This window comes from Oryctolagus cuniculus, chromosome 11 (genome assembly GCF_051225735.1).
Source record: "Oryctolagus cuniculus isolate XC-2025 breed Fujian yellow rabbit chromosome 11, ASM5122573v1, whole genome shotgun sequence".
Taxonomy (NCBI): Eukaryota; Metazoa; Chordata; class Mammalia; order Lagomorpha; family Leporidae; genus Oryctolagus; species Oryctolagus cuniculus.
The window spans coordinates 108,344,572-108,632,929 of record NC_142877.1 but is presented as its reverse complement, the minus strand read 5'-3'; the positions used below and the strand labels follow the sequence as shown (position 1 = coordinate 108,632,929).

The 288,358-nt window shown below is 46.7% G+C and overlaps 5 long non-coding RNA genes across 12 annotated transcripts; 3 read left to right on the top strand and 2 right to left on the bottom strand.

The window, feature by feature from the left end:
* Positions 1-34,996: 34,996 nt before the first annotated feature.
* On the top strand, positions 34,997-37,477 carry LOC138844424 (uncharacterized). The gene is made up of 3 exons (XR_011380253.2): positions 34,997-35,196; positions 36,167-36,247; positions 37,343-37,477. It is a non-coding gene; the product is annotated as an uncharacterized LOC138844424 (long non-coding RNA).
* Positions 37,478-60,202: 22,725 nt separating this feature from the next.
* LOC103348409 (uncharacterized) lies at positions 60,203-77,089 on the top strand. Its single transcript, XR_016217013.1, has 4 exons — positions 60,203-60,333; positions 64,722-64,796; positions 71,327-71,551; positions 76,953-77,089. It is a non-coding gene; the product is annotated as an uncharacterized LOC103348409 (long non-coding RNA).
* LOC127491089 (uncharacterized) lies at positions 71,208-216,582 on the bottom strand. 2 transcript variants are annotated; one of them, XR_016217011.1, is made up of 7 exons: positions 216,443-216,582; positions 174,276-174,368; positions 170,889-170,999; positions 157,812-157,951; positions 157,436-157,537; positions 127,586-127,709; positions 71,208-71,548 (listed from the first exon to the last, which is right to left on the bottom strand). It is a non-coding gene; the product is annotated as an uncharacterized LOC127491089 (long non-coding RNA). The 2 variants fall into 2 exon arrangements; XR_016217012.1 differs by lacking the exon at positions 127,586-127,709.
* LOC103348410 (uncharacterized) lies at positions 169,810-185,911 on the top strand. 7 transcript variants are annotated; one of them, XR_016217008.1, is made up of 7 exons: positions 169,810-170,100; positions 170,480-170,638; positions 170,744-170,823; positions 170,932-171,857; positions 173,157-173,425; positions 183,674-183,847; positions 185,667-185,911. It is a non-coding gene; the product is annotated as an uncharacterized LOC103348410 (long non-coding RNA). The 7 variants fall into 7 exon arrangements; XR_011380251.2 differs by lacking the exons at positions 170,744-170,823; positions 183,674-183,847; positions 185,667-185,911 and adding an exon at positions 176,706-177,339 and having other exon boundaries at positions 169,864-170,100; positions 170,480-170,573; positions 170,932-171,985; XR_016217010.1 differs by lacking the exons at positions 170,744-170,823; positions 170,932-171,857 and having other exon boundaries at positions 169,955-170,100.
* A 32,200-nt stretch (positions 216,583-248,782) lies between the features above and the next one.
* On the bottom strand, positions 248,783-249,794 carry LOC149123609 (uncharacterized). Its single transcript, XR_016217006.1, has 2 exons — positions 249,718-249,794; positions 248,783-249,051 (listed from the first exon to the last, which is right to left on the bottom strand). It is a non-coding gene; the product is annotated as an uncharacterized LOC149123609 (long non-coding RNA).
* Positions 249,795-288,358: the final 38,564 nt, after the last annotated feature.

Genomic DNA, 288,358 nt, shown 5'->3' with positions numbered 1-288,358 from the left:
TCGTACACAAGAAATCCAGTGTCTTCATTTCTTAACATTCTCATCTTTATATTTGGGATAAAAAGCCCCACCTCATGGAGAGTATTGAGGACCTGAGATGGTGCGGGCAAACCTTTGTGGATACATGGGCACACTGGAAGCTATCTAACAGTTTCTCTTATGGTTATCGGTATCATTGTTGACACTTCTGGTGCCTCCTGTCCATTCTCCTGAGCCCTAGATATCTTCTCCACAGTGCCACCAGAATGGCCTTCCTTAAAAGTCAAATACAAACACCTTTTCTGCCTGTTTACTCTCCATTTCCTAAAGGGTGTGATCCTGTTAACTTTGAATTGTATTTAATATACATAAGTTAACCAGTGAAGCCAGCTTGGGGGTTCACCTTCTTCATGGCCTAGCACACATCTCCTCACCCCCATTAGCACAGGACATTCGACTCTCCTTTGCACCCACTAAGGCCTGCCACTCCTTTGTGTCCTCTTCCACTCTCTTTGCTCCCTTCACCTGCTAAATTCTTAGTCATCCCTCAAGTCTCAGAACAACCAGGGCCCTTCAACACTCAAAGTCGCCTTCAGCTCCTGCCAGGCACAGTCATCTTCTGTACCTTCTATAGTCCATATATATTTTTTAAGATTTTACTTATTTATTTGAGAGGTAGAGTTACAGAGAGGGGAGAGACTGAGAGAAAAGTCATCCATCCGCTGGTTCACTCCCCAGATGGCCCCAATGGCTGAAGCTGAGCTGATCCAAAGCCAGGAGCCAGGAGCTACTTACTTCCAGGTCTCCCACACGGGTGCAGGGTGCCTCTCTTTTGTTACTTTCCCAGGCCACAGCAGAGAGCTGTATCAGAAGTGGAGCAGCCAGGACTAAACGCATGCCCATAAGGGATGCCGGCCCTGCAGGTGGAGGCTTAGCCCACTATGCCACAGTGCCTGCCCCTATAGCCATTAGTGATCAGCTTTTCTCCCCTCCCGGGAGGTTGGGGGTGGGGCTGAAACTCCCAACGGTGTAATCATGCCTTGGTCCTCCCTGTAACCAGCCCCATCCAGAAACTACCCAGGAGTTCCCACCTACCAGACACTCATCACTCTGGGGGTTCCAAGGGTTTTAGGAGTTGTGTGTCAGAACCTGGGGGAGAAGATACGTTCAACCAAAACCCTTGAGACCCAGGGTTCTCTGAAACAGAAGGGTTTCTTGAGCCATTACAGAGGCTCCCTGGGACAAGTTCTGCAGCTACCAGCAGCAAGGCTGGGAGCAGTTAGAAGAGTGTGTGCTGGACCCAAGAGCCAAGAGCATGTTATAACAAAATCGGGGGAAGAAAAGTGTAGATTGTTTACATTACATTTATATGGGCTATAAATAAGAGGGGTAGGCCAACTTGAAGTGGGGAAAGCTTGAGGATAGGGGAGCAGTCCATAAGGAGGCTGCACTGGTTGAGGTTCAAGTCTGCAAAGTACATGCATAAGCAAGATGTGTTGTCTGGTGCTTGGCCACCTGGGGCTCTGAGTCAGGGTTTAACATACATTCAGGAATGTGGGGCGGGCTTTTGCTGATTTCAGCCCTCAGCTGTTAACTGATTAACTTCCCTCTAGTTCTCTCTCCATCCTCAGGCCCTTGTAATTAAATTCAGAACCTCTCAGAATTTTGCTTTGGTCAGATCTAGTGCACATTTCACACTATCACACTCTTTTTGCTTATAGGAGTGCATTATGAGAGTTTGCCCTCTCACTTTCCAAGCATGAAATTACCTTATAATGTTGAATCTGCTTGTCCAAGCTACACATGTCATCCTGGAGCCACAGTCTTTTCCTTTTTACTGCTATGCTTTTATTTAAATTGTCACTTAAAAAAAAGTAGGTCAAATAAATACCCACAATTGAAAAAATGAAATGGCATTACAGTTCTCTTAATTAATCAAAGCAAACTCCTTCCTTGCTCTTTCCTGTCTAAACTTCACTAAGATTCTGTTAAAATGTGTTTCATCAATGACCGTGGGGCTGAAGCCTTGATGCAGGAATCCAGTTATCCCACATAGGTAACAGGGATCCACTTGCATGAGCTGTCACCACCACCCCTCAGACGCCACATCGGCAGGGATCTCGAATCAGGAGTGGGAACTGGGAATTGAACTCCAGCACTCAGACACAGAACACGGGCATCCTAACTGGCATCTTGACCGCTAGACCAAATGCCGACCCTGCATGTGAACTTCCCTGGACAATTCTGGTAAAGTTAGCCCTGGAGAATTACAGTGATTGGTGTCCTTTTACTGCACAGTGGTGCCAAGTGCCACACAATAAAAGCCCCTCTTAATCATGAAGGCCATCAGTGGGTGCATCCATAGTGGCCAATTCCACTGTGCAGTGTTTATGGCAAACAATTCACAACAGCTTTGTTTTTTAACTACAAATCACAGCCATTAGTCAAGGATAGGTTCTGGTTATTTTAAACAGCTATTGGAATTTCCAAACAAGTAAACCTTCAGTGAAAATAGCACATTCAGAGGTAAGCAGTTGGCCTAGCAAGGAAGAGGCTGGGTGTGTCCCATATTGGGGTAGCCTGGTTAGCTCCTGGCTCTGGTATAATGCAGACCTTTGAAAGGAGCCGTGCTGGCTCAAGCCTTTGGGTTCCTGTCTCTCATGTGGGAGACCTGGGATGGGGTTCTCGGCTCCTGGTTTCACCCTAATCCAATTCTGGTTATTGAAGGCATTTGAGGGAGTGAACTGGGGGACGGGAGCTCCCTCTAACTCTGTCTTAGCTGTCTTCTTTTTCTGTTTGCCTCTCAAATATAAACAGATAAATAAAAGTTCACATTCAGATCCAAGAAGCAAGTTTCTTGGTAGCGTAGCTTACTGTCCTCAGTGGTGAGAACTTTATCGTTCTGGTAAAATTACAAGGAGTAAAATGATACAAAAGGAAGTCGGAGGAAACTGAACAAGTTCCACTTTCAGGCCCTTGCTGAGTCAGCACAGTGGTGACTTGACACGTGATGATGATGAGGTTTGGGCCATAAACTAAAAAACAATAGCATTTCTAACCAGTCTGATGAGTCACTGGATGTCACGATGTGGTGTTGTTAAGATTTGTAAACGACGGGGGAATTAAAACATTTTCTGCTACCAAAAAAAAAAAAAAATTGCTTGCTTGCAACAAGAAAGAAAAATTTGTCTATGATTCACTCCCTTCTTGCTTTATTTTTAGAAACACAGAGTCTGTCTCGTAGGAAGTGCATTGGCATATGTAGTGATGGTGGCTCCTTTGCGGTTTGCTCCATGAAAGATTTAACTTCTCTTGTGGAAAATATTCTGCCATTATCACAATACACTCCTTTTTGTCCCCAGAAAAGTGTTGTTGCTAAAAACTCTGGGAGATGATGAATCCAGTTGATGGCACAAAAATCGTTAAAAAAAGAAATTTATTTTAGAAAAATTTTAGAATTTATAAATTAAGAATTTTTTTTTTTAAATTGGTGGCTTAGCAATGGGAGAGTTCTCAGCAGGTATCTGAGCTAGCTGGAAGCCGAACTATAGGAGTATGTTCAAGGAAAGAGTTGGCCACATATGGTAAGACCTGTGGAGGTGAATCATGGCTATGGAAGTGAATCCATGTGGGCCACAGGAACAAGTCTCTGCAAAGCCTTAGGAAGAATGATTTGATTTCAAGTGACAAGATTCTTAGAGAAAACCATGCTGCAAAAGGAACTCCCAAGGCTGTTCCTCTGCTGCTTGGGCCTGAGAGAGAGACAGGGTGGATACCGGTGTGCGTCGATCTTACTATAGGCCATGAATATCAGAAGAACCAGACCGAAGGGTAGTTTCCCCTTTTTTCAACACGTATGATGGAGTGAGGGACCCAGCTCAGTCTGGAACCTCGCCTTTGAGGGCTGATGTGGAATTTGGAGGGTGCAGTCAGATTGTACACTCAGGATGAAGTGCCTGATCCAAGTTCTTCATCCAAGTTCTGGGCTCTGGGAAGACGACTCTCCTGGCTTGCCATAGGGCAACAAGGACTCTTTGCTGCAGTTTTCAGCTCTCTACACGTGTCATCAAGCACTTCCTTGTCACTTAACAAAGCACCAGAAGCAATGTCAGAAACTGTGTCTCTTCAGGGATGGGCATTGGCTTAGCAGTGACGACATCTGTGTCCCACGTTGGGGTATGTGAACTCCATCCCTGGCTCTGACTCCTTACTCTGGTGTCCTGCTGGAGACCCTGGGAAGCAGCAGTGATGGCTCCGGGAACTGGGTCCCTGTCACCCGCAGGAGTCCTGGCTCAGAGCCCTGGCCCCTCCCTGAGGCTGTTGGGAGCACTGGAGGAATGAATCAGTGCCTAGGATCTCTTTGTCTGCCTGCTATTTCTTTTTCTCAGCTGCTCAAATAAAAACTCATCTCACTTCAGTTGGAAATAAAATCTCTGTGCGCTTATCTCCAGTGTGATCAAGAATTTTTAAGCTGCAAAAAAGCACAGAGCTCACATTAAAGTTATTTTTTTTTTCAAAAATAGCATTTTTACTGCACACACAGGCATATATGAAATCAAGAAATCAACATGTGCCTACAATTATTTTGAGCCAGCTAGGCCTATCATAAACCTCATTATGTTAATAAGAAAACCTTTTTTCAAAGACTTGGACAGATTGCTTCTGGCTGTTTTATTCACATTGCTTTGGTTTCTGATTTCAGAAGCTCTCTGTGATGAAGTTAATACATTTTCATGTTGTAAATAGCATTAATTAGCATAGTTTGTAATCTTGTCTTATATTAAATATATGAAGTGTACCTTTAGGAAAATTCAATTTCATTTTGTCTTAAGGTTAATTAGCAGAAATATTCTTTTCTCTTGTTTTAAAAATGTGTAGAGAGGAAAGAAGGATTGATTTCAAGAAATGTAGGGGAAGTGTAATTGCTTATTTTTTTTTTTCAACTAAGTTTGGCTAATAGAGCATTTTTTTTCACTTGAAATCAGGAAAAAAAAAAACCTACTCCTTTGCATGCTATTTACCACCTACCATTAGCATCTTGGGTGGTAGAAATTTGCTGTAAGACTTTAAGTAAGACTTGACTAAATTGAAAACAAATTAAATAGAAAAATTTCAAAAGGGGAGGCATGGAACAAAATGTCTTCTCCCTACATTCATCCCTATTATCTCCCCGCATTAGAGCTGATAGTCTTTAAATTTTTAAAAATTCACTCAATTTTTACATTATTATCATTTTAACAATCACCTTACTAATCTAGAGGTGTTTTAAAGACCATGGGAGGATGTGCACAGGTTGGGCAGATACCATGCATTTGCCATAAGGGACTTGAGCAGCTGCAGAGTGTCCTACCCACAGGGGGTCCTGGAACCCAGCCCCTTGGATACCTGAGGCCAGCCGTGGGTGGGTGTCCGGCCAGCTCTGTGACCAGCCTAGGCGCCTGTCCCGCCTCCTGCCTGTCTCTGCTCTACTTCCTGAGACTCTGCGGCGGCCGGTCATGAACTAGCTTGCCTCTCATGGACTGGCGCCTCTGCCATCGCGTGACCTGTCGTTATTCCATGGGGTCGGGCAGTCCCAGCGGCAGAGACTCACTGAATGAGTCCCAAGGGTTCAGTTGCTTCCCGCTTTGAGCCAGAGCTGGTCTTCAGCTGCCTCCTCTAACACCCCTCCCTTTCTTCCCACTGGGACTTTATCTCTCCCAGCTTCCTGGGTCCATGCCAGTCCGGGTCTCCCACCCCGCTGCCCAGCCAATGGCGCATTATTTATTTCTGGGGTTGCTTATCTTGTTTGAGGACCATCCGGGTCTCCTGTACCTCGTAGTCCTTATTTGCCGCGTGTCCTATGACCAGCTGACCAGCCCTTGGGGGAGCTGTATAAATAAAAAGTGACTCAGGACGTCACTTGGGAGGGAAGATGGGCGTGAGTGCTGCGAGCCCAGGTGGTGCAGCCTGCTAATCAGGACAGCTTCCTCTCGTGGTGGTGGTGATAGGGGATCTGGTATTTGCCAGCCCCTTTATAAGATGATTTATTTATGTTTCCCTTACCTCTGGGTAGTAGGTGTTCTGTGTTGGGCAGATGACGTAATGGCAGCTCAGAAGTGTCAGCTGGCTTGTGACCCGTCACGGTTGGCAGAGGCAAAGCCAGGAGGAAAGTCCGCCTGATGCCCACATCCATGTTTTTCTGGACTGCCTTCTGCCTACATTTAGCCCTATTCCCAGAGCTTGCAAGCTAGAGGAAGGACACGTTTTTGCCCACCTGTCCATTGTGTTTCTCTTTAGGGTTTCTGAACAATTGTTCTCACTTGTCGTTGGGATTTGTTTCCAGTGTGCTCATCTTTTATAGATGCAGCACGCTGGCTCACACTGGCTCACGGTCAGATGGGCTGTGGTTCTGCTCATCTCTTTCCAGCTCTCCCCTGCGACTCCAGAGAGCCAGAGCCGCTGGTGTTTGTACCGTGCAGGGACCTAATTAGTCTCTGTAATCAGTTGGTACACCGAGTGCCTTCTTTTTTCTGCTGGAGGCTTTCACATGTGCCTGTGGCACGGTTCCCTGTGACGTCTGGTGGTGCTGTCCAACCAGGTGCATTCCGGCTCAGATTCCGCTCCAGTTCCCATGCCCAGATCATGGGGAGGGAACTTGGGTTCTGGCTGGGATGTGTTTCTTGTAGGAGTCCAGGCACCGTGTTTGTTACCTTCTGGGGCATGTGGCTCCAGAGCGTTTGTCTCAAACAGTGCATCACATTGCAAAGGGGAAACGTTAACTGGGTAGAATTCGCGAACAACATTGTACTCGCTGTTTTGTGGACATCCTGCCGTTCAATCCTTCCAGCCTTCCAGGAGAGGGGTCGTGTCAAAGTCCAGTATTGAGTCTTCAGTGAGTGACATTGGAAGTAGAGTATGTTCCAGGGCTGTTAGATTGTCAAATGCTGTGGGGACAGGGGCAGATAAGAAAAAAATAAAGTCTGTGCTTATGGAACACGGGGTTTGAGGATATCACAAACATAAAGGCAAAAAATTGGGTGTCATGAAGCTAACAATGTGACCCGTGTTTTCCTCTGCAACTACTGTGTCTGCAACTGCTCACTCTCCTAATCTTATCACCAGCATTGCAAGAAACTATTCCCTGGAGCCTCCCTAGGAGGTCTGCAGTAACACAGTCCCATCTTGCCATAAGGTAGATTAAGGGAGTTAAGCAACTTGTATGAGTTCCCATTACTAGAGTTGTTTTGAAGATTAAAAAAGAAATTAAGTGTAAGTATTGCAAAAGCATAGCCTAGTGCTTATGAGCAGGGTTCAAGTTTGAGCTGTGCCATCGGCTAGCTGCTTTATGTGGAAGCAGCCGCTTAACTCTGGTTGTGTTCGCTTTCTCCTTCTGTAAGGTGGGGCTAACAGTACCACTATTGTTCCCATGTAAGAGGGGAGGAGAATGAAACAGAGATGTTAAAGTTAGGGCTCCCCAATCCAATCACTCACAGAGTAATGCTTTTGCTGTCTTTTGGTACCACAATTTTCAGAAATTGGTTTATTTTCCAGGCCACCTGGACCCCCTTGAAATAGTGTTAAGCAGAGTAAAATGCCAGAGGAGCCCTTGGAAGATGCCACTGGGCCCCGCCTATTTAATGTCTGGCTCTGGATATACTCGCAGAGCGTGCTCCGGGGCGGAACACCGGATTTGGGAATGTTGCATTCAAGAGGGCTGTGCCTGAATATAGGCCCTGGTCTGGAAACGTGAATTGGTAAATGGATGGTCAAAGACAAACAAACAAACGGACCTGGGGCAGGGAAGACCTCTGGGCCTGGCTACAGGTGTGCTTGTGTGTGTGCTTGATTGGAGTGGGGCCGTTCGTTTCTGGAAGGAGATTCTCTTTGGGATGAAAGGGACCTCTTTCTGCAAGAGAAGAAAGAAAGGACTGGCTCTATGCAAACGCATCGAGATGCACCACACCCCCACTAAAGTGTCTGTTTTGCGTAACTGGTATTCGAGGGAGACGTTGCCAGGACTAGCTGTTCTCTTAGGACATCTTGGGACAGTGAGGCTGGTGTTTCTGCTGGGACAGGTACATGCACACGTGTGCACACACACACACATACATAAACATGTGCATGCATGCACTTTGGCTGCACTGGGGCTCCCTGGCTGCCATCCTGTTCCCTGCCTTTGCTCCATGGGCAGCTGCTAACCCCCACTAACGTCTCCCTGCAGATGCTGGCAGCCTCACCTGCCAGTCCTCACCTTGGGGCAGATTGCTCCAGAACAGCTTCTCCCCACCCCCACCCCCAACCGCCGCCACCCTAATAGGACACAGCATGTTTTTCCTTCCACCTCAGACATGTGTCTTCTTGTCCGGCCTCCTGTTTTTCTCCTGTACAGACTGGGAGAGGAGGATCCGTGGAAAACCCCTGGGCTTGCTTTTGCGAGGCATCTCATGGTTTGCATTGCAGTCCCCGCACCTACCCCAGCCTCTGCACCACAGCGGCTCACTCAGGTGGACATGCAGAAGCCCACTGTATACGTCTCTCTTAACTGGTCATCAAGCATGGTTCCGTCTTCCTCCTGCGGATCCCTCCAAACCATCCTCTTCCTCTCACTTCCATCAGCATCCCCCTGCCCGGATGGCCACAGTGCTTTACCCGGGTTCCTTCAGTGCAACTCCTAAACCTCCCTGCTTGTGGCCCTGCCTTCCCGCTTACCCACAGTGAGTTTTCCAAAGTCCAGGTCTCATCTCGTGTTTCAAGGCTTCATATGCTCTCCTGGTATCTCCGAGACTGAGCACAGGATCTACCACCTGGTGACGGCCCGCCAGAAATTTCTGGAATTAACTAGGGTTGAATTTTTATTTTAAACTGATAGAATTTCCATTCTGAGAACTCCTAAAAGACAATTTTGTCCTTCAACTCTTACCCTCTTCTAGTTCTATTACCCGTGAATGGCAGGGTTCTTGTCTTCGTGCAAGAAAGAATTCGGGCGTGAGACAGAGTAGTGGGAAAGTAAAATAGCAAAGTATATTAGGGAAGGGACATCCGTAAGAATGGATGGGCACCTCTCCAGACAGAACCTGAGAGACTGGGGGTTGGGGGAAGGAGCGAGGTTACATGATTGAGTAGAGAGATTACACCTGACCAGGCCAGGCGGGCGGCTCAGCAGAGAGACAGAGAGCTGAGTGCACAGTCTGATTGAGGCCAGGGGGTTTTTAAGGAGATGGGTCTCTGTCTTCACACATCTCCTCCTGAAACAAAGGACTTTATGGATGTAGATATTAAGAAGCTCCTATCTGAGTTTTCCCCTGAAGGTATCAGACAGGAGGGAGCCTAGCTGGCGCTGTCCTGAGTTTAGAGGAAAGGTGAGCAAGACCCCCTGGAGAATTAGGATCCTGAGAAGGGTATTTGAAATGCAGATACTGGGCTGCATCTGGGAGATTGTGGAAGATTTGTCAGGCAGAAGGGGCGGGGACCCCCGCCTGGCAGGTTATCAGGTAGGAGGGGGCAGGGCAGGATGCAAACACTGGGCTGCCCCTGAAACATTATTGGGATGACTTTGAGGTGCAGATGCATATGCTGGACATAGACGTCTTCTCTTTAGGCCTTTATGCCACACACACATAGCTCATATTTGACTTCCTACCCAACAGTTCCACTTGATCCTCACCTACAGTCCTCTATTTCATTTTGGAAGACATTTCTCTCTCTCTCTCTCTTTCTCTCATATTTCAGTGGCTTTGGAGGTCTTCTTATAATCCGCCAATAAATGGAATATTGGAACTGGAAGGGAGCTTTAAAACTGTGCTTTTAGCCTCAGTGGACTCTATACTGGGTCTGAGTTCCTGATAATTTGGCTGAAGGGCACCTATTTAAAAGGTACAAACGACTACCCCAGCTTTACCATGTGAGCCAAATCTCAACAAAGAGCATAGTTTTCCACCCACGGGTGAGCATTCACAAAGCACCTTATTTGTTTCTAGAACACATATTTTGGTTTGCATTTCTTGAGATGGACTCCTCACAAAGCATCTTGGTGCTCATCCAGGATGAGACTTAACAGATGGGGTAGGCAGGCACAGAGAAAAGAGCTGAGAGTCCCTTCGTCACAAAGACAGTGGATGACAGAACCAGGATTAGGTTAGACATGCACACAGCCCCGTAGCTACCCTCATGGAAGATATCCTTACTATCCTAAGATAATGAGCTATCATAGACAACATCAGTGAACTAGCAAAGCAGGTAGCGATTTCACTCTAGAATTTTCCCATTTTCCTATAAGAGAGCATCACTTGTTTCAGTCCCTAAAGTTAACAATGTAAGAGCCAAGGAAAACGGAGCACTGGCACGGATGGTACACTGTTCTAGGCACCTTATATACATTATCTCAAGTACTACTGCCACAATTTTTATAGCGAAGGGCGCTAACGACCCAGACTTTGTCATTAAAGGTCTAACTTTTACATTGAGTTTGAACCCAGGTCTTGTTGACTCATAAGTAGTGGGTTCTTTTTCCTTAATCAATGCCCCTCCCCCGAATAAATGCCATGCGGACCACTAAAGCTACAAGAAAAATAAAATACAGGGATTTTAGATCAGTAAAGACAATGCTTGAATCTCCACACACAAACTTACTCACTTTTCCATCAAACCACTTCATCAGCAGTGTTCTTGATTGGTGAGGATACAGAGAATTTATTCATTTTCCTATTTGATGTGAACACCCTAAGGCTTCAGGGGAGGAAGTCAGCCCAGGAAGCCATGGCCACAAGCTGATTCTCTCAAAAGAAGGAAGCGTAGGTGGAAGCAGTAACAGCATGCAGTGGGGTGGGGGTGTCTCATTTTCATTGCCTTTATAGACCCCCGGTCAGAAACTTGGATTCATCTCAACTGTTGGTTCATAGCAGACTGTCTGCACTGGTCCCTGCCACGCCGGTCGTGCCTGCATCGAGTCATTCACTTATCCACGTTCTTCATTCTCATGCTCTCTGCCCATCAAAAACCATGGGGCTTATTGTGCATTTTTTATTCGTGTGTATTATTACATAATGTTTATTTTCTTTGTCTACACGTACATTTGCGTTTTTCTTTGAAATATTGCGTTATTTTAGAAGAACTGTAGATTACATAATTCAAAAATGCCTTTAGATGGACAGGAAAACTACAAAGATAGTATCAACCATTCTCAGAGACGCTACACTATTCCTTAATTTCCTGTTTTTAACCTTTTACAGTATCATGGTACATCTGACAAAATCCATGGTTCATTATTGATACATTGCTGTTAACTAAGTCCTGTACTGAACTAGATTTCCCAATTTTTCACCTAATATCCATATTCTGTTGCAGGATCCCATCTAGGGTTCTATATTGCATTGTCATGTTCTCTTAGGTACCAGTTGACTATGATAAGTTTTTCAGATTTCCCTTGCTTGCTTTGACCTTGAAAGTTTTGAGATATTTTGTAGAATGTACCTCAACTATGATTTATCTGCCATTTTTCTCATGACTACATTAAAGCAATGTGTTTAGGGAAGCTAAATGCCATTCCCATCACATCATATCCAGGCTGCCTGCTATCAACATGACTTAGCACGATGGCATTCATCTGCATCACCTGCCTGAGACAGTGCTTGTCACTCTCCACCCACCCGGTCCCCACTTCCATCCTGCATTCTTAGGAAGGAAGTTACTGACCACAGATTCCACACAGGGAAGAGAGAGGTGTATTTTACTTCTTCCTTTTTCTTCTTCTTATTATCAAAGATATATTTATTTGAGAAGAAGGGCACCAGAGAGGGACACATGCGTGCGCGCACACACACACACACACACACACACACAGATATCCTCCATCTGCTGGTTTCCTTTTTTTATTTTTTTAAATTTATTTATTTGTTTGAAAGGCAGAGTTACAGAGAGGCAGAGGGAGGGAGGAGGGAGGGAAGAAGAGGGAGAGGGAGGAGGGTCTTCCACCTGCTGGTTCACTCCCCAGATGGTTGCAATAGCTGGAGCTTTGCTGATTCGAAGATAGGAGCTTCTTCCAGGTCTTCCACATGATTCAGGGGCCTAGGGACTTGGGCCATCTTATACTGATTTCCCAGGGCATAGCAGAGAGCTGGATTGGAAGTGGAACAGCTGGGACTCAAACCAGTGCCCATATGGAATGCTGACACTGCAGGTGGCGGCTTTATCCACTAAGCCACAGTGCTGGCCCTTGGTTTACTCTTCAAATGACCACAATAACCAGGTCTGGGTCAGGCCAGAGCCAGGAACTCCATTCAGGCCTTCTACATGGGTGGCAGGTCCTAAGTACTAGAGCTATATTCTGCTGCTGCCACAGGCATATGAGCAGGAAGCTGGATCAGGAGTGGAGCGGCTGGGACTCAACTTGGCACTCTGATGTGGAATGCTGGTATGTTCACCTGCTGTGCCACAACTCAGGCCCCAGAGTTGTTTTTCCTGAGAGCAGAGTATCTATGTAAATCATCTCAGATTCTTCTGCGTGGAAGATCTCGTCATTTAGGTATTCAATAGTTTATAGACTCATAGATACTTGTTTCTGAACCATTTCAATCGGCTCCTGTCCTGACAAACCCTTGTCATTGTGGCTTTTGTTCTGAGCACTTCTCTACTTTCTGGCATTACAAGACCCCACAGGCTCATCCCATGTATTTCATGCTCCAGTCCTACAAGGGCTTTTTCTCCAAGGATTCCTGGTTTTTGTTCTTGGAGAATTACATTAGAAATCAAGACCTGGGCACAAGATGTGCTAATTGCCATATTGGCATTGTTTCTATGCCACCTCAGATGACAGAGCCAGGGAAAATAGGTGCATGTACTCACCTCTGTGTGTGTGTGTGCATTTATATTTATATAGCATAAATTTATATTAATATTAAATATTAGATATATCCAGTCATATTTATTTATGTGGCATCTGTGTTTTTTGAAGTTAAACCTGAGTTACTATTGATGTTTCTAATTCATTACCACATGGATCGTTCTAGCCTCTTTCCCTTACTTATCTCCTACTCCACTAGTGATAAACCTGGTTCTTACCACCTGCTCTCCATTTGCTTGGAGATAAATGCTAGGAATATGTATAGGAGCTTCCAAATTGTTAACCCATTTCTCCTTGGAAAACTACTTGATTAACCAGAGTACCATGCTCATGGATAGCTCCTTTTGCCTGTAGGCTTTAGATTCCACTCATTTCCACAGTTACCTTGGTCAGAGCTTATTTCTCCATTCCCCTTCTATAAGTTGCTCCATACCTTTATGACACATTTAGATTACTTTTTAAAAAAAGATTTTTTTTTCATGTGTTTGAGGTAGCGTTGCTGTGGATTCGTTCTGAGAGGAGAGGCGCATTGAGGGCAAGAGGTGCGGAGTCACGACACAGACACCAGCAGTTGGCTGAAAGTGGGCTAGAGACAAGCAGCTCATAGACTCATTTATTTGAATTTGTGCAGCAGCTTATATAGCCAAGGAAGCCAATCTGGTCAAGGGGTGGTTTATGCCATAACTAATCACTGCCTGTTGCCAGGCAGGCTCCTTTGCCAGGTGAGTTCTGAAGACATTTCCTGAGTAACTGATGCTCACTCACCAGCGCCATCTTGGCATGGCCTTCTCATTCCACCACAAGGTAGAATTGCAGACAGAAGAAGAGACAGAGAGGTCTTCAATTCACAGGTTCACTTCCCAAATGGCTGTCATGGCCAGGACTGAGCCAGGCTGAAGCCAGGAGCCAGAAGCTTCTTCCAGGACTCTCATGTGGGTGCAGGAGCCCAAAGACTTGGGCCATCTCCTATTGCTTTCCCAGGCCACAGCAGAGAGCTGGATCAGAAGTGGAGCAGCCTGGACACAAACCAGTACCCATATGGGATGCCGGCACTGCAAGCAGAGGTTTAGCCCATGACACCACAGCACTGGTCCCCACATTTAGATTCTTCTCACACATTTTGCATTCCATTCCAGTCTCCTAAATTATTAAAAAAAAAAAAAAAAAACCTCGCATGCATTAAGGTTTATCCTTTGTACCATAAAATTCTATGGATTTTGAGAAATGCATACTGCCATGTTTCTACAATTAAAATCCTACTGGGGAGCAACATTGTGGCATAGCAGGTACAGCTACCACCTGCAGTGCTGGCATCCCGTATGGACACTGGTTCAAGTCCTGGCTGCTCCACTTCTGATCCAGCTCTCTGCTATGGCCTGGGAAAGCAGTAGTAGATGGCCCAAGTCCTTGGGCTCCTGCACCTGCATGAGAGATGTGGAAGAAGCTCTTAGCTCCTGGCTTCAGATCGGTACAGCTCCAGCCATTGTGGCCATCTGGAGTGTGAACCAGCAGATAGAAGACCTACCTACACCTCCCTCCCTCCCTCCCTCTCTCTCTGCCTCTCTATAACTCTGCCTTTCAAATAAATAAATCTTTTTAAAAAATCCTATTGTGCTCCACTTAAACGCTTCTCTGTCCCTGAACCATTGTGAAACACCTGCTTACTGACTCCATAGTTTTGCCTTTTTAGTATGTAGTCATTTCAGATTGGCTCTGTTCATTAACAATATGCCTCTCAGATTCACACATCTCTCCATGTGACTGGATAGTTCATTCATTTTTGTTGCCCAAAAATATTCCAATGTATGAATGTACCACAATTTGTTCATTTACCTATTTTTTAAATGTTTATTTATCTGAGAAGCAGAGTTATAGACAGAGGGAGAGAGAGAGAGGTCTTCCATCCAGTGGTTCATTCCCCAAGTGGCCAAAATGGCTGGAGCTGGGCCAGTTGGAAGCCAGGCTCTTCCTCTGGGTCTCCCACATGGGTGCAGGGGCTGAAGCATTTGGGCCATGAGAATACCCTGCTTTCCCAGGGTATTGTCAGAGAGCTGGATCAGAAGTGGAGCTGCTTGGACTCAAACCAGCACCCATATGGGATGCCGGTGCCACAGGTGGAGGCTTAACCTACTATGCCACAGCACAGGCCCCTCATTCATCTATTGATGGACAGCTTAGCTGCTTCCAGGTTTTGGTGATTATGATAAAAGCCCTATAAATATTCACATGCAGGTCTTTTTGTGGACCTCTGATTTCAAATATGTTGGGTGTGAAATTGCTGGATCATACAGTAAAACTGTGTTTACCTTTGTACGGTCTCTTCAATAAGTAGTGCTAGCCAATTTGAAAATCCACATGCAGAAGAATGAAATTGGACTGTTATCCCACGTGCAAAAATCAACTCAAAAATGGATGCAGAACTCAAATGGTAAATCTGAAACTGTAACTACTGCAAGAAAACATGAGAAAATCTTCACATTGGTCTCAGCAAAGATACATTTTTTTAAGCTATGATCCCCAGAACACAGGCAAAAAAAAATGAGAGCCCATCAAAATGCTTCTGTAGAGCACAGGAAAAACCAATAGGGAGAAGGGACAACACACTAAATGAGAGAAAATATTTTTGAACTACACTTATAAGGAGTTAATCTATAACAAATATATAATAAATCAATCAAAAATCATCAAGAAACAAACTTGCGAAACTGGCAAGGATCTGAGAAAAACAATTCTCAAAAGAGCACACAATCGGCCAATCATATCACAGTTTATAGGGAAATGTAAATTAAAGCCATAATGAGATATCACCTCATACCTGTGTAGGTGGTTATTAAAAAAAGACATGGATCACACATATTGGTGAAGATGTAGAAGGAAAGGAATCTTTCTAAACGGTTGGTGGGAATGTAACAGTATAGCTACTAAGGAAATAATATGGATGTTTCTTGAAAAATTTTAAAAAATAGGGGCCGGTGCCGTGGCTCACTTGGTTAATCCTCCGCCTGTGGCTCCAGCATCCCATATGGGTGCCAGGTTCTAGTCCCGGTTGCCCCTCTTCCAGTCCAGCTCTCTGCTGTGGCCCCGGGAGGGCAGTGGAGAATAGTCCAGGTGCTTGGGCCCTGCACCTGTGTGGGAGACCAGGAGGAAGTGCCTGGCTCCTGGCTTCAGATTGGCACAGTGCCAGCCGTGGCAGCCATTTGGGGAGTGAACCAACGGAAGGAAGACCTTTCTTTCTCTCTCTCTCTCTCTCTCTCTCTCTCTCTCTCTCTCGGTCTGTAACTCTACCTGTCAAATAAATAAAAAAAAATTAAAAATAGATTTACCATATAATCTATCAATCCCACTTCTGGGTATACATATGAATAGAAAACTAAATAAGTATGTTGGAGACCTGCACCCCAGTACTCATTTCAACATTATTTACAACTAAGATATTGTGTCAACCTGTATGTCCATCTACAGAATGCTTGGATGAAGAAGAAGTGGTATGTGTTCTCTATACAACAGGATTCAGTCTTTAAAAAGATGGAAAGCATGGTGTTTCCAACAACGTGGATGAACCTAGAGAATATTATGCCAAGAGGAATAAAAAAAGGCACAAATATTGCACACAATCATTCATATGTGGACTCAACAATTGAAATCATATAAGTAGAAAGTAGAGTGGTGATTACTAGGAGCTGGACAGGTGGAGGAAGATTGAGGATATGTTGGTCAGAGGACACAGCATGTCAGTTAGGAAAATGTTGACGAGGTCCAAGTACAACATGGTGACTGTAGTTACTAACAATGTATCATGTGCTTGAAAATTGCTTGGAGTACTTTTTAATGTCCTCAGTACAAAAACCATAAGTATGTGAGATAATGGACATGTTAATCAGTTTGATTGAGTCATTCCTCAATGTATTCAGACACCAAATATTACCCTATACATCATAAATATGAGGATACTTCAAAAAATTGTTGGAAAGATTGAATGAGAAGATTTTTGTCACTCACCAACAGTGAATGATAGACCTGTTGTACATGCTCAGTACTGCTGGCTTGATTTTTGGCAGTACGCCATCCTGAGGGATGTGTAGTTGCATCTCACTGTTTTTGTACATGTGTTTTTTTGTAGGTTTTTATTTCTCTAGAAGATGTTGTGTTACACGTATCTCTTGTTCCTTGGACTCTGTTTTAGGATAAAACAACCGTATTGTGGTGCATTCGCTGAAGCCATTGCTTCTTTTGCCTGCATAATATCCCAAAACTTCAGGGTAGAGGTGGGAGATTACAGCCCCTTTACCCTCAGTATCAAGTTATGGGAAAAAAGTCCTTGTGGTCTAAGCAAAATTAAGGCAGTTTTTATGCAAATATGGCTTCAGGGTAAGTTCAAAACTTCTAAACAGGTGATGAAGTAGGTGTTACACCTGGGTGTGTGTGTGTGTGGGCGAATGTCTTGATCATATTTGAGATAAATTTGTCTTATTTGCTGCCACTCCCTGCTCCCATGACATGGGCTAATCAACTATGTAATTTAAAAATGTGTTGAGGGCTGGCTCAGTAGGCTAATCCTCCGCCTGCGGCGCCAGCACACCGGGTTCTAGTCCCGGTTGGGGCACCAGATTCTGTCCTGGTTGCCCCTCTTCCAGTCCAGCTCTCTGCTGTGGCCAGGGAGTGCAGTGGAGGATGGCCCAAGTGCTTGGGCCCTGCACCCCATGGGAGACCAGGAGAAGCACCTGGCTCCTGCCTTTGGATCAGCGTGGTGCACCAGCCACAGCGCGGTGGCCATTGGAGGGTGAACCAATGGCAAAAGGAAGACCTTTCTCTCTGTCTCTCTCTCACTGTCCACTCTGCCTATCAAAAAATAAATAAATTAAAAATTAAAAAATTAAAAAAAAATGTTGAGATGACCCTGGATTCAGTGTCAGGGGCCACTACTAATGGAAGTTGATGTGACAAAAGAGACTTATCTTTGAATTAGAGGAAGATCTTTCAGCTCCGAACACTCTGAATTCTCTGGGTAGCCCAACCTGGCTAAAAAGCTGAGTTCTAGTAGCATGTGGTGGTGGACAGATAAGAAAAATTGGGAGGGAAGCACAATTATGTATTGTACAACTGCCTTTTATAGGATGTGTCTGTGTTAAACATGGAGTCAGGTGCCCTCTGTACATTCTCACAGGATAGATACAAAGTCTTACAACATCCATTCTTATTCTCACTTTTCAGATTTCACCATGGAGGTGAAATCATGCTTACAAGAAGACTTAGCAGGAAATGGCATCCTGAGGTTGGAACTCAGGTCCTTCTGACTCCAAAATTCATAAACTATTTTCACTACAGCACGGATTCACTCCCTAGTGTTGTTAATAATAGCTGAGGGGTTTATATTGCAGGCATCTTATCTTGTTGCTAGGTTTTGAACAGGAAATGCCAGGAAAGGGATAAAGGAGAGAGTTAAATGACCAGTGTGTTGGGTTGGGGGGTGGGGGGCTAATTTAGAGTCCCCAACAATAGCCCGAGTATGAGATGTGTTTGGATAACAGTGAGACTGGACAGGAAGCAACTAGCACTGCCAAGCGTGAGCCAGGGTGTTGCGGGAGCCAGGTTTGGAAGCACAGTGAAGGGGATGTCTTCAAGGGAACAGAGCAGAGACTGTTTTTGAAGATGTGTACAACACAAGCCTGGGGCAAAAAAGCAAACGCTATTGAAAAATGAATGTCTTTCTTTTAGCGCTAATGCTAATGTTGGATTTATTCCCTTTACGATTTGTCTACTGCTTCCAGGAACATTACCTACCATGGCAGTTGGAGCCTTTCTGTCGATGCAGTGGTGGAGCCACGGAGGGAGGTGGGCGGGAGCGACAAAGCTTACTGTGTGTTATGGAATCGTATCATGCCCAGCGTCGAGCCACCGACGCGCATAACTCTGACAATAATGTAATGTACTCACAGCGTTTATTTATTGCTCTTTATCTCCTGGAATGCTAAACAAATCATAGGGACTTATTTGCAGTGTCGAATGTAACTTAAAAGAAGTTTTTTACCTTGTGGTCTTGGCCTGGGATGTTTAAATTGGACCAGTTTCTATATTGACTTTCCTCTCTTCTCTATACATTGTTCCATTAATTTCCCCAAAGTCATTTTTCTTGATGTCCTGCCTTTGTAAGCGCTGCTGAGGTGGGGGGAGGGCGAAGGAGTTGCTGACATTCCAAATGCTGACTGCCCCTGAACTGTTTGCGTTTGCGGTTTGGCCAGTCCATTAGCAAACTTGTTCTTTCATGACTAGATCAATCTTTTCCTCATTTCTTCCCCTAAGATGTAAAGCATCAGAATCATATCCTGGGGTTCTGGGTATGTTCAAAGATTATATAAAGTTGTACCAAGGAGCCACTCACACTTTCCAATTTTTTTTTTTTATTTGACAGGTAGAGTTATAGACAGAGAGAGAGACAGAGAGAAAGGTCTTCCTTCTGTTGGTTCACCCCCTAAATGGTCGCTATGGCCAGTGCTGCACTGATCTGGAGCCGGGAGCTTCTTCCTGGTCTCCCATGTGGGTGCAGGGGCCCAAGGACTTGGGCCATCCTCCACTGCCCTCCCAGGCCACAGCAGAGAGCTGGATTGGAAGAGGAGCAACTGGGACTATAACCTGGCACCCATATGGGGTGCCAGGGCCACAGGCAGAGGATTAAGCAAGTAAGCCTCAGGGGTTCTTTAACATAAACAGATTTCCCCAGTCAACAAGGTTTGGGACAACTGCCTTAGAGAGTTCACAACATACCTGATTCTCCTATAATATTTCAGAAACTTCAAGGTAGCAAAATCAGTTTCAACTTACTTGACCATGTGTGTTAGTTAGCTTTTTGCTATGGTAATAAATAATCCCCTCAAATCTCCGTAGTTTAGAACAATGAATACGTATTTGTTCCCATTCATAGATCTGTGTGTCAGCTGTGGACTGGAAGCTGCTCTGCTTTGCTTGGGAGGACTTGGAATGCTCCAGAGGTCTTGTCTTCCTCTGTCCCGGCAGAGAGAAAAGCCCCTATCTGGCATATGCTGTGGTCATGGCACATGCTGGGAACATTTAAGTCCTCTACTCAGATGTGACAAATGACACATCTCATATCCATCGGTCAAAACATGTCACCTGACCACATGCAAATGAGTGCGGTCAGGGTAAATAGTCCCAAGTCACGCATGGCCAAATCGCATGCATTGGGTAAGAAGACACGATATTCTCAGTGGAAGGAACACGTGAATGCAGTTGGGAACAGGACACAGCCTCCCACTCCACGCAACTCTCTTCTCCCTGGTTGTCTTAGGTTCGGTTTCCTAGAAGCAGAGACTGAGTCAGGGATTCCTGAGCAGTTAATTTACCAAACAATAGCTTTTTTTTTTTTTTTTTTTTTTTTTTTGACAGGCAGAGTGGACAGAGAGACAGAGAGAAAGATCTTCCTTTCATTGGTTCACCCTCCAAATGGCCCCTATGGCTGGTGCGCTGCGCCGATCTGAAGCCAGGAGCCAAGTGCTTCCTCCTGGTCTCCCATGCGGGTGCAGGGCCCAAGCACTTGGGCCATCCTCCATGCACTCCCGGGCCACAGTAGAGAGCTGGCCTGGAAGAGGAGCAGCTGGGACAGAATCCGCCGCCCTGACCGGGACTAGAACCCGGGGTGCTGGCAGGTGGAGGATTAGCCTAGTGAGCCATGGCGCCGCCCCCCCCCCCCTTTTTTTTAAGATTTGTTCACTTATTTGAAAGGCAGAGATACAGAGAGGCAGAGAGAGGGGGTGGGTGGGGAGAGGTCTTCTATCTGCTGGTTCACTCTCCAGATGGTTGCAATGGCTGGAGCTGAGCCAATCCAAAGCCAGAAGCCAGGAGTTTTTTCTGGGTGCAGGGGCCCAAGGACTTGGGCCATCCTCTACTGCTTTCTCAGGCTATAGCAGAGAGCTAAATCGAAAGTGGAGCAGCCACTTTCCCATGGTGCCCACATGGGATGCCAGCACTGCAGATGGTAGCTGTATCCTCTATTCCATGTGACAAAACGCAAAAGCAAAAGTGTGGTTTTTCCTGAACTCCAGTCTCAACCTGACTCTGGGAAGGAGGATTGTGAATGACATGACGTTGTCCTTCTCTTGGACAGGGGCTTTGGGCTTTTGCATGACCATGTCATCCTTTGGCCCCAGGCCACCTCCCAGTGGGTAGATGGTGAAGTGGCTTCCTCCCTGTGAGAGTGATTGTCAAGAGGAGGGCACAACTGAGTTCCTAGCACCTGACAGTACAGCTTGCGGATAGGTGGTGGTGTATACGCTAAGGAGAATCCAGGCAGGGTGCCCATGGTATAGCGCCTAACCCGTCCCTTACACTTTTCAGCTCCATCTACTTTGCATATTAGATTTATTCTTTATTCTAATTACAGAATTCTAATTATAGAATATTCTATATTCTAATTATATTCATCTTAGATTTATTCTATATTCTAATTCATATTAGATTTATCCGAGCACAGTTTCTTGAATATTCTGTTTGGCCACAATTTTGGCAACAGTCAGAAGAGGAGTGACCGGAGATAGGAGCATAACTCATACCCACGAACTTCCTCTTCCACCACCCCACGTAAATCATTCTCCCCGTTAATGGCTGCTGGGCTGCTTCAGATGGATTGCTTCTTGTCATGACCAAGATGCTTATCTCTGAGGAGGCAGAGGGGAATGGTTTACTTTACTCTCTGCAGTTAAACATGAACCTGAGAGCACCAAAGGACTCCCCCAGTGGGTCAACTGAACACACATTTTCCTTCCCACTTCTCCTGCGGATTGGCAACCCCAACTCCCTGTTATCAGAATCACTTTCTCCTGCGGGTATAGCGATTTCCCTCTAGGCCTGCTTGTCTGCTAACAGGACTATCCTGAAGTTAGCAGGCAGTAGCTGCAGACTGGAATTGAATGGAACTTCCACCGTGTCCCCTGGGGGAACCAGAACCTCTAGGTCCCTAAACCTTAAAGAAGCAGGGACAGGAAGCACATGTTCCCAGGCTGCTTACTGGGAGTGATAACAGATGGGGCCACTCTTCCTTCCACTTCCTGTTTCTGGGCTCATGGATTTAACTCTGCAGGACACAGCCCTGTATAGAGGTTGTTGGTCTAGCTGCCTACCACCTGAAGCCTCCTAGGTCACTTGGCATCCATAGCCTTTTTGCAAGACCAGGAATCACAGGGAACTGGGCCCCAGTACCTAAAAGATCCATGTGAGCTAAATTTTTGTTCACTTGAGAAGATACAAAAAATACAAAGACACAAGGCCTCTAGCCTCAGGGCAGTGGTGGACTTGAGGACCCTCTCTTCGACTGTTCCAGTTTAGAGGAATGTGTAGAGTTCCCGATTCCTGCACCATAGAGGTGGTCTTCCAGAGAGGCCGAAGAGGCTCTTGTAATTCCATGTGTTAGAGACTTCCTCTTCCCAGTTTTCCTCCTGCACCATTTGAGCCTGTTGATCGCACAATTTGAAAGACTGCGCTCTGCCTAGAGTGTGGATCGTATATGTCAGTCCCTGGGAAAACTCGGTCTCTTCCTTGGGAGCTTCCTGTTGCACCAGCCAAATCCACACTCTGTCCCATGTGTGCAGTCGGAGGTAACCCCTGGGTACCACATCTCCTCCTGGTTTGACCATTGCTGCCACTGCTTCCCTCTGATCCCCATCCTGTTGCCATGCTGGAAGGGTGGGATACAGCGTCTCAGCGGTCTCGCCGAGGGAAATCCCTGAGAGAAAGAAAAACCAACTGGTTATGTCAGGGTCGAGGACCCTGCTCTCAGAAGTCATCAGTGTTGCGTCTGGACAGTTGGGAGTCAGCTACCCCTACTGTGGGCAAGGTGGTAATTGTCTCGACTTCCATATGCCAAGGGCATGTGAGAAGTTTAAGAAAATTGTCCTGGATGGGGAAAGAGTCGAGAATGCTAGATGGCATCCAGACAAGAAGATTCTAGTGTCATTTTGGCAACTTGTGGTTGTGGCTGATTGGATAAGCCCAATTATACCATGCAACGCTGCATTGTGAGCTGATTGTCTTAGGCTACAGCATTCCCTTTGGGACAGCACACCATTCTGTCCTCCCTCACCAACTCCCTGAGAGAGCCAAGGCAGTGTGTTTTCCCTGGGCTTTTGTCCAGTGGTGGTCCTTCGTGATCACGGGTCTCCCTTTCTGCGGAAGTTGCATCTTGACAGTTCGGCTTTGAGTGATCCCATCATCTGTGTATTTAAGGTGGAGCCACATTGCATGCACCTGTGCCCTTTTCAGAGGCCTCCAGGTCTGCCTGAATGTCCACTTCTCAAGATCGCTGGTTCAGGAATATGTTATTACATGGGAGCCCAACAAACAGGGATTGTGCGCCGTGCTCGATTGTGCTCTCCTGTCTCTCCATTTCTAACCCGCACAGCCAGCTCACTCACATCACGAGGGAGTCATCTACACCCATTTGCATTCCTTTCACCCCTATAGTTTCATGTCCAGTTCCTGTGACGCAGGCCAATATCACTATCCCAGGCCATGTACTGGGAACTATTGTACTTCCTGCTTCAACAAAACACTATGGTTCTATCCAGCCACAACCTGCTCTCTGTACCAATTTCTGCAAAGGTTCTCTACCACTAGCCTAAGTCTAGGAAGACAGGACACTCACATGGGTCAGACAGGGCAGATTTATTCCTCATAAACAGGCATTAAGGAGAAACAGAAGCCTTCGATCTATGATGAGCTGATACCCTAAGACTCAGGAAAGCTGCCCAGAGTAGGTAGAGCCTTATCACCTTGGATTGCTGAGCACAAGTGTTACAGAATGGAACATTCTATGAGGAGTGAGGATGCATCTTGGGTTAATTCAGAGAAATCCTCCTGATCTCAGGGCATTGCATTCTTGGTCTACTCTATAGTTATCCTGAGAACTATAAGCAGGAGAGGCAGGCGATGGATGACCAAGGCCATCTGGTGACCTGCCCTCCTCCATTCTATCACTGGCAACTTGCACATTTAGCATGGCTGGTAGTTGGATCAACCTTTGTGAGATTTATTCCTGCTTTTCAGCCCCTGCACAGCCTTCATATCTGACACCTAGGCTACTCTTAGCACGAGTCTAGTATGTAATTTCCGGAGCGGCTGTGGTCAGAGGCTGCTGACACCCATCAGCTGAGTCATCCTGTCCACTTGCCTCTTGCAGGGTGGAAACTCCCTGCTACATGTTTTGACACCAAGATCCTCACCCATTGCATCCACTTCTGTGGGTACACACAAATTCACTCTCTGCAGACTTCTTTATCCTCAAACTTACCATTTTCCTTTTTCCAGATCCCTGACCAGTGAGCTAAGACATCTGCTCTTTCCAGCAGGTCTGTGTATATGCTAATCTTGGGTCCTTTTTTCTACACACCAGAGGACTGACGAAAATGAATGAATGCTCATCTATCATTGCCTTTCAGTGTCTTCCCTGAATGGGGCTGTGGTGCAGGCGCAGTAGTTTGTTATGGTACTACATACTGAGCTGGTTGATCTGTAAACATAGGGTTTTCCTCCTCTTACGTTAAATAGTCATAAAGAACTACCATGAAGCCGTGAGTGAGAACTGAAGGGGAAGCACCAGAGAAACGATGGCGAGACCAATTGCTTGTGCAGTTAGTTGACTTCTGTTGTTTGAGCTTACTTTGGTCCAGGAGTAAAGGTATCGTCTGCATCTTAATGATGGAGAGCTTTTGGGCCCACGTGATCTTATGATGTGGTGAATTTGACAACTGCCTGCTCATGACAAGTAATTTTGACCAGCTGGTCTCTTGGTGTTCAAGGCTCAGAGGCTCAGTCTGTACCATGACCCAGCATTGTACATAGCTCTTTGCTGCAGATGGCCTGGCTGTGTGCCAGAACACCATGTGTGCTGTAACCTTTCTGTTGCCCTTGCTGGGGCCTCTGGAGGGCCTCTTTAGCTACCAAGATACCTTTACCATCAGGGGACTTGGTGATCAAACGACCCAAGCATCAAGCTTGCCAATACTGAAGGCGGAACCTGCTGCAGAGGCCATTTGTATAGCACATCACCCAGTAAACAGGCCAGGGAAATAGTTACACAAATTGGGTGCTTTCAGATTCAAAGAAGGCACCCAAGTGTGGCCTTGTCCCTTAGTGGGAGATGGCACAGGTGCAGTAAGTGAACTTTTACTTTGGGAGGGTGTCACATTCTGTCCTAGTGTCCCAGGGCCCTAAGACTTCCCTAACATTGGTAAGGTTTCGGTCATGTTCCCCATTCTCGGGACTGTGGTATCTTACCAAAGCACAGACCACACTTGCTGCTGCTTGTCTATCATATTCAACTACCAGGATATTATCTATGCATTGAGCTAACATCTTCTGCAGAAGGTGGCTCCTAGTGGATTGTGTCAGAGTTCAGGAGATTAAGGATCCCTGGTGGAAGCTCAAGGAAGTACACTATTGCCTGTTCCAGGAAAAGCACTTCTTCTGAACCTCTGTCTTGCTGGATATTGAAAAGAATGCAACTCAATCATCATAAATATGCTGTAATCTGTATTTATTTGGCCTAGAAAAGGTAACAAATCTGGCAGAACAGCCATATATGGAATTATTACTGTGCTACATTGCTGGTGGTCTAGTGTTAAACATCATAGTCTGTGAGTCTGTGAGCCAGACTGGTGAATTAAATAAAGCTAGGTCATTGCCCTTAGTATACAATAACAACTTTTGATGACTTTTGTTGAGCAGGAGCTTGGGATAATTCAGGGGTTTCTGTTTTTCTCTTATCTGTATCTATGGGTCCCTCAGCCATAAATTCAACCAATCGTAGATCAACAATGCTTTAAAAAAGTATATTGAACATGTACAGACTTTTTTTCTTGTCTTTATTCCCTACCTGATACAGTATAAGAACTATTTGCATAGCATTTACATTGTGTCAAGCATTGTAAGGCATCTAAAGGTGGGTTAAATTATATGGCAGGATGTGTACAGGTTCTGTGCAAGTACAACATCACTTTGTGTAGGGGGTTTTGAGACCCTGCAGATTTTATATTCCTGGGGGTGCTGGAACTAATCTCCAATAGGGATGAGTACACTATAAAGGGCAAGACAGACAAATGAGGGTGTGCATTACCTGCCAAGTTCACCATTTATGAGTATATGTTTGGGAATTGGTAAATGACAGACAGGGAGTATGATGTTCATGGATCTAGTGGATCCACAGTGAGATGGATGACTTGGGTTCCATTGGGCTAGGATTCTATGGGCTAGGATTCCATTGACTGATTAATTTCAAGCTTTATTTGACAGCAGAGTTAGAGGGAGAGTAACACAGAGATGGAGAGAGAGAGAGAAAGAAAGAGAAAGAAGGAGAGAGAGAGGTCTTTCATCTGCTGATTCACTCCCCAAATGGCCGCAACGGCCAGGGCTGGGTCAGGCTGAAGCCAGGACCCAGGAGCTTCTTCTAGATCTTCTACATGGGTGGCAGGGGCCCAAGCACTTGGGCCATCTTTTGCTGCTTTTCCAGGCACATTAACAGGGAGCTGGATTGAAGTGAAATAGCCTAGACTCAAACCAGCGTCCATAGAGAATGCTGGCATTGCAGACAGCAGCTTAACTCGCTACACCACAATGCTGGCCCCAAGGATTCCATTTATTACCTGGCCTCCACAAACCTTAATTCTAACCATTCTAACATGATGACCCTTTGGTCCCCAGGTACCAGGAACAACTCAGACCCTGTAATCAAGAGCTTTTGAAAGATCTTTCTCTTTCTCTGTCCTACATTTACCTGTGTAGGTGGCAATGGGTCCTTTTGTGGGAAGCCCTGGAGGGAATAACTATTGTAGACAAGTGCTCTGATGCAGATCTGTTCTTCTGGGGAGCCAGTCTTTCTCTCAATTGATAGATTCTCAGTCTGAGAACTTGCTCAAGTCTCGAAACTGGGCAAGGGTTTTTAGCTTTTCATTGTGGTTGCAGCCCTCAGCCTTCTGATAACGTAATTTTCATTTTAAAAAAATCATGTATTACACAGTCTCTTGTTGGGTGTCTCTACCTTGCCCTTGGAAACACTTAGTTCTATCAGCTATCTCTGTCTGTCCTGGAGGGCCAGGCCTCCTTGGCGCTGGTTCCAATCTTGCCAATCAGTTCTGTAGTTAACGCTTGCATGGTTTCTGAAGTTCAATGCTGCTCCTGACTGCTGCCATCCTCTCGCTGCTAGGCGACGTCCACCATCAGCCCAGTCTAAGGACAGCCATTCTCAAACCTTGGAACAATGCTGGTGTTTTCCTTCCCGGCACGTTCCTAACCATCTTGATAAACAGAATGTCTTCTGGGCCATCGTGAGGAACATGGACAGCTGGTAAAGTTTCTGATCTTATTCAGTAGGCCCATCCTAAAATGCTACTTTTCTCAGATTTTTTTAATCCCTTCTTGTATATCTGCCCCCATAGTTCTGATATCTACTGCATTTACTGCATTTACTGTTGACAGTTGCTCTTTCTAGGCCTCCGAGATCCATCCTGGCAGTTTATTAGATCAGCTCCCAATTCAGTTATTTTAACAACAATCATCATGTTTCAATGATTAGTAGGGACCTGTGTTATAGACACATGCTCTCATTTAGCCTCCTGTTTTATTCTCCTTTTTTTTTTTTTTTTTTTTTTTTACAGAGTGGACAGTGAGAGAGAGACAGAGTGAAAGGTCTTCCTTTTGCCGTTGGTTCACCCTCCAATGGCCGCCATGGCCAGTGCGCTGCAGCCGGCGCACCGCGCTGATCCGATGGCAGGAGCCAGGTACTTATCCTGGTCTCCCATGGGGTGCAGGGCCCAAGCACCTGGGCCATCCTCCACTGCACTCCCTGGCCACAGCAGAGAGCTGGCCTGGAAGAGGGGCAACCGGGACAGAATCCGGCGCCCCGACCAGGACTAGAACCCGGTGTGCCGGCGCCGCAAGGCGGAGGATGAGCCTAGTGAGCCGCGGCGCCGGCTCTCCATGGTTCTTTATGACCCACCTCTGACATCTCTCCCAGCTGTTGCTGGTGCATTCGTCCAGGCATATTCGGTCGGTGTGGAGCCGCTCATCTTCCTCAGTCAGTCAGCTGGGATTTGATGCTGATAATGGACCTGGTGGTCAGGAGGGAGCAGAGTCGGGTCCTGGGACAGGCCAGCCAGGTCCCACGAAGCACCTGTCTCACTTGAGGCTCCTGCAACATTCAGGTAACGTTGGTGGCACAGGAAGCTTGATCTTTTAAAAAAATTATTTATTTGAAAGGAGAGAGAGCGAGCACTCTCTTCTGCTGGTTCACTGTAATAGCTGAGGTTGGGTCAGGCCAAAGCCAAAAGCCCAGACAGAAGCTGTATCTCCCAGGTGGGTGACAAGGACCTGAGTACTTTGGTCATCACTACCCGCTCCCAGAGTGCACAAGAGCGGGAATCTGGAATTGGAAGCAGAGCTGGGACTTGAACCCAGGACTCTGGTGTGAAATGTGGGCATCCCAAGTGACATCTTTACCACTGCACCAAGCGTGCACCCCTTGGAAGTTCTAACAAGGGGGAATGACTCAAGGAAAATTGGTGGTTCAACGTTCTCAAGTACACCTCCCTAAATATCAATCCCAACCCTCAGAGTCTCCCTTCTTCCCAGCCGGGGCCTACTGCTAACTTTAGAAGATTTTCTAAGGCCTAGAATCCAACCTTCTCAGAAGTTCTATTATGAATTGTAATTATGATTGAGTTGAAGTTTGGTTCAATTGGCCATCTGGTTACAGGAGAAAGGGGTCTCTTCCAAAGAGATTTTCTGTAAAGAAGTCCATTGAACGTCACACTTTGCTTTACATTGATGAGCAATCAACCTGACGCTACCATTTTCTTTTTTATCAATGTGTTAATCACAAAGCTATCCAACCTAACTATCTTCATAATTGCTTTTCCCCTTGTAGCCTTCAAATGGCAAAGAAATTACACAAACCTACATTTCTCCTAATACCTGTAATCTTTCCAAGTTCAGGAACATTGTGCACCTGCTGCGTCTATCATGCCAAGGACTGTCTCTCTCCACTGACCAGAAAGGTATGGGTGCTCATTGCCAGCTAAAATGAGGTTGGTGATCCAACTCCAGAATCCCATCCTTAAAGGTAGCTTCCTTGGATCACTGTTGGTAATATCTGCTTTACGCTTGGCTTGTTAGAAGCAGAATGCAAGATGGGACTCCTTTTGCAAGTGAGGTATCAAGGGAGTTTGGTGAGAAGCCCTGTAAGGAAATGAGAGACAGAGCTTGGTGAAGCTGTGGGTTCAGCTGAAGCCCAGTCTCAACTGAGCACCACAGAGGCTGTGCAGCGCATTACAGAGTTGCTTCATTCAGAAGAGAGTGGAGTGAGTTTTATATCAGTATCTGATAGTTATTGCTTCCAAAGGACCCTTTGGAAAGGGAGCCAAGAACCTCTTGGAAATCTTCAGCGAGTTACCTCCCAGTGCCTAAGGACAATCACTTTTTTTTTTTTTGTAAAGGTCATGGCTGTGAGTGATTGATTAGTAGCCAACAGTCAGAGCAGCTGGGTGGGGGGTGGATGCAGCAGTGCAGGAAGGGAGATCTGGCAGCGTATACACCATAGCAATGACCTTTATGGGTGTCATATGGAGCTGGGGTTCCGGAAACATCCTCAGATGCCTGCTGCTATGATTTGAATGTGTCCCCCAAAAGCTTATGTGTCAGAGCCTTAATGCCTAAATTCATGTAAATGGTATTTTTAGGTGGGGCCCCTGGAAGGCAGTTAGGACTAAATGAGGTCATGTGGGAGGGATCTCATGGTTCATGGCCTTGGTGGCTTTGTAAGAAGAGGGAGAGTGACCTGAGCTAGCACGCTTTCTCTGTGTTGCCATATGATGCCTGCACCATGTTATGGTACAGCAAGTCCCTACCAAGTGCCAGGCAGTTACTAGCACCATGCTCTGGAGCTTGCCAGCCTTCAGAACTATAAGAAATACATTTCTTCAGAAATGACCCAATCTCAGGCATTATGGTATAGCAATAGAAAGTGACTAAGACACGTGCCCTCTGTCAGGCACTGCAGTGGATATGGACACATAAGAAGTTCATTGTAACTCAGTGAGCTCCACCCAACCTTTATTCATTGTGGCCTACAAGGTGGCAGGTGCTGTGCTAGGGACAGGGTGGCCAGCCACCTTGGTTTGCCCAGGGATGAGGGGTTTCCCCCAGATGCAGACCTCTCAGTTTTAAACTGGGGTTATCTTGGACAAACAAGGATGAGTTAGTCACTCTAGCAAGTAGGCAACATCAAGGGAAATAACAGCATTGTCTGCTTCAAGAACCACAAAATTTGGGGCCAGCACCGTGGCTCACTTGGCTAATCCTCCACCTGCGGCACCGGCATCCTATATGGGCACCAGATTTCAGTCCCGGTTGCTCCTCTTCCAGTCCAGCTCTCTGCTATGGCCCGGGAGTGCAGTGGGGGATGGCCCAAGTGCTTGGGCCCTGCACCCACATGGGAGACCAGGAGGAAGTACCTGGCTCCTGGCTTCAGATTGGTGCAGCACACCAGCCATAACGGCCATTTGGGGGGTGAACCAACAGAAGGAAGACCTTTCTCTCTGTCTGTCTCTCAGGTCTATAACTCTACCTGTCAAAAAAAAAAAAAAAATACAAAATCTGTTAAGTTCAACAAATGAAATTCCAGGGATTCCTAGAAGAGATGTTTCTAACTTTCTGTCGGGGAAGGCGGCAGGTCTCCCTGGAGGAGGAGAGACTGCGGACACGCGGTTCTCCAAAAGCAGCAGGCTGCAGCTTTTCCGCGGAAGCAGGGAACTCGATCTGTGTGCCCCCCAGATGTCTCATCTTCCTGCTGCGCCGCAGCCCTGTCTCCCCCGCAGCAAATCAGAATCTATCGCAAAAGAAAAGCAGACCGTGGAAGTGCTTGCATTTTACAAAGTTTGCTCCTTGATTGTCTTCCAGATGGGAGAGGCTATTCTACGTCCCAGCAGGTCTACAGAAGATGGCGTCCACGTTGCTTTCTTCATGTCTTAAAAAGTAATGAGTACCTACTATTGAGCAAGAGCACCTGTGGCCTATTACCATAAGTAGAAATGCAAGTACTCCTGCCTACCACGTATTGGCACTGGAGTTGCCAAGGAAAACAGCAGTCAAGCACTGGCTGGCATGCACTTTGCTCGTGCAGAGAACAGACAGTGCCCAGGGTGAGCTCCTCCCAGCAGCTGATGCAGGATAATTGGCCTGCAGGCCTCCCTGGGCCGTCCCTGCAGGAACAGCTAGAGCATGGATTGACCAGGTGGCATGTGACCCCCACACTTAAGCAGAACAAAGGGGTCCACGTGGAGTCTGAAGCAGGGAAGGGTATTCCCACACCTGGAGAGGAGTCCAGCACAGACTGTGAGGGCTCTGTCTCTTGGTAGAGAAGTGTTCTAGGCACAGCCTGTTCTTGTATGGCTCAGTGAGCGTCAAGAAATTGCCAAGGCCAAGATTGCTCGTCCCAATATCTACTAAGTGCCGATCGTAGGCTATCTACCAGGAACACAGCAGTGAACACGGTAGACAAGTATCTTCTTGCAATCTCTGTTCTAGCTACAATTGTGTGTGTGTGTGTGTGTGTGTGTGTGTGTGTATATATACCTATGGCACATGGTGATAAAGTACAGTGGCAAAAAGAGAGGGAAAAAGCAGGCTGAGGAATTAATCCAGGTGAGATGACGGTGGTGTGAACAGGACAGGTAGAGGATGTGGTGAGGTGTATTCGGATGCTAGATGTACTTTGAAAGTGAAGCCAATAGGATTAACTGATGAGCTGAATGAGATATGACAGAGAGGACCAAGGGTTATGGCAGAAGTTCAGCTAATAGGTAGGCAAGTGCAGAAGCCGAGTAGGCGATTGGATATGCGAATCTGGAGTTCAGGAGAGCTCTGAAGGATTGTAGTTTGGGGATTGCTCAGTTTCTAAATGATGTGGAGAGGGATAGCGCTGGGAGAGACCGCTAAGGGGAGGTGTCCATGGAGAAGAGAAGAGGTACAGTGTCTGAGTCCTGAGCATGCCAACATTTGGAGGAACCGGGACTGAAGAAGAATCCGTTCCAGAGACTGAGAAGTAGCAACCCATGAAATAAAAGCAGAACGAGGTGTATGTGTTGTTCTGGAAGCCAGGCGAAGACACTGTGTCAAGGACGTGATCTCACCTCCGCTGTGGTGTAGCTGCTACAGCGGCCCCTCGTGATGCCGGCATCCCATATGGGCTCCGGTTCATGTCCCTGCCGCTCCATTTCCAATCCAACTCCCTGCTAATGGCCTGGAGAAAGCAGCAGAAGCTGTTTCAAGTGTTTGGGCCCCTGCCCTCCACGTGGAAGATCCGGATGAAGCTCCTGGCTCCTGGCTTCAGCCTGACCAGGCTCTGGCTGTTGTGCCATCAGGGGACTGAATCAGCAGATGGAAGATCTCTCTGTTTCTCCCTCTCTTTGAAACTCTGACTTTCAAGTAAATACATAAATCTTAAAAAAAAAAAAAAAAAAGAATGATGTCATGATCTGTTGCAAGTCAAGTAGGATGAAGACAGGATTAACTGCTGGGTTAAGCAATATGGAGGTGATTGATAACTTGAGCTAATCCAAGTTTTGACCACTAAAATGGAAACTTATTTCAGATCATTGTATCCTCTGGGATATCTCCCAACTTTCCTCTGGAAACTGACCTGAAGCTTCCAAAAGAGTGACAGTGTTTAGTTTTTTAATTCCCAGCCAGACTGTGGTAACCTCAAGGGTCAGGGCCTTATCCGAATCGTCTCAGTATCTGTGGTCTCGCGAATATATAGCAACGTTTGATAGGTAGCAAAAGCGTGGAAAATATTTGCTATGTAAATGAAGTGGATGTGAGGCTTGGTGAGTAAGGGGCCTCTTCCTTCTCCTCCTCCTCCCTCAGAATACTCTTATCTGCCTTTTCAGTTCCTTCCTTGGGAGGTGAAAGATTGGCTCTTTCAGTGGATATCCAGCTTTGATAACAAACTGATAAAGTATAGGAAAAACATAACAACAAAAATAATCACGGCAAATATTGCCTTAGAGTTTGCTGTGTGTCTGACATTAGATCGAGCATTTTACAAAGGCGTCTTCATCCTCATATGCTGTGACGGTGGCAGTGTTTCAATTTTACCACTGTACAGGTTAGAAAGCCGAGACCCAGGAGGTACAGCAATAGCGCAGTGTCCTTAGCACGGCCACTGCTGTGTTTACCAAAGCCCATTTCCTTTTCCTTCTGGGAGCAGCCTGACGCATTTCCCTAGCTCCTTCGCGGTTGGGGATCTCCACGTGACAGTTCTGACTAACCCACAATAAAACGAGGGCACCATGATATGTGCTGCTCTCTGGCTGGGTCCACCTGCAAGCTCTCTCTTTCTGCATGGAGGAGGTCCGTGGAGGAACCCCTGGGTCCTGGGAGCCACAGGACGGCAGGACACCAGGTCCCTCAGTGACCACGTGTGACGTGGGCTACTGCAGAGCCAACACCTACTTCAGACTTTGCAGGAGCAAGCAGTAAACTTGCTTGGTGAAACCACCGAGATTTCGGGATTTGTTTTACTGCAGCTAGTGTTACGTGCCTTCAATGGTTGTAGAGTTTATAAGTCTGAAGCCTTAACCTGATACAGGGGCAAAGTTATGGGTCACTCGCATAAAGGGTAGTCTCCCTACCAAAAACTAAGGATGTACAAGGCAATGTGCGCAATGCATGCTGTAAGCCAAGATCTGCAGTCTCTTCTCCCATTTTTACCACAAAATTCTGTCAAGGCCTTCAGCTTCCAGCCAGAGATGGGAAGCATCTTCTCTGGGGAATTTAACTTTTGGCCAAGAAGATGAAAGGATGCTGACACTGGGGTTTCCTAACACAGGGTCTGCTGAAGTCAGCGCCAACGGGCTCCATCGCTTGGCTAAGAGCTTCCCATGGGCGTTTGGGTTCCTCAATTCTTTTCCTAACCAGACATCGGGAGACATTCTTACATGAAATACAGAGACCACAACAAACGAAGAGAAGGAATGCAACTGAGGGAAACCCGAGTATAAAGGAGAAGAATTGTTACAGCATTGTTCGCTATTGTTCTTAAAAGAGATAAGATGGTACAGGAATGACATGGGGAAAGGATGCTCCAAATCAGAGAAGAAAAGTACTTAGTAATTAAAGACACAGGGGCAGAAACTGAAACCTTAGCAGAGGATTGGATGATAAATTCGAAGAGCTATCACCAAACATTAAGCCACAGAGACAGAAATGAAAGAGGAAAGATGTTATAACAATTTTAGAGGACTGGTTCAAAAAGAATTCCAGAAAAAAAGATCAGAGAAAGCCACGGGAGAGAAATGGAAAACAATCTATGAAATCACTTAAGAAAGTTTCCCAGAACTGCCGGACAAGGATTGATCAGGGCTTGTCTCCTTGTGCACAGTGGGTGGGTAAAGTTAGACCCGCACCGGGCACGATATGAATTTCCTGAATGTTAGAGACCAGAAAATACTCCATGAATTTCTGGAGGGAAAACATGAGGGATTTTCAAAAGTTCATAGAACAAGTGTGTTATGAAAAATCTATATGGATTTCAGGAATGTTTTGCACCAAAATAAATTTATCATCTAATTCCATTTTCCATGAGCTTTCTGAGATACCCCTGTATGATGGTTCAGCTACAATTCTGATTTTTCCACCCCAAATTATGTAGGTCAATAAAATCCCACTAAGTTACATAACTAACCAAATTATTATTCATAATTGAAGTATAGTAGCATTTTTCAGGCATTTAAAGTCTCAAAATCGTCTCCAAAATCTGCCAGAGGATGTGTTTCAACAGATGAAAAAAAAGCAAGCAAGGAGGAGGAAGACACAGGATGCCAACATAGCAGAACTCAGCAAGGGGGGTGGTGGTTCCAGAATGGCGGAGAGATGTCCCGGGGCGGCGGCTCTGTCTGCCCTCCGGATCCGAGCAGAGATGGGCTCACCGAGGGCTGTCAACACCAGCTCCCTAGCTCACCCAGGGCGGGAAGTCCAAGAGAGGAGGTCTGGACTTCAGGCCACACTGGGGGCCCTGTGCAGAGGCTGAGGAAGGTCCCGCTCCCTCTTTCAGCTCTGCAGCCTGCACAGCAGAGGACCCGCCCTCCGCCCACTGACGCACCCTGCTGTGACGTCATCTTGAGAGCGAGATGAAGGTCACGTGACTTCAGAGCGGCCTCTGTCCCTGTCTCTATTCCTTCTAGGGTTCTTGGCCGCCGTCACAGCCCTGCTGAAGTGCGCCCTTGTGTTTGTGAGGACTCCCTGTGACACTGGCCAGTGACTTTGCAGAAGAAAAGCCAGACCATGACTGGGACTCGGCTCAGCCTGCCTTCCCCGCGGGCCCCTATCTAGGAACCGTCCACGTGAGTCGGTGTTGTTGCCCCGTTGTTCAAGCAAAATGCTATTTAGATCTTCGTTCAGGGACGGAGGCTCAAAGAATGCTGGGGAAATGATTACCCCTGAAGGCAGGCTGGGAGTCACTTCCGGTGGGGGCGAAGGGCCGGCAGGAGGGCTACGGGTCTGGGAAGGGACATATGTGGCATCCAAGGGACCTTAATGTTCTCAGTGTTAACCTGGATGGTTGCCAGCTGGCTGTCCAGGTTCCCTCCAGCAAAGGTGAGCCCTCCTTTTGTGAGGCTGTGAGTGGAATTAGATGCACAGTGGGAATGCAATGGGAGTTCCCTGCTCTCTCCGAGGTGAGCCTCGTGGGGACAGCGCCAATTTGGTCTGAGCGTTAACAGGTCCCGGGGACAAGGAGTAGTGAAGTGCTGATGGAGACGAAGGATTAAGAAAAACCCATGAGGTTGGACGACCCTGGGCTGCTTTCCCCCATGCATTGCTTTCCTCTTACCTGGTCTACTCTCAACAGAGTGTCTAGAAGGATTCTTTAAGAAAGGAAGTGAGGTTGTTACTCCTCTGCCCCTAGCCCTCCAAAGAGTCCCTGTGTGTTACAGTGTGGAAGTCCTGTGGCAGCGCCACAACATGTGGTCCCATCGCACCTCTGTGACTTTATCTTGTACTCTTCATATTCACTGTGCTGCAGCTGCTCTAACCTGCTGCTCTTCCTCGCAGGCCAGGCACCCTTCTGCCTCAGGGCCTTTGCACTTTCATCCTCAGGGCTTGTGTCCTCTTTTCTTTCATGTTCTTACATCAATGACTCCTGGCAAGGTCTTTCCCAACAGTTCCTCCTCACCAGCTTCCATCTCCAGCCCTCCTTTCCCATTTCCTGTGTTGTATTTGTTCCTTGCTAATGCCTGGCTCCTTCTCCCACCTCCCCTCCCCACTAGAATATAGGATCTGAGAGTGTAGGGTTTGTGTCTGCTTCGTTCACAGTCACAGCGCTGCAGTGGAGACAGAGTGACGAGACAGTACCTCAGCTTTCCTCTTGGCCAGCCCCAAGGACTCCAGCTTCTGGTAAGGAGTCATTCGTCTGTGGCTCCACAGTGCGTGCTGATAAAGCCCTTCACCTTGCAGAGTGTGAAGAACATCAGGCGAATGCCAAGGCTTGTGAGCCCCATTAGACAAACACAAGGGCCTCCAAGAGGCCTGGAGTGGCTCAATCTTCCAGGCTCCAGTGGTATCTCTGGATAGCCTGAGCTGCCCAGTTGGCGTGCACTGAGCTCTCTCAGACATAACTCAGCCAATTTCTTGACATGCATACTCTTATTGCCTTCTAATGCTTTCATCGGGTTACGACTTACAACAGATCAGGACAAGCCTAAGTAAAAACAGAGGTTTTTCTCCTTCGGTGCAGTTGTCCAAGCTCACAGCAGAGCAAACACCAAAGACTCGTTGGGGCTTAACAGGAACCATTCCTTGTGTTGGATTTGGAAGACTTTGTCAACCCCAAATGAGAAAAATTCAGAGACGCCCTCAAGTTTGAGTTTATTCAAATGCCCCATTAGAGATAGAAGAATTGATTTTTTGGAAGGAAAACATGCAGAATAATAGCGAGTACTTTGTAAGTAGGCCAAGGGAAAATCTGTGGCCTGTAAAAGTCCTTCAACGGACTCAGGGATTTACGATGTACACAGCATAAACTTGCGCTGTGAAGGGGGCGAGGGTCCCCGGAAAACATCCTCACCTTAAACTTACTCATCCAGAGCGATCATCTATCAGCCCAGGGGGCGCAGATCCAGACAGAAGCGCTCCCTGTGTTTCTTGGCAAAAAGCAGTGTTGATCATCTTTGGTAAAGGAGATGATCTGGACTCTTCCCACAACCTTTTGCACAACATTTGCATACTGAAGGGTAGTCTAGGGAGGACTCCTTTGCTGCGTCTTCCCTGTAGTTCTGGGAAAGAGACAAATCGAGAAATAGACCCCCGTTTAACACGAAGGAAACTGAAATTCAGCAGCTCTGCCCAGTAGGATTTTCTCCAACAGTGGATCATTCTGTAGTCCTATTTACTTCATCCAACAGAATAGCCCAAGCCCCATAGAACCATTGAGCATTTAAGATATGACTAGTGTGATTAACTGAAGTTTTAATTTGTAAACATCTTCTTCAGCTTAGATACTGACGGCTGGTGGCTACCCTACTGGATAGCGCAAGAGTGAGTGGCCGAGCTGAGGCTCTCGTTATGAGTGGCTGATGCCACACTCCTGCTGTCCGGGTCTGGCAGCTTCTAATGAATTACGCAACCGTAAGTGGAGCTTGCTAAGGATGCAGTGGCATCAGGAACGCGGAAAGTGGGCCTGGGTCTCGAGAGCCTTCGGTGCAGCCCACCTGGCTGATCCTTTTCATGCAGCGGCGGATGCCTGCGGCTGGGTTTCCACGGGCAGGCGCAGGGTGAAATCTGGTTGCCATTACACCGGCTACATGATCTTTTTGTGGCTTCCATCTTCTTAAAACAGAAACAAAAAAAGGAGGACTCTGCCTCCCAACATGTGCTCAGATGATGAGCACCTATTTAATCTCTGTCATAGCAAAGACACAGAGTATTTCTTTGAAGTGAAAAAAAAATCTGCTTCGTGGCTGCAGGCAGCTCCTCTGGGAGGGTGGAGGAGTTAGACTGGGCTTCGCGGTTCCCAGCATGGTCCCAGCTCTGAGCCTGTGCTGGGAGAGGAAGGGAAGGGGGCCCAGGCTCCGTGGGAGTGAGCTGTTTTAAGGGTCTCATTATTGCTAGATCAGTTTGTGGGCTTAGAATTATTATTGCAGGGCAGAGTTTCACAGCACCATCAGTCTTTTGGACCAAATAGTTGTTGGTTATTGGAGGACAACTGATGCAATGTAGGATGCTTAGCAGTGTTTCCGGTCTCTGGCCCCTAGAACAGGATCCCATCTCCCAGTTGTGAAAACAAAACAAAATAAAAAAAGTCTTGACCTTGTCAGATATCTGCTACAAGTGCCCTTGTTGAGAACCATGTGGTGGAGTTGCCTTCCTAACCTATACAATGCACACAGTAATATTTTGCTTGGATAATTTTTAAGCTCAGGGTCTCTCCTCACCCTTCAAAATCTTTTGGTGTTGCTTTATACTGTTTTTAAGTTTTGGTGGAGCTTAGAAAAAGACATTAGCAAATTAAAATGGGGGGTGGACACTGTGGTGTGTTAAGCCGCCTCTGAATGCCTGCACCCCACACTGGAGTGCCCAGTTTAGATCCTGACTACTTTGCTTCCAGGCAGTTTCCTGCTAATGCGCCTGGGAAGGGAGCAGATGATGGCATGAATACCTGAGTCCTGGCCACCCACATGGGAGACCTGGATGGCATTCCTGGCTTCTGGCTTCAGCCTGACCCAGCCCTGCCGCTGTAGCATTTGGGGAAGGAACCAGTGGATGGAAGATTTCTCCCTCTCCCTCTCTTTTAAATAAATAAAAAAGCAAGTCCTTTTAGAAATTTAAACCTGAAGGCTGTAAGAGCTCTTAATGTTCTCCCCTAATCCAATAATCCTAGGTCCCGAAGTATTTCAATAGCGCCTGTTCAATGAATAGTTTCCAGACTATGTGCATGAATGAATGAAGTTCAAGGATATCACATTTTCCACCTGTGGCATTTAATGGGAACGATAGGGCCAAATATTAGGGTCCAAAACGTCATAAAACAGAATCAAAAGACTTAAAGAGAGCTTGAACAGGGAAGTTCCATAGGGCTCATCCAAATTAATCTTTGAGAGATAGTCTAAAATCAAGACTCCAGAAGACAGCCACAAAGTTAGGGTGGGGGTGGTTGAGAGGGTCAAATTTTTTTTTAAAGATTTATTTATTGGGACCAGCACTGTGGTGCAGTGGGTTAACGCCCTAGCCTGAAGCACTGGCATCCCATATGGGCGACGTTTCGAGACCTGGCTGCTCCACTTCCCGTCCAGCTCTCTTCTATGGCCTGGGAAAGCAGCAGAAGGTGGCCTAAGTCCTTGGGCCCCTGCACCCACGTGGGAGACCTGGAGGAAGCTCCTGGTTCCTGGCTTCGGATTGGCGCAGCTCTGGCCGTTGCGGCCATCTGGGGGAGTGAATCATCGAATGGAAGACCTCTCTCTCTCTCTCTCTCTCTCTGCCTCTTCTCTCTCTGTGTAACTCTGACTTTCAAATAAATAAATAAATCTGATAATAAATAAATAAATAAATAAATTTGAAAGGGAGAGTTACACAGAGAAGGAGACGCAGAGAGTGAGAGAGAGAGGTCTTCTATCCGCTGGTTCACTCCCCAATTGGCCACAACAGCTGGAGGGATGCTGATAGGAAGCCAGGAGCTTCTTCCAGGTCTCTCATGCGGGTGCAGGGGCTCAAGGACTTGGGCCATCTTCTACTGCTTTCCCAGGCCATAGCAGAGAGCTGGATCGGAAGTGGAGCAGCCGGGACTCAAACTGGAGCCCATATGAGATGCTGGCACTGCACTCAATGGCTTTACCGATTGTGACATAGCACTGGCCCTTCAACTTAGAGTCAGACAGACCGGGTTTGGATTCGACCCTGTTTGGTTTTCTGGTTGGTCGATACGAGACTATCACTGTTTGTCCAATCCTGTTGTCTAATCCTGAAGAAGAGATAGACGTGAAGGTAGAGGAGGATAAGGGAGCAGAACAGAGTTGGGGCAAGCCAGGACCAGGAGAGGACACTGAGCATCCCGGCCTTTCTGAGATGACCCGGGGCGGGAGAGGGGAGGGTACTGAGCTGCCGTGAGACGAGAATCACAGGGAGGAGTCTCTGGGCTGGTATCGGCTCAGGAAGGGCTCTCCAGGAGCAGCACCCTAGGTGACTGCTATGGTTTAGATAGGGGTTGTCTCCCAAAGGTTCCTGTGCTGGAAACTTGGTCCCCAAGGTAATAGTCTTGAAAGCTGAAGGCATCCTGAAGAGACAGGACCCTAGTGGGAGGTGATGACTACCCCAGGAAGGGATTGATGCTGGTCTCAGGGAATTGCTTGTGTCTTGCAGGCTTGGATAGGTTCCCAGGGAGTGGCTATTACGGAAGAACTAGCCTGGTTCGCCCACATTCTCTTGCTTCCCGTCTTGCTGTGGGACCTCTCCCTCTGCATGAGCCTCCTTCCCCTTCTCCTTCTCCGCCATGTTGCTCTGCAGCCCAGGGCCCCTTGCCAGATGCCTGCACATGCTGTTTGGACTTAGCCACCAGAACCAAGAGCCACACAAACCTCTTTTCTGGAAAATGTATCCAGTTTTACGTCTTTTGTTGTAACAACACACAACTGATCAAGACGTGAGTGTTCCCGCCCCATAGCAGCTTTGGGCCCTCAGACTGGGGCACTCCTAGCTCTTTGGATGCATTCAGGATAAATGCCATTCTGGGCCCCAGGCATGGGCACCCCGGGCTGGCTGAAGAGCCCAGGACCCACAGAGTTAGATAATTAATTTTATATTAGGAAGCCAAATTAATTTTCCTGCTGAGAATGATGGGGAGAATAAGAACACAACTAACATTTCCTGGAGCACTTCTGCCATGCCAGGTGGTGTGCCAAGGACTAGCTTTGCATCAGTTCCCTTCTCTAGCACCTGTCTACAGACACCAACTGTTACCATCCCCGTTTTGTACATTGGGGATGAAGGCTAGGAGAGGTTGCTTACCTCTCCCCAGGATATACAGCTATGGGGAAGGGGGACACACTCAAACTCAGCTCCAAGTCCAAAGTGCCTTGTCTTTACCCCCAACAGCCAAACACTTCCCAGTTGGCTCTGAGCATTTATGGTGTCTGTTTTCCTATTCTTGTGTCTCGTGCTGGGGGCAGGGGAACAAATGCACTCCAGGGCTGGCCTGGAAGTGACTGAGGGGAAGAGCACTGGGTTTAGCATCTTGTGGCTTGGAGTGACGTGCTGGCTTGTCACTTGCCAGCTGAGTGACCTTGGGCCACCCACTTAACCTTCTGATCTTCAGCTCTGTCATCCTCAGAACTGACAGAGTAGCTGACACGGATGCAGTACTTGCTGAATCCCAAGCATTGCCACTAGAGTTTTCCATGCGGCATTTGACCCACTCCTCACAACCACCCTGGAAGCTCGGTACTGAGATCATCATCCTTCATAGATGAGAGATTGGAGGTCTAAAGTGGTCACATAGAGGGGGCCGCGTGTCCTAGATGGCCTGAGACTGCCCCACTTACATCTGCTTTCCCAGACTCCCATCTGGCTTTGCGTTTTCCCTGTCACTTTTCATGCTATAAAATGTGCCCCAGTTTGGATAGTACACAATGTAGTCACAGAAGTTACATAACCCAGCAAGTAGTGACATCAATATTTAAATCTGGGAAGTCAGATTCCAGGGGCCATGCCCACAATAGCTGGAAGGGCTGAAGCCAGGAGCAAGGCGCTCATTCCAGGTCAGAAGCTGTGTGGCAGGAAGCAGTTGCTTGAGCTATCACCGCTGCCTCTCAGGGTCTGCATTAGCAGGAAGCTGGAGCCAGGGGCTGGAGCCAGGGGCTGGAGTCGGGAATTGGATCCAGGGACTCTGCTAGGGAGTCTCAACTGCCAGGCCAAATTCTTGCTCCAAGGGCACATACTCTTAGTCACCAAACTAGTAACTGGCCATGCCTGTTTCAAAAGTTTGTGTCTCCCTTCCACCCTCCCTCTTTCTATCCCTTTCTCCCTTCACCTCTCCCTTTTTTTCCTCTCTCCCTGTCTTCCTGATCTTCTTTCATGTATGCCTACTCCATTGTCAGGCATTGGAGATACAGCCTGGTGGGAAGACAGACATGCAAACCAGTGCTTTAATACAATCAAGAGGTGCAGCCAACAGGCAAATACCAGAGGCTACAGGAGCACAAGACAGGGGACTCTGTGGCTGAAGAGACTTCAAGGGAAGTTGACGGTGGAATGACTTTCCAGCTGTGTCTTAAGGCTGTGTGTTCTAGGAGTTTCCTAAGGATGGCGTGAGGTGTAGGGACAAGCGGAGGGTGTGCTGTCCGCTCCTGACAGAGCTAATGTGTCAACCGCGCATGTCATCAGCAATAAGCACCAGAACTCTCAGCTAAAACTGGTTGCAAAATTAGGCGTTGCTTTTTGTATAAGCCTAGAAGTGGGCAGGTGGTTGTCCTGTTTGATTTCCCATCAAGGATTCAGAGTGCCTTTCTACTCTGTCATCCATAAGCAGGTTGATTCTTTGTCCTTATGTTTGTCATCTAACGACTCCAACGTGGCTCACAGAAGTCCCACAGGCCTGCACTCGGTCTTGCTCAGCCAATTATCTCTGGAATCTGAGAAGTCACCTCACTCCTCAGTGTCCTCCTTGGTAAAATAAATGAGGAAGAACATCACAGGGTTGTTGGCAGACAACTGAGCGCAGTACAAACTAGGCAACCCCCAAAAAAGCAAAAGCAGATTTACTTTCCTCTTTCATCAAATATCTATATTTTGTTCTGCATGCATGCATTTCTTTAGAGCAGGGCAGGGCCCATGGTCAGAAAGAGAAGACTCCAAATTTTGGATCCCTTATAGGAATTAAATTTGTAGTCACAGAAGCCAGATTCATAAGAAACCACCCATACTTTCTAGGTAAGTATAGCTTATATAATTAGTAGCACGATAGGCCAATGCTGGCCACAATTGCTGACCCATTGCAAAGGCTGCCATGTGGTCAAAACTCAGAAACTAGGGCAGGGAGAAGGCACTGTGAAGGGCGAGAGGGGTTGGGTCTGTCCTGGGTAGCTGGCGAAGGCAACTTGGCATTCTGGAGAGACACATCCAAGTTCACTGGGTTTTATGCACAGCCAGAATTGGAGATAAACCTCAGTTAATATTTGGGAGATTAACTGTTCCATCAGGGAAAGGTGGCCACTAGTGGCGCCCTCAGAGGCTGTCAGACTAAGTGCCCTGCAAGCAGAGGTGATGGGGCCTGCCCTGGAAGGGGCTGGAGAGAGATGGGAATCAGATTCCAATGAACTCTTTGCAGCTTTATTGGATATGCACCATATGCCTTGACTTAGAAGAAATTTATTTTTTCTTACAAAGTTTTTATTTTCAAAGTCTATAAAAGCAAGAAGATTTATGACTCACTCAGCTATGTTGGCAATCCCTAAACCAATGGACAAAGTGCTGGATTTTTGAAAATTCAAATACAGAAGAACAATTATTTTGCTAAATAACTCCTCTCCAAGTGGGTGATATAAATGGACTGTCTTATTTTTAATGGGAACACAGAAACAGTTTATTTAAAACAAAGAGAAACTGAGGCTATAGTGCAGTACTATAGCCAGACCAGCTGGGAAAACTGACCATCCTGAGGGTATTGACTGAATTGAAAATATGCCTGGGCCGGCGCTGTGGCGCACTGGGTTGATCCTCAGCCTGCGACACCGGCATCCCATATGGGCGCCAGTTCTAGTCCCGGTTGCTCCTCTTCCAGTCCAGCTCTCTGCTGTGGCCTGGGAAGGCAGTGGAAGATGGCCCAAGTGCTTGGGCCCCTGCACCCACATGGAAGACCAGGGGGAAGCACCTGGCTCCTGGCTTGAGATCGGCGTAGCTCCAGCTGTTGCAGCCATTTGGGGGGTGAATCAATGGAAGGAAGACCTTTCTCTCTGTCTCTATCTCCCTCATTGTCTAATTCTGTCAAATATATAAAAAAAGAAAAGAAAAGAAAATATGCCAATGAGTCCTCAAGACCCTCAGTGAGGGGTCTGGGAGTCTGCAGAATGATCTGGCTTCTCCTACAGACTTTTCTCTAATGGGCCAGAGGGTGAATATTTTAGCTATGCAGGTCACATGACCTCTGTAGCAACTATTAAGCTCTGCTGTAGTAGCACAAAAGAGCCAGAGACAATAGCAAGTAAATGTGTGTCTGTGTGCCAATAAAACTTTATCAACATTAGGTGGTGGACTGATTTGACCTTGGGCCACAGTTTGCCAACCCCATCACAGAGGATATAATGGAAGGGAGATGGTAAACTGCTGACATTTACTTAAACCCCAACATTTTTATTGAGCAAGATGGAATGTCTTCAATAGCAACCAAGCTATGACAACACGAAATTTCCAAAAATCACTTTTTTTTTTGAAAATAAAAGAATCTTTTATTATTGACAAATAGGAGAACATAAAAATTGAAATACAAAAATATGTAAAACCTTTTGTAGTAGATAAACTGGATTGGATAATCTCACATTCATTAACTCCCTTCTTTATTGTCCTCCAATATAGCACTTGAAAAGCTATTGCATTCACTTTCCCAGTTTGCCTGCTGCCAGCCATGGGATAACCACAGGATAACCATGTGAGGCATAGTAGGTATCAATGGAAGGAAAAGGAAGGTTTGCAGGGGGTGTTGAGAGGCCTTCATGATGGTTTCTCCTGATAAATGGAGAAGGCCACTTTAGGAATTTCTCCTTAGCCCCTCTCCTTTCCGGCTCGGACTATGAATACGGGGCCTGGAACAACATCAGAAACTGCCATTTGAGGTGGGAAGCCAGCAGGCGAAGTCCACTGAGAGGAAAGAAGGATAATCCTGGAACTGTGGTGACGCCACTAAGCTGAGCTGCATTGTCCTGAATTGTCATTTTCTAATTCCTAAGAAATAAAAAATAAATCCTGTTAGCTTAAGCTACTGATAGTTGGCTATTTATGAAATGCAGCCCAAAATACCCCTAAACAGTGCTCCATGGAATTATGTAAATCTTGAAAAGTAGTTCAAGGTGGGAAACCATGGTTTAAAGTCTTTTTCATGAGTGATGGTCAGATCTAAACTTGAAAATCAGAGCGAGGGTTTGTCCTAGCAGCTAGGATGCCCCTTGGTATACCTGCGGCACTTATCAGAGTGGGTTTAAGTTCCATCTCTGTTCCCAATTCGGGTGTTTGGTGGGGAGGGCAGCAGGTGCTGGCTCAAATATTTGGTTTCCTGCCACCCAAGTGGGAGACCCAGTTTGAGTTTCCAGCTCTTGACTTCAGCATGGCCCATCCCCAGATGTTGGGGGCACTTGGGAAGCAGACCATAGACACGAATTCTCTCTTTCTGTCTCTGCCTCTCAAGTAAGCAGGAACATAGTTTTAAAAATGAACTTAATATTCAGTGTGAGGGTCAGAGTTGTTTGCTTTTGATTGCTTAATGTTGTATGTTAGCCCAGCATGAAGCTTTCTTTGCACTTGGGAAAATTCGAGTTGTGTTTCTGCAAATGGGATGGAGCCACAACACTTAGAACACAGCTTGGGAACAGATAGTCGTGAAAATCGTATTACTTCCTATTGTTCAGATCACTAAAGAGAACATGAATTCCTACTCCTACTAAATGAATAGCATCTCACGTTGAGGAACCATTTACTTGGAACACTCGGACCTAAAACACAGTCTAGATGTGGATGCTCTGCATGAGAGACCACAAAGTGTTCAAACTAAGTGGCAAAGCATGTTTGCCTTCAATTGCAATTAGCGTGATCAAAGGAGAAGGTCATGGCCTCAGACTTGGAGATTTTTGCTCTATTTTAATCCGCAGGATCAGTCTTGCAGGTTAGCAGCTATTCTACCCAGATGACTAAACTCGAGCAAACATCGCGAAGGACATGGGAGGAGCCAAGGGTCAGGACACACTTTAGGACATCAGATGCCTTTGAAAAAGAGGACGCTGGGCTGGGGAGCTTCCACCTTGAGCATCACAACTTGAACAGCAGCAGAATGGCCTTCGCTCCCTGAAGTTTGCACATTTTGGACTTTGTGCAAGGTAGCTCAGGCTGAGCTCTGTCACCGAGGCAGGCTTCAGGAATCGCTCGGCTTCCCCAGCAGAGGCCACTGAAGACTCCAGATGGCTAAGTCTCGCCTTCTCCGCTCATACCCAGCGCCTCCCACATTCCCTAAAACAACCCCTTTCCAAAGCAGTGATGATAAAGCGCGCTTGGAATCTGTAATTGTGGCTTCCCTGACCGGCCTTTGAAGCACAGTATCTGAGAACTGAGATCAGTCACTTGGATGCCGAATTGCCATCCAGAAAAGAGTCCAGGGGCAGGGAGGCCTCGTGAGGCTAACTGCTGGCTGTGCGCATGCTTTTTGCTTGGTGGTTTGAGTCATCTTCAATTTTGTTGTGTCAAAAGCAACTTCTAAAGACAAATGGGCCTCTGAAAATGTGCAATTTGGAAGCATACGTCCATGACAAAGCTTGACCTGCTTTGAGGACTAAATTATTTTGGAGAAGTTCATCTTGGAGTTCTCATTACCTTCTCCCTATTAGACGAGGAGAGACAGCCATGTGTTTCCTGATTGTTGAAGCTGGAGGTTGGCAAACGACAACTGCTTTGGTGCTACAGTAGCATGGTTGAGAAGCGAAGCAAAGACTCCCTGGCCGACAGAGCCTAAAGTATTTACTCTCTGGCCCTTTGCAGAGTGAGTCTGCCAACTCTTGGTTTAGAAGAACTACAATGAAAATGTCTTGTGGAGTCATATGAGGATGGCCAAGTGGAGTATGGTTGTCGGTATACTCTCAATAAACACTATCTGAACAGAGGAATGAAGGGACATAATGCAAAACGCTTGGGTTCTTAGCTCTCAATGCACTCTTAGTTTTAGTCCAGGGCCACTTGCCATTAAGGAGGATGACCTACAGTGACTGAGACCTTATCTTATGCAACCTTAGGCATGTCACTCTCATAATCTTGTTGAGGTTTTCCCAACAACTCAGCATGTACTTATTACCACTGCATAGGCTTGGCAGTGGCTAATTTTCTTGTATTCGGAGGCTTTTCAATTTCATCTTAGGACTCCAGCTCTGCCCCAGGTGGCGGAGGTACTGACCATCTATGTGACTGCTTGATAAATAACAGTTTTTAAAAACTTTCTGGAGAAATTAGCTTTGGTTTGCACAAAAGTTGCTGAAATAGTAGAGTGCTTTTGTAGTCTTCATCCCATTGTGCTCTCTCTCTCTCTTTTTTTAAACATTTATTGAATTTACTTGAAAGTCAGAGTTACAGAGAGAGAGGAGAGGCAGAGAGAGAGAGGTCTTCCATCCGCTGGTTCACTCCCCAATTGTCTGCAATGGCTGGAGCTGCGCCGATCCAAAGCCAGAAGCTTCGTGGTGCAGGTCCAGGTCTCCCACACAGGTGCAGGGCCCAAGGACCTGGGCCATCTTCTACTGCTTTCCCAGGCCATAGCAGAGAGCTGGATCGGAAGTGGAGCAGCCCAGACTAGAACTGGTGCCCATATGGGATGCCGGCGCCACAGGCAGCAGCTTTACCCACTACACCACAGCACCGGCCCCCCAGTTGCTTTTAATATTAACATCTCAAATCCACAGGACAGTGATCAAAACCGAGAAATTGACATTGAAACACAACTATCAACTGGAGTACAGATCTGATTTACATCTGATCAGTTCTTCTAGAATGAGCTTTTGTTTTGCATAAAATCCAGAATCCAATATTTCCTTTAGTTTTCATAATTCCTTGGTCTCCTCTAATCTATGACAGAGCTTCAGTCTGTCTTTGTCCTTCAGGAGTTTGGCACTTTGAAATGCTGCAGGCCAGTTATTTTTCAGACTGTCTCTCAATTTGGGTTTGTCATGAGCAGACTGAAGTTACTCATTTTGGTGGGCGTATTGCAGAAGTAGTATGTGTTTTTCTCCCTGTGTTACACAGGATAGTATGTGATGCTGATCTGTCTTATTACTGGTAATGCTAAGCCTGATCACTTATGCCTACCTGCTTGTTCACATATCAAGCAACCCTTAAAGATACACCCATATTTCAGTAGAATTAGATGCTTCAGCTACTGCAACTGCATAACTGCTCTAAATAAGCCCTTACATAAAATCTAATTTCATCTGCAGTGTTGGGTAGGACACTTTTTTTTTTTTTTTTTTTTTTTTTTTGCTTATGCCTAACTTTAAGCCTCTAGGTTAGGTTTACCCACAAAAATTCCTTATAAGTGGTTGCTGTTTTTACTTTGAACTTGAATCTAGATAGGAAGATTGGCCTACGTTCTGCTTTTGCCATTATTCCTTTCTTCTTACCTTATGATCCAAGAAAACGAAGAAAAATAGTTTCATTGCAATCTACCGGTTCTCTACACATACTCTTTCCTCCTGTTCAGGGGAGGAAGTGTGTGACTGCCTCGTAGATCGGCCCTCACCTGTGTGTTAGATCCCAGCCTCGCCCACCTCAGCAAGTTTAAGGGATGATGGTGGAACCTTAAGGTGGAGAACTCTGCAACTGGTAGGTGCACACTCGTAGAAGACTACTGACATGGAAAAGTGTTCCTAACATATTCTCATGTAGCTACCATTTCCAGGGCGTTTCATTCCTGTGTGTGCATATATATATTCTGTCTGGTATCATTTTCCTTCTGTCTGCAAAGGGCTTCCTTTAACATTTCTTGTAGGATCTGTGATGAATTCTTTCATCTTCTGTATATTTTCCAAAGTTTATTTTTGCCGTTTTTTAAAAATGAACTTTTTGAGATATTATTCATATACCATACACTTTTCTCATTTAGAGTATACAATTCAATGTTTCAATTTGGGAATATTTTTAACTTTTATTTAATGAATATAAATTTCCAAAGTACAGCTTATGGATTACAATGGCTCCCCCCCCTCCCACCTGCAACCCTCCCCTTTCCCGCTCCCTCTCCCCTTCCATTCACATCAAGATTCATTTTCAATTCTCTTTATATACAGAAGATCAGTTTAGCATATATTAAGTAAAGGTTTCAACAGTTTGCACCCACACAGAAACACAGAGTGAAAAATACTGTTTGAGTACTAGTTATAGCATTAAATTACAATGAACAGCACGTTAAGGACAGAGATCCTACATGAGGAGTAAGTGCACAGTGACTCCTGTTGTTGACTTAACAAATTGACACTCTTGTTTATGGCCTCAGTAATCACCCTAGGCTCTTGTCATTAGTTTCCAAGGCTATGGAAGCCTTTTGAGTTCACCGACTCTGATCATTTTTAGACAAGGTCATAGTCAAAGTGGAAGTTCTCTCCTCCCTTCAGAGAAAGGTACCTCCTTCTTTGATGACCTGTTCTTTCCACTGGGATCTCACTCGTGGAGATCTTTCATTTAGTTTTTTTTTTTTTTTTTTTTTTTTTTTTTGCTACATTGTCTTGGCTTTCCATGTCTGAAATACTCTCATGGGCTTTTCAGCTGGATCCGCATGCCTTAAGGGCTGATTCTGAGGCCAGAGTGCTGTTTAGGACATCTGCCATTCTATAGGTCTGCTGTGTATCTCACTTCCCATGTTGGATCATTCTCTCCCTTTTTTATTCTATCAGTTAGTATTAGCAGACACTAGTCTTGTTTATGTGATCCCTTTGACTCTTAGTCCTATCATTATGATCAATTGTGAACAGATATTGATCACTTGGACTAGTGAGATGGCATTGGTACATGCCACCGTGATGGGATTCAATTGGAATCCCCTGGTATGTTTCTAACTCTACCGTTTGGGGCAAGTCAGCTTGAGAATGTCCCGAATTGCACATCTCTTCCCTCTCTTATTCCCACTCTTATATTTAACAGCGATCACTTTTCAGTTAAGTTTCAGCACTTAAGAATAACTGTGTATTGATTACATAATTCAACCAAAAGTATTAAGTAGAACAAACAAAAAAAATACTAAGAGGGATAACGTATTAAGTTGTTCATCAACAGTCAGGGCAAGGGCTGATCAAGTCACTGTTTCTCATAGTGTTCATTTCACTTTAACAGGTTTCCTTTTTGGTGCTCGGTTAGTTGTCACCGATCAGGGAGAACATATTTTTATCACTTCAGAAAGCACATACACATCAGGACTCTGAGTTCCTACCTCTTTCCCGACCCTTCCTGTCCACTTTTTGTTTTGGTAAATTTGCCTATTCTGCATGTTGTATATAACTAGAATCATACACTACGTGGTCTTTTGTAGCTTTTATCACTAGTATGTTTTCAATTTCACCTGTGTTGTGGTAGGTACTAGTATTTATTACTTTTTGTTGGCTAATAATACCCATTGTATTTATCTTTGTTTTAGAACATTTTTGGCTATTACTTCTTCAAACATTATTTGTGGCTACCACCTGCCTCCTCACTTAGGGACTTAGGATATATATATATATCCTATGAATATTATGGCACTAAGAGTTATCCCACATATTACTGATGCTCTTTAATTTTTTTTCCCTCTATGTGTTTTCTTTTGAGTGGTTTTCATTCCTATATCTTCACATTCACTATTAGTTCCTTTAGATTGAGCTGAGCTATTGTTAATCCTAATCAGTGTATTCTTCAACTCAGGCATTGCAGTTTTCATACCTAGGGGTTTGACTTGGATCTTTCAGATATGTTCTATGCCTCTGGTTAGCCAAGGAGTGCAGTTATAATACATGATGCAGAATAGAATGCAATTATAATCACATTTTATAACTTTTAATGTACTTATCTGCTAATCCTAATGCCATTATCAATTGATTTATTCTTTTCCTGACTGTTCATCAAATTTTCCTGTTTCTTTGCATGCTTGCTAAAAATCTTTGATTGGATGCTAGACATTGTGCATTGTACTTTGTTAGTTTCTAGGTATATTCCTATACATGTTCTTGAACTTTGTTCAGAGACGCAGTTAAGTTACTTGGTAATACTCTGTTCCTTCAGACCTTATTTTCAAGACCTATTACATGAGGCCAGAGCAACATTTAATATAAGGCAATCTATTCTCTTAAGTCACGACCCTTCCAAAACCTCTACTTACTGCCCTATGATTTGTGAAATTTTCTGGCTTGAGTCTCAGAAATAGACATTTTCCTTGCCCTGTGTCAGTGCATGGTGCTTTTCCCTCTCATCATTTTGAGTGATTCTTTTCATGACCTCAGTTTGCTCACATGCTGTGCTGGAAGGAGAGCTTTCTGCAGATTTCTGGTTTTTTCTTCTTTGTGTCTCTCTCTTCCCCCATATTCTGTCCTATAAGCTCTAGTTCTCTTGATATTCCGATTCTCAGCTCTCTCTGTTTTAGAACATTTTCTGGACACTGAGTAGGTTCCCCCTCCCTGTACCATGTCTGGACATGTAAGCTAGGAAAATCGCTGGGTCACCTTCTTTTCATCTATCCTGTCATTGCTTCATGCCCATTGTCTTGAAAAGCAGTGTATCATGTATTTTGTCTGATTAGTTCCTATTACTTATTTCATCTTGGCTAGAAGCTAAAGTCCTTCGCTACAGACTTTTAAAGTCAGAAAGCAGCTCAAGGGTGGGTAGTCATTGCAGTGGGTAAGCTGCCTCCTGGAATGCCTTCATCTTGAGTCAACACACCTGGGGTTGAGTTCCAGTTCTGCTCCTGATTCCAGCTTCCTGATAACAGGCACATTGGGAAGCAGCTGATCATGGCTCAACTTATTGGGACCCTGCAACCCACGTGGGAAACCTGGCCTCTGGCTTTAACCTTGGATAGTGTAGGCATTTGGAGAGATGAACCCGCAGATGGAAGATTTTTCTCCATCTCTCTGCATTTCAAATAAAAATTAGAAAATAAGGAACCTCAGATTATTTAGGGAAATTCTTTTTACAAATGACAGCTCTGAAGCTGAACAGATTCCTGTGGTCTATATTAGAGCCCTAAATTTGGTTGCAATGTTGTATGATAGATTGGGTTTGTGATTAATTAGTTGGGTATCCTTAATTAATTTGCTCAAGCAATGAAAAGTTAACTATTAGTATTTCTCCTTCTCAGCTTCCTTCCCATTTGCAGGAGTAATTGAGAAGTGTTCGACCGAAGACTTTAATATCTAAATGATTAGTTCTTTGTAGATCATAGCTCTGAATGTGTTAGGAATGTGAAGGGGGCTCTCCCAAGGCTATTTCAAAAGAAAGTAACCGAGTCATCATCTGTGACCATGCAGCATGGAGCTGATAGCCCGCTCTACATCACTGAGTGCTTCATAAGGCAGGAAAGCTTATAGTAATCATAAATGCTGGCGAATAGCACACTGCTATGTATACAGCTGTAATACTCAATAGCAAGTCTTCAAATGTCCCCTTCACCACCACCACCCCAAAGCCCTACACTCCTTTGTCTAGTTACACAATGATACATCACACTGTTCCTTCTTCAGGGCATTTAACAAAACCTGAACTTACCGTGTATCTTTCTTTTCTTTCTTGTTGTCTATGCCCCACCCTTACCCCTGAAAAGGTGTGTGAGCTGTGTGAGGGTCTGGACCTTCCTCAGGGCTGTGTCTAGTACTCCACACGGGGCCTGGCATGTAGTGGGGCCTCATCAAGGAGTCACAGAATTGATGAATAAAAGAATAAAGCTCCTATAGGGACTCAGCCCAGCTAGGATGAAGGAGGACAGTCAGAACTGACCTTGAATTCAGAAACTTGAAACTCAAGATCAGTGTTGACATGAGCTGTGCTCACTCAGTTGACAAGTATCAACGAAGGGCTGGTTCTCTTAGAGGCTCGATGCCTCTTGAACAAGTCATTTAAACTGCTTAGGACTTACTTTCTTTGCATGTCAAATGGAGACAGTGATCTCTTCCAATAATGCATGTAAAACCACTCTTGAAGCTGCAGCATTTTACTTAAAATTTAAGATATTGTTGACTATGTTTATATTAACACTATTATAAATTCCCAATCCTTCTGGAAGGATCTTCATGGCCTTGGTCTGGGAAGACTTAAGCAGCTTCCTGTATTTATTATGTAAATATCTCAGCTGATATCAGTGACTAGTGAGTTTTCCTTGTGTGTTTTCCTTTTCTTTGGTGGGATCACTGCAATCCTTTCGGATTTTCTCAGGGAATGATAAGATGTCTTCATCCTCTCTTGACACCTCTCCCAGAGATATACGAGTGTAGGAGGGTTGCTTGGAAGTAAGCCACTGGGGAGGAGAAGGGGAGGAAGGCAAAGTTAGTGTTTGCACGTTGCCTTGGTTACAGGCATCACCTCCCTTCTGATCAGGGCCTGCCCTCCCAGAAAGCCTGGTTTCAATTTCCCCTTTGCAATGGGGACTGGGCCTTATTGCCAATTTAGATTTCACCGGTCAGCTGTTTGGCAGATTCTGGGCCCCTGAGGCCTTTTTTTTTTTTTTTTTTTTTTTTTTTTTGCTCAAGCTACTCACTGACCTTTTGTGCAGCCACGTCCCCTTGGTCTGATGGTTATGATCTGAGGTAGAATGAATGGCCTTATTACAGCTGCTCTCCTGATTGCACTAAAGAGGATCACGCTGCCCATAATTACAGGGTGGGGTGGGGTGTCGTCCCAGGAGAAAAGAATGTGATGAAACCTTATTCTACTGAATGAAATGCCTCGCATTTTGATAAATGCATTACATGGCTCGGAATGTCCCTAATATACTTGTACTCAACAATGGAGAAGTGGTATGAGGGAAAGAGCGAAGATAGCAGTGCAGGAAGCTTCCAAGAATTGAGATGAACCCTGAGACCATACAGTTTGCTTGACCCCATGATCTTTCAAGTTTATTCTCTAGCAAATTGAGTTCACTGTCCAGGAAGGTGTGGGAGACTGCTCAGGAGACAGTGGACATGTGGGAAAGCTTTGAGAGCCAGTGAGGGATGGCAGGGGGCCCCTACAGCAATGTGGATACACATGGCCATCAGGTTAAAGAGGAGAGATGAATGTAGATACCAAGAAGTAGACCTGGGCATTGGAAACTAGGAGCAAACTGAACCATTAATAGAACTGAGGGGACTCACAGCATTGCAACTGTAGGATGAGAACGAGTGGTTGGGGATGAAAAGGCATGGAGGAAAGGAATTTAAGGGCAAGATGTGCGGGTGGGGAAGCTGGTGTTCTGGCATCTGGAGCCATGGATGCTGGCTTCCTCTGGGGAGGTTCTTGGATGGGATCCCAGGGGAACTTTCCTAGGTGTGGAGGGGGTAGGGCAGGAGTTTTTCAGGCTGAGGAATCAGGTCAAACCATGGGACTGTGGAGATGATGCTAGTATTTCTGACAGTGCTTTGTAAGCTGGAAAAGGATTTAAATGTAGGTAATTATTGCTGTTTACTCTGTGATAATGAACCAGTGCAGCATTTTCCCTTTGCGCCAGCTGACCTCATTCAAGTCCACCTTCATCCATCTGAGGGGTTCTAGTGGCGTGGCGCCCACGGTGGGGAAGGGTCTCTGGCCCTGTAGTCTTCTCCCAGCAGTCTCCTTGGCCCTAATGCAGAATCGAAGAGGCTGTACCAAATGGTCTTTTCTAAGCCAAGAAGCTGTCCTGCTGAGCCTTTGCTACAACGACATAACCAAAAGGGATCTTCGAAAACTTCTTCCAAGAACAAAATGTTTTCCTGCAAAATGCTTTGCTATCTTCCCCATTAGAGATAGAGGTGTTGGCAATCAGAGAGCAGCCTACCTTGCTAAAATGAACGCTGTGAAGTCTTGTACTCTGATATGCATGCAATGTGCCAGGCATTATTATTTGTGACAATAAGGTGAAGACATTCATGGCCAGGGCAGCTAAGTAAGCTGTCCAAGTTCACACACCCGGTACAAGGCCCAGCCAGGTTTAGAAATCAGGCTCTGGACTTCAGATTCCATGCAATTTCTTTGACTCTTCAAGGTCATACTACCTTTAGGATGTTATCTCAATAACCCCCCTCCCCCATTCCCGCCCCATCCTTACTTTGTTTCTGGAAGGAAGACTACACCGTTTGTGAACCATGCTATTCATTATTACAGAAAGCATTTCAAGTCTGGGGCAGATTGTGAATAGTGTTTAACATTCCTGAACTGGAGATCTGGCCATCCTGGCCTGCTCGCTTTGATGGTAAGTTAAACATCAAGGCTGTAATAATAGACTCTGCATGTCTTAATAGAGAATAAAATCTGGGCATGCTGCACGTGCACAGGAAATTCCTTTAAAATAACCAAATATTAGGAGTTTATTTTTCATTCTTAAAATAAGAAATTGATTTATCTTCAAAAGTTACTTTTCAGGGTCGTCTTAAGCAGAGTGTTTTGCAGATGACAGTAATGTCAGTGTCTTCAGTCAGTGTGTGTGGGACAGAGAAACCGACCCCTACCCAGGCGACACCCGCGCAGGCTGGCATCTTCCTTCCACAGGGTCATTGTGGGCAGGCTTTGTCCGACTGTGTCCCAGCTTCTGCCCTCGCCCCCTCTTCTCCTCCACCCAACCACTTACTGGACGTCACTTAGTGCCCAGAAGGAGGCCTTTAAAATACATGTCAAAACGGTTCACTCCTTCCCAGCTTTGTTTTTCTTTCTACAATTTTCTTTATTCAGCAACCGTTAGCTGCACCCTTGCTGTGTGCCAGGTGCTGTTCTAGGGCCGGGAACATATCAGTGAATCAACCCAGGAATCCAGCCCTTCTGGAGCTGGTGGGGCCCAGCAAAGATAAACAAGGGGGAGATGCAAGCAGCAGGGTTGGGGGTAGCACTAGGGGAGAGTCATTGCGATTTTATGATGGTGTGATCAAGGACAGCCCATCGAGGACATCATGGCAGCTCGCAATCCTTCAGATGGCTTTTCCATCTCACTTAGAGGAAAAATCAAAGGCCATACAGCTACCCATAAAACCCCACAGGCCCCAGACCCCCCATAACTGCCCTGATATCATCTCCTGTTACCGCCCCTTTGGGTCAGTGGTCATGGAATTTCAGTAGGGGTCAAGTGGCCTGGAGGGCCTGGTAAAGGCCAAATTGCTAACACTGCCGAAATCCAAATGAGGTTTGCAGTTTAGAGAGTAGACTTACGTCTGTGTGAATCCCTGAGTTCTGTAACATCAGAGAACACTGGGTATCAGAGACATCTCTGCGCGACTTTTCTGTTAATCTGAAATTATCACCAAGGAAACACACACACACACACACACACACACACACACACAATGCTGGGCTTCCTCCGCTGTCTTCCCCCTCCCCCTTCAAGCGTCCCTTGTCTGCAGGGGTGGAAGGGGCCTGAGAACGTGCACTTCTGGCGGCTGCTGATGGCAGTGCTGTTGGCCCAAGAACCCTCGTTGGAGAACACAGCCCCGTAGCAATCAGCTCCGGTCACTGTGACCTGGCCCTCCTGGGACAGGCCTACAGGCTCCCACCCCAGGGCCCCTGAGGTTGCAGGGTTCCTTCCCTCACCCCATCCCTTCCCCCCTTGGTTTCTGCTCCACAGGAGGCCATTCACCTGTTTGGAATGGGCAGCCCAGCGCCCAGGCACCAGTCTCCCCAGCCTAACCTCCCTGCTTTCACGGTTTGCTCTATAGCTCTCAGGAGGGCCACTTCTATCCACTACTCTACAGCGTTCTGTCTCCTATAAATGCTTGCCCCAGGAATATAAACCCCAGGAGGGCAGATTCCTGGTCTCATTCTCTGCCGCGGTCCCTGGCACTCAGCTTGGTGCCACATCACAGCATGTGCACAAAGGCTAGGGGGTCACTGTAACAAAGAGGGGGCCGAGACTGGCCAGGAGGAGCGGTGCAGAGCGTGGTTAGGCGCTCAGGGTCAGGGTGGGCGTTTGGCCTTGCCTAAGACACCGGTTAGGACGCTCACTAGTTAGTCTCATCTCGGCATCTCTAGGTTCAATTCCCAGCTCCGACTCCTGGTTCCAGCTCATTTCCTGCTAGTGCAGACCTGGCAGTCTGTGGGGGTGACTCAAGTGACTGGGGCTCTGCTCTCCACGTGGACTGAGTTTCCAGCTCCGGTGGCCGATGTGTGTATCTGTGCAGTCCACCAGCACATGGAAACTTTCAAGACAGAGAAAGCTAGCTAGCTCAAATCCAAGAGTCAAAATGATCTGGCCCGAGATACATATTCCTTGTTTGATCTTGGACAAATTACTTTCCTTAACTAGAACTGGGGGCTCCAGAGCAACCCCCCCCCACACACACAGGGAAATGTGAGAAATCAATGCAATTGCACAACTGATCTACTTAGCCAAGTGTTGGCCACAGGGTCATCACTCTGTCAGTGTCAGCTAATGTTATTTTGCTCTACAAAGTTTGCGCGTGTGCTAACTCAGGCAGAGCCCTGGCTATCGTTCAGCTTCTGCAGTCTGACTGCTCCTACCTGAAATGCTTGGATCCCAAAGCGTTGCAGATTTTGGAGTCTGTATAAGCAGGTCACCAGTCAAGCCTCCCTAATACAAAACCTGAAGTCCACAACGTTCTGAAAACTGGGACTTTGTGAGAGCCGAGTTCCAGATTTTGAATCGGTTCTGATTTTGAATTTTTGGATCAGGGATGATTGGCTTGTATTGGAAGCAATTCCTTTGAGATTTATGAAAAGTAAATAATGACATGGAGACTGTTTAAGCCACTAAGCAAAAGAATACCTATGCACATGTTTATAGTAAATATCAGTTACAAATATTTATATTTAATTTCATTAATAATTACATTAATTATGTTAGCATAAGATCTGTTACCATTATATTATGCAGGCTGAATAACCCTTACCAATATGCCTGGGATCAGAATATTTGCATAAACATATTGAGATGTTTCAGTGAGATCTACATGTAAACATTAAATTCACTCATGTTTCTTATACCTTTGTACATGTAACCTGAAAGATTTTTTCTTTTTTTTTGACAGGCAGAGTGGATAGTGAGAGAGAGACAGAGAGAAAGGTCTTCCTTCACCGTTGGTTCACCCCCCAATGGCCACTAGGGCTGGCACGCTGTGCTAATCCGAAGGCAGGAGCCAGGTGCTTCTCCTGGTCTCACATGCGGGTGCAGGGCCCGAGGACCTGAGCCATCCTCCACTGCACTCCTGGGACACAGCAGAGAGCTGGACTGGAAGAGGAACAACCGGGACAGAATCTGGGACTAGAACCCGGTGTGCCGGTGCCGCAGGCAGAGGGTAAGCCTATTGAGCTGTGGTGCCGGCCTGAAAGATAATTTTATACCATATATATATATGTGTATATATATATATATATATATATATATATATATATTTGACAGGCAGAGTGGACAGAGAGAGAGAGACAGAGAGAAAGGTCTTCCTTTGCTGTTGGTTCACCCTCCAATGGCCGCCGCAGCCGGCGCACTGCGCTGATCCGATGGCAGGAGCCAGGAGCCAGGTGCTTTTCCTGGTCTCCCATGGGGTGCAGGGTCCAAGCACTTGGGCCATCCTCCACTGCACTCCCGGGCCACAGCAGAGAGCTGGCCTGGAAATGGGGCAACCAGGACAGAATCCGGCACCCTGACCGGGATTAGAACCCAGTGTGCCAACGCCGCACCCGGCGGAGGATTAGCCTAGTGAGCCGCGGCACCGGCCACCATATATATTTTTAAACTTTGATTTATTTATTTGAGAAATAGAGAAAAGAGAGCTCTCATCTACTGGTTCATTCTCCAGTGATCTTCAACTATGAAGCTGGGAGCTGGAAACTCCATCCAGGTCTCCCACGTGGGTGGCAGGGACCCCACCACTTGAGCCATCACCTGCTGCCTTCCAGGGTGCACACCATCAGCAAGCTGCAATCAAGAGAAGAAGCCAGGTATTAAACCCAGACTCACTGATGCGAGTTGCAGATGTCCTCCTGATGGCTTCACTGCGAGGCCAAATGCACACCCCTATAATAATCTTAATAATTTTGTGCGTGAAAGTTTCATGGTGCAGAAATTTCCACTCATGGTATCATGTCAGTGCTCAAAAATTTCAGATTTGGAATATGGATTAGGGATGCTGAACCTGCATATTAGTAACCAACATAAAGATTAATTAATACACTGATGTATTTATGTTTAATCGTTAATAGATATTTGCATGCTTCTTTCCTATATTTCTTTAAAATCGAGCAAATCACATTCCACATTTGAGCTGTTCAGCTGAAACTCATTAACATGGCCCTAGTTAACACTCTCTTGGGCAGCTCTGTGCTCACGTGACTGTAGCTCTTTGCTCAACAACGAACCGCACTCCACATCATTCACTTGGTGTGGATGACCCAGGTCTGTCTTGGGGCAGATGTACTGAGCTGGAACCTTCTTTCTTTTTTTTAAAGATTTATTTATTTTACTTGAAAGTCAGAGTTACACAGAGAGTGGAGAGGCAGAGAGAGAGAGAGAAAGGTCTTCCATCTGCTGGTTCACTCCCCAATTGGCTGCAACGGCTGGAGCTGTGCCGATCCGAAGCCAGGAGCCAGGAGCTTCTTCCGGGTCTCCCACGTGGGTGCAGGGGCCCCAGGGACTTGGGCCATCTTCTGCTTTCCCATGCCATAGCAGAGAGCTAGATGGAAAGTGGAGCAGCCAGGTCTTGAACTGGTGCCCGTATGGGATGCTGGCACTTCAGGCCAGGGCGTTAACCTACTGCGCCATAGTGCCAGCCCCATGGAACCTTCTTTCTATCCCCATTATGATCCTCCTAACACTCCCATCCTGGCCTAAAAAGTCCATCCACGCACAGCATCTTGGTCGGCATCCTCAGGACTGGAGAGGTTGAATATGAAACTGGATGTCATGGGCCTTGTAACTTTCAAGGGACGACTCAGAGACGGAAGGATTTAGAAGAGAGGTTGACTCATAATAAGCTCTAGGAAGGCAGACTTCAAAAAGACCGGCTGGTCAAATAAAAAGCACGAAGGGCATTAAAAGAACAGAACCTCAAGATCGCCAGCATTGCCAAGGGCACGTCAGTCTGTTTCTGGTGGAAAAGCAGTGTTCTTGCAAGATCGTCACGTGCAGGAAGGTTGAGATGCATCTACAGCAGTGAGCGTGGCAAACATCAAGAACACATCCACTTTTGCCAAGGCTCCGTGCTTCAGGGAAATAAATATCCCAGTTATTTTGAGGGCACACCCAGATGTGTACCATTATTTTTTTTTACTCATTCCAGGGTACAAAATTTGTGTGTGTATCCCCCTGACAGTGGAAGGGCCATGTGTGTTTATTACAAATGGTGATACAGTAAAATGTCAGCCGTGTTCCACACAACTTCCCAGGCCACAAAGTTCAGCTCTTGCACGGCCCTTGGTGCTGCTGCTGTTAATGGGAGTTTTGTTCCCTTCATCTGACCAAACGTTTAGCTAACAGTAGCTGCCATTCATTCAGCGCCCATGAAATGCCAGGGCTGGAGCGAGGCCCATTACAGAATTAATAGCCTAATATTTACCGAGTTTTTTTCCATTCCAGATTCTGCTGTTTGAAAAATGGTGGATCATTTGCTCTTAGAACAACTCTTTAAAAGGTAGGTACTATTCTCATTTCCATTTTACAGATGGGCAAACCAAGGCCCTAGAAGGTAAGTAACTGGCCTTAACATCACACCGTGGGTGAGCTGAGGAGCTGGCATGGGAACCTGATTACACTATGCCGCTCTTACCATATCTGCAAACCTTCATTAAATCCTCGCAATCCGGGAAGCAGACTTTGTAGCCCGCATGTTATAAATGAGGTGGAGAGTTTAATTCACTCGGTAAGGTCACACAGAAAATGTCAGAGGTTTAAATCTGAGCGTTTTTGCCTCCCTGATTTCCTAGTGCACTCCCGTAAGGCCGGTAGACGTCCTAGCTCCTGTTGCCACCACCTGGCTCCTGGAGAGGCGCACCCGCGGATGTGGGACTCACCTGGGCCATCACTCTCAGCTTCTGAGATCCTTGAGAGGCAGGGATGCCTTGATGGTGTTGGGAGTAAGGATGAAGGCGTTCTCTTCCGGTCAAAGAAATCACTATTTTCCAGCTGTCAGCTGTCTAGTGTGTTTCCATTCAGTCTTTGCTAAGGAGCTTCAGTGCACACAGCCCTGTGTGGTGGGGGTGTTTGGGGCCAGAGAGAGAGAGAACAGTGTGGCAGGCATGCACAAAACAGTAGAAGAGGGGACCAATGGGAGATGGGCTTGAGAAGGAAGGAGGGAGAGAGGAATTGGCATTTGCTGAGAGATTTTCTACACGCCAGGAGCTAAGCAAGGCATTCAGTGTCTACTATTCCAGTGACTCCTCAGATGAGCCCATCTACATCGCAGAATTACCCTTTCTTCATGGAGCTTAAGTCATTGAGCACACAGCACTTAAGGGATAGAGTGGAGCTCAGACTTGGTCTTGAGTAGTGACAAAGTGGTCATTCCACACTGTTGAGGCTTTACAGGAGTTCCAATCTCCTTGGGGGAAAAAGCCCACACAGGCAACTTGATCCCTTTCTGACCTCATGGCTAAAGATAACTTCCTCTGGTTTTAACGAGGCTCAAATCCTAGCCCTGGTTCCTTGGAGGTTGTTAAGGGGACAGCTACTGTGCCACGACCTCCAGCATGGCAGGTCACAAGTCTGGACCCTGAGGGCTAAACATGGTGGATGCACAGGGCGCTGCCATCGGCAGGCCAGTTGGGCCTGGAAATGGAGGCCAGAGCCCAAGGATCTAAGGGAGGCTGTGACAAGCTGGTGTGCAGATGGCCCCTCTAGAGCCCCCTGAGGGCCGATCGGTTGGGTTCCACCCAGCATGTGGCAGCCAGGCCCTGTGCTGGGGATAGAGACACCAAAACAAAACACCAGGCTCATGATGTAGGATGCACAGATGGGCAAAGAAACACAGCTCCGTAAGGGCCAGGGTTCCTTCATTCAGCTACCTGGGCAGCCTCGGCAGGGCCGGACGACCCAGCACCTGCTTCAGCCTGAGCTCTGCTTCCTGGATGGTCTGAGTGACGGCTGGGTCTGTGAGCCTGCGGGTTACAGTGTGTCTAGCTCGTGTGCATGAGGCATGCCGCTTGGATTTGATGTTCATTTCAGAAGATGCGCTTTCAAGTAGAGGAGAGCGAATGAGAGAGCATAGGGAACGAAGATTCTTCCGTGTGCCCGGTCTGGTATTGAGATTCTATCAGTCCACTGGAGCAAAACCTAACATTGCTATTGCAAAATGCTATAAAACCTAACACTGCTAATGCAGAATGCTATAAAAACTATTGACAGCAATATGATGATGAATTTTGAATATAAGAGATTCATGGAAATTTCAGATGAAAAAATAGCGTGCGATTCTACTATAAACATTTTTAAAGGGTTGGGGTTGGCTAGATAATTTTTTAAAGGATTTATTTAATTTGGGATTTATTGAATTTTTTCTTTATTTGAAAGAGTTACAGAGAGAAGGAGAGACAGAGAGACATCTTCCATCTGCTGGTTCACTCCCCAAATGGCGATAAGCCAGGGCTGGGCCAGGCCGAAGCCAGGAGTCTGGAGCTTCCTTTGGGTCTCCCAGATGAGTACAGGAGCCCAAGGACTTGGTGCAGTAGCAGGGAGCTAGATGGGAAGTGTAGCAGCTGGGACTCAAACCAGCACCCATATGGGATGCCTATGTTGCAGAGGGAGGCTTAACCTGCTATGCCACAGCTCTGGAATCCTCTATATAGATTTTTTAAAAGATTTATTTATGGACGGCGCCGTGGCTCACTAGGGTAATTCTTTGCCTGCAGCGCCAGCACTCCGAGTTCTAGTCCCGGTTGGGGCGCCAGATTCTGTCCCGGTTGCTCCTCTTCCAGTCCAGCTCTCTGCTGTAGCCCAGGAAGGTAGTGGAGGATGGCCCAAGTGCTTGGGCCCTGCACCTGCATGGGAGACCAGGAGGAAGCGCCTGACTCCTGGCTTTGGATTGGCACAGCGCCGGCCATAGCAGGCATTTGAGGGGTGAACCAACAGAAGGAAGACCTTTCTCTCTGTCTCTCTCTCTCACTGTCTAACTCTACCTGTCAAAAAAAAGAGATTTATTTATTTATTTGAAAGTCAGAGTCACACAGAGAGAGAAGGAGAGGCAGAGGGGGGGGGGGAGGGAGGTCTTCCATCCACTGGGTCACTCCCCAATTGGCCGCAATGGTCAGAGCTGTGCCGATCTGGAGCCAGGAGCTTCTTCCAGGTCTCCCACACAGGTGCAGGGCCCAAGGACTTGGGCCATCTTCTATTGCTTTCCCAGGCCATGGCAGAGAGCTGGATTGGAAGTGGAGCAGCCGGGAGTCCAAGCAGCGCCCATATGGGATGCCGGCACTGCAGGCAGCAGCTTCACCCGCTACGCCACAGTGCCGGCCCCAGCAAGATAATTTTAAAAGCAAATAATAGCCTCTTTGAGCCAAGCGATTTTAAAGTATGAACACTAAAACATGATAATATACTAGAGATTCATTAGATCAGAATGCTAATGCTTGTAGAATTATTTGATATGTAAGTATTAGTAATTCTACTTAAATGATTTTAAGTAACTTTTCAATTTTTAGATACGTGTTTCTCATTTAGGTCATATTTTGAGAAAAAGTTTATTTGGAATATTTCACCTTTTTGCTTAAGATTTATTTTTATTTAGTAGAGAGAGAGAGAGAGAGAGAGAGAGAGAGAGATCTTCCATCTGCTGGTTCATTCCTCAAATAGCCAGAGCAGCAGAGGCCGGGTCAGGCTTAGGCCAGGAGCCTGGAACTCCATATGGGTCTCCGTATGGGTGGCAGGAGCCCACACACTTGATATATCCTCTGATGCTATCCTAGATGCATTAGCAAGGAGCTATATTGGAACTTGAGCATCTGAGATTGGAATCAATGCTCCGATATGGGATGTCGGTGCCTCAGGTGGCCCTTAACCCACTGCATCACAAGGCTGGCCCCTGCTTTACCTCTTGTGAGGGGATTTTTTTTTAAAAATTAAAATGCAGGGCTGGGCATTGTGGTGCAGCTCATTAAACTGTTGCTTGGATGCCCCCATCCCATATCTGAGTGTTGGTTCAAATCCTGGCTTGCACTTTCTATCCGGTTTCCTGATAATGCACCTGTGAAGGTAGCCAATCAGGGTTCCTGCCACCCATGTGCGATACCTGGATAGAGCTCCTGGCTTCAGCCTAGCCCTGGCTATTGTAGGTAACTGGGAGTAAAAGGCAGATGAAGATTTCTCCCTCTCTCTGCCATTCTGCCTTTCAAATGAATAAATCTTAAAAATCTAAAATGTCATCTTTGCCTCCTCAAAGGAGAAGAAAAAACTCCAAAATGATGTTGAACAATGGCTATGATAAACTCTCTTTAATCTAGACAAAATAACATACCTGGTGAGGTCGGCGCTGTGGCGTAGCAGGTAAAGCCACCAACTGCAGTGCCAGCATCCCATATGGGTACTGGTTCAAGTCCTGGCTTTCCACTTCTGATCCAGCTCCCTGCTACTGCACCTGGGAAAGCCATGGTAGATGGCCCAAGGGTTTGGGCCCTTGCACCCATGTGGGAGACATGGATGCACCTCCAGGCTCCTGGTTTGGCCTGGCCCTGCCCTGGCAGCTGCAGCCAGTTGGGGAGTGAACCAATGGATGGAAGATCTCTCTCTGCTTCTGCCTTTCCAATAAATAAAGAATTTTTTTTTTTTTTTGAAGAATGTCCCTGGGTACTTCAAAAGTTCAAGGACAATGGAATTAAAAGTTTATTTTGTGCAAAAATATCACACTCCATGCACATGAGGGATCTTCAAGAATTTTAAAAAATGTACATTATGGAAAAACCATGCACACTTCAATGTTATTTAAATAGTATTTCATACTACACATTTCCATGAACTTCTTAAAGATCCCACATATACATGGATTTCAAAAAAATTTGCATCAAAATCAATCAACTTCTCTTTTAATTCCAGTTTCAACGAACTTTGAAGTGCTCCTGTACAAAACTGGAACCAAATTAAGAGCGTGTAGAGGGTATCAACGAACTGGTGAGTTTCTGGTGACTCCAACAGGAAGAGCCAGACTTTACGAAAGTCTGTCTTAGCCCTGAGCCGGCGGCAACCTCGCTTCAGTCAGCCCCACCAGACAGGAGGAACTGATCCCTCAAGTGTCAGCAGCACCTGGGCCAGCGGCCCCTCCTCAGCGTGGCTGGCCAGGAGGTACCTTCCTTGCCTGCTCCACTTCCTGCTGAAAGGGAGTCAGATGGTCACCATTGCCACCTCTGCAGCGGTGCCTGCTGTGACATTCCTGGGCCAGCACTCACGTCAGAAACTTGAGGTGCAACCACTGATACTGTTCATGAGAAATTGCAATAGCAAGTCAACCATGGCTGTAATCTGAGCTGCAGCCCCCACAGGCCTCTACCGTCTTATTCCTGTGTTGCTGTGGCCACTGGTGTTCTTCAGGGAGGCACGACCCAGTCCCAGCCCACTCCATTCCCTCTCACCTCCTTCTGCCCAGGATTCTCTGTGGACTCCAGGGGCCTGGCTGGATGCCCAGCTTGTGCAGTCTAAGATAGTTCCCCCTGATAAGTTCTTCCCCTTTTCCTTGACTGAGAGAACCCTGAGACATAGGCTACATATTGCTCAGGGAATGGCCCCACAGGAACCCCAGCCAGTCATCCTTGTCTGGGACCAGCTGTGTAATGCATCCTATTCTTGGCTCTCCCTCTGTGGTGTATTTAAAAATAGACCCACAAATTCTTTGCTATCCATCTCTGCAACAGGTGACGTTATTCCCTTGAGTGGGGATGGGACCTAGTGCCTCACTTGTAAAGAACGGAATCGCACAAAAGCGATGGATGTCATTCCCAAGATTGGATTATAGATATAAAAACCTGTGCCTTCCTTCTTGGGTTCTCTCTGTTATGGGCTAGATTGTGTCCTCTCAAAATTCACATATTGAAGAACTGTCCCATGGTATTTCAAAACATGACTCTGCCATGGGCCTGCTCTCTGGGGGAAGTAAACTAAGATAATGCAAAATTTCATCCATGATGGTCATAGTCTGCTCTGACCTTGGCTTTTGGTTGATTATTGCCTTTCAACATTTGACTGTTCAGGATTTGATCAAAATGTATATTCAGTATATCTCTAAGGGATTGCATGAAGTCAGAATTTATCAACTAAGCGTCTGCTCTGAGCAGGGACTGGGCCATTCCAAGATCTACGGCAGGCACAGAAGACAACTATTCTCTACTTGTGTAGTGCCCACAGATTGGGGACACATTTCAGTAAATGTATATGACCTTTTCACAGGGTCCCTGGGGCTCCGCCCCTCCCTAAGGCCATGGAGTATGCCTACCCTACAGTCCCAGGGGCTCCTTCCACCTGTCTGTCATGAAGGGGTCACTCACTCAAGACACTTGAGTGCATAGGTCCCTCAATGTGCAGTTCTAGATGCCAACAGCTTCCCAGTCCTTCTTTCGATAGATTTCATGGAGAACTGCTGTTGGGGAGGCCAGGCGTGGGTTAGTGGTTATAAGCAAGAACTCAGTCCTCAGACTGTGTTCAACTCTTGACCCTTCTTCTCCAGCTGTGAGACTTAGGCAAGGTTAACAATGCCCAAGGCCCCATTGGTGAGATAATAATAGTACCTACCTGTGGGCTGCGGTAAGTATTTGTGTCAATCATGTCTCCAGGGTGCTCAGGAGGGGCCTGGCATTAGATAAGCATTGGCAATAGGTATGGGCTAGGCTCAAAGCGGGGAGTCAAACAAGGTGCCAGCTGCCCTTGTCTGGGCTGGGAATGCTTTTAGGGAACCTGTAAGCCATGTATGTGCCTGCTTCACTCCAGGCTGAAGTCTGGGGTCAGAGGAAAGAACACGTGTAGAAACCTGGAATCCAAACCTTGGGGAGGCATCAGAAAGGAAATCTCTCAAGTCTTTCCTTGTACAGCCTAGGGGTTCGAGTTAGCAAACAGCCTCTTCAGTTTCACAAGAAAACTGCTTTTCTCTAAAAACCAAGACAGATATCCCAGTATGTAACCTATAGCTTCCAGAAGCCAGTGAACCTGCAGGCACTCAAGTCAACAGGCCTAGCTGCTAGCAGCTCACGCAAACAGTGCCTGGGCCTGGCCGGAGTGCAGCACCAGCTTGCTGAAGAGGTAAATAAAGACCCAGGAACCTGGGAGGGTGGAACAAGGGCCTCTGGCATGTCTACATCCTCATCCTTGGAAGCTGCAAATGTGTCCTTATATAGTCCAAAGGGGTTTTGCAGATGTGATAAAGTACAAGAGCTCAAGATGGGGAGAGTAGTCCGGATTGCCCACATGGGTCTAATGCAATCACAGGGGTCTATAAGAGGAGGCAGGGATGTCAGAGGCAGAGGAGGAGGAACAATGGACAGAGATTGGAGCAATGTGGCCACCCGGCATGGGCTGTAGGTGACCTCAAGAAGTTAGAAGAGGCAGGGAATGACATCTTGGGAGCCTCTGGAAGGAAATGGCCGACTCTTCCATCTGAGCCCCACAAGACTGGATTCCCGTCATCCGGAATTTAAGAGTAATCTGTGTGTCATTTCTAGCCACAAGAAGAAAACTCATGTCCTAGCCTGATACTATTTGGGAAGTGAGCAGTGAGAGAGCTGAATAGGTTTCCCTCCCACAGGGATTTCTCAAAGTCAGGATCACGGTACTGCTTGGGGAGGCCCCGCCGGGTACCCACCCGGGGGTCTCTGGGAGGCTGCAAGCTCATTTCCAGGAAGTGAGGGATCTCATTTGCTCTACAAGGATGGGCAAAGAGCCTGCAGGGGACGAGATGAGCCCTGCACTGCAGCCGCCCTGACAGTAGCCTGGAGGTCAGGTCCTGGGAAAAGCTGATACCAGAAGTAGGGGCTCTGGGGACAGCTCGTGGGGACAGCTGACTCTGTGCGAGGCAGAGGGGGAGAACTGCAGGGTGGCAGGACCCCGCTGGCTGCCGAGGCGCTGAGAGCTACGTGATGCTGGCCTCAGACTCCTGAGGAATTGAGGCTGTCAGACCCCACGGTCAGAGCAAGGCCAGCCTCCGCAGCCTGGCAGGGAACACTCCATCTCTAGAGCCGGGAAGACCTAGGTTTGGTGCTGCTCTTGCTCTGGCCGTGTGATTTTTTTTTTTTTTTTTTTTTTTTGGTCAATCCCATGAGCATCTCCAAGCCTGTTTCATCATCTGCAAAAGTAAAATCACAAAAGTTGGAGCACGGTAGTAAAGATTGTAAGCCTCGTACTTTGTAGACACCTGCTGCACGCTAGGACCGTTTTAAGCACGTTCCAGGTCCATGATATTCCGAGTCTAAGGACACCTCTCTGGTGTGCATCCTGGGCTTGTTCCTTTGTAAAGATAACAGGGGCTATCTCAGAAAGGGGAATGTGCAATCAGTTAAAATCTGTAGTTCACATTCATAAAGGCACAGTCAGTGACATCTATTACTGTCATTGTCTCCATGGGATTATTGATTTTTCCTCCCACAGAGAGCTTCCCTCCTCCATTCTCTGCACTCATTCTTCTATGGAGGGGTCTGAATCCCTCCAAAGGCTGCAGCAAGTCCGCTGAGGGTTTTCTGATGCTTTGCAGCCTTGGTTTCCCTCTCGGTGCTGGGCCCGCAGTGGGAGCTGGAGCGTGGCTGGACAGCACATCTGGCAGAGCAGATGTGGCTCCTGCAGCTTCCGCTCAGATGTCACCTGCTTTCTGCCCCTTTGATGGACCCCTAAACCCCAAAGGCTCTTCCAAATGACAAAAGATGGCAAACAGCTTTTCAGCGTGTCTGTCTCAGGTGGCTTGGATGTCCAGAGCTGGCCCTGGGGTGACGATGACAGACAGGAGCCCAACAGAAGCAGAGCAGTGTTCTAGACGGGAACGTGCTCATCCCTGGGAGCACAGCCCAGCTGCCTCTCAGGCACGTGCGCCTTGCAAGCAATGCTTGGTTCCAGCAACCGAGGCCCCAATTTCTTTTGGCTCACCAGCCTCAGAGCCAGCCGCTGGAAGCAATACCGGGGCTCCTATTGACTGCTTGGAACAAATGCTACAGGCCGGTAAGCTTTCCAAGGGCCAGGGTGTATTGGCTCCATCTAAGTGTCTGGCATTTGCCAGTGGTTCCCTGACTGGTCTCGGGTGGAGACCCCCACCCCTTGCCTTCCAGAATCATCAGTAGGGCATGCTTCGCCCTCTGAGATTGGGTTGCTCTCCAAGCATCAGTCTCCCCAGGCTCCTGTGTAAAGCAGTTTCCAACCTGAATGTTTGTGAGTTGACAGGCCACATACCATCATCCTGATGGACAGGGTAGCATGGTGGCAGAAAAGCCGTCACCTCATCAAGGGCACAGGTGACCAGGGGTGATGGATTTTCCGCAGCTCTGGGAAAGTCTACAAATCCCCTGTATAAACACCAGCTTGACAGTGAAAACGCTTTTCCCTTCTACCGTGGAGGGCAGCAGACAGAGCAAATATTGACAAAAGGGCAGGTTTGCTTTCCTAGGAGACCTGAGACAGGTAAACGGGGCAGGCGAGGAATGCTTTCAGTCTTATCAACAGGGGGAAGCTCCCTCTCTTTGCCTAAGCGTGAGTGGGGTTTTATGAGACTCAAGAGGCAGTTTGGAGCTTTTTAAGGCAGGGAGGCTCCGCTCCGGGCAGCAGCAAAGTCATCTGAGGTCTGGCTCGCTCCTGCCCTGGGATTCTGATGCAGGAGGTCTGAGGCGGGGCCCTGGAAGCTATCTGTGTGTTGACAAAGCTCCCTGGTGGCTTTGATATTGGCTAAGGCACTGAGCCACTCAAGAGAAAAGCATGCGAGTTCAACCTGACCCTTGATCCTTAGCTGTCTCCCAAATATGCAGTCCGGGTCTTCAGGGGACAGAGTGGACGATGCAAAGATATCACTTGAACCTAAATGCTTTAGAAAGCGCCACTTGGACCTGGCTGGGGATGAAGCTTCATTAGACACAAAGGCAGATGTCCAAGTGGATTTCCAAAGACCCTCAGAATAAAATCTAAACGCGTCCAGGCCTACCCAACCTGTTCTCCTCTAAGAACCCCAGCTGGCCTCACTGCTCCTTGCTCACTGCACTTCAGGCTTGTGCCCTGGTGAGCCCCTTCCTCCTCTGCCCCCACATGCCTGCTGATCTCTGCACTCCCACTGTCCTGCTCCTCTCTAAGACCATTTCTGAACTGCCCCGGACCCCGGCCTGAAGGTGCACCCCAGGATTCGGTCTCCCGCCCTCTGTTCATCTCCTTGTTTATGAACACAGTTGACTGCTGTTTACTGCTCATGTCCCCTAGGACAGCAGGGGCATCGCTGGCTTCTGCCACCAGCCTGTCCTCAGAGCCTGGCGGACCCCCTGGTGCATCGGATGTGCTTGGTGGAGGTTTACTGGGTGACCCAGTGAACACACGCAAAGCTGAATGAACTCACCATCCCCCTTCAAAGGGGCCCAGGAGACCACCGCCTGACTGGCGTTTTGGGAGTTGAAACTGCTTTTCTAAGAAAGCCTCATTTGGGGTGATTTAAAAATAAAAGAAAGGAGGCCACATTCCCCTGCTTCCTCAGTGACCGGCCCTCAGAGCCTCGGGCATTTCTCCTTCCTGCCCAGTCAGCTCTCCTCCTTCTAGGGCCCCGCCCGTCCGTCCTTCAGTGCCTGGCTGCCTCTGTTAGAGACAATCTCAAGCCCCTGGAGAACCTTCCTAATGCTCCTTCTCCTCCCAGCAAACACACCTCCTTGATGCCCGTTCCTTCTCTACCTTCTAGACCCTTCGAGAATAAGGTTCCTTGTGCTCAGGGTGGGGACAAGGTCTGGGCAGTGGGTAGAGAACACTTTGGCTCCTACAAGAAGCAGGTAACCGAAGGGCATCCACCAATGTTTCTGGCTGCTTTTAGTAGCATTGGCTTTCTGGATTTGCCTTCCCAGGAGACTGGGGGCCCATTCCAGCCAGGGCCCACTATGAGCTCTCTATGTCCCCCCAATCCTTCCTCCACCGACCATACCACCAAGTCATAGGGTGAAGACGAAATCAGGTTTACTTTCAAGATCATTAGAGCTAGCTAGCTTTTCGTATTGCTTCTCAGCCCCCAAATTCACGCATAAACATTCATTGGCAGAAAAATAAATAAATAAAAAAAATCCAAAAACAAAACTAAACCATGGGGGAAAGGGGACGGCTCGTCCTATGGGTAGACGGAACATTTGTAATGTAAACCTAGTTGAATTAGTGCTGTATGGGGATGATTTCTAACTGGTAAGTTACATCAGCACAGTGGCATGGGGTGGCAGGGAAGACAGGAGGAGGAGGAATTGGGAAGCAAACGTGGCTTATGTCCTGTCTCTATCATTTACTAGGCTTTGCAAGTCATTTAATGTTCCATCTGAAAACTAGGAATAATCCTATTTTTTGAGGATGTCATACAATGAAAGATGTCATACAATGAAAGACACAGACCAATGTTAGGTCACATTTATCGAACACGTATCATGCATGGGAAACTTTTTAAAATGCTCTGCCTGTATTAGCTCACTTAACCCTTACAGTTGCCCTGTGGCTGTTTCCCCATTTCACAGATGTGGACACGGAGGCACAGGGAGGTGGAGGAGCAATGCCAGGAAATGGGGACGAGGGTTTGTGCACAGAGGCCGGGCCTGCTTTCCCTACCGCTCTGCAGCACTTCTCTGTCAGAAAACATCGGGACATCAGGGGTCTTTCCCGGTGGAAAAGAAGAGATGGGGGTAGGATCACTGAAGCCTGCAGCATAAGATTGGCAGGTGGAAGCCGATCCGATGCACCTGGTAAGAAAAGGAGAGAGTGCCTGAATTATAATGGCTGTCATTGGTCATGTCTGATATGATCCCCCCTCTGCCAATGCAAAAACCCCTCGTAGAATTTGACCTGTGATGGGCGCTCTGGCCTGAGTGGGGCAGCCTAGTGCATGTGTGTGTGTCTGTATCCTTTTGTCGTGGGTCTGATGTGGGTGTCTTGTGCTCTTTAGTCCCCGTTTCTCATCAGCAAACTTCACCAGTCAGACTCACCCGAGTCAGCATTGCCTGGTAGTGATAGTTTTAGCTATTTCCACCTTGTGCTCTCGTTGCTAGGTATTTGCTGCAAGTGCCACCCTGGAGGAGTGACGTGAGCTTAGTGATTCCTGTCTCAGCCCCGTGGCCGCGGGGCTCAGTGCTAACAGTGGCAGTGTAGAGGGTTTTAGCAACCAGATGACACCTCAGAGGAAGAATGTCTGCCCCGTCCTGATGTCCCCAGTCCCTGCAGTCACGGACACCTTTCACACTGTGCCACATTCTTTGTGTCGCTCCCTGTCTTCGTGGAGGAACGACACAGGACCCTGCGCTGTTCTTTTGTCTGCTCGGCCCTCCCTGGGTTTGCTGCTGGTTCTTCCCGGGTTGGCTACCGACCCTTCCACCTCCGTGGAAGGGCGGTTCCCCCTAGCCACTTTCCCCACTTCCGCGGGGGAGCGGCACACCGCCGGCCGGCTCTCTCGGGGGCTGCACAGGTGTTCCTCTTAGATGTTCCTCCTAGATGTTCCTGGTGCATGTTGTCTCTCTCCTCCTTTATAGTCCTCTTCCGCCAATCCCAACTCTGCTACCCACACGCCGAGTGCGCTGCTCTCCTCCAATCAGGAGCAGGTCCTACAGTTTCTTGGTTGAACTGGAGGCAGCTGCGTAGAAGCTGTTACTCCCTTCTCAGCGCCATATTGTGGGAGAGCAGATGCATAGAATAAGTCTTAATTCGAGTAACTTAGTCTAGTCCAAGTTGCTCCCCACAGATCCCCCTTTCTTTTTATTTTTTGGCGTTGATACGCGCCTGTCTTCGGTGCCCCATGGCACACACTCTGCTCTGCTTGCTAGAGTTGCCCACAGGTGCTTACAAGTCCTATCAATCAGGCAAACCGAATCCAGGTCCTCTCTTCGCCATGTTGTGAGGAGGTTTTTAGGCGCTGATGCATGCCTGTGTTCGGTGCCCTGCAGCGCATGCTCTGCTCTGCTAGAACTGCATGCAGGTGCTTACAAGCCCTATCAGGCAAACTGAATCCAAGCCTTCTCATTGCCGTATTGTGGGGAGACTTATTGGTGTTGGTTCGTGCCTATCTTCGGTGACCTGCAGCTCATACTCTGGTCGAGCTGCCTGCTGGTGCTTATCGCCTAATCAGGCAGACCGAATCCAAGCCTTCTCATTGCAGTATTGTGGGGAGACTTATTGATGTTAATTCGTGCCTGTCTTCGGTGACCTGCGGTGCATAAGCTGCTAGCCATCCGCAGGTGCTCACCACCTCCCCAATCAGGCAGACCAAATCCAAGCTCTCTCATTGCCATGTTGAGGGGAGGCCTTATTTTTCTCTATTTCTATATCTCCGGGCATTCCTATTTCTCCTATTTTACTTCTATCTACCAGCATTCCTATTTCTCTCATTTTACTTCTAAAACTTCTGTTTCTCTTATCCCTGTGGCTTCCCGGCGCCCGCCCCGAGGCTACTTCTCGGCGGCTTCCCGGCTCTGAGCCGCTTCAGCCCGCGCTTCTCTCATCTGCGCGGCTTCTCGGCGCCCGCCCTGCGGCGGGCTCCCGGCTCTGCACGGCTCGGCTTAGCGCGCACACTCCGTGGTCTCCACGCACTTTGCGCCTGCACCACGGCCTCACGCCAGCCCCGCGTTCCCTATCTATTCACGCCCCGTGCTCTCTCTGCACGCGGCGGCTTCCGCGAATCACACAGCGTAGCTTACGTTTCCACCACCACCGGCATTCAGTCCAAGTTCCCCGGACTAACCTGGCGAATTCCAACCTGGCGGCCCACGTCTCTGCCTCTGGTTCCAGATTTTCGCCTTATGCTCCCCGGGCTGACTTGAAGAATCCCAAGATAGCTTACGTCTCTGCTTCAGCCTGCACTCGCGGCTTCATCCTCCCTAACGTATTTTTCTCTACCCGGTATGTTTCCCTAAGTTTTCTTCCAACAATATTCCTCCCTCATTTCTCCTGGCTTCTCCCCACAGTCCGTATCCAAGTCTAAGTTTCTTATAGGTTTCACTTTCACTTTCAACCTGCAGTCCGTATCTGAGTCTAAGTTTCTTCTTGCTTTCACTTTAAATCCTAACTTCTTTCCCACAGTCCGTATCCGAGTCTATGCCTAGGCTTTCAATAGCTTCTTCCGGCACCTTTTCCGTCAGGCTTTCCCCTAGGCTCTTCTAGTCTCTCTCTCTGGTATTTTCCTGCTTCTTCCCTCCTAGGTTTCCTATCCAAGTCACGGCACCATTATGTCGCTCCCCGTCTTCGTGGAGGAACGACACAGGACCCTGTGCTGTTCTTTTGTCTGCTCGGCCCTCCCTGGGTTTGCTGCTGGTTCTTCCCGGGTTGGCTACCGACCCTTCCACCTCCGTGGAAGGGCGGTTCCCCCTGGCCACTTTCCCCACTTCCGCGGGGGAGCGGCACACCGCCGGCCGGCTCTCTCGGGGGCTGCACAGGTGTTCCTTCAGATAGATGTTCCTCCTAGATGTTCCTGGTGCATGCCGTCTCTCTCCTCCTTTATAGTCCTCTTCCACCAATCCCAACTCTGCTACCCACACGCCGAGTACGCTGCTCTCCTCCAATCAGGAGCAGGTTCTACAGTTTCTTGGTTGAACTGGAGGCAGCTGCGTAGAAGCTGTTACTCCCTTCTCAGCGCCATATTGTGGGAGAGCAGATGCATAGAATAAGTCTTAATTCGAGTAACTTAGTCTAGTCCGAGTTGCTCCCCACACTTTGTAACTCTAAACTAATTCCTTCTGATTCCATTAGATTGGAGTTTATTTCATTCACATCACTGTTCATTCATTCATAAGCCCATCCATCATCCATTATCCATCCACCCATTATCCATCTGTCCATCTATTAGTGAATCCATAATTCATCATCATTCCATCGGTCATTCCATCCATCCACTATGAGCACATATTGAGCACCTACTGTGAACCAATCCAATTCCTAGTACTGAGGAATCAGCAGTGAGTCAGGTGCTCGGCTCAGGTCCCCGAGGGGTCACCATGTAACAGCTACCATCGTTTAGTGCTCATGTATTATCTTCAACCCTCCCAAACTTCATCTACTCACCACGTGTACAAATTTTGCCACATTCATATGCTATTATTTGCTTACTACTTGTTTTTAAACAAGCTAACCTATTTTTCTTAAAGAATTTGTTTTTAAAGGCAACTTTATACCACTGATAACCTGCATTTGATATAATTTGTGGATATTCACAAATAATTAAAGTATACATGGCCTAGTGTTTAAGGGGTCTGTGTCGGACATCAGAGTACCTGGGCTTGATCATGGCTTTGGCTCTTGACTCCAGCTTCCTGCTAACACACATCCTGGGAGGCAGCAGTGTTGATTCAAGTAATTGAGTGCCTGCCACCCACATGGGAGACCTGGGTTGCGTTCCTGGCTCTTGAGCTTGGCCCTGGCCCAAAGCAGCCCTAGAATTTGCAGATATCTGGGGAGTGAATCAGCAGATGGGAGTTCTCTGTGTATGTGTTCTCTGTCTGTCTGTCTCTGTGCCTCCCAGATAAGAAATGAAAAAATAAGCCATAAGCATATGCAGTTTTCACTTGTTCGGTATCTGAAACCATCTCAGGTGCCACCAGTGGTGACTGTCCATGTTAGGGGACCTGAGTCATCTCAGCTTTCTCCTATAAGTCACTCTGAAATCATTACAGTCCCCACTTCCAGATGTGATTTCTCAAAATTAGGTGATTCTCCGAAGAATGCATTGTTGGCAAAAGTTTGAGCTAAGCCTGAAACTCAGATCTCCTGGCTCCAATTCCAGCCAACCCTTTAGAATTCTGAAGTTAATTGGACTGGTTGCCAGCAACAGTTAAAAACATTGAATGGGATGCAATAAAGTGTGTAAAGGCACTTCAAAAAGTTCTTGGAAAATAGAATTTAAAGATCAGGTTATTTTGGTGCAAAATCTTTGAAATCCAGGCATGGTCTTTTCATAATGTGCATTTCCATGCAGGTTTTGAAAACGCTTGTAGTAGTACATCACAGATTATCGCACCTGGAGAGGCTAAGAACGGTTTTGCAAGAGTAATGGTGATGTAAAATGTCTGTCTATCTGTCTGTGTCGCTTCTGGTTAAATGTGCCTGGAAGCCACTGCTCTACCCAGCCGTGCTGCCTTGCTGGTGGGCAAGAACAGCAGTCCTGCAAAACCCCAGGGTGGCCCCTCGTATCACTGGCGGGGCTGACCCCCAGCCTGCTTTTCCCAAGGACATTTTACCGAAGCACAGCTGTGTCCATTCATTTACGTATTGCTGGTGGCTGCTCTTATGCTGCAGATAAGGATGCCAGATTTAGCGAATAAAACTACACGGTGTCTTGTATTTTATCTGACAGCCTCAGAACGACAGAATTGAGCAGTGGTGACAGAGATTGTATGGTCCCCAAGAGCAGATACAGTCATGATTTGATCCTCCGTGGAACATTCTGCCAGTCCCTGCTATGATGAATGGCACCGTGGAATTCTGCAGTGCCCAGCTGTGCTGCTGTCCACGGCAGCGTGGTGACTGGACAGTGGCTGCTTCTTGGTCTGCATTGCATTGCAGTGTTTGCTTCTTGCGTGAACAGACAGAACAGAGATGGCCCTCCCAGGAGCTGTCTTGCTAATGTCTCCCAGAACTGCCCTTCATCCTTGCTCCTGGCTGCCCTCATCACTACCGCTACTCTTCCCAAGCCTCTGTCCCCCCAGGACATATGAATGGAGGCCTTTGGACCCTTTATGTAATAAACTCTGAGTGACACCCTTAAACAGAGGAGTGGGGCTTGGGAATAATGTGAAAAACTGTGAAATTCTCCCAGTGCAGGGGGCCCAGCCCAGTTTTGGACAGTGAATCGTGGCTTTGGCCAAGATGTTCTCATTACAATCTCTGCTGACCTCCTTGGAGGAGTAAAAGCTGTTGCCTGCAAAAATGGACAGCTTCTCAGCCTTGTCCTCCTGCGTGGCCCCCCACTCACTCCCTGGTGGTCTCACTCTTCATATCCTTCCCATCTGTCTGTCTGTCTACATCTGCTTTGTCTCGGTTACTGGGGACAAGCGCCTGGTCTGAGGCCTGCCCTTGTAAAATAACTAGACTAGCAGAAGTGATAGCTCAATTCTTTATCGTTTTAATTCCCTTGTTGTTTCTTTCATTATTTTCTTTTTTTTTTAGTTGATATCATGCCTGGAAAGATGCTCTTGACTCCGGGGCCCCTTGTCAAGGTGAACACCAGCTGTTGGAATTATCTAGATAGAAGAAAGCCAGTAGTGTGGCCAACTGCCTGTTTGCTTTCTTGAGGTAAACTTGGGTTTGTAGAACAGTGGTGTTGGACAGAGTCTATATTTATCATCGTATCTAAGTCCTTCATTCAATACCTAAGACCTAGAGATGTGAAGAAAGACCGCTGCAAACAAGTAGCTGCAGGCACACTGTGAGAACATGGCTGTGAGTGTAGCCTTTCAATGTCTCCACCGGGCAAAGCTAATCAACTTGCTTTGTTTTCCATGTCTCGCTTTATCACTAGTGTTCTGATGGCATTAGCAGCAGCAGCAAGATAGGGTCTTCATAACTAACATTTATTCAGTACTTACTGTGTTACTGTGGACTAGCTACTCAGGTAAGCATTTTACATCTACTACAACAACTCGCTGAGGTGGGTGTCACCCTTATTTTATTATTAATTTTGACAGGCAGAGTTAGAGAGACAGAGAGAAAGGTCTTTCTACCGTTGGTTCACCCCCCAAATGGCCGCTACGGCCGGCGCTCTGTGCCAGTCTGAAGCCAGGAGCCAGGTGCTTCCTCCTGGTCTCTCATGTGGGTACAGGGCCCAAGCACTTGGGCCATCCTCCACTGCACTCCTGGGCCACAGCAGAGAGCTGGACTGGAAGAGGAGCAACCGGGACAGAATCTGGTGCCCCAACAGGGACTAGAATCCAGGGTGCCAGCACCGCAGGCAGAGGATTAGCCTAGTGAGCCACAGCGCCAGCCTCACTTATTTTATAAAGCTAGAAGCTAAATCCTTAAGAAGCTGAATCACACAGTAAGTAAGGTTACAACAGCCCTTGATCACAGATATGCTCGGCTTTAGGCATGTGTGTGTTTGTATGTGTTTACTGCTGGCTCTCCCATGCCTACAATATGTCTGGCATAGTAGAAACTTAGTAAGTGTTTGTGATGTCAACGAAGGACTGGCCCCAGAGTTGGTGCTCTTGGCCATATAGCTGACAATGGGTCTCCAACGTGGCTCATCGTTAGTGCCACTGCCAGTGCTGTTCACATTGCAAATACTATGGGTCTTTTTATGACGATTGTGAGGTGAGTCTGTGCTGATCCCAAGCCAGGAGCTTCCTCTGGTTCTTCCCATATGGGTGCAGGGGTCCAAGGACCTGGGCCATCTTCTATTGCTCTCACAGGCCATAGCAGAGAGCTGGATCGGAAGTGGAGCAGCCGGGACTCGAACCGGCGCCCACATGGGATGCTGGCACTGTGGGCAGTGGCTTTACCCACTATGCCACAGCACTGGCCCAATCAGGTCCTTCGGACAGACCTTTCACATCTCACATTTTTTTCTGAGATAGCAGAACATAACTTTGGATCTTGGGAGGCAACTGAATTTCCCATACTTAGCCCCAAAAGTCACATAGCTATTTCTTACTTTTTAAATTTAATTTATTTTTTTTATCTTTGACATGCAGAGTTCGAGAGAGAGAGAGAGAAAGGTCTTCCTTCCATTGGTTTACCCCCCAAGTGGCCGCTACGGCCGGCCAACCCAAAGCCAGGTGCTTCCTCCTGGTCTCCCATGGGGTGCAGGGCCCAAGCACCTGGGCCATCCTCCACTGCACTCCCTGGCCACAGCAGAGAGCTGGCCTGGAAGAGGAGCAACCGGGACAGAATCCGGCGCCCCAACTGGGACTAGAACCCGGGGTGCCAGCGCCGCAGGCGGAGGACTAGCCTAGTGAGCTGCGGCGCCGGCCAACACATAGCTATTTCTTGTTCTCCATCCAATTCACCTTTTACTGGAGAGACCTGCCCCCCACCTTGGCTTACTCTAGAGGACAGAAGAGTCATGGGGGTAACTTCAGTGCCTTTCAATATGAGTGACTCAAAGAAGAAGGAGCACAGTGGTTGTAGCTATGCCTGGGCTAACTGTAAGCCTTATATCCTACATCTCGTTTGGTTAGGAGAGTTCCAGGCTTCTCCTAAAGTCCTGCTATAATTACTCAGTCTCAATCACAAACCTGAGTTTGGACAATACATAGTATGATAATACTGCCTAAGATTGGAAATAAAAGAACCTCAAAGAGATAAGTGTCTGTTCTGTACAAGGAAGAAATGTCCAAGAAACACACACAAGGGGCCAGCACCGTGGCTCACTTGGTTAATCCTCCGCCTTGCGGAGCCAGAATCCCATATGGATGCTGGGTTCTAGTCCTGGTTGCTCCTCTTCCAGTCCAGCTCTCTGCTGTGGCCCGGAAAGGCAGTGGAGGATGGCCCAAGTGTTTGGGCCCTGCACCCACATGGGAGACCAGGAGAAGCTCCTGGCTCCTGGCTTCGGACGGCACAGCGCCGGCCATAGCAGCCATTTGAGGGGTGAACCAACGGAAGGAAGACCTTTCTCTCTCACTGTCTATAACTACCTGTCAAATTAAAACACACACACACACACACACACTCACACGAAGATGTAATCAGCCTGCCAAGTCAGGGAGTGAGTGGACCATTACTGGAGGAATCAAAACAGAAAGTGTGTGGCTCTTGTTGGGGATGATGGAAAAGAGGCACTCAGTGAGTGACATTAGAGGTTCCTTCTGGGGTCGTGTCTAAAATTCACAGAGGATACCAGGCGCTGTGGTGCCTGAGCTGTGTGAGAAGCATGTGCCCCACCCACACTCACATGGGAAGAAGCTGGAGCCAGCAGAGCCTGCCTTTCTCTCTGGGGTGGCAGGCTATCCCATGCTCAACAAGCACAAGTTGTTTTCTCACTACAGAACTGGAGAAGGCTCAATGTATTTCGAACTTGGCTCTGAACGTTACACCCAGGGTCCAGTGGCCTCTGCTGAGCCAGCTCGGCCAGCCTTCAGGATGCAGGTACTGGGCTAGGCTTCCGTGCCTGGGGGCCAGAGCACCGACCTTCGTTTGTGAAAAGGCTCTGTGTCAGGGCCCCTCTGTGCTCCTCACGGCTTTCACGCCCAGGTCACCAGCATATATCTATTTGACCTCTGGAGGAGTTTGATCCCTGGTAACATGGTGCATCTGAGAGCCGTGCAAGTGTTAGGGAGTTCACCAGCATTCTTCAGGGAAGCATCACTTCCCACCCCGCCCGACTTATTCCCTTACATAGTTAGAGACCAAGGCGCTGGTCTCTGTGAATTTCCCCAAGATCACACAGTGCACTGACTGCAGATGCAGGGATCCAAACTCAAGATATCCCAGAGGAAGGGAGGACTGTGGGGTCACACCCATGGTTTCCAAGGGAATGGGCAGGGACAGAGGCAAATTCTCCTCCTCCTCCTCCTCCTCTTCCTTCTTCTCTTTAATGGGGATGGAATTGAAGTTTCTGGTCTCTTGGCTCCACCAACTTAAAAAGAATGTGAAGGGTCAATGCCATGGGTTAAGGTGCCGCTTGTGATGCTGTTGGCCCACATCACAGTCCTGGTTCAAGTCCCAGCTGCTCCAGTTCTGATCCAGCTCCCTGCTAATGTGTCTGGGAAAGCAGTAGAAGATGGCCCAAGTGCTTGGACTTGGTTCCAAGGCTCCTGGCTTTGGCCTGGCCCAGCCCTGACTGTTGTGGCCATTTGAGGAGGGAACCAGTGGATGGAAGACCTCTCTCTCTCCTCTCTCTTTCTATCAGTCTGCCTTTCAAATAAATAAATAAATCTTTTTCAATGTCAGAGTTCAGCTTTGGTTTCTGGTCAGAATCAAAATGATGATGTGATCATGTTTGTTAATTACATATGCTATCTGGAAATTCCATTGCTGCTCTTACCAGATCGTATGTCAGTCAGCACTGAACAAAGTTGTAGAATCAGGTATTCTTCTACTGTAGTAATGTCTTTTGCCATGTCCTCAACAGATGGCGGAATTATAATATTTTCTTATACTATATGATAGTTTGTATTTTTAATATTTTGTTACATTCTAATCCTAAAATATTGTGATTATTATAGAAAGTACAAAACATGATAAAAAAAAAAGCAACAAAAAGATAATATAATCCCTGAATCAATTCAGAGTTAACTATTTTTTTTTTTTTTTTTTTTTGGTCAGGCAGAGTGGACAGTGAGAGAGAGAGACAGAGAGAAAGGTCTTCCTTTGCCGTTGGTTCACCCTCCAATGGCCGCTGTGGCCGGCGCACCGTGCTGATCTGATGGCAGGAGCCAGGTACTTATCCTGGTCTCCCATGGGGTGCAGGGCCCAAGCACTTGGGCCATCCTCCACTGCACTCCCTGGCCACAGCAGAGAGCTGGCCTGGAAGAGGGGCAACCGGGACAGAATCTGGCGCCCCGACTGGGACTAGAACCCGGTGTGCCGTCGCCGCAAGGTGGAGGATTAGCCCAGTGAGCTGCGACGCCGGCCCCAGAGTTAACTATTTCACACTTAGTCTTTTTAAGACATTTTAAAAATATGAGTTGTATTTTAAATAATACTAATAATACAAATGTTAAGCTATATGACTGGTCTTTCCAAAACAATGCAAGGGACTGCAGATGGTTTTTTGTTTTGTTTTGTTTTGTTTTTGACAGGCAGAGTGGACACAGAGAGGAAGGTCTTCCTTTTGCTGTTGGTTCATGCTCCAATGGCTGCCGAGGCCGACACACCATGCTGATCCGAAGGCAGGAGCCAGGTGTTTCCTCTTGGTCTCCCATGGGGTGCAGGCCCAAGCACTTGGGCCATCCTCCACTGCACTCCCGGGCCACAGCAGAGAGCTGGCCTGGAAGAGGAGCAACTGGGACAGAATGTGGCACCCTGACCGGGACTAGAACGCAGGGTGCTGGTGCTGCCGGCCCTGCAGATGTTTTAACCTGTTTGTTATAACATACTTGCCTGCTGGCTAAGTTTAATGAACAGAGTACAACTGGCAGACCAGGCGGGCACCTCAGGGAAGAACTGAGAGCCGGGTCTGTATTCAGCATGGAGTTTTTGTGGATCTGGGTATGGGCCCACTGTTTTTGAGTTCTGTATGAGTACAAGTATGAGGCTGTTAGAGACCATGAGGACTCTGCACGTGACTTTCCTCGTAGCTGCCCCAAACTTAGATCTCCAGCATCTTCTCTCAGTGCTCAACTGCCTAACGAGACAGTGAGACAGACATCAAATGATCACCCAGATTGGGAGGAAGGGTTTGCAACTCAAGAAATTGACTATATATGTGGAGAGCGTCAGAAACCTAAATTAAAAATTAAAAAGGGAAAAAAACACGAAACAGAAGTGAGAATTCAAAAATTGATAATCGGGGCAGGTATATGGTGCACCACTTAGGAGGGGCCAAGATGGCGGTATAGCAACAGGACATTCCGAGTCACGCAGGACAAAATAGATAGTTAATAAGGAGAGGGGGATACAAGCCAATGACAGAGCCGTGAGAAATTCGCACGGAGAAGCCCAGGAGTCCAATAGAGATTGGGCAGGTACACGCTGAGGGAGCAAAAAAGAAAGGACAGTGGCAGAGGCACAGTAGAGAAGCCAAACGGGAGACTGATGCCCCCCACTTCCCCCGTCCACAAGCAGACCAGGTGAGACCAGAAATCGCGAGTCCATGGAACTGCGGATAACAGCAGGCAAGGGAGCCTGGCGAACTGCGTTTGAAGTTCCAAGTGAGAAGAAAGAGAAGGTATATGAGAACAAAGCGAGAGGTTGGGCACACCCCTGTCCATCTATGTCTTCCCCCTCCCGCAACCAGACCTGCAGCTGGCTGGGAGAAGCCCTATTAATTGTTACGTCTTTGAATGTAAGCAGGGGGCTGCCACATTTGCCTTCTGTGCACACACACCCCAACATGGGAACAAGGATCACAGCATTTTAGAGTAATTTCCTCCCCACCACGCTAGCTGTACAACAAGAAGTCCTAAATATTGAAAACTCGAGCCCATGCCACACACCAATGAGAAGCGAGCCTGGCCCCCCAGTAGGCGGGGCTTAGTGTACCAAAGTTCTGGTACCTGCCTCCATCACAATCCAGAAGTGAGCAGGACTCCCAGAGGTGGAGCTGTGTGCTTCCACTTGCCGCGCACAGACACATAGCAGCTCACAGCAGAGGGAAATCTCACCATAAGTTCAAAGGCACACATTAAAGAGAAAAGCAAACAGAAATGCTAATAACCAAAGCAAAAACCCTAAATAAGAATAAGGAAGACATCATGAGCCTCCCAAAGGAACACTACACCTCTTCAATAATAGAAGCTGAAGAAGGATAGAAGATATACCAGAAACGGAACTCATAAAATTGTCAGATTACTTATAAGCAATCAGAAACAAATTCATGATCTAAATGAAAATGAAATATTAAAGAAGTCAGAATGAAATATTAGAAATGAAGAATTAAATAGATCACATAAAAAAAGCAGTGGAAAGCCTTAACAACAGAAAAGGTGAGACAGAAGAAAGAACATCAGAACTGGAAGACAAATTTCTGGAAATAATAGACCAAATAAGAGAATAAGAAATTAGAATATTAAAAAATATGGTTGGAGAGCTACAAGATTCTATCAAATGACCCAACATACAGATACTAGGAATTCTGGAAGGCATGGGAAGACAGAAGAGAATTTCCCCAATCTGGAGAAAGAAAGAGACATCCAAGTACAGGAACTACACAATTCCCAATAGACACGACCAGAAAAGACCTTCACCAAGACACACTGCAGAAAAACTCTCCTTCTCCTCAGTAAAACATAAATAAAAGATCTTAAAATGTGCATGGGAGAAATGACAAATCACATTGAGAGGAAACCCAATTCGACTCACTCTAGACTTCTCATCAAAAATCCTACAGGCAAGGAGAGAATGGCGAGACATATTCCAAGTCCTAAGAGAAAAAAACTGACAACCCAGAATATTGTACCCTGTAAAACTCGTTTATGAATGAAGGAGAAATAAGGATCCTCCACAGAAATTGAAAGAATTTGTAACTACTCACCCAGCCCTACAACAGATGCTCAAGGATGTGCTACACACAGAAACAGGAACATCACTACAAATGTAGATGAATGCAAAAATGACCCAGCAAAAGTGCAAATGAAATCCAAAATACATAAACAGGACTATCTATCGAAACATGGCAGGGAAAAGTTGGTACTTAACAATAGTCACACTGAATGTAAATGGTATCAACTCCATAGTTAAACACAGACTGGATAAATGGATTTAAAAAGAAAACCCATCTATTTTCTGCCTACAAGAAACACATCTTACCAACAAAGATGCACGCAGACTGAAAGTGAAAGGATGGAGAAAGATCCCATTCTAACAAACCACAGAAGAGCTGGTATAGCCATCCTACTATCAGACAAATTAGACTTTAACACAAAAACTATTAAAAGAGATGAGGAAGGACACTACATAATGATTAAAAGATCAATTCAACAGAAGATGTGACTATTATAAATGAATATGCAACTAATCACAGGGCACCTGGCTATTTAAAAGAAATGTTAAAGGGTTTAAAGGGAGATATAGACTCAAATACAATAGTAACTTGGGACTTCAATACCCCACTTGCAGCAATGGACAGATCAATCAATAAGGAAACAACAGAGCTAATTGACACTATAGACCAAATAGACCTAGCAGCTATCTACAGAGCCTTCCACCCTACAGCCACAGAGTACACATTTTTTTCTATGGTACATGAAACTTTCTCTTGGATTGGCCACATGCTAGGCCATAAAGCAAGTATCAGCAAATTCAAAAAAATCAAAATCATACCCTGCATCTTCTTGGACCACAATGCAATGAAGCTGGGAATCAACAACTCAAGAATCTCTACATCATATGTAAACACATGGAGAATGAACAACATGTTCCTGAATTAAGAGTGGGTCATAGAAAAAAAATCAAAAGAGAAATGAAAAAATTTCTGGAAACAAATGAAGGTGATAATACAACATACCAAAATTTGTGTGGGATACAGCAAAAGCAGTGTTAAGAGGAAAGTTTATAGCAATTGGTGCCTACTTCAAGAAATTGGAAAGGCACCAAATAAATTAACTATCTATACACCTCAAGGATCTAGAAAAACAATAGCAAACCAAATCCAAAACTAGTAGGAGAAAAAATTAAAATTAGAGAAGAAATCCACAAAATGGAAACAAATACAAAAGATCAGCAAAATGGGGGGGGGGAGCCATTGTAATCCATAAGCTGTACTTTGGAAATTTATATTCATTAAATAAAAGTTAAAAGATCAGCAAAATAAAGAACTGTTTTTTGAAAAAATAAGCTCAATTGACACACCATTGGCCCAACTAGCCAGAAAGAGAGAGAGAAGACCCAAATCAATAAATTAGAGATGAAAAAAGAAATGTAAAAACAGACACCACAGAAATAAAAAGGATCATCAGAAATTACTACAAAGAGCTGTATGCCAACAAACTGGGAAATCTAGAAGAAATGGATAGATTCCTGAACACATATAACCTACCTAAACTAAAGCATGAAGACATAGAAAACTTAGACCAATAACCAAGACAGAGATTGAATCAGTAATAAAGACCCTCCCAACAAAGAAAAGCCCAGGACTGGATGGCTTCCCTGCTGAATTCTACCAGACGTATAAAAAAGAACTAACTCCAATTCTTCCCAAGTTATTCAGAACAATTAAAATGGAGGGACTCCTCCCAAATTCTTTCTATGAAGCCAGCATCGTAATAATTCCTAAACTTGGAAAAGACGCAACAGAGAAAAACTACTACAAACGAATTTCCCTGATGAACATAGATGCAAAAATCCTCAACAAAATTCTGGTTAATCGAATCCAACAACACAAGAGATCATTCACCTGGACAAAGTCAGATTTATCCCTGATATGCAAGGGATGGTTCAACATTTGCAAATCAATCAGTATAATATACCACATTAACAAATTGAAGAACAAAAACCATATTATTATGTCAATAAATGCAGAGAAAGCATTCAACAAAATATAACACTCTTTCATCATGAAAACTCTAAGCAAATTGGGTTTATAAGGAACATTCTTCAACACAATCAAGGCAATTTGTGACAAACCCACAGCCAGCATCCTATTGAATAGGGAAAAGTTGGAAGTATTCCCATTGAGATCCAGAACTAGACAAGGAGGCCCACTCTCACCATTGCTATTAAATATAGTCCTGGAAATTTTAGCCAGAGCCATCAGATAAGAAAAAGAAATCAACAGTATTCAAATCACTAAAGATCCCTATTTGCAGATGATACGATTCTTAATATAGGGAACCCAAAAGACTCCATGGCTGAGAAAAAACTTCTAAGATCAATCACATTCACAGTAACTACAAAAAAATCAAATACCTTGGAATAAATTTAACCAAGGATGTCAAGTATCTCTACAATGAGAATTACAAAACATTAAAGAAAGAAATAGAAGAAGACACAAAAAATGAAAAAAAAAATTTCCATGTTCATGGATTGGAAGAATCAATATAATCAAAATGTCAATTCTTCAAAGTAATTTACAGATTCAATTCAATACCAATCAAAATACCAAGGACATTCTTCTCAGATCTAGAAAAAATGCTGAATTCATTTGGAAACACAGCAGAGAGACCTCGAATAGCTAAAGCAATCTTATACAACAACAAAAAAAAGTTGGAGGCATCATAAGACCAGATTTCAACACATACTACAAGGCAGTTATAATCATAACAGCCTGGTACTGATACAAAAACAGATGGAGAAACCAATGGAACAGAATAGAAATGCCAGAAATCGATCTAAGCATCTACAACCAACTCATATTTGACCAAGGAGCTAAAAGCATTCATTGGAGAAAGGACAGACTCTTCAACAAATGGTGTTGGGAAAACTGGATTGCCACATGCAGGAGTATGAAGCAAGACCACTACCTTATAAAAAAATCCATTCACAATGGATTATAGACCTAATTCTATGACCTGATACCATCAAATTACTAGAGAGCACTGGGAAAACTCTCTAAAAGATTGGCACATGCAAAGAGTTCCTGAAAAAGACCCCAGAGGCACAGGAAATAAAAGCCCAAAATTAACAAATGGCATTACATCAAATTGAGAAGCTTCTGTACTGCAAAAGAAACAGAAAAGAGGCAACCAACAGATTGGGAGAAATTATTTGTAAACCATGAAACTACTAAAGGCTTAATAACCAGAATATATAAAGTGATCAAAAAACTCAACAACAACAAAACAAACAGCCCAGTCAAGAAATGGGCAAAGGACTTAAAAGAGGAAATCCAAATGGCCAACAGATACATGCAAAAATGCTCAGGATCACTAGCCATCAGGGAAATGCAGATCAAAACCACACTGAGGTTTTACCTAACCCCAATTAGAATGGCTTTCATACTGAAGTCAACAAACAACAAACGCTGGTGAGGATGTGGGAAAAAAGCACCCTAATCCACTGTTGGTGGGGATGCAAACTAGTAAAGCTACTATGGAAGACAGTTTGGAGATACCTCAGTAATCTGAATATAGTCCTATCATACATACGACCCAGCCATCCCACTACTTGGAATTTACCCAAGGGAAATTAAATCAGCAAATAAAAGTTTCCTGCACCCCCATGTTTTTTGCAACTCAATTCACGATAGCTAAGACATGCAATCAACCTAAATGCATGCCAACAGAAGACTGGATAAAGAAATTATGGGATATGTACTCTATGGAATGTTACACAGCAGTCAAAAAAAAAAGTCTGCTCATTTCCAACAAAATGGAAGAATTTGGAAAACATCATACTTAGTGAAATAAGCCAATCCCAAAGGGACAAATACCATATGTTTTCCCTGATCTGTGATAACCAACAGAGCTTCTACAAGGAAACATGTAGAAGTGAAATTGACACTATGAGGAGCAATGACTTGAACAGCCCTTGTCTTAACTGTCGAGGAACAGTGTATTATTTTATTTTTTTACTATTTTTTTCTACTTAATATCATTGGTTGAACTCTCTACTTAATAGAATTAATCATAGATGTATAATATCAATTGAAAATAGACCCCAGTAAAAAATAAGAGTGGGAATAAGAGAAGGAGGAGCTGTACAGTTCAGCACACATCCCACAGACTTACCCCTAAGGGTAAAGCTAAAAACTTGCCATGGGACTCCAAATCCCATTCAGCAGGTTGGTAATAATGCCATCTTACATGTTAAAGTGATCATATTAAGTGTTTGATTGATCATATAGATAGGATTGTCAAAGGTATCACATAAATAAGACCAGCTATCTGGTAATAACGATAGAATTAAAAAGGAGAGAATGTTCCAACATGGGAAGCAGTCTATACAGCAGACTCATAGAATGACAATTGCTCTAAATAGCACTCTGACCTCAGAATCACCCCTTAAGGCATTCTAGTCTGGCTGAAAAGCCCATGAGAGCATTTCAGGCATGGAAAGCCAAGACACCGTGTCAAAAAATGATCTACATCTAGGATCTCTGTGAGCGAGACCCCAGTGTAAAGAAGGGGCCATCAAAGAATGATGCACTTTTCTCTGAAGGGAGGAGAGAACTTCCACTTTGCTTATGGCCCTGGCTAATACTGACGGAGTTTGTGGACTCAAAAGGTTTTCATAGCCTTGGTATCTGATGTCAAGAGCCTCGGGTGATCACTGACATCACAAAAAATAGTGTTAATTGTTAAATCAACAACAGGAGTCACTATGCATTTACTCCCCATGTAGGACATCTGTACTTAATGTGTTGTACTATGAGAATTAACTGTAAAACTTGTTCTCAAACAGTACTTTATACTTTGTGTGTGCAGATTGTTGAAATCTTTACTTGGTATAGAGTTGGTCTTCTGTATATACATTTGATTAAAAACCAGTATTAATGAAGAATGGGATGGGAGAGGGAGTAGGAGATGGAATGGGAGTGGGCATGGAGGGCAGGTATTAGGGGAAGACCACTATATTCCTAAAGTTATTTTTATGAAATTTATATTCATTAAATAAAAGCTTACTTTAAAAATATGCACCTCTTAGGAGTCCTACATCCCATACTGAAGTGTCTGGATTCAAGACTCTGCTCCACTTCTGATTACAGCTTCCTGCTAATGTGCACCCTGGGAGGCAGCAGATGTCAGCTCAAGTACTTGAGTCCCTAATACTACTTGGAGGAGAGACCTAGATTCAGTTCCCAGCTCCTGGGTTCAGCCGGACCCAGCCTCATCTGTTATGGGCATTTAGGAGTCAACCAACAGATAGGAGACTGATCTCCCTCCCTCCCTCCCTTCCTCACTCCCTCCCTCCCTTCTTTCCTCCTTCCCTCCTTCTCTCCTTCTCTCTCCTATTCAAAAATAAAGTCACTAACACTTTAAAAAATTGAATAATAATACAAAGAGGTGCTCAGGGTTACTACACATGAAATAATGCAAATCAAACAACAATATCTATTTTATAGGAATCAGATGAGCAAGAGAATTGACTATATGGGACTAAGTGTATGTGGGGGGCTGCAAGGAGCTAGATGAATTGAGAAATATGATTGACAGAATGAATAACTTTAAAGGTAGAAGGGATCAAGAACTGAGTGAAGAGGAAAACGAGGAGGAGGAAGAGAAGGAGGAGGAGAAAGACACAGGAGAAGGAGGAGGAGAGAGGAAGAGACTAGTTCTGATCTGGGCAACACAGCTGAAATGCAAAGAGCTAAGGGAATTATGGTGCAATACATGTACCAATTACACAGTACAAATCTGGAGGCATGCATAGGGGTTTGCACAGATGACACAGGCCTTGAAGGCCATGCTGAGGAATTTGGGTTTTATTCTAAGTGCAAAGGCTAGGTATTGGAACACTTTCACCTTGATCTCACCTGGAGAGTCTAGTGGGATGCTGTTATAGTCCTTCAGGTGAGAGGTCCTGGAATCTTGGAATACAATACTTGTAAGAAATGTAGAAATAAATGAACAGACTCAAGAGACAGTTGACCTAAAGGAGGATATAGACTCTAATACCATAGTAACAAGAGACTTCAAAACCCCACTCTTACCAATGGACAGATCAACCAGACGGAAAATCAATCAGGAAACAACAGAGCTAATCGACACTATAGACCAAATGGATTTAACATATCTACAGAACCTTTCGTCTTACAGAGGCAGAATACACATTCTTCTCATAAGTACATGAAACATTCTCTAGGATACACCATATGCTAGGCCAAGTCTCAGCAAATTTAAAAAAATCGAAATCATTCCATCACCTTCTTGGACCACAATGGAATGAAACTAGAAATCAACAACTCAACAACATGCTCCTGAATGAACAGTAGATCATAGAAGATATCAAAAGAGAAACAAAAAGATTTCTGGGAACAAATGAAGATGACAATACATCATATCAAAACCTGTGGGATACAGTAAAAGCAGTATTAAGAGGGAAGTTCATAGCAATCGGTGCCTACATGAAAAAACTGGAAAGGTACCAAATAAATGAGCTACGACGCATCTCAAGGATCTAGAACATCAACAAACCAAACTCAAACTAGTAGGAAGAAATAAATAATTAAAGAAACAAAATTGAAATAAAAATATAGAAAATCAGTGAAATGAAAAGCTGTTTTTTTGAAAAAATAACAAAATTGACATGCCACTGGCACAGCTAACCAAAAAAGAGGAAAAGACCCAAATCAATAAAATCAGAGATGAAAAAGAAAATGTAACAGCACATTTCCACATAAATAAAAATCATCAGAAATTACTACAAAGAGCTGTATACCAACAAACTAGAAAACCTAGAAGAAAGGGATAGATTCCTACAAAGACACAATCTACCAAAATTATGAAGATACAGAAAACCTAAACAGACCAATAACCAAGATGGAGATTGAATCAGTAATAACCAGGACCAGACAGCTTCACTGCTGAATTCTATCAGTCATTTAAAGAAATAATGCCAATTCTTCTCAATCTATTCAAAACAACTGAAAAGGAGGGAATCCTCCCAAACTCCTGTTACAAAGACTGCATCACCTTAATACCCAAAGCTGGAAAAGATCCAACAAAGATAACTATAGACCAATATCTCTGATGAACAGATATGCAAAAATCCTCAACAAAATATTAGGCAATCAAATCTAAAAAACATATCAGAAAAATAATCGACCCTGACCATGCATGATTTATTTCCAGAATGCAGGGATGGTTCAACACTTGCAAATCAATCTATGTGATATACCACATTAACAAACTGAAGAACAAAAGCCATATAATTATCTCAATAGATGCAAAGAAGGCATTTGATAAAACAGCATCCTTTCATGATGAAAAACTCTAAGCAAATTGGGTTTAGAAGGAACATTCCTCAACATTATCAAGGCAATTTATGACAAACCCATGGCCAGCGTCCTATTGAATGGGGAAAAGTTGGACGTATTCCCATTGAGATCTGGAACCTGAGAAGGATGCCACTCTCATCATTGCTATTCAATATAGTCCTGGATGTTCTAGTCAGTCATTAGGCAAGAAAATAAATCCAATGGATACAAATTGGGAAGGAGGAAGTAAAATTATCCATATTTGCAGAAGACATGATTCTATACATAGGGGATCCAAAAGACTCTACTAAGAGGCTACTAGAACTCATAGATGAGTTTGGTAAAGTAGTAGGATATAAATCCTACAAAAATCAATAGCCTTTTTATACACAAACAATGCCACAGCTGAGAAAAAAACTTCTAAGATCAATCCTATTCACAATAGCTACAAAAAATCAAATACATTGGAATAAATTAAATCAAGGATGTCAAGGATCTCTATGATGAGAATTACAAAACATTAAAGAAAAAGTAGAATAAAATACAAAAAATTTAAAAATCTTCCATGTTCATGGATTGGAAGAATCAATATAATCTAAATGTCCATACTTCTGAAAGCAATTTACAGGTTCAATGTGATATCATTCAAAATACCAAGGACATTCTTCTCAGATGTAGAAAAAAATGATGCTGAAATTCATATGGAAACACAGGAGATCCCAAAAAGCTAAGCAATCTTATAACAACAAAACAAAGCTGAAGGCATCACAATACCAGATTTGAAGACATACTACAGGGCAGTCATAATCAAAACAGCATGGTCCTGGTACAAAAACAGATGAATAGATCAATGGAACAGAATAGAAATGCCAGAAATCAATCCAAGCACCTCCAACCCTCTTTGACAAAAAAGGAAAAATAAATCCATGAAGCAAAGATGGTCTTTTCCACAATGGTGCTGGGAAAACTGGATTGCCACATGCAGAAGTATGAAGCAAGACCCTACTTTACACCTTACACAAAAATCCTCTCCAAATGGATTAAAGACCTAAATTTATGGCCAGATAACACTGAGGGAACCCTGTAAGACATTGGCACAGGCAGTCAAAGCTAAAATTGACAAATGGGATTACATCAAGCCGAGAAACTTCTGCACTGCAAAAGGAACACTCAACAAAGTGAAGAGGCAGCTGATAGACTGGGAGAAAATATCTGCAAACTATGCACCTGATAAAGAGTTAATATCCAGAACATATAAAGAACTCAAGAAATCCAACAACAACAAAGTAAACAATCCAGTTAAGAAATGGGCAAAGGACTTGAACAGGTATTTTTCAAGAGAGGAAATTCAAATGATCAACAGACACTTGAGAAAATGTTCAGGATCATTAGTCATCAGAGAATTGCAAATCAACACCACAATGAAGTTTCACCTTACCCACGTTAGAGTGGCTCTCATACAGAAATCAACAACTATTGCTGGCAAGGAAGTAGGGAAAAAGTCACCCTAATCCATTGTTGGTGGGAATGTAAACTGGTCTAGCCACCATGGAAGACAGTGTGGAGACACCTCAGAAATCTTAATATTGACCTCCCATATGACCCAGCCATCCCGTTCCTGGGAATTTACCCAAATCAAAAGAAATCAGAATCTGAAAGAGTTATAAGCACCTCCATGTTCACTGCAACTCAATTCACAAAAGATAAGATATGCAATCAACCCAGATGTCCATCAACTGAAGACTGGATAAATAAATTTATGGCATATATACACTACAGAATATTACTCAGCTATAAAGAAAAGAAATCTTGTCATTTGCAACAAAATGGAGCAACTGGCTAATTATATATTCTAATTATAATTAGAAAGAAGCTAGTCCCCAAAAGGCAGATATTGTATGTTTTCCCTGATCAGGGGTAGCTATAGAGTACCTAAAATGTAACGTATTGGAAGCAAATGTGTTGGAAGGAATTTTGAGATTTGATAATCTGTTTACAGCCCTTGTCTCTTCTGCTGAGGACCATGGTTTTTTTTTTTTTTTCATACTATTTGTTGAACTCTTTTACTTAGTGTAGTGTTAACCTTACTATCATTAAGTAAACTGAAAGTAGATCTCTGTAAAGATTAAGAGTGGGAATGGGAAAGGAAGGAGGAAGAAGGGTTGAAAAATGGGTGGGACAGAGGGTAGGGTAAGAACTATCACTATGTTCCTAAATCTGTATATATGAAACACATGAAACTTGTAAAACTTAAATAAAATTTAGAAAAAAACAAAAAACAAAAAAGTGGTGTAAAACATAATCTATCTCCCAGGATCTCTTTAAGGATTAAAGGAAGTCATAATATAAAGTGTTTTAGCAAGGAGTTTGGCACACAGTAAGTGCTCAACCACTGTTAGCTCTTATTAGTATTATAAATCTAACTCTCCTTTTGAAAACACTGTCTTTGGGTGAAAGAATTAGAAAACTCAAGGTTGGCACTATAGTGTAACAGGTTAAGCCACCGCCTGCAATGCCGGAATCCTGTACGGGTGCTGATTTGGGTCCTGGCTACTCCACTCCTGATACAGCCCCCTACTGATGCACATGGGAAATCAGCGGAAGACAGCCAAAGTTCTCGGGCACCTGCTCCCATGTGTAACACCTAGAGGAAGCTCCTGGCTCCTGGCTTTGGCCTGGCCTGGCCCTGGCCATTGTGGCCATTTGTGGAGTGAACCATAAATGGATGATCTATTTCTTTATTTCTCCCTCTTTCTCTGTAACTCTGCCTTGCAAATAAATAAAATAAATCTTAGAAAAGAATTATAAAACTCCACCCAGAAAGATGTGAGTAGGCTCCACTGTCTTGGCAGCATTTATTTCTCTATCTTTCTGTTCCTGATATAGAGCAGGTTCCTTGAAGGCAGGGTCCATCCTGTGTTCATCTTTAAGTCTCAGCCTCTAACACAGACATTGGTAGTTAGCAAATATGCATCAGGCCCCTAAATAAACACAAAATCGAAAGGGAATCGCTTCCTTCTTGCTTAATGGAAAAATGTATTCCCATAGCAGTGGGAATGGGATCCCTGCTAGAGGCTGGAAGTCAATTCGTCTCTCTAAATTCCAAGCCCAAGGCCCAGGATTTCCACCCAACAGATGCTTTTTGCATTGTGAGGCAGCCAGGCATGTGGGCTGCTTCAGTCCACGTGTCTGCTCCATCCTTCATCGTTCCATTTCCTGGGAAGAAGAGCCTGTGGGGCTCTCCGCTAGCCGCACATGTTTTCCGTTTCATGTTTCAGCCAGTAAATGAGAGGGCTCCCTCACAGGCCACTTAACATGTATCACAGACGCTTCTTTGGACAAGTGGACTCTTCTGCTTCCTCTGGGACCCCAAGGCCTGAATGATGTGCAGACCTGATAGGGCTGGAGAGCTGCACTTAGAACAGCCCCGGGCTAAAGACAGGCTGTCTTCTACTTAACCTCGAGGCTTGAAGGTAAGTGGCCCGACCTCACGTGCATCAGAGCGCAGGTGGATCTGCCTCGGGGCAGTGAACGCAGCACAGCTGGAGGAACTAACATCTGGGTGGCCACACCCCTGGAACGATGCTGCCGTCAGCTGGGAGGGGAGCATGGGGTCATTTATTTCCTCCCTAGTCCTTTCATTTGACTTTTGCAATTTTAGCTCTTTCTGAAAGGGAACAAGAGGCAATTTTAGCAGAGATGGAAAAGAGAACTGTGTCTGGGTCCTGTTCCTCTTCCAGGCTCATCATCCCCAGTCAACGCAAGATGAAATGAAAACTGAGGCTTGGCTGCCCGCAGCAGCAAGCAGAAATCTAAGACTATAATCCATAAAACACAACCTCTTACGGAAATAAAAACCTCTGCAAAGTCACAGAGCTCAGACAGAGCACTTGGTTCTTCTGCAAAGCACCCGCCTTTCCCTACCTCCTAGCCCCTCCCCCGGCCAGATCAAGCCCCCGAGAGAACCAACTGCGTTCTTGTTGCTGTCCCTCTAGATGGAAAAGGAAGGGGGCAGTAAAACACGGGCCGCGAAGCTGATGGTCTAGGAAGGGAAAACACAGCGAAGGGCCATTCGAAGGGAAAACGCTGTATGCAGAATAATGCAGGAGGGAAAACACTACGCAAACGCCAGGGCACCACGCTCTCCTAGCAAAGTGTCTGATCCCAGGAGATGTTTGTCTCCAGATCTCACACCGGGCCACGTCTGCGCACGAACATTCTTTACTTTGTTAGGACACAGAGTCTGCAAAGAGAAGTTGGGTGTAAGGCTGATGTGCTTGTTTTCTAAAAATCTTTTTTTCTCCGACAGATGAACCTCAAACACTTTGCTCGACACAGCAAAAGGTTAACATGTTATTGGATTGTTTGTAGCATCCAATAACCTTTCAACCCCCTGATGTTTCTACAAACGAATTGGGACTATCCCAGAGGAGCGTGTCTGTGTAGCAGAATTTCGAATTTTCCATCTTTCCATAGTTTTGGAACCAACTGGCAGAGATGTTACAGCAACAGGAAGGCAAGGTCACATGGGCGTTCCCATCTCCTTGGATAATGTGTGCTTGGTTTTGGGTGCTTTACAGAACTTGGGGTGGGTTTGGGCTCGGAAATGGTGTTGAAAAATGACTGGATGGTTATTGAACATACCGATTGAGCAGAGGACGTGTTAGGTTTGCTGATACAGCAAAAGTAAATCAGGTCAGTACCTGAAAACTAATAGGGACGGAATTACTATTAACTACTACCTTTTTGGTACACTTACAGAGTGAACACCCCTCATCTGAGAATCCTAAATCAGAAATGCCCCCAAATCCAGGCCTTTATGAGCAGGGACCATGACACCACCGTGGAAAGTTCCACACCTGACCTCACGTGACAGACTGCAGTCAGAATCCCGGCACCGTAAAAACACTGTAGAACATACCCCCCCAGGCTGTGTATAAGGTACAGGTGAAACATAAATGAATATCATGTTTAGATGTGGGTCTCCTCCCCAAGACACTTCCTTATGTACACGCCAACATTCTAAATCCCAAACCCAAATCTGAAACACTGCTGGTCCTGACTGCTTCTGACAAGGGTTTACGCAACCCATATTACTCGATTGACTGAAAATATTCTGGGCCCTCGGCATTCTCATTTGATAGCTGGTGTTTAGTCTCTTGGTTGTCTAATAGGTCAGCCACCCGCCTGGTTTTCCAGATTGGCAATAACAATACTGACTGCCGTATCTGTGATGATTATGATGAGCAGGCAGAGATCATGAAGAATACAGGATGAATTAGGCATGATCATTTATAAAAGAAAATATGAAAAAAAATTCATCCTCACCAGCGTCAAAGGAGTACAAAAGAAAACACAAAATGCCTTTCATTTACCAGCATTTCAACATTTCAAAATGTGATTTTTGAATATTCTCAGCCCATAGTTGTAGCAGCATAATCTGGCACAGTTGATTTTTGGAAAATAAAATGGCAATTTTATTATTTATTTATTATGTATTAATTAAGAACCTCGAACATGTTTTTATCTCTTGACCCACGTTTGAGGATTTATCTGGAACCTCTAGAGACAAACTGAGTGTGGTCAAAGATTTAGGTAGGAAGTGGTGTCTGCAGGGTCCTGAGTAATTTGAGGACAGTTTTACCAAAGCAAAACAAAACAAAGAACATGGAGAAAATGCAGGGTGCGGGGGCCAGCAAAGGGAGGGCCCAACCCCAACTCAAGGCCTGGGAGGGCAGGGAGGGAGTGTTTCCCAGAACTTGGGGAGTGAAGTTCCTTGGAGGGGGTCTCCTGGCTCCCTGGGAAGACATGCCCCATCCCACCTCCCCCCTGCTTGTGGTCCCCTCCCCACACCTCCCTTTCACTGAGTCCAGCCAAAGCCAGAGGCAGGGAGCCCTCAAAGCCCACGTGGGCCTGCGGCGGACAGTGGCTCTGAAGAGACAAACGAACAGCATCCAGTATGCTTTGTTAGTTTTAAGAGCAAAAATAAAAATGGAGGATAATACAGATGTCCACTGGTTGGGAATGCAGCCAGTACACTTTGGTACAAATCATGTATTTGAAGAAACGATAACACAGGGCCATGTTTTCAGCATATTGTCAACCAAAGACAAGTAGTAGAGAAAATTATAGATGGCTCCAATTGTGAAAGCGATAGGCACATATGACCACCAGAAAAAAGGCTGGAGGAAACACACCCAAACTCAGCCACGGCGCTTTCCAAGGGTGGGCAGGGGTTATGGCCTTCTTTCTTCTTTTTTAAAATTACCTGTATTTTCTAAATTTTTCATGAGGAATACAGTTTTTGCAGTAGGAAACCACTTGTTTTAAACTGGCCTTTTGCCTTAGTCTATAGCCTAGCAGGTGAAAAAGATTGGTTTCTAACTGATCATGGAAATGTGCAATGGAAAAACAAAAGAACAATTTGGTGATTTCAACTGACAGGCATAATCAGGATGACTTTCTGGAGGAGGCGGCATTGTAAACTGGCCCTTGAGAGGTGGAAAAGTCTTTCTGGAGGTTGAGAAATGGCAGAGGGGAAGCCAAGTGAGGGAAAAATGAAAAATCAAAGACTTAGGAGACACAGGGGCACGAAATGTCCAGAGGATCATTCTGTAGATGACCACTGGCAAATAACAACTCGTACAGCACATGGATTTGCACCCCTCTCTGAACAACTGAATTAGCACACCTTCCGGGGATCCCAGGATACTGATTTTGTAAATGCTGCCAGGCGACCCCAGGCATGGCTAGGGGTTTAGAAGCGGCCTGTGAGCAAAGCACATAGGAGAGTTTGGTGGACCACTGTGCAATGGCTACCTCCCAGCAACCACTTTAGAACGCATGACCCTACCCCATGACCACAGAGGACTGGGCCAGGAATGGCCATGACTCTGGTGCTTAATGAAGGATTGAGGTCGGCTACACAGGGGGCACAGAGAAGACCTACGTGGTATCTGCGCTGGATTAGCAAAAGGAGGTAAAGCTCAGGAGACAGAAGAACACAGATGTCAGAGGAAAAGGGATGGACACAGAGGAGCCGGGCAGCTTCCAGTCCCTGAGCAGCACTTTCTGATGTCTCTGCGTCCCTGCCCTTGCGTGTACCGAGAGCTCCCGTCTCAGTCATCCAGACCGCGTTTGTTTTGATTTTTACTTTATTATTACTGTTGTTATTATTACTTGAGAGGCACAGATTCAGAGAGAGAGAATTCCACCTACTGTTTCACTTCCCACGTGCCTACAACAGTCAGGGCTAGGCCGGGTGGAGGTTGGGGTCCAGGAACTTCATCCAGGTCTCCTATGTGGGTGCCAGGAACTCAATTACGTGACCTACCACCGCTCTCTCCCAGGGTCTGCATTAGCGGGAAGCTGGAGCCAGCAGCGGAGGTAGGACAGGAACCCAGGCACTCTGGGATGAGCTGCAGATGTCCTAACTGTTTTCACTCACCAGGCCCAGTTTCTAGTGCTGGCCTGCTGGGACGGGCCTCACATACCCATCAGAGACAGGCAGGGCAAGCTTGAACTTCAGGATCGCAGCAACGATCCACGCTGGAGCCTGAAACAAACAGCACTGCTACTCACACTCACTCGCTAGTGCAGGCATCTCGGAGCAGTAGTTGGGCGGAATTACTGGATGTTGCAGGAACAGCCAAACACACACATGAAAGAGCTATTCGCGGTCGAGTTCAGACGTCCTTGGGTTAACGAAGGTAAGCTGGTTTCTTCACTCCGATCCTTCTCAGAACCTTTGTTTGCTCTTGTGTATCGTGATTCCCCTCCAGGGATTAGAGAAGGCGGTGCACACAAGTTTATTTGACTGAGGTACCTTTTTGTTTTGCTTTGTTTTAAAAGGTGTGTTTCAGAGCTGGTGGTCCAGGGAGAGCCAACTCATTCATTCGTCATTAACGTAAGGGAGGGCTTCAGAAGCTTTGTGGCAAAAATGGAATTAAAAGGCAAAGCTTATTGTAGTGCAAAATGTTTTGCAATCCATGCATGGCTTTTTTCTCCACAGTACACATTCTCCACGAACATTTTTTGAAGACTCTTCTATTTCTTCATCTGATAAACCATGTATCTGAGGGACAAACATAAGGACTACGTCTCAAAATGGCATGTTATCTGGATGAAGAGGGCGTGCTAGCCTGCTGGGAGTTGTGTGTTGCATGTGTGTGCATGTGCAGCCACACACACGTGTGTGTGTGTGTGTGTGTGCGTGTGTTTACTTGTGCCTGAGTGTGTGTGGAGAGAATGAAGGGAATGAGAGCCAGCCTGACAGAGGGGCAGGTCCTGGGCTTGGAGGCTCCACACAGGACTCCCGGTGTCCATGAACACAGAAGGCATGTCCAGCCCTAATCCAGGATTGCATTATGTCGGACAGGCTGGGCTAATTGCTCTGATTAGCTTTGCCTTCAATTAAAAGAAACTTCCAGAGTATGTATGCTCCTGTCCATCAGGCAAAATGTCCTGCCACAACCGAATGTGCTTATGGCCAAACCGATTTCTAATTTGTGAAAGTAACTGGCTCTGCTCTGCCGTCATTTGCATTTTCTTCCTTAAAAGTCCTAGATGGAAGGCCGGCGCCGCGGCTCACTAGGCTAATCCTCCGCCTAGCGGCGCCGGCACACCGGGTTCTAGTCCCAGTAGGGGCACCGGATTCTGTCCCGGTTGCCCCTCTTCCAGGCCAGCCCTCTGCTGTGGCCAGGGAGTGCAGTGGAGGATGGCCCAGGTGCTTGGGCGCTGCACCCCATGGGAGACCAGGAAAAGCACCTGGCTCCTGGCTCCTGCCATCGGATCAGCGCGGTACGCCGGCCGCAGCGCGCCGGCCGCAGCGCGCCGGCCGCGGCGGCCATTGGAGGGGTGAACCAACGGCAAAGGAAGACCTTTCTCTCTGTCTCTCTCTCTCTCACTGTCCACTCTGCCTGTCAAAAAAAAAAAAAGTCCTAGATGGAAAGAAGTTTCTCCTGTGAATGATAATCAGGGTTTTTTGTTGTGGTGAGAAAGAAAATGGATTCAACATTTACCGAGCCTTACAGACGCTTAATCTTCCTTATTCCTTCCAGCACCCTGGAAGGTAGGTCACCCCGTGTTTTCCTTTTTGCAGATGGCAAGCAGTACCATAGAAAGAGTCTTCAAAAATTCATGTGAAATATGTGCTATGAAAAACTATGCATGGGTTTCAAACTTTTTGCACCAAAATAAACTTATCTTCTAATTGCATCTTCCATGAACTTTTTGAAATACGCTTGTGTTTGTTGAATGAATGAATGAGGAAACTGAGACTGAGCGATTCGGCTCAGGATTACTGCACTTGACAGTGTCTAAAACTGCACTTGAACCCACGTCTGTCTGCCTCCAGGCCGTGATTTCCGCTTCATTATTCTAGAAACCAGCACAATGCTCTTCTGTGCATCCTTTGCTCCAACTCCATAAAATCCGAATACCATCCTCACTTCCTACGTGGAGACACGGAGGCAGGGAAAAGAACGCTGCTCAAATCGCTGAGATGGGAGAGGGAAGATTCCAGACCGCCTTCAGCCCTGTGACTCCTGTTCCTGGAACCCTCCAGCTGCATCGGAGACATTCTGACAAGCATTCATAGAGGCCCCTGGAGGTGGGTGCCAAGCTAACACACACAGCGGACTCCTCAGCGCCCTCTCCCTACATCCTTTTCTCTGTCTTCGCTGTCTGAGGCAATGCCCCTACTGCTATGGTTGCTTGTACCCTCTGCCGGAAGTCGCCAGCCCTGGACAGGTGCAGGGAGAGGTCTGTCTGAGAAGGGCACATCGCACAGCCGTGTCCCTACCCCTGCATTTCAGCCCTATTTCCTCCTGGCCCCCAGGTGAGTGTCACTGGCCACATACAACCTGCCATCCTCTGTGGCAGGCAACTTAAGTCCCTTCCAAAGGGTTGGCAGCGTGGTTGAGACCCTGCCCCCACGAGATGCGCCTTGGGGAGAGGACTGCTCCATCGCTCCCCACCATGACCACACACAGACGCACATTTCTCCGGAACCTTCTCTGCTCTTGTTTGCTGCCCCGCTTGAAGGGCTTGGGATCTGCCTTCCCTGGAACAGAGAGCCAGGCCCAGGCTGGACGTTCTTGGCCCCGCTGACTACTCTCTGGGATGAAAATGTAGTAGTTTTTCCTTTTGTCTTTTTCCCTTTTCATACCACGTATCGTTTAAAGGAAGAAATTCTTTTTGACAGAGAATGAGAGAAGGACAGACAGAAAGCAGCAGAGAGATAGACTGGTCATCCATTGGTTCACTTTCCAAATGCCACCATAGCCAGGGCTGAGCCGGGGCTGAGCCAGAGCCAAGGCCTGGAGCTGGCAACTCAATCCAGGTCACCTCTGTGGGTGACAGGAATTCACCTACCTGAGCTATCAGTGCTGCCTCCCACCCCTGCACTAGCCAAAGCTGGAACCAGGAGCTACAGACAGGAATTGAACCCAGGCACTCTGAATGGTGGGCATCTTAACTACTAGACCAAACCCTCACAGCTTTTTCTAAATTTTTGCAATAGCTCTTTGAGGTAGGAAAAACTAAAGATAAATGATAAAATAATATAATAATTGACAGCACAAGCCATTGAGCCAGACACCAGGGTTCAAATCCAAGTTTTGAAACTTGGTTGCTGTGTGGCCTTGGGTAAGTCCCTTAACCTCTCTGGACACCAGCTTTCCCTTCTCTAAGATGAGGATAATTGTGACAACAGTAATAGTTCCTGCTTTATTGGGAAAGCAGTCACTTGTCTAGTACTAGACAAGGGTGTGTGAACTCGTATCCCTATTTTAAGAATGAGGAAGTTGCGACTCAGATTAATTTATTCTGTCCAAATTTGTTCTGTGAGAGCTCCTTTTTAAAGAAAAATTCTATTTCGCACGCTGCTCCTGATAGAAAATCTTTGCTAATTCAGCATTTTCTGTAAAGTCAGATCCACATTCCTCCACATGATTCCCCGTTCCGGCTTCCAGTCCTTCCGTTCCCTGTGTGTCCTTCCTGTTACAACACCCTGACAGCTTGTCACCCTCGTAACATGTCCTGCGTGTTCACAACTGTGGCTTTTTACAGACTGTGTCTTCTGCATGAAGTGCCTGCCCCTCTGCCCCCTGGCCCGTGCCGTGTCCTTCCTCCAGGCTGACTCTAGGCTCACTCATTCAGATTCGTGGGGTTATGTGGTGTCTGCTTAGGGTAAGGTGTTTTTTAAGTCTTCAGGGGGTGCAACAGTGAATAAGAAAGATTCAGCTTCTTCACCAGCAGACAAACCCCGTTGGGACAAGGTAGCAGACCCCACAGTGCAGTGCAAGATGGACAGTGACAGGTGAGCAGCAGAGATACCTCACAGGCCAGTCTGTGACTGACCTCCCTCCTCCTCCTCCTTCCTCTATGCCTGTGGGACACATGGCCGTAGCACCAGAGAAGATGAACTCGAGACAGCCACGGACTACTCATTTTCCTTCCAATGATTGGTGCCCCCCATCCACAAAAGACAAGTATTTTACTTTTGCAATTTGAGAGGCATTTTGTGCGTTGTTGCATTCTAGCAGTCATGAACTGTCTCCAGATTCCAGATCCAGGGACCTAGCCTCACACAGCACGACTGCACAGAGGAGCTGGGAGAGGCATAATAAGACCGGATCAGCCTTGGCCGTGACCTAAGGCAGAGGCTCACTCTAACGAGGAAGCTGTGAAATGCAGCAAGTAGAATGGTAGGAGACTGGGTGCAAGAACGGCTCCATCCGGCTCCTGTAGCCACGCTCTTGCAGTGTGGCTTGGAAATTTCTCCCATCATGAGACGGAGCCTGGACGCTCAGCTGACTAAGGCAGAGACATGCTCCAGTGCCAAGCCTAGGTTTCGGGGGCCTCTGAACGCCTGTGCCTGTTCTCGTGAAATCACACAAGCGCCAGTTCGGGAAGAAATCAAAAAGTACCTGGAAGAGACCCTATGCATCTTAGTCAAGTGTGGGGAGCAATCCGGACTAGACTAAGTTACTCGAATTAGGACTTATTCTATGCATCTGCTCTCCCACAATATGGCGCTGGGAGAGAAGTAAACAGCTTCCGCACAGCTGCCTCCAGTTCAACTAATAAACTGTAGGACTTGCTATTGATTGGAGGAGAGCAGCGTACTCGGCGTGTGGGCAGCCGAGTTAGGATTGGCGGAGGAGGACTATAAAGGAGGAGAGAGACGGCATGCACCAGGAACATCTATGGGGAACATCTAAGGGAACCCGTGCAGCCCCCGAGAAAGCCGGCCGGCGGTGTGCCGCTCCCCTGCGGAAGTGGGGAATGTGGCCAGGGGGAACTGCCCTTCCACGGAGGTGGAAGGGATAGTAGCCAACCCGGGAAGAACCAGCAGCAAACCCGGGGAGGGCCGAGCAGACGAAAGAACAGCGCAGGGTCCTGTGTCGTTCCTCCGCGAAGAGGGGGAGCGACAGTCAAGGTCATCCTAGACCTGCCTATGGCCAATGAATATCTAAATGTGAGACACCTCTATCAAGTTCAGTGGGCTGCAAGCACGTGAGACCTAAGCTGAGACCAGAACTGTCCGGCCGATGCACACACAAAGATTCGGGAGTAATAAAACGACTGCACGTGAGAGGATTGTTCACAATATTACTGCAGTGGCAGAGGACTGGCACGCAGGGAAAAGGAGATCAAATATGCAATGGAAACAGTCTACAGACTATTAAAGCGTGCCAGAAAACGTGTATCTCGTTCTTTCATTTAAAGGCAGAGTTTTACTCCTTTCTAATGAAAAGGAAGTCCTCTTGGGTTGAAGTTTGAAGTTGGATTTCTCTAGAGATATCCAAACAGAAAAATTTGAGATCCACAGTGCACTGGGATGTGACTCCTGCTTAACCTGAAGCCACCATTTGGTAAAATTAATACGTTACTCACACTGTGCACCCTCGGTCCCTTCCCCCCGGTTCTTACAAGTCCAGCCGTCCCCAGGTCCTCCCAAGTGTGGCAGCCCCAGGCTCTCGCACATCCTGTGAAGGGCTGAGTGGGGAGCATTTCCCGTGAGCTTCTTGCTGGAAGTGGAAACTCTACACCTTTGGGTGGGTGGACTCTACTTGGAGACAGGGGGAGGGAGCCAGCCACAGCCTGAAGAGGCCAGGGCCAGAATGAGACAGATGGCCAAGGGTATCTCTGAGCTGCCCACCCCCACGTGGGGCACAGCAGCTTTTCGAGATCTCTGCCTCTGTAAAATCCAGGCTTCTGGTTTCCCTGAGTTGGAAGTGGGAAAGGAAGCAGTAGAAGCAGCATGATCAACTATTCAACATGGTCTTCGGCTTAGCCTGAAGCCCCCTCCCTCCCTCCCAACATCCATAGTACCTGCTCACTCCACGCCTGGGCTCTCTCATGTGTTTCAGCTGGGAGACGGTGCACACCATCGTGGTCGCTTGCTGGCGTATTCTGGGCAGAGACTACTGCTTTCTTGACTTCATCCACAAACATACCTCCGTCTTCATATCATTAGAAACTCATATGCACAGACATTCCTTCTCTTTACTATAGATGAATTCAGTGAGATCCCGGAGGCCAAGGAAATGCGTTCCTTCTGCCATCCAGATCAAGGCACCGTACCTTTGGAACCCAGAAATGTTGGCCAGGGCTCACTGTCCACACCCTGTCTCTTCCCATTGTTCTAACAAGGCAAACAGCTGCTTTGCCAGGGAGCTGTTGCCAACCATAACGCCAAATGCTTATTTGTAAGCTCTTTCCCTCGTTCATAGGTAGTGGAGTGAACATGTTTTTAGAAGAATGTAAATGAGTAAAGATGTAATAAACACCATCATCTCAGGTTCTTTGGTGCCCCCAATATCCCAGGTTCCGCCATGCACCCTTTCCTAGATACAATCTCTGCCAATTTTCACCATTTCTAGGGAGGCTATCCCTATCACCCCCAGTTCCTTGGTGAGGAAAGGGAGGCTTTGAGAAGTGAAGAATGTACCAGAGTGACATCCAGTTGGTGACAAGATGGGGACTAAAAAATAGGTTTTCTTCCTGCAAATCCAATGCTCTAGCTACCTATTATTTTGTTACTTTTTATTTTCTCAAAGGGTGGTTGTTTAACAGTCTACAGCCTTCCTTATCTGCAACATATAGTCAGTTACAAATTTTATTTATTAAAATTGTATTGCAGGGGTCAGTGCTGTGGCGCAGTGGGCTAAGCTTCTGCCTGAGGCACCAGCATCCCATATGGCTGCCGGTTCAAGTCCTGGCTGCTCCTCTTCTGATCCAGCTCCCCACTATGGTCTGAGAATGGCCCAAGTGCTTGGGCCCCTGCACCTGCGTGGGAGGTGCAGAAGAAGCTCCTGGCTCCTGGCTTGGATTGGTTGAGCTCCAGCTGTTCTGGCCATTTGGGGAGTGACCCGGCATGTAGAACACCTTTCTGTCTTTCCCTCTCTCTAGCTCTGTAACTCTGCCTCTTAAATAAATTAAAAAAAAAACTTTTAAAATTGTATTGCAACCATATATGAACATTATTGTTAGGGCTTCAAACAGTATATAGTAGTAATAGCTAACATACATCAAGCATAGACTCTATACCAGTCAGTGTTTTTGATTTTTATGTGTATAAACTACACACAGTTTACTGTCCTACTATTTACTCATTCTCCAATGGTCTTCATGCAACAGATGCAAAAAATGAAGGCACAGAAAAGGCTAAATAATTTTCCTAGGTCACCTCGCCTGTGTGGAAGCTGGACTCTGCCTCAAGAGGCTGCTCACGTTCTCAACCACTTTTGCATCGTAGTTTATTATATGCAGAAATAAAAACAAGCAAATCACTCGCATGTGATCTACTCAGAAAGACCTGGTGAAGACTGGACCTGTAATAAGTCAGTCACTAACAATACTACTCCATGGTTCCAAAAGCTCAGCCGAATCTTAGCACTTGTTAGGCATCTGATGAATGTTAGTTTCTCATTTCCCCCTCTTCTGGGGGCCGGGGAGGCCAGCCAGCGTCTTTCATCTGTTTACCCGAAGAACAGTGAGGACTGTGTGAGTTAAACCCTGTGCTAATCAGGTGCCAGGCATGTGAGCTGACCCACGTCGGGGCGTTACCCTGAAGAAAGGAAATCGGCACAGCACAGTAGTCAATGGATACTGCGCGGGGGGCGGGAGGAGGCGACAGAGAACAGGGCAGTGACACTGACTGGGAGTTAGGGGCCACTCTTAGAACCCGAGTTACACAGTACAAAGAAATCCTTGCACATCTTCAGGAAGTTGGGGTATAATAGGACATACTGTGTGCCGAACACTGGTGTAGGAGGTCTGTGTCTATATCTGCCTACCCGTGAGTCCATCTGGCAACGAAAATCTCATGTAACTTATGCAAAGTCACTTATCCCAGTGACGGCCGGGAGTTGAACCCGGGGCCGTCTAGCACTAGACGCTATGATCTAGCATAACCACTGAAGAGGTGGCAAAGCTTCAGAACACAGATCGTTTGGAACCCAGCAGGTCTAGGCACTTCCGGTCAATATTTGTTTATCATCCAGAGGGAGCTAATGATCTAGAACTGGAGTCCGCACCTGTGTGTGAAAGAGCTGGGAAAGAGTAGAAGGCCAAAGGCCCCCGCTCCCATTTCTGCTGTAAACAGCAAGAGCTCTACTTTTGCACCAAGCTTAGGCCTTTTCTAGGAAAATCACTAGAAAAAGAAAACATGGCTCAAACCATTACTGGGCTAATGGGCCTTCTGCAATCCGGATTCCTTGGAAAACTTTTCACATGACGTTAGGCCTCGGCAATCCCAGCAGCGCCTGCACTTGACATTCTTAAAGTGATCTCAATAAATCACCCGTAATTCATGCAGTGCTGTGCTGAATGGTTCACATTAAGCCGGATGTCTAAAGCTGTGAGTCTAAAGAGATTTGAGTAAATTGGAGATATATCAAAAATGCAGAAAGGACAAGCATAAATGGGTTTGGCTCTGCTTTTCCCCCATCACCATGGGTCCAGTGATGCCTGGTTTTCATTTTACTCATAGAGTGTGTTCAGGGGGGCAGCTAAGTAGGGAGTCATCAAAGCCAGCACCGCTGTTGACAAAAGAAATTCTCCCTAATGACGCAGAGGGTCACACAGGGGCAGAGGGAGTCACTGACACGTCTCCTTGCTCCATCTGCCCCCCTCCCCACACTGCCAAGAAAGCCCCTCTGATTTTTTGTCTTTTTTCCTAGGCCATCACACAGTGCCCAGCTAGTATTTGGTATTCATCTGCAGAAATGGGCACAGCTCTTCTTTTCTTGAATGAAACTGAGTTGGTCTAGGCAGCAGTTGACTTGGCTTGCGTATTGTTCTCACTCTACTGATTTTCTAGGCACCACAGGCTTCTGTTCCCCCTGGGGTTTCCTGACACCCAGGAGGGATGCAGGAATCTCCTCCTCATTTCTGCTCCCTGTCAGCCTCCCTCAGGCCCTGTGCACCCTAGCCCAGAGGAGTCCTGCATTAGTCAGCTGGGCCTGCTACAACAAAATACTGTATGTAGCCCCCATGCTGCGTGTGCTCCATCACAGTTCCAGGCATTGGAAAGTCCAAGTTCAAGGTGCCAGCAGGGTTGACGTCTGGTGAGGGCTCTGTTCTTGGGGTGCAGCTGGTCACTTTCTCATTGTGTTCTCACATGGGCTTTCCACAATCAGAGCGAATAGAGAGAAGTAGAGATTGGAGGTGGAGGGGAGAGGAGGGAGGGTAGAGGCAGAGGCAGAGGTAGAGATAGATACAGATGGCACAGAGAGAGAGAGCTATAGAAAGAGGTCAGAGAGAAACCAAGCTCAGAGCACTCCGATGGTTCTTCTTGTAAGACCACCAATCCTGTGAAATCAGAGTCCTTCCCTTGTGACCCCATTGAATGGTAATTAGTTTGCTAGAGGCCCTAACTCCAAATACAGACATACCAGGGATTAGGGCTATAACATACAGGTTTGGGGAGGATGCAAACCTTCAGAGTCAGGCTCCCTCTCCTCCCTCTCCCCCCCCCTCCCTCCCTCTCCCTCTCTCTCTCTCTCTTTCTCTCATCCTTGTCTCTCCAATGTTGTTTATTCCTGGAGGAGGCAGGATGCATTTTGTTGCCATGATCTAGCCTTGCTCTTTCTCAGGTCCTGGGTGCCTGGGCCTTGGCAGAGAGGCCTTTTCATCATTCCTGGCCCTTCTTCCCATGGCACTCAAACTTGGCCTTGAGTCTGTGGTTGGTCCTGGTCCAGTGAGTTTCATCTCCCTCTACACTGGGTTGGAAAACTCACGTCTACCTGGAATCTCAGGATGTGATCTTATTTGGATAGGGGGGCTTTGCAGATGTTACTAGTTGAAATGAGGCTGTAGATTAGGCTGGGCCCTAAATTCAGTAACTGATGTCTTTGCAAGAGAGCAGAGAGGACAATACAGAGTCACAGAGATGCACCCTGGGAAGAAGCCCAGATGATGGCAGGGACAGAGAAAGGAGTGACATAGCCGCAAGCCACGGCGCGCTGGGGATGGAGAGACACGGAACAGATTCTCAGCAGGAGCGAACCCTGCTGACACCTTGATTTTAGACTTCCTGGCCACCGGGAGGGTTGGAAGCCACCCAGGGTGTGAGCAAGCCTTCCAACAGCCCTAGGGGTCGGGGTACCCTCCTCCGATGAGAGCAGACTTCTCAGAGTGCTGGTTCGTGACTCCAGGCCCAAGGTGGCTTCTTGCTCCTCTCCCGGGGGTAGAGGCTTTTGTTTGTACCTGTGATCCAGAAGCAAGGATTTCACCCGGGTCTTGGAGTAAGCGGGCCTCCTGTTCCTCCCCAACAGCAAAGCTTTTGCTCTCTATGGAGAAGGGTCCAGGAAAGCAGTGATCCTCATGTCCATCCCTTCACGCCTGTCCCTGTCTCCTCTGGGGCTCCCCATTCAAATGCCTGTCTGATCTTTCACGTGAACGTGCAGTGGACAATCTTGGATCAAAGCTTGTGAATGAGTGCCAAGGCCCCTCGGGCCGGAAGCTGCTGGACAGGCCAAACATGTGAAGCCCACACCACCCTTGAAGATTTTGCTAACATCTTAGCTGATTCCCTCCCCCGCTGCCCCGACCCCCCCCCCCCACCTGACCAGCAGGCACCTCTTTCTCCCACGTCTGCTGAAGGTGACACAGCGGTCACCCTGTCTCTCTGCAAGGGTTTGTCTGTCTCTGGAATGTGAGACAGGCCACTGGGTGGCCTTTGCAGCCTCAGTTCTCTGGTAGCCTCAGGGGAAGCAATGGCTTTGTAAGTAGCCTGGCCTCGTCTCCCTCCTTTCCCTCGTTGGGTGGGATCAAGCTTCTCTCCGTGCTTTCAACATTCTGAGCAGAAGTGGGATTCTTTAGCAAGCACTTCCACTAAACGCACCTAGAGCAGGTGCCCTGTGGCTTCTGGGGCTGGCTCTCCGCTCTCAGGCACACTAGCTCTGGGGCCCTTGCTTGGCCTAGCTGAAACGTGGCCTCCTGATGTCTAAAACACAATGCCGATGGGATTATCCCAGGAGTCCAATTCCATCCCAGCAGCCCAATATTTTAAAAAAGAAGGCGCTACAGCGACCTCACAGGTTGGTATAGTCATGGTTCAAGGTATCTTGGCTCAGCTGGGGAAAAAAAAAATGGCGTATTTGTTTTCTGAGCTGGGGAGGTATAGAGCAGACAGAGGGATTCTTCCTCTGCACTTTTTCAGATGAGTTCTTGCCTCTAACCCATGAGCTCTGAGCATTTTTTGAGCCTAGGCAGAAATTAAGGAGCTTACTTGAAGATTCCTGTTATTTTTAGCATTCAGGGAAAGTTGTGTTGGTGTCAGAGAAGGTGAAATCTATCAACCGGTAGTTTCCATCCTTCTGCTGCCCCCGAGACACTCAAGTGCGTGACGTGGCCCTGGCCCCGCTGAGGGCTTGGCATCCGTGCTGGAAACAAGGAGAGAGCGTCTCCTAGCAGGCACTGCCCTCCTCCTCCTCTGGAGCAAGCATTTGAAAAAGGATTTCTCTCTTGGGGGCAGGCCAGAGCCCGGCTCCTCCCTTCGAGAGGGCGGCCTCTGTGAGTTGGGGCTATTTGCAGAGTTCTGGCCTCCCATAATTCTCTGTGACGCTGCCTTAGCAGGAGTCCTGTGAGCTTTTGTTCTACAGGGACTGTAGAAGGGAGACTTGGGGTGGGAAGATCACACAAGCTGTGAGACAGGGCTTTTCTTTTTCCCCTCAGTTATGCCACTTAAAAGGTACGGACAGTAGGGAGACCTTCTGTGTGTCCATTTTTAACCTATTCCCTGGGGACCCATTATATGTGCTAGGTGCTTGAGATACTGCAGTGAACAAGGCCCTGCTCCCATAAAGCTTGTAGCCTGGTTAGGAAGTGAGAGAGGTTAGATATACATTTAAATCAAATAATAATTTACATTACATTTGCGATAAATGCTGATAATAGGAAGTAGAGGGTGTTGTGTAAGGATTCATTACTTCTGAGGGCTCAAAACCAAGTCTGGGCAGTTAGAAGATGTGTCCATGTGCGGTTACACTCCAGTGTAGACTTGAAGTATAAGTCGGCACAGAACTGATGGTTAGAGCAGAAAACATAGAGAGATAACAGCAGGTGCAAAGGCCTTGAGGCAGGAAGGACTTGATGAAATCAACTTTTAGGGAAAAGCTACACATCCTGTCAAGTGAATGGCTTATGCATTTGAACACTGGTTAATAAATATTATTTATGCAAATGGTAGTACTTCATCAGGCTTAACAATTAAATATTGAACTAAGAAGAAATTAAAAATATAAATATAAATAAATAATTATGTCTATTCATGAGAAAGGATCAGGGAAAGTGGGGAAAGGAAGACAGTCAGTAGCTTTTTCCTTTTAACAAAGATCATAACGTAGCACTAAAAGTCTTAGCTCTCACTGGCGCCTTTTTTTGTTTTTACTAAGAGAAGCCAGGAGAAGGCTTCTTCTGTTTTTAAAATTAATTTTTAATTATTTTTCATTTTATTAGAGAGGCAGAGAAACAGATGCAGAAAGATCTCCTATCTGCTGGTTCACTCCCCAAATGCTCACAACATCCAGGGCTGGGCCAGGCTGAAGCCAAACCCTGGATCTCCACCTTGGTCTCGCATGTGGGTGGCAGGGACTCCAGCCTTTGAGCCATCACCTGCTGTCTCCCAGGGTGTGCATTATCCGGAAGCTGGATCAGAAAGGGAGGAGCCAAGATTCAAACCCGGGCGCTCTGATACGGCGTGGGGATGTCCCGGTGACATTGTAACTGCCAAGCTGCTCACCCTGTCTCATGGTGCCCGTGTCCCCTGTGTCCTTTCTCTTGTCTCACTCTCTTTCTCTATTCCTGCTTTCCACTTCTTTGCACTCCCGTTGCCTTGCCTCCTCCCTGTCATCACGCACAGTGGCAGGTTCATGCCTGTGTCCCCCTTGAGCCCTTCTGCCATACTCCTGCCTTCCCTGCAGGGGCAGAGCCCACAGCCCTTCTCCCTTTAGCTGGTCACGCATTTGACAAGTCCTGGTCTCAGGGAGTGAAGTGCTGAGTCTCCTGCCCCTTCCCACCCCCATGCACACCCAAACCAAAGCAAATCATCAGAGTCGTTTTCCACACTAGCAACCCAGTGGTAACGCACAAGGAAGAGAAGTCCTTGGTTCTCATCCACTCATTCCATACAGATGTGTATGTGGGTGGCACTGTGGGCTTTGGAAGTGTCCGATACTGCGCATGTGAAGAGGAAAAAGTTCAAGGGGAATTATGAAAAAAAAATAAAAAAAATTAAAATAAATAAATAAAGGAAAATAACACCATACTAAAACCCTTAAGGGAATACATTATTGCATGGATGGCACAAGTCACCAAAAAAAAAAAAAAAAAAAAAAAAAAAAACTTTCAAAGGATAAAAAAGAAAAAGCACTTGGAAATTAAAATGATGACAGTTGAAATGAAAAATATAATCCATACAAGAGTTGGAAATTACACTTGAGGTTATCATCCAGAAAGCAGAAAAAAGTCAGAGAGAGAAAACAGGAGAGAAAACATAAGGAACTAATTCTATCAAGCCTGGAAGTTCAAAGTTCTGGAAGAAGGTCCGGAGAGAAAGAAAATTATGAAGGAGATAATGTAATAAAAGATCTCAATAACCACAAGAGTGTGCATTTCCTTCCGTCAGAGGGGTCTCTCTCTCTCCAGTCTGGCTTGGTGAACCGCATGGCCAGCAGCAGGGGGCCGAGGTTCCACGCCTGAGCCTCCGGGGTCTCGGTGCTCGTCCACCTGTGCTCTCGGACAACTGCTAACTTCTGACATTTGGGCACATGCGGCGACTCAAGCTGATCCCCGCCTCTCCGCAGCACCTAGCCAGATCACCGGGCCTGTGTAGCCGCTCCTAGACCACATGGTTATCAGGAACTAACCCCTGAGCTGTGCAGAGACCCTCGGCGAACTGATACAATGAGTCTGTCCATAGAAAAGTTCCACTGAGAGATCATCCCATGAATGATAAAAGCCCCCCACAAAGGCACATCATGGTGAAACTTCAGACCGGCCAGATAAGGAGAAAATCCTAAAGAAAAAGGAGATCACATACGAAGGAACAAACAGACATGAGAATTTCATCAGCTATTTTTTGGAAAAATTACAAAATTTATTAAAGTTAACGTTCCACGATTCCATACAAATCAAATTGAAAAAAAAAAAAAATTCTAGGCCTACAAACTATCACCTATGGTCATTCGCCATCTTTCTTCCACAAATGTCAAAAGTGTATTTCTTGGAACAATACAAAAATTCTTTAGAAAGCCAAATCCACTGTCCATTGCACTGGGTAAGAAACCTGCTGGAATTCTTGATAGCGGCACTAGATGCCGGAAAGGAATGGTTCTTTAGTCCAAAGGGAAAAATAGTTCTAACCTATACGTTTATCTCCCTACACGATGGGTTTGCTCTCTGCTGCTGCTATAACAAATGACAACAAACGTAGCAACGTGAAACAGCACCAAAGTGTTGTCCCACTTTGTGGTTCCGAGGTGCAGCAGGGTCCCCTGGGGGTGAAGCCGGAGTCTCGGGGGACTGAAGTCACGGTGTTGGCAGGGTCCCATCTCCGGAGGCTCCAGGTTGAGGATGCTCTTCAGAGCTCATCCGGGTTGGTGACAGAATTCAGCTATTTTGCATTTTAAGACAGAGACCCTTGTTTCCTTGCTGAATGCTGGCCACAGGGCTCTTTCTCAGCTTTGAGAGGCTGCCCGCATTCCTAGCCTCGTGGTCTCCTTCCTTCATCTTCAAAGCCATAAACGCTGTAGCAAGGCCTGCTCACGCTGCAGATCTCTGAGGTCCCCTCTGCCTCAGCTGTCGTCTGTTCTCAGCCAGGGAAAGATCTCTGTTTTGAAGGTTTTGTTCATTATGCTGGACCCATCTGGATCTCAGAAATATTTTCCCCATCTCAAGGTCAACGACCTTGGTGACCCTGTGAGTCCTCTTTGGCTGTGTGATGTAACATAGCCAGAGGTTCTGCGGCCGGCGCTGCAGCTCACTAGGCTAATCCTCCGCCTTGCGGTGCCGGCACACCGGGTTCTAGTTCCAGTCGGGGCGCAGGATTCTGTCCCAGTTGCCCCTCTTCCAGGCCAGCTCTCTGCTGTGGCCTGGGAGTGCAGTGGAGGATGGCCCAAGTGCTTGGGCCCTGCACCCCATGGGAGACCAGGAGAAGCACCTGGCTCCTGCCTTCGGATCAGCGCGGTGCGCAGGCCGCAGCGTGCCAGCCGTGGCGGCCATTGGAGGGTGAACCAACAGCAAAGGAAGACCTTTCTCTCTGTCTCTCTCTCTCTCACTATCCACTCTGCCTGTAAAAAAAAAAATAGCAACAGGTTCTGAAGACTTATGGGTAACATTCTGGGGGCACTGCTAATCACTCTAGCATGCAAGTTATGAAATCCATGTAAGGCTGGCGCTGTGGCGTAGCGGGTAAAGCCGCTGCCTGTAGTGTCGGCATCCCATATGGGCGCCGCTTCGAATCCCAGCTGCTCCACTTCTGATCCAGCTCTCTGCTGTGGCCTGGGAAAGCAGTGGAAGATGGCCCAAGTCCTTGGGCTCCTGCACTCACATGGGAGACCCAGAAGAAGCTCCAGGTGCCTGGCTTTGGATCGACGCAGCTCCAGCCTTTGCGGCCACCTAGGGAGAGAACCAGCAGATGGAAGATCCCTCTCTCTCTCTCTCTCTCTCTGCCTCTGCCTCTCTATAACTCTGCCTTTCAAATAAATTAATATTTAAAAAGGAATTAAGTGTAGTACTAGAATTAAGACTTGGCTTCAAAATTGTACCCTTCCATATTCTGTTTCTCTGAGTGCTACTGAACAGTTCCCCCACAGAAAAAGATGTAAACTCCCCCGTATGCTGTGCTAAGTCTCATAGAAAGAAAGCAGAAGTAGCTCTATTAAATGTAGAGAAGGCACATCTTTCTATACAAGAGTTCTTCAAACACCTCATGGAAAAACAGAATTAAAAGATAAATTTATTTTAGTTCAAACCATTTTGAAATACAGGCATCATTTTTTTCATTATATTTGTTTTCCATGAACCTTTTGAAGACCCCTTGTATGCACAGATTGAAAGTTGTTTTTTTGTTTGTTTGTTTGTTTGTTTACAGGTGTGTGCATTTGATGCAGCAGTTATGATGCCACCTGGGATTCCCACATCCCATATCAGAATGTCTGCTTTCAAGTCCTGGGTCTGGCTCCAAGTCCAGCTTCCTGCTAATGCACACCCTTGGAGACAGCAATGATGGCTCAAGTAGTTGGATCCCTGTCACCCATAGAGGGGACCTGGATTACGTTCCAGGCTCCAAGTTTTGGCCTGGCTCTGTCCTGATTGTTGCAAGAATTTGGGGGAGTGAACTAGCAGATGAAAGACTTCACTGTGTCTGTCTGTGTGTGTGTGTGTGTGTGCCTTTCAAATAAAGAAAAATAAATAAAAAAATTTTAAGTCCATTGAAAATTAAAAAGATAGATAAAAAATTTGCACCAAAATAAACTTATAAGTGCAGTTTCCACAAATGTTTGAAGTTCCCTAATATGATACATCTAGTACTGACGGATGTAAAATGCCCTTCTTCCTGGGGGCAATAAAAATGCTTGAGAAGTATGGAATTAGAAGGTTGCCCTTAGCTCTAGTATTACTTAAAATGAATTCACTGTCAACTATTTACTGGGAGGCATTTATTCACTCATTCAATAACCATTCAGGGAGTAGCCACCTCCACAGGTGAGGAGACACAGGGCTCCATCTGTTAGAGACAGAATTAGAAAAACAAACACCATCATTCAAAAGGCTATGAAACAGGGGCCAACTGGAAGTTTGTAAAAGCTCCATGGAAGGACAACAGACTAAGGAGTGAGCCTCAGGGTGTGGGGAAAAATGAAACAATCTAACAGCATTTTAGTTAGACTTTGGAGGAAAAAGAAGCAATTGCACTCACTCCCCACTTCTTCATTGCTAGAGCCTGCAAGAATATTCTAGGGATCGCTTCATTTTATCACCACACGTCCGAGTGACTAGGAGCTGGTTTTACCTCCACTTTACAGCAGAGAACAGTGAAGCTTGAAGAGGGATGGAGCTGCCCAGGGCTGCCAGCTCTGAAGGGGTGGTGGAGCTCTGTGCCACGTGGTGTGCCTTGGGATTGCCTGCCCATGCACACTTGCCTTCCAGCTACACCCTCGTCTATTGCCTCCAGCTACAGAGTACCATGTCGCTCCCCCTCTTCATGGAGGAACGACACCAAACCCTGCCTAGGCTTCATATCCGAGTCACTGCACCATTATGTCGCTCCCCCTCTTTGTGGAGGAACGACACAGGACCCTGCATTGTTCTTTTGTCTGCTCGGCCCTTCCCGGGTTTGCTGCTGGTCCTTCCCGGGTTGGCTACCGTCCCTTCCACCTCCGTGGAAGGGCGGTTCCCCCTGCCACTTTCCCCACTTCCGCGGGGGAGCAGCACACCGCCGGCCAGCTCTCTTGGGGGCTGCACAGGTGTTCCTTCAGATAGATGTTCCCGGTGCATGTTGTCTCTTTCCTCCTTTATAGTCCTCTTCCACCAATCCCAACTCTGCTACCCACACGCCGAGTATGCTGCTCTCCTCCAATCAGGAGCAGGTCCTGCAGCTTATTGGTTGAACTGGAGGCAGCTGTGTAGAAGCTGTTTCCTCCTCTCCCAGCGCCATATTGTGGGAAAGCAGATGCATACAATAAGTCTTAATTCCAGTAACAGTCTAGTCCGAGTTGCTCCCCACAGATCCCCCTTTCTTTTTATTTTTGGCGTTGATACGTGCCTGTCTTCGGTGCCCCGCGGCACACACTCTGCTCTGCTTGCTAGAGTTGCCCACAGGTGCTTACAAGCCCTACCAATCAGGCAAACTGAATCCGGGTCCTCTCTTCGCCATGTTGTGAGGAGGTTTTTAGGCGCTGATGCGTGCCTGTGTTCGGTGCCCTGCAGCGCATGCTCTGCTCTGCTAGAACTGCCTGCAGGTGCTTACAAGCCCTACCAATCAGGCAAACTGAATCCAAGCCCTCTCATTGCCGTCTTGTGGGGAGACTTATTGGTGTTGATTCGTGCCTATCTTCGGTGACCTGCAGCCGCCCACAGGTGCTTATCGTCTTACTAATCAGGCAGACCGAATCTAAGCTCTCTCATTGCCATGTTGTGGGGAGGCCTTATTTTTCTCTATATCTCCGGGCATTCCTATCTCTCCTATTTTACTTCTATCTGCCAGCATTCCTATTTCTCTCATTTTACTTCTAAACTTCTGTTTCTCTTATCCCCGCGGCTTCCCGGCGCCCGCCCCGAGGTTGCTTCTCGGCGCCTCGCCCCGCGGCGGCTTCCCGGCTCTGAGCCACTTCCCGGCTTCGCACGCTCCGCGGTCTCTGCGCCCTTTGCGCCCGCACCACGGCCTTCGCGCCAGCCCCACGTTCTCCCCGTTCATGCCCCTCGCGCTCTCTCTGCGCGCGGCGGCTTCCGCGAGTCACACAGCCTAGCTCACGTTTCCGCCACCGGTATTCAGTCTAAGTTCCCCGGGCTAACCTGGCGAATTCAACCTAGCTCACGTCTGCGCCTTTCGGTTTGGCTTCCTGTCTTTTGCTCCCCGGGCTAATCTGAGAGATTCCAACCTGGCCCACGTCTCCGCCTCTGGTTCCAGATTTTCGCCCCTTGTTCCCTGGGCTGACTTGAAGAATTCCAACCTGGCTTACGTCTCCGCCTCGGCCTGCCCCCGCGGCTGCATCCTCCCTAACATTTTTCTCTACCCTGTATGTTTCCCTAAGTTTTCTTCCAACAATATTCCCCTCTCACTTCTCCTGGCTTCTCCCCACAGTCCGTATCCGAGTCTAAGTTTCCTCTAGGTTTCACTTTCGCTTTCAACCTGCAGTCCGTATCTGAGTCTAAGTTTCTTCTTGCTTTCACTTTAAATCCTAGCTTTCAATCCTAACTTCTTTCCCACAGTCCGTATCCGAGTCTATGCCTAGGCTTTCGATAGCTTCTTCCGGCACCTTTTCTGTCCGGCTTTTCCCTAGGCTCTTTGCTAGTCTCTCTCTCCGGTATTTTCCCACTTCTTCCCTCTTCTTCCCTCCTAGGTTTCCTATCCGAGTCACGGCACCATTATGTCGCTCCCCCTCTTCATGGAGGAACGACACTAAACCCTGCCTAGGCTTCATATCCGAGTCACGGCACCATTATGTCGCTCCCCCTCTTCGTGGAGGAACGACACAGGACCCTGCGTTGTTCTTTTGTCTGCTCGGCCCTTCCCGGGTTTGCTGCTGGTCCTTCCTGGGTTGGCTACCGTCCCTTCCACCTCCGTGGAAGGGCGGTTCCCCCTGCCACTTTCCCCACTTCCGCGGGGGAGCAGCACACCGCCGGCCAGCTCTCTTGGGGGCTGCACAGGTGTTCCTTCAGATAGATGTTCCCGGTGCATGTTGTCTCTCTCCTCCTTTATAGTCCTCTTCCACCAATCCCAACTCTGCTACCCACACGCCGAGTATGCTGCTCTCCTCCAATCAGGAGCAGGTCCTGCAGCTTATTGGTTGAACTGGAGGCAGCTGTGTAGAAGCTGTTTCCTCCTCTCCCAGCGCCATATTGTGGGAAAGCAGATGCATACAATAAGTCTTAATTCCAGTAACAGTCTAGTCCGAGTTGCTCCCCACAGATCCCCCTTTCTTTTTATTTTTGGCGTTGATACGTGCCTGTCTTCGGTGCCCCGCGGCACACACTCTGCTCTGCTTGCTAGAGTTGCCCACAGGTGCTTACAAGCCCTACCAATCAGGCAAACTGAATCCGGGTCCTCTCTTCGCCATGTTGTGAGGAGGTTTTTAGGCGCTGATGCGTGCCTGTGTTCGGTGCCCTGCAGCGCATGCTCTGCTCTGCTAGAACTGCCTGCAGGTGCTTACAAGCCCTACCAATCAGGCAAACTGAATCCAAGCCCTCTCATTGCCGTCTTGTGGGGAGACTTATTGGTGTTGATTCGTGCCTATCTTCGGTGACCTGCAGCCGCCCACAGGTGCTTATCGTCTTACTAATCAGGCAGACCGAATCTAAGCTCTCTCATTGCCATGTTGTGGGGAGGCCTTATTTTTCTCTATATCTCCGGGCATTCCTATCTCTCCTATTTTACTTCTATCTGCCAGCATTCCTATTTCTCTCATTTTACTTCTAAACTTCTGTTTCTCTTATCCCCGCGGCTTCCCGGCGCCCGCCCCGAGGTTGCTTCTCGGCGCCTCGCCCCGCGGCGGCTTCCCGGCTCTGAGCCACTTCCCGGCTTCGCACGCTCCGCGGTCTCTGCGCCCTTTGCGCCCGCACCACGGCCTTCGCGCCAGCCCCACGTTCTCCCCGTTCATGCCCCTCGCGCTCTCTCTGCGCGCGGCGGCTTCCGCGAGTCACACAGCCTAGCTCACGTTTCCGCCACCGGTATTCAGTCTAAGTTCCCCGGGCTAACCTGGCGAATTCAACCTAGCTCACGTCTGCGCCTTTCGGTTTGGCTTCCTGTCTTTTGCTCCCCGGGCTAATCTGAGAGATTCCAACCTGGCCCACGTCTCCGCCTCTGGTTCCAGATTTTCGCCCCTTGTTCCCTGGGCTGACTTGAAGAATTCCAACCTGGCTTACGTCTCCGCCTCGGCCTGCCCCCGCGGCTGCATCCTCCCTAACATTTTTCTCTACCCTGTATGTTTCCCTAAGTTTTCTTCCAACAATATTCCCCTCTCACTTCTCCTGGCTTCTCCCCACAGTCCGTATCCGAGTCTAAGTTTCCTCTAGGTTTCACTTTCGCTTTCAACCTGCAGTCCGTATCTGAGTCTAAGTTTCTTCTTGCTTTCACTTTAAATCCTAGCTTTCAATCCTAACTTCTTTCCCACAGTCCGTATCCGAGTCTATGCCTAGGCTTTCGATAGCTTCTTCCGGCACCTTTTCTGTCCGGCTTTTCCCTAGGCTCTTTGCTAGTCTCTCTCTCCGGTATTTTCCCACTTCTTCCCTCTTCTTCCCTCCTAGGTTTCCTATCCGAGTCACGGCACCATTATGTCGCTCCCCCTCTTCATGGAGGAACGACACTAAACCCTGCCTAGGCTTCATATCCGAGTCACGGCACCATTATGTCGCTCCCCCTCTTCGTGGAGGAACGACACAGGACCCTGCGTTGTTCTTTTGTCTGCTCGGCCCTTCCCGGGTTTGCTGCTGGTCCTTCCTGGGTTGGCTACCGTCCCTTCCACCTCCGTGGAAGGGCGGTTCCCCCTGCCACTTTCCCCACTTCCGCGGGGGAGCAGCACACCGCCGGCCAGCTCTCTTGGGGGCTGCACAGGTGTTCCTTCAGATAGATGTTCCCGGTGCATGTTGTCTCTCTCCTCCTTTATAGTCCTCTTCCACCAATCCCAACTCTGCTACCCACACGCCGAGTATGCTGCTCTCCTCCAATCAGGAGCAGGTCCTGCAGCTTATTGGTTGAACTGGAGGCAGCTGTGTAGAAGCTGTTTCCTCCTCTCCCAGCGCCATATTGTGGGAAAGCAGATGCATACAATAAGTCTTAATTCCAGTAACAGTCTAGTCCGAGTTGCTCCCCACAGTACCAGATAGGGTTAGCACTCCCTCTAAGCGTTGTCCCTCTCATTGGTTCTGCCTCCACTGTCCCTCTTCTTTCTTCAGAGAGTCCTTTATAATCTTCTAAGCACAGTTCACTCTGTTACCTCCTTCCTGTAGCTCTTCTCCACACCCAGCTCTTCCTGTAGATTTCATTGCTCCTTGGCTTGTAGGAAAGCAATTTGCTGTGAAGTCTATCTGCACCTGAGTCCCCCGACTGAAACCATGGCCAGTGATGTATCTCTATGTTTCTATCTGCAGCACTGTGCCTGAGACACAGTGGTCACCCAATAGATGAGAAGGGAAGGTGCGAAAGAGAGGGTGCAGGGACCTCAAGACAGAATGAGAGATGTTAACAGAATACGGACCCTGCAGGTGTAAAAGCAGAGATGGACTTCCAGGTTGAGGAGTACAACACAAGTAAAAATGGAGCATTGAAAGGCTGGAGGGGTCTGGTGGTGATGCGGTATAAGGTGCCCAGGTACAAGCAGGAGACAGGTCTAATTATGCCAGCTTGCAGCCAGTTTATGTTGAGCTGGGATGCTTTGCCAAGAATTTACTCTGCAGGCAATGGTGAAGTGTGGAAGGTTTCAGAATTGAAGACCAAGATTTGAATTGAGTGCCACTGTTTTATTCTGCTTTATTCTTTTTTCTCACCTGTGGAGGATTGGAAGGTAAGAAGAAGAAATGGGAAAAAAATATTTATTGAGAACCATTCTAAGAATTTAAATACACAAATTCTCTCATGGATTCTCATGATAACTAACTGCATCAGACTTGTTCATGTTTTATGATGGAGAAGCTAAAATTCAGACAGATCTCTAAGTAACCCAAGATCGCGACATTGAAAAACAACAGAGATAGGGTTTGAACCTAAGTTTGTCTGTTCCAAAGCTCGTATTTTTGCACCACAGTATCTTTACAAAGTCTTGCTATTCCATTCTCTTTCTCTTGCCTCCTCTTTTTCTCCTCTTAGCCACTGCTCTCTGCCTTGGCTCTCTTGTGTCTCCTGTGCTGAGTGGTAGCTGGTGAGAGGGTGGCCAAGCAGGTACCACTGGAGACAGTTCTACTTCCTTCTCTCCTGAGGCACAGAGCCTGGAGTGGGCCAGCAGCAGGCAGTCCTTAGATGCTGGATTTCTGTAATGTCTACATCTTCCACGAATCCTTCTAGCTCTTCGAAGGCAGCCTTCCTTCTAACTAATGAACAGCACAAGACAATGAGGGTGCCATTTTTAACATGCTTGGGCGCCTGCTGGTTTGAAGCCTCCTTTTGGGTGTACTTTCTCTTATCTTCTTTCTAAAACACTTTCTTCCACATCTATCAGACTGCCCAAGAGCACAGGAGGAGTTACAGACCAAAAATGGAATAGCCAGTCCTCCTCTCGATCATGGTATTAAGATTCTAGCATTCCAATTCAAGCTTCTCCAAAATGTTTCAACAGTGTATGCTTTCTGTGTGTTTGTGATTAAGAAAATGATGTACCTTAAAAGCCATTCCAACCTCCTGTGATGTGGTCATAAAAATTATTTCAACATTAAATACCTTATTCCCATCCTGTCAGCTCTGAGCCCACTGCTAGATGAATCACTGGAGAAATGGAATGCTTAGCAAAATGTTTTTCTTTCTGATTGCTGGGCTGAGGCTCATTCGATTAAAGGATAAAAGTAAATTGATCAAATATGTGGATGCTTGCAGTTTATTTTTATCACTGCTGGGCAACATTTGAAATGCAGTCTTCTTATGAAATCTTCCTCCCTCTGGTTCCCTGCGAAGGAGGAAGGGCCCATGGGGCAGGCCTAACATCCCCACCATGGGTGAATGGCCAGTTTCCATTCTGAGCCTTCCTGAAGCTTCTATAATGTAAAGAGCTCAGCATCGGCAGAGCCCCCTTCCAGCGAAAGAGCCCAGCGATTTTATGACAAGCTGATGTCAGAGCTTGCGTGGATTAGTGGGAACACACTCAGCTTTGCATGATCAATCTGCAGGGTGCACGTTCTGTTAACATCTCTCATTCTATCTTGGGGTCCCTGCACCCCCTCTTTCCCACCTCTGTCTCCTTCACCATCCCATTATCCAGGATACTGAGAAGAAACTGGGAGAAAGCTAATGAATGTTGAGAGAGAGAAAAAAAAAGGAACCATTGTTTCTCATTCTAGCTATGTCCTTAATCTCAACCCCCGCCTACTTCTAGAAGCTTCTGTAGCTAAGGGAGTGACTAGCTACCTTCCTGCAATGAAATACTAACACTCATTCAACTGTACTGTTTTTTCAAATATTACCAGTAACAACAAATATAATAAATAATAAAAGTGGTTAAGTGTCTTCTACATGCCCCAGATGCATAGAGGCCTGGCACTCCTTATCTCACTGAAACTTCGCCCAGCTGTGTGTGTCATTGTAAGTCATGCTAGGGGATAACTCAGGTACAGCAAGCTGAAGCACTCGAAAAAGTCAGACAGCTTAAGTTGAACCACTGCATTTTTCCTTTGCACCCTGAGTATGTAATCACAATGCACAAAATGTAGCATTTTGTTGTTAAAATTTATAGAGTACTAACTCTGCATCCTGAGAAGTTACATGTTTACTCCCTCCTCGGATTCCCACCTTCCAGGATGTTCCTCCCTGGATGGCCCAGCCCTGCTGTGTCTCCTCCCAGTCTCTACTGAACAAGGATCCCACGAAGGGGCTCATTTTTACAAAGAGTAAAGCTCCTTGGAGTAGGTGGTCTCTGTAAAGAGACATTCCCAGTAGGTCAGTGAGACCCTCACCCATGGAAGAAGAGGCCAGAGGGGTGTGCATGTGTGAGAGGGAGCAAGTTTCTCTCATAAAGCAAGTCTGCAGTGCCAACATGCCCTATGAGCACTGGTTCAAGTCTTGGCTGCTCCACTTCCCATCCAGCTCTCTGCTATGGCCTGGGAAAGCAGCAGAAGATAGCCCAAGTCCTTGGGCCCCTGCACCTGCGTGGGAAACCTAGAAGCTCCTGGCTCCTGGATTTGAATCGGCACAGCTCCGGCCATTGCAGCCAATTGGGGAGTGAACCAGTGGATAGAAGACCTCTCTCTCTCTCTCCTTCTCTCTCTGTGTAACTCTGACTTTCAAGTAAATAAATCAATCTTTTAAAAAATTAAATTAACTGTATCTTCTTTAGGCTGCCCCAGATGCCCCTCATTGTACACACACACACAACACACACACACACACAGATTTGGAATTCATTCTTCCCTCCTTTGTCTATTACTCCCTGGACAAGGGGGTAATAAAATAAGCATAGGTTCTGGGGTCAATCTGCTTGTGTTTGAATCTGGTTCTGTAACTTATTAACTGTGTGATCTTGGTTGTATCTCTCACCTGTAAAATGGGATTGATGACACACCTCAAGTATGTTGGTGGGGGGTGTGCTTGGGATCACTGTGATAAAACCTACAGTGCCTGGCTCATAGCAGGTGATCAACAGGGATGAGATGAAGGCACAGGTGTAGGAGGGACCAAGAATTCAGCCTTGAGGGATGTAGGAAGGGTCTGGCATGGTCAACTTTTAAATCCATGGGACTGGAAATGTCTTCATACCTCCCTTCAACCAGGTATCTGACAGTTTTCTGCTTATTGAGGGAGTTTCTGAAACATTTTCTGACTTGCAGCTGTGAATGGAACCAAACAGTACAGGAGTCTACAGCCAGCCACATACCCTGGAAAGTTAAGGGACCTGGGAGAGCTACTCCGTGTCCTCAAAATACCTCTTACTAAAGTTGACAAACATAGCTGGAGGAAATGCCATGTGGACAAGATATGGGGAAGCATGGGCTTTTTTTTTTTTTTTTTTTTTTTGGAGGATTTTTCTTTTTGCAAACAGCTTGCAAATAAAAGCAGGAGTCACTGGACACGGTGGAGCCATGGCGAGAAGTGCCAGGTTAATGACTAGGCCAAACCACTGCCAAAAATAGCAACGTGCCTTGTGCAATCAGCCTCCGAAACTGCAGCTGCAAGCACAGGGCTGTCTGCACAGCTGAGGACACGCGGGGATTGGTTCACTTCCCTGAGGCTGGGAGCAGAGGCCTGTGGTCCGCCTCTGACTCAGCATGGAGAGGCAGCCCAGAGTGAATGGAAGCTCAACCAGCCACCCCCCACCCCCAGCAGAAGGATGCAGGGGTCTCAGAGCCAGCACGTATTACTAGACTGGACTGTTTTCAAGTCCTAAAGTGAACCAGCTGAGATTATTTCTAAAACACCATCCCACTCAAGGTTTTGAATTGAAGAATCTGCCTTTTAATGGGATTTGATTACAGACAGAACACAACGTCCTTGGCCTGGTTCCCCCCTTGCTATGGTGCAGCATCCACCCCGGCCTGGGCCACCCACAATCAATATCAGCGTGTGACCCCTCTTCGAGATGATCTTGCTACTGTCCTTGTAACTCTTACAGGGCCATGAGAGAAAAAGTGCCAAGAGTGGAAGTGAGAGGGTGAAAAAAATGAGAATGAGCTAGGCTGCAAGTGCAACAGTATGGAAACACACCAGGGGGTGGTTTAATGCATTTTAGTACATTCACACATTTCCCCTCTTGTACACAAAGAGCAACACTTGCTAACACAAGCCAAAAACTCAACTCATATGAACTGCCATCCTTGACTTCATTTTAACAACAACAACAAAAAATTCTTCCTTTTTTGGGTACACAAATAGATTGATGGACTCCAAAATGGAAATTAGAATGATAGGAGACAAACTGGTATTATTTATAATAATCCTATTCTGGCAATATAGAATATACCTTTACATATATTACAAAAATCTAGAAGAATTTCTATCAAGGTGTTAACCATGAGTATCTCTAGGTGGTAGAGTTAGAAATGTTTTAAATGAATCTCCTTTTGAAAATTTTTACTAAAATATTTTTGTAAGTGGGCCTGGCATTGTGACACAGTGGGTTAGGACACTGCCTGCAATGCTGGCATTCCATACGGGCACTGTTGGAGTCCCAGCTGCTCCATTTCCCATCCAGCTCCCTGTTAATAGGCTTGGGAAGGCATCAGTAGATAGCCCATGTTCTTAGGCTCCTGTGACCCATTTGGGAGACCAGGATGAAGCTCCTGGCTCCTGGCTTCGGCTAAGTCCAGCCTAGCCATTGTGACCGTCTAGGAAGTAAACCAGCAGATGAAAGCTCTCTCATTTCTTTCTCTCTCTCTCTCTTTCTGCGTGTGTGTCTCCCTCCCTCTGTAACTCTGCCTTTCAAATAAATAAATATTAAAAATATTTTTCTAAGTGAACATGAATTGTTCTTATAACTGAAAATTTTTTTCAATTTTAAAATTTTACAAGTTGGTATATGAAACTAATTGAACTATCTGACTCCTCAAAAAGGCCAGAATTATTGACAGCAAGGTGGAGGTTAAGGCCATGTATTCAATAACCAAGGGATGGAAATGGAAGGCCTTTGAGGAACAATCCCTTTGAACTATGTGGTGCATGCATTCAGTGTTTGCCATGTCATGGGCTCAGTAACCTTCCCTTGTAACATTTTTCTGATATACAAACTCAGTTTGACATTAACTTCATACTTATGTTGCCTACAAAGGATCCTTCTTTAAAAAAATTAACCACTTAATATTCATTATTTCTACTAAGTGCTCAAAGCCGTAATATCAGCTGTGAGTAATCTGTATGTGTTGGATAAATGAATGAAAATACCAACATGTGTCAGGCATTTGGCTTACCAGTCAAGATGCCCACATCCTCTGCTAGAATACTTGGGTTCAAACCCAGGCTCTGCTCCCAATTCCAGCTTCCTACTAATGTACACCCTGGGAGGCTATGGGTGATGGCTCGGCTCGAGTATCTGGAACAATGCCACCCACACAGGATAGCTGGATTGAGTTCCCAGCCCCTGACTTTGGCCTGGCCCAACCCTAGTTGGTACGGGCATTTGGACAGTGAATTAATAAATGAGTGCTTCGATGACTATCTGTCCCTCTGCCTCTTAAATGGATAAAATAGTAAAAATTTAAAAGAAACCAAGACAACAAAAGACATAAGCCCTTCCTTGAAGGAATTCACAAATAGTTAGAGTTATAAACTGTATTTTATGAAGCAACTGCAGGATAAAATTAAGAAGAGACTTACAGTAGGAAAAACGAAGAGTGTGGGTAATATTTACTAAATGCCTCCTGTGTGCACACTGTGCTAAGTGATTCTTATTGTTACCTCAACTCATCCCTCAGCTAACCTGCTGTGTGTTATATTTCCCTGGATGACTGAAGAAGTCAGGGTTCAGAGATGTTAAATTGGTTCCCAAATATGCCATGGCAGCTAGGGGATTGAACCAAGAAAAAGGACTTCGGGCTTTTGGATCCCAAGTCAGTATGGGAACTGACCTACCCCCATATCCTGCTCTATGCATGGTCTCACCTGAGTGAGGCGTTTACAGAGAAGCTGTGTGGTTTCCAGGAAGCCTGGGAAAGACAGACCGCGGGGCAGATGTAGCAGGAGGGATTCCAGTGGTGACGGTGTATCCCAGCCCTGCGAATCTGCCTGTCTTCCTCTGATATGCATCCAACAGCATACGAAGGTAGAGTCCCACACTCTTCAAGGCGTAATGATTGGCCCAGCTCCGGCCATCACGGCCATCTGGGGAGTGAATCAGTGGATGGAAGACTTTTCTCTCTGTCTCTCCCTCTCTCTGTCTGTGGCTCTATACCTTAAATAAATTTAAAAAAATATTTTTTTTTTAAAAAAGAGGGAATGCCCACAGCCAGGAGACACCCACTGCTGTAAGCTGGCCATGGCTAATGCCTGCTGGGCCCAGAGCTTCTGTGCTATAAGTCCCACCGAGAGCAAATCCTCAGCCGCATGACGCTGCTTCCCTCTCTCCCAATGCCCAATAGCAGTCCCCCAGTAAGTCATTTTCACAAGAATCCCCACCTTACAGAACCCCCATTACCAGAGGCACCAGATGGAGGCCCCAATTCAAAGGCAACAGGGGAAATACATATTTAGGAAAATAATTGCTGGATACCACATGTGACTCATTGTAAGAACTAACCAGAAAGTAGTCTGCTTGCACCTGCCCCTCAGCTTTATGGACCATAGCAACAAGAGCCATACTGCCCAGGCACATGCTCCAAGGGGCAAGGTGAAGTCCATACTCAATGGTTTCATGGTGCAAAGATAACATTCTTTAAGTGAACTTTTTAAAGAAAATTTAGACTGAACAAATGGAAAATTCCACACGTGACCTCATGATGGAGGTCACATTCAAAACACAGGTGCACTGAAAATATTGTGTTCAATTACCTTCAGGGGGCCAGTGATGTGGTGCAGTGAGCAAAGTTGCTGCCTGTGGTGCCAGCCTCCCACATCAAAGCACCAGGTCTTGTCCTGGCTGCTCTGCTTCTGATTCAGTTTCCTGCTGATGTGCCTGGGAAAACAGCAGAGAATGGCCTAAGTGCCTGGTCTCCTGCTGCCCACATGTGTGACCTGGATTCAATTCCTGGCTTCAGTCTGGCCCAGCCCCAGCCATTTCAGCCATTTAGGGAATAAACCAGCAGATGGAAGATCTCTCCTCTTTTCTTTCTCCACCCTCCTCCCAACTTTCAAATCAGTAAATCTTTAAAAATTACCTTTAGCCTATGTGTATAAGGTGAATATGAACCATAGATGGATTTTGTGTTTAGACTTGGGTCCCATGGCTGAGCTATCTCATTATGTATATGTAAATATTCCCAAATCCCAAAACAAAAGCAAAACCAGAACACTGCTACAAACCTAGAACAAACCTAGAACACTTCTGGTTCCCAGCATTTCAGAAAAGGGATGCTCTACCTGCATTTGCAAAGAGATGCCAATGTATGCCGGACTTAGCTTATCAATAAATAATCATTCATTATAAATGGTCTGACACAAATCCACAGACAATCCTGCCTACACATGTCATAGAAGAGAACACCCAGTTCCAGACTAGGCAGTTACAGAAAAGCATCTCGTAAACTGGCCTGTGGTTGAGGCATCAGACTGCAAGTAGGCTGGAGGGGATAAGAGCTGGAAAGGCAAGTGGGGGGTGGGGGTTGCAAGATGCCCCACTGGCAGATCAGCAGCCCTGTGGTTCTACACACAGAAGCAAACAGGCCTGGGGCAAGGCTTCCTTTTGTGTCTTCAGACTATGGACAGCAGCCAGGAGTCGTGGGTTCTGATCTCAGCCAGTGAGTTGGAATGGGAGGTGCAACCAGAAAAGCCAACCTTCTGCGAGACTTGTTGACTCTGATATCCGACGCCAGAGATGGCAGGTGTGCAGGACAAACAAGTCCTCGGCCATGCCTCTTAGCCAGGCCCTGTCACCAGGGGCCGAGTCTGGCCAGGCTCAACTGAGACACTGTCCTTGATTCCCTTGGGAACCTGCTGGGCCAGGAGACATTCGCTAGGGGTGGCTGAGATGGCAATGCCCATGTGCCCGTACTTTCCCAAGACGCATCACAGTTCAGAGAGGCTCTTCATAGATTTCATTCTGTTTGAATGGCCCAGCACCATCGAAGTCTAGAGCAGTGTTTATTGCCTTCTTAGAACAGGATGGAAGCTCAGAAATTGGACTTAGCCAGTATGGACCAGGTGAAAAGTAGCTTGGGTCAGAATAGTCTAAACCCTCTTCCTGAGTCCCTTCTATGGAGAAAAAGCAGTGGTGAATTTGTGCTCCAAGAATTCCAGTCCAGCCAAGCTAACGTCTTCAATGTATCACCTGCCACGAACTCTGGGCTGTGAAATGAGATGAGGCCAGAAGACAGAGCGGCAGCTCCCAAAAGAAGCCTGGGACCCCGACTCTTTACTCTTTCTAAGGGAGCAGTGGGGGTCCACACCCAGGTCAGAGAGTGAGGGGCGCTGACCCACCCACTTCAAGGCCTGGCCATTCTCTTCTCTTCAAAGCAGGCGCGCAGATCTGAGGTCAAAGGTCGAGTCGTATTTCTTACTGGTCCTTTCAGAACGTTAATGGGCTGCTTGTGGCGAGGGCTTTGCTGAATGCCAGGCTGCTGTGGGCCACGGCAGCTTCTAAAGAACAGGGGCTTGTTAAATGGGCACTCTGGAGTTCCCCATTTCAGTGAAAAGGGTGTTTGAAACTCAAGAGGGTCTTTGTCATTTAGGGGAAAGGTTAAGTCAATTATTTTGTCTGGGGATGATAAAAGATGAGACGTCAGCTTAATAACAGGCTCCAGGTCCGCGAGAGGCCATTCTGGGGAAGACGGAACCACCTGCCCGGCCTCTCCAACACAGAAGAAGAATTGGGCTTTTGTGGAGATGAGGCGATCCGAGAGGCAGATGAAAAGCTGTGTAGGGCATTAGAGCCTTCTCCTGCTGGGCAGATGGTCAGTAGGACTTCCTGAAGGAAGCATTGGGAAGGGAGGTCTCGCTGAGGGTCCCCTAGCGGTGGTGCTTTGGTTTTTTGACTGTGATTCACCGTGTTAACACTAGAGGAGAAAAAATCAAGGAACGCCAAGGCCTGGATGGAGAGGTCCTGACTGCTCCTTCCCTGCTGAATACATGCAACTTAAATTCTCCGGGCCTCAGTTTCCCCATCTGTCTAAAGGATCAGTGACACCCAGGCATTTCTCCTATCCTGGGACCATGAAGAGGGACCAAGATGAAGTCGTGAATGCACACTTCAAGCCACATGGCCCTGGAGAAATGAAAGAAATGATTTTTCCTGGAATAAGTGCTGATTACTTTACAAGTCTGGTGTGCATTAGTTTTCTTCCTGCTTTGGATACAGTTGCCGGATTGCTTTGGATCCAGCCTTAGAATAATGTGCCGATTATTTTCTTTCTGGGCTCAGACCTCTCTCTTCCTGCGTGCTCCTCCTTGAACGTGTCCACTTTGCTCCAGCTACTGCCCTCCAGTCATGGAATCCGGCCCGCTAGCGATGGAGGGAGGGGCCCTCACAGAGCATCATTGAAACCCTCGCCCCATCCATCCTGGCTTCCTTTCATAGCGAGTTCTCCCACTTCTCCCTGGATGCCGCTAGTATTGAGGGAACTCCCCATGTCATTTTAAAAGGTATTTTTCTTTTGAAAATGTCAGGTATACACACAGAGGCAGGTAACATTGGTGAGTGGCATGGGCCAGGCCAAGATGAGGGGCTATTGAGGGTGGTACCTAACAACGGAAGAGGTGCTGCCACCCACACTGATGGATTACGGTCCTGCAGGAGTGTGGCCCCAGTGACTAGACTCAGGACTTTGTCCAGGCCTGGGGTAGCCAGAGCGTCCAAAAGAATCATAGTCAAAAGGAGGTTATGCTTTGGGCCACTGAATAACACCAGAAGCAGCAGTTGATTCTGAGAAGAGGGGTCAGGTGTGGCTACCTCTCCCAGTGGCGTGCTTCTTCCTCACCCGCCAGTGCAGCCCCTAAAGGTGCAGCCCCTGTTGCTGTCCCAGGAGATGGCATTCCCAACCTCCTTCAGTTTTACTTTATGCAATGGTTTAAGGTTTTAAAGTCAGCTGTGAGTCAAACATTTCTCAAAGGCTGTACAAATCAGGCAGAATATTCGCAGGGAGATGAACACAGCACATAGATCACCAGTTTGTTATGTCTGCTGCCCTAGAACTGCCAGCCATGGTCTCAGTTCTACTCTTGCCATAGAGAAGAACTCTACGACGGACCTTCAGGGATTTGAAGATTTTTCTGTATCCTGTCTGGGTATTTTCACCTCCAGAGTAAAAATCATTAGCTAATTTTTACTGCATTTTCTCTCAAACTACTAGCTATGTCATCTTCTTCTCAGACCAAGGACCCTTCAAACTAGACCGCTGGGAGAAAAGTAGTCTGTGTATGCTCATATTTGCACGACGCCTACATTGATGAATGAGGACTCCTGGTAAGAGCCAGATTCAAATAGTAAGATTCAGTTATTTTGACAGCCTTAAATTATCCATTTTGGGGGCCAGCGCTGTGGCGAAGAAGGTTAAGCCTCCACATACAGCACTGGCATCCTATACGGGTGCCTGTTCAAGTCCTGGATGTTCAACTTCCTATCGAGCTCCCTGCTAACAGCCTGAAAAAGCAGCAGAAGACGGCCCACGTGCTTGGGCCCCTGCACCCACATGGTAGATCTGGAAGAAGCTGCTGGCTCCTGGCTTCAGACTGGCCCAGCTCCGGCCATTGCAGCCATTTGGGGGAGTGAACCAGCCAATGGAAGACCTCTCTTTCTGTCTCTCCCTCTCTCTGTAACTCTGCCTCTCAAATAATAAAATAAATATTTTTAAAAACTATTCATTCTGGATATCTTTTTGAGACGCTCTGAGAATTAGAGCAGAAAGAGAGCGTGGGCATCATTTTTTAGCCCGAAGGTGGCAAATCTGTTTCATAGGGGCATCTGACTCAGATGGACAGCAAGGGAATCCTGAGTGTGATGTGTTGAAGGGGAAACCGAGGAAGCCTGGAGAGACGACCAGGGAAGGGCACGAGAGAAGTGGCAGCACGGATGTCATCTACCTTGATAACAGGGGTTCTGACCAGTTTCAGTGGATTTTTATAAATGAAAGGGTGGGAAACTGGAATGCGATCTGCAGAATCCATGTTGCTTGGCTGGCCCAGAGATCCCCTGAGCCACCCAATCCTACCACAACCTTCCCTACTGTCTGCATCTGCAGGGGTTACAGGAATAAAGAGGCCATTTACCAGCATCTGCTGGTCAACTTAGGACTGACAAAATGCCCAGCTCTGGCCAATGACACACGAAGGAAAGTTGGCTAGAGTTTTCCACTTGAATTAAAATGATAAACTCTAGCCCTTTGATCCTTCCCCTGCTGGTGGGACAACCTCAAACACAGAACAGCAGTGGCCATTTCGTGACTATGAAGCAACAGCCACAAGATGAAAAACAAAGAATAAAGATGGCAGAGTTAAAGCATAGGATGTGTTGGGGCCTTTCAAGTTGCCATTGATCAGCCATGTCAGAGAAGTGCTTCACGGCATTGGAATGGGTGAGGATTTGGGGATAAGATCTCAAAACCACAGGAAACAAAAGCAAAGATTGACCAATGCAATTTCACCAAATTAAAAAACTTCTACATAGCAAAGGCAGCAGTCAACAAACTGAAGAGTTAACCTAAAGACTGATATTTGCTAACAAATTCTGGTGAAGATGGAGAGAAAAGAAAAAAACTTTTACATTGTTGGTGGGAATATAAATTAGTAAAGGCATGGGGAAAACTCTATGGACATTCCTCCAGAAATTAAAAATAGAACTACCATATGATCCGGCAATCCCACTACTGGGTATAGACCCAAGGAAGTGAAATCAGTCTGTTAAAGAGACGTCTGTGTTCCTGTGTTTATTACAGCACGATACACATAGCAAGGCAATGGAAACATTCTAAGTGTTCATCCAGTAATGAATGGAAAAAGAAAATAAGGTCTTTATACACAGTGGAACACTATTTACCCATAAAAAGGGTAAAATCCCATCATTTGCAGCAAAATGGATGGAACAAGAGGGCATCATATCAAGCAAAATAAGCCAGGCACACAAAGACACTGCAGGATCTCACTCAAATATGGAAACTACAAAGTTGACATCACAGAAGTTCAGAGTAGAATGGCGCTTATGAGAGAGGGTGTGGGGGGAGAGAGAGAGATGGGGAATGGGTGGATTGGGAAAGGTTGATTAGCAGGTACCAAGTTATAGTCAGATAAGAGAAGCTGTAGTGTTCTACTGTGTAGTTGGGTGATCATTGACAAGCATAAGCTAGAAGAAATGATTTTGAATGTTTTCACCATAAAGAACTGATAAATATTGATGAGATAGGAATGTTTACCCTGATTTGAACATTATGTATACATATATTAAGATCTCACATGGTACCCCATCTATATGTATGAGTCATATATTAGTTAAAAAATAAAAATACACCCATGCCAGAAACTATCTATCTTAGATCTTCCATCATATGAGAAAACAGTAACCCTTCCTAAGCTTCTGTATTTATCAGGACAGACTCAATGCTGTAAAATTGTCTCCCCCACCCCAACCTCATTCCGCAGCTGATGCCTCAGGGACTCAGGCTCCTTTGAGCTTGGGATGTTGCCATCTCCTACTTGTGGCCTCTGACATCACTGCAGGGAGGAGAGAGTGGTGCAAGCCCCCCTCCCTTTCTTGTCCGGGAGGGGAGACCCATTACATTAGCTCATATTCCAACAGCTTGCAAGTACACACAGCACTCCACTGGAGTGCAAGGCAGCTAAGAAACAAAAGTTCCTGTGTAGGAAGCTCTTGACAGCTCTGTACTATAAAGGGTGTGTGTGTGTGTGAAATTATCAGCGGTCAGCTGTTGCCGTTTGCCACCGATTTTCTATTGCCTGTAGCCAAAGGCATTCTGGAGGTAACAGCGAAAACAGCATGCATTTTCTATCTTCAGGCAACACTTAGGGTGTCTGAACTTCATTCAGGGCACCAGACGTGCAATCAAGTGGCTCTCCAGGACTGTCTGGGGAGGAAAGAGGCAGATAGGAATTAGTCATCTAAAATTGCAATCGACAGTTTGAGAAGGACATGTGTCTAGTATGAACTCCATAGCAATACAGGTTTCAGTGAGTTTAAAGGAAGGAGAATCTCAGTATGAGTAAGAATCAAGAAAGGCTTCACGGACAGAACCCACAAAAAAGAGGACGGTGCCTTACAGTTTTCACAAGACTTTAGTTAAAAGCATGTTATTTGCTCCATATGATTATTCATCCACAAATACCAGTATTCATTCCGTAGACATCCACGGCATATGGCAAAGGTGGCAGTAATGCAGTAGTTTTTTTTGTTTGTTTTTTTGACAGGCAGAGTTAGACAGTGAGAGAGTGAGAGAGATAGAGATAGATAGATAGAGAGAGAGAGAGAGAGAGAGAGAAAGGTCTTCCTTTTTCCATTGCCCCCCCACCCCCACCCAAGTGGCCATTATGGCCAGCGTGTTGCAGCCGGCACGCTGCGCCAATCTGAAGCCAGGAGCCAGGTGCTTCTCCTGGCTCCCATGCGGGTGCAGGGCACAAGCACTTGGGCCATCCTCCACTGCACTCCCAGGCCACAGCAGAGAGCTGGCCTGGAAGAGGGGCAACCGGGACAGAATCCAGCGCCCCAACTGGGACTAGAACCCGGGGTGCAGCGCCGCGGGCGGAGGATTAGCCTAGTGAGCCACGGCGCCAGACGCAGTAGGAGTTTCACGTGCAAAATAGGTAAGACGGGACCCCTCGCTCCCAAAGCTCTCAAAGTATAAATACAGCGACACCCATGCCAGGACTTTCTCTGTTTGCTGAAACTACGGGAGCACCGAGGAAGGAGTCAGAGAGAAGGGAGACTCCCACAGAAGGGAACTTGGTGATCTGGGCATCGAGGGAAGTTTTCAGGGGTGGGAGGAGGAGAAGGAACTCGGGACAAAGCAGATGGCACTGATGATGGCACAGGCGTGCAGACGCATTAGTAATCCTCCTTGAGTGTGTGGGGGAAGGGCAGGCATGGTAGGAGATGGAATTGGAAAGGCAGACGTGCTGGGCCATACGATTCAAGACTTTGAATGCTGTGTCAAACAGGAATGCTGTCGGCTGCAAGTTTCACAACACGCGATGAAGACCTGCATGAGAAAACTTTGCAAAGGCAACCTCAGAGACGGTGAGGCCGTTCAGTTACGGTCATCAAGACCTTCACATCACTTGGCTTTGTCATACACGGTGTGTCAGCAATCTCTCCTAGGGTGACCACTCTTCCCAGTTACTCCCTGATTGAGAACTTTCCCATGATATGGCAATTTTAGCACTAAAAGTGCTAACGTTTCAGGGAAACTGGGAAGATTTACCACCTTAATGTCTCCCTTCCTGGTCACAAGATGGCTGCCACAGCCCCAATGATCACACAATAAACAAGCCGTCTTTTCACACATTTCTTTTTTATCAAGAAGAAAAAGTATTTTCTTGAAGCTGTAGTAGACCTTCCCTTTTAGATCACTGACCAGACGTAGGTCATAGGCTCAGTCTCAGTCCAAAGAGAATGAGATAATGATAGTTGGCTTAGAACAACCATAGCTTAGCCCCTTGGTCCGGGCACACTGGGTTCTGCTGGTGTGGAAGAGGAGACAAATGGCTGGTGGCTGGGCTGCTCACAACATGCCACAAATGCCACGATAAGGATTTTGGTCTTCATCATACAGGTAGTGGGATGTCGGTGAACACTTTCAAGCAGAAAACAATGGACTCCCACTGACATTTTTAACTTGAAAGCAACATTATAACGGGATTGGGTGGAACGGAGACACAAGAATGAAAGAAGAGATGCATTAGGAGGTTACGGCAGTAATCCAGAGAGGAGATGATAGTCCTGACACTAAGACCGCGATCACAGGTGTGTAAGAAAAGTGATCGGTTTGGAAGATGCGAAAGGACATTTGTATCACAGTATCTGAATGGCACTGGCACAGTGTGCAGACTAATCTGTGAATGTTCTGGTCTGAGAATGAGGTAATAGCAGCACAGACATTATAGGCGGTGATTCCAAGTTGCTTTCAGCTGTCAAACACTACTTGCCTATCAAAGATTACCTCCCAGGCTGGCTGCTGGGGTGAGCGCTCTCCCATTCTTTGGCTCTTTTACATGTTCAACACCAGTTGGCTTGCCCTGCCAGGGCCCCTGCATCTACCTGGCGCCAGGTGGGTGTCCGACTGGGCACAAAGCCCTCACTCTTTGTAGTCAGACAGCTTTGGACTGGAGCAGAATGTGTCGATTCATGAAATCTGCCTTCAACAGAAATGAGCAATTGTGAAGTCAGCAATATTGAAGACTTGCCTCCCACTAGCAGGAATAGGCCTGGAGTATTGTCTCACACTGGAAAATTCACCTAGTGGGAAGCAGCGTTTGAGGTGACCAGTTCTCCTTAGTGAGCTATAAGGAAGGAAGCGTGTGTTGACTGAGAGGCAGAACTGGGATAGGAACTACGTGTGTCTTGTGTCACAGCATCTGACTAATGTCCTTTATAGATCTTCTCAACTATGACAGTTATATATTCATAAATGATCCCAAGGTTTAGTCTGTCTACCCCCTGAGGACAGGGCTGATCCCTAGTTTGCTCACTATTCTATTTCTAGAGACTGGACTATCAGGAGATACATAGTATATGCTCAATACGTATTTGTTGGATTAAATTTTTATTGAATGAATACCCTGTGTCCATTGCTTTGTTTGCATCAGCTATTGGAATTCTTCCAAAATTCCCTTAATATTGGCTTTCTTATCTCTGTTTCTTATATAATGGAACTGGACTCTGAGCTGGAATAGAGTTAGCTGGGGCTGTGCAATGAGTGAGTGGTAGAGCTGAGACTCGAGCTTGAGCCTGCTCTTCGTCTTAAAGTGCTCTTGGGGTCTTCATGGCAGAATTATGTTTCTCAAAACAAAGGATCTCAGTGTCCATTTAGTTCTGCCTCTCACTTTATAGGTGAGGGTGTGTAGGCCCAGAGAGGCCAAGCATCTTGGTGCTTGATCCAGGTAAATCAGTGCCCAAGTTAAATCTGGCCCCGTGGTTTTTGCCAGTCTGACCTTGAAGGTCTTCCAGGATAAGACAGCCGCTAATTCAGAAAGGGCCAGGTGCCCTCGGGGTTGGACCGGATCTCTCGCTACAGCATCGCCGGGTGTCGCTGCACAGCGGAAAGGCATGAAACAGCTCATCCAACACACGCTTCCAAATCTGCACGGTTGTTTTCTGATTCTCAGCTTTAACTGGCACAGCTTGCCTTTTGACGGAAGAGAAGGAAGCCTCGAGCTTTGGGAAAGCCACTGCGACTCTGCTGTTGAAAACTTCCAGGTTTGGATGTAATCTAGACTCTGCTAAAGTACTTAAGCTAATAAAGATCTAACGCTTCCTCCAGATTCCCTGCAAGTGCCTCGCTGGCTCAGCACGTGTGGACCCGCAGGGGAAGGCCGTCTCCGTGGCTTGGACAGCTCCCGCATCCCCACCCCCACCCCCAATTCTGCCTGCGGTACTGCACCAAGCCAGGACCCGCTGTATAGACTCTTGACACTTTTCTTCCAATATGCTGCCCACATCTTTTCATCAGAACTTTTGGGTTCCGTGTCTCTGCTACTGGGAATGTGTATCACCTGTACCAGGTTAAACTTGCAGTCCAGCTAAATGTGTTGAGAAAACCCCCAGACTTAGTTGGCATCTATTTGCTCGCTCTCTCCTTCTTGGGCCAAGCTCCTTCTGTGTGCCAGACAGCTGTGAGGATCGCTCAGCTCCTGTCCTTGACGCCCTTCTGCTGGGGAAGGAATAGGGTTCATATCGCAGCACCCACCATGTTCTTGGGTCATTCCTCGCTGCTTGCTGGGTCTGGCCCTCCTCTGGGTCCCGGCCAGGAGAAAGATGACTGTCTCAACCCACACACAACACCCAGGGACTCACAGAGCTCTCTTACGGGGCTCCCTCTTGAGAGCAAAACAGTTTCTTTCCCAGAAGCCTCAACAAGATAGCAAGTCCCATCGTCTCAACTTGAGACTTGTGTCCACCCTGGAGCCTATGCAAGGGGCTGGGAGATGGCAATGGTGACCAATCGACTTCTTTAAAAGTTATTTTTTCTTGCAACCTCAAATGCTAGAACTTCCTGATAAGGCCATTTTTATTTTCAAATGTCTGCTAGGACATTGCTGCTCTATGTAATTAAGGTTTCCTCTCATCTTCATCACCACCATCATCATCATCATCACCTTCTTCATCCTCACATGAGACAGGCAGGATGAATCCATCACACAGGAGAGAGTGAGTGAATCTGTAACAACAGAGTGATAGATTTTCTTGCTGCTTTTAAAGTTCAAAATCTCCCATTTTGAACTTGATCCTGAAAGTCCCGTCAGTAAGCATTTCTAAGCAGAGGGTGAAAGGCTGTCACTCACAAGATCGTGACGCCCCGTGGGACAGATCTCACAGGAAACAGAAGCCGTGAATGTGCCCAGGTGTGACAGCAGATTAAGGGCGTGTGAAGCCGATGGTTTGCAATGGGCCTGTCCTGCAGGACGTGTGGATTGACTCAGCCTTGCGAAGAAGGCCTGAAGGTGCCACGTCTGTGGGCAGCAGTCTCCTTCCAGGCTTGGCAGCTGCCTCTGGTCCACACCCTGGGGACGCCCACGGCGTGATGGAGGGCAGAGTCACAGTCCCCAGCTCTGGGCCAACAGGAAAGGAGACACTTCTCTTTCACACCTCTCAGGGGCAAATCTCAAGGGAGGTCTGACAATCCTTGTCTCAGGAAGCAGCCAGCCTCTCCATCAGGGGCTGGGCCGATCAGATGGCCCTCCCCAGGGTGGGCCAGCCTCATCTGGTGGGGAGCACAAGGCAGAGGAAGGGCGAGTTCACTCTCGCTGCTGGAGCAGGGACGCCCATCTACCTCTGCCCTTGGACGTCAGAACTCGAGGTTCTGCAGCCCGAGGACTCCAGGTCTGACACCGGAGGACCCTGGCTCTCAGGCTGACAGCCTCGAGCTGGGAGTGACATCATCAACTCCCCTGGCTTCCAACTTGCGATGCCAGATCACAGGGCTTCTCAGCCTCCATCTTCAGTAATAAATCCCTGTCTGTACCCATACTACCCCACTGCATCTCCTTTTCTGGGGAACAGTAACACATTGGGAACACTGAATTCACTAAGCAACTATTTTCAACTGTTCTGTTTTCCAGAGATGAATATGAGATCCATGCAACTCCTGGACATGATACTCTAAAATTCTCATCTTTGACTTGGGAGTAGGGCTTGGTCTTGGAGACTGTAGTTTTGGGTGATGTGTCCTCCACTTGCTAACTTGGGGCCTCACTTCACTCAGTTGTGAAATAAAAATAGGACTAGTCACTTTGAGAATTCAATGTAAACAAATATTTAAAACTCCTAGGGCTAGCCATGTTTTTAATTGGCACTAATTTTTTTTTTTTTTTCCAAATGGACACAGCAGCTAGGGCTGGGCCAGGCCAATGCCAGGAGACAGGAACTCCATCCGGGTCTTCCATGTGTGTGGCAGGGGCCCAATCAGCACTTGCATCATCACTTGCTGCTTTCCCAGGCACATTAGAGGGAAACTGGATGGGAAGTGGTACAACCAGGACTGGGATCAGCACTCCGATACGGGACATTGGCATTGCACTGGGTGGATTGTTTGTTAGACCCCCTGCACCACAATGCTGGCCCCTCACCATCTTTATTCATGGAAAAAAAAAAGATCTGCCTTATCAATTCTGGAGTCAGTGGATAAGGAATGTGAACATGTCTGATGCCCCCTCAAGCTTGGTACCCTGAATTGTGCTGCGAAGGGACCAGCCAGAAACTGTGATCAGAGCCCCCAGGTGGGCAGCAGGAAGGTGCAGCACTCCCTGGGCTCGGTCTTCCCCAGGCGCCAGATGCTGTGCTTCCTCCTGCAGGCAACTGGCACTGCCAAGGTTCTCTCTTCAAAGCTCAAGCTCAAGGACCCTTGTCCTGCGGGCATAGTTCACTGTCGCGCAGGCGACGCCACAAATGGCGCCCACATGCCTCTTCTTCCCCGTGAGCGATTCTGGAACCCTAAGGCCAGCTGAGGTTTGTTAACAGCATTGCCTTTCCTCTTCCAAAGGAAAAAAAAAATTAAAGGAACACAGTTTTTAAAAATCCAAGTCAAAGTTTCCCTTCTGTCAAGACTTCCTGTTCATAACTGAATCCATCTTCCTAAAATTAGCAGAACATTCCTCTTGCCACAAAACAACAGCCCCCCCCCCCTTTTTTTTTAAAGGCTATTTCCTCTTTGGACAGGAGTTTATGTAAGAGAACAGGACTGGCAGCAGGGAACATGAGCCTCCGTCCAACTGCTGCAATAACTTCCCCGTTGGTTCAAGCCCTGCCTGCTTTTGGGATTACACCTCAGTCACTTCAGGCCAGGGCTCTTCGGAGGCAAAATCTCAGACCACATGGAACCAGCTGCTTTAATTGAGTGATTTTCAACCTTGCATGTTCCCTGGAATCTTCTGGAAGGTTTGTTAGGACGCAGATTGTTGGACACTAACCCCAGAGTCTCTGATCAGTCGATCTGGGGTGATGCCCAGGAGTTTCCACTTCCAGTAGGTTCCCCAGAGACGTCCGTGGCCCTGGGAAGTGGCACACTTGGGCACCCGAGCTCTGAGTTAACACTTTTCAGTCCACCATGAAGTTAAGAGAGGCCATTGTGGCTAGAGTCACTGTGGCGACCAATCGTCTCCACACCGTGGACGGCACAGCTGGTCTTGGGTGGCTTGGCTGCACATCAGGGTGTTTTCATGTATTTGACTCTGGTGGGGTCATCTTAGCCCCTGGAGGGGATGCGCAGGCCACTTCTCTGACTGCCCTCCTGGTGCCACTCTTAGAATTACGCTCCACAGGCTGCTCTGGTCTTTTCTTTCCTCCTAAGAGGCTGTGTGAGGATTATGAGGGAAACAACAGTTTTTGACAATAGCCAGTCAGATCTGAGTAGGAAACTGGATCCTTTGTTTCCTAGATGTCTGATCTTGAACAAGGAAAATAACCCTTTGGGGTCTGTTTGCTTGTTGTTAAATAGTAATAATACTCCGCAGTAATAATAGCAACACTCTGCAGTAATGGCTTACAAACTTGGCTAAGGTCTCCCCCCCAAATCTATTTCTCCCCCAAAAGGCACCCTTCTTGGTAGATGACACCTCCACCCAACCTGCTGCCCAGAGACCGCTGGCAGTGAGCTATGCCACCTCCTCTGCCTCACTCCCTGTGGTCAGTTGCTGCGTCCCGTCGCCTCCTTCCCAAATGTGCCTCCATCACCCCATTTCCATTTCCCTTTTTTTCCCAGGCACCCCCAGACCAAGTCACCTACTACTCAGCTAGCTTCTGACACATCTCCCAGTCCTCGTGTCATGGAAGACAAAATACCAAAGTGTAACATGACCTGCGAGGAGCCTCCAAAGTCTTCTGCTCGCCCCATGGCACTAAATGCACATTTTTCACTCATTGCTCCTTTGAATCTCTGAGCTACACCCAGAGCAGCCAGCCTTAGGATCCTCAACCATGCCGAGTGCTTTCCTGCCTCAGGGCCTTCGCTCATGCTGTCTGTTCTGCCTTTTACACATTCTCTGTTTCTTTTCCATGTATACTCTGACTTCAGGGCATTTGCAGCTCTGTTCCTCTGCCTGAACCCTTCCAGCCCCAGATCCCCACTCTCAGCTTCATGCAGGCCTGCTCACATCACCTCGTGTTGAGCTCTTTCTTGCTGGTTCTAGGCAAAATATCACCTCTACCTCCATCAACCTCAGTCCCTTCGTCCTCTTTAATTCTTTGTCTAGCCATTAACCTTAACAGACATATCATTTACATATTTTTAAATACCTTAAAGCAATATCTCCATTTCAGAACAATCTGGGGCTACATTAACTATGCCCTGTGCCCCATGACCTATGACAGGTGACTGCACTCAAAGTAGCCAGGACACAGACTCACTAGAGGTCCAGGACTCACACTGGCCAATCAGACTGACTCTTGGGAATATGAACTAAAAAATACAGAAGAAGTTAGGGTGTCAGGAGAGCTGTATCTGATACAGAAACATTATCCATGGGGTGGACTAGGAAGCATAAGGAGTCATAGCCAAGCTGAATCTAAGAGGCATTTGGTGCTAGGATTAAGGGAGAGGAGAGAAAGAAGATTAAGAGGTGGCTGGTTGGTCATGGGAGAAGCGAGACACACAGATACAAGCAGAGCTGCAGAGCGTAGCTGCGTCACACCTGTGGGTGGCTCCAGGAGGAAGTTCTAGAAACGCCTGCAATGTTCTGTGTATCAGAAAAGACTCATAGCTCCCCAACCACTTTTCACTTGCACCTGTTGGCTGAGGGTCCTGACTGCTCTCCGTGGTACTCTCCTCCCACCGAGGTTCCAGTACTGCATTCCTCTGTCCCCCAGGAATGGGTCTTGGGGGGTTGCTAGAAGCAGAGCCCAAGATGTGGAATCTGGTGAGAGTGATGTATTGAGGGGGTTCTCTGTGGAAAGGCAGAATGAATGAAACAGGATAGGGCAAGGAAAGCAAATTAAGCAAGGAAATGGATTCTGTTGGAGAGAAGCTTCGGTCTGGTCCCTGGGGGCGTTTGTGAGCAACACTTAGAACAGGGAGTTGGTCATTCCGAGGGTGAGGTCACGTCCCACGTCTGGGAGAGGAGCTCAGGGATGTTCTCTGAAGAAGAGGGGAGCTATGAGTCATTAGCAGCGAGTACTGACAGCACCCTGAAGGAGCTGCAGTAGCCTGGCAGCAAACAGGGGACGTAGCCGGGCACCAACCACAGCCACCACAGCGTGAGAGGAGCGCATGGAGAACCGTGCACGGCCAATCAACGTTTCCACACGAGTGAGGTGCACTGCACTTCCTCTAACCTTTCATTCATCCACTCAAGTTGCACGGCCATGCCTATTCTCAAAGACGCGCAATGACCACCCGGTCTCTGGAAGGAGAAGCGCCAGAACACTGATGGGAAAATCAGTACAGCTGTTGTGGGGAACAGTGTAGAGCATTCTCAGAAAGCTACAACTCAGTGTAGGGAGGAGAGATCCCTTCACCCCAGGGGCATCTGCAGCACTAATCACAGTACCCAAGGCATGGAATCCACCTGGGTGTCTATCAATGGACACATAGGTAAAAAAAAAAAAAAAAAAAAAAAAAAAAATGTGATACATGATTCAATAGCATATTGTTTGGCCAGAAAACAAGAATGAAACCCTGGTATTTGCAGCAAAAGAGATGGAACATCTAGGCACTGGTCTTAGTGGATATGGCAAACTCACCCGCTAATTCATCTTTTATAGCTTCTGGCCTTTATGCCCCACCCCTGCATGTCCTCTCTCTCCCTCTCCGCGGCTCTCTTTCCTTGTCTCCCATCCATCCCTCCACCTCTTTCTGCACGTTCCTTGCCTCCTTTTATTTTCCTCCTACAAAGAACACTGCTGCCTACTATAAGCAAGAAAAAAAAAAGCAAAGTCCATCCTCTCTGTCCTCCAACCTCCCAGTGTGCAGGGAACACCACCAGCAGACATGTTAAACAGCCTATGTTATTTAATATTTTGTATCTCCATCCTCTGTCTCCTTGCAGAGTGGTTTTTAATCCTGGATAGGTTGAATACACCAGGGGCAGCTAAAAATCACTGTGTATCTGAATAACAATATGTCTGCTGAACGCGTTAGCTTAATCTGCAGTTAGTCAATAAAATGAACCATTGTAAACTTAGTTCATTCATGATCCCTGATGGCTTACCACTGTTCAAACATAATGAGGACATGTAAAAAGAGTACCAGAAGGAAGAAATGAAGAAGAGAGGGAGGGAAGAAGAGAAAGAGGAGAGAAAAGAAGAAAAGAAAAACAAATAGAAAAGAAGGAAGAGAAGTTTGGAGTAAGTACATGAAAGGGAGCTGTCCTCTATATGGCTGTATTTGTAGGATTCCCCAGCTGTAGGCACTATGGCATGATGGTTAAAGGAATGGTTCAAGAGCCTGAGCTGCCTGAGTTCGAATCCCAGCTTGCCATTCCTCACACACAGGTACCCAAAGGTGAGCTGCCCCCATCTGTCAAGTGGGGAAAATAATATCTATGGGTATGGTTATTGTAACTATTTCAAAAACAGTGTGCACACTTGTAGGTGTGGGCCAGGACTGCTGTCATAATCAGGGCTAAGGGAGAGTCCAAGCTTCCGAAAGCAGGCCATCCCTCAGCGACCCATGCAACCTGGGGCTGAACTTGCTGGCCTAGGCGGTTCCCACGTATGCTCTAGCTCTCAGGTTTGAGAAATGAAAGCCTGCAAAGTACGTCCATCTAACCCCCACCATGCTATGGGAAAGAGATGCATCAGACTGGCCGGGCAGGTCCCTGGGCATGGATGCCCGCAGCCTTTGAAGCCCATAGCTGATGGGGGTTGAAAGCCCTGCTGTCCCACTGGGCCACGGTTCAGCAGAAAGTTCACAGAGCTGCACACTTGAGAACTTCCTGACCAGCTGCCCCAGTGTCAAGGGAAGCTCAACCTCTCCTTGTGGCCAGCCCTGACAGGGAACTGTCAGAAATGCTCGCGCTCACAAGACAGCGCAAGGCATCAATGAGCCGATTATGTCCAGACATCTGAAGACAAAGCAAAATGGAACTTCAAAAGCCTTCGGAGGCCCAGGACCCCCTTTCAGAAGTCAGCAAGTTCATTGTTGATAAAATCCCTGCGTTGGGTTCACATTTTGACTTTGAAATGTCAGCTCAGATGTCAAATAAAATCCTTTAATCTACTTAAACCTTTGGTAAAACTGTTTCACCCTCCAGTGCATACTGAAAAAGTCAACTTTTTCACAGAGAGCGTTTCTTCTTGAATACCACTTCTGCATTTACGTTGACGCATTCACACCCCTTTCACAAATACGTGTAGATGTGAATTTATGCACAGATTTTCCTCTTCTAAAATGGAAAGAAGGGATGGAGGACTGAAAGCCTTAATACATCTTTTTTATTATATAGAGGATGGCATGTTTCTTGGGCTTTGAAAAGGAAATTCTTTCTAGCTATTTAGTTTGGCAAATCTAGAATAAAGGTGCACAAAGTCTTCTGGAAATACTTTTTAAGGAAGGAAAAGATTTTATGAAAACCATTCTCAATATAAGAACTTAGAGAAATATAACTCATTCTAAACTATATTCTTTACATCCTGCCTACTTATTCTTTTATTTAAAAAAAAAACGTACATTCTAGGTGCCAGCCTTGTGGCATGACGTGGCAGGGTAAGCCACTGCCTGTGAAGCCAGCATTCCATATGGGTGCTGATTTGAGTCCCAGCTACTCCAGTTTAAACCCAGCTCCCTGCTAATGGACTTGGGAAAGCTGTGGAAGATGGCCCAGGTGTTTGGGCACCTGCCACCCATGTGAGAGGAAGCTTCTGGCTCCTGGCTTCGGATGGCTGCAGCCATTTGGGGAGTTAAAAATGTATATTCCATTTAATTTTTATATGTAGATATCTGGAATTCTGTTTTGGGGATGGGATTAAGAGGTTGTTCTGAAGTCAATTTAAAAAAAAAAAACTTTTATCATACAATAAAACACATAGAAAGAAAATCATATAAAACAAAGCCATAAAACAGTCAAAGTCAAAATCACATAAAACAAACATAATGAATCACAAAGCTAACACCCGTTCAGCTTGAGTCATAGAAATTTACTGGATATTCCAGCGCATGTGTCTCCTCCTGGTCTCCAAAGGCGACTACTATCCTATTATAGTAATCCTTTTCTTATGTTTCTTATAATGTTGTTACTCAAGTTTACAGCCTTAGTGGTGCATTCCTGTTCGCTTTTAAGAATGTGATGCTTTTATTCTCTTTTAATCTATTGGTTTTCTCTCCTTTCCTTACTCTTACGATCTCTCTATTGTCTGTAGAATTTCCTATCTGGATTTGCTGATTGCACACTCGTAGTTCAGCTCAACTTGTTTTTCTGTCCTCTGTAGTATCTACAAATCAGCAGCTGCATCGTAGAGACCAAGAAAACCTGGAGTCATTCTGGGAAGGCCAAATGAAGTGGCATGCTCTCTCATCACTGCCGCGTGATGTCAGCAGCCTTTGAGGCTTAACGTCTCTACATCCCATCGTGCTTTTTAGCTGGAATAATGTATGAAGAGATGCCTCCTTCATCTCCTTTGGGTTACTGAGTTGCACTGTGCGTGTGTTAAAGTTGAGACAAGTGCTTGATTCCTTCCTTTTATTTACCTGTCTTCTAGACAGTGGACTGTCCCCCTTCACCCTCTAACAGTGATCAACTAGATTTTTAAAAATTTTATATCGCTTGTTATGAGTTTAGGAATTCGACATTCGTAATGAGATTAAATATTTCAAATTTCTCATCCTTGTTGAACTCTAGGTGTCCCATTTTTTGGTTAGTGCCAGCTCTTAAGGTTGGTAACAGGAGCCCCTGTGACACGGCCTTAGTGGTGTTGATGGTCTCCTTTCCACTCAGTAGGTAAGATGCTTGGGTTCCTCCCGCATACTCTAGACCTGGAATCAGCCATTTCTCCAAGAAACATGGCTTCACATAGGAGGAAACGATATTTGGAGATACCAATCTTGTCACTACAGACATTTATTGTGACTAGATTGGTCATTATTTCCATTTTTAGTAAATAGAATTAAAAACATGTATTTTGTAATGTGCACATAGTCTCTGCACAATATGATTTTTTCATGGACATTTTGAAGGCACATGATTTGATTTAGAAAATTTTGCACCAAAATACACTTATTTTTTAACGCAATTTTCCATGAACTTTTTGAAGCACCTTCGTGTGTGTGTTTGTGTTTGCAATGATATTTCCGGTCAAATTCAGAGCAGCAGGATTTTTACTCATCCCTTCCATAACATATACACATTTCCTTTTTCTATTCCAAACACCCTGTCTCAGGACATTATAAGAATTTGAATATTCCATTATTCCTCATTTGATTTATCAAAGCACAATAGTCAGAATAGCAATCCTGATTTTGCCACAAAAATTATGATTACTAAAAATAGTTTTTCAAAAAATTGAAACTTCATTTTCACCTAGTATGCAGAAAAGCCATAAAAGAATCTCATTCCTGTCCTAACAACAGCAGCAGCCGCAACAAAACCAATCTACGACATCACGTTTCTGTTAGTCCATCCAAGCCCTGAGGTCTGAACACAACCAGGTAAACTGAAATCCAGTGACTGAAGAACTCCTCTGAGATGGGACACACCGAATATTCTACCTCCGACAGAATGTGAGAAGGAGGGTGGCAGCCATAAGGTGGCGAGGACAAACCAAACGTTCACAACTTCTTAAAGGGCGGTGTGGGTTGGGGGCCTAGTGTAGAATTGTAGGGAGCCCCAGACACAAGGGAGGACCATGGACTCGATAGCTGTTTTCCACAGGCCTCTGTAGAGTGTGCCCGAGGAAGAACGGGGCGGGGCAGAAGCCTGAGAGCACCCTCCTCCTGGCAAAGAGGAGGAGAACTGGTGGCACCTGCAGAAGGTGCAGGACTCCTCGGGGGCCTCTCCACCCAGGGCACTCTGAGTGCCTGATGTTGATCAGTGACCCATGAGGGACAAGGCAAAAACTCTCTCTTGCCGAGATTTTAATGCTAAGTTGAAACAAAAGCCATTTCTTAGTGGAAGACACTGCTTTACTGCAGTATGTCTCATTTTTGTTGAGTCCATGTTATTATTCTCAGGTACACAATATCTTCTTTCAATATGTCACTGAAGAATATTTAAATTTAGCACAGTTTTTTATTTAATAATTACTTGAGAGGCAGAGAGAGAGGAGGAGGAAAAAGAGTGAGCATGCACTAGCTCCCATCTGCTGGTTCACTCCCCAACTGTCCTGGAAGGTTGAGGCAAGGCCAGGCTTAAGCCAGAGGTGGGAACTCAGTTCAGGTTTCCCAAGGGGAAGGCAAGGACTCAACTACTTAAGCCATCACTTGCTGGCTCTCAGGATCTGGATTAACTGGAAGCTAGAATTGGGAGCAGAGCCGGGACTAGAACCCAGGCACTCCAATACGGGACATGTTTGTTCCTTCTGGCGTCTCTACTGATAGACCAGATGTCTTCCCCTTGACTTACAGTTTTTAGAATTTATTCTGTTCCCTTGTTTTATTTCCTTTTATGAACTCCTCCAGTTCATATCCTGGATCTTCTTCACCCATCTCCATTCCTTATCTTATTCTTGTGTATAGTTTTTAGCTCTCTTTTAATTTATTTTAAAATATTTCTCTTTTTAGCTTCTAAGTCTCTTGAAGCATAATCTGTTATGTTTATTTGATGTGTATTCATTATAGTTTAGTCCTTGTTTTTTAAAAAAGATTTTATTTAATTGAAAAGTAGAGTTACAGACAGAGAGAAGGAGAGACTGGGGCTGGGGGGGGGGGTAGAATCTTCCATATGCTGGTTCACTCCCCAAATGGTCATAATGACTGGAGTTAGGCTGGTCTGAAGCCAGGAGCTTCTTCTGGGTCTCCCACATGGGTTCAGGAGCCCAAGGACTCGGATCATCCTCCACTGCTTTAACAGGTACATTAGCAAGGAGCTGAATTGGAAGTGGAGCAGCTGGAACTTGAACCAGCACCCATATGGGATGCCCGTGCTGCAGGCCATGGCTTAAAGCTACTGCACCACAATGTCAACCCCAGTCCACTTTTGTCAACTATTTTGTTGTGTTATTTTGTATTATATCTTGTATTCCTGAGTTTTCCTAATTCTTCTTTGTTCTTGAATTGCTTGTATCATTTTCTTAGTATCTTTCATTCATTTTGAAGTAAAGGTGGCACTTCTGATCTGTTTCCTGGCATGTGTGTTGACCATGGGTTTATATATATCTTGGTCTCTTTTTTTTTCTTAAAACAACTTTTTGTGGAATTGATCTCTATTGTTTTTGGTTGCTTATTTTTGTGTGAAATTGATTTCTGCTAATTTTTTGTTATTTCTTCAAAGAACATTTCTAACTTCACAGAGCTGCTCACTGCTCTGTAGTTTTTATGTGGTATTGTGAAAACAAACAACAACAAAAAAAAACAACGAAAGTTTAGGGGCAGATATTTGGCTTACTGGTCAAGACATCCATGTCAGCACTGGTTTGTGTCCTGGCTGCTCCACTTCTGATCCAGCTCCATGGGAAAATGGCCTTGGAAAAGCAGCAGAGATGGCCCAAATGTGTGGGCTCCTGCCCCCACGTGGAAGACTCAGACAAAGCTCCTGGATCCTGACTTCAGCCTGGCCCAGCCCTGGCCTTTGCAGTCATCTTGGGAGTGAACCAGTGGATAGAAACCTCCCTGTCTGTCTCTGTCTCTTCCTTTCTCTCTCTCACTCTGTAACTCTTTCAAATAAATAAATAAATCCTAATTAAAAAAAAAAAAAAAAAAAAAAGGAAAGAAAAGTCATCCATGTCCTGGATCGGAATCCCTGGCTTTGACACCTGCCTTCAGTCCCACTTCCAGCTTCACCCTGAATGGCAGCAGGCGATGGTTCAAGGACTTAGGACCCTGCCCCCCAAGTGGAAGGCCAAGATTGAGTTTTCTGGCTCCTGGCTTTGGCCCTGGCCTGGCCAAGGGCCATTGTGAGCAGCTGGGAGCACCTCCCCCCCCCAAATAACTAAATAATTGTAAACAATGGAGCTTTGCTTTGTAAAATTTATTTTTTTCCTCTCTCTACTTTTACATGAAACTTCTCTTTGCTCATCCCCGTTGTCTTTGCTCTGCTATGTTTGATTCAGCCCCAGCAGGTCTTCCTCGGTGTGGGGCTCTCGTCTTACAGGGAGGACTGGCTGTCAGTTCCAACACTTTGCAGGGACTGGATCGTCCCAGGGTCTTCAGTCCCTACTCTTGACCACTGACATGCATCCCCATTCCAATGGGCAAAGTCCATGTCTGTTTCAGTTGCTGGTCTCAGCTGGCCCCTAATGGGCTTCTTGGCAAACACCTGTCGGCTGCCTGGGGCTCTGCTGTTCTAGGTCCTTTAATCATCTCATCTCTTTCCTGCCTCTCCAGCACAGACAATGAGCCAATGCCAGTCTTGTTATTGGCACTTCCTCCCCACCCATTGAGAGGATGTGTTGTTGTCCAATATTTTTTGCAACTATAGCCATGGGTTTAATCTCTGTATCTAGTAGGTTTTTGACCATCTGAGAGACTCTCCAACACTGCTTCCCTTGAAATTCTTCCACGTTTATTCTGAAATAGCTGCTGTATAAGTCCCTGAGAAACTTTGTCTTTATAGAGCACGTTTGGTTGAATTACAACTTCCTTTTTTTCCCAACTAGTCCACCCTTCTAGGGGAATTCATTCATTCCTAACATTCCCTGAGCACCTACCACAGCACTTGACTTATGGGAGATGAAGGAGGAGCAAGACACAGTGAGGCTATGAACTAAGGACAGTGTGAAGGAAGGATCCCAGAAGCCAAGCTTGGCGTGTCATGGCCAGATGCGCCTGGCTTGAGAACTACAGAACTGGCTCTGACATTACTTGGTGGCTCATCGATTTCTTGTAAGTTTCTTGGAACACTGAAAGCCTAGGTGCCTATGACAATGTTGTATTCACCACCACCATCATCTACTCTAATACTGTGCATGGCCAGAGGGTCAGTCCAAGGCAGAAGTGCCTTCCTATTCTTTCACATGATCTACACAATAACCTTGTAAAACGGAGTTGTTGGAGGTGAGGACATTAAAGTTGAACAGGAAGAAAGGGCGTGTCGGGGACCATCCCTCCCAGTAAGCGACGGCCAGGATCTAAACTTTGTGAGCTTGACTGCAAAGTTCTTCATTCTTCCAGAGCCTGCTGCCTTGGTTGGGTTTTTTACTGAGGAGCTTTAGGGAGATTTGCAATGGGCCTAAGCTCAGAAAGGCTTCTCTAAGGTTCATGGTTGCAAACACAAATGGCTGGCTAACCCAACGCCCATGCCCACATCTTTCTTTTGTCTAGTTCTACTACAGAGGCTGAAATAGGTGAAAACTCATTGTCCTAGTTTCCCTTGCAGATACAGATGGCCTCCTGCCACAGGTCTGACATGGGATGGAAGACTGTTCCGGAAATGCTGTGGTTTTTTTTGTTTTTGTTTTTGTTTTTTGTTTGTTTGTTTGTTTTTTGGATAAAAAGGGACGGATGTGGTGCATGGTGAGCTCTGTCTCTTTACTCCCGGCTCTTCCACTAAATGTGGACTTGATGTCTGGAGCTAGGGCAGCCTTCTCCAACAGTTAGGAAAAGACCAAAAGAATTACAGACATGCTAACCTGACCAAGGTTTCTGTTTGAGAAAAGAAGAAAACAACAACCTACTCACTTAATCTACTAAGAATTAAAGGTACCCTTATTAATAACCAGAAGTGTTACTGACTAGTGGTTTCCTGTTTGATAGAAATGAGAATATCACAGATGTTTACAGCTTTCCTTATTCCATGCAGAAGAAAGTGATTTGAAACATTATCTTAATTATAAAAGTGATTCATATCAATTGGGGCTGGAGTTCCACTTTTGATGGACCCACTTTTTCTTTTTAATTGTTTTTCCCACTCCTGCAATGTTGACCTTCCCACTGAGCCTCACTGGGGGCAGGCTGACAGCTACTGTGTGTGAGCAGTCAGCATCCATGCGGTTTCTGTTTACTAAAGCATTAGCAGAAACATACACTGAAATATATACCACCATATAATAGATCCCAGATGTGTCTTCATATTTTTTGAAAAGAAAAAGAAGATATTTGGAAGAAAAGTAACCAAAGAACACTTTCTGTCAATCTGATTGGGCTTGGCGGTAATTCATCAGCGTGAAACAACCCAAACCTGGAGTTAAAATACACTGGGATTAAGATCTGGTTCACTTTGTTTAAATTCAGCAGCTGATCACGGAGGCTTCCCTGCGGCCAGATCACCTGCACTATCTCCTCTCAACAGCTCTGTGCCGTTTTGGTTGTCTTCCCAGTTTTAAGATAATTAAAGGAAGGTTCACAGCCTCCAGAAGCCCCCAGACCACAGAGAATAGAAGCGGAATTCCATCTGGACCCATCTTACTCTAAAGTCGACATGACTGCTGCTTTCAAAGATTCCAAAAGTGGTTATTATGTCTATAAATAGGAGAGCAAAAAGCATTATGTTTAAAAAGTAAAGGCTGTTCTATGTAAGGAAGAAATTTCTATCTGGATGGTTTCAGTAGGTGGGACAATGACATTTGGTGAGTGGACATTCCAGAAGAGAGGTTTTAACTCTATCATCATCCAGAAAAATCTCTATGTCCTGCCAGCTGTGCATTGGGCAACCTGGTAGATGTGTCTCTGGATGAAATAAATAAAACTAAGATTCTTACCTATCCTGAAAAGAACAAACACCACTCTCACTAGGGAAATGGATGACACTCACATAAGTGATCACACACTTATCTCAGTGGTAGTTGCTGGTTGGGGTCATGTTCTGATTGACTGAAGTCTATTTGGATGTCTGTTTCTATATAATTGAGCAGAGAAGCAAGTGTCTAACAAAACTCCCTCACAACAGAGGGTGTGGATTCATGAGACATAAGGACATGACCAGAGTGGCTACCATAAATAGATAACTGCAAGGCCTGATATGGTCTTCCACCCACAGACCGGAAGTAGAAATAGATATCCGTATCCTTTGGACTATTTCCTCTTTGGGGAATTCCTGTAGGACTCTGCATGTGCAGTGTTAGTGTTTCTCTTTGTACAGAGTTCCTTTCTGTGTCCTATGAAAGGATTTCTTGAGGAGTCAGAATAATAAATATTCTAGTATCTCAACATATATTTAAGGCAAGAAAGAATCTGCTGGAGAACTTTGCAGGTGCCAGAGTGTGGATGCGGCTTAAAATGTAATCCAAGTCGATCCCCTCCCCACACTCCACACCTGGGAGCGCTCTAGCCCATGGAGAAGGAACCCAGGCAGCTAGAACACTGCTGATTTTATTCTGTGAAACATTTCAACTATGCCAGAGTTCTCAGGGGGTTCAGAGACTGTATATACAGCAGAAGGAGATGGGAGCTACAAATTGATTTCACCTGGATGGGCCTGGGTCCAAGACATCTGACATTTTCACTAACATGGGGGTAGAGGAGAATGGAGAAAATCCACTCCATAAATCCGGTGTGGAGTGGGGACAGGAAGGGCGATTCAGGCCTTGTAGGTGTCCTGATGGTGATTCCATCCCAATCTGGAGGCCACCACCATGAATGTCGCCCAACAGAAGGGTGAGGAATGGTTGGGGTAAATCCCAGTTCTCTACTCAGAGGTCAGAAAGGTGGGATGCAAGCCTCTCAGCCTAAAATTAGACACTCAGTGGAGGTCAGATCGAAGCAGAATCCAGTGAGCTCTCTCAGAAGAGGAGAGTGAGGCAGCCAAGCAGGACCGGATGGAGGCTGACCCAGGTGTCTGGATGTGAACAGCATGGAAGCCTACAGTTTGAGGTGGGTGTTAAATAGAGGGCAGTCCTATGGCCTGGGCCAACTAGGGGACTGAGAGGGTTAAGGGTTGGTTGCCAGAGCTGTCCCCAAGCAGAAAAGTCTAGGAGAATCAGGGTCTTTGAGGGAGCTGAGCAGTCGTGTTCCTGCCCCAAGTCCTGGGATGGGAACTTGACCCTGTTCCTGGCCCCACAAGATAAAGACGCAGGCTCTTACTAAAGGAATTGGTTTAGCAACTACCTGCTCCCTCCCACCTCCTTGGCAATTCATCCCCATAAGCTGACAGGAGCCCCTGACACCTCCATACATTTTATGGCCTCTGTTCTCATCAACTTCACTCCAGTTACCTTGGGTTCTGCTTCTTTGTTCCCTCACCTGCCTGATCCATCTCCCGGTTGATGCCTCATCTCATCCTGCAAACTCAATGCTCAGTATTTCTCCAGTTTCTGTTTTTCAATACAGTTCATACCTTGCCCGACTGTACTTCTTTCATTTGCTCCGGGCAGGCCTGGTGATCTTATACCTCAGCACAGATCTGCAGAGGCAGTGACCGGGTTAGACGTCCCCAGGCCCCCGTGTAAGACAGGGAATGGGTGGCATGAAGCAGGCATGCAGGCAACATCAATGAATCAGCAGCAGAGAGAGGGTGAAGTAACAAGGAGGGTTCTCCTTGGATCAGAGACTCCATAATGTTGTCCTACAACTCACTGATATTTTACTTTGCAGAAGGTTCCCAGGGCTGGCACCGTGGCTCACTTGGTTAATCCTCCGGCTGCAGCGCCAACATCCCATATGGGCATCAGTTCTAGTCCTGGTTGCTCCTCTTCCAGTCCAGCTCTCTGCTGTGGCCCGGGAGGGCAGTGGAGGATGGCCCAAGTGCGTGAGCCCTGCAAATGCGTGGGAGACCATGAGGAAGCACCTGGCTCCTGGCTTTGGATCAGCACAGCGCCGGCCACAGTAGCCATTTGGGGGAGTGAACCAATGGAAGGAAGACCTTTCTCTCTGTCTCTTTCTCTCACTGTCTATAACTCTACCTGTCAAAAAAAAAAAAAAAAGGTTCCCACTGTTAGGGGACAGCGGTAGAACCAAGAAGGGTAGGATGTGTGGTCATGTTGCCGGCAGGACGCTGATGGCACCACCCTACCTCAGAGGGCAGTCTGAGGGGACTTAAAGGAGTTTTCATAAAGATGTGAGCAGGTAGGGGGAACTGTGAAAGGCAGCAACGTATCCAGAGACCTAGGAACGAGAACTCTGCCACGCTCCCTGGGCAAGCAGAGTAGGAGTCCTTGAATGTGGAAACTGAGAAGGATGGGAGAAAGCAACCTTGAGAAAGATGCAGGCAGCCCAAGAAGACCTGGAGGGGGCGCGCTGGTGGTGGGGGGGGTGCCCCGAGCTCATTCTCCCCTCTCCCGTCTCCTGCAGAACCATAGGAAGCCAAGGGCAAGGAAGCTTGTGGCTGATTGGGTCTGCTAACCGAAGGGGTGGTGAGGCATGGGCTAGGCAGGGGATGGCGCCATCAGCCAGTCTGTTTCCACGGTGTCCTGAATGAGGACTTCTCAATTGTGTCCATGAAGAGGGAAGCCTGATGTTGGAACTTCCCAATTGTGAAAGACGGGTCCAGGAGACTCATTCCTGTTCTCCGAGATGAGCCTCCACCATCAGCATCAGAAACAACCGAATGTATCCCTCCCTAGTTGCCTGAGGGTGCGTCAGACGCTGGACTCATTTCAAGCATCAACTTCGAACCTTACACCATGCCTGGTGGGTGTCCTTGGAGTTACTGCCCTTCTACAGGGGAAATAGAAGGCTTGACTTCTAAAGGGTCAAGACCCACACACTTGAGAAATGATCAGGATGTCTGAGTGCGGGATGAGTGAGGAAGGTGACGATGCTAGCCACTAGCATGTTCAGCCCCTCCCGGGTTCCAAAGCACTGACTCCGTGACTTTCACAGTGCCCTTGGCACTCTATCCAGTCTGCAGACACTCTGCCAAGTCTTTCTGCTGCACTTCTGGGTCGAACGGACCAACCGGTAGACCCTGGCCACCATCAACCACGGCTTAGCCTTCATTCCTCTTTTTTCTGACCCGCTGCTTCATTACTGGGTTCTACCTCTTTTCTGGGGTGGACCTTTTGCTCACACAGGAACCCTGGGCTTGCACCTCTGCTCTCCATTAGCTGTGACCCACTGGGCAATCATACCCAACACTGTAACCCATGCTCCCTTCTAAACCCGAGCCTGGGGCTGGGGCTGAAGTCCTCATGTGATGGAAAGACAGTCCAGTTAATAGCATTGTCCCTACTGGGAGCAATGGCACTTACTGAACCCAAGGCAAAGTGACATATCAACACTATTTCATATTATCCCATGGAACTCCATGACATAAGCAAGAGTCTTTATTATTCTCATTTGCAAATGGGAACAGAGGCTAAAGTAATGTGCCTAAGGCAATGTGGTATCAAATGGAAGATCAAGAATTTAAGCTCATCTTTGTATCAGAAGCACCACACTGTACCACACCAGCCTCCTAACCTGGAAAACTGGCAGCACCCAGACCTAACGGCTCCCCTTAGTCAGGGTTTTCCAGAGAAACAAGACCAAGATGATACATTGGTAGGGTTAGGGTTAGGGTTAGGGTTAGGGTTAGGGTTAGGGTTTGGGTTCAGGTCACACTCACATGATTATGAGGGCTAAGAAGTCCCGAGATCTGCAGTCAGCAAACTCAAGACCTAGGACAGCTGACAGCATGGTTCCTGTCCTGAGAACCGTGACAGCTGATGCGGCCAGTCCAGATCTGAGTCTAAGACTAGGGCAGGAGGGCACAGACAGCCCGACTGGAAGACAGGCAGGCAGAGAAAGGAGGGTTCTCCCGCAGTCAGCTTTTTCATTCAGTGAATTGGATGGAGTGCACTGATATTACCGAAGACCCCGGCTCCACTCAGCCTACCCATCCACCTGCTTGTCTAACCCAGAAACAGCCAGAATCGTGATCACCCACATATCCGAGCACCCCATGGCCCTTTCATGCAGACAGTTAAAATGAACCATGGCATCCCTCCCAATGTAGAAAACCCTCCCTCATCATCAACGTGAATTCTCACTCTGCGACCTCTCCTTCTTCATTGGAAAGTTTGCAACAGATCTGGGGCAACTGCTCACCAGTCTGTGCTTCCTAGAGCAAAGGAAATGAGGGGATCTCCACCAGATGGTGTTTTAGGGTCCTACAGAAACCATTTTGGAACATGAAGAAAGGCCCAAGTTGGAACAAAACGTTCTTAGATGAAATGAGCTCTCTCTCCCATCTCCCTCCCTCCCTCCCTCCCTCATTCCTCCCTTTGTCTCTCTCTCTCTCTCTCTCTCACACACACACACACACACACACACACACCCTTGCCATACTTTCCAACTACACATAGGACATGAAAACTTGTCACTCCGAAGAACATGGGAATACCCACTGGACTTCCTTCCTAAACCTCACATGTGTACACCTGCAAGCAGGCTGTGGCAGAGGGACCAGGAACATTTCCCAGCCCATCTGTCCACTCAGCCCCCACCCCATCCACACAGAGGGCAGCCAAGGAGTATCCTCACAACAGATGGTACTGACCTAGGAGTTGGCTTCCTGTTCCCCGGCGATGGTGGCAACCGTCCCACAAACCCTTCCCATGACCCACCAAGATGCATCCCATAAGACACTTCTGGGACATAAAATGAACCACTCCTGATCCCTCTCTGCAGCGCCTCCAAACCTCCCCAGTCATCCCTGGCAATTCTGAGGCAGCCCCAAGACACAGGCAGCTCGAACTGTGAAAATCACTTAGGCCTGCAGCGCCTGCCTTCCCGCCTGGGAGTTGTACCAGGGACTTATTTTTATAGCCTTTGCCTCTGCCTCAGGGACCTCGGCTTGAGACCAGCTTAAGGATTTAGAAGAAACAAATTTGCAATTCGCAGCTGAAATCTTGGAGCAGGTGATCTAACATCCGGAGTTCTGAACCACTCTGGCGAAGAAGTGCTTTCCCGTGCTTTTTAAAACCATGCTGTCAGTGGGAAAGAGGAAGAGGAAACTGACAGAGTGTTGATGCAGCTTACAGGTCCATTTCCTGGCTTCATTCTCAAACAGTTCCGATGGACTCTGAGGCTGCAGGATTTAGAAACTACACGATAAACACAAACAGTAATAATGACGCAGCATGGGGTTTACCTCCAAGCTCCTCCTTGCTCTCCAAATTGCCTGATCTGTCTGATCTGTGCTTGGGTCAGCCCAGATGGCCAAGTTTCTCTCCCGGTGGCCGGATCCCCACATCTGAAAGAGAACAAGTTCTCTGCACCATTGCTTTCAGCTTCTCCCTTCTCCATGGTTTTCTGAATTGCTCTGCACCTCCTCACCCCGCTTCTGTCTCCACTCGGTCAAACCCCAAGCAAGCAGTGGACAAGAGGGTGCAGTACAGGAGTCGTGGGAGGGAGGAAGCAATGGGCTGGATGCTTATGCTGGGCCTAAATTCATATACTGAAACCTTAACCTCTGACATGGTGGTGCTAGGGGAGGGTCTTTGGGGGGTGATGATTAGGATTTGTACCTTTGTCAGAGACCCCAAAGAGCTCTTGGGCCCTCTATTTGCTGTGTGAGGATGCAGCAGAAGTCGTCCGTCTGTATCCCAGACAAGGGTCTTCACGTGAACCTGACCGTGCTGGCACCCTGGTCTCAGACTTGCAGCCTCTGTAACAGCAAGAAATACATTTCTGTTGTCCATAAGCCACCACTCAGCCTATGGTATTTTGTGTCAGCAGCCTGAGCTAAGACAGAGGATGACATGATTAGGGTGAAGTCTTGATAAAAAAAAAAAAAAAAAAAAAAAAAAAACAGTCCTTGCATGCATCAAAGCCCCACTGTTTGCCTGAAAAATAAGAGAGCTGGACATGAGGTTCTCCGAGGGTCCAGCCAGCCTCGATGTCTGGCACCCTGCATGCAGCCTGCAACCTGTTGCCTTTCCTCTGCCTCCAAATGCCCCCACCACCCCCCCACCCCGCCCCGCAAACCTGCTGTAAAGCGAACGCTTCCCCCCAAATAGCATGGTTGTTCTGTTTTTGTGGGTTTTTTGGTATCATGAAAGCTCACAGAGAATCATAATTCTAGCCTGCTTTGGGCTGCCAATCTGTGTAGCTGCTTCGGTTGACACAATGGTTGGGGACTCCTGGCATCTGGGTGGGAGGAGGCCAAGAAGGCTGCAAGGTTCAAGGCCATGCCTGTCCCTGGCATATTCAGAGGTACAGAGCAAGTGTTTGCTTGTTGAACGAGCAGAACAGGGCCATGGCTTCCCTAAGACCTCACTTGTTAGAGGAGTAACTTGCTCCTCTGAACCCCTTCCTGTGACTCTTGTACATTCTCTCTCTCTCTCTCTCACACACACACACACACACACACGTAGGCAATTTCCGCACATAGGAATGACAAGCTGGGAGCACTCATTCTTCTGTTCTATATGATAACCCGCAGAGGCAAGGGATGATGGTCCCCTAAAGAGGGCATGAGGGCCATTTCTAAATCTCCTCCTTCCCAACACCAGACGGGGCTCAGTGTACTGTTCCACTCCCTTTGATGTTAGCCACGACCCAGTGACTTGCTTGGCCAGTGAAATATGAGTGGATGTGATGTGTGCCATTCATGGGGGGCAGGCTGAAGAGCTAGTGGGTAAAAGGCACCATGTATCTTTCCTGTCTCTGTGGTGATGGTGGGGCCTCATGGCCTGGGGCCTGCGTGATATCTCTGCTGAGAAGGGTTGGGTCTGTAGACTCCAAGTCCTGCCCTAGTAGACTGATAACAGAATGCAAGGAGGCACCATCTGTTTTCCTAGGCCAGTGAGATTGGAGGTTCCTTGCTGCCACTCTACCACCTTGCTTACCCTGTCTGCTAGAGTCCAATCTGGAGTTTACAAGGGAAAACAAATAAAAAGCATGCCGATTTCTTTACTCAACAACTGAGTAACAAGGGGAGTGGAGACCAAGACAGCAAGAAGCAGTGCACTTAGCTCACTGTTTGTTTAGTCCAGGCGACACTGGAGTGGAGCCATCTTCCCCGTGAAGAGTGAAGGGGATGGGATGTGCAGGTTCCCTGGCCCGCCCAAGTCTTACAGTGTTATCTGGGCATGGGCTATCGGCCAGTTAGAGTGGGGATGTGAGTAATTCGCTGAGTTTCTGTAACAAATATCATGGACAGTGTGGTTCAGTTCCAAGACTAAGGTGTCAGCAGGGCTGATTTCTTCCTTAGCTTTTCTTCTTGCCTTACAGGAAACCGTCTTCTCCCTATGCCATCACATGGTCTCCCCTCTGTACGTGTCCGTGCCTGGATCTACACTTCTTATAAGGACACCAGCCATATGGGACTTGGGTTCACTCCAATGACCTCATTTTACCTTAATGAGTTCTTCATTGACCCTGTCTTTAGACAGTCTCATGCTAACGCACTGGGGTTAGTACTACGGTGTTAGACCCTCGGAGTGAGGATGCTAACACGTCTCGAGAGGCACACCCCAAAGACACAGAGTCCAGACCAGCTGATGCAAAAGCAAGAGGATTTATTCGGCGTCTGCGCAGACGGGCTTCTTGAACTCGGGAGTCCAGAGAGCGCCCCCAGCACAGAGCCACACGGTTTATATACCTGCAGTGACCAATCAAAAGCACTATAGTGTCCGTGCACACAGCAGTCCAATCCGTGAGCTGATCATGTGAAGGGCATGCGTCTTCTATCCAATCAGCTATGGGATCACACGGGAGGCCATGCACCTCGTCGCCATTTTGTTGTTTACTTCTTTAGTAGTTCCTTTCCCTGCCAGCGCCATCTTGTTCACTCTGAGGGGGACGACGTCTCGCTCCCTTTGTTCCCCTGGAGGGAGAGCAGTTTCCCGCTTCCCACACCGTTATTTGAGTATTAGGAGGCATACAAACTGGGTTAGGTCTTAGCACAGCCAGGCACAAGTGTCGCAGCTAGCTAAGCATAGGGTCCCTTATTTTTATAGCTGCACCTAATTTTAGCTTTGGGGGAAAGAGTTTAGGGCTATCATTTTTAAACTTTAATTTTATTTGGGCAAAGGTGACTTCTTGTTTTTAATAGTGTTAGCTTAAGTCACTCCACCTTGGTTTGATTTTTTTTTTTTTTTTTTGACAGGCAGAGTGGACAGTGAGAGAGAGAGACAGAGAGAAAGGTCTTCCTTTGCCGTTGGTTCAACCTCCAATGGCCGCCGCGGCCGGCGCGCTGCGGCCGGCGCACCGCGCTGATCCGATGGCAGGAGCCAGGAGCCAGGTGTTTTTCCTGGTCTCCCATGGGGTGCAGGGCCCAAGCACCTGGGCCATCCTCCACTGCACTCCCTGGCCACAGCAGAGGGCTGGCCTGGAAGAGGGGCAACCGGGACAGAATCCGGCGCCCCGACCGGGACTAGAACCCGGTGTGCCGGCGCCGCTAGGCGGAGGATTAGCCTAGTGAGCCGCGGCGCCGGCCACCTTGGTTTGATTTTTAAGGTTCTTCAACGGCACAGGCATTTGGGCAAAAGGAACACAATTCATCCCACAACAGCAGGCCTCTCAGTGGGCAACACAGCTCCAAAGTGGAGCAGAAACAAGCCTCCTCCTGGTCTCCATGAGGCTACTCTTCACACTCCAGTCTTTTTTAAATTCACAAAACCTCAATCACTCAACTTCTCGGAGACTCGAGTGACTACTTCCGACACGCAGGAACTAGGCAGGAAAATTAGGCAGGAACAGTTGAGCTGGAATAGTTTCTCAAAATCTCTGCATATCCCTGCATTGCCACCCTCCCACCCCCTGACATCCAATTGCCCATGATTCACCTGTGTCTCATCCAGGGCCAAGGAGGAGGAGACACCATGACGGCCACGTGGAAGTTAAGATCCACATAGAGATGCCACAGAATTCCCAAAAAGCCTCTCACACACCAAACTCCACCCCTTTTGAATCTTCAATTAGGGCACCACCCCCTGCCTCAATCAAAGGAAAACTGACAAATATGAAAATACCCTTTAGGCAACTCTCTGGCCCACACATGACATCTCCACATGGGGATGGCCCACACTCACACATGAACGTAGATTCACTCTTAAAACCTGCTCTCACCTGTGCACTCTTTATTCCTCTGCTTTGAATTCTTACCTCTATTTGGGCAAGAACTTGAAATAAAAATTAAGATACTTATGCCCTTAATAGTTCCTCAGGGAGAGACATTGGAGTGGGGAAGACGTATGTTTCTGCCCACAGTCCACACCTGAGTTGCACCTGTGCCCTTAGTACCTACTGTAGGACTTGGCTCATGGAAGATGCTCAATAAGACAGCATCTTACTGACGTGAGATGTTGCTTACAGGCTTGGCTACACCACTGCTGTGCCACATCACTCTGCAGTGCAACTGTCTTCTGTCCATTGCAATCCAGCTGTCATCCCTGCAGGCAGAAAGGACTTCTTTGTGCCCCAACTTCACTCTGCCTTGTACTAGGTAAACCATGACTGCCCGAAGGGCTAGTGGCAAATAGAACTCTGGGTTTACTTGCTGGCTACTGAGTTTCTCACACTGCAAACAGGCTGGAGGAGAAAGGAATGTAGGAGGGCAGGGCCTGGCTCAGCACAAGGTAGGTGAACCCTATAGAGACAGGGCTGTCACCTAGCTCCCAGGTAAAACTGAGTCACCGTGGTGACAGCCATGGGTCCCCATAGTCCTAATGGGGTGGTGTGCCAAGTCCCACTGCCTTTAGGAAGGAAAATGGATGTGAGGGAGCCAAGGCAAGCATGCACAACTCTGCCCCTAGAAGCCAAAGTGGGCTTTTGAAAGATTAATGGGGCACTCAGCTCTGAACTTCTTAACAAGGGAGAGGGGGGAAAGCTTTCTGGAAAAACACCAGAAGCTTCCGGAAGGGAGAAGCGATTGAGGCTGAGGTGGGGCCCCTTCACGCTTTTCCCAATCATCGCTCTATGTTTTTCCCACGGTCTCCCACCCTCTTGCTCCTCCTGCTTCCTCTTCCCAATTCTTCTTTGAGATTTTGGCCTCCCAGAAATGATTTCCGTCTTCCTGCCCCAACTTCCAGTGCACCATCACGCAATCATCTTCACATTCATCAGGGTGTGTGGGAGGGGCATTGTGCATGGTAGAAAGACAGAGAGTGGAATACAGCCTGGACTGGCAACTGCACTTCGTGAATGTCTAACGTGCATGTAGAGACATGGATGGTATTCATCCCCATGGTGGGGCTAAGGGGAAAATCCCTCCCTACTAAAGGTGACGCTAATGGAGATGTCAGTCCTGCAGGGTGGGGCGTGAGGGTAGGTGTGCCAGCTCCATTGCAGCACCTGGTCAGAACTAGTGGTTCTGCTTGATGCAGTGATTGGTCTACCAAGCAAGGCCAATCAGAATCCTGAGGATCATTATGGGCTATGAGCTAGAAGGACCAGGACAACCCAAGGCTTCTGGGAACATCTTTTGTCTCTATGGAGAGTCTTCCAGAACAAAGCATGGTCCATGACAGGGCACAGATGGGGGCACCTGAATCTAGGAAAAGCAGCCTCATCAACTGCCACACCCATGGTTTCCCATCACATGAGCCGCTGTGGGGTTTTATGTTTCATTTTTGAGTTTTTGGAGTGCTTATCGATAAATTATAGTTTCATATACTTATGGGGTACATGGTCATCATTTTGTATTACAATGTAAAAGATTCAGTCAAGCTAATTAACATGTGTTGACTCAAATATATAACATTGTCTGTGGTTAGAATGCATGAAATTTACTTAGTGAGGGACAAATGCACAGTACTCAGTTTTCCCCCATATTCACTGTGCCATGGAATAGATCTTGAGAAAAGAAAGAAAGATCAAACTTATTCCTCCTGCCTGAGGCTTTGTACCCCTGACTACCATAATCCCATTCCCTCCATCTAGTAACTATGTTTCTACTCCCTTCTCCTATGAGTTCAGTTGCCTTAGAATCCACCTATAAGTGAGAATATGCAGTATTGTTTTGTGATTTTTTTTAGAACTAGCTTGAACTTGGTTTCTGCTAGTGTAATCAACAGAGCCTTAATAAATGTGTGCTATGACTTTAGGCAACTCAATGAAGCCTAAGTTTTCTCACCTAAAAATGGACTCCTGACCCTCATGCTTGTCTGAGTGGGGAGCTCCCCTCTCGTAAAGATGAAGACACCTCCGTGCACGCTTCCATACATAGTAGACGTGTCTCCCATTTGGCAGTGAGCTGAGAGCTTATGTCCCCTTCATTGTAGCACTCTAAGAGTTTCCCCTCAGGCTCTCTCATAGGCAAGTTCTCGTCTGGATACTCAGTACACATGCAAAAATTACACTCGCTAGTACTTGTGTGTCCAAGTGGTGTTGTCAAGAACTTGCATTCCAGTCATCCTTGCCAGGGAAGGGGCAACCAGCCAACTGTGTCCACAAGTGGCTAGGTGCTACAAGGACTGCACAGCTTTAATCCAGAAATACAGGCTGGGCGGAGAACTGCATCCAACCGAAGGCTCCTTTCGCTTGGTGTTAAAGTGGATACTCATGAGTCACACATGGGCTGTATTTTTCTGCCTTTCCCCGAGTCTGGGTGACGCTGTCTTCTATACGATGGACGTTTTTGATACGGCACCAACTCTGGAGCATTCCTCACAAACTCATGGTGATGCCAAGGCGAGTGTGTTGCCAAGCCAGCGCCTTCTCCTTGTGTCCCAGCACAGCACCTGCATTCTCCCAAGCTCCAGGCCCCCTGGCATGGTCGTGCTGTACGTCTTCCACTTCATTCCCAAGTCCTGAATATTCTCTCTTTCACTACCGTCTCCAAATTCCAGACTACTCACTTGCCACATGGATTGTTTCAGGAACCTTCTATCTGCTTGCAAATGTCAGCCACCTTCTCTTAGTAAAGTCGCTAGCAATAAGTAGTTCTGCTTGTAAAGTCTGTACTTCCCACCTGCTATGGGACTGAATTGCATCCCTCCCCACCGAACTCACGAACCATGTGTTGAAGCCCTACCCCCTACTGAAAGGGTCTTTGGAGAGGTGATTCGGTTTAGAGGAGGTCAGCAGGGATCGGTGCTCTTATTGCGGGACACCAGAGAAACAGAACTGCTGTCTCTCTCCACGCATGCACAGAGAAGCAGCTGTGTGAGCACACAGCATGACAGCAGCCAGCTACCAAGCAAGAGGAGGGCCCTCACTGGAAGCTGACCATGCTGCTGACACAATCACGGATTTCCATCCTCCAGAACTGGGAACCAAAGGCACTGCTGTTGCACAAGGCATCTCAGTTATGGTCTTTTTTTTTTTTTTTTTTTAAACAGCCAACAGCCCGTGGTAACTAAGACATCATGCAAAATGTTCCACATTAGTGCCTAGGTAAGAGGTGAGAGCTGCTCTCTTAGATGTAAATGTTTCGAGGGACATCTGGCCACAGCTCAGCCTCTGCGGAGGACCTCTCACCTGACGATAACCCACACCCCCTGGATGTCTCTGGTACAAGTCAGTGTCACTCCCACGTGATGATCACACCTCATGCTATCTTGTTTTCCAAAACTGCTCTATATTGCTATGTAAAAGTGAGATTTATGGTCATGCCTAGGAATTCTTAGTTTTTCCTGTACTATCCCTGACTAAAGCAAACAAGTAACTAAAATATTTTCCCTGTTAAAATCTCCCTATAAACAAGTACCTGGAATAGCAGATAGATAAACATCTGCCTCTGGTTTCAGTGCTTAATCACATTTCTCCTGCATGCACTTTGTACTAGAAAGGCTGCGCAGCTGTCCAAGACAGACCCTGGGTGTTCCTAGGACCCTCTGGGTCACGCCATGCCTTTAGAGTAAAATCAAATGGCTTGAGGCCTCAGCTTCTGAAAATAGCATAACCTGGACAGCTCTTAGCAGCTTTCAGGAGAAACCAAAAGCAGCATAAAGAATTGTGAAAGCCTTTATAAATGTTAATTATAGTCAGGGAGTCAAAAAAAAAAAAAAAAAAAAAAACCAACAAGGAACAGGAAACACAACAGGATTCAGGGGCTCCCCTAGGTAGAAGTGTATTAGCCAGCATGAGGTGGCAGTCGCCCACGTCTCAGGGACTTTCACATGAACATCTGTTTCGCCCACCGAAAGCCATGACAGATCCCATGACTCTGCAGGGAAACTCCCATCCAAGTGGTAACTCAGGAGCCCACTGTGTCCCCATCTGTGATTCAGTTATCTCCACACATGGCTTCTGGAGTCACTGAGCTCAGGAGAAAGAGAGCCAACGTGTTAGAAAGAAGCTTCTCGGGGCCAGCGCCATGGCTCACTTGGCTAATCCTCCACCCATGACGCCGGCATCCCATATGGGCACTGGATTCTGTCCCGGTTGCTCCTCTTCCAGTCCAGCTCTCTGCTGTGGCCCGGGAAGGCAGTGGAGGATGGCTCAAGTGCTTGGGCCCTGCACCCGCATGGGAGACCAGGAGAAGCATCTGGCTCCTGGCTTCGGATCTGCCGGCTGTAGCGGCCATTTGGGGAGGTGAACCAACGGAAAAGGAAGACCTTTCTCTCTCTCTCTCTCTCTAACTCTGCCTGTGAAAGAAAGAAAGAGAGCGAGAGAGAGAAAGAGAGAAAAAGAGAGAGAAAGAGAGAGAGAGAGAAAGGAAGGAAGGAAGGAAGGAAGGAAGGAAGGAAGGAAGGAAGGAAGGAGGAAGCTTCTCGCTACCTCCACCTGGGGATGATGCCCGTTTGTTTGTGGCCCGTTGGCCAGAAATAGTCACATGACTTTTCTCAACTTGCTAGGAAGTGGGGAGAGCTCATGCCTGTGTAGTGAGCAGTCAGCGTCTCTGCCATTGGGGCGGATCTCAGATCCACTCACTGACTTTAATTCAGTTATTAAGGCAATCCTCGAAAATGTACAGAATGTTCCTATTTATTCTCCTATTCTCTCTAGAGACTGTAGCAGAAAGAGAGCGAAAAGAGAGGTAGAAAAGGGAGAATAATGATTTGTTCATTGATTTGACCTTAATTTTCTTGGAAGACAATTTAATATTTATATTTGTATCTTATTTTAGAGAACAATGCTTAAAAAGTTATACTACCTTGAAATGTTTTATTTATAATTTATTTGAAAGGCAGAGAGAGAGACAGACAGGAATTTCCCATCTTCTGGTTCACTCCCAAATGTCTGCAGTAACCAAAGCTAGGAGCCCAGAACTCAGCCTGGGTCTCCCATGTTGGTGGCAGGGACCAAAGTTCTTGGACCACCACCTGCTGCCTCCCAGGGTGCACATGAGCAGGACCTGAAATTGGGAGCAGAACCAGGACTCAACACTCAAGCGCTCAATATGGAATTCAAGCATCTCAAGCAGTATCTTGACTGTTATGCCAAATTTCTACCCCCTCAAAACTTTTTCAAAAGGCATCATGGACTAATGGTCTAGCAATCTGTGTACTAATCCCAATTATTTCATTAGTCAATCTGTGACCTAATGTCTAATGTCTAACTTCACTTCTCTGATTTCCATTGTTCTCATTGGTACGTTGGGAATGGGGGGTAACTCATGTTCTTCACTGAGTTATGGTGATGTCTGAAATATTTCCCAGAGTTCTCTGCTCATAATAGGTGCTAAAGAATGAAAATCCACGAGTAAATTAACTGCTCCCTATTTAATCTATCAGCAGCTACTAACACCATGATATTTAACAAAAATGGTGCAAAGAACATAGTGTCATTTTGGTCAACGAGAATGTCATGGTTGATAAATTCACTCCTGCATGCAAATGTTTTTAAAAGAAAACAATGCTCATTCTACTCCACTGAGCTCTTATGAAACTTAAATTAGATGAGCTATGAAGAGGCTGTAGAAAGCACCATATAAATGGAAGGTGTTGATAATTTCATGACCAGGGCTGGCTTCCTAGGTACGTGACCTGCACAGTCAGCTGAGGCCCTGAACTTCAAAGGGTATCACGTCTTGCTTAGCATCTGCTGTCGCCATCTTGACATTGATCATTTCCGAACTAGGAGCTCCAAGCTCGTGTTTTTCACTGGACCCCACAAATGATATAGCTAGTTCTGGTGGTGACTCAAAATTTTGTTCTTTTTATAAAAGAAGGGGAGTTTGGAATGCTTTCTCTGGTCCCTTTCAGTCCTAAAATTATATGATTCTTAAAAAATATTCCAAATGTTGTGCCATTTTTATTTATTCATTTTTGTAAAAACCCTTTACTTCTGCTATTCTCCTCTTCCTATTCAGATATTTCTTAAAGTATCTGTTATTTCTCACAAGCTCTCAGCCTTTCAGCCTCCACTCCCGTGAAACTCTGGGAAAAGATTTTATTTTCCCCACTAGATTCGGTCTACTTAGCTAAAATCCTTAGAGACAATTTCAACCTTGTGTTTTTATGAGGCCTCTTTCAAAGCCGGCCCTGCTGCATACTTAATGGTCTGGATTCTAGACTGAAGACGTGGATTGGTATTGAGTCATGTGCTTTATGTTTTTGCAGAAGAACATATTTTTTGAACAGCTACACTGAAGAGAGAACTTTGGAGGTACAGTGCTCTGCTTCCAAACCAGAGAAGACATAGAATAGTTAGTATTAGTAGACTCAGGTTCAAGGTCTTGCTTAACAAAGTTGCTGAGATCTCTGTGGGCCTTCAGGGCTAAGTACTATCTAGTTCATGGGGTTTTCAGGGGAGAAAATTAAAATAATGGCCTGGAAATTCCTTTTAAGGTGTGATGAGTCTATAAGAGGGATCCATATGCCTCACAGGTTTCTTCATTTTAAATAAATGCACTCCAAGAGTAAATTATTCAATCGTGCTAACCTGAAGAACTCAAATTATCCTGTACTCCTGTGTGATTTCCCATAAAGGTTAATTAACTCTGCAGATTCTACTAGATTAGGTAAACAACAGGTTAAGCTGATGGGTATTCTGTAACACCTGTGAGTCTCACAGTAAGCCGGGATCACACCAAGAACTTTGATAATGAGTCACAGACGATCCCCGAACGCCCCCACTTCAGAGAGGTGGACTCAACACACTTTTGACTTCACAATGGTGCAAAACTGATAGGCAGAACATGTACATCAGCTCTGACGCTGGGTCTTTTCCTGGACTGCGGATTTGTGGTGGGATGCCACCTCTGACACCGGGAGGCGGCAGTGGGCACGGTCCCAGCCAGCACTCTGCAGTGGGCTGTGTGGCTGAGCTGTGATGTTCCATAGGTTAGAGAGACTCAATGCATTTTTCCACCTGGGATGTTTTCAACTCATGATGGGTTTATCAGAACGTAATCTCCAAAAGCGGGGCTATTGGTTCTTTAAATTTGCTTTGAATTTGAGAAGCAGGAAGACAGAGAGAGAGAGAGAGAGAGTTCCCCTTTACTGGCTCACCATTAAGATCTGGGACTGAGCCAGGGCTGAACCCATGAACAAGGAACTCAATCCAGGTCTCCCTTGTGGGTGGCAGGATTCGAATTAATAGCGCCATCACTGCTACCTCTCAGAGTCAGCACTGACAGGGAAGTGGAGTCAGGAGCCAGAGTCGGGACTCAAACCCATGCGTTCTGATGTGGGATGCAGTTGTCTTGAAAGGCAGAGTTACAGAGAGGCGGGGGGGGGGGGGGGTGGTGTCTTTCACCTGCCAGTTCACTCCCCAAATGGTCACAACGGCCGGAGCTGGGCCAATCCAAAGCCAGGAGCCAGGAGCTTCCTCTGGGTCCCCTAGGCCGGTGCAGGGGCCCTAGGACCTGGGCCATCTTCCACTGCTTTCCCAGGCCGTGGCAGAGAGCTGGATCAGAAGTGGAGCAGCTGGGACTTGAGCTGGTACCCATATGGGATGCTGGCACTGCAGGCGGCAGTTTTATCCGCTACGCCACAGTGCAGGCCGGTGTTCCAGAGCTTTTGATTCTTAACCTCTGTCCCCTAGGTATAGTCTGATGGTTAAATTTCCAGACAATTTTGCCAGGAAACTTGGAAACACCTTCCTCCCACCCAAACTCATCTGACTGTAGGCAAACCCCATGACCTCCATAGACCAGGTAAGAGCACCTGTCTTGCTCTTCCAATAAGAAGAATTTCCCTGGGTGCAAACATCCGGGGAAAATGTAGAAGCGCTGTGGAAGTGGAGGAAGTCTTGGATGCAAAGGTACATTCTGCTGTCCCTGGATTGCACGAGGGCCACATTCACTGCCGAGGGAGCCTGGGCCAGTCCTCCTCTGCCGGCCACACTGAGTCGTTGCAGCCGCTTACTTAGAAGCAGAGCCTTGCTGGAGTCCAGAAGGCATCCTGGTGGTGCACAGTAAAGGGTCTCATCTTACTGGAAAGTACAGCTTTCTCTGCCCCTCACCACCCCCAACATTTGTAATCCGGATTCTAAACCACATGTAGCCATGCCGAACGTGGTGTGTGTGTGTGTGTGTGTGTGTGTGTGTGTGTGTTTTCTTTTCCCTGAGATTGTCAAACGTTTGTAGCTAATTATCAGTTGGAGTCAGTGTAACAAAACCTGCCTTTCTAGGCTGGATTTGATTAAAATGCCTCTGCTATCAGCCCGGGGCTGCGGTAAGTGTGAGTGTGTGCAGTGGGGTTTTCCTTCCCCTCCGAGGAAAGCCCCGCCAAGCTTTCTAAGCCCAGGCTATTAACTGGAACGGCAAAGCCTTACCGAAAGCACTATCGCTTCCGCTTTAAGAAACAATGAACTATTTCCTGGCATTTCCATTCGGAAGGCTTCGGGGGCTGTGAAGGGAAAACATGGACTATAGGATAAATTTGCTCAGGAAAGAACACCTTCCCTGCAGGCTTCAGTGAAGGCTCGGAGAAAATTCAGAGACCTCAGATTCACTCAGCCTCTGAGGATTCGGCTCCAGAGGTAAGTGGGTGGGGCAGACTAAAAGACTGCTAATGCCCTCCGTGTCTTCTGACCCTTGGCACTTAGAACTGCTTTGAGGGGTGGTGGGGCGGGAGGGAGAGCCCTGAGGTCACCTTCCTCCCACAGATCATGTGCTGGGAGAGGCAGATGGGAAGGAGAGGGGGAGAGCAGTTGTGTCCTAGCACGTCCTTACGACTTCTGAGTATAATCCATGGAAAATTCTAGAAGGTGGGATTAGACCCCCCCCCCCCCCAGATGGAACCTATCCCCTGACCTGCATCGCTCTCATGGCTCAGCACCATCTCTCCTGCCGTCCCTGCCCATACGGCCATCCCTTCCTCGACTTTTTAACTCCACTGCCTCCCCATCTTCTTCACAGCACAATTTCAAAGCAGGTACGGCCCCTGCACTCTGTCAGCCTGCAGTCCGGCTTCTCCCACCGCCTCTCCCCTGAAACTGCCAAGAATCCCCAGGTACCTTCCCCTGGCCACGCCCTAGAAAACCCTTTTCAGTAATGACGGCGGTTGACCTTTCTGCTGTAAGTATTTTCACCCTGGTGTTTCTTTCCACCAAGGATGTGATGGTGATGTCTCCTTCTGTTTCCACAATCAGCTCTTTCTGTTTACTGGCCCTTTAAATGCAGGCTCACCACGGGATTCCAACCGTACTGTTCTCTGAGAGGAGTTTTCGTATTTGTAAGAGGACAGTGACACAGATGAGACGGTACAACCTCTCCCTTGAAGGCTACAATGCGCACTCGGAGAAACCCAGACATCACAAAAACTCACCTCACTCTCTACAAATCTGACTCGAGATTTCTCTTCCTTGTAGGCTAAAAGCCCGCTAATGCGTGTTTGTGGCTTCTGATCCTTGGCACAGACAACTGCTTCTGGGAGCTCCTAAAGAAGTTAAACAGAAAGTTACCATTTGACTTCACATCTTTTACTCCTAGCTATATATCCAAGAGAAATTTTAAAAATACATTATCAGAAAAGTTTGTATATAATGTTTGGCTATGAGACACCATAGCAAAAGGGCAGAAACAGCACAAATGCCCATCAGGTGACAAATGGGCAAACAAGATGTTATATATGCACACAAAGGGATGTTATTATTCAGCCATAGAAGGAGGTGAAGAGATTCATGTGACAGCATGAATGAAGTCAGCCACAAAAGACTCCACAGTGTGTGTGATTCCATTCACGTGAACTGTACAGAATGGGACCATCTACAGAGATAGAAGATTCATAGCGGTCTAGGAACGGGGCAGATGGGGGACTGGGGACGACGGCTATTTTAGCCCAGCTGCGCTGCTCTAACACAATGGGTGACAGTAAAAGCACCAACATTTGCATCTTGCAATTCTGGAGGCTGGGAAGACCTCTCGCACTTGTTCCTGGTAAAAGCTTTCTCTGCTTCCAAGATGGCAGCCTGTGGTGGCGCCCTCACATGGTGGCAGGTGGAAGGGCAAGGGGGGAAGCTCTGAAGCTGCTTGTATAGGGCAACGGTTGGTTCATGAAGGTGGAGCTCTCCCGACCAAATTACTTCCTCAGAGCTCCACCTGTTCAGACCGTCACACTGGGCATTGAGCTTACCATGCACGTGGGAGAGGATGCTGCACTCAAACCACAGCAACAGCTAAAGCTTACGAATTTTCATTCGTGAGCAATGAAAAAATTCTAAAATTGACTGTGGTGACGATGATTCCTCAACTCTGTGAATGTGCTAATAACCACTGAATTGTATACTTTAAATAGGTGAGTGGTAACTCAGTAAAGCCAAGACCAAGAAGAGAAAAGGAAGAGGAGGAGGAGGAGGGGGTACACTTACTTCATCAAAGGTTTGGGGAAGAGCTACAGGGAAAAGCATGAGTAGTAACTAGCTGGTAGGTATCCGGTAACTGCTAGAGAGTGGGTGTGGTCATTATGCTTTCTTTAGTTACATTTTATGGTCAAAGTCTCTTTCAGTGCAACAAACAGAAACTTCCATAAACAGGAAAGCAGAGTGGAATTTCAAAAACTGACAGAATTCAAGGGCTGTAAAGCACAAGAAAATGTACTTTCCTACACTCATCTATGATACCACTTCATGATAAAAATACTTTAATACCGTCATCATGGGCTGAATTGAGTTTAGCTCTTATTAAGTATTTGCAGTGCTGACAACTAACCCATTCAAGCAGGAAATTGGACAACAGAAGCTTTCCCCTTTTGTACTTCTTTGTTGGGGAGGGGAGGAGAGGGGAGGGGAGAGCTGCAGGCAGCAGCTTAACCAGCTACACACAGCGCCACCCCAGCTTCCTTCTAACGCGCACCCTGGGAGGCAGCAGATGATGGTTCAAGTACTTGGGTCCCTACTACCCACGTGGGAGACCTGGATTGAGTTCCTGGCTCCTGGCTCTTAGCTTGGAAACGTTTGGACATTTGGGGAATGAAACAGTGGACGGGAATCTCTCTGTCTCTGTCTCATTGAATCTCTTTGCCTCTCAAGTCAATAAAACAAGTAAATGTTTTTAAAGAGTGATTTTGTGAACTTGATGTCAGTAATAGCAGCTTAGATGTGAAAAAAGAGAACTCAGAGATCTTTTTGGAGTGGTTGTTAAAAGACCCCAACCATTACAGCCACTGAGAGTGAAAATATAGGAAAGAGGGCCGGCACCGCGGCTCACTTGGCAAATCCTCCACCTGCGGTGCCATTGGGGCGCCGGATTCTGTCCTGCTTGCCCCTCTTCCAGGCCAGCTCTCTGCTGTGGCCCGAGAAGGCAATGGAGGATGGCCCAAGTGCTTGGGCCCTGTACCTGCATGGGAGACCAGGAGGAAGTACCTGGCTCCTGGCTTTGGATCAGCGCAGCGCCAGCCATAGAGGCCACTTGGGGGGTGAACCAAAGGAAAAGGAAGGCCTTTCTGTCTCTCTCTCTCTCTCACTGTCTAACTCTGCCTGTCAAAAAAAAAAAAAAAAAAAAAGAAAGAAAATATAGGAAAGAATCATTGTTTCCTTTGGAGTTTATTCCTTGCCTATGAGACATTTACCTAAACTTCCTATGTCCTCTCTGTCAGATGAAAAGAATGACGTCTTGCCCTAGTGGACGTGGGCTGCGTGTGCTGAGTCACGTTCAGTTATAGTATGCATCGCCTGGCTGGCTTTGACGGTGTTGGGCAGATGGCCTCAGCTGCACATTGCCCACGGGGTGGCTGCAGTCAAGATGGCGCCCCCTCCTGGGTGGCCCACACCCAAGGACTGTTCGACATGGAACATAAAGGCTCGGCCATCTGGGTCCTACTGCGGACAACCTGAAGGATTACTCCAGCTTGAGAGCTCCCAGTGGGTGAGTCAAGGGTCAGTGGGCCAGCACCACAGCTGGACTCTACTTCTGCCCCTACTGCTTCCTACCGACACTTCCTCAGGCGTTGGTCCCCAGAGTACTCCCTAAGGAACATTTTGTGTGCTAATGCCTATCTCAGACTGTGTTTACCAAGGAATCCACTCTGTGCCACGTGTATTACTAAAGACGTACAACTTAGATTGTAGATGTGTACGACTGAAATGAGGGAGTACTAATTCAGTTTCTGATGTTTAGACTGATGCACTAGAAGCATTTTAATTATGGGTGTTGACCAAAGGGATATTCTTGTTTTCTATTGCTGCAAAGCAAATCACCTGAAAATTTAGTATTTTTTTAAAGATTATTTATTTATTTATTTGACAGGTAGAGTTACAGACAGTGAGAGAGACAGAGAGAAAGGTCTTCCTTTTTCTTCCGTTGATTCACTCCCCAAATGGCCGCCACAGTTGGAACTATGCCGATCCAAAGCCAGGAGCCAGGTGCCTCCTCCTGGTCTCCCATGTGGGTGCAAGCGCCCAAGCACTTGGGACATCCTCCACTGCACTCCCGGGCCACAGCAGAGAGCTGGACTGGAAGAGGAGCAGCCGGGATTAGAACCCGGTGCCCATATGGGATGCTGGCGCCGCAGGCGGAGGATTAACCCAGTGAGCCATGGAGCCAGCCCCTAAAATTTAGTATCTTTAAACAGCTATTTATTTTCTCATAACTGTGTGACTGACCACGTGGTTCTTCTGTTTTGAGCAGTAATGGCTAAGGTACTAGAAGGGCTGAACAGTCCATGTGTCTCATTCACATAGCAGCAGACAGTGCCAGTCTCTGCCAGTTTCCTCACCTGGGGCATCATCCAGGGCTTCGGTTCTTCTCCTCGTGGACTTGGCCATATGATGGGGCTGCTTGGACTTGCGCACAACACGGCATCTGAGTTCTAGAGAGATCATTGCAAGTTGGCAAGGCTAATGTATAAGCACTCATCAAGCATCCACTCCCATCATGCTTATCAATATCCCAGTGGTCAAAGCCAGTTGCATGGCCAAACCCAGGGTCAGAGTTGGAGGGGCTGACATAAAGGCTTGAATGCTGAGAATCCCAGTTTATTGACCACCACCAACATAACAGGCTTTATGAAGAAGTATTAGGGCAAGGTTCTGAGAAACCAGAGAGCATTTTTCTTCTCCTGTTATCAGTTATTTTTTCTTCAGTACCTTATCTGTAGAACACTTGTAAGCCATAGAAGATAAAGTTACTCATCCAACATCAGCATAAATTCTTAACTCTTTTAGCTGCTAGAAATATTTCACAGAGATAAACCTGTATCTGGCTTGTAGGAGCTTGTGGTCCTATCAGAGAGATGCGTTTGCAAGCATGCAATTACAAGACAATGTGCACGACAACAAACATGTATACCTTCAAGGTAAAAATGGGATACCAGAGGAGAGAGTACATAAGTCTGCTGGAGGGAGAAAAAGGAGATATTTTCCAACTAAACAAGCAGAAAAAGAACAGCCTAGTTAGGATGAAACAGCATATTCTGGTGGCAGTCTGTTAGAATTATAGCATAAAGTGTGTGTGTGTGTGTGAGAGAGAGAGAGAGAGAGAGAAGGACAGGTATGTGGAACCCAGAACAAGAAGAATCTGGCTTCGCATGCTACATGTTTCAGGTCCCCCCATCACACTATGTTGAATGGGGATCCATGAAAACTGCATCAGAGGAACAGGAAGACGGGGTTGGTGCGTACACAGATTGGCTCACTCACATCAGCTCTGTGGTTGACGTTGCCAGTTTTCATTCTTGCAGCTCAACTCAGTGCTTCCGTCCACACCCACAGAAGAACAATTCCCTCCACAAAACTTGAATGAGAGATGCAGGATTTTGCTGTGTTTGTAGAGAAATGTAGACTTTTGACTACAGAAACGGAAGGCACCTTGGGTGAGACCGGGGAGGAAGCCACATTTCAGGGTGGACAGGATTTCAGTCCCCAGATCCCTAACCCTGAGTCCCTCCCCTGGCTGCCTGCAGAGTTCCCATCTTTCTCCGGGGCCTTTCCCTGCAAAGCCTGGCTCTAGAGTCACGCTCAGGAATCATGCATCCCACCAGCCTCCTCGCTTCCCCTTTCTCATGCAGGACAACTGAGCAATTGTCTAGCGCTGTCAATCCCATTGCTTCCCTCAGCAAAGAAAGACCTGCCAATATCTACTTCTTCATGTACCCTGAAAGACATCAAGGAAAACTAATTACATAAATCAGTTGTCAGTATACAATCCTGATGTATCTTTACTGTGTCACTTTGGAAATCATATGAAGAACTGATCAGGTTGAGGTGGTGTCAGACCAAATACAGAAAGACCAAGAGGGCCGGCGCCGCGGCTCAATAGGCTAATCCTCCGCCTGTGGTGCCGGCACAGGGGTTCTAGTCCCGGTCGGGGTGCCAGATTCTGTCCCGGTTGCCCCTCTTCCAGGCCAGCTCTCTGCTGTGGCCCAGGAGTGCTGTGGAGGATGGCCCAAGTGCTTGGGCCCTGCACCCCATGGGAGACCAGGAGAAGCACCTGGCTCCTGGCTCCTGCCTTCGGATCAGCGCGATGCGCCAGCTGCAGCGCGCCGGCCGAGGCAGCCATTGGAGGGTGAACCAACGGCAAAGGAAGACCTTTCTCTCTGTCTCTCTCTCTCACTGTCCACTCTGCCTGTCAAAAAATAAAAATTAAAAATAAAAATTAAAAAAAAGAAAGACCAAGAGGGTCTTTATTGAGGAAGGAATTACATTAGCTTAAGAAAATTACAGGGAGAGCATGAGATAGGGGCTGAGAGAGAAGTGGAAGACACAGGTATGATAGTAAGAAGGAGATGGAATCCAGTGCACTTGGCCATGAATTTAACTGTCACTGAAAAATAGACGTGTTGCTTCCTCAAGTAGGGTAAGATTTGCTAGGAGCTGGGACCATCTGCTGAGACAGTCATAGGAAAAGAGGTGACAGCACGACAGGGAATTGAGCAATGGGTTGCTCTGGTGTTGCTCTCAACTTCACAGATCAGCCATATTGAATGCATCAAGTCTGACAATAAATAATGAGACTGATTTTTGGAAACACCAGGTCTCAGACTTCCAAACAGGCATAGGACCCTAAGTCACCATGGGCGACTGTCAGTTACTCCAACAATTCTGCCTTTGTCGAACCCTTTGGCTTCTGCATTTGGAACCAGGATATGAGACACCCAATAGTCTGGTCTCAAGACTTGATGGTGACTTTTTATTTTTCCTCTGGATAGCTTTAACCACCATGAACATCCAAACTGCTTTCCAGACACCAGGACCACACCTTCAACCAAGGAAAATAACTGGGGACGTTAGAACAGAAGATCCTCATCTGAGGTTCATGGTCGGAAAAACAGCCCTAGCTGCAGCAGCAGACTTGTCACAAAGAGACGTCAGTCAGAGTCCGTCCTGCCTGGCTCTTCATTTTCAACTTCCTGAACACACACATCATCAGAACCTGATCCATGCAAGTTCGCCAGGTGTGACACTTCATCCTTCGGATGGGAGAAGCTAAAGCGGCTCAGAGAGACTAAGGAAGGAGCTGGGAGGGCTGGAAATAGCTTCCTTAAAAAGCGCCACTGCGGGTTTCCAAGAGCCTGAAACCGGCTTTCCTGTAGTAACTTCATTTCCACTTGAGAATCTGCTTGGACCAGGGAAAGGAGGATATTTTAGAGCAATAAAATTTCACAGACAGGCCAAATAAGTCCAGTGTGGCCTGAGCAGACACTTCTTATTAAAACAAAACAAAAAAAATAACAGTGTGTGCTATTAGTGATTATATTAATTATAGGCAAGTCAAGCTATTAGTGTGATACCAGACAAATAAAGTTTGCTCACTTAGTATTAAATAAACACTCAGGACAATTATGGGGATTTGTTTTTGTTTTATATTCTATTTTGTTTTCTTAAGAGGCAGAGACACAAAGACAGGGTTCAAATCCATTGGCTCCTTCCCCAAATGCTGTGCAGTAGCCCCAGGGCCAGGGGCCAAAGTTGGTAGCCTGAAAATCAACACTCCCACGTGAGTGGTGAGGACTCCGTTGGGGTATGCTAGAATCAGGAGCAGAGCTGGGACTCTTGGAACTCAAACCCATGCACTCCAAAATGGGATGCGGGCATCTTAACCACCAGGCAAATACCCACCCCATGCTGTTGTTGCTGTGTAATGGAAAAACAGTGCATAGGCCAGCCATAGATCCTATTGCTTCCCCAAAGACTGCTAATTTCAGATGCTGCCCCTTATTGATTTCACAGATCTGTACAGTCCTTGCTATGTCCTAGACAGTGTAGTGAGCAGCATGCACACAAGAGGATACTTTAGAAAAATAAAAGACAAATGCAATTAAAAGATAAATTTATTTGGTACAAAAAGATCTGAAATCCATGCATAGATTTTTTTCATAAGATGCATTTTGAAGGAACTCGTTGAAGCCTTATGGATGGATTTCAAAACTTTTTGCACCAAAATACTTTTATTTGTTTAACTATATTTTTCTATGAACTTCTTTGAAGTACCCTCATACTATTTACTTAGCCCAGGTACCAATCTCGTAAGCTAGATATTCTTATTTTTAATCTGTATTTTACAGATAAGAAACTGAGACACAGAGAGATTAAATAACATATCTAAGGTCATTCAGCTACTAAGTGGTAGACTTTACTCTCCACAACCATAATTTCCTGCTTTTTGAAATTCAACTTTGGCAGCCTTTTCTCCTGGTGTGTGTGTGCATTGTGTATGTGTGTGTGTGTGTATGTGTGTGTGTGGTTTTATTTGTGTATTTGAGAGGCAAAGAGACAAAGACAGCTCCTATCCATTGGCTTACTACTCAAATGCCTGCAACAGCTGGGGCGTGGCCAGAGCTACAGCTAAGAGCTGGGATCACAATCCAGTTCTCCCATACTGGGGGCAGGGACCCAGTCATCTGAGCCATCACTGCTGCCTCCCAGATCTGCATGTCTGGGAAGCTGGCGTAAGGAACTGGAACCAGGCATTGAACCCATGTGCTCCAATGTGCAATGCAGGCATCTTAACTGCTAGACTAAACACCGACTCCTCACCCAGGTCTTTTTCATAGTGGACCAAGAATAAATTGAACCTCTGACTTCCTTAGACTGAAGAGTCAAGACAGAATAACATGAAATAAAAGCATGCTTTATCAGAGCTGCAAACGCCTTGGCTGGTGATCACCAGCAAACACATTGTCAAATTTTTCATTTCTTTGAATAAACTTGACTTCCAGAACAGTTTTAGTTTTACAGAAAAATTGGAAAAATAGTACAGAGATTTCCATTATACCCCGCATCCAGTTTCATTTTTAACATCTTATATCAGTTATGGTAGTATTGCTACTACTACTGAGCCAGTGCTCATAAATTAACTAAAACTCATGCTTTAATCACAAATTCTTAGTTTGTACTAAAAGTCCTCTTCCTGTTTCAGGATCTCATCCAGCACAGCACATTAGGCTTTTGTTCCTCTTGATGGTGTTCCTCAGACTTTCTTGTTTTTGATGACCTTGACAATTTTTTTTTAATTTTTTATTTTTATTTATTTATTTGACAGGCAGAGTGGACAGTGAGAGAGAGACAGCGAGAAAGGTCTTCCTTTTGCCATTGGTTCACCCTCCAATGGCCACCACGGCTGGCGCACCGCGCTGATCCGATGGCAGGAGCCAGGTGCTTCTCCTGGTCTCCCATGGGGTGCAGGGCCCAAGGACTTGGGCCATCCTCCACTGCACTCCCTGGCCACAGCAGAGAGCTGGGCTGGAAGAGGGGCAACCGGGACAGAATCCGGCGCCCGGACTGGGACTAGAACCCGGTGTGCTGGTGCCGCAAGGCGGAGGATTAGCCTAGTGAGCCGCGGCGCTGGCCTGATGACCTTGACAATTTTAAAGAGCATGGGTCAATGATTTTGTAGAATGTCCTTCAGTAAGGTTAAAGATGTTGTTAGATTAGACCAGATGGGGTATTCTCTGATGAAGACTACTAAGGTAAAGTTCCATTTGCATTACATGAGACCAAGGGTATATGTTATCAACATGACTATCCCTGCTGAGGTGGCCCTTGATCCCCTGGCTGACAGTTCCAAGACCTGTGTCATACCTGGGTCTGGTTCTGATGCATAGTTTGTCTCTTTACACTGTGCATTTCCCCTTTCTCTTAGCATGTCATGTAGTTTTTTTTAGATAATTAGATAGCTGTATCAGTGAATAGGAAATAAGGTAAATAGGGCTCTAGTGTAAGCTTGCATGTTAATTTGGTTACAGGTTGGGCTGTGTTTACTTTTGCTGTAGCTATAGGTATAATGAGCTTCGAATTCCCATAGAATCCTTGTTTTGTGCTCTTTGGGCTTTCCTGATAATTATTCAGATTTAAGGATAGTGGCTTCCCTTACAACCTGATCTCTGTGATGAGTCTAAGGAAAGCCATAGATGTTCAATTATTCAGCTTTCTTCTTATTATAGAGATGGGAGTGACAACTTGAAAGCACTTCCCATGCTGGAACTAATACCACAAGACTTCCCCACAATTTTCAGAGCAGAAACCATTTTTCAGATGGAATCTTAGGGAACCAGAGTGCATCTTATCACTGCAAAGCCCAATGCAAGCATTAAGTGTTGAAGAATTTCGCTTCTACACTTCCTGATCCCACTGAGTGTCAGGAGCACCCTCTCCTTTCCCATGCTGTCTCAAGGGATTGGCAAGAGTCCTGGGTCATTAAAAAATAGTACATCCAAGTGGGGATGGATCAGCAGAATCTCAGGGCATGAGCAGAGACTTTTCAGCTGGAAAACCCAACAGAAGCAGTGAGACCAGTGGTGGAGATCATCCCAGACAGCAATGGGAAGAGTGGCTCCTGTGGTTTCTCCCCCCGTGAGGATGCTACTCATTGCTCATTAAATAGGGACAGACGATCTGCAGGCAATGGCTTGGGATCTCATAAAGCTCCCAGGTGTGGGGCAGACTGACCTCTGACCTCTTGTCTTTTCTATGTGCCTCTCCATATCCCTAACTGGCAAGTTTTGTCCTTTGTCTAGAACCCCAAAGATAGCCTTCAAGACCATGCCCCATTCTCATTCTTCAGTCCATTCCCCTGTGGACGATGGAGCAAGGAGTCTTGGAATTCCTCTAACTGCTGCAACTCATGTTTTATAAAATCCCTATTCGCTTCCAGTGTTCTAACTATTAAGGATATTTTTTCTTTTGAAAAAATTTGGCATCATGAAGCAAAGTCTTTGGCTTTCTAAACTAATATTTCTGGTATGATCTTTGACATCCTAAAGTTAAAATGCAAACAGTTTCTTTTAATTTCTTCTGTCCTATTCTCAATGGGACTGGATGTTTCTAACTCATTAAGGAGATAGTCATGGGTTCCTACCAACAAGAAAACAATGATAGCAACTTTAGGGTATGTTTTCTCTTTGCCCTTCTGGATTTCGTGTGTGTGTGTGCGCACATGCACACATACTCACAAGCTCTGAGTATGACATACGCAAGGAGCCCTGAAGTCATCGGCCCCTCTCTACAACCCCACCTACTGTACCCAACCCCCCCCCCTCCAACCTTTGTGCTGGAGAAATTTGTCATTTCTGTGAAACTGAGACCCTGGACCTGCACTGGCCTAAAATAACCAACACTATTGCTGACTGTTTTCCCCATAATGACCTATAGGTAATTTTATATTATTATAATAAAAGTAGTATGGCTGACACTCCTACCCCTGTCTTATACCTGCTGCCATGGTATTTCTGAAACTTCCAAGACAAAGAAATGGGTGGTATTCAAACGTCACCTGCTTTGAGTATTTCTTTAAACTCCACCCAGACACCAACCCCTATGCCTCTAGACCATATCATACAAGGGATGACCCTGAACCTCATTCTTGAGCGTGTCCTCACTTACTCCGCAGTATGCACTTGCACTTGGCTAACGAAAAAATCTTGTTCCTCTGCTAACCTTTCACTACATCCTTGAATTCTTTCTTACTTCAGACAAGAACCTGGATGCACCCATTCCACAACATCTGGAAGGGATCAAAGGATGCAGAGCCCTGCACACTGAGCCTTCCCCACAATCCACCCGTTGACTGAATCCACTCTTAGAAAAGGGAGCACGCTGAATCCTGAGTCACTTCTGAGCTCTCTTCTTCCTTGCCCTGTCCACAGCACCGGCCACAGCTCATCACTTCCTCTTCCCCGAAAGCTTTTCCGCTCAGTGTTCAGAAAACCACTTTCTCAACCTTCCCCTCTCACAGGTTGCTCCTTCTCAGCCTCCTTTCCTGGGTTCTCCCCTTCTCTTCTGTCACTACATGGTGCTGTGTCCCAGGGCCCTGTTTTCCTCTGCACACACTCATTCCCTGATCAGTCTCCTTCCCTGACACAGCCTTCCACACCACCTCTATTCTGATGGCCCAGATCGCTTCTCCTAATTCCAGACTCACAGACCAAAGACCACACTTCCTCTTGCTATTGAACTTGACACGTGCCAAACCAAAACCCTCCCCTCCCTCTCATACACACTCCCCAACCCGTGAATTCCGCACCCCTGCTAACTGCCGATCTATTTTTCTTGCTTCCTTTTCCTCTCACCCCACACGTCATCCATCAGCCATTCTCATCGGTATTTTCCACCTCTGAGTGTTTCTCTCACAGTTCTCACCCTGGTCTGAGCCACCACCAGTTCTGATCTGGCTTTGGTAAGAGTTTAATAATTGATCTCCTGAGTGCCCCCTTGACAATCTGCATCCTATTTGCCGTGCTTTGAAATCAAAGTCGGATCTTGTAATTCTTTTTCTCTAGATTCTCCAGTGACTTCCAATCATCCTGCGAGGGTTCCAAGGTATCCGTGGTCACATGCTCGTGCACTCGTAAGCTTCTAGTTCCTGCCACTCTGCACCTGACCCCATGCCAGCCCTGCTGGCTCTTCCTTCTGCCTGGAGAACACCACCTTCCATCTCTGCACGGCTCCCTCCCTGATTCCCGCACATCCCACGTGACTTACCACCCCACTGGGAGTTCTTCCACGGCCACCTGACTTAACGCAGCACCACTGTCTCCCTGTGTGCCTCACAGCTAATTTTTCTTCCCAGCACTTCCCATGACATGACAAAAATTTGTGTTTCCTGACTATCTCCCCTTTGAGAAAAGCAGCAAGAACAGTCACTTCACTTTTTTCCTTTGCTCTATTCCTGATGTCTTAGAACAAGGCCTGCCACACAGTAGGAGCTTTGTAAACAATGAATTAATAAATCTTCTGACGAGGCCCGTACAACACTTCCAGGAAACCCATAAGCCTCCAATCCCACTCTCCTATCTTATGGATCAGAACGTAAGGCCCAAAGAGATAAGCAACTTGGTAAGGTCACTCAGAGGTCAATGTCAGGGCAAGCCCAGACTCTGGGTCTCCTATTTCTCAATGCTATCCTCTTCCTATCTGTGTCCCAGTGATGGGGGAAGGAATGGATGTCAGGTCATGTCTAGGTCATGTTACATACGGAAGTTGTGCCTCAAGAGGTTATCTTAATAACCTGAAGGCAGAGAGGTCAGACGGGAGGCTGAGGACCACCCCCCCACACACACACCCCCCACCCCACCTTAGCGACCAGGATGGTCAAGAGGAAAGACCAACTCCGGGGGATTCTGTGAAGGAAGACTATTATTGACAAGGTGAACGCGGTGACTAAATGGACAAACAGAAAGAGTGGCAGTGATTTTAAAGAGGAGGGCCCGTGTTTAACTGACCTTTGTAGCCCCCATGCAGGTGTTAGCATATTTTGGGCAGGCCACAAATATTCATTGCTGATGAAGGTACAGGACCACCGTCCATGGTTGTTCTAGAGTCAGACTCTCTACATTAACAACAGGCAGGAACACAAATTTGGAGTCAAATAAACCAGGGCCAAACCTCATTGTTCTTTCTTTCCAACCAGGTAATCGTGGGCAAAAAAACAATTCTTTCTAAACCTCCATTTCACCATCTCTACACTTGGGTAAAGATTGTATGTACAAGGAGTGGTACACACAACTGTGTGTAAAACCGCTCACTTAGCTCAATGCTTGGCATGGGTAAGGCCTTTGATAAACACCCACCTTTATCGCCTATCTCATTGGCTTCTGTCTTCTCTGGAAATCTACGTCCTCTAATTTCAGGATCTGCAACACTGAGTTCCCGGTTCCTCTCCCCTTCCCTCTTTGTACAGGGAGCAAGAGAGCAGATAAGGACTCCTATCATTCAGTCTCCTTCCACCTCTGGGCTTGGAATGGATTTAGCACTCCCGTGGCAGATTTCTCTCAAGGTCTGGGCATCAAGATCAACGCATACATGACATCCATTCCACTCAACAGAATCACCAGAGGAACTTGGGAGCCCAGATGTGAGTTCCAGCCCAGGGCGGGCCTGTGGTTAGTGCTTCGTGTAGGGACACTCACCCCACTTCCATCATTGCATTCAGTTCAGGACACTGACTCAGACACAACAGTCCGAGCCTCAGCGCCAGGCTCAGAGGAGGTAGGCAGGCTTGGTGTTTCCTCCCATTGGAGAGCAGAAAAACTCCACTCCTGTCTTCACAGAAGCAGCCCACATTCACCCTTTACGGATTCCTGCACAGTTCCCATCTGAGGCCTGCCAGCCCCAAAGTTAAGTCTCCTAGACTAAAGGAAAGCGGGGGCTGGAAGAATTTTGGAGGGAGTCCAGTACGGCCTGGGCAAGCCAATCCAAATAATTCAAGTGAGAAAGATGTGCTGGGACCTGTGAGGGCTGTCTAGACGCTCATGAGCACACACAGGTGTGTGTGTGTGTGTGTGTGAGAGAGAGAGAGAGAGAGAGAGACACCCCAAGACCTTGCACTGCACTTGTCCCATATTGAACTTGGGTAGAGGAACATGTCAGTGAGTGTTTGGGTTTGGGCTCCTCCAGAAATGGACCCAGAGAGAAGGATTTCAGAGCAGTTAATTTACTTAGGAGGTGATCCTGGTGGAGAGATGGGAGAGTGGGACAGAGAAGGGGAAGAAGGCAGGAGAGGGTGTACTGTCGGGGCCGCTGGAACTCAGTCATGTGGGGGGACTATCAACACATTGCAGAGATGTCCCAGAATCCCACTCCAGCAGGAAGAGAGATGGGCTGCGGTGGTCATCCCTCAGCTCTCTTCTGTCACTGCCTAGAGGCACATTCAGCCACCACATGTGCTGGCCAAGGTTGCATCCTCCCAGCAGGCAGTCGCTGGCATGCACAGTAAAGCAGTTACAGCGCATGGAGGAGAAAGTCCGGGGTGCATGGACCAGGCAATGGTAATGTCTGTAGCCATTGAGTTAAAATACAAAGTCCCCTACATCACAAGGGTTGACTGTTCAGACTCAGACCATTGAATGATACCCTTGTCCGATGCTGTCTCTTGCTTCCAGGAGTCCCTTCTCAATAGCAACTACAATTGTTGAGTGCCCAGGCAGTAAAAGTACCTCCTGTTATCCTTGTGAAAGCATTAGGAGGTGACTACTACCAACATTATCACTCAAGCTGCATGAATGAAGTAACCAAAGCTCATGGATTGTGTAACGAATAAGGAATGAACCAAGGTTTGGACCCAGACTGTCCAACTCCAGGGTTCTCGTCCTAACCCTCTGTGCCCTCTGGCTGATGTCCCCCACACAGCCAAGGTCAGTGTGCGCATAGGCCAGGGTATCTTGTTTGTTGTCAGAACTGTTTGTTTACAAGCCTGGTGGCCTTCACGGGAGAAGTGGCTTGCTTGCTTGCACCTTGTTTGTTTCCAGCTGGCCTTTGGGAGAGGAGACAGAAGGGAACTGGCACGTGCAGACCTGCTGCATCGTACCTGCCTGTGCCTGCTCCTCTGCCATGCTCAGAGCGGCTCCAGGATCTCCAAGAAGCTGAATGAGGTTCAAAGAAAGGCAGAGCCTTGCCCATACCCCAGTGCTCGGGGAGCCCAGGAGGGATGGGAGGCAAACATGGGCACAGGGTCATCTTCCTGTCAACACCTAGACCAAGGATCTCCTCCTCTAATCGGCCTCACCTGCATCCCATCGCAGGGGAGCCACATTCTTGTTTCTGGTCCTGACACACGTTCTACGCAAACCCAACATTTTATTGCACATCATTGGTCTACAAATACAATACAGAGAGTCCTCTAATAACCTTTGAAGCTCCAATTTAAATAAAACTGTGTTGGTCTTGCATACCAGTTCTAGTCCCAGCTGCTCCGCTTCCGATCCAGCTCCCTGCTAATGTGCCTGGGAAAGAAGTGGAGGATGACCCAAGTGCTTCAGCCCCTGGACCCCCATGGGAGACCTGGAAGAAGCTTCTGACTCCTGGCTTCAGATCAGCGCAGCTACAGTCAATGCGGCCATTTGGGGAGTGAACCATCAGATGGAAGCGCACACACGCTCTCTCTCTCTGCCTTTCAAATAAATAAATAAATATTTAAAAATGTGTGGGACAAATGTAGCAAAATGAGAAGCAAATAAATGAATGAGTGGTGCCTAGGTTCAAATCTCAGCACTGCTACTTTTCCATAAAGGGCTTTGGACTCAGAGAAGCCTGGGTTCACCCACTCCACAATGTGCCATGCACACAGTCAGGCTGGAGGCCTGGATGGTGCTTGCACACCAAGAAACCCTGCTGGGCTGTCCCATGGTTCCCACCCATCGGCTGCCCTGCCCATCAGCCCTGGCTCCTTCTCTTCCTTGCCCTTTGCTTCATTCCAATGAGCTGTAGCACTGAAGCTTCTCTCATCTTCTCCTCCGAAAGTGCTGTCAGCACTAACAGCTGAGTGCACTTCGTTCGCACAGGAATTGATGTTGGTAATGAGAAACTGCTCAACACCCAACATCTAGCTCATCAGCGTCATCAATACAATGCCTAACAGCGCTCTTCGCAGAGTTTTAACAAGTACAGACCTCACAGTCGTTCTGTGAAGTCAGCTGTGAGAACGGCCTCTGCAACTTCGATCGAACTTCTTCACACCAGCCCACCACTGGGGTCTGACATCTCAGAATCTGATGGTCCCTTAAGCAGTGAATCCCTGCTATGGTGCCGTGTGCACAGCAGGTGCTTGGGTGAGGATGTGAATGGAGATCATTCACCTGAGAGGTGCAGGAAACCCTGGAGGAGATGGGAGAGGTAGGCAGGGAAGGGAGGTGACCCGTAAAAGGGTGCCTCATTAGCCAGACACGATCTATGGGCCACAGGCACCCAATCCCATAGGGACCCTGGGAGGTGGAGTAGCAACACGTTTAGGCATTGTCTCACTTTCAAGTGTAGGGCACTGGGCATTCATAAGGAAACTCGCATCAGTCGTTGGTGGGCACTGCTCCCAGGGAATGCCCGCTCCTCTCCACTTCGTCTGGCAGGAAGTGTGCTTTGGGAAAGCCTTCAGGTATAGGGCCAGCGTGGTGGCAGCGCTGTTTAAGCCACTGCTTGTAAGATTCCAGCGTGCCGAACGGAAGTGCCGGTTCAAGTTCCAACTGCTCTGCTTCCAATCCAGCTCTCTCAAACTGCATTTGGAAAGGAGCAGGAAATGGCCCAAGTGCTTGGGCTTCTGCCACCCGTGTGGGTGGTCTGGGAATTCTTGACTCCTGGCTTTGGCCTGGCCCAGCCCTAGCTGTTACAGTCTTTGGGGAGTGAACCAGCAGGTAGAAGATCCCTCCTCTCTCTCTCTCTCCATCTCCCTCCCTCTCCATCTCCCTCCCTCTCTTTCTCTCCCTCCCTCTCTTTCTCTCTCTCTCTCTTTCTTTCTCTCTTTCTCTCTCTCTCTTTCTCTCTCTCTCTGGCTCTCTCTTTCAAATAAGTAAATAAATAAATCCTCATGTAATCCCTTAGGTAAACAGATACAGGGGCCGGCAGAAGTTAGCTAGGTGTGGGTATGTTGAGACTTAAGACCCCACAGACTGGCACCAGCAGCCTCCGCGACAATGCTTTACCGAGGATTGGATGAATGATGGAATAGGACAGTGTCGGCAAGGCGAGGTGAAGACACGGTGGTTTTCACTGGCTCAGCATGACTTTGGGGCTCTCTTGGAGCTTACTGACTCCCCATCCTTCAGGACAACACACAGAACATCCAGGATGTCCGATGTCTTCAGGAGCAAGAAGAAGACGCCTCACAGCACCACAGCATCTCCAAAACCTGGACAGAGTTCTGCTTTCAAATCATGCAACCCTCATGTTACATTTTCTTCCATTCCTGAAAACTTCCATCACAGAATGCCAAGGCTTCTGCAGTAGCTATTAGGAAAACAAAAAGATCTAAAAGGGCATATGCCACCATCTTTGCAGGCTTGCTCACTAGTGAACTCAACCGCAACCCTGACCTTGGTAACACAGCCCACTGGAAACCACGTGCAGCACAGTTAGGATTAAATTCTCCATTGATTTTCTTGATTTATAGGTTAGAACCCAGCCAATGCAAATCTCTCCTCCTGCCCTATCAAGTTCTGTCTTGAAGTAAGTGCCCAGTGTTTTGTCAAACTCTAATTTTTGTTATTTTAGCCTTACAAAAGTGACTTTTAAAAAAGACCCTATCCAGGATTGAAGGATAATTTTTTTCTGGTTTTAAGATTTCATATTTATGAATTAGTATAGCTCCAGGTCCCAGAAACATGTGATCTCATTGCTCTTAAACACAGTTTCTCATACTAGCTCTTTCACAATATGGCATAAAGCACACAGGCAACACCCAGGGTGATGGCCCTAGGGTCAAGGACAAGAAACCACTGTGGCATCACCTTCTCCAGGAAAACCAACCTTCCTCCCTCTTCCTTTTCTTTCTTTGGTTTCCAAGTGGAATTTCCTTTTTGTATGAGAGGCCCAGCACGCCCTGATTGCCAAGGTCATGTCTTAGACACAGTTGGGAAATTGCCCAAAAGGAGAGGACATCGATAGTTGCAGAGTTCTGCAGCTTTGGAGCCATGTGAGAAGGTGCTAGGTGCTCTGGACACGCGCTTGTCCACTAGGGACACAAATAGCTCCTTTATGGGGTTAGCATTTGGCACAGGGGTTAAGCTGCCAGCTTCACATTTTGGAGGATGTCTTAAGTCCCAGCTATTCCACTTCAGACCCAGTTTCCTGCTGATGTGCCTGGGAAGATGGCCCAAGTGCTTGGGTCACCAGAGGGGAGGCTGGGACAGAGTTCCTAGTTGCTGGCTTCAACCCGAGCCAGACCAGGCTGTCGGAGCTATTTTTGAAACAAACCAGCAAATGCAAGATCTCTCTCTCTCTCTCTCTGCCTTTTAAACAAATATTAAATCTTTCTTTAAAATATAGCTCCTTTAACTGTAAGCTAACACTGCCACCTGGCCATTTGGAGGTCCTCATACCACTAACACAAGCAAAGAAAGGGGATTGCATAGTGGCTGGAGTGACTGACCCTGTGAAGGGCACACTGAGTCATTACTACACAGAGCAGGCAGGGAAGAGCATGTCTGGAATGCAGGCAATTTTTGGTCCATCTCTAAGGAATACTCTATTCTGTGACCTCGATGAAGACAGAACTGGTAGGGTTTGGAACATTCCACTGGAGAAGGAATTTTGATTGGCTAAGGGGCCTCTAGAGGGCAAAGGGGTAGAGACAGGAAGAAAGAATAAACGCCAGTTCTGAAAATATGACCCGTTGCAGAAAGGATGACTACAATAACTATGACTTTTTTCTTTTCCTTGATATATTTATATGTATCTATTTGCTATTTGTATATATACATGCACACACACACACACACACACACAATGGTACTTGTGGAAGACAGAATTAAAAAATAAGTTTATTTTGGTGCAAACAAATTGGAGTTCCTGCATAGCTTTTTCCGAATATGTACCTTCCTTCACAATGTTTTTCTTCCTCCCTCCCCTGCCCCCACACTGCTATTCATTTGCTATGTGACATAAGATGTGATAAAAGCGGTAAACCTTACGTGCGGGTATTTAAATTACAGGATATTAAACAACGAGTGTGATTCAGCTGCTGGTGAAAGTGACCCTGACCAGAAGATGAACGTGGTACCTTGATGTCTACCAGCTTGGAGAGGGCCGGCCTTTGTCCATGAGTTCACAGGGTAGTAGCATCATGGCAGGCGAGAGCATGGCTCTTCCACTGCCTCTCTTTCAAAGCGAAAACCAGCAAAAAAAAAAAAAAAAAAAAAAAAAAAAGATGGATCAAGTTGTAAATGTTGTGACCTTGAGAGTACATGTTGCTGCTTTGTTTTGTTTTGTTTTGTTTTGTTTTTTACAGTCAGAGTTAGACAGTGAGAGAGACAGAGACAGAAAGGTCTTCCTTCCGTTGGTTCACCCCCCCAAATGACTGCTATGGCTGGTGCACTGCACCGATCCAAAGGCAGGAGCCAGGTGCTTCTCCTGGTCTCCTATGTGGGTGCAGGGCACAAGCACTTGGGCCATCCTCCACTGCACTCCCGGGCCACAGCAGAGAGTTGGACTGGAAGAGGGACAACCGGGACAGAACCGGCACCTCAACTGGGACTAGAACCCGGTGTGCCAGTGCCGCAAGCAGAGGATTACCCAAGGAAGACCTTTCTCTCTGTCTCTCTCTCTAACTCTGCCTGTCAAAAAAAGAAAAAAAAAAAAAAAAGAAGAAAGAACCATGGCTCATGGAGCAGCCTCTCACCCTCCAATGTGGCTTCTGGCCCAGGTGAATTGGAGGACAGACAACAGCAGACACATCCCAAGCAACCTAAAGTGTTTTGATTTCCCTAGCTCAGTCTTGGGGGTTCTTTGGTTGTAGGCAACAGGAACAACTTTACCCAGCAGGCAAGAGGGGAATTGGGAGGAAGAAAAGGAAGTTCATGGAGTGAGCATTTGGTCTGGAAGCTAAGGCACTGCTTGGGATGCCCACATCCTACACTGCAGTGCTTGGGTTCAAGGCCCATCTCTGCTCGCCATTGCAGACCTTGGCAGGCAGTGGGGACGGCTCATGTAACTGGGTTTGTGCCACTCGCGTGGGAGACCCCGATGGGGTTCCCAGCTCCTGGCGTCAGCCTGGCCACGTCCTAGCTGTCAGAGGTATTTGGTGAATGAACCAGCTAGGAGGAGACCTGTCTCTCCCTTTCTTTCTCTGTCTCTCTGCCTTTCAAATAAAAAATTTTAAAAAGCAGCGGTTCAAAGAAGAAAACCGGAAGCTGGAGAAGTGGGGCTGGTGGTGTCCGGGGTGCAACACTCATAAACACTCTTCGCAGAGCCACGGCCATTCAAAGTCCAACACCTGCCACACTGAGCAAACGAAGAAAGCAGAGCCAAATGACAACTGGGACAAAGTGTTCTCTATGGCTCCAGATCCCAGCTACAACGAGTCTGAAAAGCCTCATGACCCAGCCAGAGAAATCCGCCCAGGGACTCTTGCTATGGCTGTTTCGTTTCTCCGCTGCCACACAGTTGTTCAAATCGCCATCTCAAATCCCTGCTGTGCAGTCCAGTGTTCCTTTTGGGCCACATCCAAGCCCATACATACACCTTCTCTCTGGAATAGATTCCCCAGCCACACCAATGACTTAGACTTCTGAGTGTCTTCAAATCCCTAGAGATTTGTTTCCAGAAGCTTCCAACAACACCCTTAGGATCTGTGAATGCGTCTGAACACCCAGTTCAGTGTGTGCTTCTGGGAGCACTTGCACGTGGACTCATTTCTCTGCATCCATCTGTCTCCCTTTGTAGATTAGAAGAGTCCCAGGGAGGACCATGTCTGGTTTGCTCTGCCTTCCACCACGGCACATGGGAGACGCATGCCTCACCAGCGTTGATAACTAACTCACATAAATAAGGTGGCGAAACACGTTAGGAAACAGGAAGTCCAGTTCTGGTCCCAGTGTTGCAATTCACCAGCCAAGGGACCGTGGGCAAACCACCCAATCTCACCACGCCCCAGTCCTCTCATCTCTGTACTGGTGACCCTGCGCATGCCACAGAAGCTGCTAGAGTGCGCACATGAGAGACAGCATGTAAGTGCTTCTTACCTCGGTTACAGACACACCGCATCGTGATTATGCCACAATCAGTCAGAGCGAAACCGGACAGGCGCAGCCAACCCTGGCGACCTGGCACTCCGGGTCTCCTTGTGTGGTTTCTTGCGTTTATGCCCTTGGGCTAACATCCGAGGCCACCGAGCAGAGGCTGAGCCGTTCTCTACCAAGCGTGGCAGTAAGTCATTAAAACCCAGGGCTGCTTGATGCCAGCTGGGACAAAATGCCTTAGGAGAGGACATCAGGGAGTCAGGCCCGCCCCGTCTCAGCAGTGTTCCTCTGAAAGCTCTCCTTCCATCTGCCCTACCAGCGACACTTGTTCACACTCAGCCTGCTACCTGCCTGGACCCCCGCCACCCTCAGCCGCCTGCCTTTCCATCTCTGGCCTCCTAAGCCGCCATGGTGCCAGATACCAGGATGCCCCTTCTCAGCTCAACTTGCAACAGCCTCAGGGTTCTGCCCCAGCTGCCCTTTTGCTGTGGGAAAAGCAGGCTTTTGTTTCCTTCTACACCTTCTTCCCCAGTGTCGCATCTTCTTCTTTCTCCCTAAAATCGCCTTGCTAAAAGCCCAAATCCAAACTGACTTTTTTTTAAACCTCCCGTTTTTGTTTCTGTTTTTGCTTTTTGTTGAGTTTAACGTAAAACAATGCACTCCGTCTCTGGAAATGAAAAAAAAAAGCTACATATGAGGAATCTTCAAAATGCATATTATTAAAAAAAGTATGAATATCAAACATTTTTGCACCCCCTAATAATTGTACCTTTTAATTCCATTTTTCCACAAACTCTTTGAAGGACCCTCCTATATCCACGATCCCAGCAACAGCCCGATCATTTTGAAGTTGGATGGAAAGTTCTAGGAGATTTGCACTAAAAGGAGCGGCCATCCCTCGCGGAGCTCTGCTGGGGGGCCCAGGCCCTCAGTAATGCACCCCCAGGGCTCAGTGCTCTGATCTTGGCTCAAAAACTATGCAGGAGTTCCGTCCTCAGCTTCTCTCCTTCTAAACCTGGACCAAAATTCCTTTCTTTCTGACCATCTGGTCTCCTCATTTAACTGGGCCAGGCACAGCTTGACAAGCCTCCCCCGCCGCGAGGGCACAAAGGGAAGAAAAGGGAGACCCTAAATCAGCCCGACACAGTCTCGGACTGCAGCTCCACGCTACCCACGGCGACATCCAGCAGCCAAGTGATCTATTAGGCAACTAGGTGCGGCCACGCTGAAGGCGGGGAAGAAATGGATTCAGCATAAGGAGTTCCAGCGCTTTTGGGAGAAATGACTGCAAGTTCCGTCCCACCGCGCCTCACTCCCTAACAGTGACAGGCAGAGCCTTTGTGTGCGTCTGCATCCCAGTGTGCGGAGCAAATGGGAGGCCATCAGAGAACTACCGCCACTCCTCACATCTGACTCCGTCTCTATCACACGTCTCCACCGCTCCCCTCCCAGACGCTGGACGACGCACAGAGCAGTAGTTTGTTTATTCAATCACTCATCTGTTCAACGCTGGGTGCCCAGGGCATGCCTGGCACTGGCTGAGGTCCTGCGCTCATAAAGCAATGGATATGACAGAGGAAGTCTGTGATTTCAGGGGGCTCCCGTCCTAACGGGAGAAAAATGACAATAAGCAAAGGCGCAGACGAGGGCGCCCCCGAAAGGCAGTGGGACGTGGAATTAAATGCTAAGTTTATTTGGATGCAAATATTTTTAGATCCGTGCATAGCTTTTCATTGAAAAGGCTTATGGAAAAAATATTATAAAAAAATTTCAAAATTTTCGCGCTAACATAAATACGTGTTCTATTTTCCACTCACTTTTTAAAGCACTCTCATACAGAATATGGCAGGCGGGATGAGGGAGCGATTACAGGAACAAACCAAACTAAAGGCAGCGAGGGGGATGAGGAGCCGCAGGAGGGAAGGGGGTGGGGAGCCACGGGAGCGATGCCCTGCTGTCCACGGGTGGCCCCTGAGCAAGTGCTGTTGGAGCAGAGATTCGCTGGAGCAGACGCTTGGGGAGGAAGCGAGGAGCCCACTGGGTGAGGCAGACAGTGGCAGGAAGTGAGGTCAGACAGATAACAGGGAGGAGACGTGCAAGGCCTCCTCGGCCGCTGCGGGCACTCTGGCTCCCAGTCTGAATGACGTCACCCAATTTAAGCAGAGTACCGTGATCTGACTTTCAGTGGGGAGAGGGGGCTCTGGCAGAGATCGCGTGCCCTCCCCAGGATCCGTCCCCTCCTTCAGCCATGCTAAGATAGCCCCCTGTTATAGCTGCACAGACGGCATCACAGAATGAAGGCTGTATTGCTTAGCCTTTCCTGCAGGTGGGTAGAGCCACGTGACTGAGCCCAGTCAATGGATAGTGAGTGAAAATAAGGTACAGTCCTTCAAAATCATCCCTGAAAGACAGTAGTCTTTTTTTTTTTTAACTTTTCTTCTTAATTTTGTCCTTCATCCTCTCTCTGGAATGCAGGTGTGATGGTTGGAGCTCTAGCTACTGTATTGGAGTAGGAGGACATGGACCATCCCTCAGGGCTGAGTTGCAGGAAGCTTAGGACTTGGCCTAGGAGACCCACACGAGCTCATGCAGGCTGCCTGTAGATATTTATTTTGTGTCTCTGTTTCTGGCAGTTGAGCCTTGTCCTAATTGGTACAATCTTCCTGGCTAGTATGCAGAAAATAAGCTACAGGGGGACAAGAATAAAAACAAGGAAAATCTCTATTTCAGGAATGAGGACATGAAGGCTCGAAGTTAGATGAAGCACATTAGGACTGTTATTAAAAGCACTGATCTGGGGCCGGAACTGTGGTGTAGCAGGTAAAGCTGCCGCCTGCAGTGCCAGCATCCCACATGGATGCTGGTTCTAGTCCTGGCTGCTCCTCTTCCAACCCAGCTCTCTGCTGTGGCCTGGGAAAGCAGTGGAAGATGGCCCAAGTCCCTGGGCCCCTGCACCCACGTGGGAGACCCGGAAGAAGCTCCTGGCTCCTGGCTTCAGATCGGCACAGCTCCGGCCGTTGTGGCCAATTGGGGAGTGTACCAGCAGATGGAAGACTTTCTCTGTGTGTAACTCAGACTTTTCAAATAAATAAATAAAGCTTTAAAAAAAAGCACTGATTTAATTTTTTATTTACATCTATGTATCTGAAAGGCAGAGACAGACAGCTCTATCCACTGGTTCACTCCCCAAACGCCTGCAACAGTCAAGGCTGGACCAGGTCAAGGCCAGGTTCCTGGAACTCAACCTGGGTCTCCTCTGTGGGTGGCAGGGACTCAAGTCCTTGAGCTGCCACCTGCTGCCACCAAGGGTGCATGTCACCAGGAAGACTGAACTGGAAGCAGAGCCAGGATTTGAACACAGGCACTCTGATATGGGAGGTGGCCATCCTGCTGCTGTCCCAACCTTCACCAAATGCTTGCCCAGGTTTGGCTATAAAGCAAACGTGCCTGCATGGAAATCGCCTCCACCACTTTCTAACCTGGTGACCTTGGCCATTTCCTTGACCTTCTATGCCTCAGTTTCTGCATCCGTAGAATGGGGACGACCACACCATCTCGCTCAGACGACTGCTGTGAGTGTTAGAGAAAACAAACTCCGCGCAAAGACTGTGCATGGCCTGGCACAGAGTGGGGACCCCACCTGCTGTACCCCCGCCTCCTCACTCTTGATGTTCTGTGTCTGCCCCAGCGACGCCACCCTTGCAAGGTGGGTGGGTGTCGAGCTGGATAAGTGGAAATACTTCTGTTAGGAGGGCAGGGGAGAGACAAGGGCAGCAGCCCTGACACCTGACGGGGTATGAGAGACGTGCACGTTCGCAGGGGCACAAGGGCGTAAAGGAACGGACAGACCTAGGAGAGCGCGCCGGCGGCCACCCTTGAGGGTGCCCCAGGGTCACGGTCAGCGCTCCGGGCTGCCCCGTGGTCTGTCTTCTCTCTCCTTCTCTGGCCTCTTCTCGCTCCTCTTCCAAAGCAGAAGCAGAGGTCTTGAGAAGCCTGCTAAATCCTCTGCTCTCGGCCTGCTTCCTGACACCGCCTGGATTCCTGATTGGCCTGGCAGGGTATTTTGAGGCTGTGTGTGTGTGTGTGTGTGTGTGTGTCCCTGCACGCGTGTGTGTACGTGGGGTTGTTTTGTTTCGTCGCATTGTTGTTTTTATCCGAGCACTAGGCCTCGGCACGCCAAGCAGCACAGACATGCTTCCCCTTTGGTAGCACATTCTCTTCCTAATTATGTTTTGCTCGGGCTAATATTAAAACGAAATAGTTTCCTCTGACAACAAGAAGTGCAATAATAACAGGAAACGGCCCAGAATCACACAATGATAAAAATAGAGCCCGAGGGGGAGCGAGAAGACGCTCACGGACTTTCCCTTCCATCTGTCCACCCCATCATCTGTCTGTCTGTCCGTCTGTCTGTCTGTCTGTCCGTCCGTCCGTCCGTCCATCCATCCATTGATTCAGACAACTGTAAGCTGACTCGGAAAATGACTTTGTAACCACTGAGGCTAATGAAGAGCCTGGAAAAAAATATCCAGCTGTTTTCAGACATTTGCGAAACACCAAATACCAAAAATTAGCAGAAGAATATGCACGTCCGTTTCTGTATTAGGACTGGCCAGGATTTTACCCAATACAACCCTTTTGTTCGAAGGACTGAGGCAAAATAATAGGATTCATTAATCATGTTCCACACGGAAGGTTCTAGAAAGTCCTACAGAAGGGCAGTCAGACAGCGGTCGACCACCGAGAGAGGCCTGCATCGATTGCCCCGTGGCGCTCTCTTTCTTTCATCCATTGATGACTCAGGAACTCTGGAATCGGGATGACAGAGCGTAAACCCTTGAGAAGTGCCCCGAGTGTGCCCCGTATGCTGGCCCTGGGCATTTTGCCCTCACATCATGCACCTTCATTCTGGTAGCTGGGAGTTTGGGGGGTGGGGAGCAGTAGCAATGTCTCCCCTGGGGGACGGAGGCTGCCCTGTGAACACATCAGGGTCTCTGGGGGACCTACAAGAGCTACCCGCGAGGGAGGCCATGACGCCCTTGGTTCTAACTTCTGGGTGTGTAGTAAGTGAGTGGTGGAAGGCCAGGCCCCCAGCAGCTCATGGCAAGCGGGTCTGGGCTTGCTCGGCTGCGGCAGGTTTGGGCAGTAGACTGGTACACACCGCGTGTAAGAATCAACATGCGTGTTTGATCCACCACAACTGCCCAAAGGGGTCACACCTAGTGCCTCGGCCCAGCAAAGCCTGGAAGGGGTCAGGCCGTGCATACAAAGGCTTTTTATTAGATGAGACATCAATTCCCATCTCTGTGGCCTATTAGGTGGGCTCAGGCTCAGCCAACCCTTAGCGACAGGAGAGACACCGTGGAGAGGAGATACGCACACCTTTGCTGCTCGCTGTAACTCAGGGCTGCTCTGGGTATCAGCGCATCTGAAACAACACCTCCCACTGGCTTTCCCAGCCGGGGGTTCTCCTCTGTTCCCCGAGTGATGCACAGCCAGGGGGCGGCTGTCTAAACACCCGGGCTCCGTGGGATCCATGGGAGCATCCAGGGCAGAGGTCAGGAGCTCCATGCAAAGTTTTCGATCAAAACGTCTGTTAGTTTTTCCTTGAGAACAACACAGATGTGGTGGAAAATTTAGATTACAGACACAAAGGGAAGAGAATTAAGGTTTGTGTCACCATCCCGCCTCACCTCCTTACAATCTTTTTTCTCTGCACTTACGGATTCTTAAAAATATTTATTTATTTGAAAGGAAGAGTTAGGAAGAGAGAGGGGGAGACGAAGGCCAGAAGCCAGCAGCTTCTTCCAGGTCTCCCACACGGGTGCAGGGGCCCAGCACTTGGGCCCTCTTCTGCTGCTTTCCCAGGCCATCAACAGGGAGCTGGACTGGAAGTGGAGCAGCCAGGACTCGAATAGGTGCCCACATGGGATGCTGGCATTGCAGGTGGCAGCTTTCCCCACACCACCACAGCACCAGCCCCCGGAGCTGATGTCTTATCTCTACTTACTCCAGATCACAATGCTCCTGGATCATCACTCCAGGCCCACTGCTGTCCTTGAGATTCTCCCAACGCTAAGAGAACGCTCCCTGCTCATGACCGTCACACCCGATGCTCTCTGTGCGGAATGTTCTTCCTCTGCACCTGCCCATGCCTAGCATTTTTGCCTTAGTCAGACCACTGCTCAAATGCCACCTCTTCCAAGAAGCCTTCCTGAACACACAAGGAAACATGATTGCTTCTCTTTGCCATTCTTCCGTTCCCCGCGTTGCTTTGCCTTCTTTCAATGCACTACCCCTGCTGGCATCACGGTATATCCTCATTAGTTTGTAATCAGCGCTTTCCACTGCCATTTAAGCTCCACAAAGAAACAGATATTTTGCTTTGCTCCCTACTGAATCCACACAACCTAGAAGAGGGCCTTATACCCATTAAATATTTACTAAACACACGAGTACATTTTGTTTAGTAACCTGCTTTTTCCCCTTAATACTTTTTTTTAAAGATTTATTTATCATTTGAAAGTTCGAGTTACACAGAAAGAGGAAGAGAGAGAGGCAGAGGGAGACGTTTTCCATTGCTGGTTCACTCCCAGATGCAGCCACGGCTGGGGCTAGGCCAGGTCCAAGCCAGGAACAAGAAGGAAAGAGCTTCATCCGGGTCTCCCACTGGGGCACTAGGGGCCCAAGCACTTGAGCCATCTTCGGCTGCTTTCGCAGGCACCTTAGCAGGGAGCTAGATCAGAGATGGAGCAGCCGGGACTCAAACCAGCTCCCATATGGGATTCTGGCACTGCAGGCGGACACTGCACCCACCACACCACACACTGGCCCCATCCCCTGAGCATTCTTACACAGAGCCTTTGGGCTCACTAAATACTCTTCAGCAAACTTATTTTTAAGACTACATCGCATTTCCTCACTATGGCTGCACTTTGATGAGCTCGACCAATCCCTAGGGTTGAACAGTTAGATTGAGTAGACCTCTCATCTTACATTTTTAATCATATGTAGTACATCAAATGCACTTAAGTGATTTGTATATATCAGACAAATCTTGAACTTGAAAACCTAGTTGGAGGTTTAACTGGGGGAAACAGTCATTAATGAGCCCTTGACCCTGATAGATTTGGATTCCTTTGATGGAGAAGGCGGGGAAGATGAGGAGTTACACAATGCATAGGACCAGCCATATAATCCTTGGAGGCTAGGGATGTGACCATCACCTCACATGCTGTTCTACGCAACTTAAGCCTAAGACCTGTGAAAAAGAAGAAAGTGCGTAGAGATCTGCAGGTGTTGTGGGATGAACAGTGTCCCCCAAAATTCATATGTTGAGACCTTAAGTCCCATTGCCTCAGAACATAACTGTGCTTGAAACTGAATTGCTGAAGAAGTAATTAAGCTATAATGCGGCCATTACAGTGGGTCCTCAGACAATCTGACTGCCTGCACATTCTTCATCATAAGAGTAATATCTATCTATCTATCTGAGATATATATATGAGATATATATATATGGTCCAAATTTAAAATAGTGATTACTAGAGTCTGAGAAGGGGCATGGGGCAGGGGGGGAGGGGAGATTGGATAATGGGCACCAAAACACAGTATGTTAACCATATCAGGTTGTAGATGTGCAGCACAGTGGGTGATCATGACTCATGATGATGCATGATGCTCTGTGGGAAAAACTAGAACAGAGGAGCCAGTAAGCTTCAAACACAAAGAAAAGATCAGAAAATGCAAAGGTTGGTTGGTAGAGTCAACTTAAGCTATGCTTATGTGTTGAACAGTTACACTGTACCCTTTAAAAATGTGCAAGTATTACATGCTCATCCACAATTGAAAAAATAAATTTAGGAAAAAAGAACAGGAGGAAATGTGGGCACAGAGAGACCCCAGGGGCACGCACACCAAGAGAGGAGAGCCGGTGAAAAGGCCACCATCCACAGGCCAAGTGAAGAAGCCCGGGAAGAAATCAAACCTGCTCACACCTTGATCTCTCCAGCCCCGAGGACTGCCGGGAAATCCACGAAGCCACCCAGGCGGTGGGAGGTCCTCACGGCAGATCCGGCCAGCTAGTCCCAGCAGGAAGTGAACAGTGTGAAAACGCCCTTGAGGGTGGGTGTCTGGACAGTGGTCAAGGTACCACTAGGGACCCTCGCATCCTGTGTCAGATTCCAGCTTCCTGCTAATCCAGCACCCAGAGGGGCAGCAGGTACTTAGGGCCCTGCCACCTGTGGGGCAGACTCAGACTGGGTTCCAGAGTTCCTCGCAGATGAAAATTCTCTTTCTCTCTCTGCCTTTCCAATAAATAATAATTTGTTAAAGGTTGACAACAAAAATCAATGTATAGTTCTCAAAGAAATAAACAAAGTTTCAAAGGTCTGATAATTTCTAGGCTCCCGGCATGTTCCATTTGCCCTTTCTCTACCCACCGTTTTAATCTTTAAATAATTATTTTGACTAATATTTAGTAAGCACCTCCCGGCCATCACGGAATCTGCAGCTACTGAGGGGAAGAGTTAAAGCAGCAGGCGGTTGCAATAGGGCGCCTCCTACAGGCAGAGGGAGGCGTCTTCTCTTAAGCCCAGAGCTGGCACAGCTCCTCTTGCAAGGACGAGACGCGAAGTATGTTCAGCTCTGTGTGTCACACGGTCTCTGTCTCAATATTCAATTCTGCCAGTATAGAGCAATAGCAACCACAGACAACAGGGAGACAATGAGCCTTGCTGTGTTCCAATAAAACTTTATTTGCAACGAGGATGCAGGCTGGATTCAGTCAAGGGGCTGGATTTTGTGACACATCTTTCATGTCCTACACTGCAAGAGCACTTGACCCTTTTTTCTCAGGCCAACACAGAACGGATCTGCGTAAGCATCCTGTGCAGTGAGCTGTGACACTACAGGGAGAGTATGTCCTTGGTCTCTACAGGTTATGCAAGAGACCCTTAAATCCTCAAAACTGCATCTTTCAGATGGTCCCACAGAAACACACAAGGGTTGACCACCTGAGTTGATGACACGATCCCCCTCCCTCCGCTCTGCCTTCAGAACACGGAATACCACCCTTTCATGGCATCCAAACCACAGGGCCTGGCAGCCAGCTGTACCCAATGTTTGGAACTGCACTGGTGGCTTCAGGCCTACAGGAGAGATCATTCCTGCTTTCAGTCCAAGTTTCCAGAGCCTGCACTCGCAAAACAGTGCTTCTCAGAAACTGGGGCTTGTGGCTTAAAGTGTGTGCACCACACCCTGAAGGAAAGCACCCCGCCACATGAAAGCATGGGTGTGCCCAAGCTCCCGAAATGGCTACGCGGAATTGACCCACCTGGGGAGAGAAGTGGCACAGGCTTTCAATTTTTCCATTTCTGGCTCTCTGTAGCTCTCCGACTCCAGCAGAGAGAGGAATAACCAAGGCTCAGAGGCCCTGGGAGACGGCCGCTAATTATGACTGAGATTCAGAAGATCATCCCACATAGAAAAGTGTGCCAAGCAGAGGCGAGGACCAGATGGAAAGCACAGAGGACCACGGTTGGAGGAGCTCCTACATGCGTTCACCAGGCAGTCTCTGCCTGCTAGGAGGCAGGCCCTGTTGAAGGTGCTGGGTGAGACAGAGAGCAGTGGCCCCCTGGAGATCACAGTCTACATCCAGAAAAGCTTCCTGGGAGAGGAAGAGACACATGAGCCGGGTGAGATCTCTTGAACAACTCCAGGGGGTGCATTCCAGTCCATGTGAACAGCAGCCCTTGGATTAGTGAAAGGCACAGTCTGTATGATTTCACAAAGTGACTGAGCGGCATCTTGAAGAAGTACTAGAATTTTAGTGGGCCTAGACACAAAAAGAAGGCAGTCCAAGGGAAAGAGAAATGGTATGTGCAAAGGTATCAATAATTGTTTATGCAATGCCTACTGTTACGTGACTCCCAGCCCTGGGACTACTAAAAGGTGAATTCTTAGGACTTGCATTGTAACACTACATCACTCCTTCAGCTGAAGAGTTTCAAAAATCACTATTGCAATCCCTATCAAAATACCAATGAAATTCTTTACAGAATTAGAAAAAGCAATCCTTACGTTCATAGGGGACCACAAAAGACCCAGAAATGCCAAAATGACTCTGAAGAAGAAAAATCAAGCTGGAAGCATCACAATACATGACTTCAAAGCATACTACAAAGCTATAGTAACTAAAACAGCATGACTGTAGCATAAAATCTGATACATAGATCAATGGAGCAGAATAATTAATTAATCTCATGCATACAGCCAACTGACGTTTGACAAAAGTGCTCAGAACATACAGTGGAGTAAGGACAGTCTCATTAACAAATGGTGTTGGCAAAACTGCATGCATATATGTAGAAGAATGAAGTCACTGTATACAAAAGTCAACCCAAGATGGATCAGAGACCTAAATTTAAGACCTGAGACTATGAATTTGATGAAAGAAGACGTAGGGGAAACACTCCAAGGCACTGGCGTAGGGGAAGACTTCATAGACAAGACCCCTAAAGCACAGGCAACAAAACCAAAACTAAACAAATGGGACTATATCACACTCAGAAGCTTTTGCACAGCAACGGAAATGATCAATAGTGAAGAAACATCCAACAGAATGAAAAAATATTTGCAAACCCTCTGACAAAATGTTAACATCCCAAATATATCAGCAACTTTTAAAAAAACCCAACATCATAAAAACAACCAATCCAGATGAGAAATGGGCAAAGGACTTTAATAGACAGTTCTCAAAAGAAACACAAATGGGCCAGCGCCGTGGCTCACCAGGCTAATCCTCCGCCTGCGGCGCCGAGACTCTGGGTTCTAGTCCTGGTTGGGGTGCCGGGTTCTGTCCTGGTTGCTCCTCTTCCAGTCCAGCTCTCTGCTGTGGCCCGGGAAGGCAGTGGAGGATGGCCCAAGTGCTTGGGCCCTGCACCCACATGGGAGACCAGGAGGAAGCACCTGGCTCCTGGGTTCGGATCAGCGCAGTGTGCCGGTTGTAGCGGCCATTTGGGGGGTGAACCAATGGAAGGGAGACTTTTCTCTCTCTCTTACTGTCTAACTCTGCCTGTCAAAAAAAATTAAAAAAAAAAAAACACAAATGGCCAACAATACACGAAAAAATGCTTGACATCACTAGTCATCAGGGAAATGCAAGTCAAAAACACAATGAGGTATGTCCTCACCCTTGTCAGAATGGATAAAATCCAACACACAGAGAGTAACAAATGATGGCAAAGATGTGGCCAAAGGGGACCACTTATATGCTGCTGGTGGGAATGTAAATTAGTGCAGCCACCATGGAAAACAGTGTGGAGATTTATTAAAAAACTAGACAGAGACTCGCCGTATGATCCAGCAGTCCCACTACTGGGTAGATACCCACAAGACTTCAACACATGTACCCAAGAGATACCTGTACCACCGTGTTCAGAGCAGCACTGTTGACAACAGCCAAAATCTGGAATCAACCAAGGTGTCCATAGTATATATAAACAATGGAATATTAGTCAACTATAAAAATGAATGAAATTCTACCATTTGCAGCAAAATGGATGCAGTTGGAGGACACCATGCTGAGTGAAATAAGTTAGGCCCAGAAAGACAAATCCCTTATATGAAGGAACTAAAATTAAAAAAAAAGAAAAAGAAAAAGAGAAAATGAAGAAATGTCAGTGTGTCTCAGTGTTGATGGAAATATAGTTTTGTAAAACTTTGTCTTATACCTTTGTCCAACAAATGGTTAAGAATGCTATACTACTATAATTTTGATGATCTGTGATTTCTTTAAAATTTACTGTATATGGGTAAAATAGTCATTTTTCCCTTCAATTATTGTTTATAGCCATTGTCTGTATTTCCATGAAATGAGGGTCTTTTTGCTTTCTATTTATTAAACTTCTTATCCAGTGAAGTATTCACCCTTTTATTGTTATGCAAATGTACAACATGTTATCTCAAAGACTAAAAAAAGATTAAGAGAAAGAGAAGGAGGGAGGGTAGAAGGGAAGGAGAGAGGCAGGAGGGAAGAAGGAAGTGAGTATCATTACGCTCTTAGAATTGTCTACAAATGACACTGAATCTGTTAAAATTTAATTTAAAATTGAAATTAAAATTTTTTTAAAATTTCAAAAATGAAAGAGAGAGAAAAAAGTCACTAATGAGCACTTGCTATGTTCCAGGCCCTGCCATGAAACACGGTTGCATGGAATTCACAATCCAATGGAGAAACTTATTGAGTAGCTCTAAGAATGATGAGTAATTCAGAAAAAAAGGGCCAGGTCTTAGGAGAGTTGATAACTGGGAGGTTGAGAGATTTTTCTGATGGATGAGAGTGAAAAGAAGAAAATAAAAATATGAAAGCAAGGAATGGATTTAGATTATTTAAGAAATCAAGTGCTCAGAGCAAAAAAATAAATCAGGAGCATCCTTGAGGAAAATGGGCAGCCGAGCTAAAGGGATTTACCAGATAGCCTGCTGCTAATCCTGGATATTGGGCCTCAGGGAGGATGCGGGAGAGGTATTTCTCTAAATGGTGGTGTGGGCATCAGTCTATGGGTTGTTGAATACTAAGGGCACAGCTTTGAGAAGAGCACATTATGTGACCCCACCTCCCTGAGAGCCTGGCCTTTCTTCTCAGAAATGTCGAGACAGAGGAATCCCACAACCAACATAAGGAGGGGATGGCTGGTCCATTGACAGCCTCTAGAGCCAGAGGGAGGGTGCGATGTGCTAATGCAGACATTATGGACTGAGGCTGATTTCTGAGGTCAGATGACATCCCTGAAGATGTTTAACACCTAATCCAGAAGCTGGAAGAATGCACCACACTTGATTTATCTGGGCAAATTGACCTCAAAGTCCAGTATCCATGAAGAGACTTGAAGAAGATATTCTATAGCAAACACCAATGCATTCGTGGCTTGGGTTCAGCAGGAAAAGCTGTAAGCCCTCAGAAGAGTAGCTCTCCAATTTCACATGCATCAGATCTCAATCAAAATGTTGGGGTGGGTCCTGGCCACCCACATTTTTTAGATTCGCAGGTGATGCTGACACTGCTGGACCACACCTTGATAGCCACTATTCCTGTGTGTATGTTGATGCCTTTCAGTACCTGGCCCCAAATCTCTTGGTCACACTTCTTTACCACAGTTTGAGTGCCCTTGATGAACCTGACCATCCCAGAAAACCAGGATTTCCTGTTACATACCCAGGGCATGCCATAAATCAGGTATCCTCTCTAGTGTATCTGTTCCCTCTGTTCCTTTGGCTCTTCATTCCTTATCTCTGTCTCATGAAATTCTTCAAAGACCAGCTCACGTCCTGCTCCTCCACCAAGCTCTGCCTGGAATGTCTTCATTCAGAATTCCATTTGCAAGCTCGACTAATCTTCTGAAGTCTATTGCTTTCTCCCTAAAGGTAGATACTTAGTCAAGCACTAATTCAACAAATATGTATGAGCTATCAAAAGACTGTGTATGTCTGGACCGAGCTGGGATGGGAGGTTATCATGAGGAACGACAACCTCCACACCTTGCAGGAGCTTATTTTGTGGGAGAAAGGATTAAACTGCTAACTCCGAGACAAGAAGGAGAGGTACTGAAAGTTGGTGACGACACTTGGGACAGACACTCAACCTAACACTGGCAGTTCAGGAAAGACTCTTCCGAAGAACCAGTTCTTTCTCAATGGGTGAAGGATGCGAGAGATTCAATGACAAAAAGTGTAGGAAGAGAAAAGTAAGGCGAGAGAGAAGCTGACCCGGGTCAGAGTAGAGACAGAAGGCAGGACAGAGAATGAGAGGCAGAGAGGAGGAAAAGCTAGGGCTGATCTGTTATGACCCCTAAATACCATGTCTAGCAGTCTTGGTCCAATCAGGGGACAGAAACCACAAGGTATGTTAAGTAGGGGGAAATTAGAAGCAATATGTTGGTAACTGACATACCGAGTCAAAAAATGTAGACTTTACTCATGAGCACTTTGAAGAGTGGTGTGACAGGACCTACAAAAAGTAGTAGATGCTCCATGAATTTGAACTGAACTGTCATTTTCTCGTCTCAAGACACATTCAGGTCAGAAAACTGGTCTTGGGTCAGCACCGCGGCTCACTTGGTTAATCCTCCACCTGTGGTGCCAGCATCCCATATGGGTGCCGGGTTCTAGTCCTGGTTGCTCCTCTTCCAGTCTAGCTCTCTGTTGTGGCCGGGGAGTGCAGTGGAGGATGGCCCAAGTGCTTGGGCCCTTGCACCTGCATGAGAGACCAGGAAGAAGCACCTGGCTCCTGGCTTCGGATCGGTGCAGCGCTGGCCGAAGCGGCCATTTGGGGAGTAAACCAACGGAAGGAAGACCTTTCTCTCTGTCTTTCCCTCTCACTGTCTATAACTCTACCTGTCAAATAAAAAAAAAAAAGAAAGAAAAAAATTGGGTCTTTCCACAAATGGGGTTGTTTTCTGTAGAGACTATTATACACAAACAGCACCACTGCCTCGCATGGAGTTTAGAGCATATTTTCTACCTAGAGCTGTAGACCAGACTCAGGATCGGGCAAAGAAATAGGAATTCTACAAGCCAAGCCTCAAGGAAATTCATCCAACATTTCCAGTTGCAATGAAACCCTAAATCTAAAACAGGCGATCCATGCCATGCCTATTATGGCTTTATTATGGCCGTTTCTGCACAGCTGTGGTCAGGGTCCTCCCAAGGCTGATGAAGTGATGAGTCACAGAAAATGAGCGTGCGTGCACTATTCCATAAGACTGACCACGCAACATGTTTAGTACGAGATGTTTAACAGCCTTCATTGTAAACACACACTAAATTTAGACATATGTGTCTACATATAGAAAAGGTTTTGTGGAATACCGAATAACCACTCCTTGTGTATATTTTAAAGGCTTAAAAGAAGGCTGAAATTAGCTCTATTCCTGCCCCTCTATAATGCTTTGGTTATAGAAGGAACCAAGTGGTAAGAGAGAGACTTCAGCAGATAGTTCCCTTATCTGGCTGGGAAGCCAAGTAGAAGGTCAAGAGTGGGGGGAAATCATGAAATGCTTCTGGTGAGAACCATTAAACCTGTAGAACCCTGGCCTATTTCCAAGATGACTTCATGAGCATTTTGCATTTTTGATTCCAGCCTCTGGGCTGTTCTTCTCATTCTCCTTACCCTGCCTCTTCTTCCTAAATGTGACAAATTGTAAGGTTCCAGTGTCTTATCATCCAACGCTCCCCATTCTGCATGCTTTCAAGTGCATCTATGGCTTCTGATGTCATATATGAATTCTCCACTTGGGAACTCCAGTCCTGTACTCCCAATGGCCTATTTACAGAACACTGAATTTTTGCTTTCTTTCATTTAAAGAATAATGCCTCTGTGTTAAACTATAATGCATATGAAGACCTCCCACTTATGTAGGTGAAGCACACACACTGAGCTTTGCCATGAGACTTATGTTGGCCAATGGAATATTAGTGACCACAAAACAAGGAGAAGCCGTAGATGCACTTATGTGACTTGCCTAGCCTCTGCTTTTACCGTCACTAGAACAGTGTGTCTTACATGGCTACTGGTCCACAATGAGACACCCGGAGCAGACCTGAACCTACCTGTAGCCTGGGGCCAACCAATCAAACCCAACCATGCCCAGATGATATCACCTAAACTCCAGGTGACTCATCGAGCAAGGCATGAGAGCAATAAGCCTATTTGTTTTAAGCTATGGTATGTTGGTACTATTTAGGATGCAGCAGCAAACTAAGGCTCAATTTCTCAATCTGGAGCTCATATGATTACTTCAAATTCAACATCAAATTCATTTCACTCCTTCCAATCCTTAGGTTTCTTTGTTTCTCCTTCTATTTTGTTCCTTTCCTATTCTGTTTTTTCCTTCATTCATTCATGCTTGTAATGGTTATTAAGCTACAGATATAGGCAAAGGAGAGTCAGGAAAATAATTTTATTGCTGAGATCAGACTATCCAGTCCCTCAAATAAGAACTCTAAAAAGCAGTCAAGATCTTATGCAGATTTTCATATGCTTTTCAGTTTCATGTATAACAAGAAAATGCCTATGGCTGCTGCTTTTTCTGGGAAGCCAGATTCTAGAAATTGGAGAATCCCGCTTGTTCACATCCTCAATGCAGTGGCTTTCACATACTGAAGGTAATGTTAAGGATTTAGTATGGGATAGGCAGAGCAGGAGACAGATGCTAGGACAGAGTAGCTACATTGTGTTGGGTGGTTGCTCGGACTAGTGGTTAGTCTGCCAGTCAGGATGCCCACATCCCACAGTAGAGTGACTGAGTTTGAATCCCAACTCCAGCTTCCCAGTAACGCAGAACCTGGGAGGCATCAGTGATGGCTCATGTAGTTCAAGGTGAGAGATCTGGGTAAGGCCCCAGCTTTGGCCTCTATCCAGCCCTGGCCATTGCATGCATTTAGGAATAAAAAGGCAAATGAAAGCTCTGTCTCTCTCTTTCTCTGTGTGTGTGTGTGTGTGTGTGTGTGTGCGTGCGTGTACATCTGTGTCTTTGTTGGGAGTGGTAACATGAAGTTAGTAATTTTGGATAACAGTTGAGAAGCATGTCTTATCTAAAAGCTAGAAATAGCTCTTCCTAGTAGATGATTTTTGTTGCCAATAATATATCATCAATGATTATCTTCAATGAATGAAGAAAATCATCAACATTGGGAATGAGTCCAGTTCCAAGCAATGGAAGTTTGAGGATTCAGAAGGGTTAATAGACAGTCAGGCTGGTCCCAGCAGAAATTTAGGGTGCAAAATGCTTGCTTTCCCCAAAAGTTACCTTTAGTAAGGTCAAAAGTGCCTGCCCCATTTAAGAAGTTCCGATTTGACCATGAGAACAGCAAGAGAGTAGTGACTCCATCCTTCTGAGCTCCCAGTGTACTGTAAAGCAAATTAGGGTCCCCACTCTTCTGATGGGGCTTCTGTTACATCATGAGCAAGCCAGACAGAGTAAAAAGATTATAATATAAATCAGGGCTTTTGATGGGTTTGTCCCCCGCCTTGTATGGATTGACAGTTTCTTCCCCAAAACTGTGCTTTAAAACCCCACTTCCACCAGCCCCTTTGGGTTTTTCCTCACTGGGAGACCCCCTCCAGGCCACTCTGGCTGAAAGTCTCGGGCTTAAATAAATCTTGCTTTTAAACCCATCTTGCTTTTCTCTTTCCCTTGTCCGCTTAGAAATTCTTCTTCCGTGTGAGACAAAGAATGGAGGTTATAACCTCTTCTCCATTGCTTTGGTGATCTTCATATCTTATCTAAATCTCTCTCTCATCACAAAAAGCCATGGTTTTTTTTTTTTTTTTTTTTTGACAGGCAGAGTGGACAGTGAGAGAGAGAGAGACAGAGAGAAAGGTCTTCCTTTGCCGTTGGTTCACCCTCCAATGGCCGCCGCTGCAGCCGGCGCACCGCGCTGATCCGATGGCAGGAGCCAGGAGCTAGGTGCTTCTCCTGGTCTCCCATGGGGTGCAGGGCCCAAGCACCTGGGCCATCCTCCACTGCACTCCCTGGCCATAGCAGAGGGCTGGCCTGGAAGAGGAGCAACCGGGACAGAATCCGGCGCCCCAACCGGGACTAGAACCCGGTGTGCCGGCACCGCAAGGTGGAGGATTAGCCTATTGAGCCACGGCGCCGGCTACAAAAAGCCATGGTATTTAGAAACCTGAGTACATACTACTGAGATAGCTCACTTGAGAAAGTCAATTAAAACAGTTTTTTAAGACTATTTTAGTGTCACGGAAAAAAAATTTGGTTTCTCATTCTTCATTTGAGAAGAAGAAAAATAAAAGACATTCCTCCTCAAAAGCGAGCATACATGAATGCCAAAAACACAGTTATTTACTATTCACTTCTCACTTAGTGACAACAAGCTAGAGAAGAAATGCACTCATTCGATGTCGCTGCTTGGACTTGCGAGGGCCACCATTTCTTTCAACCCTGAAGCAAGGGCAGGAGGCGAAGTGTCGGGGCTGCCTTGTCGCACAACTCTGGAGCGTCATAGAGACGTGGTGTGCCGGGGCAGCACAATGCAGACAGTGTTCCTTGGAGCTGCTTGTGCCAGTCCCCTTTGAATCAGCAGTGTGTAAGCTGGCATTCAGCAAAGCTCTTTTATTTGCATAGCAAGGCTTTATGGCTGACCCTAGCCACCTTTTGCAGCCAGTGCATGAATCACAAAATCACCGCGAACGGCATAGAAAATGGCCCCTCCTATGGCAGGGGCTTAGGCAATTCAATCAAACAAGATGCTTTGCATTTCCTGTTAGCAAAATGCTAAGGTCTTATCTGTAGCACCATCTTGGGCTCTGGCCCTATTGCCATTTTGTACAACAAACTTCAATCTAAGGCCAGCCTGGCTTACTAGAAGTCAGGTGACCAAATGGCCCAATCACAAGCATCAGCTCCCACTTCCTTACCTCTGTAAACCTGTATAAGATTTGTTCTCCCAGTAGAGGCTGCTGTTCTCTCCTGCACAGGGAGGCAGCCTGCCGGGTTTCCCCCACCTTTACTCCGGGGTTTGGTGTGTTTGTGGTAGCCTTACACTTTCCCTTTGCATGTGTCCCGTGCAGGCTCGGAGCTGATCCACACTCTGCACAGTGGTAGATTCATCCACTCAGAGCCACAGCAGCTTCCCATCGAAGAAGTCCAGAGGGATCATTACAGGAAGGAATCTTACCCAAGCTTCGTCCTGATTGCTCTCAGAGCACACTCATGACTAAGAGGGGAGTCTCAGAATCATCTCGGCCATGGCATGACTCAGCACTGTTTTGCTTCAAGGACTATGAATCTGGTTAGTGCTTCAAGAGTTTCTGTCTCTTCGCTAATTTAACAAATTCACCAATGTTGTACCAGAGAGCATTATTTGTCCTTGTTTTGGAAAATATCAAAGTGGTTAACAGTTAAGTTACTTTTCTTTGTTTAGATATGAAATGAAAATGTTATTGGGTTTGGACTCCTCAGAATTTCAAAACACCTAATAGCCTAGTAAAATGAATGACCTAACTTTCAGATATCTACTCATTCATTCATTCATTCATTCATTTCTAAAGTCAGAAGTACTTAGGTATAGTAAATGTACCTTCAGAAATTATTTTGTTTCTTTCTGTGCATACATTTGTGGGGGAAGGGCTATTGAAAACATCACATTAACACACATATGCACTGGCCCCAGGTTTCATATGTTTATGTTCACACTGAACTCCCACTCCTCGTTTCTGTCTGCAAAATTGTTCTGAGCGGCAGTGACTACATGTCTGTTTTCATCACTAACATTGTGCTAAACATGTTATTTTCCAGCCACCGATACATTTATGGGAATTGTAGATATAAAGCCACGTAACGATGGGAAATGAGAATTCAGCAAACGTAAACAATAATACTCCAATGAGGTGAAAACATGTGAGTTAAGTGAACACAGGCAAAAATAACCTTTAAAAATATAATGGAATCTCTGAGACAACCACACTTATTTTACATTTCAAACTCAGGAATAAATATAGATCTTCATTTTCTCCTTAGGTGGCTGATGACAGTTCAGTGAATTCTCTGTCAGGCTACAAAATCTAGATTGCTATTTTGTTCAAAGACACAGGGTCCCTGCAAAAGGATGGACGTCCGTACGTGACTCATCCTCTACGTCTCTGAGCATTCACTTTTACTTGGATTGCAGCTTTCAAAGCACTGACTTACACTTTTTTATTAGTTTGCCACATTCGTGACCAGGGACTATCTAGAGGAGTCAATGGCCTGTACACACAATTTCACAATCTAATGCCTTCTATCTGACTCCGTCAATATCCCCGCATCTACAAGATCCCAACCCAGCATGAGTGAAGATTTTAATTTTCGTCTCGCTCCCAAAAGTCAGTTCCTTCTGGTTGCCTGTGATGCGGTTTCCTAGGTCCTCGGCCTTTAACTTCTGAAGATTCAGACTGGCGTGAGTCAGGTGCAATTTCAGCTGTGAATAGTGCAAAGCCGGACTCACTGCCGCTGAAACAAAGCAGGTCTTGTTTTCCCGATGTATCCAGAAGTCCACAGGCGCGTGGTGAAGTCATGTGTGGATTCGGCAGACCCACAAAGTGAAGCTGACTGTCCTGTGGTTCTCTCAGCCTCATGGCTGCATAATGCCTGCTGCACCTCCAGACGAATGTCACATTAGAGACTAGATAAAGGGGCTGGAGCTGCAGCACAGCAGGTAAAGCCACTGCCTGCAGCGCCGGCATCCCATATGTGCACTGGTTCGAGTCCTGGCTGCTCCACCTCTGACCCAGCTCTCTGCTATGGCCTAGGAAAGCGGGAGAAGATGGCCCAAGTCCTTGGGCCCCTGCACCCATGTGGGAGACCCAGAGGAAGCTCATGGCTCCTGGCTTCAGATCAGTGCAGCTCCGGCCATTGTGGCCATCTGGAGAGTGAATCAGCAGATGGAAGACCTCTCTCTCTCTCTCTCTCTGCCTCTGTTCTCTGTAACACTGCCTTTCAAATAAATAAATAAATCTTAAAAAAAAGAAAGAAAGAAAGACTGGATGAAGGCAGGAAAGGAGAAAGGCTAGCTACACTCGTCTTTGTATTTGAGAAACTAAGAGAACCCCCAAGTCCCCATTCAAAGCCTCTCTCTACTGATTGCTACTTCTAACTTTCCCCAAAACTGTGTCACATGGCCAGGGATACTGGGAAATGAAGTGCTGAGCTTTCCAATCTCGAAGAAGAGGGAAGTCAAAGAGGAGACGCCTGGGAATAGATGATACAATGTGGACCACCAGTATGCTCCAAGGAAGGGCAGGGGAGGGCAGGGCAGGGGAGAGGAGGGCAGGGCAGGGCAAGGGAGAGGGGAGGGGAGGAGAGGGGAGGAGAAGGAAGGGAGGGTGGAGGAGGGGAGGGAGAGAAGGGAACAGAGGAAGAGAAGGGAAGGGAGGGAAGGGGAAGGTTACATAGGGGTATAGGTCTGCCCCTTTCTAACTATTTGACCTTGAGATAGGTACTTAGGTCTCTATGCCTCAGTCTTCCAGCCTGAGAGGTGGGGATAACAACAGCAACTACTCCCACAGAGAATCTGTGAGAACAAACACCACGCAGAAAACAAAGCCAACACCGGGCATCCGGTGATCACTTGAAGCTGCTACCACCGCCCCAGCACTGGAACTGCTACGGCGAATGATACTGCTGCAGATGATCATGACCGTCACTGTGTGCAAAAATATTCCCGCTTAGAGAAGGCATTTTCCAGGCAATAAAACTTAGAGAATTTGTACAAACCCCCTGCCTTCTGTTCTTTCCCTTTTGATCCTTCGTCAACAGGGTATTACTGCAAATGTTTGCAGAATTGTCTACAGCCTGGGAGTGTCATTCACTCACACGCCCAGCGAGATTTACGAAACACCTGTGTGGTGCCGGGCATCTGCTGAACCCTGAGGATAAAGTTCCCATCCACCTAAGAGGTAGCCATTGTACTTAACGTAGTCCGGACTGAAATCATAATTAAATCTGCTCTCAATTATAAATCTGAGTTTTCTTCATTTAAGAAAATTCATGCTTTTCAAAAGCCCAGCAACTGAGTCATTTTCAGATGTCTGGAAAAACCCCTCTGAAATGCAACTCTTTGCCTGCTGTTGCATTCGGGGCATTCTGGGATTAATTCCTGTATTTCGTGAGGAATGCATTTCTTTGTATGAGAGCTGTAGCTCCTGCAACTGGGAATTAATGTAAGATGTGGGCTGCCCTGGATGGAACAATGGACCGTATGAAATCACTCTGTGGTCTGATACTTTATTATTAGCTGGGGAGTCCCCATCCCCTGCTCTGTCCCCCAGTCTCCTGCCACCGCAAACAGCAATTAGTTGAAGTAGAAAAGATTACAGCCAGGTGCACTGTTTGAAGTGGGTTCTTTTTTCCCCTCTTTCGGTCCTAGAGGGAGTAGGGGGTGGGTGTCAGGGAGGAGAAACCCCTTTTGTTAAGTAGTTGCAGTCCAAGGCCATCCTGGTAATTCAACAGGCATCTGTGGAATCTCGGGGCACGGGGACCTTTTGTGTTTAACCATCAAGCTCTAACCTCAAAAGCTTTTGCTGTGAGTAGCAATGGAAATTGTGAGGCATAGTCACTGATGTGCAAACTGACATGATCCTCTTAAGAGGTAGAATGAGTTTCATTAGATGAAAGGCAAGGACAGGGTTGAACTTAATACCTTACAAAAGAATCGAAGAGATATTGACTAGAAATTGAATTATCTCACTGCAAATGCATAAGATGTGGGAGATGAAGGCCAGATTAGATGTGTTTGTATGATAGCTCTTTTATGTCCCTGAAAGTAGATGAAAACAGACTTTTCTGGGTTTTAACAGTTCTTTAAAAATCTTAGTGTGAACAGATAGAGGTACACGGGCATACATAGTTTTTTTCATAACATGCATTCTCTATTAACTTTTGAATGCTTCTCATATGCACAGATTTCAAGATTTTTTTTGCACCAAATGAAGCTTAACTTTTAATCCCATTTTTCTACAAGCTAAAGCCCACATTGTACTGACATGAGACAGATTCCCCTGAATTCTAAAGTTCTTCCCAGCTACTATTGGTTCCATGGGTTTCCCACTCTCTCCAGGCAGGACACAGTGGCCTCCAGTTCTGAATCCTGAGTATAAAATGAGAAGGGGTCGGCTCCGCCCAGCAGCCTTGCACACAGCTCATTCTGGGAGCCTCACTTGTTCATTAACAGGAATCTCAATGGTCCTGACTTGCTCTCAGAGCATCTTGAGAATGAGACCGGGCAAAGGAAGTGTGGCGTCTCTCTAAATCAGAATTCCAGCACCTGGACAGTAACAGAACCTGCAGCCAGATGAGCCTCCTATTAGTGGGCCCCTTTCTTTGGGCTAAAAGCTTTCGGAACAAAGTCCTACTGCTTTCTTGTCCAATCATTATCCTGATCACGTGAAAGTGCTTGAATGAAGGCCGAGGGAAGAATAACCTAAATAAATGTACAGGAAGGTGTAAAATCAACAACTCCCGATCAAGTGGAGAAGTACAAATTCTCTCAGAATGGATCACCCTCAAATGATTCAGAGCCAAGCAGTCGCCGTTCAAACTCAGTCCTGTTCCCTCAATTTCATCAACCAAAAAGTAGAAACAGTAACACCTAACTCAATAGGGTACCATGAGAGATATTTCAAAGATTCTCCAGAAAAATATCTGAACTCATTAGGGAGAGGTTTGATTGCCTGTGACAGAAAACCCAAAACAGTGACAGCCCAGCTGCACAAGGATTCAGTTCTACTCTTACAGATGTCCAGAGAGAGCAGACTACAGCTCAGTTGTATGAAGTCACCAGGAACCCACAATTTGCTATCTTTTGATTCTCGCAACTTTGAAATAAGACTGTATTTTCAAGGGTATGCCATGGTACCAAATGGCTCTATTGCCAGCGTCAATGCAGCCGACTGAACGCTTATGTTCCCCCAGGTTCAAATGCTGAAATCCTACCCAGGGCTGGCGCTACTGCATAGTGGGTTAAGCTATTGCCTCTGGCACCGGCATCCTCTATGTGCACTGGTTCAAATCCTGGCTGCTCCACTGCTAATCCAGCTCCAGCTCACTGCTAACAGCCTGGGAAAGCAGCAGAAGGTGGACCAAATACTTGGATCCCTACACCTACATGGGAGACCCGGAAGAAGCTCCTGGCTTCAGACTGGCCCAACTCCAGCCATTGCAGTCATTTGGGGAGTAAACTAGTAGAGGGAAGCTCTCTCCTGGTCTCTCCTTTTCTGTAACTCTGCCTTAGAAGTAAATAAATAAATCTTTTTAAAAAAAGAGAGGGAAGGGAAGGGAAGGGAAGGGAAGGGAAGGGAAGGGAAGGGGAGCAGAGGGGAGGAAAGGGGGGAGGGGAGGGGAATGGAGGGAACCACATTCACTGGTCCTTTAAGAAAATGTGGTACATGACTATTGAATGTTAATGGAAAAGAAAAGAAAATAATGTGGGATTTTATGCCTCCCAGGCTTCAGAATAATCTGAAAAGGAGACCGTTTTAACCCTCCCTGTATCTCACATCTAAAAGTAACTGGTTTTTAATGAGCTCCCCACATCCCCCCACAAATATTTCAGCTGTGGCCTCTCTTTGTTCTCTTTTTATGTATTTATTTTATTTGAATAACAGAGAGACAGAGACAGATCTTCCACCTTCTGTTTCACCCACCAAGTGCCAGCAGTAGCCAAGACTGGGCCAGGTCGGAGTCAGGAGCCGAAACTCAATCTGGGTCCCCTGCTTGGGTGGCGCTAACTCAGTTAGTTGAACCATCACCTTCTATCTCTGAAGGTGTGCTTCTGCAGGAAGTTGGAACGGGGTACGGAGCTGGGACACTTTGACCTGGGATGTGACATTCCCGAGTGACATCTGAACTGACACAAGTGCTGTCTCCTACATGCCTGCCCCCTGGGCCGTGGTCTTGGTCCACGTCTTCATCGTCCCTCACCTAACTCAGCAATTAGCATTCCACTGCTTTCCCCATCTCTCCTCTCCCCCTTTCCCTAATCCATCCCAAACCCTGCTGCCAGAATGATCCTCCCAAAAGGAAAATGAAATTATTTTTCTCCTCATTTTTAAAACTCCCCTATAGCATGCTCTAAGGGATCCTTTAGGGACCTCAGGTTTTCCAAAACATCCAAAAATCCTTCCACGTAAACAGAAATTCAAAATTTGATCCTCTCTGTCCTTGCAGCCACATGGCGCTGTCCCCAGCCTGACCTTCCTGCTCTGCTAAGAGGGAGCTCCAGATGCTGCTCTGGTTCCCAACGCCTGCATCAAATCCGTCCGCAGAGCCTTCCGCCTGGCCTGCAGAACCCATCCGGCTTTCCATAGCCACGGGTTCTGCATCTTCAGATTCAATCAACTGTGGAGGGACGATGTTTAGGAAAAAAAAAAAAATCGCGTCTGTACTGTACATGGGAAGACTTTTTTCTTGTCATTGTCCCCTAAACAATACAGCCTAAGAACTACTTACATTGTGTTAGGTATGATAAGTCACGCAGAGAGGGTTCAGGTTCACAAGACGATGTGCGGAGGTTGAGGGTGAATACTGCGCTATTGTACATGAGTACAATACTGCGCATGCACAGCCTTTGGTATCCCAGCAGGCCCAGGGACCAGTCCTCCGCGGGCCTGGTGGGCATGGTGCACTCTCACTGCTTCTCACCCTCTCCACCATTCAGCTCCTAACAGCATCATCGCAAGCCTGCGACACCATGGCAGCCTCTACCCCAGTCTTTCTGCATCCTCTTTTGCCCCCTAGAGTCCAGGCTTCACACAGCTGTAGACAATAACGTGTCATTCCCCTGACTTCTCAACCGATTCAGGTTTCCAAGTCCTGCTAAGGGGGACGCCAGGACTCCGGGCGCTCATTCCCTGGTTTTCTCCCCAACCATCTCTGTCTCACGTCTCTTCAGCCAGAGCGATGGCCTTGGTGCTCCCTGGTCATGGCCAAGAAAGTGGCTCTGCCCTGCATGTGCTGTGCCCACCTCCTGCACTGGGCTACATGCATCCTCATGGCACTGGTTTGGGTCCACCTCTGTGCTCCTAGCACACGGAACAGTATCTGTCACATAGCAGGCACACAATAAGTATCTGAAGAACTAATCAATTTGTTGTATTTTGTCGCTTTTGCTTGATGCATTTATCCTAAGAAATGTGGGAAGAGTGAGATGTGGTGTGCATGAAGGTCAGTTTCTATTTAATGGGATAATCTTGGACAAGAAATCTTGGAGACTCTATTTCTGTATTTGTAAAACAGGCGATCTAAAATGCTCAGAATTTTAGGTAATATGGGGAGGTTAAGTGTTAGTTTCTTTCTATAGGAAACCTGAATTGACACAAAAACAGTCAAGTGGTCCTGTAGCAGCATCGTGCAGTGCTGTCAGAGTAGACACGGGACTTCTTGTTTGGAGCCAGACAGAAAATCCCTATTGCCAGTGCTATGTAACTGGCTTCAAACGTTGATGGTTAAGGTTTCTAATTCTTTACATTCTATTCCAAGAATGTAAAAATTCATTTTAAATGATTTTATTCCTTCCATTTCACTCCTACTTTGAAACAAAAATAGATAAGCAAAGACTTGGTAGGACAAAACTACGTGTTTTCATGTCTCTTTATCTGGCCTCTGGCCCTATGCATTATGGTCCTCAAAGGGGAGGAAGGCGATGCTCTCAGGCTTTGTGCTTTGTCAAATATGTTTTATGTGAGAGACACAGAGAGAACGCGCTCTCATCTGTTGGTTCACTGCAGTGGCCAGGGCTGGGCCGGGGTTGAAGTTGGGGGCAGGAAGCACAATCCGTATCTCCCACATGGTGGCAGAGACCCAGTCATTAAAGCCATCACCAGCTACCCTCCAGGGTGTGCATCAGCAAAAACACGGAATCAGGATCGAGAGCTGGGAATCAAATCTGGGCACGCCAATGTGGGGCATGTACACCTTAACCGCTAGCAAAACGCCCACCCCATTTACTGTCTTCTGCTTCTCACACACTCAGCAGTTTCCGCAAGGGGTAGGGTTATGGGCAGGGTGATCAGCTGGCCCAGCTCACATGTGTTGTCCCCAGGCAGCTACCAATAGTGTCTCTTCACTCTCAAACACACCCTGATTTGGACCCTCAATTTTGTTGTCACCCTACTTACAGTCCCTACACAATTTATACTTGATCTTAGCCAAAAGGCTGAGAAGCAATCCAGGCACATTTTGATAAGAATTTCTGGTATCTACCATATTTCTTTTCTTTTTAGTTTTTCCTCTCTTACTCTCTTACATAGATCTGTATACGCCTAAAATGCTTTTTACTCCTCTCTTACTCTCTTACATAGATCTGTATACGCCTAAAATGCTTTTTATAACTGCTACTCTGCTGATATTGAAAATGAACTTAAAGGCATTTTTATTTTTACAATGTGTGATGCCCCCTCCACCCCCACACATCTGCTTCCCTCCAAATCCTTTGTCCTCAATTGGAGCATTTTTCTGAGTCTCTTGTTATGTACCTGCAGCAACATCAGAGGAAAGATGTCTCAATGAGACACACGCGTGTGTTTGCAGGGTTAAAGGGTTTGCTCACTTGACTGTTCCCACTTCCAGGTAACATCGCTTTCTTCACGCCATGTTCCAGTGGGGTCTGCCTTAGCCACAACTTAACAGTGTACAGAGATGTTCTTTATGCTGGACTTCGAAGAACTGACAAAAGAAGGTAGCATGTCTGGAAGGCATAACATTGTGTGTTCATCTTTCCTTATAATATCTATTTCCCAGTAAGAATTTATAAGACCAGTTTTAGAATGATAGACACACATTCTCAAAGAAATGTTGAATATCCCTGAGTCTCATCTTAAAGACTTGGGGGAGGAGGGCCAGCACCGCGGCTCACTAGGCTAATCCTCTGCCTTGCCGCGCTGGCATATCGGGTTCTAGTCCCGGTCGGGGCACTGGATTCTGTCCCGGTTGCCCCTCTTCCAGGCCAGCTCTCTGCTGTGGCCAGGGAGTGCAGTGGAGGATGGCCCAGGTGCTTGGGCCCTGAACCCCATGGGAGACCAGGATAAGTACCTGGCTCCTGCCTTTGGATCAGCGCGGTGCGTCGGCCGCAGTGTGCTGGCCGTGGCGACCATTGGAGGGTGAACCAACGGCAGAAGGAAGACCTTTCTCTCTGTCTCTGTCTCTCTCACTGTCCACTCTGCCTGTCAAAAAAAGACTGAGTGGGGGAGAATGGATATTCAACACAAGCAAGGGCGATCTGGTGGGAGAAAGGAGGTCAGGATGGCTATAGAGCAGGGAAGGCGAATGATGTCCTCCTTGAGTACAACTCCATTCCACTGGTGCTGGCTTCTTAGAGTGATGTGTTAAATGGGCTATAAGGCCAAGTCTGAGCTCAGAAGTAAGGATAGGATTGATTAGTGATGCTTGCCACAGGCATAGGGAGGCAAAGTGGCTACATCTAGGTCCATGCATTAGCAAACTCTGTTCTTAGGTGAAGGCCCAACAGATCAACAGGCTCAATGCTTTATTTTATTGATGGCACAGCTATGACTCCAAAAGGGGAAGTATCTGTCCTTAACTTCTCCAGTTCAATCAGTCAGTAGCTTGACCATTAGTAGCCACTATCTGGGCTACTGGATATTGGTACATCAAAAGCCCAGAGAAAGGTACAGATAGAATGGTGAAGGTACCCTTCCTCTGCCTCCTGATTTTGCTACAGGTTCTCCCAGCAAAAGCAAAACAAAGCAGAGCAATGAGCAAACAAGCAAAAGACAAATGAAATATAGAGTTAAGTTCAAAACTCATGTACAGCCCGGTGCCGCGGCTCACTAGGCTAATCCTCCACCTTGTGGCGCCGGCACACCAGGTTCTAGTCCCGGTCGGGGCGCCGGATTCTGTCCCGGTTGCCCCCCTCCCAGGCCAGCTCTCTGCTGTGGCCAGGGAGTGCAGTGGAGGATGGCCCAAGTCCTTGGGCCCTGCACCCTATGGGAGACCAGGATAAGTACATGGCTCCTGCCATCAGATCAGCGCGGTGCACCGGCCGCAGCACGCCGGCCGCGGCGGCCATTGGAGGGTGAACCAACGGCAAAGGAAGACCTTTCTCTCTGTCTCTCTCTCTCACTGTCCACTCTGCCTGTCAAAAAAAAAAAAAAAAAAAAAAAAAGACAACTCATGCACAAGAGATGGTGCCTTTCCCTTAACAAGAGAAATGTATTTGAAAATCAGCCTGGTGCTAACTTTATCATGAATGCAACCAAGTTTTCTCCCCGAGGGATTAATGTCAGAACCACACAGGCCAGGCAGAATCTGGGGCATATGTCCTTCGCTTGGAATTCTCTGGGAGGGGCTGGAATGAACAATGACAGCTGTGAGTGGCTTTCAGAGAGCTCTGTGCTCTTGCTGCTGAATTCAGCTGTAAGACTTGTGTAACTGAATTTATGTTTAAAAACAGCTTGGTGCTAACTTTGCCTTGGAATGCAATTAGCCTCATTCATGAATTTATTTTTTCTGTGTCTCCTGATTCCTGAAAATAAGCCAGCTTGGCTTCTGTGCAAATGATGGGGGCAGGGGAGGAACAGGTGTGAACACCTTCACAGTCACTCGTGCGTACCATCAACTCTGATGTTTTCCAAATCCAACCATGATCAACAGAAAGAAGCTGACGAAGAAAAGGGCTCCCGCGTTCCCACACCTTGCATGCCACTCAGCTCACTGTGAGGAACCAGGGCCCCTGAGAACCCATCTGAAGGCCACACTTATAAAGGCTCATCCTCCACCAGGTTTAAATGCAAGTGTGAAGTTTTTCTCAGGGTACAAGACTACAGGGGCTTTATCTCTAGAGCCCAAATGCCATTCATATCTGAATTGGATCTTATGAACCCCTGCTTCTCTGATATTTTCATCCTGAGACACTTCATCCGAAGGAACTGATCCTCAATGGCAGAGTTTCTAAGCCAATGAGAATTTCTTTGGCTTTCTGGTCACACAAGGGTTTATCCTGTCCTCATGGAGATTGCTCTTATTCATGAAGACCAGAAAAACTGCCCTTGCTCCCATCATTAGGCCACGATCAGAAATGATTTTTTCTTTTTTTTTTTTTTGATAGGTAGAGATATAGATAGCTAGAGAGAGACAGAGAGAAAGGTCTTCCTTCCATTGGTTTACTCCCCAAATGGCAGCTACAGCCGGCGTTGCGCCGATCCGAAGCCAGGAGCCAAGTGCTTCCTCCTGGTCTCCCATGCGGGTGCAGGAGCCCAAGCACCTGGGCCATCCTCCACTGCCCTCCCAGGCCACAGCAGAGAGCTGGACTGGAAGAGGAGCAACCGGGACTAGAACCCGGTGCCCATATGGGATGCTGACGCCGCAGGCGGAGGATTAACCAAGTTAGCCACGGCACCAGCCCCAGAAATGATTTTCTAAATCGGGCTGCATGGGGGTGTAGACTTATAAATACATAGGGGATAGGAAGTTAGCAAAAATACATGAATAGGAAGAGTATTCATGCCATGAGGATTACTGAAGTCTGACAAACTGGATAAGGACTTGCGCCATTAAAGTAGTTTAAATTTGTTTTTAAGAAACTGATTATGAAGCAAAAAACCCCAGTTTGCAGTTCCTAAACTTTAAAGATCCAATAACTTAGACAACATATATTGGATACCTCCTCAGTGTCAGACACTCCCTGACACTTTTGTAATCCTCAGAGGGGTCACAAATAACCACACACACACACACACACACACACACACACAAATGCGGCAGAGAAATAAAATTAACCACATAATCAGTAAGTGGCCAAGCCAAGATTTGAACTCAAAGTTCTCTGAGTTCTCCCTAGAGCCCATGTGCTTAACCAAGAGCAAGAACTAACGCTGATGTCTTCACGTGTTCCCAAGAGGTCTGGAACCTACACATGAAGACAAGGTAATCACCCTGCCAATGGGTGAGCACAGCCCAAGAGAATCTAGGGAAGAAGGCTGCCTCCCTCCAGGGCAGACCCCAGGACCCTGAATGGCTTCCCTAGGTGAAAATGGTACAATGAGATACAATGATCCTTTGCGGTATCTCCTGTACCCTATTGTGCTCGTACTGAATCTTTTAAAAGTTCCATTTTATACACTTGCCTAGCTGCCGGCACCCACCTGTTGATAGCTGATGCCAAGCTCAAGCTCCATCTGCATACTAGAGGTGCCTTTTCAATTATTCAAGCAGCAGATGATGACTCTCCGTCCATTAAGCTATTGTCTGGGTGCTATGTTGCCACGGTGACATTGCACCTGGCTCCAGTCATGGTGACAGATGCTGTTCATTGTCTTTGCAAAGACACACAGGAGTGATGCAATCTTACAGGACACGGCCAATGTCACAGAGCAGCTCAACAGCAGGGAATCGGTTATAAGAGCCTGGTGGTGTCGAGTCTTGTGATTGTCCAGTCCTTTCCGGAACATTCCTACTTAGCTGCTTCGTGGGCACTGGAGGATCAGCATGGCTGATGCTGGGATATTCTTCCCTCATGCCCAGACCTCTTCTTCCTCAGGTATATTGTATGCCAGTTAACAACCCCACCATCTCACTAGTCTACCTTACATACGTCTCTTGTTTTCAAACCACGCATTCAATTGGTCACCAGCATCCCTCAAAGTTAGCCTTCCCTCCCCCAATCTTGGATCTCACTGCCTTTGAGCAGAGCCCTATTTTTTTTTTCTCATTTGAACACTGAAGTTACTTCACTGTTTTCTCTAACTGCTCTTTCTCTCCTACCATTCGTCACTCTAATCTGAGGTCCCTTCCCAACACACAAGCAACCTCAAATGCACTTTATGTATACTTCTTTTGGCTCTGTTTCTTAGAGTCTCAATGTGCTTAGCAAGACCTTTCATGGCAAGGCGCCACCCGTCCCTCATCCGTGCCCCCTCATCGCAACCCAACAGCATGCTAGAATGTCATGTTCCTGCCACCCAGCTAGTGCACACTTTCAGGCCCTTGCATATGCTTTCCAACTGTTTGAGGTGTTACATTTCAAGACATAGCTCCTCTATGAAGTCGCCACACACTCCTTTGGATGTATTTAGTTACTTGCCCTTTGGATCGCAAGTTCTGTTGCCATGCCTCTGTTACACCCTTGACATTCAGAACTTCTAAGTCTGGCATCACTACTAGATGAGATTCTGAGGATAAGGAGCAATACACAATGGACATTCTCATCTCCACTGAATGTTACCTTTAGTGTTGTGGAATAAATCTAGACAACAGGCATCATTCAACAAATGTCTTTCAGGGATGGTGTTCAGCCTACCATTTAAGATGACCCTTGGGACCCCTGCAGCCCATTTGAGCTGCCTGAGTCCACAGCCTGGCTCTCCCCTTGACTCTAGTTTTCTGCTACTGTGCACCCTGGGGGGCAGCACGTAAGAGCACAAGTAGCTGAGTCCCTGCCACCCACATGGATCAAATTCCTGACCCCCAGCTTTGGCCTGGTCTAGTCCTGGCTACTGCAGGCTTAGGGGGAGTGACTCAGTGGATGGAAGATGGCCCGCCCGCCCGCCCTCCCTCCCTTCCTTTTTATGTAGAATATAGTCTACCCCCCATGAATTACATATATAGATATATTTATATATCAGATATATATAAGATTATACATATTCTCCTACCCCCAGGAATTATATATTATATATATGTTATGTGTGTGTATATATATATATCATATATCTATTCACCTTGCACGGAGAATACATAAAATTCCAAACAAATCCCAAAAGCAACGTGCATGGAAAGAGTGGAGGACTCAGGAAAACGCTGCACTCGGCTGCTGAGCTCAGAGAAGCATGGACTCATCAAACCTCACCACTCAGAAGGTCCAGAGAAAGAAATCCCCATGAGCCCCAGGGCGGGAGAGGTGCCCCTCCCACACTCGCACAGCAACGTCTAGAAACCGCACCCCCGCACTTGGGGCCCCGCGCCGCCTCCCAAGCGTTCAATGGTTGTGCCGCCCCGCAGTCCCAGCCGACCCCTTTACGTGCTACGTCCGGACACCCGGAAGCGGCTGTCTCCTCATCGCTCTGCCCCTCAGAAAACCAAATCCGGCAGCTTCACCCTGTAGAAGGAACAGCTTTATTGCACTGTGGCATTTAAAAACCGCAAAACCAGCCAGCCTCTAAAGACAGCAACAGGGACCCTCTGGGCTACGCTCCTGGCTGGCCTTGGGACCAGAGTGCCGATGTGTGTGCACGTGCTTTTGTGCACGCGTGTGTGTGTGCTCAAGGGAGCCAGGGCGAGAGGAAAGCCAACCATGTGCACGCAGCGCACGGCTTTGATCCACAGCTTTCACTGCCCATTAAAACAACACGGGGCCACAAAAGCATCTGAGCGCTAAAACATGTGGAGCCACGTCACCTGATCCCGCAGCCGCGGCCCCTTCTCAGATGCGTGAATACCTTCCCAGGAGCCCACTGCACTTGCCCTGCGGGGGAGGTCCCCCATCACTCACCTGCTGTCATTCTTCTGGGTGGGGGGAGGGGGGTTCCAAAACAGTCCAAGGGGCATTCGTTTCCAGCTCTAATTGGGCCCGGCCACTCCCCAGTAGGTTGCCCTAGGTGAGAAGGGGGCAAATTTATGTTTCTTAGCATGGGCCTACAGGGAGGGACGAAAAAGGCCCAACAGCCCATTAAAAACTTGGATTAAAGATGGGGAGAGGGGGGGAAGAACTGGGAAAGTGGGTAACAAAAACAACACCCCATACTTTACTCCACTCTTTCCTAATGAGTTCATATCAGGCTCCTTCCAGATCTCAGTGGACCCCCGGCCCCTTTAATTAAATTGGGAAAATGAAGCTCTCCATGCCTTCTGCTGCCTTTGATCACTGTTATTCTGGTGACTAATGTGTAACTGGAGCTGCTTCTCCTGGGGCAGGAGCCCGGCCTGAGCAGCAGCTGGAAGAGGGAGGCCTGGGCTCCTGTCGGCAGCCGGTGAGGGCCGATGGTGGCCGGGGGCTCTGCCAGGTCAGGCCAGAGGCAGCAGAAGCAGACCCAGCGAGACGCACGACCTCACTGCTTTGCGTAGTCCCCCAGCCCACTCTCCCCCCCACCCCACCCCGAGACCTCTCTGTGGGAACTGGGGGTCTTTTTGTCCTTTGAAGGAAAGAGGTAGCAGACGCTTCAATGGCAGTGCAGATCCTTAGCTCTTGAATCGTAAGGAAGGTGACTCCTGAAGACTCAATGTTTAATTTTCTTTCTCGTTGGTCCTCCACCCACCTCTATGCCTCTATGCCTCTCTGCTCTCTCTCTCTCTCTCTCTCTCTCTCTCTCTCACACACACACACACACAGATGCACACACACACAGATGCACACACACACTCACAGAGGGTATGAGTGGACATGAATGCCCAGCTGGATGCCCTGTGGGTCCTCATAGGCTAACGAAGCTCAATTAAATTAAAAAGTCAAATCTTCTCATTAAGACAACTCTCTTCTCCCCATTTCCGGGGGAATTTGTTCTTGTTGGCTCGCTAGAGCGCCCTCATGTGGCGCTCTGGTGTAACGCCATTCGAGACTGCTGAAACTGCCCCCACAACCCGGTACCTCCTTTTCACCTTTCAACCTTTCCATGCGGAGGGAGCCCATGAAGTTCAGCAGCATTGCGTGGGGTCTTGAGGCAGCACAGGGCCTTTGCCGCCCCCCACCCACCACCACCACCACATATGTGTCTGGGCAGGCGACCCTCCAAATCGAGGCTCCGAACTGGACTAGATCAAGTTATAGGGGAAGCTGCTATGCAATAATTCTCTCAAGAGTCTCACTGACCACTTAACGCTGAAGACTTCATGTTAATACGGCAGCTCTCAAAGTGAGTTTCAGGGAACACCAGCAACAGATTCACCTGCAGGAGTGGCCACGTGGACCCCAGGGAGGACTCCCACCTCCCACATCAGAGTCCCTGCGCTGGAGTCCCCGGCTCTGGCTCCTGACTCCAGCTTCCTGCTAATGTAGACTCTGGGAGGCAGCAGCAGATGACCCCCACCCCTGTCCTAGCTATCATGGGCATTTGGAGTATGAGCAAGCAGATGAGATTCCCCCCCCCCATAAATAAAAACAATAAAATAAAAACTGCAAATATCCGGGCCCCATTCTGTACTTGGTGAAGGAGAATCTATGCAGTCCCAAGGATCTGCATTTTCAGGAAGTTTTCAAGTTCAGTGTGAAGTGCGGTCAGGTTGGGCAGGCTCCCATCTCCTCCTCACTAACCCTCAGACCAGAGATTGCCATCCTCACAAAAGCCTCTCACTGCATTAGCAACGCGATGACCGCGGACACGGCAGTGCGGCAAACAGGGAGATGGAAGTAAAGAGGCGGAGAGGGCTTCCAGGGCCATCAGATTTTCTCACAGAAGCAGCTATCCATGCAAGTCGCAAAAGAGCCAGCATTAAGATGACCTTCTCTGTTCTACCTCTAGGGATGTGACCCAGAGCTAGGGCATACGTTGCTTGGGAGAACGGGAGTCAGGGATTGTTTCTGGGATAAAAAAAAGAAATATATACCCGGGCACAAAAGCGTGCACGTCCAGAGGGGAGCAGAGAGGGAGCGGCTAGACTCACCTCCAGAGGGCGCCAACCCAGACAGGAGGAATGTGCACTTCCGGTTCTCCTGCCACATCCCTTCCTGGCCGGAGCTCTGGTTCCAGGTACCCTTCTCTGCCTCTTGGGTCTCATCCGGGTGCCCGTCTCGATTAACATCTGATGGTGGGCCGCCGCGTGCCTTGGGCACAGAGCACTGCTCGCCCGTTCTTGCTCCCATCCTCTGCCGGGGGTGAGCCGAAGCACAATGCTGCCTGTTCCCGTGCAGAGGAGTTAGGGGCAGGGGCAAGGAAGCAGTCTCAAGAAAACCCGGGGGAGGTGATGGAGACAGCCTTGACCATGACCAGGAAGACGGGGCTTACCCCCAACTCTGTCACTCAATAGTGGCAGGACCCTAGTTCACATTCTTAAACTCTCTCAGCCTCAGTTTCCTTATCTGTAAAATGACTAAACGATACTATCTATCTCATGGTGGTGGTGAGGATAGAGAGAGAGATAAGGCGTGTAAATCCATGACACTGCGCCGGGCACACATACGGCTCTGCTCACACTCACCATGGCGAGGTGATGTTGGGAACCACACTCAGTTTATGCCTGCAGGTGTGAGAGAGACCTCTCTCTTGTTTTATTTTGTATTTTCCCATTTAGTGTCCATTTCCACTCCTAGTCCCCTCCCCTCTTCCGTCCTTGGATTTCACATATCTCCTTAGACTTTTGAGTATCTGAAAAATACAGAACTATGTTTTCTATGAATATTAAATTTGACCCTTAAGGGGTACTGTATTACACATTGTTTCCCACTGTTTGCATTCAACACTGGGATTTTTGGAGGTATCCATGCTACTGTTTGCCAGTGGTTCTCAGTTTCACCATGTAACAGCATCGCTCAGAGAGCGTTTCAAAAATCCTAGTGACTAGACCTCAATCCCAGGGATTCTGATTAGTGGGTCTAGGGTGGAGGTTAAGCCTCAGGTTCTGGGGAAGTGCAGCCAGGACTGGGAGCCACCATTCTCTAAATGCAGCTCGCAGGCTGGGACTTCTCAGGCAGGGAGAAGACCAGGAATCGCAGTTTTTCTGGCCTGAGCATGTCCTTGTGGCAAAATCAGGTAACGATGGCCCAAGGACGGTCCCCAAAGGAGAAAGGAGAGAGGAGAAGGGCACTTGTTACCCAAGGGGTGTGTAGGCAAAGAGAGACCAGGCCTCCCACTGTCCTCCCTGGAAGAGGTGTGAGGCAACGTGCTGTCTGTCTATTCGGCTGCCGGTATCTACCCAGCAGCTCTAGGTGCCACCTCTGGTACAGGGGTGCAGAGTACAGGAGTGAGCAGCAGAGATCTGGCCTCGGCACTCAATGGCTTTCAGACCTCCTCAAATACAGCTTCTCAGGCCCTCCCTGGAGCTTCCGATTTGGCCATACAGGCTTGGCTCGGGGATCAGCAGGTGTCACTGATGCCTGTGACCCTGGGTATCCCTTGAGAAAAACTGATCCAGCAAATGCACGGGAATTACGCAGTTGTTGTAAGCATATTTGGGAAACGTCCCCCATTCACCACGTCCAGGATTTTCTGATTACTCCCCATTTTCTGTGTGTCTTCAGCAACAGTTACGCCTTGGACCCTCCTTCCTCTGGCCAGCACCCCTGCAGGTAACACCACCACCGACAAACGCATCTGTCATGCACCTGCCTTATACAGCTACTCTAGAGAGCTTGTCTGTGCCTCTGCGAGGTGGGGCTCACCCTTTCATATCCGCAAACCGAGGCCTAAGCTGAACAAGCGATTTTCCCAAGATGGTACCTCCAGACCTCAACCAGCTCCTGACTCGTTTCCTGCCAGTGGAGACCCCGAGAGGCAGCAGTGATGGCTCAAGTAATTGGCCCTACCATTTGCATGGGAGACCCGAATTAAGTTCCCAGTTTCAAGCTTCACCCCGGCCCAGCCACAGCCCCAACTGTTGCAGGCACTGGGGAAGTGAACCAGTGGGAAGCTGTGCTCCTCGTCAGCACGTCACATGTAGCTCCCGAGGAGGCCAGGCAATCTTCGTTCACCCTGTTATCACGTGGAAGGCTCCAGATCACTGACACATGGCTGTTCTGATGAGGATCCAGCTAGCAGCTGGCTGTTACACTCATGCTGTGCATGGGATGCACAGAGGATGCCCTCTTATCTGGTGTCCTTTGGTACTAGCGGTTGGTTGACTCACTGGAAAAACACAGCTAACACTGGGAATCATTAAAAAGTGAGGTATACATGCAATAATAATTTTACTTTAACCTAAAACATATACGCATACGTTCCTGAACCAGACTTTTGATGTAATGCCAAGGCATTTTCTTTAAGTTCTCTGGTTGGAGTTCCAGTGCCCTCACATAAACTATACCCCTGATGGCTATCATAGCATTTCTAGTTTATCTTCTCATTAAGCAGAGTGCCTGTTTCAAGTCGTGGCTATTCCACTTCCAACGCAGCCTCCTGTTTGTGCTCCTCCTGGGAGACAGTAGACGACGGCTCAAATACTTGGACCCCTGCCACCCACGTGGGAAACCTGCATGGAGTTCCAGGCTCCTGACTTCAGCTTGGCCCTGCCCTAACTGCTACAGGCACTTGGGGAATGAACCAGCACACGGAAGAGCTCTGTCTCTGTCTCTCTGTTTCTCTCTGTGTCTTTTTATCTTTCACATAAATAAAAAATAATAATTAGCCGTTTAAAACAGGACACATTCCAGAATGTACTATTAAAATTTTAAATGTATAAATAGCTAAAAGAATGATAAACATCAAAATGTATACTACAGAAAAGCAAGTTTACATATCTCCATATTTGCCTAAATTCTCATATTCTTATATTTAGATCTGCACCTACATCCAGTCATTTATCACCTATCTATAAGTTATCTTGAGAAATATATTTAAAAACAAGTTTCAGACATAATATCACTTCACCCCTACAGACATCAGTGAGTACTTTCTGAGAGCGAGGGCACCTCCCAATGTCATTTTTGTACCATGAAAAATAACAACACCTGATATCTAGCTAAAATTTCCCTAGCAGTCACAGAATTTCTTTTATATATAATTTTTTTATTAAAAATGTTCTGATTAAATGGGGGAAATTATATTGATTCATGCCTTGCATCATACTAAAATTTTTTAAAAATATACTTGTTCTTATTAGGGGGTGGGGTTAGAAAATAACTTGATAAATTCCAACAAAATCTACTAGATTTCATTAAGATTGCATTGACTCTGTAGCGCAATGTGAGGAGAAGCCATGCTATCTTTGTTTAGATTTTAATTTCTCTTAATTTTTTAGTTTTGCTCAATTTCTGATGTTTGTAGATTACTTTGGATTTTCTAGACACAATTATTTCATTTTTTTAAAGATTTATTTATTTTATTTGAAAGGCAGAGTTACAGAGATAGAGGGAGAGGGAGAGAGAGAGAGAGAGAGAGAGAAAGGAGAGGAGAGGAGAGGAGAGGAGAGGAGAGGAGAGGAGAGGAGAGGAGAGGAGAGGAGAGGAGAGAGGTCTTCCATCCATTGGTTCACTCCCCAAATGGCAGCAACAGCCAGAGCTGAGCTGATCAAAAGCCAGGGTCCAGAAGCTTCCTCCTAGTCTGCCACGTGGGTGCCCAAGGACTTGCACTATCTTCTGCTGCTTTCCCAGGTGCATTGGCAGGGAGCTGGATCGGAAGTGGAGCAGCCAAGACTTGAACTGGCATCCATATGGGATGTCAGCACTGCAGGCGGTGGCTTTACCCATTACGCCACAGCACCAGCACTGACACAATTATTTCTTATATCACCAATGGTAATTACTTCCTTTGTAATTCTTATGCATTTTATTTCTTGTTCTTGTTTACTGCAAATATTAGGTCCTCCACTATGATGGCAAATAGTGGAAACACAAGAGTGATATGTAGGAATCTCAAAAGGTTCATGGAAAATGAACTAAAAGATAAGTTTATTTTCATGCAAAAAAATTTAAATCTAAGCAGTTTTTTTATATGCATTCCATGAACTTTTTGAAAATCCCATGTGAAATAGTGAGCTCTAGCATTTCTTCTGCAACTTCAATCTCAGGGATTAACTTCCCAAACTTCCATTATCGAATTGGGTTTCTATAGGTTTTTAACATATGTTTATCAAGTTAAGAATGTTCCCTCTATTTCTAGTTTGTATGAATTTTAAATCATAAATTGATAATGAATTTTATTGAATACTTATCTGCATCTATTATAACTACCTGACCTCTCTTTTCTATTAACTTACTGAGTTATATTTGTGACTTCCTCATGTTAAAAATTAGCTTTGTTTTTTTGGGAACAAAAGTTTGTTTCTAGTCCCGATCGGGGCGCCGGATTCTGTCCCGGTTGCCCCTCTTCCAGGCCAGCTCTCTGCTGTGGCCAGGGAGTGCAGTGGAGGATGGCCCAAGTGCTTGGGCCCTGCACCCTATGGGAGACCAGGAGAAGCACCTGGCTCCTGCCATCAGATCAGCGCGGTGCGCCGACTGCAGCGCGCTGGCCGCGGCAGCCATTGGAGGGTGAACCAACGGCAAAGGAAGACCTTTCTCTCTGTCTCTCTTTCTCACTGTCCACTCTGCCTGTCAAAAAATAAAAAAATAAAAAAAAATTTTGTTATGATATCTACCATACACACACACACACCTTTTATATATTTTCTTTTCGTATTCTTTTGTATAAGAGAGACTGGATCCTTTCTCATGGTGTGCTGTCCAGGTCTCAAAGCTTGTAGGTCTAATAAAAGTTGAGAAGTATTCCTTCTGCTTCTATTCCCTGAGACTGTTTGTTTAAGATTCATGTTGTTCTCTCTTAAATGTTTGGAAGAATTTTTCAGTGAAACCATCTGGGCCTGATTTTTCTTCCTAGGAAGATTTAAATTATGGATTTACTGTTTTTAATAAAAGTAGAATATTTGGATGTTTGTATCCTCTGTGTTTTTCCAGGAGTTTATCCATTTTACCTCAATTGACAAGTTTATTCCTAAAAAGTGCACATAATAACTTATTACCCCTTATTATATGTGACCCTATTTATATGGATTATTTGTACTTTGTCCTTCTTTCCCATCTAGTTGTGTTTTATTTTTCCTGGAGATTATCAATTTTATTAGTCTTTTCAAGGGAATAAATTTTGGTTTTGCTGATTATTTTCTTTTGGGTGTTTATTTTCTATTTCTTTAATTTCTGCCCATTTCTATAAATTACTTCCTTCTACTTTCTTTGGATTCTTTTGCTGTTCTTTTGCTAACATGCTTGGTAAATATTTAACTGTTGCTTTTTTTTTGCCTTTTTTCTTGCATAAATAATCTCTGTAAGGCTCTAACTTTCCTCTACGTTCCCACCCTAATTCTAGAAGAAGTTCTTGACACACATCTGTTTCCCAGAACAAGCTGGGAGCTAGCTTTTTCCTGGGTTTAAGATTGTGCAACTCAGAGGAGGAGGAAGCAACAGTGAAGATGTGAGGGGAAGGTGGGCTCCTCATACATGCTCATGCAATTCAAAATCTGGTCTAATTCCAATGTGCCCCTTTTTTTGAATCTTGGATTATTTAGAAGTGTACCTGAGGCTTTTCTGGACAACTTTTTAAGCCTCTGGCTCAGTTTTCTAGGTTATTTGAAATCTTTCAAATTTGTTGAGCCAGGCATACAGTTCAACAAATAGTAAATGTTCCACGTGTCTTTGAAAAAAATATATTATTCGAGTTTGTGCTGCAATTCTCTATTTATGATATGTTTCTTGGGTTCAGATCTTCTATATATTACTGATTGTTTTTGCCCTCTTGCTCCATCAATGGATACTCTGCTATCAGATGTGCCCAAAGTTAGAATTATTGAATATTTCATGTGGAGTGAATCTTTTACTGTTACAGAACAGTTCTCTTCATCTCTAGCATTTGTCTTGAGGTCAATACTTTAAGTATTTATACAGTATGTTTTTCTATCCTTTTACTTTCAAACTTACTTCATTGTTGCAAACTGCTTAAAAATCTTTGTGTTTTAACTGGAGTGGCCTATTCATATGCCATATAATTCCTGATTTCTATTTTTCACAAAAATAGTCCTTCTTATTCTCTTCTTTTGCACTGCTTAATGTGTTAACTACTACATTGTTCCTCTCTAATTCATTTCCTTAGCATTCTTTTTTGATTATACTATTACAATGTGCATCTTTAATGTATTAAAGTCAAGTATAAATTGGTGCTCATACTACTTCCTAGACTTTATATAGGTATAAGAACACTAATTTCATCTACCTCCTTAGTGTTATCATTGTCATACATTTATTTTTAAGTAGATTTTAAATTCTGTAAGACATTGCTCTTCTTTTGCAGTAACTTATTCAACTTTTCCTACGTTGTTACATAGTGATCATTTCCATACTCTTCTTCGTTCCCATCCAAATCTACATACTTCATCTTCCTTCCACCTGGAGAATACTCCCAAGTATTTCTTCTATGCAGTGCTACTAACAATAAGTTCACTACATCTCTTTCTAAATATGTCTGAAGATATCTTTGCTTCATATCTGGAATATTCTGGAATATTTTTATTGGGTATAGAATTCTAGGTTGGTAAAAATTTTTTATTTGTTCATTTCTTGGAGATGCTCATTTCTCAAAGATGCTTCGAGTATTTGATTTCTGTCATTTGTATTAACAAATCAGGCTTATTGAAGATAATATGTCTTTTCCTCTCATTAAGATTTTTATCTTCCACAGGTTTAATATGCTTGGCTTAGGTGTGATATACTTGGTATTGTGATTTTATTCCATTTTGATTCTATGCATTACATGTTCATTTTTGATTCTGTACATACATATTTATTTTTGATCCATTCTTTTTGTTTCCTCCCTTCTGAGAATCCACTATAAATATGTTAAGCCTATTTACTTCTCATATATGTCTTTTACACTTGATTCTGTACTTTGCATCTTTAATTCCTCCACTCTTTAATCTGGTTATTTTCCCCTCAAGTATCTTTCAGTTTACTAACTCTCTCTTCAGCGGAGTCTAACCTACTCTTCACTCAAGGTTTCATTTCTTAGTAGGATTGCACTTTAAGGTGTAAAATTATGACTTTTTAAATAAATGTTATTCATGTACTGAAATTATCCTCACTATCCAAGTCTGAAAACAGAATCACAAAATCTCCTGTGAATTTATCTGTAGAGTCTATATTCATTCTTTTCTCTGATTTTTTCAATTTGTTTCTTTGTTTATCTAATAATTACTTGTTGAATGCCACACATTATGCATGGGAATTTGAGATTTAAGATTGAGCCAAGTTGAAACTATACTTGAAGCCGGCGCCGTGGCTCAATAGGCTAATCCTCCGCCTAGCGGTGCCAGCACACCGGGTTCTAGTCCCGGTCGGGGTGCCAGATTCTGTCCTGGTTGCCCCTCTTCCAGGCCAGCTCTCTGCTATGGCCCGGGAGTGCAGTGGAGGATGGCCCAAGTGCTTGGGCCCTGCACCTCATGGGAGACCAGGAGAGGCACCTGGCTCCTGCCTTTGGATCAGTGCGGTACACCAGCCGCGGCGGCCACTGGAGGGTGAACCAACGGCAAAAGGAAGACCTTTCTCTCTGTCTCTCTCACTGTCCACTCTGCCTGTTAAAAAAAAAGAAAGAAAGAAAAAGAAAGAAAGAAACTATACTTGAGTTTCTGGAAGGGTTGACCTGTTTCCAGGTAGGCCTTGCTCTAAGAATGTAGCCCTTCAGTAAACCAAAGCCAAAAACTGTTTTTATCAGAGACCCTCCGCTTTAGTGGGTCCTGAATGATTGTGAGTCGGCCAATAGCACTGATCAGGCTCACAGCCGCTCATGTTGTTGGTCACAATCTTGAATCAGCAAATTCCTTTGAGGGAGTCACCCCTGAATATAGGGCTCTCCAGTCTGTGCTTCCTTCCTTGTCTCCACGATCACATCTGCTCACCTACACGTTCACTGTTTTGGTATCTCTTACGTCTTCAAACAGACATGCGAGAGTATGTTGTTGTAAATCCTTCCATAGACTAAAGCCAATCCTCTCTATTAGAGTTTCTGATTATCTTTTTCATGTGCATTCCACCACATTTTGCCAGGAGGAGATTGTGCATACTGAATCCTCTTTTCCACATGGTCTCATTAATGTTTGAGCCCTCCCTTGCTTTCTGAAAAACAATAATTCTAGACTCACGTTTTACTTTCTCTATCCATGACCATAAATCAACCATTTATCTAAGAAGCGCTGATATTGAAAAATTATCTATCATGTCCAGATCTGGCCCAAAGAAACCTTGCAATCACTGTGTTTGACATTTTTTCTCCTCTTGCTGTCAAGAATGAAGACAGTACCTGTCATAACCTTGAGAGCCATGAATTGAGGACAGCAGGGCCAAATATAGAAAGATCATGGGTCCCCGAGTCATAACTTAGAGGAGAACCTTCTACTAATCAGAAATGTCTGCATCAGATTATTGTGGGAGTAAAATTCTCTTCTCTATGGCATTAAGATTTGGGTATTGTGTGTCACATTATCTTAACTAAAACATATACATAAATGAGTATGGACTAAACAAAATATTGTCATAGTTTCTATTGGTGTTATCACAAAAATTCATTTGATATGTTTCTTAATTGCTTATGTTTTTCATTACCAAATAATCACAAAGCACATGAAATTGTTTTTTCGGGTCACGCTCATATTAAACATTAGGAAACAGTATTTTCTATTGCTGAATTATTGATCAGGAATATGGAGGCGATCTTTAAAAATTGCAACCTACACTATGTAAAACTTAACTTATGGGCCTGGCGCTGTGGCGTAGCAGGTAAAGCCACTGCCTGCAGCGCTGGCATACCATATGAACACTTGTTTAAATCCTGGCTGCTGTGGTTCCAATCCAGCTCTCTGCTATGGCCTGGGAAAGCAGTAGAAGGTGTTACAAGTTCTTGGGCTCCTGCACCCGCATGGGAGACCCAGAAGAAGCTTCCGGCTCCTGCCTTCAGATGAGCCCAGCTCCAGCCATTGAGGCCTTTGGGGGATTGAACCAGAGGATGGAAGACTTCTAATCAATCTTCCTCTCTCTCTCTCTCTCTCTCTCTCTCTCTCTCTCTCTCTCTTTCTCTCTGCCTCTGCCTCTCTGTAACTCTGCCTTCCAAATAAATAAATAAATCTTTTTTAAAAAAAGTTTATCTAGCTCTAACTAAAATAAACCAACAAAAATACAAAAAAAAAAAAAAACAGTTTCATCAATATATAACCAATAGTTTTTCCAGGGCTATGTAACTGCAAATGATTCTTATTCCTATCATAAGCAATTGATTTGGAACCCATACTTTTATTGGAGTATTGTATTGTCTAGGATTGAGTTTAACTATGAGAAAGAGAAAATCCAGGCCAGGCTTTTTGACAGCAGGTTAAGCTGCCACCTGGGACACCCAGATCCCATATTAGGAGGCCAGTTTGAGCCCCAGCTACTCTGCTTCTGTTCTAGGTCCCTGCTAAAGCACCTGGGAAGCAACAGATGATAATTCAAGTATCTGAGTTCTTGACCCCAACATGGGAAACCCAGATGGGGTTCCCAGCTCCTGGCTTCATCTGAGCCCAGTGCTAGTTGTTTTGGCCACAGGGGAAGTTAACCAACAGACAGATCTCTATAACCATCTGCCTCTCTGTTTCTCTCTGTGCTAGTCTGCCTTTCAAATAAATAAATCCTAAAAGCAATGAAAAAGAAAATCCAACTCAGCAGTCACTTAAGCACACAAGGCTATATTTCTTCATGCATACATTGTGGTTCAACCATCTTGGTCTAGTGTCGCAATTTTCTGAGTCTGTCAGAGACCCATGTTTTTCCAATTCACTCTGAGATCCCAACCTAAAGTGTGGCTGTTGTCTTCCCTATTCTACATAGTTGCTGGAAAACCAGTCACTGTGTACAAGTTTGGGGGGGGGGGGCGGGGAGGGAGAGAGAGGGAGAGGCAAAAAGGAGAAAGTAATGTTATTTTCTTTTAAGGAATAGTCATGAGAAGTTGCCAACATCTCTTCTGCTTATATCCCTACCAAGCCAATACTCAGAAGGGAGATTGGAAACATTAGTGTTTACTATAGGTAGACTAACTAAAATTTGAGAGCTATAGTACTTAGAGAACCAGATGTTAGAATTATCTGATAAGAATTTTCAAACAGCCACTAAAAAATCCTTCAAAGAGCAATTATAAACATGATTGAAACAACTTTTAAAAACATAAAGTCTTAGAAAAAATAGAAAGACTCAGGAAGGAAATAAAAAATATTTTAAAAGACCCAGAAAGAAAATCTAGCATAAAAAATAGAATAAATGAAATTTACAACTCAATGGATGGGCTCAACAGCAGAATGGAGAGAGCAAAGAAAAGAATCAGTGAACTTGAAAACAGAATAATAAAAATGGCCCAATCTGAATGACAGAGGGATAAATAGACTGAAAAAAATTAACAGAGCCTAGAAATATGTAGGAATATAGCAAACTATCTAAAATCCATGTCAATAGAGTTCCAGAAAGAGAGGAGAAAGGAGCGGATGAAATACCTTTTGGGAAACAATGCTCAAAAATTTACCAACCTTGAGAAAAAAGATAACCAAATTCAAAAGCATGAGTCAGCTGTTAACTGGATAAGCATGAAGAAATCTATACCAAGACACATTATAGTCAAGCTTCAGAAAACATAAAGACTAGGAAAAAAGATCTTGAAAGCAGCGAGAGAAAAACAATGCATTGCATACAAGGGGAAATCACAGCATATGTACAGTGACAGCAAACTTCAAGGCCAGACCCAGTGGCAAAATATTTTCCTAGGGCTGAAATATTAAGAACAATAAAAATCCTCTGAGCCTAGAATTCTACCTGCAGAGACAAGGTCTTCAGGAATCAAGACAATCTCAAATGAAGAAAAATCAAGGTTTCTGTCACCAACAGAACTACCCAAAACCAATGGCAAAAGAAAGTTCTACAAGCATGTAGTAAGTTATAGGGGACAAGCCTTGGAACACCTGGAAGGAATAAGCAACACAGAAAAATCTGGGTGAACTAAGTACATTATCTCTCGAGACTTCTAAATCATGTTTATCAGTTGAAGCAAAAGTTGCTATAATATTCCTGATGCAGTATGTTAAGAAAATACTTAAGATAATTTTATAACAGATGAGGATGAGCCACTTCCCTCAAATTGGCAAAATGTCAATATTCATGGGTTGTGATAAGATGAATAAGTGTGTATATATAAAATTAGAGCAACCATTAAAAAGCTATACAAAGATAGATACTCAAAACCATCATAAAATATGTTAAAACAATCCCTAAGAAGTCAGGAAGGAAAAATAGAGAAAGGTAAAGCCAAAAATAAAGTTGCAGACTTAAATAATCAATAATTACCATTAAGTACAAATGGTGTAAAGGCACACATTTTAAAAAAAAGATTTATTTATTTATTTATTTATTTGAAAGGCAGAGGTACAGAAAGAGACAAGAGAAAAAATCACAAATATTAGAACAGAGGTTGCCATAATGGATTAAAAACATGAGCCAACTATGTACTGTCTGCAAGAAAGCTACTTCACATACAATCACATAGGTCATTTGGAAATAAAAGGAGGGGAAGATATGCCATGGAAATATTAATCAAAGGATGCGAGAAAGGTTCTGTGACTGTGAGATACAGTGGATTGAGGAGCAAAGGAAATGACCAGGGACAGAGTGGCATCACATCATGTTAGAGTTTGTCCACCAGGAAGACATGGCTATCCCAAATGCATATCCAGGCAACTTAGTCTGGACAAAGGTGCAATTCAGTGGAGGAATGATGGTCTATAACAAACAATGCTGGCACGGTTGTATATCCAGGCAAAAGTGAACTGTGACTTAAATCTAGCACCTCTGAAATGTAGATTTAGACACAAAACTTAAAAATTATAAACCTCTTAGAATAAAACCATGAGAGAACATCTTCAGGAATAAGGGTTTGGTAAAGATATGACACCAGGGGCTGGCGCTGTGGCATAGCAGGTAAAGCCCAGATTGGCCCAGCTCTGGCTGTTGCAGCCATCTGGGGAGTGAACCACCGGATGGAAGACACCTCTCTCTCTCTCTCTCTTTGTGTTGTGTGTGTGTGCGTTAGCGTGTGTGCCTCTGCTTCTCTGTATTTCTGCCTTTCAAATAAATAATTATTTTAAAAAAGATATGACAACAAAAGAACTAAATATAAAATTTTTTAAAATGTATCATTTGGATTTTATCAAGATTAAAACCTTTGCAAACCCTGAATTTCCCTGGAGATGGTGCTGAACTGGATCCGCTGGGACACCAACAGCCATGCCCTCTAGCAAACCAGAGGATCCAGGACAAGGGTGAGGGACAATACACAGGACCCAGACCAGGTCTGCACTCCGTAGATCTCTTTGGCTGACACAACCTGAGAGCCACTGATTGTTGAGTACCAGTTGGTATTAAGAAAGAAAAAGAGAGAAAGGAATTACTCTGAAATTATACCACTGAATAACATGTTCATTTCAAGGAGCCAAAATGAGTGTTAAGGTTTCAGAGCACACACACACACACACACACACACACATTCCATTCGGCTTCTGAAATAGTTAGTCCAGACATGCACAGCTCTTCCTGCACCCCAAATCTCTGCCTGGTAGGCAGAGGAACTTGGTCCAGAGAGGAGACCTTAGATGAATCGTGTACGTGGAAACCCGTCAGAAGTGGGCTTTGTCAAAACCAGTCAGAAGGTTGTGGGGAGAAAGCAAACACACCCTATAGTTAGCTTTTCTATAGTAACTCACTCTCCTTTTCTCTGTAAACATCAGTTGCTTTATTTACACATTGGTAATTAGATTCCATTTTTTCTTTTTTTTTTTTTTTTTTTTTTTTTTGACAGGCAGAGTGGACAGAGAGAAAGGTCTTCCTTTGCCGTTGGTTCACCCTCCAATGGCCACTGCGGCCGGCGCACCGCGCTGATCCGATGGCAGGAGCCAGGTACTTATCCTGGTCTCCCATGGGGTGCAGGGCCCAAGCACTTGGGCCATCCTCCACTGCACTCCTGGGCCACAGCAGAGAGCTGGCCTGGAAGAGGGGCAACCCGGACAGAATCTGGCGCCCCAACCGGGACTAGAACCCAGTGTGCTGGCTCCGCAAGGCGGAGGATTAGCCTAGTGAGCCGTGGCGCCGGCCCCATTTTTCCATCTTAAACTTAGTGTACAAGAACTGTTTAACTAGACTGCTTCTTCACATAGAACAAGTGTCCCATAGATGGTATAAATGGATTGGAGGAGAAATCAGGGTAGGGAGCAGAGAAAGGATTGATCAGGGACCACGAGAACTCCAGGGATTCCTCCCTCCCTCTCCTGTTTCCTTCCCTCCTACCTACCCAACTGAAAAACCAATTATTCAGCATCTAATTTGTGGCAGTCAGTAAAGCTATAAAATTTATATTGGGTGACATTTCTTATCAAAACAAGTGGGACCTATTCCAGTAACAATTACCTTTTCTGAACAAAGAAAAAAGTAAGCATATGGCCATAGCTAATAATTATCAGTTACTTGATACATGTTCCATGCCAGGCAAAGTCCTAGGCTTTGTCATTCAATCATCTGTGCGCAAAAAGGAAGTGAAAGGAAATTATTCTTCCCATTTTATAGACAAGGAAACGACAGCTCCGGAGGGTGAAGTAGCCCACCCAGAATTTTTTTTTTTTTAGTCTGAATGTATTATTTATTGAGTATAATACGAAACTGGTTTCCCAGCACAAGATAGGGAAAAAAAATGAAGAAAAAAAAAAAACTACTTTCAAAGCTGTCCTCAGGTTTAAGCCAAGCATTACTTTACTCAAGAGAAAAAAAAAAAAAAAAAAAAGATTGGAAACCCAGAATTGCTGGAGTGCAAAGCCCATGGGAGGGTATCCTGCCTGGAATTTTCTACATAGCCCACAGCATCTAGCACAGGACTACCACTCCAGGACCTCATCACAAGCCTGCTCTAGTGACATCTCCAAGTCCCAGGAGTGGCCGTGTTTGTGCTGGCGGCTCTGACCCGAACGGGAACGTGTGAACAGGACAGTGCACGAGGGAGTCGGGCCGAGAGAAGCTGCCCAGTGGCCACCTCCAGCCTAAGCCTCAGCAATCACAGTGGCCCTTGAAGTCCACCCTCTGTCAGCCCACCCCCATCTTCCCAGGAGCCCTGGCAGTGGGCACCTCTGTCTCCACTTGGCAAACAAAGAAACCAAGGGCCAGCAACCTTAACTGATGTGCTAAAGTCACTCATGGAGTAAACATCAGAGCCTGGATGTTTAGACAGAGCCCGGGCCAGAACTTAAGCAGTTATCCTCAATGTCAACAATTATTTCACCTGCAATCATGGTTAAAGATGCAGCTAAGATGCCTCAGGATGCCCACATGCCATAGCCAGACATCTGGGCTTGAGTTCCAGCTCCACTCCCAATTCCAGCTACTTGATGTTGCACACCCCGGGAGGCAGCAGTAATGGTCTAAGTGGTTGGGTCTCTGCTACTCACGTAGGAAACTTGGATTGAGTTCCCAACTTCTGGCTTTGGCCTAGCCCAGCCCTGGCCATTGTGGTTATCTGGGGGAGTGAACTCCATGGGATGGGAGCTCTCTATCTGCCTTCAAAATAAATAGGATTTAAAATAAATAAACAAACGTCAGTTGCACCCAACTATAAGGTGCAGCCCTTCATAAGTGTGCTTTCATTTAATCCTGACCACAGCCCTGAAGCCAATGGGACTGTGTCTCACCCATTTTGCAGCAGAAACTAAGACCCAATGAGGTCAATGAGCTGTAGGTGCCAAGCGAGCAAGTGGCAAACCAAGATTTGAATCCAGGTTTGTCACCTGAACCTGGCACTTAAACCACTTCAGTATCCTACCTTATCACGTACAAAAACTAATCCAGGTTTGCAATGTTGCTCAAATTCTTGAGACCAGAATCAAAGACCACGGGTCTTCCTTGACATGTTTATTTGATGGGATCCCGGAGTGGGGTCCTCATATCTGATTCTGCCCTAGCGCTTGGGGATGGGGCCACTTGTTGGCTCAGCTCATTCTGTGCTACATGATGACCTCATTTTGCTAGATTTAAGCCATAAACCTTATCCATGCCTCGCTCCCTCTCTAAGCCTGGAAGAAACACTCTGGATTAGTGGGAAATACATGGTATTTAAAATTTAAATTTAAATTTCATTTAAAATTAAGAACAAAGTCACATTTCTTTTTTTTTGAGAGTTATTTATTTTAACATTAAGAGTTAGAGTTAGAGTTAGAGAGTTAGAGAGAGAGAGAGAGAGAGAGAGAAAGAGAGAATATCTCCCATCTGTTGGTTCATTCCCCAAATGGCCATAGTGGCCAGAGCTGGGCTGGTCCTAAGCAAGAAGCCAGGAGCTTCTTCTGGGTCTCCTTCATGGCTGCAGGGGCCCGAGCACTTGGAACATTCTCTGCTGCTTTCCTGTACACATTATCAGGGAGCTGGATTTGAAGTGGAGCAGCCGGGACTTGAACCGGCACCCACATGAGATGCTGGCACTGCAGGCATTGGCTTTATCCACTACACCACAACACCGGCCCCCAAAGCCACATCTCTTTTACTGTCATACAGTGAGGTGGATGAACCCATAGACTCTGGAACCAGGCTGCCCAGGTTCAATCCTCACTCAGCTTACGCCCCAAGCTTCTCGCCTCTGTGTGCTTCAGTTTCTCCATCTGTAAAGAGCAGATGGTATTGACTGTGTGCTTATCTCATGGTTGTGACAAGGTAAGGACAGAATGACTGCAAAGCACTGGGGGCAGCCCGGGCCCAAGGAAAGTGTTGGCTTTGATTTCATCTCCAGCCTTTGGACGGCACCTGGAAAGTGGTACCAGCCCGGTACGTACTCCTGAAGCGTGGAACCAACGGAACGTACCTCCTCCTCTCTGTAAGAATTGCTAATTCTATCTGTATCCTGCAACTGGCTTTTGAGGATTGCATCAAAGAACAGACAGAAAAGCACGGAGGGCCTTCCCTGGCTTACAGTGGGTGCCCAACAGCTTTCATTTACTCGCCTGTGATTTGAGCCTTGGCTTCTTTCAGCCTCCCTGGCATAATAATGGGTCGAAATGCTGTGTAAGCAGTGAACGGCTGCACAAATTCAAGTTCCTAGCGTTCCTTACCCTTGCAGCCTGCAGTAGCACCACACCCCTCCAATCACTGCCTCCCTTTCCAACAGGAAGCTGCCCTATTTCCCTTGGCCTCCTGGCCTCTCCCACCCCCTGTTATCTCCCAACTACCCAGGACCCTTGCCCCTCCCCTCGGCACATCGTCCCAGCCCAAGGAGCTGTCCCGCTCCCCTTCCCTTGCCCACTGTGCGGCTGGCAGGAAGCCCTTCCCTTCTCCCTCCCCACCCTGTTCCCTTTGGTAACACCCTGTACACATGGGGATTATTTCTCTTGGCAGCAGGTGTCTAGCTGTCACGCAGATGATGAGTCTTGGCCAAGAGGCGGCGGGAAGGAAGGTAAGGAATTGAGACCCAGATGGAAAAGGCCTCCTGGCCAGGACCTCTAAGAGATGAGGGGGGTGGGACTAGAAGCCACCGGCCAGGAAGGGTGTGAAACAATCAATCACAGATCTGCAGCTGAGAATTCACGCCCAGATGAGCAAGTACAAGCAGGCTACGAGAAGGCGAGAGCTGGAGCGTAGGGGCCGAAGCCCAGGACACGAGGTCTGAGACTCACTTCTAATTGCATCAGCATTCGTCACCTTCAGAGTGCACACTGCACAGGCCTGTTGTGAGGATTACGCTAGTTAACACCTGTAAACACCAGAACAGTGCCTGGCACAGAGTAAGCACTATGCAAGTGTGGACTTTCGGCCTTGACCATGAAAATAATACATCACATGTTCCAGGAATCATGGATTTGGGGGTCAGAAAGACTTGATCTCTAATTCTACCTCAGCTACTTCCTGGCTGTGGGAATTTGATCCAAAGACAACTCTTTTGGAGCCTCAGTTCCCTCAATGGTGAGATTACAGCAAAACGACCCTCCTCACCTTGCCTTGCCTCCAACGGCGGCACTTCGGAGGTGTTTCCCCTCTCCCTGCCTGTAAGTTGAAGCTATAAACTTGGACACAGGTGACATCCCCTTCTACAGAGATCTTCCTGCCCATCACCCAGAGTCTGTGAGAGTCCGGTGCAACTCTGAGACATCAGTTGTCAGGCTGTCAGAGGGGCAGGTGAGACAGGGCCATAGGCATGAAGTGTCACCTGGGTCTCTAGAAAGAACACTGGCTTCACAGGCTGGACATCCAGTTCGGATGGGTCTGCCGTTTGCCAGTTGTGTGACTTTGCCCAGTCTTCCCCATCTGCTTGAGCATCAGCATGTGGGAGGCAATCAAGGGAGGACGCATAGACAAGCTTGCAGATAAGACTCAAGCCCGCGTCTGACTGAGGCCAGGTGCACCTGCCCCAGCCCCTTCCCCTTGCTTCTCAGTCATTTCTCCCTGCCACCCTGGACTCCGTTCCGTCACTCCTTTCTCCATTTTAGTCTTCCACTGTTGCCCTCACAGAGCGTTTTTGGTTTCCTTTCACCTATGTTCTGTTTCGTTTTGTAAATACATGTTTTCATTTCGCACTCCAAATATCCCTCCCCACAACCCTCCTACCCCCACCCACGCCGTGAACTTGATTCCATGGAAAAGACAAATCATGGAAATAGAAATCCCTTAAACTCTTTGGTCAGAATTTTGACAGATTTGTTTCACATTTTGGAACCATAACCTCTGGTCATTTCCAAAGTTGATTCTTCCAGAAGGTCAAGCTATACACAGTGGGTGTCTATTTTGAATCCAAATTCCTGAGGGTGGCTTCCGGTAGCTAACATCTAAACACCAGCTTCCCTGGAAGTTTCTGGAAGGACCGAAGGACTGATCCAAGCTGAGAGATACGACCTTCCACTGTGACCCCAGATTCCACTCTCTCACTTGGGCCTCAATCTCCATGTCCAGCCTTTTCCATTTTAACTTCCTATTCCATGCCTGATCCACTCCCATCCCCAAACACACACTCTAGCAAATAAACTCTGTTTCCAGCCACACACAGGGCTATGCCTGTTTTCTCAAAACACATCACGCACTCTCACTCCCCACCCAAGTGGAAAACTCTAAGTCACCCTTCAAGCCCTGGCACAAGCACACACACCCCACCCCCACCCCACCCAAGAAACGTCGCTTTTCTCTGGCTTTGTGTCACTTTGACTAAATATATTATATGGTGACCATTTGCTTATCTGCTTCCCTTTCTGATCACAAACACTGCAGGGTCAGAAACTATCTTAGTCACCTACATCCCCCCAGCACCTAGTACAGTGCCTGGCACAGAGCAGGTGCTCCAAGAATGTGTGACAATGAAATAGTGGAATGTCGGAGACATGACTGCATCTGAATAAGCCTCAGACCTCATGGATGACCTGCTGGTAAAGCCACCATGTTCTCCCCAAAACGTAGTAACTTGAAACAACATTTTGGGATCTCTCCCAGTGTCTGTGAGTTAGGAGTTCAGGGAAGTCTTGGCTGAGCAACTCCGGCTCCAGGTCTCTCACTAGGCTGCAGTGTGACGGTGAGGGGAAGTGGAGGGAGCCTGGCTGGAGTGGAGGTGAGCCTCCTCTCTTTGTGGAGTCTTGAGACATCTCCACGTGTTCCCTCTGTGTGGTGGTGTCAGGGGGTTGTACTGCTCATCTGGAGAGTCAGTGGCGAGCGTTCCAGTGAGCAAGCCAAGAGCCGAGTCTTCCCTTAGGGCCTAGACTCGGAAGTCAAGTAGCATCGCTTCTCCTGTCCTGTACCGGCCCAAGCAGTCACCAAACATCGTCCAGTTTCAAGGCCAGGAGACTTAGACCCCACTCCCTGTGGAGGGGGTGTTAACTACAAATGCGTTTTCAAATGCAACAGCTAAAGGCAATGTGGACAGCAAAGGGACACGAGTGGAAAACCCAGAGGAATCCAATCCAGTTTAGAATTAACAGTAGCAGATCAATGCCGATTGACAGATAATCATGGCAGTGTAAGATATTAGGGAAAACTGGTGATGAGTATGTGGGGGCTTTGTATTATCATTGCAACAAATCTAAAATTATTCACAGATAAGGATTTGGTTGGAAGAAGAATGTTCTATGCCTCCTGCTCTACAGTCTAGATACCGGTAGAGAGGAAGCTGTCTTTAACAAACACTTGTATATACGGGAGAACTAAGAACCGGCTCTGCACAAGCAGGAGTTCTGTCCCCTGTCATTTAGAATGCACTGCATGACATCAATCACACGTGGCCAGCAGTCATCCATGTCAAGCCCATCTCCCTTACTGCATGTGGTATTCTCTTAAGAACCTTGTGTTAACTCTTTCTTTTTATTCCCAGTGCCCAAGACAGTGTGGCTGAATCATGTGAAATTGCCAGTTTTGTAGCTCAAAAACAGTGGAACAGTAGTCTTATTCAACAAACAAAACTGAATGGAATGGACTTATATCATGTTCAAAAGGAATAACAGCACCCAACATCACTGAAAGGGTTCTGCCAGAAAAATAAACATTGGCCCACACTTTCAAGCAGGAGCTGCACAAAGACTTCAAGATCCCCTGTCCACTGGCTGCTGGAGTCCTCTCTAAGCTCTTGTGTACAAGAGCCAATGCCTCTGTTGGACTGAGAAAGTCTGTCTTGCTCTAGTAGGACAAGAGCCAGCAGCCATGAGGCCTCCAGACGCAGACGTGAACGTGCAGGGTGGAGTCTCCGATAGTGGAGTATCCAGGCCCAGCTGGAAGGCAGCCCTGAGCAAGGCTGGAGCAGGGACTGCAGGAAGCAGAGGAAGGGGAAGTCATCATGTGGGCAAGCATTTCCCAGGAGGTCAGGCAAATGTCATCAGATAATTTTTCCAGGCATGAATGGGGCCTCTAATAAGATCCTAATAGGAGACAGATCATTATTGCCACTTTCTTCCTTCTTCTCTTTGAAAACTAGACTTCGCAGCCTCAGCAGATGCACAGGGGAGAGTCTCAGGTTGTGTAACATTCCACAAGGCCCGTGTGAGCACCGGAAGGACCAAGGCACATTGACAAACCATCACACACCTGCTACCCAACTTCCTCCAGGGTTGGAATGAGACGTGGTCTCAGGCACATGGCAGGGGAGAAGGTGGAATGGGGGCTTTGGTGGCCAGGGGAGTTCTGCCAGCATGATGGTTTCCAACTCATGGCCCAGCCAGATCCAAAAATACATTGCCTGTTTCTGTGTATTATGAATTATCCCTCCTGAAGCAGAACAGCTGGGGCATTTTGTTGTCCATCCTTGGAACATGGCTGGGTTTAGACCTTTCCAATTTTGTGTTCTCTGTAGTTTAACACACACAGGGCAATAAAGCATAGGCCATTTTCAGTGGAATCTAGATAATGATGCAATATCTGGCTGTCTCTCCTCCTTCACCATCCTTGGGAAAAGTTATCATTCAAACACTCTAGAAGTTGTTTTTAACTGGCGAGTCCCAAGACAGAGACATTTTCAGGCAATCTGGTTCTTATTTTAACTGAAACTAGTTTATTCACCTCAGAACAAAAGAATGCCAACAATTCAACGGCCCTTCACACGGCTACGTCACCAGCCAGAGCCTTCCTGAGCTCTGAGAAACAGCACGGTGTGGCTTGGGGAGATTAGCAATAGAGAAGATGCATGATGTTAGTTCAGGGCATCTGTTTTTAGTTGGTCTCCTCTTTACTCCCTGAGATCCTGCCGCCAGGAGTACGTGCAGCCCCGGTGTATGTCACCACTGAGATCCTCTGGGGCCAGCTGTGATCCCAGGGCTATGAGCCACATTCAGTGAGAACATGGTCAACACAGGGCTAACAGGGAACAAGCTTCTTTGTTAAACACCAGAAATGCAATGTCAGCTCCAGGGAGCAGATGCAGAAGAATGGTCCAGGAGAGCAGCCCTACTGCTGTTCTTCTCAAGAGACCATAAGACATCAGCGACCGTTGGGAACACTCCAGTTAGGGGTAGCCCTGAAGACTGCCTGGAAAGCGTGGAAAGCCCACTAGCCCTGGGATGTTATGCAAATCCAAAATATGGCTGCCCTTTATAACAACATCTCTATCATCTAGAGGCTTTGGAGAATCTTCATTTTTTTTTTTTAAGATGGAAGAGCCTTGCTCTTTTAAGCCACCTGCTTAGAGAAGATGATCCAGTATGAGTTGGTTACTTTCACCTTAACTCTGGACTTTTCCTTTCTCTCTTCTTCCCACCCTTCTTTTCTCCTTTCCCTCATTCAGTCAGTAAGCATAAAATTACTGAGCACCCACTATGTGCCTCAATCTCTGGGGGAACTTAGGGACACACAAGTGTATCCATCAGAATGTGCTAAGTTATGTAGCAGCAACAAACAATCCCAATAATGTCATATCTTGAAGCAACAAAGACTTGCTCTCCTCGCGCTGCTTCTCCCTTGAGGATCTGAGAGCTCTGATCACAGACTCCTTAGTCGGGAACCCGGGCTGACGGAGCATGATCTGCAAGGCTGGTGGCTGCTATGGAGAACAGGGAGATTTGAGAGGCGGAAGCCCCAGGAGCATACAAATGAAGGAATTGAGGGTGCTCACTCTGATTCGGTGGTCCTTGACTGTTGAGCTGAAATGGGGAGTAAGAGAAGGAGGTGGGCTTTGGAGGATCTAGTGGCTAAATACTCCAGGAGGGACCAGCAGGGTCAACACCTTGTGTCAGGAAAAGAGTCAGCACACCCAAGGAACTAGGAAAGGGCCAGTAGAGCTGGAACATGGTGAGGGAAAAGTGGTAGAGGATGGAGACTGCCAGATGCCAGGGGCCAGAACCTACTGGGCTCCCTAAGCCAGTGCAGGGGGTTAGAAGCTGTCTTCAGGGGCTGGTGCTGTGGCGTAGCGGGTAATGCCACCACCTGCAGGGCCAGCAGCCCATGTGGGCACCGGTTAGGTCCTGGTTGCTCCACTTCTGATCCAGCTCTCCGCTATGGCCTGGGAAAAGCAGTGGAAAATGGTTAAAGTGCTTGGGTGCCTGCACCTGCATGGGAGACCCAGAAGTTCCTGGCTCCTGGCTCTGGTTGGCCCAGTTCTGACCATTGTAGCTACCTGGGGAGTGAACCAGTGGGTAGAAGACCAATCTCTCCCCCCGCCACCTCTGTAACTCTGATTTCCAAATAAATCAATCAATCTGAAGAAAAAAGCAGTTGTCTTCATGCCCTTTATTTTATCTTTACATTTATCTTAGCAAACAAAGCCCTCTTTGGATTTTGAAGATGTGAAGACTTGCAGAGCTTGGCCCTCTGTGGAGAGGCTCACTGGTCCTTCCTCACTCCTCCTGGGGTCTTCTCTAACACCTCTGTCTGCTCCTCTGCTCAAGGGTACCGTGCACTTGATCTACAGACTGCTTCACTCCCACGAGGCAAGCTCCTTCGGGGCACAGACAAGTCCCTCATACAGTGCTAAACAACGGCAGGTTCTGAACTGGGGGAGGTTAAACAAATTGATTATTTCATATGCTTCTTGTACTTTGTGATGCTAGGCTATAGGTGGGAGAGAACTTGATGAAATGCTGCAGCCATATTGTTATTGCCACTATATTTACAACATAACCTAGACAAGTGATTACCATAGACAGAGTATTAATTGGGACCCTCTAAATGGATTCGTAGGTGGCCTAGGCTACTTCAAGAAAACAACAAAGATATGCAGAAGCAGGAAGATAAATTGGATGCTATGATTGCATGCTATGTGCTAACCCAGGAGAGACTGCTCTGCCCACGTTGTCTATCAACTTTTACAACAACCTAAAGGCTAGGAAGTCAAGGATCAGAGGAAAATTCATAATGTACTTAGACTGAGACTTGCCACAGAGTAGATGCTTTATAAACATTAGCTGCCATCATCATCACCATCACCATCACCATCACCATCACCATCACCATCATCATTACTGAATAGTATGGGGAGGAGTTTGAAGCAGAGTATTCCACACAGAAATAACACTTTGTATAAAACAGGGAGGAGGGGTGGGAAACTGGCCTATGTCCCATATCAGAGTATTCTTTTTGATTAGCAGCTCCAGCACCCAATCCCAGCTCCCCACAAATGCAGACCCCCTGGGAGACAGTGTAACTACTTGCCACCTACCTGCCACCTCCATGGAAGACCTGGATTGAGCTCCTGGTTCCAGACTCCCAGCTTTGGCCTTGGCCAGTCCTGGACACTGGGAGCATTTGAGTAGCAAACTAGCCAGTGCAAGCCCTGTATGTCTGTCCATCTGTCTGCCTGTCTCTGTCACTAGAAGCAAAAAATTAAAATGAAATCAACAAATAAGTAAAAAAACTCCAGAGAGGAGAGCCTGAGTTCGTAGTGCTAAAAAACAAGGAGAGACCCCTGACCATAGGCAGGCAGAAAAACATCAACTCTTGAGAAGTCTTGGTCCCCTTTGAGACCCTGACAAATACCATGGACCCACACCCCGAAGCATGTCCTTGCACACAAAATTTATATACACCTTCAGATTTACAGACACACAAAGGCCCATGTACGGATTCCAGAATAACAAACAATAATGACAACTATATAATGTTAACCATGTGCTGGCCTCTTGTTGTATTACTTCACACAAATTATCTCATTTAACCCTTAGAGCAACCCTAAGAGTTACTATTATTTCCTCCTTTAGGGACATGGAGTGAGACCAAGAAAGTAGGTCACTTGCCAAAGGTCACAGAGAAGTGGAAGCCAGAGTTGGAAGTTCCCTGGCTCTGGGACGTGCACCCACCCATCCACTCACCTACCACCCCACTGCCTCTCAAGACCCTGGGCCTAGAGGGAACAGTGACTCCGCCCTCCTGCAGCCAGAGGATGCTCTGATCACAAGACTCTGACCAATCAAATGAGAGCATGGGCCATCTGCTCACCTGACACCGGCAAGCCAAGGCTCTTCCCTAGCAGGACTGTGAAAACAAAACCCAGTTGATTCCAAAGACACAGCTGAAACCGAGGCAAACCCTTTGAGACAGTGATCTGCTTCATTCAAACAGCAACGTTCCCTCTGCCAGTCTTCCCGTTCCCTTTCCTGAGGACCGTGCAAAAATTCCTTCCCACCTGGGAGTACCAGATGCATGGATGCCTAAGCTCTCACCCCACGCCACCTTCGCTTATGCTCTCAATGGTTCTCCATAAGGCCCAGCAATGAGTCAATGTAACAGGGAAGAGAGGCCAAGCCTAGCGAAGGCGTCACAACTAGCAGAGACAGGTAGCACGCCCACAATTAATTAGACACATTTATGGGAGAACTGGTAAGCAAATCAATGTCATCGATGATTTATTCTCTAATTTGCCTTGAATATGCACCTCATAAATCAACAAAAGAAAATGGCATTAAAACCCGGGTGTGAACTGTCAGCAAAAGGCAGTGTACCGATTCTTTTAATTAAAAGAATGTGTGTGGTGAGTATGTCCGTGTGTTATATTAGATAGGCTACATTTTAAAATTGCTTTTTCAAATCAAAAGCAATGCTAGGAGTTTGGAAGAGGACACAGAACTGTAAATTCACAGTAAGCGGTGAGAGGCCCGGTGTTCCTGGGTAATGTATGGTAATTTCGCATGCAGCTTCCTCCAAGAGCATTCTGGGAATGGAGATGATGTTCTCTGGTCCCGGGCCAGCCTGAATGGATCCAGAGCAGGAGCCGCTGCTGACACTCACTCCATCAGAAAGATGAAGAGCACAATGACATGGCATGGTATCCTGCTGTGTTCAGAGAAAACTGGTCCTATCCTTCCCGAGGAAGGACTGGAAGTGTGGGGCACGGAAATTAAGCAGCTAACCCAGATAAAGCCATCATGAACAATGCTTCCCCTAGCTCAAAGTTCTAAGGATTAGACAATTTTTAAGATTTATTAATTGGGGTTGCCACTGTGGTGGAGTAGGTAAAGCCATCTCCTGCAGTGCTGGCATCCCATATGAGTGCTGGTTTGAGTCCTGGCTACTGTACTTTTCATCCAGCTCTCTGCTATGGCCTGGGAAAGCAGCAGAAGATGGCCCAAGTCCTTGGGCCCCTGCACCCATGTGGGAGACCCAGAAGAAGCTCCAGGCTCCTGGCTTCAGATCGGCCCAGGGGAATGAACCAGCAGATGGAAGATCGATCGATCTCTTTCTCTCTCTCTCTCTCTCTCTCTCTCTGCCTCTCTGCCTTTCAAATAAACAAGTATTTTTTAAATACTTATTAATTTATTTTACAGAGCAACAGAGAGAGGGACAGAAACAGAGAAAGAGCTTCTACCTGCTGGTTCACTTCAACAGCTGGGGCTGGGCCAGGCAGAAGTCAGGAGCCAGGAACTTCATTTGGGTTTCCACATGGGCAGCAGGGACCCAGGTCCTTGGGCCATCTCCTGCTGTCTTCTAGGTGCATTAACAGGGAGCTAGATGAGAAGGTGGGCAGCTGGGACTCAAACTGGCACTCCAACGTGGGATCCAACTGTCACAATAGTGGGGGGGGGGGGGGCTGAAACATCATGTGCCATAGCTTCAGATCAACCCAGCCCTGGGGAGTGAATCAGTGGATGGAAGCTCACTTGCTCACTCTCTGTCTCTACCTCTCTCTGTAACTCAGTCCTTCAAATAAAGAAATCTTAAAAACAAAAGTCTGTGAGAAAAGAAAAGACAGAAACACTGCTGCAGCCAGTTGCACAGTGCAGCTAGCTGCAAACCACCCTCTTAGCACATCAAGGTATGAAGAAATAGGCCGGCGCCACAGCTCACTAGGCTAATCCTCTGCCTTGCGGTGCTGGCACACCGGGTTCTAGTCCCAGTTGGGGCACCGGATTCTGTCCCGGTTGCCCCTCTTCCAGGCCAGCTCTCTGCTGTGGCCAGGGAGTGCAGTGGAGGATGGCCCAAGTGCTTGGGCCCTGCACCCGCATGGGAGACCAGGATAAGTACCTGGCTCCTGCCATAGGATCAGCGCGGTGCGCCGGCCACAGCGGCCATTGGAGGGTAAACCAAAGGCAAAAAGGAAGACCTTTCTCTCTGTCTCTCTCACTGTCCACTCTGCCTGTCAAAAAAAAAAAAAAAAAGGTATGAAGAAATTGCCACACACTCCACCGCTCAGGTTTAGCTGAGAGCGAATGAACAGTCACTCCATTGACTTTTACTTCAGCCTGGAGCGCTGATTGGGGTCTGAGCAACTGGCAGACTTGGAGCAGGGAAGCCGCACGGCTTCCTTCCCCTCCCCCACTCCCTGGAGCACCATACTCAGCAGGAAGTCACACAGCAAACCCGTGTTCTGCCAGCATCATGGCAGAGGCAGGGCAACACGTGGGGTGGGGCAAAGGCCAGACCTCTTGTATCCTGCAGTTGTAGGAGTTTTTAAATATTAGCCCCAGAGCTATACTCACACACCCTATGTGAGCAAGGGGGATTCACCTTAGCTTCTGGGGGCTAACACCCGAAGAAGCCCATAAAAAAAAAATCCATTCCCACCCTGGGAGATCTGGGTAATGCCCCCACTATACCCTGCAACACCAAGACTGTAACAGTTCATTCTAAATTTCTCCGTGTCACTAGAATCTACCCAGAGGACACAGGGAAGAATCTACCTGTACTCCACCTCTCTGGACTCGTACCCTCCAGAGTAAAATCTCCTACAGGCCTTGTAGCCACCCTGTAGGACTGGAACAGGCTCAGTTCACATCCCCTAGTCCCAGGCGTAGGGCGGTTGATGTCACAGCCACAGCACCAGTCGGACCCTCCTAGCAAGACCTGAGGAAGAGTCCATCAACATCACACAGTCCTAGAGCCACTGCCATTGGGGCCACCTGAGGAAGGGTCCCTCAGCGTCACACAGTCCTAGAGCCACTGCCATTGGGGCCACCTGAGGAAGGGTCCCTCAGCGTCACACAGTCCTAGAACCACTGCCATTGGGGCCACCTGAGGAAGGGTCCCTCAATGTCACACAGTCCTAGAGCCACTGCCATTGGGGCCACCTGAGGAAGGGTCCCTCAGCGTCACACAGTCCTAGAACCACTGCCATTGGGGCCACCTGAGGAAGGGTCCCTCAATGTCACACAGTCCTAGAACCACTGCCATTGGGGCCACCTGAGGAAGGGTCCCTCAACATCACACAGTCCTACAGCCACTGTCATTGGGGCCACCAGACCCAGCATCACTCAGGCTTGCCAGCAGGACAAGGGGACAGCCACCCCTGTCTCCCTCAGTGTCAAGGACAAGGCCCTGGCTATCACATTCACCAAGGAGACTGACGCTGAACTCCCTGTGGGCCAAAGATACACACCCAAGAAACACTTATTCCTCTCAAAGCCACACTTCTATCCCTATGAACTGCAGCAGACTAAGCCACTGTGTCACCTATAGCACAGCTGACACTGATTAAACAAGAGATCACTCTGAGATTACACTCTTGGGCTCACCTAGAGCCAAAGCCAAAGCAACAAGCCAAGTGATACCCTGCATTCCAGCCAAACCATAAACTCTTTTAAAATAAAATCTACTCCATAAAGAAGGGTCAAATACACCAGATGGGCAGACATCAGCACAGGGACACAGGAGACATGAAGAAGCAAGGTAGCAAGATGACTCCAACAGAACACAATATTCCTCCAGAATTAGATCCTGGAAATCTATGACATGACAGATATAGAATTCAAAATAATGGCTGTAATGAAACTCAATGAGATACAAGAAAACAGATTAAAGAAATGAGGAAATCGATGAATGACATGAATGAAAATATTACTAGAGAGATAGAACCCATTAAGAAGAACTAAATATGGGCTAGTGCCTGTGGCACAGTAGGTAAGGGCTCCGCCTGCAATGCCAGGATCCCACATGGGTACTGGTTCAAGTCCCAGCTGTTCCTCTTCTGATTCAGCTCTCTGCTAATGGCCTGGGAAAGCAGTGGACGATGCCCAGGTGCTTGGGCCCCTGTACCCACGTGGGAGACCTAGAGGAAGCTCCTGGCTCCTGGCTTCAGATCGGCTCAGCTCCAGGCATTGTGGACATCTGGGGAGTGAACCAGCAGATGGAAGACCTCTCTGTCTCTACCTCTTTCTGTGGCTCTTTCAAATAAATAAAATAAACCTAAAAAAAAAAAAAAGAAAAGCAGCAGGAGATAGCCCAAGTGCTTGGGCCCCTGCATAAAAAAAGAAGATACATACAACCTATCAGACCTATAACAAGCAATGAGATTGAAACAGTAATCAAAAGTCTTCCATCAAGGAAAATTCCAGGACCTGATGGCTTTACTACTGAATTCCACAAAACATTCAAGGAGGAAGTAGTTACAATATTCTTCAAACTATACCAAAATGTTGAATAGGATGGCACCTTTCCAAACTCTTTTTATGAGGCCAGCATTACTTTTATACCAAAACCAAAGACACAACATGAAAACTATAGATCTATATCCTTAATGAACATAGATGCAAAGATTCTCAACAAAATACTAGCAAATCAAATCCAAAACCACATCAAAAAGCTTGTAAATCACAATCAAGTGGGATTTATCCCAGAAATGCAAGGTGGTTCAACATTCACAAATCAATAAACATCCTAAATTACATCAATAGAATGAGGAACAAAAACCATATGGTCATCGCAATAGATGCAGAAAAAGCATTTGATAAGATTCAACACCACTTCATGATAAAAGTCCTCCACAAATTATATACAGAAGAAACATTCCTCAAAATTATAAATGCTACATATTACAAACCAATGGGGATAAATATTTTTAAAAATCTTTTAATATTCATTTTTGGGGTACATTTTGATACATCAATACCTGTAACCAATGTGTAATGATCCAATCAGGTAGTTAGCATTTCCATTCCCTTAAAATCTTAAAAAAAATTTAAGATTTATTTATTTATTTGAGAGGCAAATGGCCTTTCTACCCAAATGGCCTCAGTGGCCAGAGCTGGACTGGTCTGAAGCCAGAAGCTTCATCCAGATCTCCCACGTGGGTACAGGGGCCCAAGCACTTGGGCCTTCCCTCTGCTGCTTTTCCAGGCACATTAGCAGAAAGCTGGATCAGAAGTGGAGCAGCTGGGACTTGAACCAGCACCCAGATGGAATGCCGGTACTGAAGGCTGGGAATTTAACCCACTGAGGCACTGTGCTGGCTCCTTTAAAATTTTTCTATTAATGTAATAATCTAATTAATGTAATAATTGTACACATGTATTTCTGGGGTGCAGGGTGATATTTCAGCATATAATTGAATCAGGGTCATTATCTTTCCCCCCTTTTATCATTATTTTGGAGTTTTTAGGTCCCTCTCGGCTGGTTATTCATCAAATAGTTTATTGGGAACTCTAGTCACCCTGCTGTGATGTAGAACACCAGAATTTCTCCCTTCCGTCCAACTGTATTTTAGCCATGTACTTTCAAAGGAAGTTAGCTCATTATATGTAAGGACACCCCTGTCACAGGAAACACATAGCACTCCTCAAAGTCAGGCAGTCCCACCAGGTGTGCAGCCTTGGGAGCATCACACCCCTCTCCTGTGTCTGCTTCCTCATCTGTATAAAGGAGCTGCTAGCACCTAAGTCAGAAATGGTGTGGAGGACTATTGAAGACACCTTTGCTTAATCTGTCAGTACCTCCTTCGACGGGACCCGCCTCCTGCACTTCATCCATCTGCTTACCATTAAAACACCATGTTCAGGCAGCATGACCCTAGCACTCAGTAGTTTTAGATGCTTTGGATTTCATGCATCATCTAACAGCATTGTTATATCCTTTGTATAATAGTTCAAACTGGGTGCTTATCCCTTTTAACTAAACTAGCTTTCATATAGGGATGTCGTGACGTCACACATGAAATCACGTGGTACATGCTAGGGGCTCCATCGAGGTTCCTTCCTTCCTCATCTCTGCTAGTTGTTCCCTGGGTTTTACAAATGGGAGACCTTGATGAGCGTGCAACACTGCCTGGTTCTGTGTTCTCACACACGCTGCAAGTGCACCCTGTGTGCTGCCAGGGTGGCAGGAAGAAAGAGTGAGGCAGGAGAGGGAGCTGCCGGGGTCCTCTTCAGTGACCACCACCTGCACCCCCTCCTGGTCACAGCCTTCCCGGCCTGGAATGCCCTGCTCACCCTGGCTCTCTCTCCGTGTGGAGTCCTCCCCACTTTCCTTTCAGGGTCTGAGGGATAGAGAACCCTCCTCAGGAAGTCATGTGGTTTGCCGCAGAGAGAGGTGGCTCTCCTGGCCTTCTAGCCTGTTACAAAGCTGCCCAGACACCTTCCCACTTTACCCAGCTGCCTGCTCCAGGACAAGCCTGGGGCTCATGACACGCAGACAACAGTGATTCAGAGTTCTAGAGAGACAACCTGACTTCATCATGCCCCATCACGGGTGACTGGGCAGGTTACTGCGCTCCTCTCTGCCTCTGTTTTCTCATCTGTAAAATGGAAATCATAGCAGCCCCCATTCTGACCAGGTCATGCACTGGGTACTCTGTACTCCTTTCCTTTGAGTTACATATCACACAAGTGTGATATAGAAGTTACTGATCACATGGTTAATGTTTTAATACTTGTCTTTTCTGTTACAGGATGAGCTACATTGAGTCAGAGACCACATCTGCTTTGTTTACTTTAGTCCCAAGTTTTTAGGACTTGGTTAAATGAGTTAGCAAGTGAATGAACAAATGAATGAATGAATGGACATATGTATGGATTAATCAAGTGCTGACATCTCCTCCTAGATAATGAGTCCCCTAAGCGTCACTCACAATACCCAGCATGGACTAGGTGCTGAGCACCAAACAGAACTGGGCTGAAGGCACAGCTCTGTGGGGGAGCAGGCCCATTTGGGGGGGTAGGGAGAACGTTCCCCCAAATCCTCCGGAGGCAGACCAGTCGCTCCCTGCCGCGTGAGTCTCAGCTCCTCCACCTGTGAAAGCAGAGTAACCGGCCTGTGACAGGCCAGCACTACATCATCAGATCTCAGGCTGTGAGGCCGGAACCCAGGGCAAACCTGGTCCAGTTCCCATGACCTCATCAAACAAGTTCACGGGGCAGGGTGGACCCCACCCTCAGGTCAGTGGGGCAAACACAGGGCAGACAGACAGCAGGGGCTCCCTCCCCCCGTTCTTACTCATTCCGCGGAACTGCAGGATGAGCCACACTCACAGAATTGTAGGAAAGAGATTTTTGTTGACTTCTAGCAAAAGCCACTGCTTCAAGTAAACCCATCCCAAGAGTACTGAGTCGGAGAATCTGGGATGAAAGCATACGGATTTTAAAATCTGAGGTCTTAAAATTTTGGATCTGTCAGATCTATGCATTTGGAGGTCAGTTGCTATTTACTATTCTCTTTTATAATAGTATAAAGTACTGGCTCATGAACTTGGGGGGGCCTAAAAGATCATATACATACAAAGATAGCAATACATGGTTATAGATATATTTTCAATGAAATATACAGTCATCACCACCTGTGTATAAAGCCCAGGGCCACATGCACCAGGGACATGAATACAGTCAGATATAAAACAGAATCAACTCTCAATAGCTTAACTGATAAACAGAGGCAATGGGGTTGGTTCCTTCCCTGGGTGAGGAAGTTACTTAATTCCACTGTGCAAGTTTCAGATATAGCATCCGTATGTGACAATTTCCACGGGCAAAGCTGAGGTTCTCTCTTCTCTCCTTTCCTCCACAGAAGGAAGGACATCTTTCCTCCTGTGCCCTGGCACATCTCTGCTCTTCCATTGTCCAGATCCGCATCACATTCACATCTCTACACCAACACTAGCAAAATGGATGTGGAGTCGCCATGATGAGGATGTACTCTCAGGGCTACAGACGTGCTCAGTGATCCCAGAGCCATAGGCAAGAGGCAGACAGCAAACATAACCCAAGTCAGGGAGCAGCCAGAAGTCAGGACAGTTGGAGTATCGACAGCAGGAGGACTAGCAACAGCATCTCCCAGAATCTTTAACATGAACTTGGCATTTGATGTTATTCGAATCCTTCTCGTACCCATGATCAACTAAATACAGACTCTATGACTCAGCGATCTTTGTCTGCTGTATCCCGGGATGCACGTCACACATACAGAAAATGCCCGACATACAGAAGTTACTCAAGAAATTCGTTAAATGAGTAGTGAGATCTTGACCAGACTACTGTACCCTCACTTGACAAACATGGAGACAGAAGTTGAGAAGTTGTTATGTGAGTAAATTAGTCATCTAGCTGCTAAACACCAAAGGAGGACTTGACCTTGTACGTGCCAGACTCCAAATGCTTATCTGAGTCACTTTGACCTGGTCATCTTATTTATTAGAGAGGTACAGATAAAGACGTCTTGGATTTATGAAAGTATGCTATTAATTCTTACTAGGAAATGTAGAAGACTTCATGGGGAAAAAAAAAAGCTTGGATAATTTCTGTATGGAGTTCTAAATACCACTCAACAGATAATAACAACTTCCTGTAGTTAGTATCAAGTACAAAATTCTAACTTTCCATACACTGATTAAAACCACATAATCTGTGTATGGGCAAAATGAAAACACTTGTTCTTATTTTCCTGCTAAAATCTTTGTGCTGTGTTTGGCTACTGTGTTTAATAGCAACCACTGGGTTTTATCAGCTCCTGCCCCGACATGTCAACATTTACCTTAAGTTCTAAAGTGAGGTTGGCTTCAGGATCGGGAGGGCTGTGTGCAACTATCTACCCAGCACGTTGTGGGCCGTGCTCCATTCTCAACATCAAGGACAGAGCGGGAAATAGCCCTGACCAGCATCTATCAGGTGGTGGACAGGGACAGAGTCTCAGCTTGGTAAGGTGGGAGGGGAAGGGGATTATTTTTATACACAAGAGTTAGGAACAAACAGCCTCTCAGTTAAGGTGACATTTAGCAGAGCATGAACCCAGCAGCCAATGGGGTGAAGAATATTCTGGAATGAGAGGACAGGAAGTCCTAAGTCTGAGAAAAGGAAATGTTTGATGTGATCAAGGACCAGCAAGGAGGTCAGTGAGACCGGAACAGAAAGTGAGGGGTAGACCAATGGCAGGAGGTGAGGACCGAGGTCCTCAGAGCTCAGGGATGAAGTCCATAGGCTCTGCAGGCCAGTCTCACAGCCAGGGTGGGAGAGGAGTACACACCCTTCTTCAAACACTCCCCCCCTGAATCTGTGTAGGGCATGGCACAGGGACAAAGGCCATCACGTTAGAGCAGGGTCCACAAATGAAGCTGTCCCTAAGCATGTGATGATGAGGGAGCCTGGGATAGATGCAGGCCCTACTGGCCCCATCCTGCAGCTCCTTCCCAGCACGTACACACTAAATTAATCAGGATGGAAGCCCCTTGTAACAAACACCTAACAGTGTTGACAAGATCTAGGTCTCAATAAAAACAAGCCAGATAGGACCCCATTAAGACTGCCCCCAGCATTCACAGTAACTAATGCATAACTTTGTGCCTTGGAGATACTGTGATAATGACAATCAAATATCCCTAGACTTGGAGACCTTAGTGGCTTGGTCTCTCTCTACCAGCCCCTCTGATCATACTCTTCAGAGCTTCTCTTCTTCTTACTTATGTAAAACTCCACTTCTTCTACTCTCACCATTGTGTCCAGCCTTGTAAGTCATCATTGACACCAGGACATGACCTTGAACTCATCTCACCAGTTCTCCTGTAACAACAGGGTCAGGAGGCTGGCTGTGAGGGTCAGACAGACCCGCGGCGGCATCCAGGCCCCGTCAGGTTCTTGCTACTGTGTCTATCTTCTTTTCATTTTTTATTTATTTTTTATTTTTTGACAGGCAGAGTGGAGTGAGAGAGAGAGAGAGAGACAGAGAGAAAGGTCTTCCTTTGCCGTTGGTTCACTCTCCAATGGCCGCCGCGGCTGGTGCCCTGCGGCCGGCGCACGGCGCTGATCTGATGGCAGGAGCCAGGTACTTATCCTGGTCTCCCATGGAGTGCAGGGCCCAAGCACTTGGGCCATCCTCCACTGCACTCCCGGGCCACAGCAGAGAGCTGGCCTGGAAGAGGGGCAACCGGGACAGAATCCGGTGCCCCGACCAGGACTAGAACCAGGTGTGCCGGCACCGCAAGGCGGAGGATTAGCCTAGTGAGCTGCGGCACCGGCGCTACTGTGTCTAAATGTGTCTCTCAAATTCGTGTGTTGGAAACATAATTCCTGATGCAATAGTGTTGAGAGGAGAGGTCCTTTGGGAGGTGTTTGGGGCATGAGGGTCCCTCCCTCTTGAATGTATCAATGCATCTATACAAAGAGCTCATGGAGTGGGTTCTCTCTTCTGCTCTTCTGCTATGCGAGGACCCAGAGCTTGCCCCCTTTAGCCCATCCACTCTCCGCCAGGAAGAAGGCCCCCATCAGAGGCAGAAGCCTTGATCTCAGACTGCCCAGCCTACAGAACCATGACAGAATAATTTCTGCTCTTGTTAGTTACCCAGTCTGCTGGTCTTGCAGAGTGAGTGAGTTCTTGCAAGACTGGGTTGTCATAAAGCAAGGATACACCGTGCACTTGCCCCTTCGGCATGCAGCCAGCTCTTTTTCTGCTTCTTCATTATGTTGTAACACAGACAGGGGCCAGTGCCACTCTTCCGGTGGCTGGAACCATGAGTGAAAAAGCCCCCTGCCTTTATAAAGAACCCAATCTAAGGTATTTTGTGAAAGCAACAGAAATCAAGACTAATGTACCACACCATATTGTTGTGAGAATTCAGCAAAACCATGCATGCAATGCAGTAAAAAAAAAAAAAATTTAGCACATAGTAACTGATCAAGGAAAGCTCACCATTGCTACAACCATTCCTAGTACTCTTATTAACTGATAGTTTATTCATTGTCACAGACACACTCACCAAGTTAGGCTCTTCCAAGTCAGACTAAATATTCACAATGAAAAGGAGCCATCCCAAGTCATCCACCATCTGCACCTGCAGTAACAGAAATGCCCCAAGCAGGTGGCATTCCTTGGTGTCAAAGCAGAGAAGAGCCCGCCTGAGGCTGGGGTCTGCAGGAAGAAGAACAAAGCACCCTCTTCCACAGCCCCTGGAATTCCACACCTCACAGGCTCCTTTGGAGCACTCCCCCCCACCATCTAAGATAAGACTGCTTTCCCTGCCTGGTCTTCAAGAAGCCAAAAATGACTCATCCAGACAGAACACCTGGGTCTGTGCTTTGGATCAAGGTGGAGGGCAAAGGAGGGGAGAAGCTGTGGAGAGACCTTGGGTAATGCAACAACACTGGGCACAGCCAAGGGCTCCAGCCTCCCATCTGACTGCAGAGTCCTCCAGTCTCCCTACTGCTAGGGCAGGATAAGTGGCAGCCATTTGTCATTCGGAAATAACTCCCAAGGATCCGTCTTTATGTTGTGGGAGACCTGGAGGGGTGAGGGCATCAGGCAGGAGGGCAGGGAGAATGGGCGGGCACTAAAGACACGAGGGCTGCTCTCCAGCAACGTGTTGGAGCCACACGGAAGCAGAGAGAGGTGTGCATTCTACTTCCTGGTCCCAGCCCTTTCTGGCTGAAACAAATGAAAGCAAACACGTTTTGTTGCCCTGTACATTTTAAAGGCAGACTTCTCGGGCAGCCTCTTACTAGAACTTCACTTACTGTGCACACTACCCCCAGGGAGCTCCTCTACGGGCTCTCCCCAGCCAGGACTACCATTCTTGCTGCCTAAAAGTGCAGCCCTCTCCTGGTGCCAAGCCAATCCTGACTTCTGGTGACTTCCTTTTAATCCAGATTAACAAATATTTGAGACCTCCTGTAATAGGCAGGCACAGGGCCAGGCAGCAGGGATCAAAGGAATGAAAGATAGGAGCCTCTGCCTTCAAATCTCTGTCTGGCCTCCCTTCTCACAGCTGCACTGCACTGCCCCCCACAAGCATGCACCTGCCCGTCCAGTGGGCTTCTTAAGCCTCAATTCTACCACCTGCCACTTGTGTGACCTTGGGTAGGAAATGAATTCTCTTTTCTCTTCTATAGACTGGAAAAAAATCTCTCTTGCCCTGCCTGATTCAGCACTGTGTGTAAATCCCATGAGACAAAGAAGACTTTGCAGAAATTAAACATGATTAAAAAAAAAAAAAAACCCAGACACCAAAAAGAGCTTACAATTCTTCCAGAGGCACCAACAGAGATGGTGTGGAGGCTTTTGGCACCCTTGGATGATCCATACCACCAAAAGAGTTCAAGGTTAAGGTCAATGTTAAGGTTCTAAAAGCCCAAGGATCTTTCTTGGTTTTGTTCCAAAATGTTGATTAAATTTTTGGCCACACTTAAGGGACACAAAGGCTGTTCAGAATCAAAGCAAGAACTCCCAAACACCCACACAGTTTCCCTCCTGTGTCACTCCCAAACACCCACACAGTTTCCCTCCTGTGTCACTTCAAGTGACTTGTTTTTACTGGAACCTAGTGTACTCTTCCTGTCTGGAAAACTCTGTTCACAAGGACTAGCTCTTCAAGGAAAGCAAAAAATGAAAGCTCTTTCCAGCAACTAGCCGTGGAATTTCACCAGATTACACTTCTAACCTTAATCCAAAGAGGCCATGACTCATCACTGGTGCGTGGGGTGGGGTGGGCTGGGCTGGGGGTGGTGGGCTCCATTCCCCATTTACCTGCCCAGGAGATCACACCCTGCAGGATTGTCTGCAGGGATGCCTGCATGGGGGAAAATACAGGGAACAAGTTATCTTGGGAAACTGCATCTGGACAACATTGAGTTTCAACTCCCTGAGCTCCCTCTCGGGCCACTGCCTATCACCAAAACCACGTCCAGCATGCTTACCCCCTCACTTCAGGTTGGGGGCAAACCCTGGCTGGAAACAATTCAACCTTTAGTCGCCTGACCTGGAATACGGGCATAATAACAGAAGCCATAGCTTATACACACAGAGCACTCTCTGCTTGTCCCACTTCAATCTCAAAAGGAAGGGACAACTGTTACTATCTTCACTTTACAGATGTAAAAGACAACGAACCACACAAAGGTAAGCAATTTGTACAAGATAACACATAGGACCAAGGACAGAACTGGAATCCAGGCAATTAAGCCCAGAGTTCATGGTTTTAGCAGGGACACCACAGGAAACTACACTACAGGAAACTGTGTCCCTACACTACTCAGAAGGATGTTTTGAGGGTTAAAAGAGATAGCTGGACTCTGGCCTCAGAATCAGCCCTTAAGGCATTCGGATCCGGCTACAAAGCCCAAGAGAGTATCTCAGGCAAGGAAAGCAAAGACACTGTGGCAAAAAAAAAAAAAAAAAAAAAAAAAAAAAAAAAAAAAAACTAAATGAAAGATCTCTGTGAATGAGATCTCAGCAGAAAGAACGAGCCATCAAAGAAGGAGGTACCTTTCTCTGAAGGGAGGAGAGAACTTCCACTTTGACTATGACCTTGTCTAAATAAGATAGGAGTTGGCAAACTCAAAAGGCTTCCATAGCCTTGGCAACTCTTGACAAGAGCCTAGGGAGATTACTGATGCCATAAGCAAGAGTGTCAATAGTGAAATCAACAACAGAAGTCACTGTGTACTTACTCCCCATGTAGGATCTCTGTCCTTAATGTGTTGTACAATGTGAATTAACAACATAACTAGTACTCAAACAGTACTTTCTACTTTGTGTTTCTGTGTGGGTGCAAACTGTTGAAATCTTTACTTAGTATATACTAAATTGATCTTCTATATAGAAAGATAATTGAAAATGAACCTTGACGTGAATGGGATGGGAGAGGGAATGGGAGATGGGATGGTTGCAGGTGAGAGGGAGGTTATGGGGGGAAAAGCCACTATAATCCAAAAGTTGTACTTTGGAAATATATATTTATTAAATAAAGATTTAAAAAATAATCAGAAAAAAAGAGATAGCTGGTAAATGGTAAATATTTGGTAAATTTTGTTATATTATGTGAAAATATGTCCATGTACCTTTGGTAATGTCTGGTACCTAGCAGGCCCTCAGATTATGTTAGTTCCCCTCCTGAACGCAGATTTCCCCTTTAGGGAAAGGAAAGAATGTGCTATTATAATGCTCAGTGCATTTTTCTAGAACTTTCTGAGTAATGTGAAGCCTTAAAGTTGAATCTTTCATTTTCAAGATGGTACATTTTAGTGACACGTGAATTCACTGGCCCTCAGCCAAGGCGGAGCATCACCAATCCCACCCAGGGTTTCTGCAAATTCCTAGGAAACTATGCCTGTAGGAAAGCAGGGTTGTTACTTTCCGTGAGGGGACTTCCAAGCCAATAAGATTCCTGCTCTCACCCCCACACCTCTTCTCTCTCACCATAGAAAAAGACCTGGAAGTGAAGCTTGAAGAAGAAACTGGTGCTGGCGCACTCAGCCTCACTGGATTATCTCTCGTCGAATCTATCTGTGGAGGGAACACGTTCTGTTCCCTTCATGGGCCCGGGAAGAGGGCTGTGGCTGTCCAGCTAAGCCAGTGACTGAGGAAAAGCAGCTAGTTCAAGAGAATGCTATGCACCTGTGGTGCCTGTAGATCTATGCAGTTTTATCAGTAATAAAAATACACGTGGGCCTCTGAGGAAGCCATGAGTGATGTCCAGCAAATATTTCCTCTTCTCTCGCCTCTGGGTACAGTTGGGCGATATCACATGATGGGTGGTCAATATTTGGGGAGTAGAAGTGGCATGTGTCAGTTGTGGGATAAGATTTTAAAGTCAGTACAGACTTCTGATTTCCAGTCCAGGAAAAAAACGGAGTTTAGATATCTTCACTTCATCCCAAAAGCAAGTACAAAGCTAAACAAACTGAAAAAACAACTCTTAGATCCACCAGAGAAGTAAGATCTCCGGACAACCCACTTCTCCCAGAAGTTTAGAGACAGACAGAGGGGTACAGAGAATCTCAACTTACTGGAGCCGAAGCCTCCACGGGAAAGTGCCAGGGCAGGAAAACAGGACAGGCAACTGAAGAGCTCTAGAGGATCAGTATGTGCAAGTCCGAGTGCCCGAGACTTCAGGAGGACCCAGTCGTGAGGAAGCACCTTCACAGTTTTGTAGAAACTCAGGTCCTTACAATGCGTAGAGCAGAAAAACCTCTATTTAAAAATAAACCAGAGCACTCTGCTTTGTAAGGTCTTTCCTTGGGAGAGACTATTTTCCCAGAGCCCGAGCTGCCTGGGGAAAAGGAAAGACCCAACTTCAGTCCCCTTCAGCTATTCTGCCCCGCCCAAGAGGAATTAAAAAATGTATGCACATATGAAGTTCAAAGTCTAAGGGCACAGAAGAACCATAAGACCAGGACCTCCTCATAGGACTGCAGAACATTTCCCCTCCGCTCATTACATTCTAACAGTGTTTTCTCCCAGGGTGTCACAGAAAGTTACAAGGTGGATTGAAAGACAAATAACACATTTGAAGAGGATGAAAAGTATCAAGATCATAACCAGATATGGCAGCACTGCTGAAATGATCAGGCCGGGAATATTTTTAAATCTATGATTAATAAGCTGAGGGCTTTGATGAAAAAAGTAGGCAATATCCAAGAACAGATAATGTAAACAGAGAGATGCAAGAAAGAATCAAACGTGTGAGAAATTAAAAAATGCAGTAACAGAAATGAAGAATATCTTCGATGGGCTCATTAGCAGACTACATAGAGTTGAGAAAAGACTCTCTGAGCTGAAGGATATGACAATAGAAATTCCAAAAACTGGAAAATAAATGGAAAATGAACTGAAAAAAATAAAACAGATTACCTAATAACAAAAGATGTAACATGCAGTGGAAATATAAAAAAAGAGATAAAGGAGAAGAAATATGTAAAGCAACAATGACACATTTTTCCAAAATTGACACAGACAACAAATCACAGACCTAGGAAACTTAGAGTACACAAAGCAGGATAAATGCCAAATAACTACACCTGCACATATCACAGTCACACTTCAAATGTCAAAGGTGAAGAAAAACCCTTACAAGAAACCAGAGAGAAAACACACGTTTACCTATAGGAGCAAAGATAAGAACTACATCTGCCTTCACTCTGATATCAGGCAAGGGAGCAGAGTGAACATTTAAAGGGATCATGGTGGGGAAAAAACACCAGCTGGAAATTCTGTACCCCATGAAATTATGCTTCAAAAGTAAAGGAGAAATAAAGACTTTGCCAGAGAAAAATTAAGGGACTTTGTTGCCAGCAGACCTGACTTAAAAAGATGTTAAAAGAAATTTTTTAAAGAGAAGAAAAATAATCTAAGTTCGAAACTTGAATCTACATGAAGAAAGGAAGAACATAGAGATGGCATAAGTGAAGCTAAAAGCCTTTATTTTTCTTATTTTTTATTGATCCAACAGATAATTATATGTTCAAAATAATAAAAGTGGGGGCCTACTGTTTGGCCTACTCATTCAGAGTGGCTAGATTCAATCCATGCACCACTTCCAATAACAGCTCTCCGCCAATGTGCACCCTGGGAGGCAGCAGGTGATGGCTTAAGTACTTGGGCCCCTGACACACATGCAGTACCCAGACTGAGTTCCCAGCTGCTGGTTTCAGCCTGGCCCAGCCCCAGCCATTGCAGGCATTTGGGGAGTGAACCAGAAGAGCGAATGCTCTCCCTTTTTCTCTAAAAAAAAAAATAAATAAACAAATAAATACAAGAACGCATTTATTTCAAATATATATACACACATACGTATATGGAAAACTTGCATTCACACAAAAGCCTGAAGAGACATTTTTCCTAACAACATTACTCATGATTGTCAGAACTTAGAAGTAACCAAGATGCCCTTCGGTGGGTGAGTGGATAAAGAAATCATGGCAGTACAGACAACGGAATAGTATTCAGCACTAGAAAGAAAGGAGCTATGAAGCCATGTGGAAGACATGGGAAAACTTGACAGTAGCTACAGTACTCTGCCCTGAAAAGGGCACAGTGACCTGGAGCTCATGAAGCCTTAGGACTGAGGATCCAGGTCAACACCCCTCAGTTATCACTGCCAGAGAGGTCGTGGTAAGGACGCAGGGAATCCAGAAGGAGGGAGAGACTGTCTCGGGTGTGGTAGGCCCAAGGAGTTCGAAGGTCTATTCTCTCAATGCTGCCTACTCAGTATACTCCTCACCCTGCCCTCAAGCTTTGACGAGTATAACTGACACACAACAAACTGTCCACAATTGAACAAGAGCAACATGCAGACACCCTTGACAGGATCATCACAAACAAGGAAATGAACACCGATCAGCCCTGCAAGTTCCCTTGTGCCCTTCATGGCACCCCTCTCACACCCATTCTCCCTTCTCCAGGTGATCACCAAATGGCTTTGTATCACTATTCACTAGTTCACATTTTATGGATTTTATGTAATAAAACATTTGAGAGACAAAGACAGACTTTGTCCAAATGTAAATGTACAATCTTTATTCTTTGTCTTCTATTATGCAACATAATTTATTCATGCTGGTACGTGTATTAGTAGCTCGTTCTTTTATTTTTGGCTTAGTAGTATTCCATGTGTGGCTATCCTAGGATACTAAGATTTGTTTACCCATGCACCTGTTGATGGACATTTTGGGTAGTTTCCAGTTTTTCAATACTGTAAATAAAATGTTTATGAATATTCATATTCAGGTCTTTGCATGGATGTATGCTTCTATTTCTCTTAGAAAACACATATGGGTGTAAGGACTGGATCGTATGGTAGGTATGTGCTTAACATTTAAGAAATTATAAGGGGCCAGCATTGTGGTGTAGCTGGTAAAGCCACTACCTGCCATGTTGGCATCCCATATGGGTGCTGGTTTGAGTCCCAGCTGCTCCACTTCTGATCCAGCTCCCTGCCAATGGCCTGGAAAAAAGCAGTGGGAGATAGCCCAAGTGTTTGGGCCCTTACTATCCTCATGGAAAACCTGGAGGAAGCTCCTAGCTCCTGGCTGTTGCAGCCATCTGGGGAGTGAACCAGTTGGATGGAGGATCTCTCTGTGCGTCTCTCTGTAACTCTGACTTGTAAATAACTAAATCTTTAAAAAGAAAAAAAGAAATTGTAAAACTCTTTCCAATGTGGCTTAAAACTCAAATGTGGGATGAGCACTGTGGTAGAGTGAGTTAAGCTGTCACTTGGGGTATCCACATCCCATTTCAGAAAGCTTTTTGTAGTCCAGGCTGCTCAGCTTCTGATACAGCTTCCTACTCATGTGCTGGGAGGCAGATTATGGCTCTACCTCCTGGCTTCTGCCTGTCTCAGGTCTCTTTTCCAGGGGCACTAATCCCATTCATTCCTAAGGACTCTGCTTTCCTGACCTGATCACCTCTCAAAGCCCCACCTTCTGAAACTTTCACCTTGGGGAGTTAGGATGTCACCGTATGTTTTTGGGGAAACACATTCATACCACAGCTAGGTCCTTTGTGAAGACACAACTAAAGATTAATTTTAAAGAAAAAACTAAGAATTTCAAGGTGGCTACAGCAAGGCCCTTTTAACTAAGGGGCCCTGTGCAGCAGCACTGGTCACGTGCCCAGGAAGACAGCCCTGTTGACAGTTAATTGTGCAGTGGAGGACCAGAGACTCCCTCGTGGAGCTCCTGGCTCCCCTGGTACACTGCTTACCACCCGCCTTGTCTAACAGCAGCCATATCTTCTCCTGAGGATTCTTTGCTCTGGGAAGCAATGACTCTCCCCTTTTTGTTTACTGGAACCTAGGTCAAACGGAGCCCAAAGAGCCCAGGTGAAAGCCAGAACTTAAAATTCACGGAGCCTCTCACTCCGTCCCCTGGTGCAAGCTCACCTCTTTGGGGTCCAGAATCTCCAACCCTGGAAATCCCAGTTGGACGTTTGGGAAGCACAAAGTCCTCCTGTGATTCTTCCATGGCTCCCATGTCCCCCACAATGAGGATGCAGTGACATCAGTAGCTCAGGGACTCAGGTATGCACTACTTCCAGGAGATGGGCCCCATCCTCCCTTAGCTCTGTTCCCAGCAGACGGTTCCAGGGCTCTTTCAGACTGGCAGCCTCCCAGTGGTGTGGCATGAGTGGTCCAGGGCCTATCACCACATCTCTGCTGTCAAGTGGATCCCATGGACTTGAGAGATCCCAGCCCAGCAAACCAAAACTCATCCACATAGCCAGAAGGTACCAACAGAGAAGGCAAACTCATGCCGAGAAGAGATACCCATTTCTACGAGAAGGAACCAGTGATCTCTCCACAATGGAGGGGACAGTATATCCAAATTGCCACCAAGTGATCTGTTTATCTCCTGAGGAAACAGCTAGCTCCATACTGGGAGCTTACCTTGGCCTCTGTTGCTGGCAGGTTGAACGTTCAGTGGGATAATCAACTAGATTGGCCTTGGTAGGTAGAAGTCTATTCCATGAGGTCCCATATATGGCCTCCAAGTCTGCCACTGTGGCCACTTCATTTAGGCACCCATATTGCTAGTACTAGGGTAGCTGATTGCAGAGGCTGCCTGAATTGGTTATTTATGCTTCCTCCCTGTGAATGTCTTCTGGTGGCATTAGCCTGTGATAAAGACCTTCCACACCCATTTCCATATGCCTCTGAGCTAGGCCTCCTTGTCCCAGTCTTCCGATATTTTCCATCCCGGGTTCCTCAACAGCCAGCCGGGCAATTTGCCATTGTCAATGTTATTTTATAACATCTGGTCTCTTTTTTTTTTTTAACTGTATTTTAGAGGGAGAGAGGGAGCGAGGGAGAAAGGGAGAGAGCTCCCATCTGCTGGTTCACTCCGCAAATACCCACAATGGTCAGGCTGGCTGGGGTCAACCTTGGAGCTTGAAATTCCATCCAAATCTTCCAGGCAGGTGTCAGGACCCCAGTCAGTTGAGCCTCCACTGCTGCCTCCCATGGTCTGCATTAACAGGACGCTAGAGTCAGAAGCTTGAACTAGGAATCAAACTCATGCACTCCCAGATGGGACCTGGGTGTCTTAACCACTAGGACAAACATCTACTACCTAGACATTTCTGCTCTCACACAAAGTAGATGGCCAGGTGTGCTACCCAAAGCTCTTCCCACTGGGAAGTTTCTCTTCTCTCCATAGTCCTGCAAGACCATCCCTAAGTGAGGCTGTGGTGCAGCTGCCTTGCATGTTTGCTTGCATACACCTGCTGAGCCAGCCCATCCACAAGTCAAGCTTGGGATTTTCCTCCTACTTTAGCTGGTTGAAACCAGCCAGCACCCAAAATCACAGAGGTGACCAGAAAAACCAGACAGCTTCAGTTTGTATCATTTGCAATCCAACAGTACCAAGGAGAAGGGGATCAGATTTGCCCAATCCCTACTAAGTCTCTCTTGCCTTGAGGAGATCTATTTTAATTTTGTAATCCTTACAAAATACCCTTGAATCTTCTCCATTTTACAAATAAGAAACCAAGACCCAGAGAAGTTAAGAAACTAGGGACAGGCAGTGCTGCAGCTCACTAGGCTAATCCTCCACCTGTGGCGCCGGCACACCAGGTTCTAGTCCCGGTCGGAGTGCCGGATTCTGTTCCAGTTGCTTCTCTTCCAGGCCAGCTCTCTGCTGTGGCCCGGGAGTGCAGTGAAGGATGGCCCAAGTACTTGGGCTCTGCACCTGCATGGGAGACCAGGAAGAAGCACCTGGCTCCGGGCTTCGGATCAGTGCAGTGCGCCCGCTGCAGCAGCCATTTGGGGGGTGAACCAACGGAAGGAAGACCTTTCTCTCTGTCTCTCTCTCTCACTGTCCACTCTGCCTGTCAAAAAAAAAAAAAAAAAAAAGAAAGAAAAAAGAAACTAGGGACATACAACTAGGACGTAGCTGAACTGAGATTCAATTCTACATCTTCTAAAAACTAGGGCTTTTCCATTACTGAATCCAGCAGGAAAAAAAAATTCCAGTGATAATTCACCCTTCCCAGTGAGGCGTGTGGAACGCACACCTGATGAGGTAGGCAGTTGCTGGCTTTGGGGGTAGGGAGGGATACTGGCTCTTCATACCTTCCAGTGTAGTTTTGAGCATTTTTCCTGAGTATAAAGGTTTTGCTTATTTTTGTTCTCATTTTTTGGTATTTAAAACCATAGGATCTGGTCTAGATGCTCTACATTCCAAGTCTTTTCCAGCCCAGAAAATGTAGAATGCCAATTCTTGACCGCTTTCTTGAAATTCCCAAGTTAGGTACTGGAAGAACCAGACACTGAAGTGAGCCAATAGGCAAGCCTTCCCTCCTAATTTGGGCAAATGGATGAGGTATGTGTCATTAACGCTGCAGGCATCACAAGCTTCCGGCCAAACTCTACCCTCACTTAATCACACTCTAGGGACTCGATTTCAGGAGGGGCGGCAGATGTCGAACCCGGGATGGAATCTGACCTCAAATGTGGATTCTTATACCTTCCCAGTGATGTCAGGGCTCTCATTGGAGAGAAGGAGAAAGTGCTGAGTTTGGTGTATTCACCTCCATAAAGAAAAACTGGGAAACCGCTGGGCTAGGGCCAGCGTCCACCAGTGCTGGAACGCTACGATCACTCTTGGCAGGACAAAGCCATCTGGGGACAGCTGTACCCGGTTCATGTTGATTCATGGTATAACCTTTCTTCCTGATTAATAGTTTGTTCCAAGGTAGCGAGTATCAGCTCCGTTCTTGCAACTGGCTCAGAGGAAATGGAACTGATAAAAAGTTTCATTTGCTGACCCCAGAGCCACTGAGGTTGTAGCATTTACAGCAGAAGGGGCCGGCACTGCGGTGTAGAGGGTGAAGCCGTCACCTGCAGTGCTGGCATCCCATATGGCCGCCGGTTCGAGTTCCAGCTGCTCCACTTCTGATCCAGCTCTCTGCTATGGCCTGGGAAACAGTAGAAGATCGTCCAAGTACTTGGGCCCCTGCACCTGCGTGGGAGACCTGAAAGAAGCTCCTGGCTTCAGATCGACACAGCTCCGACCATTGTGGCCATTTGGTGAGTGAACCAGAGGATGGAAGACCTCTCTCCCTCCCTCTCCCCTGCACCCCACCTCTGCCTTTCTGTAACTCTGCCTCTCAAAGGAACAAATCTTTAAAAAAAAAGAAAAGAAATTGCAGCAGAACTGATAAGTGGTCAACAGTTAATTTCTCATTCAGGAGAGTCAGAAACTATTGAAACAAAAAAGTGTCTACATAATGCAACCCAAAATAGTTTTGGTCTTAGTCAGATAATGGCTTTTCTTTCCTGTGTGTATTTGCCTAATAATTGGCCTCTGTTTGAAGTTCTAGGTTGAGTGTTCTTTTTTTTTTTTTAAAGATTTATTTATTTATTTTAAAGTCAGAGTTACACAGAGAGAGAAGGAGAGGCAAAGAGAGAGAGAGAGAGAAAGTCTTCCATCTGCTGGTTCACTTCCCAATTGGCCGCATCGGCCAGAGCTGTGCTGATCTGAAGCCAGGAGCTTCTTCCAGGTCTCCCATGCAGGTGCAGGGGCCCAAGCACGTGGGCCATCTTCCACTACTTTCCCAGGCCATAGCAGGGAGCTGGATCAGAAGTGGAGCAGCCAGGTCTCGAACCAGTGCCCATATGGGATACCAGCGCTTGAGGCAAGGGCATTAACCCACTGCGCCACAGTGCCAGCCCCTCTTTTTTTTATAGAAAGCTTTTATTTAATAAATATAAATTTCATAAGCACAACTTTTGGAATATAGCGGTTCTTCCCCTCATACCCGCCCTCCCACCACCAAATCTTCCCTCCTCTTATTCCCTCTCCCATCCCATTCTTCATTAAGATTCATTTTAATTATCTTTATATACAGAAGATCAGTTTTATACTAAATAAAGATTTTAACAGTTTGCACCCACATAGACATACAAAGTATTAAGTACATGAGTAGTAGTTTTACCGTTAATTCTCATAGTACAACACATTAAGGACAGAGGTCCTACATGGGGAGCAAGTGCACAGTGACTCCTGCTGTTGATTTAACAATTGACACTTTTATTTATGACGTCAGTAATCACCCGAGGCTCTTGTCATGAGCTGCCAAGGCTATGGAAGCCTCGTGAGTCCACAAACTCCGACCTTATTTAGACAGGGCCATAGTCAAAGTGGCAGCTCTCTCCTTCCTTCAGAGAAAGGTACCTCCTTCTTTGATGGCCCCTTCTTTCCACCAGGACCTCCTGAATGTTCTTTTGCTGTTGTTGTTTTTAGGTTTTTTCCCCTTTAATTTCCACATAATAATTGCACATAATTATGGAATCGAGTGTGACAATGTAGTGCTGCACAGCAGGTGTAGTGATCAAATCGGGAAAGGTAGCCTTCCCTTCTCCTTAACCAGCTGACACTTTTTTGTGTTTAGAGTCCTTTAAACTCTTCTCTTCTAGTTCCTCATGGAATGCAGTTTGTAGGAAGCCGTAGTCATCACTCTACAGTAAGACTTATGGTCCTGTCTAAGTCTACTTTGAAACCCATTGTCCACCTTCCTTCCACCTGCTCCCATGCCTCCTAGACTGTAGTAATCACTATTCTACTCCCTTCTTTGAGATAGATATTTTCAGCTTCCACACAGGCATGAGCACATGTGGTGTCTGCCTTCCGGTGTCTGGCTTATTGCACTTAAATAATGTCCTCCATCGCCATCCCTTTTTACATAAATAATACAATCTTAGTCTCTTTATGGCTGAATAATATTACATTGTGCAAGGCCGGCACCGCGGCCTCACTAGGCTAATCCTCCACCTGCGGCGCCAGCACCCCAGGTTCTAGTCCCGGTTGGGGCGTCAGATTCTGTCCCGGTTGCTCCTCTTCCAGTCCAGCTCTCTGCTGTGGCCCAAGTGCTTGGTCCCTGCACCCCATGGGAGACCAGGAGGAAGCACCTGGCTCCTGGCGTCGGATCGGCACAGCACACCGGCCACAGCAGCCATTTCGGGGGTGAACCAATGGAAGGAAGACCTTTCTCTCTGTCTCTCTCTCTCTCACTGTCTAACTCTGCCTGTCAAAAAAATAAAAAATGAAGATAAAAAATATTCCATTGTGCATAAATACCACACCTCCACATCCATTCATCTACATAGGGACACCTCAGTTGATTCTATCTTTTGGCTAGTCTGAGGAACGCCCAGGCAGTTTTCGGGATGCCAAGATGCTGTATGGCCAGGGAATCCAAAATGTCAACCATTGCACTGTAACCCAGCAATCCTGTCCCACAGAGAGTTTGTAAAGTAGAAGTACAGCGGCAAGGTCGAGTGAGCTCTAGGCAAGAGGTCTATCTTCAAGTCCTTATTTTATGATTAACTACCAAGAAAACTTCCAGCAAATGTTTTCACCTGGAATAAAAAATAATAATTCTGAGGCCAGCGCTGCAGCGTAGCCAGTAAAGCCACCACCTGCAGTGTCGACATACCCTATGGGTGCTGGTTTGAGGCCCGGCTGCTCCACTTCCCATCCAGCTCTCTGCTATGGCCTGGGAAAGCAGTAGAAGATGCCCCAGGTCCTTGGGCCCTGCACCCACATGGGAGACCGGGAAGAAGATCCTGGCTTCGAATCTGTAGCTCCGGCCGTTGCAACCAGTTGGGGAATGAACCAGAGGATGGAAGACCTCTCTCTCTCTCTGCCTCTCCTTCTCTCTCTCTCTCTTTCTCTCTCTCTCTACCTCTCTCTCTCTCTTCCTCTCCTTCTCTCTGTGTAACTATGACTGTCAAATAAATAAATCTTTAAATAATAATAACAATTCTACTTTCTCACAGGGTTAAGAAGATAATTCCTGAAAAATACTCACTTTTTGGCAGACAGCATGCACTCAACAAATGCTGCCTCTTAGTCCAGAAAGCTGTATACACATCAGAAACAAGATCAAATGTAAACAAGGGGCGACTTCATTTTCATCAGGACTAATGCCTGGGATACACAGCACAGAACTCCAGTAAAACCGAGGACAGCTGGCAACCTAGTCTAAGTGTCTATGAGAACTCCTCTCTCCAAAGTGACACCCTCGGATCTCATCACCTTCTGGCTGGGCTGTGGAACCCAGGGGACCAGAGGTTTCCATGACCACATTTAGAAACACATTCAAAGAAAACAAAATACAAGGACAAAATGCGGAAGGATCTTGATTCAGCTTAGTGATGCAAGGAGCAGACACGAGAGGAGACACACAACCTTCTCGACATTGTAAAACACAATGACAATAGCCATTGGTGAACACAGCCCGACCTGCGTCTAGAATCTGGCCAGTCAGATAAGCACCTCCTCCCCAACCAGAGGAAAGCGAAAGGAGCAGAAAAGGTAACAAACGACCTCAGACATCCTCCTCCACCCCCAAACTCCCTGATTCCAGCGATGTTCAAACGCAGTGGGTGAGCCATTCACAGCACACCCAAGAGCCCTGGTGCAGGGGCCTGGGCTCCATGCAAACACACTAAAGGGGAGTCCTTGGGGTGAGCTCCAGAATCCGCGTCTGACTTGAGCACCATCTGTCGGATTCCCTCTGAAGTCAACAAAGAGCGAAAGTGCTGTCAGAAAACGCTGGGAAGCAATCAGATGTAGACCAAGGGATACTCTCTCTGTGGGAGGAGCTAAAAGGCCCAGAAGCCACGCCCACAGGCTGAATGCAAACAGCTCTGGGATAGCTTCTCCATCGTGGGCAGCCATCTGAGAGCAGAAGCACCACAGAGCTTGCTGAATCACTCATTCCTCATTTGTCAATGTAGAAAAGCAGCTCTCCTTTGCTCATCTCACAGGGTTTTGTGAGCATCCACTGAGCTGAAGTGTGAAAAGCTTTGCAATCTTACATAACCCGAAGACGTATTTATTCCGTGACCTCAGAGGTACCCACCCTTCCCCACTTCCCTCTGAGGAATCAGAGGTTTGTGTCCCCTCCACCCCACCCTCCACAGGCTCTCCACAACGATCATGTTCACCAGATAATTGCAGACTCCACTTCCTTGAACTTGTGCATTCCGTCCTATACGGACGCCCTAACAAATGGGAAGGTGCCACACCACTCCAGGCAAAAAACAACTTTTAACTTTTATTATTTACTCATTGTTATTTGTTTGAAAGACAGACAGGAGAGATGGAGACTTCCTTCTGTGGATTCACTTCCCAAATGTCCACAACAACCAGGGCTGGGCCAGGCTGAAGCCAGGAGCCCAGAACGCAATCTGTGACTTTTGTAAGGGTGGCAAGTACTGGAGCCGCCACCTGCTGCCTCCCAGGGTGTGCATTAGCAGGAAGCTGAATCAGAAGTGGAGCTGGGACTCAAATCAAGGCTCTGGGATGTGACATCAGGTGTCCCAAGTGGTGTCTTAATGGCTGTGCCAAACACTCATCCCCCCAAAAAAATTTTAAAGAAAACTTATCTTCTGTCATTAATGGCATTATACAGTCACAATATCTCGGCTCCAGGCCTGGGTGTCTCCACCCAGATATGCCTCAGTTCACCCCCAGAACCCCCACAGTGAAGTTCTCAGTTTCTGTCCCAAATGGACCTTCTCGTGCAAAACACTGGCCTCATTGTCCTCCCAGCGCCTCCAACTCAGGATCCGCAGCCAGCCTGGACCCTGCCACGGCCAATCACTCTCCACCTGCAGCTTCTCTCACCGACCATTTCTTCTCCAGTCCTACCACCACCGCCCTCATCACGGCCCCTACGCATCACCACTCGGGCTCAGACACAGGGCTGTGCAGTAGTAGTGTCAGTGGTGTAATGAGAGCTAGGAGACCCGCTCAGAGCCGAGCTGTTCTTAAATCAGAGCGCGTAACACAAGACAAAAGGCATCACGTATGTCGATGTGTGTGCTTGCTAGTTGACAAAACCCAGCACCGGACTTTCAGGAGTCTTCTCCCTGTGAAACCTCTGCTTTGGAAGACACTTAGTGAGGCTTCCAGCTGCCGCTGAGAGCAGCCTCTCGCCTGGGAGCTCTGAGATGCAGAGTGATTTGGCATGTTTATTTCACCATCACTGCATCTTTCCTGAAAATAAACCACATTCCACAGAAATCTTTGCGGTTAGATTTTTGTCCCATAACAACCCCCTGAGGACTCAAGGCAGGAAGCTAGAAGGAGCTGGTGCGTGGGGAAGTCCTTGAGCCACTCTGCCGGCACGGGCCTGCCTCCTCCTGGACTTCGGGTTGTGTGTGATGAATAACTCCCTCACGTGAAGCCATCACTGCTCAACTTTTCTGTTGCTTGCAACTAAATGCAGCTTGGATGGAGAGCGAAAAGCTAGAGCAGGAACTTGAACCCAGAGCTATCAGACTTCAACTTCTATTTCCTTCACCACTGTTCTATCCTGTGGCTTATCTGGGGACAATACCTGTGTAAATGTTACAGAAGAGAGATGTCCAAAGATGAGCAAAGGAGGTTTGTCTTGCTGTCCCTGCTTCCAGTTTTCCAACGAGCAAAGCCAGTCTGTGGAGCACTGTCCACAGCCAGCTCCAATTTCTGTGCAGTCCCAAACATGCTAGGAGCTAATTCAGCCATGCGTCCAGGATGAGGATGGGATTGTAGTAAGATACGAGTTTGGTTTTCCAATCTTGGTTGGGGCTGGTCCTTTTCTTTGACTGCCCCTGGGCCTTCAAAACTCCACGTCTGCCTCAGGAAATTGGATGGAATCAGAACCTTTGTCATGGAAGGCCCAGCCTCCATGAGCACACGAACGAGATGACCCTTCGCGTCTGGGTGATGAGAAGGAATCCTCTCATCCTCACACCCAGGGAAATAAGTGACCTTTGTCGAAACTGACCTATGTCTGTATCCTGAGGCCCGACACCAAACCAGAAATATGGACAAAACTCAGGTGTGGTTTTGTACTAATCAGACCCTCACTCCAGGGTATGCCTAAGACATTAGAATGAAAGACAATTACACAGCAAGAAAAAATGGGCTGGGTGCCGCAGGGCAGGGCGGCCAGCGAAGGCGTGGTGACAGAATGAGTCGGTGTCCATCCTCCGTAGCAAGTCCCCTTCTCCAGTGTGGACATTTGCCACATCTCTCTTCCTCCCACACAAAAGCAGCGCCGCCGTCTGAGTGGGTCGTTTGTAAGGTGCCGGGGTTCCTCAGCCATCCACACACAGACATTTTCAGATGGGCAGAGGGCTACATTTGGGGGGGGGGGGCGGGTAATGAGGCCCAAGATAGCACTGAAACATGTCCAGTGCAAACATAAATAGATGGTGAGCCGCTGTCTTCATCACACAAAGCTAAATGAATGGCTCTGTCACCCACTACAGAGGCCAGCGTACACCAGCGCCCGAGCAGGAGGTCCAAACAGATCTGCAGGAAAATTCAGTGCTTCTGACTTTCCACCCAGGCTATTCAACGTCTCCATGTTTGCAAGATTTTCATTGCAGTTTGAGTTATCTTGGCTCATCTGTGGTATGAAGAATCAGCTTTCATTGCTTTCCTTAGGTGCTTAGAGAAGTAAGGGACCTGCCTCTGTTTTCTGTCCTAGAGCAAGGAGGGAGTTTATGCATATGTGCGTGCACACACACACACACACACACACACCTGTGTACAGGCAAAGGAACATAGGGTGCAAGACCCCATTGAGCCTTGCATTCTTTTTTTTTTTTTTTTTTTTTTTGATAGGCAGAGTTAGACAGTGAGAGAGAGAGACAGAGAGAAAGATCTTCCTTCCGTTGGTTCACCCCCCAAATGGCCGCCATGGCCAGCGCTGCACCAATCCGAAGCCAGGAGCCAGGTGCTTCCTCCTGATACAGTTGCAGGCGCCCAAGCATTTGGGCCATCCTCCACTGCCTTCCCGGGCCACAGAAGAGAGCTGGACTGGAAGAGGAGCAACTGGGACTAGAATCCGGCGCCCATATGGGATGCTGGCGCAGCAGGTGGAGGATTAACCAAGTAAGCCATGGCGCAGGCCCAAGCCTTGCATTCTTGATTAATGTGTTGGCCACAGTATCTGGGCTTGATCCAGTTCACATCAGTTTTATAAATAACTTCAAACTATAGAACAGCTACTTCTTTGCTTTATCAGACCCACCAGAGGAAGCCCAAACCTCTTCAGGTTAGCTACGCGGCCACACACTGGAAGCTGGGCAGTCACGGTTCTGAGCAGACCCAGACGTGACTAAGCCAACACTGTGGCCTTTAAGAAATGCGAGTGGAGTGGAGGACAGAGTAACGCAGGGAGTACTGTGGTTTATGAGCCCCTAAATTTGAATGCATCTTTATGCATGAGTGCATGTGCGAATTTTTCTTGGAAATGACCCTGTAACTTGCACCAGATTCACAGAGGGATCCAGGAGGCAATAAAATGTTACGAGAGAGAGGGTTGTTTGTTAGGCTCTGATGATAGCTGGGATGTTTGGGCAAAGGACTGAATCTCCATGAATCTTGGTTTCCTCGTTTGTGAAATGGGATGACAACATGAACTTGGGAGGATTCAATTTAAAATGTGGGAAAGCTCTTAGTGTGGTGCCCAGGCACAGCAGAAACAGGAGAAAAAGAGGCACTGGTGGAGACCACTGACTAAGAGACTCTCAAGTGCTCTGAGGGTGGGGAAATCGAGGGAGGCTGCTTGGAGGGAGTAGGGCAGGATTTTAGCCTTGAAGAATAAAGAGAATTCAGATCGGCAGAATTGGTGAGTGTCAGGATGAAAGTCAGGGTCAAGTGAAGTAAGGCCAGAAAGAGGGGTTAGGATTCACTAAGGTTTAGTTTTCAGGTTAGAGAATGATTGTAAGCAAATGGTAATAGAGTTACACAGAGAACGAGTGGAGTTCAGCCCAGTATGTGGAGGGAAAGAAAGCCTGGCGGCAGGTGGCCTAGAGAGCCAGAGAGAACCGTGAATCCAGGAACATGATTTCTCCGGAGTCTGGAAACCACCGGCTCCACCAGCCCTTCTGCCTTCTCATGGTGCACCAGACAACCCAGCTCAACACTGGAGTTCACAAGAGACAGGTGCCTCACTTCATTCCTCTCTCCTCCGCTTTCAGTCCAAGGCTCAGAGCACAGCACATGTCCAGTAAATACGAGGGAGTTACGAAAAGCTGGTGGAATAACGAGAGGGAAAAGTTTCTTTGGGGGCAACTTCTTAGCCTAATGGTTAAGACACCACGTCCCGTATCAGAGTGCCTGGGTTCAGTACCTGGCACCAGCTCCTCACTCCAGTCTCCTGCTAATGGATACCCAGGGAGCCAATGGCACAGCTCATGTATCTGGTCCCTGCCACCCACGTGGTAGACTTGGATTGTGTCCCAAACCCCAGCTTCACCCGGCCCTAGCTCTGGCTATTGTGGGTGTCTGGGAGTACACCGGTGGATGGCAGCTCTCTTCATCTTTGACCTGCATAACTAAATTGTCTGTCAGTCACCATGACAGAAAATTCTAGAGAAGGCATAGACTGAGGGAAAAAATAAATTGACTTTTAGACTGGCTTTATTTGAAGTAAATGAAAGCTATTTTCTCTTCTTCTTGGGCCCAGACTTCCCTGCAGTTAACAGCTATATGACTACTGAGTTCTAACCAACAGAACATGAGAGAAAGTAACAGGGCACCACTTCCACCCAAGAGCTGCATGCACCGTGCACTGTGTCCCACATTAACATCCCGAGTGTCCACCTCCTGGAGGTGGACGAGCTTCCAGGCTGGGAACAGACTGTGCTGAGCAGAGCTCCCAACTCTGCACATTCATGGCTGCCATTCCTGGACCCGCTATACATTGTTCATGACTGCAAAAAACCCTCTATCCCACTGATCCACCACAATCTGAGATACATTGACAGAGAAGTTATGCCACCTGCATTAATGCAAGGCACCTGCTAGGATAGAGATATGGCTTGAGGGCATCCCAGGGGGCCCCTATGGGAAACCTGATGCCCATTGTGAGACACTAAAAGACAGGAATTTAATCCCACTATGGTGCCTGGAGGTGGGGCCTTGGGAGGTGACTGGGATTAGCAGAGGTCATCGGGGTGGGCCCTAGGATTGTATCCTGGTGGTTTCCCAAGAACATAAAGCCTGAAGATACAAACCCACAAGCATGCTCCCTACCTCTGGCCATGTGATGCCCTGCATCCCCTTGGGTCGGGTCTTTGCCAGCAAGAAGTCCATCGCCAGATGTGGGCCCTTGACTTTGGGCCAGTAACATGGGCCAACATAAATCTCTTCTCTGTATAAGCTATCTAGACTCAAGTACTTTTGTTCAAGTGATGCCAAACAAACTAATGCAGTAGCTAAAGAACCTCTGAGGGGCAAGGTGAGATCCTGGTTAGAAATGCAGATCTTTGTGTGTGATGTCCATAGATTAGAGTGGTAAGGCTGAGACCTCCCAAGGAAAAAGTGCAGAAGAAGAAGGAAAATGGTGGGCCGGCGCCATGGCTCACTTGGCTAATCCTCCCCCTGCAGCGCTAGCACCCTGTGTTCTAGTCCCGGTTGGGGCACCGGATTCTGTCCCGGTTGTTCCTCTTCCAGTCCAGCTCTCTGCTGTGGCCCAGGAGTGCAGTGGAAGATGGCCCAGGTCCTTGGGCCCTGTACCCACATGGGAGACCAGGAGGAAGCACCTGGCTCCTGGCTTTGGATCAGCACAGCACACCAGCCATAGCGGCCATTTGGGGAGTGAACCAATGGAAGGAAGACCTTTCTCTCTGTCTCTCACTGTCTAACTCTGCCTGTCAAATAAAAAAAAAAAAAGGAAGGAAAATGGTGGAGGTCAGAGCCCCCAAATATCCTGAGTTCTAAGAGCTGAGGTACAAAGAGGTATTACAAAAGAGACTTAGAAGTAATTGTTAGTGAAGTGGAAGAAAATGAGCAAGCTGGGGCCAGAGAAACATAGCACAACAGGAGCTCAAGAAGTCACCCTTGGTGAACAGTAGACAAAGACTAAGCATGGTGAAGACCAAGGTGTCCACAGGATACAGCGAGACGGATGTCACAGATGATCTCCGTGATAATTGACTCCACAGTGCAGCTGGGGCAAAAGTTAAGCTGCAATAAGTCAAGGAAATGTCTTCTTTAAGTAGACATAGCAAGGGTGAGCTAATTATTTGGAAGACTGGCCATGATAATAAGGTGGGAGTATAAATTCATGACTGACTGGGGGAGGTGTTTTTGTTTGTAAGAGGGGAAGGCCTCGTGTGGATTTAAATACTGCTGGGAACTAGCGGGCTGGGACGGAGACAGTGAAGCTACAAGAGAGGAGGGGAGAGTGACTGAACAGAAGTCTTACAGTATCACATTGGTGTCTAAAGGAGAAAGGCGTGAGGATTTATTAAACAACTACCGTGTTGCATTTTTATGTGTCTTAATTCCTTAATGGCCAATCTACAATGGTTCCTTAGGCACAGCAAGTACGTATTCCAGTCTCAGAAAGTGGTACGTGTTGATCGTTGTCCTCAGCCTCTTTCCTCCCTATATCTCCATGAAAGCTCCCTCACTCTCTCACTTGCTTGGATCTATACACAAATATCACTTTCTTAGGCGTTCCCTGGCCAACTGCATGAAGTGACAGCTACACCTGCATTCCCTTCTTTTAGTTCCATTCTACTTTTCTCCATAGTACATATTAGCACTGGCTTATTGATTGAATATTTACTGTTTTCTCCCACACGCCCCTACTACCACCTTGTCATTTCAGCCCCGACTGTGAGGTCCAGCAGGAAACTGGTGCTGTTAGTTTTGCAGTTGTATCCCTAGTGCCTGCAGAAGATCCTAGCTTGTGGTATGAGGCTCACAGAGTTATGTGACATTCCCAAGTCACACAGCAATGGCGTAGTGGGATCCAGAACTTAGAATCAGTTCTCTTTGAACTTTCACTTTGACTATGGCCTTGTCTAAATAAGATCGGAGATGGCGAACTCCAGTGGCTTCCATAGCCTTGGCAGCTCATGACAATGGCCTCGGGTGATTACTGATGCCATAAGCAAGAGTGTCAATAGTGAAATCAACAACAGGAGTCACTGTGCACTTACTCCCCATGTGGGATCTCTGTCCTTAATGTGTTGTACAATGTGAATTAACAACATAACTAGTACTCAAACAGTACTTTCTACTTTGTGTTTCTGTGTGGGTGCAAACTGTTGAAATCTTTACTTAGTATATACTAAATTGATCTTCTGTATAGAAAGATAATTGAAAATGAATCTTGACGTGAATGGGATGGGAGAGGGAGCGGGAGATGGGATGGTAGCGGGTGGGAGGGAGGTTATGGGGGGAAAAGCCGCTATAATCCAAAAGTTGTATTTTGGAAATTTATAATTATTAAATAAAAGGTAAAAAAAAAAAAAAGAATCAGTTCTCTTTGATTCCAAAGTCCCCACTTGCACTAAAGCGAATCAGTCTCAAATTACGTTTCTCAAATTGGTAGATAGGACTTCTCAACAGCTGACATTTTCCAAACAGGAAGCTTGAGCTGTTTTCTCCCTTAACCTGCTTATCTGGGACATATCTGATTTTACACTATTTAATTGCACTTAAGGTTGCATTAATAACAGCCTTAAAAGTCATTTCTTCTTGATGCAAAAATACCAGATTCTGTAAAACAGATCTAGACTAAGAGAAAGTCTATCAAACTTTAGGATTATTTTTCTATTTCTATAAAAAAAGATATTGGAATTTTAATAGAAAATGCACTGCATCTGTAGATTGCTTTCAGCAGTACAAATATTCAAACAACATTAATTATTCTTGCAGCCGGCGCTGTGGTGAAGTGAGTGAGGCCACCGCCTGCAGTGCCGGCATCCCATATGAGCACCAGTTCCGTGCTGCTCCACTTCCAATCCAGCTCTCTGCCGTGGCCTGGGAAGATGTCCCAAGTCCTTGGGTCCCTGTACCCGTGTGGGAGACCCAGAGGAGGCTCCTGGCTCCTGGTTTTGGATTAGTAAAGCTCCAGCCGTTTTGGCCAACTGCAGAGTGAACCAGCGGATGTAGGAGGTCTTTCTTTCTGCGACTCTGACTTTCAAATAAACAAATAAATTTAAAAAAAGATTTTAAAATATTATTCTAATCCATGAAATGGGATCTTTTCATTTACTTGTAACTTTCTCATTTTTTTTTTTTTTTGACAGGCAGAGTTAATGAGAGAGAGACAGAGAGAAAGGTCTTCCTTTTCCATTGGTTCACCCTCTAAATGGCCACTACGGCTGGCACTGCGTTGATCTGAAGCCAGGAGCCAGATGTTTCCTCCTGGTCTCCCATGCGGGTGCAGGGCCCAAGTACTTGGGCAATCCTCCACTGCACTCCCTGGCCACAGCAGAGAGCTGGACTGGAAGAGGAGCAACCAGGACAGAATCCAGTGCCACAACCAGGACTAGAACCAGGGGTGCCGGCACTGCAGGGGGAGGATTAGCCAAGTGAGCCGTGGCACTGGCCATTTCTCAATTTCTTTCACCAATGTTTTATAGCTCTCAGTATACAGATCTTTCCTTTCCATGACTACATTTACACCTACATATCTTCTAGGCTATTGTAAATGGAATTGTTTTCTTCCTTTTTGTTTGCATGGCTAACCGTGGGTGCACATTGATTTTTCCATGTTAATTGTGTAACCTGCAACTTCACTGAATTTGTTTAACAGTTCTAACAGTTGCTTTGGCAAAGTCTTTACAGTTTTGTATATGTAAGAGCATGTTGTTTACAAACAAGGATGATTTCACTTCTTCCTTCCCTTAATAGATGACTTTTCTCCTTGTTCTTGCCCTACTGCTCTGGATATGACATCCAGCACTGTGTTAAATAGAAGTGGTCAAAGTGGGCATCCTTGTATTATCCTGATCTCAGAGGAAAAGCTGTTAACTTTGCACCACTGAGTATGATGTTAGCTGTGAGCTTCTAATATGTGGCCTTAATTGTATTTCCCTTTTCATACCTATTTTTTAGTCTTTTTATTGTGGACAGATGTTGAATTATATCAAATGCTTTTCCTGCGTCTATTCACATGATCATGCTATTTATGTACTACATTTGGTTACTGTGGTATATCACATTTACTAGTGACATACATTGAAATGTCTGCATCCCTGGGATAAATCCTACTTGATCATGGCAAATGATCATTTAATGTGCTGTTGGGTTCATTTTGCTAGCATTTTGTTGAGGATTTTTGTTTATTAGGTAGATTAGCTTGTAGTTTCCTTGTAGTATCTTGGTCTGGAAATTTACTAAGAAAGTATGTTAAGAAATTATTTCTTTGTTTACCAAAAGGAAATCAATGTGTATGGAGTCACATTTGTGTCAGAATGCACTAATGTGCACATCTATAAATAATGACTTTCTAGATAAAAACTGAGCCCCATGTCTAAGATATCACACATCAGAACACTAGGAGCAATGGGATAGATAACTGATATATATTCATGGAATTATACATTTTAATTCTCTGAAGTTTTTCCAATATGCATTATCTCATTTGCTCATCCAACACTTTTGAGGTGTGTGATATCAATCATTATCATTATTACATTAATCTTTAAAAGATAAAAATCTTGAGGATGTTTTTACTAATAAGTGCGGAGAGGTAAGATGTGCATATTTTAAACCTAAATTCTGTTCCCTTAGAGTCTGCAAAGTTCTTAAAGCAGTTACACACACACAGATAATGTAAAATATTTACTCTAAGACTAGAATGAGTAATTGAGCATCAGATGGGGGTAGGCAATACTATTGAATGTACATGTTTACATAAGGTAAGAGTGGATTAACCACACATGCAAACGTTGAGTGTGCATTTCATACACACATACTTATACATATTTTATATGTACACATACACAGATAAACATATGTGTGTATTATACTTGGGGATATACATGTGTGTGTACTTGGGGAAATCTTAAAATAATCATAAAAGAACCTAAGCTGATTGAATAGAGAAGAGTTGAGTATGAGGATCTGGGGAGAAGAATCAGACCAAGAAGCAAAGGTTAGAAGTAAGAAATGAGAGTGGTCCAACCAGTCCTCACCAGGGATGCAAATAACTTATCACCATACCCACGAAGCTCTCACTTGTGGATCCTAGCACGCCCCAACATTCTGGACACAGCCACAGTAGCCTTCTCAAAACTACTGCAAGCAGTCATTACTGATCAGAGACAGCCACAGAAAAGCCTGCCCTACACTGCCTCAGAATGAATGCACCCACTGACTTTCCTTTCGGTAGTATTTCCAACTGAAGTCAGTGGCCCACAGGCCCTCCAATTTGGATTTATTTAATCAACCATTAAGTGGGTAACATGGTCTTTCCTAAAGGTAACTCTTTCTCCTTCAAATCTCAGCTGCCACTTCAAGGAAACCTCACAACCTTATTTATGATATGTGAGCAGTAGCACTCCCTTTTATTTATTCTACACCTTGTTTTCTTCTGTTGTAGCAGTTATTTATTTATTATTGGTTATTATTTTTTCTGTTTCCCTTACTAGACTGTCACTGTCCCGCTGTCTCTTTAGTACACTGCCAGCTCTTAGCAATGTGTTAAGTACTGATTCAACAAATGAATGAGCAAATGCACAAAAGATTGAATGTTGAGTGCCTGACCTCCAATGGCTTACACTCTAAGGCAAGTGGCCCTCATGCAGACAGCTAAGCAACCCTACCCACACTGTCAACAAGCTCAGAGGGCACCCCAACCACAGTGCTAGGAGAGAACAATCAGAAAGCAGGTGGCTGCTTTCAAAAAAATATGATGCTGTATAGGTCCTTGACAAGAGTTACAAAAGAGATTCAAGTTCAAAGACAAATTTAAAATGATAGGATTGGGCCAGCGCCGCGGCTCAATAGGCTAATCCTCCACCTGCGGCGCCAGCACACCGGGTTCTAGTCCCGGTCGGGGCACCGGATTCTGTCCCGCTAGCCGCTCTTCCAGTCCAACTCTCTGCTGTGGCCCAGGAGGGCAGTGGAGGATGGCCCAAGTACTTGGGCCCTGCACCCCATGGGAGACCAGGAGAAGCACCTGGCTCCTGGCTTCAGATCAGCGCGGCGCGCCAGCCGAGGCGGCCATTGGAGGGTGAACCAACGGCAAAGGAAGATCTTTCTCTCTGTCTCTCTCTCTCACTGTCCACTCTGTCAAAAAAATAAAAATAAAATAAAATAAAATGATAGCATTGGGGTGGCACTGTCACACAGTCAATTAAGCAACCACGTGTGATGCTGACATCCCACATCAGATGACAGTTTGAGTCTTGGCTTCTTCACTTCTTTTTTTTTTTTTAAGATTTTATTTATTTATTTGAGAGGTAGAGTTACAGACAGAGGTAGAGACAGAGCGAAAGGTCTTCCTTCCATTGGTTCACTCCCCAAATGGCCACAATGGCCGGAGCTGCACCTATCCGAAGCCAGGAGCCAGGTGCTTCTTCCCGGTCTCCCACGTGGATGCAGGGGCCCAAGCATTTGGGCCATCCTCCACTGCTTTCCCAGGCCACAGCAGAGAGCTGGAATGGAAGAGGAACATCCAGGACTAGAACCGGAGCCCATATGGAATGCCAGCGCCACAGGTGGAGGATTAACCTACTGTGCCATGGCGCCAGCCCCACTTGGCTTCTTCACTTCTGATCTGGCTTCCTGCTGATGCACGTGGGAAAGTGATGGATGATGGGCGCCTGCCACCCATGTGGGAGACCAGGATGGAGTTCCTGGCTCTTGGCTTCGGCCATTTGGAGAGTGAACCAGCAGCCTCTTTCCCTCTTTCCCTCTCTCCCTCTCTCCCTCTCTCCCTCTCTCCCTCTCTCCCTCTCTCCCTCTCTCCCTCCCTCCTTCCCTCCTTCCCTCTTTCCCCACCCCCATCCCCCATTTCTCTCTGTCACTCTTTCAAATAAATGAGTAAATGAATACATCTTTTAAAAATAAAACAAACTGATGAGACTGGCCTGTCTCCGGGCCTGATTCAGTGGGGTGGGGCTGGATGAGCAGCCAGTGGGGGAGGGGCTACGG